Below are 273406 nucleotides of genomic sequence, written 5' to 3'. Positions count from 1 at the left end.
AACAAGATGGTGAGAGTAATACAGGGCTTCAAATCTAGATAATAGAAAGTCAAAGTGGGTTACTATATTATATCCTGCTATATTTTTCCCTTTAATTAAATGGATAAAAATAAAAAAGTAAATAATGGAGTGGAGATTGAGAAAAAAGAGGGCATAACAGCAAAACAGCGCAGATCAAAACATAACCATTTAAGCAGAATAGTGTTTCACCACCAGATAATTCTGACCCAAAAATAGTTACCATATTGACTCCCTCCCTGAAGTCCTTGAGTACAACTTCATATACTGTAGCATTAAGTATATCAAAACAATGTAAAACCATTTAAGAGAATGACAGCATTATAGAGTATTTAGAATCGACTAACAGAAAATGAACAATGGTCTCTGTATAATCTCCTTGTCTTTAAAAGGTTTTTGCTTATACTATCATACATAACAAAATCCAATAAGATACAACCTGTTTAGACCATTGGAGACAGAAGAACAAAAGCTAGATGAGACTTCAAAACAAGATGGTACTAAATCAGCATTACCTAATAAGATGTCATTTTCTCCAAAAAAAGCTGTTCCTATCATCCAATCTTCTCTGCCTTATTTCTGTTGAGCTCTTTTTCTGTCAGTAGCTGTCAGTTTGTCTTCTTCATTTTGTTCTCTGCTCCATTCGTTGTGGCCTCCCCGCCACTATTTCTGGGTTCTTTGTATTTTTCTTTTTTTAGAATATCCTGCAATACTTTCTGTAGGGTTGAATTGGTGGTTGCAAATTCCCCCAGTTCCTCTTTATCCTGGAAGCACCTCGTTTTTCCATCAATTTCCAGGGACAGTTGTGCAGGATATCTCAATCTTGGCTGGAGATTATTATCTTTCAAAGCTTGAATTATTTCTCCCCATGCTCTTCGTGATTTGATGGTTTGTGAAGAGAAATCTGCTGTAATTCTGATGGGTATTCCCTTGTAAGTGATCTGTTTCTTGTCTCTTACAGCTTTTAATATTCTGTTCTTGTATTGAATTTCTGGAAGTTTTATTATTATATGCCTGGGTGTTTCTCTGTTAGGGTTGTAGGTAGCTGGGGTCCTGTGTGCCTCATACATCTGAGTATCTTTACCTTTTGCTAAATTAGGAAAATTCTCCTGGATTATTTCTGTGAGTAGCTTTTGTAGTTCACTTGTGTGTGTCCCTACTTCTTCTTTTATGTTCTTAATCCTTAAGTTATGGCTCCTCTTATCATCTTCTTGTTTTTGTATTATTGCTGTTTGTTTCTTTGTTATTTTTAAGAAGTTTTTCATTTCATTCTCCCATGTTTCAAGTCTGCCCTCCAATTCAGATAGTCTGTCCTTAGTTTCTTTCAAGCTGTTATGCCAGTCTTGGATAGACTTCTTAATTTCTTGATAGTCCCTTTGAACCTGCTTCACATACTCAATGCTTTCTCTGTTTTATCCTTCAAGCAATTCTCCCCTCTTTTTCTGTTCTTCCATTCCACCATCTGCTTTTTCCTGGGTGGTGCTTAGCATTTCTCTAACTATTCTGCATACTTCTAGCTTCAGGTCATTGATAACTTCATTCCTGAATTGGTCTATGAGGCTCTCTATATGGCGCTTAATGTATATTGGTGCGGTGTCCACTATTGCCTGATTCTCAGGATTGGGGGCCGAGGAGCCTTTTTTGTTGCTTCCCTTCCCCATATTTTCTGTTCCTTATAAAATGCAATCTTACATAGGAGGCCCGGCTTCCCTGCCTGTCAGCCACAGCCTGATCAAATTGCGCTGGCTAGTTGTTCCCGCCCACCGCTGCGCCCCAGGGAGTTGTGGAGGAGGCAGCCTACGCAGGAGTCGGTCACTCCTCCAGGCCACCGTCAGGCTCTGGGATCTGGGTTAGGCCAGCCTAGGGAGTCCGCCAGCAGCGTCACTCAGGCCAGGCACTTTTCACCAATCCCATCCGAGAGGGGAATGTGTGGCTGGAGTTGCCACCACGCCCTGCTCTTACAGGACTGCCTGAGCCCATAAAAACCTCCGCTGGAGTCAAACTGTGGTAGGGGGACAGTTTCTCGCTCACCTTGCCACCAGTCAGTTTTTGTGTACGCCTCCTTGTCCATCCTGTTTCCGACTCCATTCGCAGACTCCCGTTCCCAGAGCTCGGCTCGTCTCTCCTTGCTGAGCCGCTGTGGAGGCAGCCAGCCGCCGGGCGGCGGGAAACCCAAATCGCGGTTTCCAATGGCGCGGGGTCGAGCCTCCACACCGAGACTTTTCTGTTCCTATTTTAGCGCCAGGACTGTATTCTAAGTTGGATTCTCTCAGCCCAGTTCGTTCCTGAGTCAGCAGAGCATATCTCTACTGGTTCATATCTCCTTAGTCCGCATCATTCCTGGCCTCTGAGCCGAGCCTTTCAGAGAGCCTTCAGTAGTTGCTGTTGTCTGTCCGCCATGTTCTCCCAGAGTCTAGTCCCTTTTTTTCATAAGGTTCGCTAGGGGCTTATCGATTTTATTTATTCTTTCAAAGAACCAACTCTTTGATTCGTTGATTCTTTGGATTGTTTTCTTAGTCTCTATTGCATTGATTTCTGCTCTGATATTTATAATTTCCTCTCTTTTTTTGGCTTTGGGCTTGACTTGCTCTTCTTTTTCTAGCTGTTTGAGGTGTAGCATCAAGTTATTTATTTGTATTCGTTCTGTTTTCCTGATTTGGGAACTCAGTGCAATAAATTTTCCTCTCAGGATGGCTTTCATTGCATCCCACAAATTCTGGTAAGTTGTATCTGCATTTTCATTTTCTTTTAGGTATTGTTTAATTTCTTCTTTAATTTCTTCTGTGATGCACTGATTGCTCAAGAGTGTGTTATTCAGTTTCCATGTGTTTGCCAGATTTTTGCAGTATCTTTTATCATTAATTTCTAATTTCAGAGCGCTATGATCCGATAACATGCTAGGGATTATTTCAACTCTTTTGCATTTGTTTAAATATGTTCTGTGAGCTAATATATGGTCTATTTTAGAAAATGATCCATGTACTGCTGAGAAGAATGTGTATTCTGATGTTGTTGGGTGGAACATTCTGTATATGTCTATCAAGTCCATTTGTTCACAGGTGTGATTCAGTTCTGTTATTTCTTTGATTATTTTCTATCTGGTTGGTCTGTCCCTTGGTGTCGAGGGCGTATTAAGGTCTCCTGTTACAATTGTGTTACTGTTAATTTGAGTTTTCATTTCTGTTAATAGTTGTTTTATATAACTGGGTGCTCTGGAGTTTGGTACCTATATATTTAAGATAGTTATCTCTTCCTCTTGGAGTTTTCCCCTTATGAGTATGTAGTGACATTCTTTGTCCTTTATGGTCATTGTTGGTTTAATGTTCACGTTGTCTGAAAACAGAATGGCTACTCCTGCCTTTTTTTGGATTCCTGCTGCATGAAGTATTGTTTTCCATCCTTTGACTTTCAGTCTGTGAGTATCCTTCTGGGTTAGATGGGTTTCCTGTAAACAGCATATGGTTGGATTTTGTTTCTTGATCCATTCTGCTAGTCTGTTTCTTTTGATTGGTGCATTTAGACCATTTACATTAATGGTTATTACTCTTAAATTCTGGTTTATTGTTGACATGTTATCTAAACTGTCTTTCAATGTTTTTTGCAGGGTTGGTTTGGTGTTCATGAAGTTCTTCAGCTGTTCTTTGTTGTGGAAGTATCATATTTCACCATCAATTTTGAATGATAGTTTTGCAGGATATATCAGTCTAGGTTGGAAATCATTTTGCTTTAAGATCTAGAATACTTCACTCCCTGCTCTCTTGACTTTATTGTTTGTGCTGAGAAGTCTGCTGTGATTGTGATAGGTTTTCCTTTATAAGTGATCTGTCTTTTCTTTCTGACAGCTTTTAATAATCTATTCTTGTGTTGGATTTCTGGGATGCTGATTATTATATGTCTGGGTGTAGTTTTATTTTGGTTATGACTGTTTGGAGTTCTGTATGCTTCACTGATCCTGATGTCGGTTTCTGATCTCATGCTTGGGAAATTTTCAGCTATTACCTCTCTAAATATCCTCTTGACATCCTTTATGATGTCTCCTTCTTTTTCATTAATCCCTATCATTCTTATGTTATTTTTCTTTGCATCATCTTGCAGTTGTTGAATTGTTTCCTGATTCCTTGTTTTTTTTTAAAAAGACCTTTCCTTTCCTGTTCACTAGCTCCAATCCTCTCTTCAAGGTGTGAAATTCTATCTTCACTTTCATTAAGGCGGTTTTTACAACTTTCAGTGGAGTTTTTTATTTCCTGTATATCTCTGTGCATCTGCATTATGTATTCTGTTTGTTTATTATATTGCTCATCCAAGAATTGTATCTTTTTGTTTAGTTCCTCCAATTTTTTATCTGTGTTTTCTTTAGATATATTCAGAATCTCTTTCATTTCTTTTATCATTTCTTCTTTTACCTGGGAGATTACTTCGAGTTTGTATTTCTTTAAAGCTTCCTGGATTTGCTTGTTAATTTCAGTAGCTATTGTGTCTGATATTTGAGTTGAATGGCATATATTTTCTTCTGTATACATTGCTCCTAGGGTTTCCTGAGATGGGCTGGAGGTTTGAGTTTGTAATTTGGTGTTTCATTTTGTCATTTTCCTATATTTCTGTGTTTCAAGTGTTATTTGAAAGCTTCCTCAGGATCTGTTGGAAATCCCCTTCTATGTTTGCAGCTCCTGAGACTCTGGCACCCCATTACCCCAAGCCACTGGGCCTGCAGAACCAATGGCCCTCCTCTTCCTGCTGAGAACTCCGCAGTTCCAGACAAGCTGGGCCTCAGGGACACTGTGCACCCACCTGCTCCTTGGAAGCTCCACAGCTCTCCAATCACAGCCGGAATGTGGAGGCTGATGTAGACGCCTCAAACCCACCTCTTCACTTTGCTGCACATGGAAGCCTTGGGGAACCCAAACAGTCTGGGCTCTGGGCAGAGTGTGCTGAGCACTCACCACAGGCTGCAGGGCCTCTGAAACCCAGGGTGTTCTACCACCCGCCAAGACATCCACAGTCCTCCGGACACAAGGCAAGGCCGATGCAGGCACCCCAGATCCGCCCAGCCCCTGGGAGATTATCTCAAGTTTGAATTCCTTTTGAGTTTGAATTTCCTCCTTACTGGAGTTGCTTGTTTATTTCAGTAGCTATTTTGTCTGATATTTGAGGTGTATGGCATACATTTTGTTCTATATACATCACTCCTAGGGTTTCTTGAGATGGGCTAGAGGTTTGAGGTTGTAATTTGGTCTTTTGTTACGTCACTTTCCTTTATTTCTGTGTTTCAAGTGTTATTTGAAAGCTTCCTCAGGGTGTGTTGGAAATCCACTTGTATATTCACAGCTCCTGGGACTCTGGCACCCAGTTCCCACAGGCTGCTGGCCCTCTAGAACCAGTGGACCTCTTCTGCCTATTTAGAACTCCATAGTTCCAGATAAGCTGGGCTCCAGGGACACTGTGCGCCTACCTGCTTGCTGGAAACTCCACAGTTCTCCGAGCGCAGCCAGAATGGGGAGGCGGATGTAGATGCCTCAGACCTACTTAGCCACTTCACAGTACCTGGAAGCCTGGAGGGTCCCAAACAGTCTGGGCTTAGAGTGCACTGGGCACTTACCGCAGGCCGAGGAGCCTCTGGAACTTGTGATGCTCGCCTGCTTGCTGAGATATCCACAGTCTTCCAGATACATGGTGAGGCAGATGCAGGCACCCCAGATCCACCCAGCCCTTCCTCTGCACCCAGATAGTGTGAGAGTCCCAAATAGGCAGGGATTCGGGGATAGTGTGCGACTGCTTGCTTGCTGGAAACTCCACAGTTCTCTCTGGTCTTACATTTTTTTAAATACACACACACACACACACACACATGTATGTAAGTACATATAGCATTTATATATATTAAAAGCAACACATTGTTCAGTTTTGTGGTTGACTCTTGCTGTATTATTTTTTCCAGTGCCTTCTGATGCTCATCCTACTTGAAGGAATCCTCCATTCACTGGCATCAAATCTGTTGAAGAAATTAACCATTTGTGCACATTTGTGGGCGTTCTTCTATAACCACTGACACGGGTTGTGGAGGAAGTTCCCACCTGCATGTGTGCCAAGCTGTCCAGGCACACACTCACACTTGCTCCCTTTGAGCAAAATTTTAGGTACTGTAAGTTTGTATTGCAAAAGGATTGTGTCAGTTTTCACTGCCAGCAGTGGGAAATGAGGGACTTCATTACTTAACAAGTTCACTTAGATTTTGTGTTGTACAACTCTTAGTGCTAGATAACCTTTTAGGTGAGACATAGAATTTTGCTGGTGGATTAAACACTTGTTTCTTAATCATAATGGAGTTGAATGCTTTGATCTCTGTTTTATTTAATGTTTCTCACTAATGAGGCAAAATACCTCACATTCAAGCTTAACAGAGGAAAGGTTTGTTTCAGTTACATAGTTTGTAGAGGTTTCAGTCCATAGCCAACTGGCACAATAAAGCAAGGTGCTGTAGCAGAGGAGCAAAGGAAAGGCAGTTCAGGGTGGGCAGAAGATCGCAAAAGCAGCAAGATACATGCAAGAAGAGAGGACCACAGCTATTTCTGTCCCTTGCATCTTATCCCTTAGGACAGGTTACACTTCCACCCTTAATCCTGGTGTCACACAGTAAATCAATCCCAGCATCACATCCTTGATAACAGCAGCTGTTATGGTTTGTGTCTGGATGTCCCCCCAAAGCCTCATGAGGTCACATGTTTTTTGGAAGCAGTTGTACCTAGAGCTTGTGATTGAGTCATCATGCAATGCTGGGATTAAGGGTGGGTGACTGCTGGAACAGACCACTGGCTCCATTGGCACCACCCTAATCCCAGTAACTGGATATGATATACAGCAATTGTCTCATTTCACTCTACCTTAATTTTGTTGTCTTCTGCCATGAGCTGTTGTCTTCTGCCATCTGCCACTCTGCCTTGCACTAAAACCTCTACAAACTGTGTGCTAATCAATCTTTCTTCCTTTAACTTTGAGTGTCAGGCATCTTGTCTCAGAAAGAACAAAAATAACTAAGACAGAATTATAAATCCTAGATCCCGACTCCACCAAAAAGCCCTCTTTTGACCACATAAGGCTGTGGGGGGAAATTGACCAAACTTTATCATTTTTCTAATCTTTTTCTTTTCTTTTTTCCTTGCTTCTCTTGTTTTCTGTTCCTACGTTTCTTTCTCTTTCTTTCTTCCCTCTTTCCCCTTCTTCCTTCCCTTTTCCCTGCTGATAATTGATCTCAGGGTCTGTGCTGCAAATCTTGCAGGTCCACATGTTTTTGAGGGGGAAAAATGATGAGACTTGATAAAAATGAGAAAATAAAGAGGAGATGAAAGCTGGGGTCAGGTGGAGCCCTCTCTCCTGATGAGACGAAAGGACCTGCACCCTCACTGTAGGGGCATTTATTTACATATTTGACAATTTAACATGATGCTCCATTACCTAGTAATCTGCATGCATGGCCACTCAAGCGCCTGAATTTGGGGACCCAGAGTCACCTGTTTCTGCAGCTCACCCCAGGCAGTCTTTGTGCTCTCATCTGGCTGGCTGGTCCCTGCAGGTATGAATTTCCAGCTTCCATAGCTCCTAAAGTTCACACTTTTATTTTTATTGTAGCATGGGTTGGGTGGTCAGTTAAAGCTTGAGAAGCTGTATTTGGGGAACTTTGTAGAAGATCTTTTCATTTTTGACCCCTTTTCATTTAAAGTGAAGTCCAAGATTTTGAGCTTCTGGATTTCAACATATAAACACGGACAGTCCATTAATTCATATCCGTAGTCAGTGATGAGTGGAGCCAGCAATGGTCAGGTTTCAATGCTTTCAGCTTCTTTTATAGTTAAATTTTACTATGGCATTGTAGCATGCAGACCAGGTCAAGATGAGACCTGTACTAGATATGGTCAGTCCCTTACTATCTTGTAACTTCAGTTAAGTCTTCTCAGGAATTAGCTTGGAGTCTTGCATAGATTCTCCTAGTTCTTCTGTCTGTGTCAGTCCTGGGATGAGTCACTGGGTTGCTTGTCCAAGTTGCTTTCAATGAAAGCTTGAGAAATATTCTCCTGGCGACTCTCCTTAGGCACTCCACACACTGATGAGCACTTTACTCTGCAGTCTTATGATCTCCTTAATCAGGGACCAGGGACTCACTGAGTATTGGATGACACAGCAGAGGCTCTCTTATGCCCTGGGTCCTCACCGACCTCAGAAGGCCAGGGTCAAAATATTGACTATCCTCTCAGTCCATCTATCTCTCTAATTTTTGGTCAAACCTCAGTTGTTGAACATCCAGAAGAGAAGGTTGATAATAATACAGTGTGGTAGAGTCATTAAGCTTAACATTTCTACCTTACCTAAATAGGAAACACCTCATAAAAATAAATGGAAACACTGCTTCCTATTAACTATGGATGTTTTAACATTCTAATACATATAGGATGTTAACAGTTACATATTTTACAGAGAAAAATTAGAAATTTAAACCATATACAACATTATAGCTGAGTACAGTGAGAAACACCCCATTCCAGGAGAACAGCACACCCAAGCTGCCGAGAATGTCCTTTGGGGTGCGGTGGGGGCATCCTCTGTTCCCAGCACACAAAGCAGGGCCCCCAACTGGACCTGTGTGAGTCCTGCATTTCCCTGAAGTGGATGTGTTCTGAGAGGGCTGAATGAGGGGACCTCCTACTGTCAGAAAGAAGCACCTCACGGATGAGATATGCCCTGTCCCTGTTCTCCTCTCTGACATCATTTACTTGTTGCCAAACCTGGGAAGTGGGTTGAGATCCAACTCTTGCTTTTGCTGTGAATGTTTCCTTGTGATCTCCTTAAAATGAAAGCTGATTCCAGGCCTCAAACTCAGTGATTCTGATTCCATTCCTGAGAGGAGCAGGTAAGGAACACAGGACTAGATCCTGCTCCCCCTACCTCTGTGCACCCTGGGCCTCATTTTGACGTCCCCAATGCCTCCAGGGACTCTTTAGAGGCTGCAGTAGGGGTAGAGACCCCAGTGGACAGCTGGCCTTTTCCCCTTGCATTTTTCTGAGACATTGTGCCACGGAGTCTGGTGCTCTAGCCAGGCACTCTAAGAACTCCACTACACCCTAGGGAGGGGCCCTTCCAGAGGTGGCTCCCCTGGCTCCTGCTGGAACTCATCCCCAGCAAACTGGATTCCCAGGGAGGATGAGCTCAAGGAAAAACACACTGCTCATGAGGAGAGAAGCCAGGGCTCCAAAGACTTTAGGTCTCAAGGAAGGTGCTGCCAGGAAGGCTAGATGTGGAGTCCAGGCACGCTGAGAGGGTGGGTGGAAAGGTGGGGTACTATAAGCCTATCAGCCCTGGCCCAACACTTTTGTCCTGCCCAGAAATCTTGGATGCATTTCCCACCCAACCCCCCAAGGTTGGATCTGTCCCCTCCCCATCCCTGAAGTGTCAGAGCTGGCCAGTGCAGAGCAGAGCCAGGGTTCAGGTGTTTGAGCAAACAGGGTGGGGCTCAGGGCCTGGTCACAATGAGCACAGCAACAAGGTGCTCTGTGCTGGGAACTGGGGGCTCCTTGTCCCTGGGCTCTACTAACAGCAGCTCCAGGACAGGCCTAGGGGTGCAGGGGGAGCTGATCACAGCTGGGACTCTCTGGTAAGTGTATTTCCATCGGTACCCAGGAGTAGGGGCACAGAGCTCTTTGGCCAATGCAGGTCTTGGGGAACAATCCCTGCATGGAAGGTGTACTTGCGTGAGGCTTTGGGAAAAAGGCTTTACTGTTCAGAACAGAGCAGGGCCGATGCCTTTGGTATCAGGGGAGCATTGAGAGGTGTGAAAGAGTGGGGTAGGTTGATCCTGAATGTGACGATCTTCTGTAACTCCTGGAAAGGGTCTTTGTGACAGCTGAGGATTGAAAGGGAGAGGCCTGAATGTTCTTCCTGACCACTGTGAGATCTACACTGTTGTAGTTAGGTTGTGAGGAGAACAATTAGAATCTGGACATGGAGTTTATAATATTGGTTTATGATGGTCACCCAGAATTAACACAAGAAAATGCAGGAAATCTATCCACAACACTAAAGACAGAATATTTAGCCAAGGGCCTGAATCCCACAGCAATGTCCCACAAGAATCCAGATGAAGACCCAGAGCTTATGACAATGCCTCCCATGGGTCCAACTGGAGGTCTAGATCCCACAAGAAGGACTCACACCAGTCTCTTTTATGTAACCATCCTAGGAAGGCCCAAATGTTAATGGTGGACACTAGAAACTCTAGACCAGCAGGGTGAAGGAGCTGCGCTGATAGTTTGAAGGTTCTACACACTGGAGCCAAGAAGTCACACTCACAGCAAGACCAGGGCTGTCCTGATAAAAGCACCACAGCCATCTTAGTAACATGGAGACCCCAAGCTCCTCCTACAAAGTACAGTTGACTATATGCCAGGAAGCCAGCATGATGAGTTCATCCTGGGGGCCAAGCAGCAGACATATTCCTCTCCAGACCCAGGAAACAATGCTCAATGTGAGGACCAGAGCTACTCCAGGAGAACCTAAGGGATCAAACAGCAACACATAGGAGAACCCACAATGTCTCATTGCCTCATAGATAGCTTCTCTTTCTCTAAGTCTGTATTTATGCTGGCAACTTCCCTCAGGTGAAACATCTACACTCAGCAGCATGGTGATGTAATTCAGCTTGCATTAAGTTGATCACCAGTTTTTAATCCATAACATACACAGAGCAGCTGTGCTTACTGCTGGGCTTTGTCATGCCCCATAACTTGTGCTGAGATTAAAGGGGATACTTTTGAAAATCCGAAGAAAACAAAATGAAAGAAGTGGGAAGAGCTTGCTCAAATCAGGGTTATTTTTTAAAATCAGAGTCCCGCAGTGTTTTGGCCACCAGGGACTGATATTCCAGAGGAGAGTTTTCTCACCATGGTGTGCAAATTTGGAGGAGGAGGTTTGGTTTGGAGACTGCTCACCCTGGATACCTCCAGCACAGAGCTGGCAGCGTCACTCACCTCCTCTGAGAAGCAAGCCATCACTTGCTGGTGGACAGGTTCCTAATGGACCCATTCTGCTACCGGTCCACAGTTGAGGTCTGGGCTGCTGCTTTGAATTGGTACCCATGCCTGGCTCAGATGTGTACACATTGCAGAATCAAGGGTCCTGGATGAGCCTCTTTTCACTAGAGACTGGCAGGAAGTTAAAAAAAATGAAATAAGAACTTTTGTAATGGAGAGCAGTCAGAAAGAGCATGGAGGGGTAGGGGCAGAGGAAGGATTGGACATGTTAGGTCCATGCACCACCTCCACACAACAAAGCACTCACTGTGTGTTACAAACAGGGCCACAAAATACCGAAAATAAACACAACTTTGCAACACACACACACACACACACACAGTGGATAGAGAAGAGACATGTAGAATGGTGTTGTGGAGACAGCCTAGTATGTCCCTTACCATAAGTAAGGAGGATTTCCAGGTATTTTCCACATTGTAAGTCACAGTAGGGAACTGGATTTCCCTTAAAATGTGTGAAATTTTCTCTAAATAGAGCATCTGAAGCTGGGTAGTCATACTTGTGATTTGTTATTGTTTAAAATTGCTCAAGCAGTTGCATTGACAAAGGTCCCTGAGGCTGCCTGAGTAGAGAGAAGGCACCTTGGGCTGCCTTGGGACTCCAGAGATGTGAAGTGCAGGCTGGTTGGGTGGGGAGGTGTCACAGAATGGTTGGAGTTTGTGTTTGTTTTGAAGGGTAAGTGTGAGCGATCTGCTTAGGTGTGGTCTGTCCCACCCAGGAGCAAAAAGAGGGCCCCACAGCAATTCTTGACTTCTGATATGAGTGGATAAAATCTTGCCTTTGGAAGCCTAAGGAAAAAGCCCTTCTGTGGGCTAGCAGTGGTGTGTGTGTGTGTGTGTGTGTGTGTGTGTGTGTGTGTGTGTGTGTGGTGGGGTGGGGTGCTTGTGTGTATTGTGATTCTAATTGTGACACTTGGGTTTGGAGATATTAATGTGCTGATTGACAGCAAATAGCAAATGTCCTGGGAAGCTCAGGAAGCGAAAAGGATGGGACACAGTAGGGAAGAACAAAGATCACAGTGAAGCAGAGGAGATAGCCAAGGGGAGACAGAGGTTTGGGATGGTGACTGGTCTGGCAATGCCAGGTAAGAGGGAGAGAACTTGACAGCAGGATGTCACAGCAAATAAAGCAAAAGCCCGAGTGTGTCCCTGAAAGTCTGTGACTGTGCATTGCATGTTTTTGCCCCCGGTGGCCTACATTTATGTGGTTCCGTGGAGTGTCCTCTCTGGGCTCAGAGCTGGCTGGACTCAGGGGGATCGGTGCTGCGAGTCCTCCAGCTCACCACCTAAAGATGGCGCCAGAGGGCAAGCCTGTGGCAAAGGGGAGTAGCCCAGAGGCGGGTCCGGGAAGACTGACACTCATGCGCACCACTGACAGACCGATTCAGCGGGATTGTCCTGGGAGACACCCAGGTGGCTGCCCTGGCCACTCCTGCTCCAGAGTTACTGGGCCGGTAGTGGCCTGACTGCTCTCCTTACAACTTCCTCGTGATGACTTGCAGCGTGATGACCAAAGACCCTGCCCTGGCTCCGTGCAGATCCATTTGAGTAACTCCTTTCCTGTTTCATAAATTAGGAATCAACTAAACCGTTGCCCCAAGAGTGTTTCTGGATGATTTTTCACTCCTGTCAGAAGCCAGATCCTGAGGTCTTTTGTGTGCCCAGGGCTGACTTTGAAGCACCAGGAGTCCTACCACCACCACCACCACCATCCCCCGCCCTCGCCACCGGGGCCAAGGGATTCCTTGTTTTTGCATTCCCAGCTGGTGTCAAATGGCTACTTAAAGACTCAAGACTAAGCTCTCAGATGTAAAGAAAAAGGGATACAAATATTCATGATGAGATCTGTGCTCAGCACGGGTTGAACTTCCTGTCTGTAGTCATTGTATATCCAGGAGAGCCACAGGCATTTAGCTAGAGTAAATCTGGTTGTTCTTCCTACCCAGATGGGGTCCTGATGAGGAATCCTGCAAGGCTGCTGGTAGCACCCTGAGAAACCCACATCTCTGCTTAGACCTGATTTACTCTGTGATACATCTTTAAGGGGCTCCATGTATTCTCTGATAGGACGGGTCACACAACCCCAGAGTGTTCTGCAACCAGCGAGGCCAGCAGGGCAGTGCACAGTGCAGCGGCCTTGGACAGGACCCTGCACTTGGTCTTCAGCAACTGAGGCCCCAGTAAGGTGGTGGGACCTCAGGCCAATGTGGGCTGTTCTGTTGCCCTTTCGTGAAGGCGTGTGTGCTTCCTGTGCTGTTTCTGCAGCTACTCATTTCATAGACTTTAGGGCCGGCCTGACCTTGTTATAGCCTAGTTATAACCTTTGCCCCTCTTTCTTGTTCTGTATGCGTTGCACCCCCCCTCTTTAGGTTAGGTAAATTTCCATTTCCTGTAAAAACCTTAAGTTTCAGTCTTTTGTAAAACCCCCACCCCCTTCTGCCTATCTGTAATAAAATGTGCTGTTCCTTAAGAAATGGTTAACTACAAGGAAATTACAAGATGTTTTTCTAATCTAAACTAGCTTGTTTGGAGGGAAACTTGCTGATTTGCAGAATGTGCTTTCTCCCAGAGGGTGTTTGCCTAATCTAAACTTGCTTGTTAGCCCAACACTTACCTGAACCTTGCTCTTCCCAAGATATGTAATCATCATTTTCCTGTTTTATAGTGCGCCACAAACCCACCCCCTCCTTACATTGTGAGACCAGTAGCTGTTGGCGGTTTTACAAGATAAAAACCCTGCCTGTTAGCTGTCAGGCGTGCAGTCTTCCATATTGGCTCCCACAGGCTGCATCGCCAGGCCTGGCCTAAGAATAAAGCCTTTGTTCTCTAAGTTTTAATTTCTTGCTTCCTTGGATTTTATTCCAGGGTCTGAGCTATCACAACCTGGCTTACTGTCTGATACTGTTACTGCAGTCTGAAAGCCCCTTTGTTTCTCATTCTGTCTAGCTGAGTGCCTTGAGCAGGCTGCCATCCTTCTCTGAGCATCAGGCTTCCCATACTTGAAAGGGAGAAGGTAGAATTTGTTGTTGGGTTAGGATTGTTTTCTCCAGCATTTTCCACAGGTATTGTGTGGCATACATGCCCCACAAACTTTCTAAATCCACGGGTATCTTTCTGTGACCTCCAGGGGATTGGTGCCCAGTGGCCTCTATTACAAACCCAAATATCGAGTTCAGTCATCCAAGTATTGTAATCCTCTTTCTAATTTTCTTCACAATTCAAGAAGTTATATTTGTAATCCCATTGAGATGTGATCGGAATCCCAGCAAGTTAATTCCAATCTACCACCTCCAATGCAACCCACAGCAAGAGAAAAAACACCAAGACATATTCTAAGTTAAGGGCAGCCAAGGGGTCCTAAATCCACTTCCCATAAGGACTTGCATAAGGACTTGTGGACAAAGGCCTTGATCCTCGGCCTCTCCCAGAATTTATTTTCTTGTGAAGAAGGGGATGAGTGACAGTGAGGATGGTGGGAATTATGTAACTTGAACTGGCTGGCCAGGTGCAAGAATGGCATCTCTGTAAATTGCAGAGATAAAGATAAGTAGAAGGATCAATTTACATAATCCAATTAAGGTAGCAATTGAATTGTTTTGAGAGGATCTGCTTCAGTTTCTGATATGCAAACTCTTATGCCTTGGGGAGTCATAGCCTCTTTCTCTCCAGGTTTCTACCCAGTTGATATTCCCCAAGCTATCTGCTCTAACATCTAGCATGCTCAATCCTGTACATATCTGTATTGTGGAGAACACTATGTGAGGAAACAGGACTGTCTGTTGACTATAGAGATTGCATAATAGCACCTCGGCTAGCCTTATTTGCAATGCTTAGAACCAGTTAAAGAGAGAAGGAAATACCCTAGCCAACCTTTTACATGCCAACCTTTTACATGTCAGTATAAGGAAATGAGTCTCCAAATAATCAAAGTCACAGTAATTGTTTTGGATTCAAAGGGAGTAACTGGGGTTGTCTCCCACAGCCTCACCTTGGACTAGCTGAAGTCCTATCTAGTCTGGTATTGATCTTATCACTTTGCTTTCTGCTCAGCATCCACTTGTCATATCATTGTGCATTCTTTCAGGTACCCTGACACATTCACATGTGGACATGTACATACATACACACACACACACACACACACACACACACACACTCCTTTCTGACAACTTCTTTGGCCTCTGATTTGATTGAATTTTATTCATAAGAGCCAGGCTCCAGTGATGGAATCAGTATCCTGAGAAAAGTGAGAGACTGAATTCTGTTCCTCCTCCATCTCTTTCCCCTATCCCAAGTAAGGTGACAGCTGCTAACAAGCAGAGAAGAGGCCTCAGAATGAAAGGCACCTTGCTATTGGCCCTCTCATTCTTTAGGAATAGTGAAAAATGATTGTTTGTTTAAGCTACTCAGTCTGTAGTATTTTACTATGGCAGCATGAGCAGACTAATATGTGCATCTTAGACTTTGTCAGTATGAGACAAAGGTACATATTTGTTTTTGTTTTTAATAAGTGCTCTCATACATTGCCCACTCTGGTCTTGAACTCATGACCCTCCTCTCTCAGCCTTCTGAGAAACTGAGATTACAGGAATGAATCTCCATGCCTAGCTCATATAATTCGGTGCAAAAATTAGTGATCTCATTCTTATTGTGGTCATTGACTATTTTGACATAATTTTGGCAAAAAACCAAAAACCCTCCTTCCTTTTTGACATGTGTTCTTATTTCTTCAGTCAAGGACTGGGTCTCAGTTTGAGAGCTGTTATCTTCACAGAGCCCTTCGTGTTGGAGGTGGGAACCTGGCCTGCAATGGAGAACAAGCCCAGGATGTGTTCAGTGCTCTGGGCCGCTGGCCCTGGTGAAGGTCCTCTTCAGTGCACAGGACCTGCTTAGGGCTCTGTTTTGAAGCAGCAATGTTCAATTTTCTTTCTCTTTCTTCATTTCTTGTGTTTGCATTTGCACATTGAGGCCTAGAATATAGCTATTTTCACACAACCCCAACTTCGTGGTTCCAGTTTTTTCGAAGACTTATCCATCCCTCGAAATCCAAAATAGTGTGTTTCCTTTCTGGCTTTCTCTTCTCCTTCATTTAAATTAACATAGCAGTCTGCTGGGTCTGAGGAGAACCTGCTCCTGTTCTTGTAACCCACAAATTCCAAAGTAAGATTAATATCCTGAGGAAACCATCAGCTAGTTTCAGCAGTGAATGTATTATCTTGGAATTTATATCACTGAATAATGAAATGTAAAGCCAATCATGGCGACATACATAAGCTGAGGCAGGAGGACCCCCAATTCAAAACCAGCCTCGACTATATAGTGGGACTCTGTTCCTCAAAACCAAAATCCTGCCCCCACCAATAGAGCAACTAAGCTTAAGGAAGCTTTCAGTCTTAAAAATGTGAGAGTGATTGTGTAAATGCAGGTTCCTAAATGTGCCCCAAAACGAAACTTTCGTTATCTCAAAATAGTAGGTATCTTAAGAGGCCTGGTTGTAAAAGAATGAGAATAGGCAAAGAAACAGTCAAAAAATTACAAAATGAATTTCAAAAAGGAATCAATAGAAAACAAAGGGAATAATTAATGAAAGTGAAAACTGAAAATACAAATGGGGAACAAGACATAGTGCAGAGTTTAAAGCTTACTTTTAAGCACTACAAAGGAGAGAAAAATGTACTTCTGGTAAGACTTTTTAAGGAAAAAAAAATAGATAAAACATGAAAACAAATCACACAGTGCTGAGGATGAAAAGGAAGATAGACCGTGGTGAAATTGTGGAAGATTATATGTTATGCCAAAGAAATACACTCAAATTCTAGCTGAACCAGAAATTGAAATGGAAAAGGTAAAAGTTAACCTGTTTTAAAAGAAATAGGAAATTATTTGTACAATCTCACAGTAGAAAAAATCTCCCTGGTTAAAAGAAATAAAAAACTCAGCATACAAAATAACATATTGGGTCACATAAAAATTAAAATTCTGCATTTCAAAGTCTCCATCAATAAGGAAAAAGAATTACACACTGGGGAACAGATTTGTAGTAGATGACTCATGTTCATAACTGTAATTTAGAAACTTACAGAATTTTAAATTACATAAACATCCTAGTTTAAAAGGGGTCCAAGAATATGAGTGAAAGTTTAAAAGTAAACTCCACATGATTGATAAGCTTATGAAAATATGTATGTCCAGTCTCACCAGTGAAGGAAATGCAAGTTAAATCTACAGTGACTTGCCATTTTTCATCCATAGTTTTGGTGTAAGTTGCTCTCCAGTGCTGGGTAGAATTTGGGAAATATGGCTTCCATTTTCTGCTAATGGGAATGAAACTGTGCCAACGTTTTGGGAAAGTCATCTGACAGCACCTACCAGAATCTTTTTTGAAAAAGATGTGCTTTGATTTGGGACTGCCTATTTTAGATGTCAGTTATATGAGAGAGGGTCGAAAGTGTAAATGTATCTGGCAAGAATTTTATTAAAGCATTGTCTGTAGTGGCAAAGAACTCTGAGAAATTTGAATTCAGTGATGTGAGTGATAAAGTATTTTTGGCACTCCATAAGAAGTGGAGAAAGTGAGAGAGATAAGGAGGACACAAAAGGAGGAGGCCTTTAATGTGGGCATGGGAGAGCTTCCTGGGGCAGGGGTATACAGGCTCTCAAAGGAGAACAAAGAAATGGGGCTACTGTTAGCAGTTCTGATTGAGGGAGGGGTTTGGGAGGTGGGCAAAATGACACATTAACTGCTGACTTGAAGGAGCATCTGCCTATGTAAGGAAGGAGACAGAAAGGTTTACTGGGGCTAAGGGTGTAGGCTTGGGTGGTTGTAGAGTCTTGGGATTGGAGAGGGCTCCACCCACATGCAAAAGAGAGCAGAAAGTTTATCTCTGGAATTAGGAGAATGAAGAAGTTACTGTTGGAGAGATAAATTGTTTCTCTGGGTCTGGTATCAAGCTGGGAGGATGGAGCTAAACCCCATGCTAGCAGAACCTATCAGGGAGTGTGACTGATGGAATTGCAGGGCACCAGCTCTATCCAATACACAATTATGAGAAAGAGTGAGAAGCTGGGGTTAGGGTTCGGTGCTACAGCACTTTATAGAATGTGTGAGGCCCTGAGTTCAATCCCCAGCCCAAAAATAAGAAAGAAAAAATAGTGCTGTATCAATTGAGCTACAGGGATGTTATAAGTTAAAGGCAAAGTTAAAAAGTTATGAAGAAAAGATAGCAGATTGCCACATGTGTGTTAGTATGAGCAGGGATACTTCTAGAGTTATGAAAGGACAAAAATTTATTAACTTAAAAACAATATTGAGAGAATTGTTTTTGTCTGTCTGGTACTTTGAGCAACTACTTTAAAGATGATGATACAGTGTATTGACCACTGTTATTCTTCTATTATTTTGTTAGGAAATTTTTTTTTCATAAAAGAAAAAAGCAATGCTGGGCATCTTACTTTTATAACCTGTATGTTTACTTTTGTGATTAACAAGTAGCTAAGAAAAAAGTTAAATTTTTTTCTGGATAAATTTTCCTGCATTTCATCCCTAAAAGTTTTTATTCAAATTAAATGGATTTTTAATACTGAAAGAAGCATAGTACATTAAGGCATCAGGTTAGAGGGATGATTTCACTGCAAATTGTATTTATTTTAAACTTTTCATTTTTTGTTTCTGATAGAACTGTGGGGGACCGGTGGCAGCTGAAAAGATAAGAAGTATGAAATGTAAATGGCCTTTATTTTGAGAATGTGGGGAGAGACACCCCTGATCCTCTAGGGCGTGGCATCTCTACCCCAGGGTCAGCGATCTCTCCTTGGAACACGTGGAGTGAGGCACATAAGTAGCCTCGGTTTGGGGTGGAACCTAAGAGTGTATTAGGGATGCACAAGGAGCCCATTGGTCTTTGTTTGGTGCCACAGATAAATTCCTAGGGGTGGGGAAGATGGAGTCACAGGTAAATTCCTAGGGGTGGGGGAGATAGGAGCTCCTTGGTTCCTCCTCTAAGGCTTCACTGTCTATAGTGTCCTGTCTGGGCCAAAACTCTTTCAGTTTCATTTTTACAAGTTTTCTTTTTTTGCTTCATTTTTATTTTTCATTTGTGATTATATATGTATATGTATATATAGTCTCTATACTTTTATTTGGCTAAATTTTTATAAAACAAACTAGGCTTTTTCAATGAAAATATGAAACCATGGATTTGGTTCTATAGTTGTATTACTCACATGTGCATGACAACTACAAAGTTATTGAAGTAAGGAGAAATAGTTAGTAACCTATAGTCATTTGCAGTATCACATTTGAAAATGGTGGGCTATGGAATTTAGTGACCAAAGTATTAATTCTTGAACCCAAATTACCACATGAGCAAATGAGTATCCTTAGGGAAAGTGCCCAGAGTAGAGTCCTGGGTTTACATGATGCTGACCTCTGATTTCCCCTGCCACAGTGTAGGGCTCCTATGACATCCTCTGTACCCGATCCTAAACCAGTTTTGACCTGGGATAGTTTATTGTTGTGTGAAGTCAGTGTTTCTACCCACAGTGCAGCTGGGCTACCTTGAACTCACTGATCCACTTCCACAGCACTGGGCTGTAGGGCGGAAGTGCGCCCAAGTGTGCATTTAACTCAGTCACTTGCTCACTAGTATGGCTGCAGCCAAATGATGGTAGGTAGGATTTACAGTCATGTGCCACGTACTAAATCTTTGCTATAAATCATCCCAATTAAACCTTACATGAGTCCATAAGAAAGGGAATACCCTTACTGTTTTTCAGGTGATGAGATGAATCCAGAGCTGAACAGCTAATGAAATGGGCAGAACCCACAGAATTCAGACTGGTTCACTTTCACATGTGGCCTCTGAGGACAAAGGACTCATGTTTCCAGAGTCATTTAATATCTGCCCCTAGGACAGAACTCACTGCCTGGGAAGCCACTGCTCATGGCTCAGCAGTGGGTGAGTCTTGTTGCTGGCTCCCAAGAGTGGCTCCACCCTGTTCAGAAGTCAAGCTCTAGTGTTCTGGGTGCTTCTCCTTTCCTCTAGAATATCAGACTTTCAGCCCCCGAAATTGCCCTGTCCCCCACACATATACTTGGATCTGCCAGTGTAACCCTACTCTTTTGTCCTCCTCCTCTACTTGCTCCTCTCTCCCACCTTGCTTAATGAGTCTGAGCTGACAGGACAGGTACACGTGTGGAGCCCATCCAAGATGCTGTGTCCTGGGAGTGTCTTTTCCCTGACATCACAGAATTCCCTACTGAGTCTGGCTACTGGACCAAGCTGGCTCCTGCACCCTTTGGAGGTGATTGGCTTCACCTCCTGTTTTGGGAGTCTGCTTGTGACTGTCTCATCCTGTGTCTAGGAGACCCCCAGCACCCCCATGCTGATGGGGTCTCCACAGTTGATATGATATTCGAGGAGGCACAGTGGGGAAGAGTACAGGCTGGGAACCACATCCTCACAGACGGGGTCCTGTATGATGACGAAGACAGTTATGGAGGCTGGCAGGATAACAGCAATGGTGATGATTAGATGGGCCACCATTTTTATGACACTTTGATGTCCTGAATCAATTCAAGATGTTACCTTTCATGGTCATCCTATGGAGAGAAGAGCATATCCGGTGAATAAGATTGTGAGGTCACAGCAGCACATCTTTATGACCCTGCCTTTCCATTGGAAGACACTTGGCAGTGGCATTCACCAGGTTTTGATCACACCTCCTAAAGAAACTCATTAAAAGGACTTTCAGAAGCACTTTAGAAAGTGACAGAAAGAAGCGATAGAGAAGGGAATAATGAGGGGAAGTGTGGCAGTGTGTCCTTTTTGGTAATAACTGGAAATGCTCTAACACTCACTGGTATTTCAGTCACACTTGATACTCTGCTTCCTCCTCCTCCCCACACTGACTTTCACACCCCAGCTCCCATGGTTCCAACACTGTTGGTGGACTCAGAGCTGCACCACACTGGGGACCTGTCCAGGGCCCACAGCTCCTGGGACACACACAGCAGCAGCATCTTGGTCTTGCGGATCAAGATAGCCACCATTTGGCTTGGGGAAAGTTTGTAAGCGTGTTTATTGTGGGGGGGGGGAGGTGCTCTACAGGTGAGTCAGGTGCAAGCAGCAGAGTGTGACATTGTCATCAATGGGTACCCTCCTGGACAGGGTTGACTTTTGCAGTTGGAACAGTTCTGGGAAGTTTCTCTTCTTGCAGCCCAAGCATGAACAGGTTGACCACTTGGAAGTTTCTTTTCATGCAACCCAGGTGTAAACAGGCGCCGTGGCAGGCTGACCATTGACTCATGTGTCAGTGCCTTTGGACTCATCTTCTTCCCAAAACATCAAAGTTCAGAGTCCAAGTAAATTCCTTAACTGCTACCAGAAACAAGTGGCAAAATCTGACTTTGAAACCTCATAGGAATGACTGCAAATTCCATGCTCTTCCCCCTGGTGGAATAAAGCCAAGAAATCATGAGATGACAGCAAAGGAAACTTGGTTTGGACGCAGAATAGATCTTCAGATACTTGGAATGTCCACAAAAGGCATATTGAACCACCATCCATGAAAGGAATGTGGTCTTGGGATTTTCAAACAAGCAGTGGGTAGTGCATCTTGGTATTTGGGGGGTAGATAAGCCAGGTTGGAGAAAGTTAAGCCTTGCATCAGGATGATTGTACATTCCCTGGAATGTTCATGTCAAGAAGCAAAATAAACAACCCAGCTTCCCAAATCTTGCAATGCGTTGTAGATTCCACAAACTTTTTGTAGCAGATTCAGTTCCTGATGTGACATCCATGTGGCAGTTTACCCCTGTGAATAAATTCTGTAAGGATCAGAAAAGGACTTTTTCTTTTCGACCATTCTGTGGCCATTTTGTATTTTTATGTTATAAAGAATTCTCTGAAGTTCCCAAATGCCTGTAGTAAAAAACTCTGCCACAGCTCTTTCCTATACTTTGGTCATTGAATACCCAAGAAGACTATGGACATCATCTCCCAAAACACATTTGTGGATGGAAAACTTAAGAACGTGCAAACATTTTCCTAAAAGGCCAACTCACAAATATTTTAAGCCTATGGCTATTTTGGAAGTTGTTCCAATTTCACTACAATAATTAAAAAATAAGGAAAATTTCAGAAACGTAACTGTAAAGTGCAGCTGAAACAACACTGGGAAATGCACCAGCAGTTAAACAACACCTTGAAAGCCCTTGGGCCTAAGTGACATGGCTTAAAGCTCGAGCTGGGCCCAACTTTTCTTCTACCTGCTTTGTGCAGTTGTTTAATCAATCAGCACTCAAGATGTTTCCTCACAAGCAAACTGGAAATTAGAGCACTTGAATTCTAACTAGAATGTGTTCTCAGAGCTAGAGAATTAAGCAATGTAATACACTTATGATGCTTAGCACTGTACCAGGCATAAAGAAAACACAACATTAACATGTTAGTTTGTATTGATGCAGTACTGATCAATTTGTTACTTATGGATAAAGCTCTTATAGCCAATGATGTGAAAAATAATGAAAAGCATGAAGAATGTAGCGAGTTAGTTACTATAAGAGAAACAAGCTGTGGGTCATATAATTGAAAGGCAGTGACACATTACAAAATACTGCTATTTAGAAAGAAAATTCTTTTTAATCAATGGAGGTGAAACTGTTAAATGTGTGTTAATTGATGGGGGAATGAAAGTATTTTTTGTCTTCCCTGGGATCAAAGGCCTTTTACAATAACACTGTGTTCTGTAGCTTGAAGTCACACTTATTTTTTAAATTGCTTATTATATTATAAATATTAACATTAATTATGTGCATTAATAGGCTTGACTACACCTTTGCATCCATCTATGCATCCTACATTAATCGTCTCCACACTCCCTACATCCCTTTCTTGCCTTTCCCTGTTGCCTTTCCTTTCCAAGCCCTTTCTTTTCTCCAGTGGTCCTGTGCTGTGCTCGGGTTTCTTTCTTCTCTTTCTCCCTCCAACCCCTCCTCTTGTCTACTCCCCTGGGCCCGCCTCTCCTTCATTTCTACACAGCATGTAGAAGAATCGTGCTTGTCCTCCACTGATCTCCAGTTCCTTCTGTTTTTCCAAAAATGACATGGTTTTGCTTTCTCAGAGAAACTCAAGTTGATCTTATTACTTGAGCTTCAGTTTTAACTAATCAACTTAAGTAACCTTTTAATGAGTTTATTGTTGGTAGACTCTCACTCCTCTTAGTACATCAGGTAGGGTCTAGAAACCAACCGACAGCAGTATAAAACAATTTTCACACTCATTTTCCTTGAATAGCCCTTAAAAACAGGGTTTTAATTGTCTTCTCATTTTAGGGCTTTATTTACATAAGGATAAATACAGATATGAAGGTACAGATTTCCAGGTAAGAGGGTAAGTTTATTCCAGGGGGGATGATAGCCTGTGACTCAAAGTTGGCTTTCTTCATGTGTGGTTTTTACACACACGCATGCACACATGGAAGCATGGGTTTCAGTCTATGGTTGGCTCCTCCAAGGCAGAAATAATGCACATGGAGGGCAGGAGGAAGGAAAGCTGCTCAATTCATGGCACACAGGAGACAGAAAGTAAGAGGAAGAGCCCAGAAAGGAAGAGACCAGGCACCAGCGACTTGGGATCCTGAGATCATGCCACAAAAAATGAACCAGACACATTCAGATGGTGCTTCTAGGCACCTCTCAAGCCAATTAAATTGAAAATCAAGGGGAACTATGACACACATTTGGCTCACTTAATGTGCCATATTGTATCAAGGCTCATTCGCATTATCACATATAAAAAGTTTAATTATTTAATGGCTGAATAACAATGCACTTTATTTGTATACTCTATTTTTGTTTATCCCGCCTATCTGGTGATAGGCATCCAGGGAATTCCCACCCTTGACTACAGTGACCAGTGCTACTATGCACATATCAGTGTAAATACCTGTTTGACTTTCTGCTCTTCCCAGTATATATCTAGTAGCAGAAATTCTAAATCGTACACTGATTCTGCATTTTACTTCTTTAGGAAATGTCTAACAACTTTCTACAGTTGTTGTATCTTTTACATTCTCTCAAGCAAAGTTCAGTCAGCTCCATTTTTTCTGCAACCTTATTAACTCATTTTCGTCTTTAAAAAAATTAAAACCATCGTACTAAATAGGAACTGTATTTTATTGTGGTTTTAACCTACATTTTTCTAACAACTAGTGCAATTGAGCATTATTTTTGTTGTTTACTGGCCATTTAGAGTCATAGCTCTAAATGCTTCCATTTCTTTCATTTCACGATCTAGAAGTGGTGAAATCTTAGTCTCAGCTCTGAATTAAACTGGGTGGGCTCTGCATGAACCAGCTGGCTGCTTTCTCCTGGCCTACTCACTTATGGCAAGTGTAATAGATATGACTGTCAAATTTTTGTCCATTTATTATTGACAATTTTTCACACTACTGAGTCTTGATAATTTGGATAGTCTGGATTTTTTCAAGGTTTTGATTTGTTTTAATTGTTTTAACAATCCTTTGAGAAGCAGAATTTTTATTTTGATAAATTACATTCATCAATATTTCTTTCTTCCATGAGTCATAGTTTGGGCTTCTTATAAAACACTCGGCCTAATGTCCCAGACTTTTGTCTCATCTTCTTTTAAAAGTTTTATGTGCTTAGGCTTTACCTTTGAACCCATCACTACTCAGAGTTTATATTAGTATATGTGCATGGCAGGGCTTGAAGTTCATTAATTTTGAGAACTACTGTTGAAAATAATAAGATGATTTTGTAACTTTGTAAAAACTCAGTTGTATAACTTTATGAAGATCACATGCCCTGATCAAATTGGTTTCATTCTTCAGATGCAAGGATGGCTCATACAAAAATCAATAAGTGTAATATACCATGTTAATGTAATCAAAGACAAATATCCTGTGATCATCTTTTTTGTCACAGGAAAAGGCCTTTGACAAAATTCAACTTTAGTTCATGATAGAATTCATGCAGTAAGTAGATATGAAAGATCATTCCTCAAAATAATAAAGTTTGTGCATGAAAAAATCAACAGCCAACATCAGTCCAAGTAGAACTATATCTGATCCAGCAATGGTACTCTTTGGGTGTTTATGCCCTGATGCACTAACATTAGTGTACTATAGGGTTATCTGCATAACCTTGTTTACTCTGGCACAATTCACAATAGCCAAAATATGGAACCAGCCTAGGTGCCCATCAACAGAAGAATGGGTAAAGAAAATGTGGTTTATATATATCAGGGGGTATTATTCAGTTATAAAGAATAAGGAAATCGCATCATTTGCAAGAAAATGGCTGGCACTGGAGACGATAATGTCAAGCAAAGTAAGCCAGACTCAGAAAGAAAAGTATCATATGCTTTCCCTGATATGAAAAATCTAAATAGAATGACGTGAAAGTAGGAGAGTGACTATTATTGGATAAGAGCAAGGGAACAGGGAAAGAAAGTAGAGGATGTATAAGGGACTGTGGTGGGTATAGATGTGCTGAAGTGTGCACATGTATCAAAGCACTATACTGAAAACCTATAGTTTGTAAAACTAACAGGCTCTAGTAAAAATATTTTTAAACAATTAACTATTTATAGATGTGTGGTTCTGTTTCTTGTCTGTATTCTTTTCATGGTGATGTATGTCTTACCAAAAATCCCACTCTCTTGATTATTGTAGTTTCATAATAGGTCTTGAAATTAGATAATATTGTCTAATTCCATTCTTATTTTTACTGTTCTTTCTTTGTTCTTCATATATCCAAGTGAATTTTAGAATCAGTGTGAAAAAGAGTTTGCCAATGGGGCTGGGGATTTAGCTCAGTGGCATAAGTACCTGCCTTGCAAGCAGGTGGTCATGAGTTTGATCCCTGGTAAAGAGATCTCCTGATAAAGAGAGAGAGAGAGAGAGAGAGAGAGAGAGAGAGAGAGAGAGAGAGAGAAAGAATTTTCCATGGTTTGATCTCCTGATAGAGAGAGAGAGAGAGAGAGAGAGAGAGAGAGAGAGAGAGAGAGAAAGAATTTGGCATGGTTTCCATTGGAATCATTGATTTGAATTTAGTTTGCAACAATTCCCGAGTTTTAGAGCACTGACACTCACAAAGTATAAAAGTTGGAATAGATCTGCCAAAGTATGATTCATGTAGGAATGCAAGTTTGTTTCCACATTATAAAAATAAATTGAGCCAGGTGTTGTGGTATACAGCTCACAATGTCAACAGTTTGGAGGCTGGACAAAAGGAGTTCAAGGCTGGCCTGTGAAACTTATTAACACAGAGAGAGACATCTCAAAATAAATGCAGAAAACAAGTTGGAGATGTAAATCTGTGTGAAACCTTTGTGTTCACAAATTGGTTCAACTCAGAACACTAACAAATTAAAAAAGCACTGTAAAACTTTACCTCAAAATTTAAGAGAAAATACTTTTAAAAATCTAGTATTTATTTCTGCTAAGATCTCTTTTTTTTTTTTTTTAATTTTTTATTTAAGAGGAAAAAGAGAAAAACACAAAACAAACCAAAGCGGCGTAAGGGTACACGCAATACAGAACTACAAAACAAAACAAAACAAAACAAAACAAAAAACCATAACAGTAAGAAATTACCTGCTAGTAGATTACACACTATTTTCTTGGAAATAGTTCCTCAAATCACAGTATCAAAGAACACAAGGTGGACATTCAAACAGGGAGACTGCAAACAGCTGTGTTCAATGTTCCAAAAACATTGATAAAGTCAGCTATTTAACACCCCCAAACACACTTGCTGTTATATCCGTTAGAGCTCCTTTTCTTTTTTTTTTTTTCCCTCTCTTTTTTACAACAAAATTTACACATCTTGGATTTTATTACTCCTTAGTGCTTATTACTTTCTTTGGGGGGGGGGAAGAATACAGTCAAATATGGCAAAACAAAGCTGTCAGTCAATACCAAGGATAGACATAGCACATGGTATAGAACAGAGTACAAGTTTATCAACAATGGTTATCAACGTTGTCCCTTGTTTCCTTAAAAAGAATTGTCTATCTTATTAGATATTATAAAGTTGGACAAAACAGTAGAGAACAAGACCAATAAAACTTAGGCGTTGTAAACATTACAGGACTTCCAAAGAAGACAATAGTCAAACCAGAATGGGTATCTTAGTGAATCTTATTGTCTTCAAAGTAGTTGCCTATGTCTTCAAACTTGATACTATCATATAGAATGGAACAGAGTCTAATCAGTCAAAACAAGATCGTGGGAGTACTACAGGACTTCAAAACAAGTTAATAGGAAATCGAAAAGAGTTACTATTTATATATCCTAATTTTTTTGAATTTTTTCTTTAATTAAGACAAACATAAGAAATGACTAAATAATTTTTTTTGAAACAATAAGGGGAAGATTGAGATAAAACAGGACATAACAATATAACAATAGAGGTCACAGCATGACTGTTTCAATAACCTAGTACTTCACCACCTTATAACCTGACTTAATAGTAGTTACCATAGTGTCTTTTTCCCTGAAATATTTGGGTAAAACTTCATATACTCTAGCTTCAAATATTTTCATATCAAGAAGCCCAGAATAAAGCCTTTCTAATTAATGAGTGAAAACTTTATAAGGCTTCAAGGCCACCTAATGGGGAATCATGATTACCACATATTTTTATATATTTGAATCATTACTTACATTAGGGAAACTATTCGGTATTCACACATGCGAGATTGATTTATTTCACTTATGAGTATGGTCTCAAGCTGTGCCCATTTATTGATAAATATCTCAATGTGATCCTTCTTTATAGCTGAATAATACTCCATTGTATAGAAATACCACAACTTTTTTATCCATTCCTCAGTTGATGGGCACTTGGGTTGTTTCCAAGATCTGGCGATTACAAATTGTGCTGCTATAAACATAGGTGCACATATATCACTGTGGTATGATGCTTTCAGTTCTTCTGGGAATATGCCTAGAAGTGGAATAGCTGGAATAAATGGGATTTCCAGTCCCAACTTTTTGAGAAATCTCCAGACAGATCTCCACAAAGGCTGTACCAGTCTACACTCCCACCAGCAGTGCAGGAGAGTTCCTTTTTCCCCACAGCCTCTCCAGCATTTGTTGTTGTTGGTTTTCTTGATCCTGGCCATTCTTTCAGGAGTGAGATGGTATCTCAGTGTGGTTTTAATTTGCATTTCTCTAATGACCAATGATGATGAGCATTTTTTCATGTATTTATTTGCCATTTGCATTTCTTCATCTGAGAGTTGCATATTCATCTCAGATGCCCATTTTTGGATTGGATCTTTGAATTTCGGAGGTCTGTGTTTCTTTAATTCTTTGTATGTTTTAGACAAGAGGCCCTTGTCTGAGAGAGAGTTCACTAAAATCTTTTCCCAGTTTGTGGGTTTTCTTTTCACTATGCTGGAGATTTCTTTTGACATGCAGAAACTTTTTAATAAGAAGTGGTCCCAGTTATTGATTCTGGGAAGTATTTCCCGTGCGGTTTGAGTCCTGTTCATGAATTCTTTACCTACTCCTATGTCTCCAAGGTTTCTACCTATTTTGTCTTCCAATAGATTTAGTGTTTCTGTTTTAATATTCAGATCTTTGACCCATTTACATTTTAATTTAGTACATGGTGATAGACATGGGTCTAGCTTTAGTTTTCGGCAAATGGAGAGCCAGTTTTTCCAGCACCATTTATTAAAGAGACTGTCGTTCTTCCAGTGAACCTGCTTGGCTCCTTTATCAAAAATAAGGTGGTTGAGTGTGTTCGTAGTTGTGGTTGTATCTTCTAATCTATTCCACTGATCTTCAGCTCTGTTTTGATTCCAATACCATGTTGATTTTACTACTGTTGCTTTGTAGTATAACTTCAAGTCAGGGATTGTGATGCCTCCTGCTTTGTCTTTGCTGCTTAGAATTGCCTTTGCGATTCTAGGTCTCTTCTGGTTCCAGATGAAATTTAGGAGTGATTTCTCTAGATCTATAAGGTATGTTGATGGTATTTCTATTGGGATTGCATTGAATCTGTATAACAGTTTTGGGAGAATGGCCATTTTCACAATGTTTGTTCTTCCTATCCATGAGCAAGGGATGTCTTTCCATTTTCTGAGATCATCTTCAATTTCCTTTTTCAGTGTATTATAATTTTCACTGTATAAGTCTTTCACTTCTTTCGTAAGAGTAATTCCTAAATATTTCATTTTTTTGCTTGCTAATGTGAATAGTCCAGTTTCTCTTATTTCCCTCTCTGTAATTTTGTTGTTCGTGTATAGGAATGCTATTGATTTCTGAGTATTGATTTTGTATCCAGCCACATTACTGAATTTATTTATTGTATCTAAGAGTATTTCAATGGAGTTTAGGGGGTCTTCTATGTAGAGTATCATGTCATCTGCAAACAATGATAATTTAACTTCTTCTTTTCCTATCTTTACCCCTTTTATTTCTCTTTCTTGCCTAATTGCTCTGGCTAGTACTTCCAGTACTATATTAAATAGGAGTGGTGATAAAGGACATCCTTGTCTTGTACCCGATTTTAAAGTAAAGGCTTTCAATTTTTGGCCATTTAGTATGATGCTGGCTATTGGTTTGTCATAAATGGCCTTTATTATATTGAGGTAAAGACCATTTATTCCAATTTTCTGTAAAGTTCTTATCATGAATAAGTGTTGGACCTTATCGAAGGCTTTTTCTGCATCTATAGAGATGATCATGTGATTCTTATTTTTGGCTTTATTGATATGGTGGATTACATTTATTGATTTGCGTATGTTGAACCATCCTTGCATTCCTGGGATGAATCCCACCTGGTCATGGTGTATAATCTTCTTGATGATTTGCTGGATCCTATTTGCCAATATTTTATTGAGGATTTTTGCATCTGTGTTCATTAGGGAGATCGGTCTATAGTTCTCTTTTATAGTTGGGTCTTTCTCAGGTTTTGGTACTAGAGTAATATTTGCTTCCAGGAATGACTTAGGAAGGATTGCTTCCCTTTCAATTTCATTGAATATTTTGAGGAGTGTTGGCATTAGGTCTTCTTTATATTTCTTGTAGAATTCTGCAGTGAATCCATCTGGGCCTGGGCTCTTCTTGGTGGGCAAGGACCCAATTACATTCTCAATTTCATTAGCAGAGATTGGGTTATTCAACAGTTTTATATCCTCTTGATCTAGCTTTGGTACTTCATATGCTTCTAAGAATCTGTCTATTTCTTCTGTGTTATCAAACTTTTGAGAGTAGAGGTTTTCGAAATAGGTGTTGATGATCCTCTGTATTTCTATTGGGTCTGTAGTGATTTCTCCTTTTTCATTTCTTATTGCATGAATTTGAGCTTTTTCTTTCCTTTTTTTAATAAGGTTGGCTAGGGGCTTATCGATTTTATTTATTCTTTCAAAGAACCAACTCTTTGATTCGTTGATTCTTTGGATTGTTTTCTTAGTCTCTATTGCATTGATTTCTGCTCTGATTTTTATAATTTCCTCTCTTCTTTTGGCTTTGGGCTTGACTTGCTCTTCTTTTTCTAGCTGTTTGAGGTGTAGCATCAAGTTATTTACTTGTATTCGTTCTGTTTTCCTGATGTGGGAACTCAGTGCAATAAATTTTCCTCTCAGAACGGCTTTCATTGCATCCCACAGATTCCGGTAAGTTGTATCTGCATTTTCATTTTCTTTTAGGTATTGTTTAATTTCTTCTTTAATTTCTTCTGTGACCCACTGATTACTCAAGAGTGTGTTATTTAGTTTCCATGTGTTTGCGGAATTTTTGCAGTATCCTTTGTCATTAATTTCTAATTTCAGAGCGCTATGGTCCGATAATATGCAAGGGATGATTTCAACTCTTTTGCATTTGCTTAAATATGTTCTGTGAGCTAATATATGGTCTATTTTAGAAAATGATCCATGTACTGCTGAGAAGAATGTGTATTCTGATGTTGTTGGGTGGAACATTCTGTATATGTCTATCAAACCCATTTGTTCACAGGTGTGATTCAGTTCTGTTATTTCTTTGCTCATTTTCTGTCTGGTTGATCTGTCCCTTGGTGTCAGTGGTGTATTAAGGTCTCCTGTTACAATTGTGTTACTGATAATTTGAGTTTTCATTTCTGTTAATAATTGTTTTATATAACTGGGTGCTCTGGAGTTTGGTGCGTATATATTTAAGATAGTTATCTCTTCCTCTTGGAGTTTTCCCCTTACGAGTATGTAGTGACCTTCTTTGTCCTTTATGGTCATTGTTGGTTTAAAGTTCACGTTGTCTGCAAACAGAATGGCTACTCCTGCCTTTTTTTGGATTCCTGCTGCATGAAGAATTGTTTTCCATCCTTTGACTTTCAGTCTGTGAGTATCTTTCTGGGTTAGATGGGTTTCCTGTAAACAGCATATGGTTGGATTTTGTTTCTTGATCCATTCTGCTAGTCTGTTTCTTTTGATTGGTGCATTGAGACCATTTACATTAATGGTTATTACTGTTAAATGCTGGTTAATTGTAGGAATGTTATCTCTCTGCTGTTGCATCTTTATCTTTCGGTTCTGTTTAATTATTTGCTTTGCTTAGTGGTTTTTTCCTTTGTGAATCTAAACTGTCTTTCAATATTTTTTGCAGGGTTGGTTTGGTGTTCATGAAGTTCTTCAGCTGTTCTTTGTCATGGAAGTATCGTATTGCACCATCTATTTTGAATGATAGTTTTGCAGGATATATCAGTCTTGGTTGGAAATCATTTTGCTTTAGGATCTGGAATACTTCACTCCATGCTCTTCTTGACTTTATCGTTTGTGCTGAGAAGTCTGCTGTGATTCTGATAGGTTTTCCTTTATAAGTGATTTGTCTTTTCTCTCTGACAGCTTTTAATAATCTATTCTTGTGTTGGATTTCTGGGATGGTGACTATTATATGTCTGGGTGTAGTTTTATTTTGGTTATGACTGTTTGGAGTTCTATATGCTTCACTGATCCTGATGTCAGTTTCTGATCTCATGCTTGGGAAATTTTCAGCTATTACTTCTCTAAATATCCTCCTGACATCCTTCATGTTGTCTCCCTCTCTTTCATTAATCCCTATCATTCTTATGTTATTCTTCTTTGCATCATCTTGCAGTTGTTGAATTGTTGTTTCCTGGTTCCTTGTTATTTTCAAAAGATCTTTCCTTTCCTGTTCACTAGCTGCAATCCTGTCTTCAAGGTCTGAAATTCTATCTTCACTTTCATTAAGGCGGTTTTTACAATTTTCAGTGGAGTTTTTTATTTCCTGTATATCTCTGTGCATCTGCATTATGTATTCTGTTTGTTTCTTATATTGCTCGTCTAGGGATTCTATCTTTTTGTTTAGTTCCTCCAATTTTTTATCTGTGTTTTCTTTAGATATATTTAGAATCTCTTTCATTTCTTTTATCATTTCTTCTTTTATCTGGGAGATTATTTCGAGTTTGAATTTCTTTAAAGCTTCCTGGAGTTGCTTGTCAATTTCAGTGGCTATTGTGTCTGATATATGAGGTGGATGGGATATATTTTCTTCTATATACATCGCTCCTAGGGTTTCTTGAGATGGGCTGGAGGTTTGAGGTTGTAATTTGGTCTTTCGTTTTGTCATTTTCCTATATTTCTGTGTTTCAAGTGTTACTTGAAAGCTTCCTCAGGATCTGTTGAAAATCCCCTTCTATGTTTGGAGCTACTGGGACTATGGCGCCGCGCTACTCCAAGCCATTAGGCCTACAGAACCAGTGGCCCTCCTCTGCCTGCTCAGAACTCCGCAGTTCCAGACAAGCTGGGCCTCAGGGACACTGTGCGCCCACCTGCCCCTTGGAAGCTCCACAGTTCTTCAATCGCAGCCGGGTTAGGGTACTCACCACAGGCCGCAGTGCTTCAGGAACCTGTGGACCCTCCCTGGTTGCAGAGATATCCACAGTCCTCCAGACACACAGAGAGGCCAGTGAGGGCACCCCAGATCTGCCCAGCTCCTCCTCTGCAGACCTGTGGCCAGGCGCAGCAGCTAAACAGGCTGGGCTAGGCTGGTAGTGTGGGCCAGCCCACCTATTGGGAGCTCAGCAGGTCTCCAAATGAAGCCGGGAATGGGGAGGCTGATGTGGAAGCCTTAAACCCACCTCTCTCCTTCACTGCACCTGGAAGCCTGAGGGAACTCCAGCAGTCTGGGCGCAGAAATCCAGAGTCCTCCAGACACGCAGAGAGGCCAGTGAGGGCACCCCAGATCTGCCCAGCTCCTCCTCTGCAGACCTGTGGCCAGGCGTGGCAGCTAAACAGGCTGGGCTAGGCTGGTAGTGTGGGCCAGCCCACCTATCGGGAGCTCAGCAGGTCTCCAAATGAAGCCGGGAATGGGGAGGCTGATGTGGAAGCCTCAAACCCACCTCTCGCCTTCACTGCACCTGGAAGCCTGAGGGAACTCCAGCAGTCTGGGCGCAGAAATCCAGAGTCCTCCAGACGCGCAGAGAGGCCAGTGAGGGCACCCCAGATCTGCCCAGCTCCTCCTCTGCAGACCTGTGGCCAGGCGCAGCAGCTAAACAGGCTGGGCTAGGCTGGTAGTGTGGGCCAGCCCACCTATCGGGAGCTCAGCAGGTCTCCAAATGAAGCCGGGAATGGGGAGGCTGATGTGGAAGCCTTAAACCCACCTCTCTCCTTCACTGCACCTGGAAGCCTGAGGGAACTCCAGCAGTCTGGGCGCAGAAATCCAGAGTCCTCCAGACACGCAGAGAGGCCAGTGAGGGCACCCCAGATCTGCCCAGCTCCTCCTCTGCAGACCTGTGGCCAGGCGCAGCAGCTAAACAGGCTGGGCTAGGCTGGTAGTGTGGGCCAGCCCACCTATCGGGAGCTCAGCAGGTCTCCAAATGAAGCCGGGAATGGGGAGGCTGATGTGGAAGCCTCAAACCCACCTCTCGCCTTCACTGCACCTGGAAGCCTGAGGGAACTCCAGCAGTCTGGGCGCAGAAATCCAGAGTCCTCCAGACGCGCAGAGAGGCCAGTGAGGGCACCCCAGATCTGCCCAGCTCCTCCTCTGCAGACCTGTGGCCAGGCGCAGCAGCTAAACAGGCTGGGCTAGGCTGGTAGTGTGGGCCAGCCCACCTATCGGGAGCTCAGCAGGTCTCCAAATGAAGCCGGGAATGGGGAGGCTGATGTGGAAGCCTCAAACCCACCTCTCGCCTTCACTGCACCTGGAAGCCTGAGGGAACTCCAGCAGTCTGGGCGCAGAAATCCAGAGTCCTCCAGACACACAGAGAGGCCAGTGAGGGCACCCCAGATCTGCCCAGCTCCTCCTCTGTCTGCTAAGATCTCTTAGCAAACTAGGAAGAGAGTTAACTTCCTTAGGTTGATAAAAGGCATGTCAAAAGAATCCTACTCCTGACTTCATATATAACTGAATCAAAGTAAAGTGGGCTTTTAGGGAGCTCTAAGAATTGGGAAATTATGCTTCAAGAATCACTGATTTACATTAATCACTACTCACTCTATGGTGCTGGGTTTGTAACTAAAGTTTTTAGGAGATATCAGCAATGAATCTGATAAAGATTCATGTGCTGTCTCAAAATATGCTCTCTCCTCCCCATTTAAGTTCTTGTTAAGTTAAGTGGGCAGAGACATAAAATCCAATATTCCAATATCCTGTTATTTTCAGAAGCATTTGAATACAAATGATTTTTCTTCCCCAATTAAAAAAATCATTTTTTGCCATAGTACAAAATTTTAAACAAATAACCTTAGGCTCAGTTTCACCAACTTTTATAAGCACAAATATTTCTGAAAATCACCCAATTAGCAAAGGCTATAGTTTCTAGATATCATATATATTAACTTTTAGGTTTTTATTCTTCGTATCTGTTTTATAGTTGATAAAGACTAATAATAACAACATGAATGGTTAGCCTATCACACTTAACCTTGGAATCATGTTAAATCATAAGAATGCAGCGACTTCATAATTCCATTTGCTACCTTTTCCTATTGTTGAACAATTTACTTCTACATATGCTGTAACTCTGTGGAATGGTTACTGTATTTGAATTACAATCAAAATGTTAAAAGAAATTTGGGAAAAGAAAAAAAATTAAAAGTATTTTTAGTTAAACTTTCTTTATTAACATTTAAGAATGTTGCACTTACTTCGGTCAAATGGCAGATAGTTGAAGGTTCTCATAAAAGACCTGAAGTCCAGGGAGAGTCGGGGGGAAAGACCCAGCTCCATAGCACCGGGGTGTGGAGGATTTTAGTTCTTCTAGGCTGAGTCACTCTACTAAGCTCTCCAAAGCTCCTAAGCTACACCAGAAACCCTTGTCCTCATCTCTACTAGGAGATAGACTTAACTGCTCCCAAATAAGAAACAGTCCACAGCTCCTGGGCATTGGCTCCTGCTGAGCCGCTGGGAGGTATGTTTGTCCTGTCTTCTGTAGAGGGCTCAGCACCTGCTGGAGCAGGAGTTAGCACTGGGGCAAGGGCCTGGAGACTGAGAGACAACACACAACATAATTTCCCTTCCTTTCAGTGACACTTCATCCCTTTCCTCCATAGCAAGAAGCCTGAAATTGAGAGACGTTCTTAAGAAGCCTGTCCTAGATGCAACCAGAAAGTACTACCAGGGAAGGCTTGGGTTCAGACGATAATTCTAACTACAGTGGACCTCTTCTTTGATAGGGAACAGCCAGAGACAAAGCTGCGGTTGCTGGCACTTCTGTTTCTTCTCTGGGGCCTTATTTTCTTGGGATTTTGTTAATAAATATTTTGGTTCTGGGAGGTCAAAGCAAACTTGATTTTGTTCCTGCACCCGCACTTCTTGTTCCCCACCTGTCCTGGCAGGAGCATGCATTGTGTTCTTCCCGGATGTCTTGATTAATGTTGTTGGCTTCCATTCTTTATTTCCATCCTAACCACTGCCATGATGGTCCCCATGCTCAGTCACAGAATGCTCTGAATGATAGTTTAGATCTTCAGTGTCCTCACTTTGCCACAGAAACTTTTTTCCTGGAAGGTCTGAGGTTAGGTGGGACACATTCACAGAAGACAGTGTCATTAGGAAGATGAAGTTTCTGTGCACTGGCTACTTGGAGGTGAGTCAGTTCTGCTTGAGTCTGCAGAAGCAGCTGATTTTGCTCATACACTTCTTGCACCTTCTCCAGCTCTTCCTGCTGGCACCCCAGGGTGCCCAGCAGTAGCTGTTCCTTTCCACCCCACTGCCTCCTCCAGCTTCTCCTCTATCATGTGGCTTTGCTGTAGCTGGCTGAGGATGTGTGGCGTCTTCTCCGGCTGCTGCTACTCCCGTTTGATGATCTCGGCTTGCAATTCTCCCTCTGTGTTAGCAAAATGATTGTGCTTCTCAGACAAAATCCACTGCATATCGGCCCACCTGGCCTCACTCATTTTATGCTGCTTTTTCTAGCTTATTGACCTTGATTTTGGAGGAGACCAGCTCTCCAAACACACGTTTCAAGACCTATGTGGATTCTGAAGTGTTCTTCTAGCGTTGCTTTGGCTCCTTCACTGTTGGCTCAGAGGGGCTGCTGTTAGGAGTCAGCGATCTGAGCGCTCCTGAGTTTTCTTCCCATCTTCAGGCTTTGCATCTGCTTTGCAGTATAGTCCTCTGACCTCCAACCTTGCACACCTGCATCAACATGTGAGAATGTGTGCCTCTAGAGTTTCAGAGGTAGATATGCCCCCAATTTCTGTTTTTCTTTGAGTTGAGCTAGATCCTAAGCCAGGGTCTTTCTATGTTCAAGAAGGTCATTCAAGTGATGTTTGGTTTCTTCAGTGCTGATCACTACCTCAACTTTATTTCCAAGCCAACTGTTCACTAGAGCTGCAGCATCTCCCACCCCAGGGCCCCGAGTCATTTTCCACTCATCAGTGAGTGTCTGTTGCTTGTAGAGTGCATCCTCAGAACACTTGTTAGCAGTTTCTGCCTCCTCAGTTTGCCTCTTAGCATACCTGACTACTTCTGGAAGTTGCTTTCAAGTTTAAGCTGCTCGAGTTGCCTCTTACTGTCTCCTCCTTTTAACTGGATGACTTCTTGGTCTTTTAGTTGCTTGCACTGTCTAAACTTCTCAGTGTTCTCTCTCATATGACACATTAACTTCCTCCTGTGTATTCATCCTCTGTATTTCCTGAGTCAGTCTGGTGACAGTACCTTGTAGATTCAGAAGTTTGGATTGTTTACCTGGTTTCATCTTAAAATCAGCCATGTGACCCTCCCAGTCCTGGGGAAGTTTGCAATGATACCCACTCAACTTGGCTTACTTGACATTCATTTTGCTGCCTAAAGATAAAGAAATCACTCTTCCATTTCCTTTTGTAGCCTACTGACTTCTAATTCTAGATTTTTTAATGTTATGCTGACATTGGAACTGTATGGCTCATTGCTGGCCATCATTTACTGTCATCTTCCTAGTTAGGGCATCTTTCAGTTCAGCTCAATCAGCCACTCTGATGTCCAAACTTGCTTCAGGAAATGTTGGTTGGTGAAAGCACCAAGAGACCTGCTGGTACCCTGACTAGGTTCTACTCAAGCTTCTGCTTCCACTGCGGTTCTGATGGCATCAACCCCACAACCAACACTGTTGTTCAACAGGACAGGAAATACAGAGGATGAACACACAGCAGGAAGTTAATGCATCCTATGAGAGAGAACACTGAGAAGTTTAGACAGTGGAAGCAACTAAAAGTGAAGGACAGTTATTTGGAGGTTATGGATTATCTCTGCTTTCCTTTTAATTCCTGGTCTTCCAGCCTTTCCACTTGCTTTTAAAGATCCAGTGTGCAGGCTGCCTGAACTGTGCTATCTCAGCATTCAGTTCTTCCTTCTCTTGTTCTTTTAAAATGATTCTGTCCAGTAGCTGAGCAGTGATCAGTGCCATGTACAAACTGTGGCTCAAGTTTTCATTCTCTTCTGCCAGGGACTGATTCTTCTCCCTAATAGATTGCAGATTCCTTGATGGTTCCACATAAATTCATCCAGGAAGGGGACCTTGATGGGCTTGCAGCAATGAGAGCTTCAGCTCTTGTACTTGGTATTTAAGATGATTGAGTTCGGCTGTCTAGGGATTGATACTAACAATGGGTTTCTATTTGATTTTCCTTGCTCTGTCTGCATAGTAAAGTGTATTTACTGCTTCTTCTAGATCGACATCAGCAGGACTCACCCAGCCTGCCATGAGGTTATGACTTTACTGCTTACAACATCTGGAAACAGTTGAGTCAATTGGAATTTTTCCTGGGCCCAAACCATCCCTCTGTCTCATTTCTGAGAATACAGATTATATTTCCCAAGCAAAGGAAGCCTCTGTGAAATCAATAGCTTCCTTTCAATGATCCCTTCTGCCTTGGTTTTCCTCTGTCTTTGTGACCCAGCAAGCCTTACCACGTGGGAGCTTCTACTGAACACTGCTGCTCTTTCTTTGCTTTATGGAGACTGTGCAGATGGCATGAGATCTGGACAGCTGCCAGTTCAGTGCTGTGGAGACCACAGTCTACTCCTATATTTGTTGCCCTGCCTCAGACAGGAAACAGTATCAAAAGCTGCTAAAACAGTCTTCCCAGTGAGCCCCCAAATCTTCATTTTTCCTTCAGGCTCCTCCACGATGTGTGGCTTTCTCTCAAGGTGGTCCCAGAAGATCCAAAATTTCTTCATTGTAAATCTCCCCTGCAAATCTTTCAGAGTAAACTCAGTCACTCTCCTTCCCAGTTTCTTTGAAGAACAGTTGCATTACCCTAAACAACCCTGACTCTTGGTTCCTTCTCTTGCTCTGCAGAGTAAACATGTTTTTACAGAGCCAGGTGGCCTGTGTGCTACACATGCTCTGAACAGGACTTTATGAGTGGGTCTACCACTGTATTGAAGACCTCTTCCTGTTCAGCCAAGGGGTCAAACAACATCAAAGGCAAAGGACTTGTCATTATCCACCACCACCTGAGGCGCATTCCACAACTTTCCCTGATCTCTCCTGGGACTAGAGGGTGACACCATAGCACTTTTACTGGAGTTCCCCTCACCTCTTCATTCATGATCCTAATTCCATGCCATGTCAGAGCAAATGTACCAGCTTCCCTGTGAGCTGCCCCAACCAAAGCTTTAACAGCCAAGATTCAAACTGGTCCTAAAGGTGCCAGCCAATCAGAGCACAGCTTAGGTAGTTACCATGTTCTCCCTCCTACCTGTAGTTCTAACACTCTGTCAAGATTGCTTGATTCATCTGAAAGTATTTACATTTGGCTCCAGTTTGGGAGGAAAAAATCTTGTTTGACATGAAATTTGGGGCTGAGGATTTTTTCCTTGGTATTTAAAAAATGGCACTCGTGTTCTGGACCCTATACACTTTCTGAATGCCAGATGTTATTTGCACCATTATTCCCCTCTGTAATGTGTCTTTCTTCCTCTTCATTTAGGATTTTATCTTTATATTCAATTTTCAGTAGTTTAATAATCATATGTTTGGGTGTAGTTTTCCTTTTCTTTGTTTGTTTTGAAGAAAATAAAACCAAATGAAATAAAACAGAATACAGTGAAACCAAACTACACAAAACACATTCTAAATGTGTCAAAACAAAACTAAACAGATTTGTGGTGCAGGAGTTCAAAATGAGATAAAAAGAAATTAATAAATGCTACCATAATATCTCTTGTTATCTTGAAAAATATCTTCCCATACCACTAGCTGTAGTAAAATCAAACAAAACAGAACAGAATAAAACCAGTCAAAATGAAACAGTGATAGCAATATAGGACTTCAAAACAAGATAATTGGAAAACAACAGTGGCTACCATAATGCGTCTTGTCTTCAGAGTAGCTGCCTATACCATCAGACATAATAAAATAAAAGAAAACATCATAGAATAAAATTAATCAAAGAAAAACAAAGCAATACAGGACTTCAAAACAATATAATAGGAAAACAATAATGGCTACCACAGTATTTTTTGTTATCTTTGAAATAGCTATCCATGCTATAACATATAATAAAACAAAACAAATAAAGACAGATAAATGAAAATAATACAGGGTTTCAAAGCATGATAATAGATTAACAATGGCTACTGCCTTCCCCTTTTAGACACTTCCTCTCCTACACTTTCACACTATCTACTGTGCATTTTGGATGCCACCAACTCCTTTAGTTTTTTTATAATAGGGAGACAACATGATGCTCACCCATGCAACTCTGAACCATTTCATCCATGAGCGTGATGTCAAGTTGTATCGACTTTAGCTACAGGCACCTTGAGATTTTCTTTCTTTCTTTCTTTCTTTCTTTCTTTCTTTCTTTCTTCCTTTCTTTCTGTCTGTCTGTCTGTCTGTCTGTCTTTCTTTCTTTCTTTCTTTCTTTCTTTCTTTCTGTCTGTCTCCTCCTCCTCCTCCTCCTCCTCTTCCTCTTTTTCTTTTTTTCTTTTTTGTGCCAGGGATTGTACTCACAACCTTTCTCTTGTCAGGCAGGCACTTATGTTGCTGAGGTAAATTTATGGCCCCAGGATTATCTTTTTTTATAGTTGAGTGACTTTTCATTGTATAAAAATGCCAGATCTTTCTTATCTATTCTGCAGTTGATGGACAAATTACCCCTACATTTTTTTTTGAGTCTCTGTCACATAAAGCATTGTTCTCTTTCCTTTGACTTTCAGTCTATGAATTTTCTTTCAAGTTAAATGTGTTTCTTGTATAAAGCAATTTGATGGATCCTGTCTTCTGATCCACTCTGCCTGTTTCTTTTTATTGGTGGATTGAAGCCATCTACATTAATGGTTATGGCCAACATGCTCTGCCACATCTCTGCCATACCATTTTCCTGCCATTGGTTGCCTGCTTTTCCCCTCCATTCAACTGTCTGCCCCACTCAGTGACCCCCACCTTCTGCTGTGGTTTCTGGAACCATGGTCTTTTTTTATTCTTCTCTAGAATGTCCTTCAGTATTCTTTGTAGGGTTGGTTTGGTGGTCATTAATTCCTCTGTTGTACTTTGTCATGTACATATCTTGTTTCTCCGTTAAGTGTGAAAGATAGTGTTGAAGGATACATCCATCTGGGTTGGAAGTTGTTTTCTTTTAGGATTTGAAATACTTCCAGATCTACTTGACATGATGGTTCATGTCAAGAAGGTTGGCTTGATTCTGACGGGTTTTCCTTTATAGGTGATCTGTTTTTCTTTCTTTAACGGCTTATAATATTCTGCTCTTGTGCTAAATTTCTGGAATCTTGATTATTATATGTCTATTTGTAGATTTATTTTGGTTATGGCTAGCTGGAATTCTATATGCCTCATTTATATGTGCATAACATCCTTTTCCCATGCTTGAGATGTTTTCTGCTATTACTTCTGTCAATAGATTTCTTAAGTCAATTGTGTTGACCCCTGCTTTTTTGCTGACACCTATTACTATTAAGTTATTTTTCTTTGCATCATTTTACAGCCATTGAATTTTTATTTCCTGGTTCCTTGTTGTTTTTAAGAGATCTTTCCTTTTGCAATTGTTAGCTGCAAACCTGTATTCAAGGTCTGAAAGTCTACAGTTTCATTCAAGCAGTTTTGCCAGGTATCAATGGAGTTTTTAATTTCATGGATATCTCTTTGAATTGTTTCATGTTTTCTACATCTTTTATAATGTTCATTCAAGGTTTCCCTCATTTTCCTATGCTCCACTTTTTTTTAATGTATGCCTTCTTTTGAGGTACTTAGTAATTCTTTTATTATGCTTTTCATTTCTTATTTTACCTGAGATAGCATTTCTGTCCTACTTTCTTTCATAGCCTCATGAAGTTGTTTCTTTACTTTAGTTGCTATCACTTCAGAAATTTCAGGTATCTGACTCCCAACTCTTCCATGTTTCTATCTCCTGGACCTGCTCTGCATGGGTTGTAGCCCAGAGATTGCTTTTTGCTTCTTCGTCTTGACATTTTATTGCATTCTTCAAGACATGTCGGTGGTGAGACCCTGGACACTTCCCTGAAGTTAGCTACAGTTTCTCTGAAGTGTGACTGCTTGGTTCTCCTGGCCAGTACTGGCTATGGGTATCCAGTGGCTGGTGTGGGGCTGGCTGCTGCTTTTCCCAGCCCATGCTAGCTACCCATAGTGGGAAGTCTGCTGAGTGATGATTGGAGTGTGTTCCTATAGTTTTCTTTATGCTCATTCTATATGGATTCCCTAAGCACATTTCAAAAGGTAGCATCTATATTCTTAAGTCCCTTCAGACAAATATTACTAATATTTGAGAATAAAGTTTGATTCTAAACATCTAATAAGAATAGCAGTCAGCTCTTGCTCCACAGCAGGTATCAAGTGGTAGGAAGGGACTCATTTACACAGTAACCTCCTAAGACTAGCTCAGAGTTGCTGAAGAAGGCCAGAGTCTCTGTGAAAGGACCAAAGAATGAATGCTTTTTGTTGAGACATCAGTTGCAAAGCCACATCCCTCCATGTAGAACTCTGAGGGAGGAGCTTGAGTCTATACCCATGTGACACATCTCTGTGGGTGTATTCCACTAGGAACTTCAGCTCAGCACTTTCTGGGAAATCAACGGACACCTTTCTAGGAAATCAAAGGACATCTTTCAAAATTTGTATTCTCAGAACTTTTTTATTAATCATCTGGGAGAGCCTGCTCCCTCTCGACCTAAAGACATCTGTAGAGACGAAGAAGACAGTTTTCAGGTGAGAACACAGACCTATAGATAGCCTGGGGACACTCATTTTTGTTGCCTCACTAGCAAAGTGGAACAAGTCAAAATACTTCTGAGAAATGTGGATAAGAGTGTCTGGGCTTCATTGTGTTGAGAATTATGTCAGAGGAAAGGCAGTTCTCTTGATTTGAAAATCTAGATCAGACCATACAAACTGAAAAGGGAAAGGAAGAAAGGAAAAAGAAAAGAATCTATATGTGTATACAAAATAAAACAGTTATACAACTAGCTCGTTTATTTCATTGAAAAGAAAATCTTGTGCTCATATTGTTTGGTGAGGCAGGAAATTTTGCCTGTATTTTTTACTCTGAATACTTAGTACGAAGATAACCATATGCAATGTATTAATTACTGCAACTGTCCTACTAACCTATTTGAAGCTCTGTTTCATTGTTATGTTTATCTTTTTTCTTTAAAATTTAAAAATGAAAGCAAAATAAAAAACATCAAATAATGACCATATGTGGGGTAGTGTTAGATCTGAGAGAAATTCTTGGCTGAGTAAAGTTCAGTTTTATTATGGATCAGTAAATAAATATGAAGAGATTTGAGTGTGTGCACTTGGAGTTGAGTGATGGAAAATGTAGTAACCCCTATCAAGAATCATTCTGCTTCAGGTGACATTTGACAGAGAGTTACATAGACTGTGCAGATTTTGTCCTGCATGTAGATATTGTCTTGTATAATTCTCTGGAAACATTTGAAAGTAGTCAGCTTGGAAAACTGATGACCAGGGAAATTATGTAACCTATTTGACCACGAAAAGACTAAGCAAATTCTAGCACAGAGGCTAAAATACAAAGGTGATGTGTTAGGTCTGAGAAGGGGGAGGAGAAGAGGAGAAGTCCGTGGGAGGTATGGAGCAGAGTGGACGGCCGTGAAAGTAGTGGTCAGCAGTGACTTTATTCCGGGACTGCGGGGAGGGGGCCCCCCGCCGCCGGCCCCGGGCGCAGCATCTCTGCACCCGGGGCGGGTGGTCTCTCCGGGAACATGGGGAGTGGAGCCTGGCGCGCTGGCCGGCGCTGGCTGCTGGAATCTGGGTCTCTCTCTCTCTGGCGAACTCCCTCTGGTGAATTCCCTCGGACACGTGGCATGGGGGAATCTAAATAGCCTAAGCTTAGGGCAGCACCCTAATGCCATTAGAGATGCACAGGTATCTCACTGGCGCACAGGTCCTTAAGGATGGGGATATAGGGTTACAATCAAGTGCATAGGGGGCAGGGGGGGGGAGGAGTTTAGCTGCAGCCTTTTCTGGTTACAGTGTTCCATCTGGGCCGGCAACTCTTTCATGATGAATCATTTAAATATTTAAAAAGTCATCTATCATGAGGTTTACAGTATGCTTCCTTCTGAGTTTCTTATATGTGGTATATAAAATGTGCACAAATATGATGAAGTAGCTACGCTCAGCACAGTTCTTCCCAGGAGTATTTTCCTCATAGGAATTTTGTTTTTGGCTGAGCACTGGCATGGCTTAGTCAGAAGTTCCAAAGTTCCCCGCCTTGGCCTTTGTACATGGTGAATGCTGGTAACTCTCCAGTATGGGCCAACTCCCCAGGGTTGTTCTGTCCAGGCAGCTGTAGCAGCAGAGCAGCAGGGCTGTGTTCTCTGGGGTCCTGTGCAGCTGTGCTCAGACCGCAGTCCCCTGTATACCTGGCAGTATTTGGATATTACTGCTTCCATATGGATTCTTCAAATTCCACCTTGTTTCTTATTTTCATGTAATGTTCTGAGATGCTTCTAGAAAAAACACCCAATTAGCCTTCACACATGTTGCACTTCTGTCTGGAGACTTTCTAAAACTTTGTTCTGCTCTGGTCTTTATCTCAATGAAGTATCTGACAATAACCACACTTCAATAGTTGGCCTTCAGTATACAGTTAATCCAGATTATTGGGCTGCTGGAATCTAGTATCTTCAATGGCGTGGTTTGTGAACAGCAGAAATGTATTCCTACAGTGTCAGTGTCTGGAGAGGGCTGTTTGCTGATTAATGGTAATACTTTCTTCTGAATTCTCATTTGGTGGACACAGTGTCCTTACGATCTAATCCCTAAGCCTGCATCACCATGGGGGTCTGGATTTCAACATACAAATTCAGAGAGGGCACAGATACTCAGAGAATGGCTTATTTCTTGAATGAATAGGTGAATCTTTACATTCAGCAAGCAAAAGGACTAAATAAATAGCTATGTTGATACACATTCTTCAAACAGGACATCATTAAATGTACATGTCATGAGTCTTTCAAGTGTATCAGACACTGCAATAATTTTTGAGAAAGAAGAATACAACTTGAGGGCTTCTCCTGAGGAACTGAGAAACTAGAAGACCCAGTATAATCCATTGTTCCAGTTTTGTGGTTAAATATATATACATAATCCTAGCAGAGCAAAAAAAGTGCTTGATTCTGTTAGGGTTTCACACCTCAGAGAGAGGAAACTGAGGAAAATCCACTGTGTGTGGAAGGCTTTGTAAGGCAAATAAAAACTAGGCTTTGTGAGTTTCTTGAAGGTAGGATATAAATAAAGACACCTCCAAGGTGCTGAAGTAGATATCCCATTACAGAGATTGTTCTGGGAAAAATCATGCTTCCCAGTCCAGCCATTCCCTTGAATTTTGCAGCAACAAGATCAAAAGGTTGCATGAATGTTGGTAATTTAGAAGCAATAGAAATCAAGAACTACCAGCAACATTAGGGCTAGTTCAGATTCTGTTAGATCATTGCACAACCAGTGTTCCAGAAAGGTCAAACTAATGATGTAATAGTGGAAAGGTCTTGAACATACAAAAGGAGCCTTTGGAAGGCCAGTGACCCTAGAAGGAGCCAGCTGGAGTTAGTATCCTGATATCAACAAGCCAAATTCGCTCCCCCGCAACAGGCTCAGGATCATAACAAAACAATAACTAAGAGGCAGATAGAAGGTAGCAGTGAGTAAAAAAGTTAGGTGAAAGGTGGCTTTGCCCTAACACGGTTTTGCATAACCTCAATTTGTGCCTAGTCACCACTCATATCTAACAAGCACCTTCTTAACAAATACTTCCATAATTATGAATGGGGATGAACAGTTTAGCTCATCATTTATGGAGCAAACAATGATGGTTTATGGGTCCATATTTATCCAGGTCCTGGGTAACCAAAAAGGACATGTGGGAGTCCTGTCTTGGGTGGGGAAGGATGGATTCTTGCAGTAAGCTGTTTCCAGAACAGGATGGGGCAGGAAGGCTTTCCCGATCATTCCTACCTTGCTGACTCACAGAGATGGAGCAGAGTTCAATGCTGTGGGTTCCTCAGAGAACTGCATCTGCTGAGTTCCACATTGGTCTTTACCTTTTGAGAATAAGGTCTGTGAATCTTCTGAAATTCTTATTCAAGTGTATTGTTGAGAATTTCATCCAGTATACCAATGACACCTGACTGTGGCTGCATAGAAAAACTTGTCTACAGAAGTGTGTGAGATCATGGGAAACACATGGGACTTGCATGCATTACAGTGAGAATGTGGAATAGCACATTCACTTTAGAGGAGAGCAAAGCAGTTTTTTAAATCACGTTACACATTCAGTTACCACACCGCTCTGGAAATATTCTCAGAGGGTAATAAACTCATAAATGCATACATATATTAGTATGTTAATCTTTATAATAACATTGATAATTGGCCAAACCTACAGACAACCAAGTGTCCTTCAACACATTAATAGATAAAAAAGCTGATCAATTCACACAATGCCTATAATGGAATATTACCCAGCAATAAAAAGATGTCCCTATTGAAAAATTCAATGAGTAAGATCTGGTAAATAAAAGATGCTAGTCTGAAAAGGCCACATAATAAACAATTAGAGATTTTTGACATTTTGTCAAAGGAAAATTGTAGAGTCAACAGCAAGTTAATGATTACTTTGGTCTCAGAATCAATGGAAGAAAAAGGAGTCGATAATGAAAGGACAGAAAAGGTCTTTAGGAGTTTGTTGGAAAGGGGGTGCCTCCATGTTAGGATACTAGTATTGCCAGTGTGTACAGCTATCAATATTCATGGAAACCATGCACTTAAATTGAATTTTACTGAGCATGAATTATGCCTCAAAGAATAGTGACAGTAGAACAGAAATACACAGAACTGTTTAAATTGCAGATTTCCAAGCCTGGTAAATCCATAAGACTTTCTAAATAAAAATAATAGTGGCATCTTTGAAAAATAATATAATATATGCATACACATATAATGGAAGTGTAAATATAAGCATACCTTACTAATAATCAAATATTTTCTTTGATTGTGTTTTTTTTTTTCAAATTTGAATTACACCACAGAATCATTATGCATTCTATGTAAAGACTCAGAGGAAAAGTTATTGAAATTTCTTTCTTCTTTTGTCTTTGATATCAACACTAACAGCAGTAACAGGTCAGCTGGTTGGCACAAACTGAATATTGTGCAAGCTAGGCACACTGCTGTGGCCTTAAGCCTAGCTGTCTGAAGCACCATGTGCCTATTTGCATTAGTCATGTGTCTTTAATGTTTTCCAGTTGATCTGAAATTCACCAGTGGTTGGTTAATCAGAAAAAACCATTAAGTACACTCCTTTAGATGAGAGTGAGGGCTGACATTTGCTTGTGCTGAAGACAAATGGGAATTATAACCATTGATTTCTTCTCCTGCACTGTATGTGTGGACGGAGCTATCACACTATACCCTATCGATATCTGCAAGTAAAATAGTTAGTGATGGAAAGAAGACCACTAGTCCTCCTAACCATGAGGGCTCGCTCTATCCTGATGCTCAGCTTTACATGCACTGACTTATTTCCTTGTCTCACTCACTCTTCGAACTAAGTGAGCATTTACTGCCATTTTTAGATGAGGAACCAAGGCATCAGCGAGTTGAGTGGCAAGCTGGGGGTCATAGAGTGGCAGAGCTGTCTGGACATGGATGGAAACTGAAACAATGGTCATGCATTCTTTGATAATAGATTCATTAATCCTGGTGTAACTTTACTTGTTGAATTCTGTGTGTTAAAATAAAAGGTGAAAAGAAAAATTACAGAAATAGTTTTGAAAGTTAAGAAAGATGTTGGTGTTGATTTCACAGAGAATCCCTCCTCTGCCTCAACCGATTCTTTCTTAAGGTAAGAAGTTTAGTGCGTGGGCCATCCACGAAACAGCAGGACCATTGCCCAGACTGTTAACCAGAACTGTTTATTGTATTTGCGCCACTTCTCACAATTCCCATTCTTCGATGTTTTTTGCTTGTCTCTTTAGGTTAAGTTACCTATCAAGATGTTCCATGTGCAAAGTCCACAAATGCTACAGATGCTAGAGAAATCTTTAGTGAAGAACCTGCCTGAAGCCATAAAGGTAAGAGTGGAACACACACAAGAGAAAAAAAGGACCACTATATGCCTATAAAAGAAGTTGGGGAAGAAAGCATTCAGCAACTATGTGTTCTGTGCTGTAGATGCTCTCTGTGTGGCATCTAATTTAACTCACATCGCCTTGATTCAAGAAATGTGCATGATACCTATCAGTTCTATAATCAGGATCATAGGCAATGTGCTGACTCTAATCTTGTCTGAGCTTTGGTGTGTGGTGACTCAATACATTCCCTTCTACTTATCTAAGAATGTGTGATATAAATCTTGAAGATTTCCAGAGTTGAAAAGTTTACTAAAACTAACACATTCATGTTTAATTCATTTTCCTAAATAGCCATTAATGTGTTCCTCCTGGATAGAAAGATGAAATCAGTCTGTGTTTTGTCAAATAGCAAATTATTGGTGTAGATCTGGATGAGTAAAATATGTGCTTTAGAGTGAGACCAATAATCTTGTACACAGACACACTTCTCTACTTAGCCACAAAGATTGAAAATTCAAAAACGATCATTGAACAGAACTGTTTGCAGTATCATTGTTGGAATGTCCACTCTACAAGCTTTAATTTTGTGACTTGAAAAATTATTTCTAAGATGGCAATATGTAATCCATTAACTAGTGATTTCCTACTGCTCATATTTTTTTCTTCTGTAAATCTGTATAACTTGTACCCTTTCACTGTTTTTTTTCCTTTCTCCTTAAATAAAATTAAAAAAAAAGAACGTAAAAAAAGAAAATTCAAAAAACAAAAGCTAGTACAACTGAAAGAAAAAACAAAGAATGGAGAAACTCACCAGTATAATTCTTCTTACAGTAATTTATAGAATCAACAGGAAATGTGTATGTATACATATTTAAAAGTCCTGAACAAAGCAAGGTGACACCTTAAACTGACATTTGAGTATCTCCCTCATAACACCAGAATACATGTGCTGTTCATATGCTTAAGGGATAAATCATACATTTTGAGCATTTTAAAATGATTATAATCACATTAAACATGTTCTTAATAACAATGGAATTAAAATTTAAATGTTATCAGGAAGCTTCCTAAATTTCTTCAAATGATATAAACACACTTCTAAACAAACCATCCTACAAGTTTACAAGGCAAATTTGAGTATTTTAAATAAATGAAAATGAAGGTGCAGCATAGGATAATTTGTGAAGGCAGATAAATTCTCGACAGCTAGAAAATATACATTAACTGCTTAGTACAAAAATTTAAGAATGATCTCATCTCAAAAGATTTAAGTTTTCATCCTAGAAACTAGAAAATGAGTACAAATTAACCCCTTAGTGAGTGGAATGAAGGAAACAGGAGAATGAGAAGCAGGAGGAGGAGGAAGAAGAGGAAGGGGAGGAGGAGGAGAAAGTAGTCAATGAGAACACAATAAAATAATAGCAAAATTCTATTCATCATGTATTCATCCAAAATCTGATTCTTGGAAAAGCTCAGTAATGTTGAAAACATTATGATCAAAGTGACCAGGAAAAAGAAAAGTCACATGTGAGTAATATTAAGAATAGAGGAGGAGACATCACCATTAGCTCAATAAAGATTATAAACCTAATAAAGATGTTCTTAACAACACCATGCTTACAAATTTCAAAAATTATTCTGTGAAATACACATATGATGAAAAGTCATTAAAGAAAAATTTACAATCTAAGTTGTCCTGTATCTGTAACTTAAAACACTCCTAGAAGAAAACTGCTATCCAGGTGACTTCATTACCAATTTCTACCACATGGGTGATTAAAAAAAATCAATGTACGCAGACTCTTTGAGAAGAGGACAAAGAAGGGAACATTACCCAGCTCATTCTATGAGACCAGAATTTCCCTGATGGCAAAACTGGAAATATATATTATAAGAAAAAGACAGGATATATCCATCAACAACACAGAGGCAAAAATACTAACAAAATACTAGGAAGGTAAATACCGCATTTAGAAAGAATAGCTAATCATAAGTAATGGGAATTTATGTTAAGAATTCAAGGTTCAAAATTCAAAAGTCAACAATGTACGCTGTCTTAGTCATTTTTTACTCATCACTGAGACAAAATACCTGATGCCCAAAGTTGGGAAAGGAAAGTTTATTTTTCATAGTTTTTGGAGATTTTAGTCTATAAACTCAGTTGGCTCGAAAGCAGAGTGGCATGGTGAGGCTGCAGTTCATGGCAACCATAAACAGCAAGGCAGAAACTGGCAAGAGAGAGAGACATGCATTTTTTCTGACATTACATCACATCCTGGTTCCACCCCTGGTTTGAATTGATGTTGTCAGTGGGTATAGCACTGAAACCATCTATCCAAGCACTGGACAATGAACCAATCACAAATGCAAAATGCAAAGGCATGAGGCTTGGGGACAACCAACATAAACCATGACATAAGTTTTCTTATCAATGAACTAAAGAAGAAAACCAGATGATTTTCTCCTGACAGAGAAAAATTATTTAATCAAATTTAATATTTTCAATAAACATAAAACCTCTTCAGCCTAGAATAAAATAATTTCTTTTAAACTGATAAAAAGAAAATATAAAAAGTTTCAACTAATATTTTACTAAATAGTGAATGATGATTTCTCTACCATAAATATTAAGGCAAGAATACTCACCTTATATACTCATATTGAAAGTAACATTGGATGTTCTAAACAATATAATAAAAGGCAGAAAAAGGGAAGAAAAGAATACATACTGGGAAAAATGCAATAAAAGAGTTTTTTCCCTCACAGAGGTCATAATTTTCTAATGTAGAAAATCTTATGAAATATACAAAACAAGCTTTAGGTATTAATAAATTGAGCTAGGTGATAAGATTCAAGGCGAAAATATGGAACAACAAAAATCAATTACATTTATAAGCACTAGCAATACAAAATTGAAAATAAAACTTAAAAAGCAGTGCCATTTACAATAACATCTAAAGAAAAACAAAAACTAAAGTAAAAACAAATCTTTAATTGTAAGACACTGTTATTCTACATTTTTTTTCCTACTGACTCAAGAATTGGGACTATTCAGGGCAACAGGAGGATGGTGTATTTACTGTGGTTCTGACTCCACAGTTAATGGTAACTGTGGTAGGAAAGACACAATATTACATCTTTTGTTACCTTTCCTGTGACCTTGTACCTTGGAGAAAGGGCAGTTACAGATTAAGCCACACGAGCTTTAGGCGACTCTCACAGGGCAACTGTTGAGTGGGCTGAGTCCAGAGGTAGATGTCTTTGACATAACTAATTATTTTCTAAGCAAAATAGCAAAAGTTTAAGCTCAGTCTCAGCATTTTCATGTGAAATTAGTAAAACCAGAAAGTCAACATAGTAGACATTCCCATTCAGTAGTTATTAAATCTCTGGTTAGAGAAAGATTTGGGTATTGTGGCCTGAAGTAATGGGTATTGTGTCTCCAAGGAATAAATACTGAGTAGGTTTGTGACACATGCCAAATCTTATTCAGTCAGGTTGTAGCAAAAAAAGAAAAGAAGTAGTGACTGCAGTTATATTTTTATATTGTGTATCTAAAAATCACCAGTTCTCAGTTCCAATGTTTAGAAAAAAATAATCGTTATTTCCACCAAAACTGGATTTAGTTGCCACATCAAGCTTCCTCAAATAACAGAGTATTTAGTAACTCCATGTAAATGTGGTTAAGTGAAAATTTCGCTTCCCTTGTTCCTTAGTCTGACTTAGAACTATTTTAAAGGAGGGACAGGGACCTTCAGACAGGCTGCACCTTATTTAGTGAAATGGTTTTTGCTCCATCGCCCTTTCTTGTGTGGCATCCTGTGGCTCCATCAGCTGGGAGATCCTGTTTTCCACTTGACCGTGCTGCTGTGCACACTGTGAAGAAAAGCTTGAGCACTTCTAACTTTGGCAAATCATCCTGAACTTATTCAGTGTTCTTCAAGTCTCTGGTGTTTGAAGACCTGATCCTAAACACCAAGAAACAACTCTGAATGAGTGAAGTTCTTTGGAGTTTGGTTGTTGGAGCCCAGGATTATACCACTATGATCTGTTTCTTACTAAGTAGGAAAGAGGCCATGTAAACTTTCCAGAAAGTAATGTGTAAATACTTAGAAGACAAAAATCCTTCTGAGTATATCATGTTTGATTTAGAAATTTTCCTTCTAAAATTTGTACTAACGGTAATATTTTCAAAGACTCAAGCAAAAATTTCCTTTCAAGAATTAGAATAAAATGTCAGATAAAACAGAAAAGGCCTTCAATTAGAGGTAAAAAATTTTAACATAGAGTTAATCTTAAATAATTATGAAGTGAGATTACACAGATTAGTATTTAATGACATGGAAATATGCCCATGCAGAGTATAAGAAGGAAAAATAGGTGTCAAACTAAATATATGAGATAATTTTGTGTAACAATGTAAATACATCAAAGAAAATGAAAAGGAATGAATGGTGCAAGAATGAGTGATTGATAATTTGTTTCACTTATGATTTCATCAAAACTCTGCTTATTTGGGAGATAATAAAATGTAACCTAAGGATTGGACTAAACACTGTAAGCGCTACATACCCTACTTTCAGAGGGGTGAGTCACTTTGTCACAGAAACGGAATATTGACCTTGGGCCCTGTGCTTCTCTTCCCATTGTGTTGAAATGGGACAGGTTTATGGGACCGTCTTTCACATGAACCAGGGGAACCCCTTCAAGGTAAAGGCTCTGGTGGACAAGTGGCCTGATTTTAATACAGTAGTTGTCCGTCCTCAGGAGCAGGTAAGTTGCCATCAATGGTGTGGATATGATGGTGTTTATGCTTACTTTGTAACACCAGTGTGGAAGGTGGGTAAGTCACAGGGAAACACAAATGGAGCAGGTTGATGATTGATTAGCTTTGTCTTCCAGAAGAGTTTGATCACAGCCTGTCTTGGAGAGGGTTTGAGAAATTAGGAGTGAGATTCAGAAAAACAACAAAACACTTGCACTTGAGGCTTCCCAGTGTAACCCTTCCATAATGACTGAGTGTAACAGCCACAAGAGATAGCTGAAGGTAGAGAATGAGCTACACAAATCCCCTGAAAGATTTAAACTCAGGCTGAACCGGACATGGGCCCTCCTGTTCATGCCGAGAAGTCAGCTCATGTTATGTTCAGAAATGGCTGGGTCTGAGAGCACTAGTATTGCCTCTAGTGGGTTTCTTTAACCTCTCCCTGCTGGAACTATTCAGCACAAATGAGAAGTCTGATTTCCTCTCCATCTGCCAAGAATAGAAAGTATATTCCTTGGTTTGGACTGTTGACACACAACATCTGGAGTATGGGGCACCTTAAAAATCAACAGAGCGTAAAGGTAGGTGAAGAAAACTGTGACTTGCTGGATTCTAAAATTGTGGATCACGAAGTGAAACCATTCACTCAAAAATACATTCCCCCTCCCTCTAGTTTTTCAGCTCTTTTTTTTTCTTTCTTCTCTTTCTTTGTTATTGTTTTTAAGAGTTCTATGAATTTTTCTTTTCCCCTTCTTTTTAAAAAACTTTTCTCTCTTGTATTTCCTACTGTTCACTCTTTTTCATTTTCTTGATTTTTGTTATTTGTTCTTTTCCAATACCATTATTCAATTCTATTTTTCTTCTTCTAATCCTTAGTAGGATCTTTTATGTCGCCTTTCTCTCCTCCTTATTTTCCACTGTTCAATTTTTAAAAGTAACCTTTTTCAATCTCCAAATCAACTCCTTTGTATCTTAGTTGTATAACCATTAAACTTTATTAACATTTAGATAGTTAGCTGTACATTACTACTATTGAATTATTTTCTATTGTAAGTGGGGGTGTAAATGTCACTTTTAGTAGATGATTAGACTATGTAGCCAATCCAAGTATGAAATATTAACCAGGCCCAATCATAGTTGGCTTCCAATAGCAAAAAAGTTCAGGAATGTTCAGTGTGGTATGACTATAGTGGTACTGTCCTTGTTTGTGTTGTCTTAGTGTTTATAACATAATTATTGAGTTTTTAAGAACATTCTAAGCAATACATTATTGGCCCTGACAGTATGTCAGCATTGATTTTGTTTTGAACAATATTCATTTTGTTGATATATTTGTTATTGCCTGGGTGGAATAGGTTTCTTTTTTTCTTTTTTATTTTTTTTAAATTTTGCTTAAGGAGCAAAAGAAAAAAAAGCAGAGAAAGGGTACAAGTTATACAGATTTACAGAAAAAAATAAACAGTAGGAAATCACTAGTTATTGGATTACATTTTGTCATCTTAGAAAAAATTTTTCAAGTTACAAAATTAAAGCTTATAAAGTGGATATTCTAACAGTGAGACTGCAAACAGTTCTGTTCAATGATTCAACCAAAGTCATTAATATCATTATCTATCTTATACACTTAAATATACATGCAGTTATATCATTTAGAGCACTTTCTTTTCCTCTCTTTTGTACAATGACAATTACACATTTTGGGTTTTGTTGCTCCCACAGTTCTTATTACGTTTTTGGAAGAGAGTAGAACCAAATGTGACACAACAGAACACTCAGTCACATCAAAAGGGTGGACTTAATAGGTAATGTAAAAGCATAACTCTAGGTGATCAACAATGGTTACTATATGCCTTCCGCTATCTCTAACAGAATTGCCTATATCGTTATTTATAATAAAATTGAACAAAACAGTAAGGAACAAAACCAACAAAACCAAAACAATGGAGACATTATAGGTCTTCAAAAGTAGATAATAGTCAACCAGAATGGGCATCATAATGAATCCCCCTATCTTCACAGCTGTTGCCTAAACTTTCGAACTTGGTACTATCAAGCAAAACAGAATAGAGGAACATCAGTCAATACAAGATGGTGAGAGCAATACAGGGCTTTAAATCAAGATAATGGAAAGTCAAAGTGGGTTACTATAATATATCCTGCTATTTTTAATTTATTTTTCCCTTAAAAGGATAAAAAAGTAAATAATAAAATGGAGATTGAGATAAAAGAGGGCATAACAGCAAATCAGCGCAGATCAAAACATAACCATTTAAGCAAAATAGACTTTTTAGTTTCCTGGTATTGTCTTTGAGCCTGCTTAACGTATTCTATGCTTTCTCTATTTTCTCCATTAAACAATTCTCCCCTCTTTTTCTGTTCTTCCATTCCACCATCTGTTTTTTCTTGGGTGGTGCTTAGCATTTCTCTAACTATTCTGCTTATGTCTACCTTCAGGTCATTAATAACTTCATTCCTGAACTTGTCTATGAGGCTCTCGAGATAGTGCTTTATGTCTATTGGTGCTGTGTCTGATGTTGCTCTTTTTCAGGGTGGGGGGCCAAGGACCCTTTCTTTTGCTGCCTCTTCCCATATTGTTTGTTCCTTATACATGCAAGCTTATATAGGAGGCCCAGCTTCCTTCCCTGTCAATCACAGTCCGATTGAATTGCACAGGCTAGGTGTTCCTGCCAACTGCAGCACACCAGGAAGTTGCAGACCTGGCAGCCTATGCAGGGCCCGCCCCTCCAGGTCACCTTCAGGTGCTGGGAGCAGGGTTGTGCTAGCCTATTGGGTCTCAGCCAGCAGCATACATGGGCTAGGCACTGCTCACCAATCCCGCTTGAGAGGGGGATTGCTGATTGAAGTCACTGCAGTGCTCTGTTCCCACAAGTCTGCCTGGTCCCAGAATGTCCTCTGTTGGAGTCTCCTCGACTGTGGAAGAGTCTCAGTTTTCCCTCACTCACCAGAGGTGGATGCATGGCTCCCCGCCTGTCCCGCTCTCAACTCCATTCACCGATTCCTGTTCTCAGAGCTTCCGCGCATCTCTCTCCCTGCCGAGCCGATGCAGACGCAGCCACAGTGGCAGGAAACCCAAATCGTGGCTTCCAATGGTGTGGGCTCCAGCTTCCATGCTGAGGCTTTATCTGTTTCTGTTATAGCACCAGGATTGCATTCCCAGTTGGTTTCTCTCAGCCCAGTTCATTCTTGGGTCACCGGGGCATATCTCCTCTTGCTTATGATTCCTTACTCAGCACCATACCTGAATTCTAAGCTGGGTCTTTCAGAGAGCCTCCATAGCTGCTGCTATCTGTCTGCCATGTTCTCCTGGAATGGAATAGGTTTCTTTAAACTGATGCTAACATTACATTTGCGTCATTAACAGTACTGAAGTCCATTCACAAATAGATAAAAGTTATGAATGTTAAAATAGAAACAACTTGCTGGAAGATAAAAAAGTTGGAGCTCCTCAAGACAGGCATAACAAAGACTTTTTGGACAGAAAGTTAATGTCACAAATAATCATACCGAGTATCACATAATAAGGTCATATCAAATTAAAAAGCTTCTGCACAGTAAAGCACACAATGGACAGTGAAGAGACAACCTACATAACAGGGGAAAGAGTTTGCAAGCTATTCCTTAGACAGAGTAATATCTAGAAAATATCAAGAGTTCAAGAAAATCCTATGTCTCAACATAAAAGACCCAATCAAAAATGGCTAACAACAACGAATCAACACTTTTCAGAAGAAGAAGAACAAATAGTCAGTGAACATGTGAAAAAGTTCAACCTTCTGGCCTCTAGAGAAATACAAGTTAAAAACAACACTGAGATTTCATCCCACTTTAGGAACTATGTCTGGCATTCCCAATGAAACAATAACAGGTTGGTGAAGTTGTGGGATAAAGAAACAATTCTCTGTTGTTGATGGGAATGCAAACTGGTACAAGCACTATGGAAATCAGTGTGGAGATGGCTCAAAATACTAAAATTAGATATTCCATTCAGCACAACTATTCTCCTGCTAAGTACCCTCCCCATGGATCCGAAGATATTTCAGTGATACCCTGATAGCTATGTTTACAACAATGCAATTTGTATAGCTGAAACTTGGAAGTAACCTGTGTCCATCAAGAAATGCATGAAGAAAATATTGTATTTATACACAGTGGAGTGCTAACATAAACTATAAAACTGAGGATTGTGTGGCAAAATGGATGCTTGTTGAAAACATAATATTGACTGAAATAAATCAGACGCACAAGCTTAAATGTCACATGCTTTTTGTTATATGAGTAGCTCAAAGTAAAAATGAGGAATAAAGTGAAAGATAATAGTAAATAGGGAATTGATGTTTTACAAAAGAGAAAGTGACCAAGTGATAGAGGGAGGTGTATGGGGATAGAAGTGGGGAAAGAGAGGCCCAAAGAGCATTAAGATGTGTCTGTATGCACACCAACTCTACAAAAAGAATGTGATTATCACATTTTTCAAAAACTCACTAATGTAAAATAAAAAATCAAACTATGAAGATCTCATAGAACTCAACATTTGAAATGTTTGAAGTATTTCAAAAGTCCATTAATTGAAAAGCCAAATGATTGAACCATGGCCAATTTTTCCCCAGAGGTTTGAAAAGCATATACATATGCCAAGAGAAATTAGTGAATCATGAAAAGTTAACAATTTTGCACCATCTCACTAATGTTAATTTGTAAAAATTTAAATATGTTGATGCAGAGGGCAAACAGTGGCTAGTTCAGAGGGTGTGAAGATGCAGGTGAAAGGAATCAAAGCAGCATCTAGAGAGGCAAGAAGTCTAAATATCTAATGTGTAGCATGAAGAATAGGGATGGTAACATTTTCATGAATTTGCTACAGATTTGGAGTTCCAGCTGTTTTTCACCCCAAAAAAAGTTTGGTCGTCAATGTGAAGTGATGGACCTGCTAATTTTCTTCAGAGCACCAGTCATTGGTTTGCAGTAGTAACTGTTTTATTAACTGTGTGTGCTTCCTACCATCGTGTCATATACCATATATATATACACACATATAGTAATTAAAATTCATAAACAGAGAATACCAATACGGAGAAATTTACATACATTTTTAAAATCTAAAAATTAAATCATATTTTTAAATATTATGTTTAAAATCTTGGTTGTCAATGGTAGTATTGTAGATTAGTATTTCTATGAAAAATTTTCCAGCTGTTCTACCCTTTCTGGATATTTGTCCTCTGGTCCTCCTTTAAATTACCCCAGCCTCTATTTCTTAAGTCTGCAAGTGTTTACTTGAATAAACTGTGTGTTTTGAATTAGTAGAATTCCAAACTAGTCTTTTAACCAGTGCTGGTTTGTAGTTTTTAAGATATTGTGCATCATCATAGAAGTTCTAGCACTATAAGGTTTTCTGCATCAATATGCACATTGTATGCAGAAAATAATTGGTTCTGGTACAACTTGAAAAGGAATAGTCTTTAGTTTTGCACCCACAGCTTGCCTTGGACAATATAGCTTTTATTCTTTCTCCTGAATAATACAAAATATGGAGGAAGACTTTGTAAAGTAGTGCACTTTTGGTTGATACTAAATTGCAATGCAACCCATAAATGGTTGACCAAGACTTTATAAAACATAAATCAAATTGAGCCCTTGATCTAGTTTTATGTAAATGATTGAGAGATAGTAAAAATGTGAAAACAATCATATTTCACTTAGCAGAGTACCAGTATGACAAAAGCTGGGTAACAAATACTGAAATGACTTGGTAGAGCTGATGTGACTTATTTCATGTTGCCAAACCATACAGGAGATGACCGATGACCTTGATCACTATACCAACACCTACCAAATCTTTTCTAAGGACCCCAAGAACTGTCACGAATTCCTTGAAAAACCAGATGTCATCAATTGGAAACAACATTTGCAAATCCAAAGTAAGGAAAGTGGGGTGTGTCCTGGCTACTAGGGTAGAGTCACCTCCCATCCTGAGCACCTTCCCCTCAAACTTTCACTTTCTTCTAGTGCTTGGTCCTTCTATTTGGCCACCCACACTGCACGGTGTGGGATTTAAATGCTGCAGGTAGGGTTCAGATGCCAGGAACTTTGGATAAGGGACTTTCTCCTTAGCTGAGGATTCATGGTGTACACATGGGCCCTCAGGGTCGCAGGATGTGTGAACAGAGCTTTCCCTCAGGCCTCCCATTCCTGCAGTAGTAACAGCAGCTCATTGTCCCACAGGGCTCCTTAGGGCCATGAAGTACAGCTGCTGAGGCTGTGAGTCTGCTCTCCCTAGTAACTCCCTAGAGGCTTCCTGGTTCAGCCTTTTTCTAAGCATTGGTAACCAAATGACTTAACTATTACTCTGTGTCTTCATTTACAAAAATCAGGATAATAAAAACTAAAACCTTACAAAATAGTGCCTGTGCAAAGATAAATTGAAATAGCATTCAGCTAGTGCCTTGGCAGAGATCATGTACAAAGTCAAGATGGGCTGTTATAATTTCCATATCACTCCTCCTTTGCACAGTAGCTAATAGGAATTCTGGGATTGTTTGTTTTACATAAGAGAAAGCATGCTAAGAGAGTGACCTGATCACATTCTTGGTAAGTGGCAATGAAAGGAGCCAGATTGTCTGGTGCTAACTCCTGCTTCATTCTGTGGGACCTCTCCATAACCTTCTACAGGGAGAGGAAAGGTTGTCCTTGCTTCTGCCCCTCTAGGTGCACAGTCAAGCCTGGATGAGGTGATACAAAGTCTTGCAGCAACTAAATTGGTCAAGGTCAAGAAAACACAGTGCATCCTCTACATGATGCCACCAACAGTAAAGAAACTGGTGCCCTCCTTGCTGGATACACAACATTTACATCCCAAATCAGAGATTCCCCGTATCATGTGAGTTTGACTATAGATGCTCTGCCCACCACACTAACAACTTTCATCAAAGTGGCTTCCTAACCTCATTCCTCGTACCCATTCCTGCCAACCTGCAAGTGATTTCCAGGGTGGTCCTTCAAAGCACCATTTGGATTCTGTTCTTCACCTCCTGGGAGCCATCAAGGCCTCTCCTAGCACCTTGAATGAAACAAAATTCCTTCTCCAGGTGCAGCATCACCTGCACCATCCCCATCCCTCTCACAGCTTCCCAGCAGCAGCTCTGGACATTCCTCTGCCACTCAGTCCCACGTGCTCACACACACAGGGATGTGGGAGATGTACTTGCTGTTTGCCTGCCTACACAGCACTTTCCTGTTATCTTCAGGCATTTCTTCCTTTTTGTGATCGCTGCTCTCAATTTCAAATTTCTGATTTGCTTCCAGATGTCTTTTAGAGTTCCTTACCTATAATGACTTTCCTTTTCATCAGTCCTCACCATAAACTCACATTTTGATTTTAGTTATTGTCCTTTTCCACATCTGAAAGCATCCTGTTTTTCTGCGAATCTATGAATTTGTCCTTTGAAGCCTCCAGAGTATCCTAAAGTCTCTGTAGGTGGAGGCATCTGATCTGAAAGCCTTGCTGATTGCTCTGCATTAGACAAGCACTGCCTCGCATCTCTTAGATTCTTAAAAAATATACATAGTGAAAAAATTCTCCAACAAAGAAAATAAGGTATGTCTCTTCTGTGTATTTCTGGCATAAGTAGGAATAGGGCTGAAAAACGATGTGCATTTGCCCTGCAGATGCTTAATGCCTGTGTATCAGTGTGACAGAAAGACCTTCAGTCTCTTAATGAAGTGTGTCACTGCACATCTTGGAGATGCAGAGTCAGTTAGAGCCTGATTAGTGCCCCTGGTTCTGTCCAGGGGACCATCCAGGAATGAGACATTTTTCTGTCTCCTGCCAGGTCAGGATCTGAAGATGAAGGGGCTGGTGCCCCCCACACACACCATGGCTGTTGAATGGCCTAACTGGGATTTGAATTTGGGTCTAATGCTACCCAGTCGGGCCCCCCCACCCCAGGGGTCTCTGGCAGCTCCATCACCCCATGGTCGGAGCCCTTAGTCTTCCATTTTCTGTTACAGGAGGCGCCTGGACTCCACAGCATTGACGTTGGACTTTAGGCTTTCAGTGTATGCAGCACGATGGCTGAGGATCCGCCGATGCTAATCTTCATGATTCCAAATGCTGACTTTGCTGCTCACTGGCTTTGCTCTGCAGTTCTGACTCATTTTCTGTTGAGCTACTGTTCTCATCTGTACAATGGGGCTGATGTCCTCTGCCTTAGCTTCTGTGCAGCTTCACAGTCAATGTATAAAAAATACTGAAGTTTTACAAATCTTGCCATGCCATTCTGATGAAACACATTGCTTTTAGACTTTTATAAAATTAAATCTATTGTTATGATTTAAATATACATAAAGATTATATTGATAATCAGCGAACAATAGTACTGCTAGAATTTATATCATGATGCTACAAAATTAGCATTGGGTTTCTTAGCATCTCATCTTCAGAGTATCTGTTCATTACATCTTGCATTATATAATCTGTTTCTGTAAATAATTTTTTTTTTGTCTTTTTCCTTTTTATCGGTACCGGGGATCGAACTCACGACTCCCTGCTTTCAAGGCAGGCGCTTATGCCGCTGAGCTAAACCCCCAGCCCCAGTAAATAATTTTTTTAAAAAAATGTTTTGAAACTCACTCATGTGTGAATTTCTACATATATATCTATCCTCTCTGTATTATAGGGAAAACCAAGTCATAACAAGACAGCAAAACAAATTCCTAGAAAAACATGCAATGGATAAGACATATAAGACCACAATATAGGTGATCTTCCATAGTTACTATGTTTATTCTTATTATTTTCAATAGATTTGTCCACAACACCAGCTTAATATAGTTAAACATAGTATTACCTATTTTTATAAAAGCACAACCTTGAAAGCATTGTAGGATTTGAGAGCTGTTATAGTTAATACCAGTGTGGATATCCTTTACATCTTGTCATCTTCAGAGTAGTTGCCTCCACTTTTATGGTTGATACTAACAAGCATACCAAATTAAAATAAAATCAGCCAAGGCCAACCCATGGTCCTATGATTCAGATTCAGTTAAAATCAGTCATAGTAAGACAATGTAAGTAATACAGGATTTCGGTTTAAGTTAATAGGAAAGTAAGGATAGTTACCATGATATAACCTACTATTTTTGGGTCAGATGTCTGTGCCCTCAATCTGATATGAGTGGACAGACCAGAACCAATTAAATTCAAACTAAATATGGTTATAAGACTACTGTGTCTTTACATCCTGATACACTATTAACAATAACCTCTGCCTTTTTAAATAGTGTTTCAGAGCTGTCTATACTAACGACTATAGCTTACCGTCTCTGCCTCATGTCTGCTACTCCACTTTTCTGCTATAATTTATCCACCTTATTCCCTCATTCCACTGTCTGCACCATTCATTGAGGCCTCTCTGCCACTGTTGCTGGAATCCTGGTATCCCTTCCTCTCTTTCTCTGGAATGTCCTTCAGCACTCTCTGTAGGGTTGGATTGGTGGCCACGAACTCCCACAGTTCCTCCTTGTCTTGGAAGCATCTTATTTCTCCATTAATTTTGTGAGAGAGTTTTGACGGGTATATGAGCTTTGATTGCATATTATTTTCCTTCAGGACTTGGAATATTTCTCCCCATTCCCTTCTTGACTTAAGAGTTTGTGTTGATAAGTCTGTTGTTATTTTGATAATTTTCCCATTGTAAGTAATCTTCTTCTTTTCTCTGGCTGCTTTAGATATTCTGTTCTTTTGGTGGATTTCTGGAATCTTGATTATTATATGTCCAGGCATAGATCTGTTTTGGTTGTTCTAGGTATCTGGTGTTCTGTATGCCTCTTTTATCTGGATATCATTTCTTTTTGCTATACATGGGAAATTTTGCTTTAATATATCTGTGAATATTCTTTGTATTTCATTTTTGGTTGCTCCTGCTTCCTCACTCACATTCTTTATTCTTAATTTATGTATCTTTTTGTCATCTTCTAGCCTTTGAATTGTTTCTTTGTGGTTCCTTGTTATTTTTAAGAGGCTTTTTTTTCAGGATTATATGCCATAAATCTTTCTTCAAGTTTCAGAAGCCTGTCTTTAGTTTCTGTCAGGATATTTTGCCAGTGTTCGATGCAGTTTTTAATTTCCTGGTAATCTCTTTGGATCAGTTTCATGTATACTAAGTTATGTTTAAATTCTTCTTCAGAAGTTTCTCTTTCTTTTCTGATTTCCTTAGTTCTTCCATCTGTATTCTCTTGAGTGGGGCTTGTCATTTCTTTAACTAATCTCTTTAGATCTTGCCTTACTTGGATCAGGAGTACAGCTTTAAATTCATCTATGAGGTCATGGAGGTATTTTTTAATTTCAGCAGATGCTGTGTCCAGTATTGGATCGTTACTGTGCTTGTTCTCTTCAGTGTTTACTTCTCCTGGGCTTATTTTCTCATTGGGCAGCTGGAGATTTTTTTAAAAAAATTTTTTTATCTCTTGTCATGTTTCGGGATTCCTTCAGACTGGAGTGTCCTGGGCGTCTCTGGCCCTCTCCTTATTGTTTAGGGTCTTTCAGAAGCATGCTGACATGAGTTTTTGCTGTCCTCCCAAATTTGCTGTTATCTGGGGCTGGCTGGAATGCAGGGGTGGTACAGGCTAGCCTCCACCCTCTGTGCCAGTCAATCGGTAAATTAGGCTGTACTTTCTGGATGTCACTGAGTTTTGCCTATTTTGTATCTGCTTATTGGGCCCCAAGTAGAGGCTTGTTGGAGCCCCAGCAGATCCTGCCATGTCTCTCTTTGCCAGAAGCAGCTGACTAATGTCACCGTGGCACAGGGTTCTGCCCAAATCCCAGCTGTTCTCTTCCAGCCCTCTCTGTGACAGGAGCACCAGGTCAGTGGGTCTGCCCAATTCCAAGATGTCTTCCACTAGTTCTCTGTATGATGCTGAAGCCAACACAGCAACAGGCTCTGCCCAATTTCAAGAAGTCCTCGACCAGACCTCTCTATAGGGGTGACTCGGTGATGTCACCGTGCCGTGGGTTCTGCGCAACTCTAACATGTCTTCCGCCACACTCTCTGTGTTATCTATGCCCCCATGGTGGCGGGCTCTGTCCAGTTCCAAGATGTTCTCTAGCCAACCCCAGTAGCTGTGGGACCCAGTCCCCAGTACTCACCAGGGCTCGGTGCAGGTCCTCCTCTTGAATCTACTGCACACCACGCTGCTTGCCCTCGCTGCGCTCCTGGCACAGTGTGGAATGGTTAGAAAACTGCACAGCGTTCCCCTTCTGAGCTCCAGAGCCTTACACAATCTCCTCTGGTGTAGAAGGGCAGTCCTGTGTGCTTCACTGGGTCCCAGGTCTCAATTTCCTGCAGTCACCAAAAGTCAACACAGCTTTTCCTGTTGGGTCCACAGGTCAGTTTGCTGCATTAAAGGCATGGGATTTGCAGCCTCCCGTTATCAGCCTTCTCAGTTTCAGCACGACTTTAAATCCTCCAGCCACGTTGTCTTGGTTAATAAGAATCCTTATCCATTCGTCTGGCCCTCTTCATGTTGTCATATTCTAGCATCTAATATGTTTTCTCCAGGGAGACTCTCCGCCTGATCCCCTAGAAAGCCTCCATTTTAGGGTCTCCCTCAGGAAACAATGTATTTGATATTATGTGCTGTTCTTTTTCCTTTTTCTCTGCAGTAATCAAGAGATGTTTAAACTCTCATCGCTGGATGTAGCTCACGCTGCCTTAGTGAATAAATTCTGGAGCTTTGGTGGTAATGAGAGGAGCCAGAGATTCATCGAGCGCTGTATCCAGACCTTCCCCAGCTTCTGTTTGCTGGGGCCTGAGAAGACCCCTGTGACCTGGACAATGATGGACTACACTGGAGAGCTGCGAATGGGAGCCACTGTGCCTGAGTACCGGGGCTTGGGTCTCATGTCATATATCTCATACATTGAGACTAAGAGCCTCGAAAAACTTGGATTCCCCATGTATAGCCATGTAGACAAAGCCAACAAAGCTGTACAGAAAATAAGTGATAATCTGCGTCATGTCACTATGCCCTGTGACTGGAACCAGTGGAACTGCATGCCTCTGTGAAGCTGTCTCAAAACACCAGACAGTTTTGGGGGGCTGTGATGTGGCTGGAGTAGAAAGAACAAATAAGTCACAAGCAGAAGGGAAGGGTGGGCATTGTTTTAGCTCTATGAAAAACTGCCAGTGGTCAGTGGGATGTCATGTTCTTGCAGCCATATTACTTTCCAGGTCTAGCATTCCTGGCACGGGCTGCACCTTTCTGAAATCACCACAGTTTTCTGAAGTGGCCAAAGCCTGTGTCCCATGTTCTGTATTTCTGGATCCTATTGCCTCCATTAGTCTCCTAGGTGCTGCTGTAACTCTTTTCCAGGAACTCCTGTCTCATATCTCTTATTGTCAGTTGAAAAAGCGTAATGGTTTGCCAAGATGTGGTGTCTTGTCATCCTTGAGTAGCATATAGTTTGTGTTTCTCTGATCCCTTTATTCACTGGGCCAAGTGTCCTGCCACTTCGGTAGGTATCACGAAGTGATTATTCTACTAGAAGCCCTTCGATTTGCATTCCGGCTTCATAAGCATGTTAATCTATGAAAATATGGCAGGGAAACCTATCATATATGTAAAATAATATGCACTAATAAAAATGAGAAGAAATCATGTTAAATACTTCACAATTATATGATTATAGGTGGGTATGATACAGGAGAAATTTATTTTTCAAAAATAAAATTTATTGTGTATAGTTAAGGCCCATAGTATGAGGCTGTGAAATAAATGGTGATAGGGAAATGGTTACTATAACAAAGCAAATTAAATGGTACATCATTTGCCATAGCTACACAATTTTTTCCATGCTCACAACAGTTAAAAATCTCATTTTGTATAAATGACAATTTCATCAGTTCATACATTAGATCTCTAGAGCTGTGCATTTTGTATACCAGCTGTTCTGTGTCCTCTGATTCACATTTCTCTCTTTTTTCACCTTCTGCCTCTCTTCTAACTAAACCACCCTTTAGTTCTCTGTCTCTAAATCTTTGAATCTTTGAAGATTCTTTTTTTTTATTTAAGAGGAAAAAGAGAAAAACACAAACAAAACAAAGCAGTGTAAGGTTACACATAATACAGAACTACAAAAAAAACCATAACAGTAAGAAATCAACTGTTAATAGATTACATATTATCATCTTGGAAATAGTTACTCAAATCACAGTATCAAAGAATACAAAGTAGACATTCAAACAGAGAGACTGCAAACAGCTGTGTTCAATGATCCAAAAACATTAATATAGTCAGCTATTTAACACCCCTAAACACACTTGCTGTTATATCCGTTAGAGCTCGTAACTACTATTCTTTAAAAAAATTTAGTTATTTCTTATGTTTATTTTAATTAAGGGAAAAATTAAAAAATTAGGATATATAATAGTAACTCTTTTTGATTTCCTATTAACTTGTTTTGAAGATTCTATATATAGTTGGGATCATATGATTTTTCTCTTTTGCTAATTCCACTCACCATCATATCTTCTGTGATCATTCATTTTATACAAGGTGACATGGGTAATTAAAACACATTTCTCCACTGTTTCTTTGACGCTTCTTAAAAAGTACATTTGCTACTTTGAAACTAACAATACACAATGCACTATTGTTACTCTCCTACAATCTTGCTTTGAAATATTGTAGCACTGCTTTTATTGGATTTTTTTTCTTTGAAGTAATGCTGCCCAATAAGAAAAAGTCATGCAATTGCATGTATGTATGGTGATTGTGGTGTAGTGTCCAATTGATGGGCTTTAGACTCGACTTGAGGGTTTGTAAGACACACTTCTGGGTCTGCCTGGGGGAGTCACAGAGGAACGTCCTTGGGGCCTATCTCTGTTGCAGATCCAAAAATGAGAGAAAGCCATGGATAGAGAAGAGGATTTTATTAGGGGCACACCTGCATCACTGGGGACTCTGGCTCCAAGTGGCTGAACATCAGACAAAAGAAAGGTTCCAGTTTCATATACTTAGTCCAAGACTAGGGGTGATCTTCAATCCAGAACTTGTGGCCAATGAAACAGGTTTATACAAAAGAAAACAATGATAGGCCTTCTAAGAAGCCAAATTTCAGCATGTCATAAGAGCCAGGTTATGGTGAATGAATCCAGGAAAACAGTTGTCACCTTTACCTGTATTCTTGAAGGAAAACAGATGATGACATGTCATAGACCTTGCTTACAGTCACATAATAGCAAATGTTATCCTGTAACAGAGTAAGGAATTACAGCTGCTGGGAAGACAGCATTTCTAACAAGAAAATTCATTATTCTGTAAGTCCTGTTTTATCTCTAGTTATCACTCCTTCCTCAGGAGCCCTGTTCTACTCTGACTCTTGGCTACCATGAAACAAGCAGCTGTGCTCTGCCATGCCCTCCTTCCATGATGCTTCTGTCTCAGAGACAGGCACCTCTAGGCTAAGTCACCTCATAAACTGAGCCAAGTGATGTCTCCCTTCTTTGAATTCACGAGTGTCAGGTATTGTGTTTCACCACCAGAAGCTGAGTAGTACACTAAATCTGTACCAAGAATGAGACCTTTGCTGTGAAAGTGTCTGACTCTGTGGGTTAGCAATGGAACTCCCTTGCAGGAGGCACTTGGAAATGTTGAGAGATATGAGCTAGACAAGCCCCAAAATGCTCTACACTGAGCTTGGTGGGAGATTCTGATGGAGAAGAGAGTGCTCATCAGGTGACAGGCAGTAAAGGTCAAGCTCTAAGATGTTTACAGGGGAACAAAGACTCCAGTGGCAGTTGGCAGAGAAATCATTTGCCTGACCATACTCTGGCAGAAACTGCCTACATTGTGCATGTGTCCCAAGGATTTTCTGAGCTTACTGTCTTCTTTACTTTCCTCCTGTTGCTGAGACAATTTTCCCAACACCCAAAAGAGAAACTGTTTATTTGGCTCCCAATTTGTAGAGGCTTCCATTTATAGTTCGCTGGTTTGAAGTTAGTGACATGGCAGAGAGGAATGGCAGAGGGTAAACAGTTCATGGGAGGCAGAGACAGCAAAGCAGCAAGCAGCAAACTGCAAGCAGGCAGCAAGAAGCAGCCACCCTTATTCTGTTCCTTTCAGCATATGCAGGCTTCCCAGCTCTAGAGCGGTGACACTCGCACCCACAGTGGGCCGCTTCATGCTAGCACAGCACTGTGAAACTATCCCAGAATCACATCCTGGATCCCTGAAGCACACACCCCAGATCCATCCACCTTGGAAAGACCCCACTTGTGGCCGCATAAAGGTTTATATGTACATAGAATCCATACCATGGACTACAACAACTGGTGGATAAAATCTCAAGACAACCTAATATTCAGGTTGTGGCATGGGCACTCTGGCTGCTTTAGTAGAGCCCTAGAATGAAAATTCTTTGCTGAAACATCAGGTGAAAAGCCACCTACCTCCATGTACAACTGTGAGGGAGGAGCTTGAGTCTACACCCAGATGGCACTGGTCAGTGGGTGTGTTCCTCTAGGAAGTTTAGCTCACCATGTTCTAAAAAATCAGACCAAAGAACATTTTTCAAAACCTGCATTCTTATAACTTTTATATTAATCTTCTGGGAGAGTGTGCTGCTTCTTGTCCTAGAGACAGCTGTAGAGACGAAGAGAACAGATTTGAGGTGAGAACCAAGAAACACAGAAGCTCTGGGGCTACTCTTTTTCTGTTGCCTTCTTAACAAACTGGAATGCTTCAAAATACTGCTGACAGATGTGGATAAGTATTGCTGGGCTTATGTGTGTTGAGAATTATGTGAGGTGAAAAGGAAGTTCCTTGATTTGAAAATGCAGATCAGACCAGAGAAACCATGATGCAGGAAAAGGTAAAGAAAGAAAGGAAAAAAGAATGTAATATGTACATATATACAAGATAAGACAGCTGTGCAGGGAGGTTTTTTATTTCATTGAAAAGAAAAGGTTGTGCTAATGTTTGGGCAGCAGATCATGCTTATATCTTATACTCTGCACAACTAGTATGAAGACAAAAACAGGCAGTGAATTAATTATTGCAACTGTCTTCATAACTCATTTTGAAGCCCTGATTTATTATATTTTTATTTTTTCTCTTTAAAATAAAAAAGAAAAAGAAATCAGTTAATGAACATGTGTGGGGTAATATTTTAGAAGTGGCAGAAATTCTTGGCTGAGTGAAGTCCCCATTTATTATAAGTCTGTAAATATATATGAATAGATTTGGTTGTGAGCACTTGGTATGTTTGTGAGGGAAAACCTAGGAGACACTGAAAAGAAACATTCTACATCAGGTGACATGTGACACAGAGTTACATATAGTTTCCAAATATTGTCCTGTGTAATTCTTTGTAAACATTTGAAAGTAATGAGCTTACTAACGGATATAACAGCAAGTGTGTTTAGGGGTGTTAAATAGCTGACTATATCAATGTTTTTGGATCATTGAACACAGCTGTTTGCAGTCTCCCTGTTTGAATGTCCACCTTGTATTCTTTGATACTGTGATTTGAGCAACTATTTTCAAGATGATAATATGTAATCTATTAACAGGTGATTTCTTACTGTTATTTTTTTTGTAGTTCTGTATTATGTGTACCCTTACACCCCTTTGTTTTGTTTTGTGTTTTTCTCTTTTTCCTCTTAAAAAAAAAAAAAAAGAAAGTAGTGAGCTTGGATAACTGATGGCCGGGGAAATTATGTGACCTATTTGGTCACAAAAACACTAAGTATATTGTAATATAGAGGTTAAATACAAGTTGACTAAGTACTCATGTAAATTTTTATGAAATCATTGATTTGGAGAATTACTGCATGCTTCCTCCTGAGTTTCAGATATGTGGTATATGAAAATGTACACAAATATGATGAGGTAGCAAAGCTCAGCCAAGTTATTCACAGATTATTTTCCTCATAAAAATTTTGTTTTTGGCTGAGCATTAGCATGACTTGGTCAGAAGTTCCAAACTTCCCCTCCTTGGCCATTGTGAATGGTGAATGCTGGTAACTCTCCAGCGTGCGCCAACTCCCTGGGCCTCTCTGTCCAGGCACCTGCAGCAGAGCAGCCAGGCTGAGTTCTCTGGGTGCCTGTGCAGCTGTGCATAGAATGCAGTCCCCTGTGTACATGGCAGTACTTGGATATTACCATTTCCATATGGAGTTTTCAAACTCCACATTGCTGCTTATTTTCATGTAACGCTCTGAGATGTTTCTAGAAAAAAATATCCAATTCGCTTTCAGACCTGTTAGACTTCTGACTGGAGAATATCAAACACTTGGCCTATGTTCTTTTGTTATGCTCAGGGCTTTATTCCAATGGAGCTTCTGACATAATCGCTGAGGGCCTCACTTCTGGCCTGCATCACCTGGGAGTCAGGATTTCAACCTATGAATTCAGGAAAGACAGATAAGCAGAGAACAGCTTATTTCTTGAATGAATAGGTGAATCTTTGCATTCAGCAAGCAAAAAGACTAAATGGCTGTGTTGATAGTGTTACCTCAAACACGACATCTTTAAATAGACATGTCACACATTCTAAATCTGTGTAAGACACTAGGACAATATTTGCAAATGAAGCACAAATCTTGAGGTCTTGTCCAGATGATTTCTAAAGCTAGAAGACCAATTGTAATCCATTATTCACAAAATTGTGGTTGAAATATGTATGTGATCCTAGAGAAGAAAAGAAAGTGATTGATTGTGCAAGGGTTTCACACCCCAGAGGGAGGAAATTGAGGAAAATCCACTGTGCAGTAAGGCTTTATAGGGGAAATAAAAACTAGGCTTTATGAGCAACATGGAGGCGGGATGTAAAGGAAGATACTTCCGAGGAGCTAAAGTGCATGTTCCACTAAAGGGATTGTTCAGGGAAATATCATATTCAACAGGCCAAGCACTGTTAAGTGTTTTCAAGCAACAAGACCAATAGGTTGAATGGAATATTGGTAATTTAGAACCCATAGAAATGGGTAGCGATCAACAGTATTTTGAAAACTTCAGATTCTATTAGATCAACCCCCACAATCAGTGTTCAAGAAAGATCAAGCTAGTGATGTAACAATAGAAAGTTCTTGAACACATAATAAGAGCATTGGGAAGTGAAATGACCCTAGCAGGAGCCACTTGGAGCCAGCACTCTGACATCAAGGAGCCAAGTACACACACACACACACACACACACACACACACACACACAGGAGCAGGAGCAGTGCAAAACAAAAACTAAGAGGCAGATAGAAGGTAGAAATGAAGTAAACAAGTTGGGTCAAAGTGGATTTGCTCTAACAGGGTTTTGCACAATCTCAATTTGTGCCTAGTCACCACTCACATCTGACAAGAACAACCTTCTTAACATACACTTCCATATTTATGAATGGGGATGAACAGTTTAGCTCATCAACTATGGAGCACAGAATGATGATTTTCAGGTCCATGAGTGGCCGGATCCTGGGTAAGCAAGGAGGAAATGTGGGAATCTGTTGTCAGGTGGGGAAGGATGGATCCTTGCAGCAAGCTGTTTCCAGAACAGGATGGGGCAGGAAGGCTTTCTTCATCTTTCCTATCTTACCGACTCACAGGGGCAAGCAAAGTTCAATGCTGTGTGTTCCTCAGAGAACTGCATTTGCTGAATTCCACATTGGGCTTTACCTTTTGAGAATAAGCTCAGTGAATCTTCTGAAATTCTTATTCAAGTGTATTGATAAGTATTTCATCCAGTATAACAATGAAACCTGAGTGTGGCTGCATCAAAAACCACTGTCTACACAAGTGTGTGAGATCCTGGGAAACATTTGTGACTTGCATGCATTACAGTGAAAATGTGGAATAGCACATTCACTTTGGAGGAGCGTAAGGCAGTTCCTTATTATGGTACACATTCAGTTATCACACAGCTTTGGAAATATTCTCAGTGGTGAATAACATCATACATGCATACATATATTAATACATTAATCTTTATAATAAATTATTGATAATTGTCCAAAATTACAGACAATGAAGTGTCCTCCAACACGTTAATACATAAAAATCTGACCCATCCACAATGCCTATAATGCAATGTTATTCAACAATAAAAAGACCGTCCTAGTGAAAACTTCAGTGACTGAGATCTCATAAATAAAACGTGTTAGTCTGAAAAGGCTACATTATAAATAATTTGAGATTTTTGACATTTTGTCAAAGGAAAATTGTAGAATCAAAAACAAATTAATGATTAGCTTGGGCTCAGAGTAAGAGGAAAAGAAAGGGGGGTTGATGGGGAAAAGGCAGAAAAAGGACTTTTGGGCTCTGTTGGAAAAGTTATGCTTCCCTGTTAGGATACTGGTACTGCTGTATATACAGGTATCAATCTGTATGAGACCATGCACTTTAAATGGTGAATTTTACTGAGCCTGAATTATGCCTCAAACAAGGATTACAACACTAACAGAAATTTATAGGACTATTTATATTACAGATTTCTAAGCCTTATATGTTGATAAGATCTTTTAAATAAAAAGAAATAGTGACTTCCTTTAAAAATATTACAGTATATGTGTGTAACTAGAACATAAATGTAAATTGTATGCATGGTTATCTAATAATCAAATATTTTTGTGATTTTCTTTTTTTCCTTCAAATTTGGATTATACCACAGAAACATTATGCTATCTATGTAAAGACGCAGAGGAAAAGTTTTATACATTTCTTTTGTCTTTAGTCTCTAATGTCAAGACTACTAGCAATACCAATTCAGCTGTTTGGCACAAACTGGCTATTGTAGAAGCCAGGCACATTGCTGTGCCCTAAAAGCCAGCCATCTGAAGTGCTATGTGCCTATTTACATGGGTCACCTGCATTTAGGGTTTTCCAGTTCATCTGAAATTCATCAGTGGTTGGTTAATCAGAAAACCCCATTAAGTACACTCTTTTAGATGACAGTGTGGGCTGACTTTTGCTTGTTTGGAAGACAAATGGGAACTGTAATCATTGATTTCTCTCCTGCACTGTATGTGTGGATGGAGCTATCACACTATACCCTATCAATACATGCAAATAAAATGGTTAATGATGAAAAGAAGACCAGTAGTCATCCTAACCATGAGGACTTGCTCTCTCCTGATGCTCAGCCTTACTTTCACTGACTTATTGCCTAGTCTCATACTGTGAACTAAGTGAGCATTTACTGCCATTGTTAGATAAGGAACCAAGGCATCACAGGGTTGAGTGGCAAGCTGGGGATCCTACAGTAGCTGAGCTGCCTGGATATGAATGGAACCTGTAACAATGGTCATCATTCTCTGAGAATAGACTCTTTAATCCTGGGGCAAATTTATGTGTTGCAAAGCTGTGTGTTAAAAAATGGCAAAAAGAAAAATTACAGTAATATGTTTGAAAGTGAACAAAGATGTTGGGGATGAGAGAGAGAGACCTCTACCCTGCCCCTGCCTTGTCTTTCTTACAGTAAGAAGTTCAGTGAGTGGACCATCCACGAAACAGCAAGACTAGAGCCCAGACAGTTAACCAGAACTGTTTATTGCATCTTCATCACTTCTCACTCTTCTAGTTCTTTGATGTTTTTCAATTGTCTCCTTAGGTTAAGTTACCCACCAGGATGTTCCATTTGCAAAATCCAGAGATGCTACAGATGCTAGAGAAATCCTTAGTGGAGTACCTGCCTGAATCCATAAAGGTAAGAGTGGAACATGCACAAGAGGAAAAAAAGAGGAGCTTTAGCTGCCTATAAATGAGGTGGAGAAGAAAGCATTCAGCAACCTGTGTGGTAGGTGCTCTGTGTGTAGCATCTCATTTAAATCACGTTGCCTTAATGCAAGAAATGTGTATCATACCCATCAGCTCTATAACCTGACATAGACCAAAGCCAATGTGCTGAATCAAATCTTGTCTGAGCTTTGGGATGTAATGACTCAAAGTATTTCCTGCTACTTCTGAGAAAACTGTATTATATAAATCTGGAAGTTTTCCAGAATTGAAACTTTGACTAAAACTATCATATTCATGTTTAATTGCTTTTCTTAAACATCTATTTATCTGTTCCTTCTTGATGAAAAGTACAAATCAATTTGATTTTGTCCAGTCTCAAATGAATAGTTTTAGATTTGAGTGAGCAAAAATGTCTTTAGAATGAGACCAGTACTCCTGTACTCAGAGACATGTCCTCAACCCGCCCCAGCGCCTGAAAATACAGGAAATAAAATCTCATACAGCTGAAATGAAAAAAGAATAGAATGTAGAACATAGCCCGTATAATTCTTCTTACTGTATTTTATGGAATAGACAGAAAATATGCGTGTACTTAGAAGTCCTAAACAAAGTCAGGAAACAATTTAAACTGACTTTTCCAAAATACCTGCTTTATAACATCAGAATACATATGCTGTTTAGGTGCTTAAGACATTTTTTCCCTGGATGAAGTACATATTTTTAACATTTAAAATGATTATAATGATGTTAAGTATGTTATTCAATAATAATGGAATTAAAATTTAAAACTTTTCTGGAAGTTCCTAAATTTCTGCAAATGATATAAACATACTTCTAAATATATCATCCTTCACTGTCACAAGGAAAATTAGAGTATTTTACTTGAATGTAAATGAGAGTGCAGCATAGTGTAATTTATGAGATGCAAGAACATCATTGACAACTAGAAAAAGCATGGCATTAATTGCTATTGTAAAAAAAAAAAAACAAGGATGCTGTCATCTAACAAGATTTAGACTTCCAACCCAAAATCTAAAAAATTAGTACAAACTAACTGCTTTAGTGTGTGGAATGAAGGAAACAGGCGAATGGGATCAAGGAAACACTGGAAGAGGAGGAAGAGGAGAGGAAGAAGTCTATCAGAAAACAGCAAAATAATAGCTAAATTCCATGCATCATCTGTGCATCCGAAACTGGATTCTCAGAAAAGTTCAATAAGGTTGAAAACACTATGAAAAGTGACCAAGAAATAGAGAGAATAGTCATAATTTATTAATATTAAGAATGAAACAGGAGACATCACTATTAGCTCAATGGAGATTACAAACCTTTAAAGATGTTTTTAACAACACCATGCTTATACATTTCAAATTTGTTGTGTAAAAAATATGAACATTGAAAAGTCACTGAAAAAGAATTTACAATCTAAACCTTTCTATTTCTGGAATTTAAAATACTCTGAGAAGAAAACTGCTCATCCGGATGGCTTTGTGACCAATTTCCACCACATGGGTGAAGAAGAAGTAGTGTCAGTACACACAAAGCATTCTAGAAGAGGGCAAAGGAGGTAATGTTGACCAGCTCATTCTAAGAGATTAGAATTACCCTGATAGCAAAACTGGAAATATACAGTGCAAAAACTACAGAGTATGTCCATCCATGAACACAGATGCAAAAATAGTAACAAGATAGCATGAAGTCAAACACACTATTTAGAAAAACTAGTGTGTCATAAACAACTGGAAATTATCTAAAGAATTCAAGATTCAACATTCAAACATCAATAATGTCACTTTCTAAATCAGCAAACTAAAGGACAAAATCAAGATGATCTTTTCTTGACAGTTATAGAATGATTATTTCACCAAATTTGATATCTGAATAAATGTAAAACCACTGCAGCCTATGAAAACAAAAAGGATTATCCTTAATCTGATAGAAAGGAAATTAATAACATTTTCAGCTATTATTTTACTAAATTCTGAAAGAGGGTTTCTCTACGATGGACATTAAGGCAAGAATACCCACCTTCAATACATATATTCACAGTAACATTGGTTGGTCTAGCCAATATAAAAGGCAAGAAATGAATATATAGCAGGCAAAAAGAAGCAAAAGAGGGTTTTTTCCCCACAGAGATTACGGTTATCTAATGTAGAAAAATCATATGAAAGATACAAAAAGAGCTTTAGCTAGTAATAAGTTCAGCAAGGTGACATGATTCAACTCAAATGTATGAAATAACAAAAATCAGTTCCATTGTTATGAACTATCAATGTTCAACTGAGCATGAAATTTAAAAAGCAGTACCATTTTCACCTAAAGAAAACAAAAACTAAAGGAGAAACAAACCTTTAGTTGTACAACTGTGTTAGTCTACATTTTTTTCTAATGACTCAAGTACCTGGACTTCTCTGGGCAGCAGGAAGTTGATGTGTTTAGTACAGCTCTGACATCAGTCTCTGCAAGAGCAACTCTGGAAATAAAGGCAGAATATTCTACCTTGTGTTAACTTTTGCTACTGATTATGTGCTTTGTTTAAAGGTCATTCATGGATTAAGCCACTTGAGCTTTAGGTAACTCCAAACCACAGGTGAATTGCAGGTAACACAGTGCAACTGTTGAGTGGGCTGGTCCTAGGTAGACATATTTGACATAACAAATTCATTGTTTTCTGAGAAACACTGCAAAATTTTGAGCTCAGTCAAAGCCTTTTCTTGTAAACTTGGTAAAAGCAGAAAGTCAACAAGGTAGATATTTCCATTCAGTAGTTAGTAAACCTCTGGTAAGAGAAAGATTTGTGTATTGTGGCCTGAAGCATTGGGTGTTGTGTCTGCATAGAGTAAATACTGTATAGGCTTGTGTCACACATCAAATCTCATTCAGTCAGGTGGCAGCAACAGAGAGAGAGAGATAGAGAGAGAGAGACAGGGACAGAGAGAGAGACAGAGAGAAAGAGAGACAGAGAAACAGAGACATACAGAGAGAAAAAAGAGACAAGAGACAGAGAGTGAGACAGAGAGACAAACACAGACTCCAGTTTTATTTTTAAATTGGGTATCTAAAAATCACCAATTCCAAATTCTAATGTTTAGAAAAGTAAGCGTGTTTTTCCACAAAACTGGTTACAGTTGCCATATCAAGGTTCCCCAAGTGACAGAGTATTTAATGTGGTGAAGTGAAAATTTTGCTTCCCTTTTTTCTTAGTCTAACTTGAACTATTGCAAGGGAGGGACAGGGAACTTCAGGATCAGGCTGTGCCTTAGTTGGTGACATGGTTTTTGCTCCATCGCCCTTTCTCCTGTGGCATCTTCAGGCTTCATCTGCTGAGGGACCATGCTCTCCACTTTACCGTGCTACCGTGCACACTGAGTGTGCTTTTACTCACAGCTCAAGCACTTCTAACCTTGGAAAATCTTCCTCAACTTATTCCGCGCTCTTCATATCTCTGGTGTTTGAAGACCTGATTCTAGACAGGAATGTAGAACTCTCAAATGCATGATGTTTCTGGAGTTTGGTCACCAGAGACCAGGATTATACCACTATGATCTGTATCTTATTAAGTAGGAGAGAGGCCATGTCAAATTTCTGGAAAGTAATGTGTAAATATTTAGAAGATAAAGAGACTTCTAAACATGTGATATCTGATCTTCAAAGTTTTCTTCTAAAATTTGTAATAACAGTTATATTTTCAAAGACCTAAGGACAAAATTTCGCTTCAGGTATGAGAATAAAATATCTGAAAAAACAAAAAAAAATCTTCAATGCGATGTAAAATATTTGAGGTAACAGGGAAGCTCGATGTGGAAGCTGAAGCCTGCCACAGAGATCCCTACAGAACTGTTCCGCCACAGGACTCTGCCTGGGACCTGGTAGGACCCTGCCCAGAATCCTTGAACACTGCAAGAACTTTTGGTCTTCACCTGGGTCCTGGTTAGGCCTCACCAGGCATCTTCCAGGTAGCTGGGAGATATTGCCTATGAGTTGAAGCTGATGCCAGAAACCTCTACCTAGCTCTGCAGTGGTGAGTCTCTCCTTGGAACCTGGTGGCACCACACACAGGTCACCTAAGAAGCTGGGGAGCTTTTGTGTGTCATGTAGCATGACCTAAAAGCCTTCCCAGTATACTCCACATACCATTCAGATTGCTACACCACTCAGAACATGATAGGGCCCTACCCAGTGACCTCAACCACGTGGGGTAATTCTGTGAGCCATTTGGGGCATGCTGAAGATTCACCCAGTGTACACACCCCTCCATCATGCTTCTAAGTGCCTCTAGGGACCTGGAGAATACAGGAAAATTACATAATGAAAGAACACAATGCAACCTCAAACATTTTGTGCATGCCAAATAAGCCTAGGAGACATGAACATACTAGAAAATGTAAATCATACACCTGAAACTTCTGAAATGATAGGAACTGGAGTAAAGAATGAACTCTAAGAAGCTATAGAGCAATTCAGATCAGAACTAATCTCGCAGGTAAAAGATGAAATGATAAATGTAATGAAAGAAATGCTCAACACATCTAAAGAAGATTAGTTAAAAAATCTAGGAGCACTGCAAAAACATGGAAACCTTGCATGAACAACATACGAAAACAATAGAATACGTGAAACAGATTTAAAAATACATTCAGGAAATAAAAAATACCATCAAAAGCTGGCAAAACCACATTAATGAACATGGTCTTCGGACCTAAAAGAGAAGATTGGAGATAATGAACAGTAAAGAAGTGGTCATTTCAAAATTACAAGGAACTAGGAAATAACAATACAACACTTACCAGATGATGTAAGGAAAAATAATACAAGATTGATAGGTGTGACTGAAAAAGTAAGTGATGACACAAATGAGAGCAAATGGTATTTACAGAAAGAATAGCAGAAAATTTCCCAAACGTGGAAAAGGAAACCAACATACAGATAAATGAAGCATATAGAACTCCAAATAGCCATAACCAAAATAAATCTACACCCAGATATGCAATAGTCTACATCCCAAACGTTCAACATCTCAACAGAATATTAAAAGCTGTTAGAGAAAAAAGACAGATCACCAATAAAGGAAAGCCCTTCAGAATCACAGCAGACTTTCTCAACACAAACAATGAAGTCAAGAAGAGCATGGAGTGAACTATTTCAAATCCTGAAGAAAAATGACTTCCCACCCAGGTTGATGTACCCTGAAAAAATTGTCCTTCAACATTGATGGAGAAATAAAATATTTCCATGACAAAGGCAATTGAAGAATTTCATGACCACCAAATAACCCTGCAAAGAATACTGAGCAATATTCTAGATAGACATAAAAACAAGTACAATTCCAAGAATACCAATAGAAAAAAGTCACTAAGCAGGGCAGACAGTTAAAAAAATACTAAAGCAAGGGGAAAGGTAAAGAACGAACAGTAGAAACATAAAATGACAAAAATGAGTCAATATATATCAGTTATAAACATTAATTTAAGTGGAGGTAATTTATCCACTTAAAGAAACCGCCTGCAAAAATGGATCAAGAAAAAGCATCCAAGAATATTCTTCTACAAGAAATGAATCTAACCCAAAAGGAAGCATATACACTGAAAGTCAAAGGAAGGAAAACAGTACTTCATGCAACAAGAACCAAAAGAACAGCAGGGTAGCTGTACTGTTTACAGCCAATGTGAACTTCAAACCAAGAGTGATCAGAAAAGATAAAGAAGGTCACTATTTAGTGAGAAGAAAACTTCAAAAGGAAGTGAAAACAATCCTAAATATATATGCACTAAATATGGGAGCACCCAGCAATGTAAAATAAATAGTAAAAGAAATGAAAAATAAAACAAGCAATAACACCCCTTTGACACTAAGAGACAGATCAACTAGACAGAAAGTCAGCAAAGAAATAAGAGAATTGAATCAAGCTGGTGAATTAATGGACTTAGAAGGTGTGTACAGAATATTCTACCCAACAACATCAGAATATTCATTTTTCTCAGCTGCACATGAGACATTCTCTAAAATAGAGCATATACTAGCCCACAGAACATGCTTAAGTAAATGCAAAGTTATTGCAATTATTGCACACATATTATCTGATCATAGTGCTATCAAACTGGAAATTAATGACAAAGGAAACTACAAAAAGTCCATAAACGCATGGAAATTAAATAATACACTCTTGAGAAACCAATGGGTCTCAGAAGAAATTAAACAATATTCTACAAGTAAATGAAAATACAAAAACATCTTACCAGAACCTGTGGGACACAAAGAAACCAGACTTCAGAGGAAAATGTATCGTGGTGAACTCGCACATCAGAAAAACAGAACAAAGACAAATAAACAACCTAATGCTACAACTCAAACATCTACAAACAGAAGAGCAAGCCAAGCACAAATTCAAAAGAAGGGCAGAAATTTTAAAGACTGTGGCAGAAATCAACACAGTAAAGACTAGGAAAATAATACAAATAACTAATGAATCAAAGAGTTATTACTTTAAAAATAAATAAAATCAACAAGCCTCTGGGCCACCTTATTTTAAAAGGAAAGAAAAACTCAAATTCAGACAATAAGGAATAAAAAGTGTCAAATCACTACAGATCCTGTGGAAGTACAGAAGAACATCAATACCTACGTCAAAAAGTTTTACACTAATAGGTTTGATAATATAGAAGAAATAGACAAGTGACTACTAACATATAAATTATCAAAGCTGGAGCAAGAAGATATAAAACAGTTTAATAAGCCAATTTTAGTTTATGAATTTGAAAATGTAATTAAAACCTTACCAATAAATAAAATCCCAGCTGTCCTGATGGATTCACAGCTGATGTCTACAAGACATTCAAGGAAGACTTAATGCCAACACTGCTCAAACTCTTCAATGAAATTGAAAGGGAAGCAATTCTTCCAGACTCATTCCTGGAAGCAAAACCAAAAAAACACCCAAGCAAAAAGAGAACTACAGGCCAGTTTGCCTAATGAACATAGATGTAAAAGTCCTGGCAAAGACAATGCAGCAAGTGATCAAGAAGATCATATACCATGATCAGGTGGGTTTCATCACAGGAATGCAAGGAAGGTTGACCAGATGCAAATCAAATAGCATGTTGAATCATATCAATAGAGCCAAAGATAAGGATTACATAATCGTCTCAATAGATGCAAAAAGAAAAAAGCTTCTGATAAAGTGCAATACTCATTCGTGATAAGAACCTTATGGAAAATTGGCAGACTGTCATTATCTGAATCAGATAAAAGCCACCTATGTGCAACAACCAGCATCACATTAAGTGGTCAAAAACTCACAGCTTTCATTCTTAAATCAGGAACAAATAAAGGCTGTCCACTATCACCATTCCTATTAAGTATTGTTCTGGAAGTATTAGCCAGTGCAATTAGACCAGAGAAATAAAACAATTAAGGAGAGTAAAGGAAGAAATTAAACTATCATTATTTGCAGATGGCATGACATGCTATATAGAAGACCCCCAAAACTCCACTGAAAGATTTCTACATATAAGCTGGGCATTGTGGCTCATGCCTGTAACCCCAGCACTCGGGAAGCTGAGGTGGGAGTACCTTGCAAATTTGAGACCAGCCTGGGCTACAAAGTGAGCTCAAGTCCAGCCTGAACTGCATAGTGAGACACCGGCTCAAAAAGAAAAAAAAAAAAAAACCCTTCTACATATAACAACCAAATTCCCTAACATAGCTGGTTACAAAGTCAACATGCAAAAATCAATAACATTCTTGTATACCAACAAACTCACTGGGAGGGAAATAAGAGAAACCACACCCTTCACAGTATCACCCGAAAAATAAAATACCTAGGAATCAATCTAACAAAGGAAGTGAAAGATTCATTCAGTGAAAATCACAGTACTCTGAAAAAAAATTGATGAGGACCTTAGAAAATGGAAAAACATTCCTTGTTCATGGATAGAAAGAAAAAACTTTGTGAAAATGTCAAAATGTCATTCTACTTCCCAGAATCAACAACTGGGATGTCATCTTATTAAAAACGTTTTTGCATGACAAAAAAAAATGTGCAACCGAGTGAAAAGACAACCTATGTATTAGTCAACTGTCCCTCAGACAAAGGACCTTTATCTAGACCATATAAAGAATTTTAAAACATCAGGCCCCCAAAATTCAAAGACACAATCCAAGAATGAGCATGTGAGAACTACATACACTTTTCAGCTGAAGAAATATAAATGGCATATAAATACATGAGGAAATGTTCAACTTGATTGGTCATTAGAAAAATGCAAATTAAAACCTCAGTGAAATTCCATTTTACTCCAAAATGAATAGCCAGGATCAAGGAAACCACCAAGAAAAATTAAAAACTTGGTCCCAGAAAAATTAAAAACATTACGCCACAGTGCACAAACACACACACACACACACACACAATATCTATATCTATGAGTATTGCTAGTTTATCAGATATAGATATTATATATATATATATATATACAATATACACAATTGTATACATATATATACAATTTATAATATCTATCTTGGAAACAATGCCAATGCCCATTAACTGAATAGTGGATCAAAAAAGACCTGGTAGTTTTTTACAATGGAGTACTTCTCAGCTATTAAGAAAGATCACATTGAGGCTTTTATAAATAAAAGGATGTGATATGAGACCTTACTCATAAGTGCAATAAATCAAACTCACATGTGTACATAACATTTTGTCTGCCTAGTGTAAGAAACTGAAAGAGTAAATAAGATACAAAATTTTCAATAAATATTGTGAAAGGGTAAGAAGCTTCTCAAAGAAGAAAAAATAATTCAAACAGGGAAAAAGAAAGCAGAAGGAAGAGAAACAAAATAAGATATAAATTTGTATATACATAAAGATTCCTAAGATGATTGTGCTACTAATTTTGCTAGTTCTTGGAACATAACAGGTAACATCCATAGGATTCGATCAATTTTGCATGCCCATATCTGATAATTCAACAACTCACAAAGATACTACGAAAGGGAACAAAAATTGTGTTCCTACCACCTTGTTTTGAAAGTCTACAATGTTATTGTTTTTGGCTCTTAGACCATGTTATTTATTTGTAGTATTTTGTCTAATACAGAAATGATAGATATACATGTATATGCTCATGCATGGCTAGAATTTCACCTAAAGTGTTACAAGAATTGATTTTAATATGTGTGGTGGTGGAACAACTACACTGAAGAAAACTAGACACGATGGTAGCCATTGATGACTTCTTATCATTTTTATTTGAAAGTTAACAATGCAAGTGTGTCTTGAGATCCATGCCATGTTGAAACTTAGTACTCGGGAAGCCAAGCAAGCAACTCCCGTCCCTGATAAACAGAGGCAGGGTGGCAGACTGCAGCCCTTCCAGGCGCAGAACCAGCAGTGTCTCCTGAGATCCACACCATGTTGGAACTTAGGACTCTGGGAAGCCAAGCAACAACATTCCCTCCCTGGTAAGCAGAGGCAGGGTGGCAGACTGCAGCCCTTCCAGGGGGAGAACAAGCAGTGTCTCCTGAGATCCATGCCACGTTGGAACTTAGGACTCGGAGAAGACAATCAAGCACCTCCCTTCCCTGGTAAGAAGAGGCAGGGTGGCAGACTACAGCCCTTCCAGTGGAAGAACCAGCAGTGTCTCCTGAGATCTGCACCATGTTGGAACTTAGGACTGTGGGAATCCAAGCAAGCACCTCCCCTCCCTGGTAAGCGGAGGCAGGGTGGCAGACTGCAGCCCTTCCAGGGGGAGAACCAGCATTGTCTCCTGAGATCCATACCATGTTGGAACTTAGGACTCTGGGAAGCCAAGCAAGCACTTCCCCTCCCTGGTAGACAGAGGCAGAGTGGCACAGTGCAGCCCTTCCAGGGGGACAACCAGCAGTGTCTGCTGAGATCCACGCCATGTTGGAACTTAGGACACTCGGAAGTCAACCAAGCACTTCCCCTTCCTGGTAAGTGGAGGCAGCGTGCAGACTGCACCCCTTCCACGGGGAGAAGCAGCAGTGTCTCCTGAGATCCAAGTCATGTTTGAACTTAGGACTCTGGGAACCCAAGCAAGCACCTCCCCTCCCTGGTAGGCGAGGCAGGGTGGCAGACTGCAGCCCTTCCAGGGGAAGAACCAGCAGTGTCTCCTGAGATCCACGCCATGTTGGAACTTAGGACTCTGGGAAGCCAAGCAAGCACCTCACCTCCCTGGTAAGCGGAGGCAGGGTGGCAGACTGCAGCCCTTCCAGGGGGGGGGGAACCAGCAGTGTCTCCTGAGATCCAGGCCATGCTGGAACTGAGGTGGCTGTGAAAACAAATGACCATCTTGCATCCCTGCTTAGCAACAGTGAACCTACTGCTACATAGCCTAGAGTCAGATATCCCACATCCCCTATCCCCCCACCCCCACCCATTGGCAAATGGGAACCAGTAATCTGAGTATCTTCTGGCAGGTTGACCATAGCAAATATGGAGGTCTTCCTTCTACCATTTCTTTGAAGGCAAATATTTTTATTACTGTTTTGCTCTTTTCTACTTAATGGTACTGCTGTATTCAATATTCTGTTTTGATAAAGTTCTATAGTGTTGTATATTTCATCTCATTTTGATATACGTGACTGAAAGAACAACTATTTTTTTATTTAAAGAGAAAGACAAAACTAATTGAAGCAAGACAGTAAAAGGCAAGAAGCAACACAGAATTTCAAGAGAAAAAAACATACAGTAAGACTTCACCAGTTAATAGATCACACATTGACAACTTACAAACAGCTGTCCAGATTACAAAATTAAAGCATACAAAGTGGAGATTAATACAGTGAGATTTCAGTCAGTTCTGTTCAATGATCCAAGAAAAACTCAGCAATATGGTTCAGTTTCCTACACACTTAAATAAACTTGCAGTTATATCCTTTAGATCACTTTCCTTCCTCTCTTTTTTACACTAACAATCGCACATTTTAGTTTCCATTACTTCCACAGTTTTTTAAACTTTTTCTTTGAAGATGAAATGGAAAAAGATTGAAAAAAAGGCCAAAAAACAAAAACAAACAAACAAACAAACAAAAAAACAAGACGGACCAAAGAAAAACCCAATGTGACAAAGCAAAACAGAGTCATTTAGATCAGGAGGATGGACATAGCATAAAATGAAAACAAAATAAAAAATAAAAAAAAATAAAGGGGGGATTACTAGGTGATCAACAATGGTTACCATTATGCCTCTTGTTATCCTAAAAAGAGTAGCCTATATCAGCTAGTATAAAAGAATTGAACAAACCGTACATAAGACCAATAAAATCACATTGGAGAGCTTACAGGATTCCAAAGAAGATAATCATCAAATAATAACGGGCATCATAGAATATCTGGTTGCATTCCAAATGGTTGCCTATACCCTCAACTTGATACTATTAAGCAAAACAGAATATAATAAAATCAATCAGAACAAGATATGGAGAACACTACACGGGTTCAAATCAGGTTAATAGGGAAACAAAAAAATTACTATAATCTATCACACTATTTTTAATTTAATTTTCCCTTAGTTAAAAGATACTAAGAAATAAATTAATTTTTTTTAAAAAAAGGAAAGAAAAAGGGGGGGGAGACTGAGATAAAAAAAAAAAAGAACCTATCAATATGACACCGATCAGAATAGAAAAATTTAACCATCATTGTGTTTCACCCCCAGATAGCTTGACATTAATAGTAGTTACCATAGTGACTCTTTCCTTGAAATATTTGAGTGTAACTTCGTATACTATAGCATCAAATTTATCAAGACAGTGTGAGACCGTTCAAGTGAATGAAATTGTTGCAGGCAATTTAGAACCAGCTAGCAGAAACCAAACATCAATTTCTATATTATCTCTTTGTCTATAAAAATCTTGCTTATACTATTGCATGCATTAAGATATAATAAGGTACCACATGTTAGAACCAATGGAAACAAATGAACAAAAACTTGATGGGGCTTCAAAACAGGATGGTATTAAATCAGCGCTAGCTATTACGCTCTTATTCTCTTCAAAATAGTCATTTGTAGTATCACAGACAATAAAATAAAAACAGCTAATTAAAACCATTCATAGAAAGGAGTGAAAACATTATATGGCTTCAAACCAGTGTGGCTGGCAATCATGATTACCACGTACTTTCATGTATTCTTATCGTTTCTTACATGAGAGAAACTATTCAGTATTTATACAGGTGAGTTTGATTTATTTCACTTATAAGTATGGTCTCGAGGTAAGAACAACAACTATTATAAAGATAACAAAATATACTGTAATACCTATTACTGTTATCCCAGTCACCTGCTGTGAAGCTCTGTACCAATTTCACTGTACAATCTTAGTTGGCTTTATTCTGAATTTGGCTGATGTATAATTTAAAAAAAAAGAAAGATAACAATGCTTTTATTTTTGGTTTTGATAGCTTTTAGTCTGTTTTCAATTATTTGCTTCCAATATGTATGAAGTTACGGCAGCTATATTGAAGAAAACAAGAGACATTATGGTAGGCATTATTGATTTCCTAGTGTCTGGTCTTGGAAGCCCTTGAGGCTTTCTTTCTTGTGCTTTGATTGCTTTTATACTATTTTGATGTGTATGAACATATTGTGAGTAAAGGTATGGGCAACTATTTAGAAGAACACAAGTGACATGATAGCCACTGTTGATTTCCTGCTGTCTTTTTCGAAATCCTGTATTATTTGCATTGTTTCACTCTGCTCTACTTGGTTCTGTTCTGTTTGTATTTGCTTTGTTTCATTTCATTCTCTTTGAAATAAAAAAGAGGTAAAAATAGAAATATAGAGTAAATATTATATATTTATGAAGTATGCTTACATACACGAGTATTTAATGACCTGGAAATATGGTCAAGTATAGTGTATGTGGGAATAATAGATGTTAAAGTAATATATGTGAGATCATTTTGTATAACTGTGTGTATGCATGAAAAAATGAAAAAGAATTAATGGTGCAAGAATGAGTGATTGATAATTTATTTCATTTATGATTTCCTCAAAACTCTGCTTATTTGGGGGATAATAAAATGTAACCTAAGGATTGGACTAAACACTCTAAGTGCTGCACAGCCTACTTTCAGAGGGGTGAGTCACTTTGTCACACAAGCACAATATTGACCATGAGCTCTATGCTTCTTCTTCCACTGTGTTGAATTGGGACAGGTTTATGGGACCATCTTCCATATGAACCAGGGGAACCCCTTCAAGGTAAAGGCTCTGGTGGACAAGTGGCCTGATTTTAATACAGTAGTTGTCCGTCCTCAGGAGCAGGTAAGTTTCCAACTATGGTGTCGATATTATAGAGTCTATATTTGCTACATAAAATGAAGGTGGCAGGTGGGTAAATATGAGGGAAACCCAAATGAAGCAGGGTGATAACTGGTTAGCCCTGTCCTCCAGAATCACACAGACCAGAGGAATCATGGGACAGTGGTGAACTTCAGGATACAGTGACAATGTACAGTAGCATTCAGGAACACTTGTGCTCTTGTTATACGAATCTTTTTCTTACTATATTTTATTTGTAAAAAGACTAAACAAAACAGAAAATAAGTAGAAATAATACATATGTTCAGACAAAAAAGTAAACAGTAAGAAATCACTAGTTGATGTTTACATATTGTCATTTTACAAAGAGATGTTCAAGGTACAAGAGTGGAACATGTAAAGTGCAAATTCAAACAGTGAGACTGCAAACAGTTCTGTTCAACTGTGCAGCAAGAACTTAGTAACATGGTTGTCAATCATATACATTTAAACAAACATGCAGTTATCCATATCTTCATTTATATTTAGATTAAACAAACTGAAGCAGATTAAAATCATTCTGAACAAAGAATAATAGTATAGGTATATTTCACATTATGACACTCCGTGATCAGAAATAGGTACTGTAAAGTCTTTTCTTTATTATTTAATTTAAAGAAAGACTAAACAAAACAGAAATAGGGTAGAAATAATACATAATTTCAAAGAAAAAAATAAACAGTGAAAAATCACTAGTTGATCATTACAGATTGTCTTCTTACAAATAGTTATTCAAAATATTAAAGTAGAGCATATAAAGTAGGGATTCAAAGGCTGAGGTTGCACCCAGTTCTGTTCAACTATCCAACAAAAACTTAGAAATATGGTTATCAATTCTATACTCTTAAACATACATGCAGTTATCCATGTCTTCAATTATGTTGAGATTGAATAAACCCAAACAGGCTAAAATCACTCTAAACAAATGGGTTTCACATTATGACACTTCAGGATCAGGAGTGGGTATTTTGGTTTCTCTGTTTCTTCAAAGTATCTGTTCATTTCATCATGTATTATAAAACTAGTTCTCATAAACTGTTTATAGACTTGCACACACATGAATCTTAACATGTATTTCTATCCTTTCTATATTAGATGGAGAAACAAAAAAAGCAAGGCAAAACAAAACATATTCCTTTAAACACAGGAAACAAACAAAACATACAAGAAGACTATACAAATAGTTCTACCATGGTTCCTGTGCTGTCTCTTGTTATGTCCAACATAATTGGCTATATCATCAGACATAGGACAATTGAATATATCAGTACCTGACAGTGTTAATAAAAATACAACTTTGCATATCTTATAGAACTTCAAAAACTGGCAGTTATGAAACCAGAATGTGTATCATAGAGTCTTGTCATCTTCACTGTAGTTGCCTATACTCTCAGACTTGATACTGTCAATTATTTCAGTTTTGAATAAAATATTCTCTGCCTCATTTCTGTTATGCTCTTTTTTCCCATCAATTGTCTGCTCATTTTCTTAATTCTGTTTTCTGCTCCATTCACTGAGGCTTCTCTGCCATTCTTGGAATCCTAGTACTTTTCTATCTCTCTAGAATGAACTGCAGTATTCTCTGTAGTGTTGGATTGGTGGTTGCGAATTTCCCAAGTTCCTCTTTGTCTTAGAAGCATCTTATTAATCAATTAATTTCTAGAGACAGTTTAGCAGGATATATCAATCTGGGATGGAGGTTATTTTCTTTCAGGGCGTAGAATATTTCACTCCAGGATCTTCTTGACTTCACAGTTTGTGTCAAGAAGTCTGCCGTTATTCTGATGGGCCTTCCTTTATAGATTATCTGTTTCTTGTCTCTAACAGCTTTTAATATTCTGTTCTTATATTGAATTTCTGGGATCACGATTCTTATATGCCTGGATATAACTCTGTTTTGGCTGTAGGTGGCTGGATTTCTGTATGCCTCATATATCACTATACTATTTCCTTTTCCTGTTTGTGAAGTTTTCATTAATTTTTTCTGTGAATAACCTGTGTAGTTACTTTGTTTGTACCCCAGCTTCTTCCTTCATATTCTTTATTCTCAAGTTATAGGTCCTTTTGTCGTCTTCTAGCCTTTTACATTTACCACTTGTTTCCTTATTATTTTTAAAAAGTTTTCCCTTTCATACTCCCACATTGCAAAACTGTCCTCCAGTTTGGATCATCTATCCTTAGTTTCTTTCCAGTTGATTTGCCATTTTTCCATAGAGTTTTTAATTTCATTGTGATCTCTTTGGATTTGCCTCATGTATTCTGTATTTTTTTTATATTCTGCATCAAATGGTTGTCTCCTTTGTTTGAGTTCCTCCCTTCTTCCATGTGTGTCTGCTTGAGGGGTGCTTAGTATCTCTTTTATTAATCTTCTTATATCTTGCTTTATTTGACTAAATGTTTCACTTTTGAACTCGTCTATGAGGTCCTGAATAAATCTTATGTCCACTGGTGCTGTGTCAGATATTGCATGTTTGCTGTTCTCATTCTTCTTTGTATTTACCTGTCCTGAGTCCATGTTATCAGGGTTGGGAACTCGGACTTTTTGTTGTTGCTTCCTCTTCCCATCTTTTTTGCTTCTTCCAGGAGGCCTCAGTTTCTTTCTTTGTTTGTTACAATTCTTCTAAAGTGTGCTGGCTAGCTGACCCTTCTCTCTGCCTAGTGCTAATGAGGTTCCGACAGGGACAACATATGCTGGCCCCTTCCTTTCCAAATCATTCAAGTGCTGTGGCATGCACCGTAGTACTTTGTGACACCTCCCTTCCAGGTGGCAGTGGTTGGAGCACAGCAGCAGTGGCAGCGGCGGCACACTTTGTGCCGCCTTCCCTCCAGGTCATCAGCTGTAGCTGGGGCAAGGCTAAGGCAGCCGGTGGGTGAGAATTCACTCCCAGGCCCACAGCAACAGGTCTTGCTGGTGGCCTGGAGGTGACAGAGGCAGTGGCTGGAGTGCAGCAGAGTGGGGATCAGTCAAGTTGCTGTGGTGTGCACTATATTTCTTTGTGCCACCTCCCTTCTGGGTCAGTCAAGCTGCTGTGGCCTGCACTTTCAGTCAAACTTCTATTATAGGACTTTTTATTATTTAAAGACTGTAATATATGGAAATGTGATTGGCCAAGAGATGATTAAAAATAGAGATTTCAGCAAACAAGAGAAAGAATTAAAGTGCCTTCCAGGGGGATATTTCACTTGAATTAAATTTTGCAGTTACGTGGGTTTTGACAGATTGACAAGAGCAGTGGACACATTACAAGCAGGGAAGAATAATGCCTAAAATATAGAAAGATGATTAAGAAGCTTTAGGCAGATATTCATGCAAAAGGAGATATCAGTACTTGGAATATATTTTCAGTTGCATAGTTTTGTTAAAGTGACTAACAGACTCTAAATACAAAATATGTTTTAAGCACGTTGAAAAACATAAGTTAAAAATCCACACAGGTGAGGAATCAAAAGAGCAGAGTAGCAATGAGCAGTGAAACACAGCCTCTCTGAGACTCAGAATCTTGAGCCCAGAAAACAACAACTCAATGAGAGAAATAAAGAACTGGATTACTGGGAATTAAGAAGAATCTAGAGGAAAAAGAAGAAGGTACAGAGAAGTTGGAAAAATGACTCACAATGTAGAGAAGAGAATGAAGCAATCTGGAAGCTTGCCTTGGTTTGAGGAAGAACTCTTTTGCACAGACACAAAGTAAGCTCCTCCTGCACCTGCACAGGGAAACGCCACACATAGGGCAATGGCACTGGCCAGAGGAGGGAGGAGCCCATAGTGCTTGAGAACTTTGAAAGCAGCATAGCAGGCCACTGCTGAAGAGGCGCCTGCTGCCAGTGAGTGTTTGATCAAGTCCTGTTTAAGGAAGGGTTTGAGAAATGAAGAGCGAGATTCAGAAAAAAGACAAAACACCTTCACTTCAGGTTCCCCGGGGCCGCCCCTCCCACAGTGCCTGAGTGCAACAGCCACGGAAGATAGCTGTACATGAACAGTGGGCTAGACATCGATCCCTGAAAAGTTTAAACTCAGGCTGAACAGGACATGGGCCCTCCTGTTCATGCTGAGAAGCCAGCTTACGGTACATTCAGAAATGGCTGGCTCTGAAAGCACTGGTATTACCTCTAGTGGGTTTCTTTAACCTCTCCCTGCTGGATACTATCCAGCACAGATCAGAGGTCTGATTGCCTTCCATCTACCAAGATAAGAAAGTGTATGCCTTGGCTTGGACAGTTGATACAAACTGGGGTCAAACGACAGGGAGGCATCTGGAGGAGGGGCACCTTACAAACCAACAGAGTGTAAAGGTAGGTAAAGAAAACTGTGACCTGCTGGATTCCAAAGTTGTTGGTCACGAAGTGAAACCATTCACTCAAAACACCTTTTTCCCATTTTTGGACTCATTATTTTTGCTGTCCCTTATTTACTGTTTTTTTTTTCGGGTGTGTGTGTGTGGACTTCTTCTTTCTCTTTTTTTCTTTGTTTCTTTTTCTTTCTAACATTTTCCTTTTAGCATTCTGGTCTTTATTTCCTCAGTTTCACTCTTTTATCTTTTATCTTGTTTTAGTTATTTTTTCTTTTTCAACACCTTGAGCTAATTCTTTTATTATCTTTTAAATTCCTAGTAGGGCACTTTTCCTCACCTTTTTCTTCCCCTTCTCATCTTTATTTCTTAAGTTTTCAATCTCTCATCTTGCACTCATCTATCTTACCAGTATAGCCATTAACCTTTGTTAACACTTAGATAGTTAGCTGCATATTATTGCTGTTGAAATTTTTTCTGTTGTGGGTAAAATTATAATGGTTGCTTTTAGTAGATGCTTAGTGTATGTTGCCAGTCCAAGTACTAAATAATAACCAAGCCAAATTCTACTTAGCTTCAGTGGGATGGTCATAGAATGTGATCATCATGTATTTCCAAAATACACTAATGAAAAATAAAAATCTACGTAATGAGTCATCATAGAACTCAAGAGGTTAAATATTTGAATTATTCAAGTAGCCGAGTAATTGAAAATCAACTTGGTTGAAACATATAGGCCATTGTTGCATGCAAGTTATTCTCTTAGCATATAATTATGCTAAGAGAAATAAGTGAAACGCAGAAAGTTGAAAGTTAAATTTTGCACCATATCAGTTACATCAGTTATTAAAAATTGAAATATATAGATAGAGGACAAAAGTAGAGGACAAAATTGTGGCAATATAGGGGGAGGGGTGAAAGAGGCAGTTTAAAGGAACTAAAGTAGCACCTATGAAGTCTGAAGCAGATTAAATAACTAGTGTATAATATGAAGAATATAGGTAGCAACATTTTCCTGAATTTGATACTAAATTTTGAGTTCCAGCTGTTTTTCATATAAAAGCAAGTAGGGTAATAATATGTGATGGATCTTTTAATTTTCTGCACAGTACCAGTAATTATTTTGTAGCAACCTGCTCAGTAACTCTTTTATTACCTGTATGTCCCTTGTGACATCGTGTCATACACTGTATACGTATCATTATTTATTAAAAACTATAAAACAACACAGAGGAACAAATATAGAAATTTACAATAATTGTTAAAATTCAAAAAATGAAAATCATATTGCATTTTTAAAAAATTTTTTTAAATAGAAAAGAAAAAAACAGAAAAAGGTACAAGTAATATAGAATTTCAAAGTGAAAAATCACTACTTGATAGATTACATATTGTCATCTTAGAAATAGTTGTTCAAGTTACAAAATTAAAGCATACAAAGAGGACAAACAGCAAGATTACAAACAGTTCTGTTCAATGATCCAACTAAAACTCAGTAATATGGTTATCTATCTTGTACAGTTAAATATACATGCAGATGTATCCTTTAAGGCATTTTCTTTTCCTCTCCTTTTTACAATAACAATTACACATTTTGGGTTTTATTACTCTCAGTTTTTATTACTGTTTTTGAAAAGCATAAAACCAAATGTGACATAACAAAAAGAGTCATTCAAATCAAAAGGATGGACATAGTACATGATGTAAAAACAGAATAGAAGGTGACAAACAAATGTTGTCATAATGCCTCTTGCTATCTTAAAAAGAATTGCCTATATCATCATTCATAATAAAATTGAACAAAACAGTACAGAACAAAACCAATAAAAGTGAAACAATGGAGACATTACTGGACCTCAAAAGAAGATAATAGTCAAACCTGAATGGGCATCATGGTGAATCTTACTGTCTTCAAAGTAGTTGCCCATACCCTCAAACTTGATACTATCAAGCAAAACAGAATAGAGTAAAATCAGGCAATAGAAGATGGTGAGAGCAATACAGGGCTTCAAATCAAGTTAGAAAGAAGTCAAAGTGGTTACTATAATATATCCTGCTATTTTTAAATTCATTTTTCTCTTAACTAAAGAAATAAAAATACAAATAAATAAATAATAAAAAAGGAGATTGAGATAAAAGAGGAAATAATAACACAACAGCTCAGGTCAGAACATAAAAATTTAAGCAACATAGTGTTTCACCACAAGATATCCTGACATAACAGTAGTTACCATGTTGCCTCTTTCCTTGGAACATTTGAGTATAACTTCATACACTGCAGCATCAAACATATCAAGACAATGTAAAACATTCAAGAGAATGACAGTATTACAGGGTATTTAGAGCCAACTAAAAGAAAATGAACAATGGTTTCTATATTATCTACTTGTCTAGAAAAGTTTTGTTTGTACTATCATACATAATAAAATCGAATAATATACATTTTAAGACCCATGGAGACAGAAGAACAAAAGCTTGAACAAAATCTTGACTTCAAGACAAGATGATATTACATCAGCACTAGCTATTATGATGTCTTGTTTTCTTCAAAACAGCTGCTAATACCATCACAGATAATAAAATCAAACAGCCCAGAATAAAATCATTCCAATTAATGAATGAAAACATTATAAGGTTTAAAACAATATAATGGGGAAGCATGATTATCACACACTTTTATGTATTCTTACCATTTCTTATACTAGGGAAACTATTTGGCATTTAATACATGTGGGTTTGATTTCTTTCACTTATGAGTATTGTCTCAAGCTGTGCCCATTTATTTATAAATATCTCAATGTGATTGTTCTTTATAGCTGAGTTGTACTCCATTCTATAAAAATACCACAAGTTTTTTTTATCCATTCCTCAGTTGATGGACACTTAGGTTGTTTCCAAGATGTGATTATTACAAATTATGCTGCTAAAAACATGGGTGCACATATATCACTGTGGTATGATGCTTTTGGTTCTTCTCAGAACATGCTTAGAAGTGGAATAGCTGGAACAAATGGTACTTCCAATCCCAGCTGTTTGAGACATCCCCAGACTGACTTCCACAATGGTTGCACCAGTCTATACTCCCACCAACAGTGCAGAGGAATTGCTTTTTGCCACAGCCTGTTAAGCATTTGTTGTTGGTAGTTTTCTTGGTCCTGGCCATTCTTTCTGGAGTGAGATGGAATCTCAGTGTGGTTTTAATTTGCATTTCTCTAATGACCAATGGTGGTGAACATTTTTCCATGTATTTATTTAACATTTGTATTTCTTCCTCTGTGAACTGTATATTTATCTCAGATGCCCATTTTTGCAGTGGGTCTGTGAATTTTGGGGATCTGATTTTTTAATTGTCTATATGTTCTGGACATAAGTCTTTTGTCTGATGGAATATGCAGTAATGGTCCCCAGACCATTTTCCCCAATTTTTGGGTTCTCTTTTCTGTATGCCAGAGATTTCTTTCACCATGCAAAACTCTTTAAAAGGACATGATTCCATTTATACATTCTGGGAAGTATTTTTCATACAGTTTGGTTCTTGTTCATGAATTCTCTACTTGCCCCTATGTCTTCAAGATTTTAACCTACTTTGTCTTCCAACAGATTTAGTGTTTCTGTTTTAATATTTAGATCTTTGATCCATTTAGACTAAGTTTAGTACACAGTAATAAGCATAGGTCTAGTTTTAGTTTTCGGCATAGAGGGAGTCAGTATTTCCAGCACCATTTATTGAAGAGACTATATTTCTTCCACTCAAGGCTTTTAACTTTTTCATCAAAGATAAAGTGGCTGAATTGTATGCAGTTGTAGTTGTGTCTTCCAATGTATTCCACTGATCTTCAGGTCTGTTTTGATTCCAGTACCATGTTGATTTTACTACAGATGCTTTGTAGTATAACTTCAAGTCAGGGATTGTGATGCCTCCTGCCTTGCCTTTGCTGCTTAGAACTGTCTTTGCTATTGTACGTTTCTTCTTGCTCCAGATGAATTTTAGGAGTGATTTCTCTAGATATGTGATGTATATTGATGTTATTTTTATTGAGATTGCATTGAATCTGTATAAGAGTTTTGGGAGAATGGCCATTTTCACAGTATTTATTCTTCCTATCCATGAGCAAGGATGTCTTTCCACTTTGTGAGATGCTCTTCAATTTCTTTTTCAGTGTATCATATTTTCCTTGTAAAGGTCTTTCACTTCTTTCATCAGAGTAATTCCTAAATAGTTCACTTTTTGGTTGCTAGTGTGAAGGGTGTGGTTTCTCTTATTTCTCTCACTGTGACCTTGTTGTTAGTGTATAGGAATGTTATTGATTTTTGAGTATTGATTTTGTATCCAGGTACATTGCTGAATTCATGTATTATATCTAAGAGTCTTTCAATGGAATTTAGGGAGTATTCTATGTAGAGTATCGTGTCATCTACAAATAATGATAATTTTACTTCTTCTTTTCCTATCTTTACCACCTTTATTTCTGTCTTGTCTAATTGCTGTGACCAGTATTTCCACTATTATATTAAATAGGAGCGGTGATAAGGGACATCCTTGTGTTGTGCTTGATTTTAAAATAAAGGCCTTCAAATTTTGGCCATTTAGTATGGTACTGCTTGTTGGTTTGTCTTGGGGGCCTTTATTATATTGAGGTAAAGAGCATCTATTCCAATTTTCTGTAAGGTTGTTATCATAAATGAATGTTTGATCTTATCAAAAGCTTTTCTACATCTATGAAAATAGTCATGTGATTGTTACTTTTGGTTTTGTTGATATGTTGGGTTACATTTATTGATTAATGTATTTTTAAAGCATTCTTGCATCCCTGGGATGAGTCCCAGTTGGTCATGGTGTGTAACCTTCTTGACAATTTTCTGCATCCTATTTGCCAATATTTTATTGAAAACTTTTGCATCTGTTTTCATTAGGGAAATTTGTCTGTAGTTTGCTTTATTAGTTGGGTCTTTCTCAGGTTTTATTACTAGAGTATTATCTGCTTCCAGCAATGACTTAGGAAGGATTGCTTCCCTTTCAATTTCACTGAAGAGTTTGAGGAGTGTTGCAGTACAAAATCTTCTTTGCACTTCTTGTAGAATTCTGCCATGAATCCATTTGGGCCTGGGTTCTTCTTTATAGGTAAGGACTTAATTACACTTTCAATTTCATTAATAGAGATTGGCCTGTTCAGCAGTTTTACATCTCCTTGACCTAGCTTTGTTACTTCACATGTTTCTAGGAATCTCTGTTTCTCCTGTGTTATCAAACCTATGAGAGTAGAGGTTTTCAAAATATGTGTTGATGATCTTCTGTATTTCTACGGAGTGTGTAGTGATTTCACCTTTTTCATTTCTTGTTGTGTGAATTAGAGCTTTTTCTTCCCTTTTTAAAAATAAGTTTGGCTAGGGGCTTAACCACTATACTTATCCTTTCAAAGAACCAACTTTTTAATTCATTGATTCTTGGGATTGTTTTCTTAGTCTCTATTGCATTAACTTCTGCTCTGATTTTTATAATTTCCTCTCTTCTTTTGGCCCGGGGCTGGACTTGCTCTTCTTTGTCTAGGTGTTTGAGGTGTAATATCATGTTGTTTATTTATATTCATTCTGTTTTCCTGATATGACAACAGTTTCGGATGTGGAATTGAAGTTCTAATACTACCAAGTCTTCTGCATCAATTTCAATACTGTCATATTTCACAACATAATAATTTGTTGTGAATCTCCTTGAAACAGAATAGTATTTAGTCTTGCAATTAAAGATTTCCCTGGACACTATTATTTTTTTGTTTCTCTGGAAGAATAGAAAATCATGGAGGAATTCTACTTAAACCAGTGCACATTTTTTTCACATTAAATTGTAATGCAACACATAAATAATTAACCAGACAAGATTTTTTAAAACATAAAGCAAATAGAGTAGTTGACATTGTTTTTTTTTTTTGACATAAATGATTTAGTATAAATAAAAATATGTGAACCAAACATAATTTCACTTTGGAAAGTACTACGATCATAAAAGCTACGTAACAAATATTGAAATGTCTTGTTATAACTGGTTTGATTAATACCATGTTGCCAAACCTCACAGGAGATGATCGATGACCTTGATCACTACACCAACACCTACCAAATCTTTTCTAAGGACCCCAAGAACTGTCAAGAATTCCTTGAAAAACCAGATGTCATCAACTGGAAACAACATTTGCAAATCCAAAGTAAGGAAAGTGAGGGGGGTGTTGGCTATTAGGGTAGGGTCACCTCCCATCCTGAGCACCTTCCCCTCAAACTTTCACTTCCTCCTAGTGCTTGGTCCTTCTATTTGGCCACCCACACGAAAGGTGTGGGCTTTAAATGCTGCAGGTAGTGTTCAGATGCCAGAAACTTTGGATAAGGGACTTTCTCCTTAGCTGAGGATTCATGATATACACATGGGCCCCCAGGGTGCCTGGATGTGAGAACAGAGCTCTCCCTCAGGCCTCTCATTCCTGGAGTAGTAACAGCAACTCATTGCTCCACAGGGCTCCTTAGGGCCACGAAGTCCAGCTGCTGGGGCTATGATCCTGCTCTCCCTAGTAACACTGAAAGCTGATTCCTGGTTCAGCCCCTTTTTAAGCACTGGTAACCAAGCGACTTAAATTTTCTTCTGTGTCTTCATTTATAAAAATGAGGATAATAAAAACAAAAACCCTACAGCATAGTGTCTTTAGGAAGATAAAATGAAGTAGTATTTGACCAGTTCCTTAACAGAGATGTACAAAGGTAAGATTGGTTGCTAGGATTTCAACATCAATCTTCCTTTGCCCAGTAACTGAAAGATTTTTCAGGATTGTTTATGTTACATAAAAGAAAGCATGCTCAGAGAGTGAACTGATCACACTCCTAGTAAGTGGCGATGATAGGAGCCAGATTGTCTGTTGCTAAAGCCTGCTTCATTTGGTTATCCTTGCTTCTGCCCCTCTAGGTGCACAGTCAAGCCTGGATGAGGTGATACAAAGTGTTGCAGCTGCTAAATTGGTTGAGGTCAAGAAAACACAGTGCTTCCTTTATATGATACCAATAACAGTAAAGAAACTGTTACCTTCCCTGTTGGGTACACAGCATTTAAAATCTGAGACTCCCAGCATCATGTGAGTTTGACGGTAGAAGCCCCTCCCAGCATGCTGACAGCTTTAAGGAAAGTGATTTACCAGCCTCACTGGCCACAGTCTTTCCTGCCGACCTACAAGTGATTTCTAGTGTGGTCCTTCCAGAGCACCATTTGGGTTCTGTGCTTCACCTGTTGGGAGCCATCAAGGCTTCTCAGCACTTTGAATGAAACTGAATTCCTTCTCCAGGTGCAGCATGACCTGTAGCTTCCCAGCAGCATCTCTGGACTTCCCTCTGCCACTCAGTCCCACATGCTCACTCACATAGGGATGTGGGAGGTGGGCTTGCTGTTTGCCTGCCTACACAGCCCTTTCCTGTTATCTTCATGCATTTTTCCCTTTTTATGAGCCTCCCGAGTGTCCTAAAGGTTCCCTGGGCATAGGCACAGTGAAAAAGTCCTCCAACAAAAAAAAAAAAAAATAAGTTACGTGTCTTCTCTCATTTTTTTCTAGTGTAACAAGGGATAGGGCTGAAAAATGATGTGTGTGTTTGCCTTGCAGATGCTGAATGCCTGTGCATCAGAGAGACAGGAGATATTCGTTCCCTTAGTGAAATGTGTCACTGCACAGACTGGAGGTGCAGTCACTTAGAGCCCCATTAGCACCCCTGGTTCTGTCTAGGAGAACATCCTGGTAGAAGACGTTCCATCTCCTACCAGGGCAGGTTCTTAAGATGAAGGGACTGGTTCCCCATACCTTGGGAACGGTGTAACTGTTGTTTGAATGTGGAATCCCATGCATTGGGTTCCCATGGAGCCCCTGGAAGCCCATGACACCATGGTGGGAGCCCTTACTTCTCCGTATTCTGTTACAGGAGCCGACTGGGCTCCAAAGCGTTAACTTTTGACTTCAGACTCCCCTGTATGCAGCACAATGGCTGAGGACCCGTGGATGCTAATCTTCATGATTCCAAATGCTGGCTGTGCTGCTCACTGGCTTTGCTTTGTGGTTCTGACTCATGTTCTGTTGAGCTACTGTTCTCATCTGTACAATATGGCTGATATCTTCTGCCTTACTTCTAAGCAGCTTCACAGCCAAACTGAAAAAAATCTGAAGTTTAGCAAATTTCACCATGTAATCTGATGAAACACATTGCTGAGATTCTTCTATAAAAATTAAATTGATTGCTATAACTTAGATATATGGAATGATGACATCAAGCTAATGATTTCCTACCTGTGTGTTTGTGCCTTGATTCCTATTTGTTTTTCCCTCCCTTCAGCCCCTCTTCCATTCCTTCTTTATGAAGCTTTATTTTATGCTTCTTTTCTCATTTTTTTTTCTTTTCCATCCCCTCCTCTGACAGGTTCCTTTTTCCTTTGAAACATTCCTTGCTATTTCACAGTGCCTATTTTATACTTTGGTCATTAATTGTTATCTCATTGTCCTATGTTGGAGAAAAGATCTGATATTTAAACATGTGTGACTGATTCAATTCACTTCAGTATGGTCTCATGTTGCATCCATTTATTTAGAAATGTCTCAGATTTATCCTTCTTTGTGGAAGAGTAATGTTCCATTGGATTAAAAAAACAATAGTTTTTTTTTGTTTCTGAAAGGATGAAAAAATTAGATATAATTTGTCCTTTAGAATTCCAAAAAATTGGGTTAATAATATTAACTGCTTCAAAGGTTACAAGGAAACAAACAAGAAAAGAGCAAGAAATTTCAAACTGCCTAGCAGTACCGGGCAATGAATATATTGTATTTAGTCAGTAATAAGAGTAGTATTTGTGCTGTTTATGACAGAAATGAATTTCTTTAGCTGGGATATTGGCACAGTTCCATACACCAGCAATACTTAAGGAGCTGGTCCATGTACCATAATTTTAAAAATTAGGGAAACAAGGAATTTAATGATTTTCATACCTTATATGCATATAATACTGAGATTTAGAAAGCATTTTTACATTTCAATAAGGGATTTGCACTAGAGGAAGCTGGGCTTCAATGGTATAAGAGGCAGGATGTGGCTTTGTTGCTCTCAGTGCTATTCATTCTTTATTTAGTAAAAGTCACTTGACCCAAGTCTTCTTGATCTGTTAGACCTAATATGTATTAAGCCAGTATATTTAGTTTATTTGTGGCATATTAATGCTTGATCCTAATGGTGACAGAGTAGTAAAGATGCTATATTAAAATTTTTCAGAAATGCTTCCATTTACAAAAAATTTCATGACATCCAATATCTTCCAAATGAATGAAAGGGCAGACTCTATATACCAATAAAAGAGGCTTTAAAAAAATCTCTGTAGATCATCATAAATCTGGTTTGGAGAGCATGGATTATTTACTTCTGTCCAGAAAGGTTCACAGACACTTATTCTGCCTCTGTAGCTAAGCCAAAGGTCTAACTGGATAGAAGGAAGACATGATGTTTGGGTTTGAATCTGAAGCATCTTTCAAAGGCTGTTTTGCTGAAGGCTTCCTTTTGGGAAAGAAAGGACTTTTAGGAGATGGGTTGTAGTTGGAGAAGATTAGGTTCTTGGCGGTGGGGATATGGGAACACCAGCCCCTCCTTTTCCTCTCTTTCTCTCTTTGCTTCCTAGTTGCTATGGCATGAACAAATTTACTTTGCTACATAGTTTGCCATGACCTGCTGCTTGGGCATGGGTTAGAAAAGTGGGACGTGGTGGCACATACCTATAAATCCAGCATTTTGCAATTACTCCACTCTGCTTCCCAGTGTTATTTGCAATGTCTTCTGAGCTTCAGCTAATGAGACACACTCCGGGAAAACTAGATGATAGGAGAAGAGAAGCAGCCACTTAATCTCTTTCTTCCTGTTCTGCCCTAGGCTGTGAGTCCTCATGTCACTGTCTTCCTCAGTAGCTGTAACTTCCACTGGACCTCACTGGTCACATTAGATTGCTCCATGCTCTTCTGCACCAATCAGCCTCCTCTGATGGCCTGTAACAGCCGCAGCTCCTCTCATTGGTTCTTTAGCTTTGGATATGGAAATGGTTTTCTGCTTTTGCTTCACTGTTCTCTGGGTGCTTTACCCATAGCTTTTTTTAAAAGTCATTTTTCTGTTGACGGGCATTTGGTTTGTTTCCAAGATTACAAACTGTACTGCTCTAATCATGGGTGCACATATATCACTGTGGTATGATGTTTTCAATTCTTCTGAAGATACAATGGGAAGAGATGGTTCAAATGGGGTCTCTAATTCTACTATTTTAAGGCATGTTCCCACTGATTTCCACAGTGTTTGCACCTGTCTACACACCCACCAAAGGTGCAGAAGGGTTCCGTTTTCCCCACAGCCCCTCCAGCATTTGGTACTGCTTGATGTCTCAATAATAGCCATTCTTTCTGGGGTGAGATGGAATCACAGTGTTGACTAATTTACATCTCTAGAATGGCCCGTGATCTTGAACATGTTTTCATATATTTATCTGCTATTTAATTTCATCCTCTGAAAAATGTGTATTTATCTCAGGTGCCCATTTTTGGATTGCGTCTTTAAATTTGAAGATATAATATTTTTTAATTCTGTATGTGTTTTAGATATCAGTCCCTTGTCTGAGGGACAATTGGCTAGGGTACTTTCCCTCTCTGTGGGCTGTCTTTTCATTCTCTTGGTGATTTCTTTTACTGTGCCAAAGCTTTAGGACAGGATGAGATCTCTGTTGCCTGCAATTTATATTATTTTCCATGTGGTCAGGCTTTTGTTTATGAAATCTTTGCCTCCACCTCTTTCTTTACGAGACCTACCTATTTTCTCTTCCAATAGTTTAGTGTTTCTATTTGCTTGTTTACATCTTTGATACGTTTTGATTTCAGTTTAGTGAATGGAGAGAAATATGGTCTAGTTTTCATGTTCGGCATGAGGGAAGCTAGTTTTTCTGGCACCATTTATTAAACAGGCTTTGTTTCAGTGAATGTGTTTGGAACTTTTCTCAAAGATAAGATGGATCAATCCTAAGCAACAAAGTCAAGGTAGAGGGCATCTTATACTCTGACTTGAAATTATACTACAAAGCTACTGTGATAATAATACTTAAGTTTAATGGAGTTTTTCTTGTGTGTGTGTCTGGGTGCTTGGTATGCCTGTATGCAACAGATCTTATTTCTTCTGTCCCTTTACAGAAATGCAATTAGTATCCTGATTTTAGACCACAAGAAATGGAGGTAGAGAGATTTAAGCTACCTGCCCAAAATCACACAGTTAGTGAGATTATGACTGCTGAGTTTTTCTCATTAGCTGTTTTCCTACTTCTTCTCAATTTGCTTTCTGGGGGAAACAATGTATTTGACATTATGTGCTATTCTTTTTCCTTTTGCTCCGCAGCAATCAAGAGATGTTTAAACTCTCATCGCTGGATGTAGCACACGCTGCCTTAGTGAATAAATTCTGGGCCTTTGGCGGTAATGAGAGGAGCCAGAGATTCATCGAGCGCTGTATCCGGACCTTCCCCACCTTCTGTCTGCTGGGGCCTGAGAAGACTCCTGTGACCTGGGTCCTGATGGACTACACTGGAGAGCTGCGAATGGGAGCCACTGTGCCTCAGTACCGGGGCTTGGGCCTTGGATCTTATCTCGCACACATCCAGATTCAGACTCTAGAAAATGTTGGCTTCCCCCTGTATTGCCATACTGCCAAAAACAACAAAGCTGTACACAAAATAAGTCGCAATCTGAATTATGTCCCTATGCCCTGTGACTGGAACCAGTGGAACTGCATGCCTCTGAGAAGCTGTCTCTGAACATGAGAAAGTGTTGGAGGGCTGTGATGTGACTTAAGTAGACCGAACATATAAATCATAAGCAGCAGGGAAGGATGGGCTTTGTTTTAGCTCTATGGAAACACTGCCAATGGTCAATGGGATGTCTTGTTCTTGAAGCCACATTACTTTTGAGGTCAAGCATTCCTGGCATGGCCTGCACCTTTCTGAAGTCACCACAGTTTTCTGAAGTGGCCAAAGTGTGTGTCCCATGTTCTGTATTTCTGGATCCTATTGCCTCCATTAGTCTCCTAGGGGCTGCCTCAATTCTTTTCCAGGACCTCCTGACTCATATATCTTATTGTCAAGATGTGGTGTCTTTTCATCCTTGAGTAGCATATAATTTGTTTTTCTCTGATCTCTTTATTCAGTGGGCCAAGTGTCCTGCCAGTTCTGTAAGTATTACAAAGTGATTATTCTACTAGAAGCCTTTTATTTACATTCCGGCTTCATAAGCATGTTAATCTATGAAAATATGGCAGTGAAACTGATGATACATGTAAACTAATATGCACTAATAAAAATGAGAAGAAATCATGTTAAATACCTCACAATTATATGATTGTAGGTGTATATGACCTAGGAGAAATTTATTGTGCATACTTAATGCCCACAGCATGAAGTTGTGAAATAAATGGTGATAGGAAAACGATTGCTATAACAATGCAAATTAAGTGGTATATGATTTTGCATAACTACACATTTTTTTCAAGCCCACAATGGCTGAAAACCTCATTTTGTATAAATGACAGTTTCAACACTTTACACATTAGATCACTAGACCTTTTCATTCTATATAACAGCTGTTTGTATCCTCTGATTTACATCTCTGTCCTTTCTCACATCCATCCTCCTCTCTGACTAAACCACACTTTAGTTCTCTGTCTCTATATCTTTGAATCCTTTGATGATTCGATATATTGGGATCATATGATTTTTCTCTCTTTGGATAGTTCCACTCATTATAATATCTTCTGTGATGGAGCATTTTATACAAGGTGACACGAGTCATTAAAAACCATTTCTCCATGATTTCTTTCCCCCTTATTAAAAAGTACTTTTGCTACTTTGAAGGTAACAATACACAATGCGCTACTCTCCCACAATCTTGACTTGAAGCTTTGTAGCATTGCTTTTATTGGATTTTTTTCTTTGCAATAGTGCTGCTAAATAAGAAAAAGTCATGCAGTTGTATGCATGCAGAGTGATTGTGGTGTAGTTTCCAATTGATGGGCTTTAGACTCTACTTGAGGGTTAGGAGGACACACATCTGGATCTGACTGGCTGAGTCACACAGGAAATTCCTTGGTGCCTATCTCTGTTGCAGATACAAATATGAGAGAAAGTAATAGAGAGAAAGGAGGATTTTATTAGGGACACACCTGCATCATTGGGGACTCTGGCCCCAGTGGCTGATTATCAGACAAAGGAAAGGCTCCAGTTTCATTCACATAGTCCAGGAGTAAGTGTGATCTTGAATCAAGAACTTTTAGGCAATGAAACAGATTTATATGAAGGAAGACAATGATAGGCCTTCTAAGAAGCCAAACTTCAGCATGTCATAAGACTCAGCTTATGGTGAATCCAGGAAAACAGTTGTCACCTTTACCTGTATTCTTGAAGGAAAACAGATGATGACAAGTCATAGGCCTTGCTTACAGTCACATAATAGCAAATGATATCCTGTAACAGAGCAAGGAATTATAGCTGCTGGGAAGAGGGCATTTCTAACAGGAAAACTCATTTTTCTGTAAGTCCTGTTTCATCTCTAGTTATCATTCCTTCCTCAGGAGCCCTGTTCTGCTCTGGCTCTTGGCTGCCATGAAATAAGTAGCTGTGCTCTACCATGATCTCCTTCCATGATGCTTCTGTCTCACAGCCAGGCACCTCTAGGTTAAGTCACATCATAAACTAAACCAAATGATGTCTCCCCTCCTTGAGTTCACGAGTGTCAGGTACTGTGTTTCAGCACCAGAAGCTGAGGAGTACACTAAATTTGCACCAAGATTGGGACCTTTGCTGTAAAAGTGTCTGACTCTGTGGGTTAGCAATGGAACTCACTTGCAGGAGGCACTTGGAAATGTTAAGAGATGTGAGCTAGACAAGCCCAACAAGCTCTACATTGAGCTTGATGGGAGGTTCTGACGGAGAGCAGAGCGCTCTTAAGAGTGTGGGGAGTAAAGGCCAGGCTCTAAGATGTCTACAGGGGAACAAAGATTCCAATGGCAGTTGGCAGAGAAATCATCTGCCTGACCATACTCTGGCAGAAACTGCCTACATTGTGCATGTTTCCCAAGGATTTTCTGAGCTTACTATCTTCTTTACTTTCCTCCTGTTGCTGAGATAATATGCCCAATACCCAAAAGAGAAACTGTTTATTTGGCTCCTTATTTTTAGAGGCTTCAGTTTATAATTGGCTGGTTCAAAAGTAGTGACACGGCAGAGAGGAATGGCAGAGGGTAAACAGTTTGGGGCAGGCAGAGGCAGCAAGCAGCAAACTACAAGCAGGCAGCAAGAAGCAGCCTCCCTTATTCTGTTCCCTTCAGCATATGCAGGCTTCCCAGCCCTAGGGTGGTGGCACTCGCACCCATGGTGGGCAGCTTCATGCTAGCACAGCACTGTGATACTATCCCAGAATCACATTCTGGACCCCTGAAGCACACATCCCAGATCCATCCACCTTGAAAAGACCCCACTTGTGACCGCATGAAGGTTTATATGTAGATACAATCCATACCATGGACTACAACAACTGGTGTATAAAATCTCCAGACAACTTAATACTCACGTTGTGGCATGGGCATTCTGGCTGCTTTAGTAGAGCCCTAGAATGAAAATTCTTTGCTGAAACATCAGTTGAAAAGCCACCTACCTCCATGTATAGCTCTGAGGGAGGAGCTTAAGTCTACACCCAGATGGCACTGGTCAGTGGGTGTGTTCCTCTAGAAAGTTTAGCTCAGCATGTTCTAGAAAATCAGACCAAAGAACACCTTTCAAAACCTGCATTCTTAGGCCTTTTATATTAATCTTCTGGGAGAGTGTGCTGCTTCTTGTCCTAGAGACAGCTGTAGAGACAAAGAAGACAGAATTGCAGGTGAGAACCAAGAAACATAGAAGCTCTGGGTCTACTCTTTTACTGTTAGCTTCATAACAAACTAAAATGATTCAAAATACTGCTGACAAATGTGGATAAGAGTTGCTGGGCTTATATGTGTTGAGAATTATGTCAGGTGAAAAGGAAGTTCCTTGATTTGAAAATGCAGATCAGACCAGACAAACCATGATGGAGAAAAAGGTAAAGGAAGAAAGGAAAAAGGAAAGTAATATGTACATATATACAAGATAAGACAGCTGTGCAGGGTGCTTCTTTATTTTATTGAAAAGAAAAGTTCGTGCTAATGTTTGGGGAGGAGATCAGGCTTGTATCTTACACTCTGAACAACTAGTATGAAGAAAACAACAGGCAGTGAATTAATTATTGCAACTGTCTTAGTAACTCATTTTGAAGCTCTGATTTATTATATTTTTATTTTTTTCTCTTTAAAATAAAAAAAAGAAAAACAAATCACATAATGATCATGTTTGGGATAATATATTAGAACTCGTAGAAATTCTTGGCTGAGTGAAGTCCACATTTATTATAAGTCTTTAAATAAATATGAAGATATGTGGTTGTGTGCACTTGGTCGGTTTGTGAGGGAAAAACTAGTAGGCACTGGCAAGAAACATTCTACATCAGGTGACATGTGACACCAAGTTACATATACCTTGCAAATATTTTCCTGTGTAATTCTTTGGAAACATCTGAAAGTAGTGAGGTTGGATAACTGATGGCCAGGGAGATTATGTAACCTATTTGTTCATAAAAGTACTAAGTAGTTTGCAATATAAAGGTTAAATACAAGTTGACCAAGTATTTATGTAAATTTTTATGAAATCACTGACTTGGAGAATTACTGCATGCTTCCTCCTGAGTTTCAGATATGTGGTATATGAAAATGTGCACAAATACGATGAGGTAGCTATCAATGCTCAGCACAGCTATTCACAGATTGTTTTCCTCATCAAAATTTTATTTTTGGCTGAGCATTACCATGACTTGGTCAGAATTCCAAAGTTGCCCTCCTTGGCCTTTGTGCATGGTGAATGCTGGTAACTCTCCACTGTGTGCCAACTCCCTGGGCTTCTCTGTCCAGGCAACTGCAGCAGAGCAGCCAACCTGAGTTCTCCGGGTGCCTGTGCAGCTGTGCATAGAATGCAGTCCCCTGTGTACATGGCAGTACTTGGATATTACCATTTCCATATGGAGTTTTCAAACTCCACATTGCTTCTTATTTTCTTGTAACACTCTGAGATGCTTCTAGAAAAAAATATCCAATTAGCCTTCAGACGTGTTAGACTACTGTCTGGAGACTTTCTAAAACTTGGGCTCTGTTCTTCTATTATGCTCAGGGCTTTGTTCCAATGGAGCTTCTGACATAATCCCTGAGGGCCTCACTTCTGGCCTGCATCACCTGGGAGTCAGGATTTCAACCTATGAATTCAGGGAAGACAGATAAACAGAGAACAGCTTATTTCTTGAATCAATAGGTGAATCTTTGCATTTAGCAAGCAAATAGACTAAATGGCTGTGTTGATAGAATTACCTTAAACACGACATCATTAAATAGACATGTCACACATTCTAAATCTGTGTAAGACACCAGGACAATATTTGAGAATGAAGCACAAATCTTGAGGTCTTGTCCAGACGATTTCTAAAGCTAGAAGACCAATTCTAAGCCATTATTCAAAAATTTGTGGTTGAAATATGTATGTGATCCTAGAGGAGTGAAGAAAGTAATTGATTTTGCAAGGGTTTCACACCCCAGAAGGAGGAAATGGAGGAAAATTCACTGTGGGAGTAAGACTTTGTAAGGGAAATAAAAACATGGAGGCAGGATGTAAAGGAAGACACCTCCGAGGAACTAAAGTACATGTCCCACTAAAGGAATGTTCAGGGAAATATCATATTCCAGAGGCAAAGCACTCTCCAGTATTTTCAAGCAACAAGACCAATAGGCAAAATGGAATATTGTTAATTCAGAACCCATAGAAATGGATAGCAATCAATAATATTTGGAAAATCTCAGATTGTATTAGATCAACCCCCAGAATCAGTATTCAAGAAAGATCAACTAGTGATGTAACAACAGAAAGTTCTTGAACACATGATAAGAGCATTCGGAAGTCAAATGACTCTAGAAGGAGCTAGTTGGAGTCAGCACCCTGACATCAAGGAGCTAAGTACACACACAAACACACACACACATGCATACACACAAAAGACCAGGCGCATTACAAAACAAAAACTAAGAGGCAGACAGAAGGTAGCAGTGAGGCAATCAAGTTAGGTCAAAGGTGGCTTTGCTCTAACAGGGTTTTGCATAACCTCAATTTGTGCCTAGTCACCACTCACATCTGACAAGAAAAACATTCTTAACAAACACTTCCATATTTATGAATGGGGATGAACAGTTTAGCTCATCAATTATGGAGCAAAGAATGAGGATTTGCAGATCCATGAGTGGCCGGATCTTGGATAAGTAAGGAGGACATGTGGGAGTCCTGTCTCAGATTGGGAAGGACGGATCCTTGCAGCAAGCTGTTTCCAGAACAAGATGAAGCCTGAAGGCTTTCCCGATCATTCCTATCTTATCAACTCACAGGGGCAAGCAAATTTCAATGCTGTGTGTTCCTCCGAGAACAGCATCTGCTGAATTTCACATTGGTCTTTACCTTTTGTGAATAAGCTCTGTGAATTTTCTGAAATTCTTATTCAAGGGTATTGTTAAGAATTTCATCCAGTATACCAATGACACCTGAGTGTGGCTGCATAGATAACCTCTGTCTACAGAAGTGTGTGAGATCCTGGGAAATGTATGGGACTTGCATGCATTACATTGAAAATGTGGAATAGCACATTCACTTTGGAGGAGAGTGAGGAGAGTTTCTTAGCATGTTACACATTCAGTTACCACACAGCTCTGGAAATATTCTCAGTGGTAAATAAAACCATGCATGCATACATATATTAGTACATTAATCTTTATAATAACATATTGATAATTGGCCAAAATTACAGGCAATGAATTGTGCTCCAAAACGTTAATACATAAAAATCTGATCCATCGACAATGCCTATACTGCAATGTTATTCAGCAATAAAAAGACCATCCCATTGAAAACTTCAATGACTGCGATCTGGTAAATAAAAGGGGTTAGTCTGAAATGGCTACATAGTAAATAATTTGAGATTTTTGACATTTTGTCAAAGGAAAATTGTAGAATCAAAAACAAGTTAATGAATACCTTGGGCTCAGAGTCAGAGGAAGAGAAAAAGAGGTTGATGGGGAAAAGGCAGAAAAGGACTTTTGGGCTCTGTTTGAAAAAGTAGGCTTCCCTGTTAGGATACTGGTTCTGCTGTATGTACAGGTATCAATCTGTATGAGACCGTGCACTTTAAATTGGTGACTTTTACTGAGCGTGAATTATACCTCAAAGAAGGATTACAACACTAACAGAAATATATAGAACTATTTATATTACATATTTCTAAGCCTTATATGTTGATGAGACCTTTTAAATAAAAAGAAATAGTGACTTCCTTGAAAAATATAACAATATATGTGTGTACATAGAACATAAATGTAAATTGTATGCATGGTTAACTAATAATCAAACTTTTTTCTTTGATTTTCTTTTTTTCTTTTAAATTTGGATTATAACACAGAATCATTATGTCTTCTATGCAAAGACTCAGAGGAAAAGTTTTAAACATTTCTTTTTGTCTTTGGTATCTAATATCAAGACTACTAGCAATAATAGTTCAGCTGCCTCGTACAAACTGGGTATTGCACAAACCAGGCACATTGTTGTGACCTTAAAGCCAGCCATCTGAAGTGCTATGTGCCTATTTACATGGGTCACCTGCATTTAGGGTTTTCCAGTTCATCTGAAATTCACCAGTGGTTGGTCAGAAAAAAACCATTAAGCACAATCATTTAGATGACAGTGTGGGCTCACTTTTGCTTGTTTGGAAGACAAATGGGAACTGTAACCATTGATTTCTCCTCCTGCACTGTATGTGTGGATGAAGCTATCACACTATACCCTATCAATTCATGCAAGTAAAACAGTTACTGATGAAAAGAAGACCAGTAGTCATCTTAACCATGAGGACTTGCTCTCTCCTGATGCTCAGCCTTACATTCACTGACTTATTGCCTTGTCTCATTCTGTGAACTAAGTGAGCATTTACTGCCATTGTTAGATGAGGAACCAAGACATCAGAGAGTTGAGTGGCAAGCTGGGGATCCTAGAGTGGCTGAGCTGCCTGGATATGAATGGAAACTGAAACAATGGTCAGGCATTCTCTGATAATAGACTCATTAATCCTGGGGCAACTTTACGTGTTGCAAATCTGTTTGTTAAAAAAAGGTGGAAAGAAAAATTACAGAAATATGTTTGAAAGTGAAGAAAGATTTTGGTGATGAGAGAGAGAGACCTCAGCCCCGCTCCTGCCTCATCTTTCTTACAGTAGGAAGTTCAGTGAGTGGACCATCCAAGAAACAGCAGGACTAGAGCCCAGACAGTTAACCAGAACTGTTTATTGCATCTTCATCACTTCTCATTCTTCTAGTTCTTTGATGTTTCTCAACTGTCTCTTTAGGTTAAGTTACCCACCAGGATGCTCCATTTGCAAAGTCCCCAGATGCTACAGATGCTAGAGAAATCCTTAGTGAAGCACCTGCCTGAATCCATAAAGGTAAGAGTGGAACATGCACAAGAGAAAAATAAGGACATTTAGCTGCTTATAAAAGAAGTGGGGAAGAAAGCATTCATCAACTTGTGTGCGAGGTACTCTGCGTTTAGCATCTCATTTAAATCATGTTGCCTTGATCCAAGAAATGTGTATCATACCCCTCAGTTCTATAACCTGAACAAGACCATAGCCAATGTGCCAACTCGAATCTTGTCTGAGCTTTGGGGTGTAATGAATCAAAACATTTCCTGCTACTTATCTGAAAAATGTATTATATAAATCTGTAAGTTTTCCATAGTTTGAAACTTTGACTAAAACTATCATATTCATGTTTAATTGCTTTTCTTAAACATCCACTTATCTGTTCCTTCTTGATGAAAAGAACAAATCATTTTGTGTTTTCTTCAGTCTCAAATGAATAGTTTTAGATTTGAGTGAGCAAGAAATGTCTTTAGAATGAGACCAATACTCCTGTACTCAGAGACATGTCCCCAACCAGCCCCAGAGCCTGAAATTACAAGAAATAAAATCTCATAGAGCTGAAATGAAAAAAGAATTGAATGTAGAAAGTAGCCAGTGTAATTCTCCTTACTGTATTTTATGGAATAGACAGAAAATATGCATGTACATAGAAGTCTTAAACAAAGTAAGGAAATAATTTAAACTGAGTTATCCAAAATACTTCTTTTATAACATCAGAATACATATGCTGTTCAAGTGGTGTCATGGTTTATGTTTGTGTCCCCCAGGCCTCATGAGTTTGCATTGTTCATTTGTGATGGTTCATTGTATAGTGCTTGGATTGATGGTGTCAGTGCTCCACCCATATAGGGCTGGAGCCAGGATGTGATGTAATGGCAGGAAGAACGTGTGTTTTTCTCTTTGCTGGTTCGAGTTTGCTGCTGGCGGCCGCCATGAACTGCAGCCCAGCCATGCACGCCTGCCTGGGAGCTGACTGAGTGTGGACTGAAACCTCCCAAAACTGTAAGAAATAAACCTTTCCTTTCTCAACTTGGGCATCAGATATTTTGTCTCAGCGACGAGCATAAAGTAACTAAGACAAGTGGTTAAGACATATTTTTCCCTGGATGAAGTACATATTTTTAACATTTTAAAATGATTATAATCATGTTAATTATGTTCTTCAATAATAATGGAATTAAAATTTAAAACTTTTCTGGAAGGTCCTAAATTTCTGCAAATGATATAAACACACTTCTAAATATATCATCCTTCGCTGTCACAAGGAAAGTTAGTGGAATCAAGGAAAAACTGGAAGAGGAGGAAGAGGAGATCATATACCGTGATCAGGTGGGTTTCATCACAGGAATTCAAGCAAGGTTTACCAGAAGCAAATCAAATATGATGCATCATATCAATAGAGCCAAAGATAAGGATTACATGATCATCTCAATAGATGCAAAAAAAAAAAGCTTCTGATAAAGTGCAATACTCATCAGTGATAAGAACCTTATGGAAAATTGGTAGATAGTCATTATCTGACCCAGATAAAAGCCACCTATGAACAACAACCATCATCATATTAAATGGTCAAAAACTGACAGCTTTCACTCTAAAATCAGGAACAAGACAAGGCTGTCCACTATCACCATTCCTATTTAGTATTGTTCTGGAACTTTAAGCCAGTGCAATTAGACAAGAGAAATAAAAGAATTAAAGATAAGAAAGGAAGAAATTAAGCTATCATTATTTGCAGATGACAGGACATGCTATGTAGAAGATCCCCAAAACTCCACTGAAAGATTTCTACATATAAACTGGGCATGGTGGCTCAATCCTGTATTCCTCAGGAAGCTGAGGTGGGAGTATTGTTGCAAGTTTGAGACCAGCCTGGGCTACAAAGTGAACTCAAGGGCAGACTGAACTGCTTAGTGAGACTCCATCTCACACACACAAAAAAAGACTTCCACATATAACAACCAAATTCAGTAACATACCTGGTTACAAAGTCAACACTCAAAAATCAATAGCATTCTTGTACACCAACAAACTCACTTGGAGGGAAATAAGAGAAGCCACTCCCTTCACAGTAGCATCCAAAAAATAAAATACCTAGGAATCAATCTAACAAAGGAAGTAAAAATTTATTCAATGAAATTCACAGTACTCTGAAAAAAGAAATTGAAGAGGACCTTAGAAAATGGAAAAACATTCCTTGATCATGTATAGGAAGAAAAAACTTTGTGAAAATGTCAAAATGTCATTCTACTTCCCAGAATCAACAATTGGGATCTCATCTGGTTAACAAGTTTTTGCATGACAAAAGAAATGTGCAACCAAGTGAAAAGACAACCTATGTATTAGTCAACTGTCCCTCAGACAAAGCACTTTTATCTAGACAATATAAAGAATTTTAAAACATCAAGCCCCCAAAATTCAAAGACACAATCCAAGAATGTGCATGTGAGATGCATATACACTTCTCAGCTGAAGAAATATAAATGGCAAATAAATACATGAGGAAATGTTCAATACCATTGGTCATTAGAAAAATGCAAATTAAAACCACAGTGAGATCCCATTTTACTCCAAAAAGAATAAATAGGATCAAGAAAACCACCAAGAACAAATACTGGAGAGTCTGTGGGGAAAAGAAACACTTCTTCACTGGTGGTGAGAGTGCAGACTGGTGCAACCACTGTGGAAATCAGTGTGGAGGTTCCTCAAAAGACTGCGATTAGAGGTCCCATTTGACCCAGCTACTCCACTTCTGGGCATATTTCCAGAAAAACTAAAAAACATTATGCCACAGTGATATATATGTGAACACACACACTCTATATCTATATCTATATCTATATCTATATCTATATCTATATCTATATCTATATCTATATATCTATATCTGTATCTATACCTATATCTATATATCTATATCTATATCTATATCTATATCTATATCTATATATATATATATATATAGTGCACAATTTGTAATACCTATCTTGGACACAATGCCAATGCCCATTAACTGAAGAGTGGATAAAAAAAGACCTGGTAGTTTTATACAATGGAGTACTTCTCAGCTATAAAGAAAGATCACATTGAGGCTTTTATAAATAAATGGATGTGATATGAGACTATACTCATAAATGAACTAAATCAAACTCACATATATAAATACCATATTGTCTCCCTAATGTAAGAAACTGAAAGCATAAATAAGATACAAAATCTTCAGTAAATATTGTGAAAGGGTAAGAAGCTGGTCAAAGAGGAAAAAATAATTCATACAGGGAAAAAGAAAACAGAAGGAAGAGAAACAAAATAAGATATAAATTTGTATATATATATATATATATATATATATATATATATATTACTAAGATGATTGTGCTACTAATTCTGCTAGTTCTTGGAAAATAACAAATAACATCCATAGCATTAGATCAATTTTGCATGCCTATATATGATAATTCAAAGACATACAAAGATACTATGAAAGAGAACAAAAATTGTGTTCCTGCCACCTTGTTTTGAAAACTTACAATGTTATTGTTTTTGGTTCTTAGATATAGTTATTTATTTGTTTTTTTTTGTCTAATAGAGAAATGATAGATATACATGTATATGCTTATGTAGGCCTAGAAATTCACCTAAAGAGTTTACAAGAATTGATTTGAATATGTGTGATGGGGGAACAATTACACTGAAGAAAACAAGACACAATGGTAGCAATTGATGACCTCTTATCATTTTTATTGGAAAGTTAACAATGGTTTTATTTTTGGGTTTGATTGCTTTTAGTCTGTTTTCAATTATTTGATTCCAATATGTATGAAGTTATGGCAGCTATTTTGAAGAAAACAAGAGACATTATGGTAGGCATTATTGATTTCCTAGTGTCTGGTCTTGAAAGTCTTTGGGGCTTTCTTTCTTGTGTTTTTATTGCTTTTATACTATTTTGATGTGTATGAACATATTGTGAGTAAAGATATGGGCAACTATTTAGAAGAACACAAGTGACATGATAGCCACTGTTGATTTCCTGCTGTCTTTTTCTGATATCCTGTATTATTTGCATTGTTTCAATCTGCTCTACTTTGTTCTGTTCTGTTTGTATTTGCTTTGTTTCATTTTATTCTCTTTCAAATAAAAAAGAGGTAAAAATTGAAATACAGAGTAAGTATTATATAGTTATGAAGTATGCTTACATACATGAGTGTTTAATGACCTGGAAATATGGTCAAGTATAGTGTATGTGGGAATAATAGATGTTAAACTAATATATGTGAGATCATTTTGTATAATTGTGTGTATGCATGAAAAAATGAAAAAGAATAAGTGGTGCAAGAATGAGTACTTGATAATTTATTTCATTAATGATTTCATCAAAACTCTGCTTATTTGGGGGATAATAAAATGTAACCTAAGGATTGGACTAAACACTCTACGCACTGCACAGCCTACTTTCAGAGGGGTGAGTCACTTTGTCACACAAGCACAACATTGACCGTGAGCTCTATGCTTCTTCTTCTACTATGTTGAATTGGGACAGGTTTATGGGACCATCTTCCATATGAACCAGGGGAACCCCTTCAAGGTAAAGGCTCTGGTGGACAAGTGGCCTGATTTTAATACAGTAGTTTCCATCCTCAGGAGCAGGTAAGTTGCCAACTATGGTATGGATATGATAGTGTCTATTTTGCTACATAAAATGAAGGCGCAAGTGGGTAAATCTCAGGGAAACCCAAATGAAGCAGGGTGCTAACAGTTTAGCCCTCTCTTCCAGAAACTCACAGGCCAGAGGAATCATGGGACAGTGGGGAACTTCAGGATCAAGTGACGATGTACAGTAGCATTCAGGAACACTTGTGCTCTTGTTATAGGAATTTTTATTAATTTTATTTTCAAAAAGACTAAAAAATCAAAATAAGTAGAAATAATACATATGTTCAGAGAACAACATAAACAGTAAGAATTCACTAGTTGATGTTTACATATTGTCGTTTTACAAATAGTTGTTCAAGGTGCAAAAGTGGAACATGTTAAGAGGATATTCATTGAGACTGCAAAAAGATCTGTTCAGCTGTCCAGAAAACATTAGTAACATGGTTGTCAATCATATACATTTAAACAAACATGCAGTTATGCATATCTTCATTTATGTTTAGATTAAACAAACTAAAGCAGGTTAAAGTCATTCTAAACAAACAATAATAGTATTGCTGGATTTCACATCATGACACTCTGTAATCAGCACTGGGTACTGTAGAGTCTTTTCTCTTTAATTTAATTTAAAGAAAAACTAAACAAAACAGAAAACAGGTAGAAATAACACATGATTTCAAAAAAAGTAAGAAATCACTAGTTGATGATTTCAGATTATCTTCTTACAAATAGTTATTCAAGATACTAAAGTGGAGCATATAAAGTAGGGATTCAAAGGCAGAGATTGCACGCAGTTCTGTTCAACTATCGAACAAAAACTTAGAAATATGGTTATCAATTCTATACTCTTAAATATACATGCAGCTATTGATGTCTTCAATTATGTTGAGATTGAATAAACACAGGCAGGCTAATATCACTTTGAACAAAGAATAATACTATTGCTGGGTTTCACATTATGACACTCCAGGATCAGCACTGGGTATTTTAGTGGCTCTCTTTCTTCAAAATATCTGTTCATTTCATCATGTGTCATAAAATCAGTTCTCATAAACTGTTTATAGACTTGCGCACGCATGAATCTTAATGTATTTCTATCCTTTCTATATTATTAGAGGGAGAAACAAAACAAAGCAAGGCAAAAGAAAACATATTCCTATAAACTCATGAAATGAACTAAACGTACAAGAACACTATACAAAGAGTTCTACCATGGTTCCTGTGTTGTCTCTTGTTATGTTCAATATATATTGGCTATATCATCAGGCATAGGATAATTGAATATATCAGTACATAACAGTATTAATATAAATACAACTTTGCATATAGTATAAAACTTCAAAAACTGGCAGTTATCAAACCAGAATGTGTATCAGAGTCTTGTCATCTTCAGTGTAGTTGCCTATACTCTCAGACTTGATACTATCAATAATTTCAGTTTTGAATAAAATCTTCTCTGCCTCATTTCTGTTATGCTCTTTTTTTGCCAGCAGTTGTCTGCTCGTTTTCTTCATTCTGTTTTCTGCTCCATTCATTGAAGCTTCTCTGCCACTCTTCTTGGAATCCTAGTACTTTTCTCTTTCTCTAGAATGCCCTGAAGTATTCTCTGTAGTGTTGGATTGGTTGTTGCAAATTTCTCAAGTTCCTCTTCATCTTGGTAGCATCTTATTTGTCCATTAATTTCTAGAGACAGTTTGTGAGGGTATATCAATGTGGGAAGGAGGTTATTTTCTTTCAGGGCTTGGAATATTTCACTCCAGTCTCTTCTTGACTTGATGGTTTGTGTCGAGAAGTCTGCCATTATTCTGATGGGCCTTCCTTTATAGATTATCTGTTTCCTGTCTCTGACAGCTTTTAATATGCTGTTCTTATATTGAATTTCTGGGATCACGATTATTATATGCCTGGGTATAATTCTGTTTTGGCTATAGGTGGCTGGACTTCTGTATGCCTCGTATATCAGCATATCATTTCCCTTTCCTATGTTTGTGAAGTTTTTCTTAATTATTTCTGTGAATAACCTGTGTAGTTACTTTGTTTGTACCCCAGCTTCTTCCTTCATATACTTTATTCTCAAGTTATAGATCATTTTGTCATCCTCTAGCCTTTATACTGTTACCACTTGTTTCCTTGTTTTTTTTTTTTTTTTAAGTTTTCCCTTTCATACTCCCACATTGCAAAACTGTCCTCCAGTTTGGATAATCTATCCTTAATTTCTTTCAAGTTGATTTGCCGTCTTTCCATAGAGTACTTAATTTCTTCGTGATCTCTTTGGATCTGCCTCATGTACTCTGTATTTTTTTATATTCTGAATCAAATGGTTGTCTCCTTTGTTTGAGTTCCTCCCTTCTTCCATGTGTGTCTGCTTGAGGGGTGCTTAGTATCTCTTTTATTAATCTTCTTATATCTTGCTTTATTTGACTAAATATTTCACTTTTGAACTCGTCTATGAGGTCCCGAATATATATCTCTTTATGTCCACTGGTGCTGTGTCTGATATTGCATGTTTGCTGTTCCCATTCTCCTTTGTATTTACCTGTCCTGGAGCCATGTTCTCATGGTTGGAACCTGGGACTTTTTGTTGTTGCTTCCTCTTCCCATCTTTTTTGCTTCTTCCAGGAGGCCTCAGTTTCTTTCTTTGTTTGTTACAATTCTTCTGAAATGGGCTGGCTAGCTGACCCTTCGCTCTGCCTAGTGCTAGTGAGTTTCAGACAGGGACAACATCTGCTGGCCACTCCCCTCCTTATCATTCAAGTGCTGTGGCCTGTACCATATTACTTTGTGACATCTCCCTTCCAGGTGCCAGTGGCTGGAGCAGAGCAGCAGTGGCAATGGCGGCACACTTTGTGTCACCTCACCTCCAGGTCATCAGCAGTGGCAGGGGTAGGGGATAGGGGCAGCCAGTGGGTACCAATTCACTCCCAGGCCCACAGCAACAGGTCTTGCTTGTGGCCCAGAGGTGACAGAGGCATTAGCTGGAGCGCAACAGAGTAGGAATCAGTCAAGTTGCTGTGGTGTGTACTACATTTCATTATGCCACCTCCCTTCTGGGTCAGTCAAGCTGCTGTGGCCTGCACTGTCAGTCAAAGTTCTCTTTACAGGACTTTTTATTATTTAAAGACTGAAAGATACAGAAATGTGATTGGTCAAGGGATGATTAAAAATAGAAATCACAGCAAGCAAGAAAGAGGATTAAAGTGCTTTCCAGGGTGATATTTAAGTTGAATTAAATTTGCAGTTAAGTGGGTTTTGACATATTGACAAGAGCAGGGGACATATTACAAGCAGGGAAGAATAAGGCCTCAAATATAGAAAGATGTTTAAGATGCTTTAGATAGATATTCAAGCCAAAGGAGGTATCAGTACTTGGAATATATTTTCAGTTGCATACTTTTATTAAAGTGACTAGCAGACTCTAAATACAAAATATATTTTAAGCACGTTGGAAAACATATGGTAAAAATCCACATAGGTGAGGAATCAAAAGGGCAGTGTAGCAATGAGCAGTGAAACACAGCATCTCTGAGACTCAGTATCATGAGCCCAGAAAACAACAATTCAATCAAGAGAAATAAACAACTGGATTACTGAGAATTAAGAAGGATCTAGGGGAAAAGAAGAAGGTACAGAGAAGTTGGAAAAATGACTCAAAATGTAGAGAAGAGAATGTAGCAACCTGGAAGCTTGCCTTGGTTTCAGAAATATCTCTTTTTCACAGACACAAAGTAAGCTACAAGGACCTACACCTGTACGGAGAAATGCCACACATAGGGCAGTGGCACCAGCCAGAGGGGAGAGGAGCCCACAGTGCTTGGGAACTTTGAAAGCAGCATAGCAGGCCACTGCTGGAGAGGCTTCTGCTGTCAGTGAATGTTTGATCAAGTCCCATTTAGGGAAGGGTTTGAGAAATGAAGGGCGAGATTCAGAAAAAAGACAAAATACCTTCACTTCAGGGTCCCCGGGGCCACCGCCTCCTACAGTGACTGAGTGCAACAGCCACAGAAGATAGCTGTCCATAGAGAATGGTTTAGACATCGATCCCTAAAACGTTTAAACTCAGGCCGAACAGGACAAGAGCCCTCCTGTTCATGCTGAAAAGCCAGATTACCTTATGTTCAGACATGCCTGGCTCTGAAAGCACTGCTTTTACCTCTAGTCGGTTTCTTTAAACTTTCCCTGCTGGATACTATCCAACACAGGTCAGAGGTCTGATTGCCTTCCATCTTCCGAGATAAGAAAGTGTATGCCTTAGCTTGGACTGTTGATACAACCTGGGGTCAATGGACAGAGAGGCATCTGGAGGAGGGGCACCTTACAAACCCACAGAGCATAAAGGTAGGTGAAGAAAACTGTGACCTGCTGGATTCCAAAATTGTGGGTCACAAAGTGAAACCATTCACACAAAACACCCTTTTCCCATTTTTGGACTCATTATTTTTGCTGTCCCTTATTTACTGTTTTTTTTTTGGGGGGGGGCGGTGTGGAATTTTTCTTTTTCTTTTTTTCTTTGCTTGCTTTTCTTTCTAACATTTCCTTTTAACATTCTGGTCTTTATTTCCTCAGGTTCACTCTTTTTTTCTTTTATCTTCTTTTGGTTATTTGTTCTTTTCCAACAGCTTGAGCTAATTCTCTTATTATCTTTTAAAGTCTTAGTAGGATCATTTTCCTCACCTTTTTCTTCTGCTTCTCATCTTTATTATTTAAGTTTTCAAACACTCATCTTGCATTCTCCATTTACCACCCATCTATCTTACCATTATAGTCATTAACCTTTGTCAACCCTTTGATAGTTATCTGCATATCATTGTTGTTGAAATTTTTTCTGTTGTGGATAAAAGTATAATTGTTGCTTTTAGTAGATGGTTAGTGTATGCATGTAGCCAATCCAAGTACTAAATAATAACCAAGCCAAATTCTACTTAGCTTCCGTGGGATGGTCATAGAATGTGATCATCATGTATTTGAAAAATACACTAATAAAAAATAAAAATCAAACTAATACGACATCAAAGAACTCAAGAGTTGAAATATTTGAAGTATTCAAGTAGCCCTGTAATCGAAAATTAACTTTGTTGAAACCTATAGGCAATTGTTGCATGTAGGTTGTAAGGTATATAATTATGCTAAGAGAAATAAGTGAAACCCAGAAAGTTGAAAGTTAACTTTGGACCATATCACTTACATCAGTTATTAAATATTGAAATATATAGATAGAAGACAAATGTAGAGGACAAAAGAGTGGCTATCTAGGGGGAGGATGGGAAGAAGCAGGTTAAAGGAATTAAAGTAGCACCTATGAATTCTGAAGCAGTCTAAATAACTAGTGTATAATATGAAGAATATAGGTAGCAACATTTTCCTGAATTTGATACTAAATTTTGAGTTCCAGCTGTTCTTCATACAAAAGCAAGTACGGTAATAATGCAAAGTGATGGATCTTTTAATTTTCTGCATAGTACCAGTCATTGATTTGTAGCAACCTACTCAGTAACTCTTTTATTACCTGTACATCCCTCATGACATCGTGTCATACACTGTATACGTATCATTATTTATTAAAAGCTATAAAACAACACAGATGAACAAATACAGAAATTTACATTAATTGTCAAAAATCAAAAAATAAAAATCATATTGCATTTTAAAAATTTTTATTTTGAGAAAAACCAGGAAAAGTGTACAAGTAATATAGAATTTCAAATGTAAAAAATCACTACTTAATAGATTACATATTGTCATCTTAGAAATAGTTGTTCAAGTTACAAAATTAAAGCATACAAAGAGGACAAACAGTGACATTACAAACAGTTCTGTTCAATGATCAAAAAAACTCAGTAATATAGTTATCTATCTGGTACACTTAAATATACATGCAGTTATATCCTTTAGGGCACTTTCTTTTCTTCTCCTTTTTACAAAAACAATTACATATTTTGGGTTTTATTACTCCCACAGTTCTTATTACTGTTTTTGAAAAGAATAAAACCAAATGTGACATAACAAAACAGAGTCATTAAAATCAAAAGGATGGACATAGTACATGAAGTAAAAACAGAATACAAGGTGATCAACAAAGTTATCGTAATGCCTCTTGCTATCTAAGAATTGCCTATATCATCAGTTATAATAAAATTGAACAATAGCGTACAGAACAAAACCAATAAAACCGCAACATTGGAGACATTACTGGACTTCAAAAGAAGATAATAATCAAACCTGAATGGGCATCATAGTGAATCTTATTGTCTTCAAAGTAGTTGCCTATACCCCCAAACTTGATACTATCAATCAAAACAGAATAGAGTAAAATCATTCAAAACAAGATTGTGAGAGCAATACAGGGCTTCAAATCAATTTAATAAGATGTCAAAGTGGTTGCTATAATGTATCCTGCTATTTTTAAATTTATTTTTCCCTTAACTAAAGAAATAAAAATACAAATAAATAAATAATAAAAACGAGGTTGAGATAAAAGAGGAAATAACAACACAACAGTTCAGGTCAGAACATAACAATTTAAGCAACATAGTGTATCAACACAAGATATCCTGACATAAGAGTAGTTACCATGGTGTCTGTTTCCTTGGAATATTTGAGTATAACTTCATGCACTGCAGCATCAAACATATAAAGACAATGTAAAACCATTCAAGAGAATGACAGTATTACAGGGTATTTAGAGCCAACTAGAAGAAAATGAGCAATGGTTTCTATATTATCTATTTGTCTATAAAAGTTTTGTTTGTACTATCACATGTAATAAAATTGAATAATGTACATGTTAAGACCCATGGAGACAGAAGAACAAAAGCTTGATCGGACTTCAAAACAAGATGTTATTAAATCAGCAGTAGCTATTATGATGTCTTGTTTTCTTCAAAACAGCTGCTAATACCATCACAGATAATAAAATCAAACAGCCCAGAATAAAATCATTCCAATTAATGAATGAAAACATTATAAGGTTTAAAGCAATATAATGGGGAATCATGATTATCACATACTTTTATGTATTCTTTTTAAATTTTATTTAAAAGTAAAAAGAGAAAAAAATGAAACAAAACAAAGCGGTGTAAGGGTACAAGTAATACAGAACTACAAAAAAAACAGTAAGAAATCAGGACTTAATAGATTATATATTATCATCTTAGAGATAGTTGCTCAAATCACAGTATCAAAGCATACAAAGTATACATTCAAACAGTGAGACTGCAAACAGTTGTGCTCAATGATCCAACCAAAAACATTAATATGGTCAGCTATTTAACACCCCTAAACACATTTGCTGTTGTATCCTTTAGAGCTCTTTTTTATAACAAAATTTATGCATTTTCGGTTTTGTTACACCTTAGTTCTTATTAATTTTGGGGGGGGGAGAGAATAAACTCAAACATGGCAAAATAAGCTGTCAGTCAAAACCAAATATAGACATAGCACATGATATAAAAGAGAGTACAAGGTTATCAACAATGGTTATCAACCATGTCTCTTGTTTCCTTAATAAGAATTGTCTATCTCATTAGATATTATAAAGTTGAATAAAACAGTAGAGAACAAGAACAATAAAGCTTAAGCATTGTAAACATTACAGGACTTCCAAAGGAGACAATAGTCAAACCAGAATGGGCATCTTAGAGAATCTTATTGCCTTCAAAGTAGTTGCCTATACCCTCAAACCTGATACTATCATACAGCATGGAACAGAGTCAAATCAGTCAAAACAAGATAGTGGGAGTATTACAGGACTTCAAAACAAGTTAATTGGAAATAAAAAAAAGTTACTATTATATATCCTGCTATTTTTTTTAAATTTTTCCCCTTAATTAAAAAATATATTAAAAAATAACTAAACAATTTTTTAATGAATAAGGAAGAGATTGAGATAAAACAGGACATAACAATATAACAATACAGGTCAAAGCATGACTCTTTCAGCAACCTAGTTCTTCACCACCAAATAACCCGACTTAATAGTAGTTACCATAGTGTCTTTTTCCTTGAAATATTTTAATAAAACTTCATATACTATAGCTTCAAATATTTCCATACCAAGAAGCCCAGAATAAAGCCTATCCAATTAATAAGTGAAAACTTTATAAGGCTTCAAGTCCACATAATGGGGAATCATGATTGCAACATTTGTTTTTATATTTGAATCATTAGTTACATTAGGGAAACTATTCAGTATTCACACATGTGAGATTGATTTATTTCACTTATGAGTATGGTCTCAAGCTGTGCCCATTTATTGATAAATATCTCAATGTGATGCTTCTTTATAGCTGAATAATACTCCATTGTATAGAAATACCACAACTTTTTCATCCATTCCTCAGTTGATGGACACTTGGGTTCTTTCCAAGATCTGGCGATTACAAATTGTGCTGTTATAGGTACACATATATCACTGTGGTATGATGCTTTTAGTTCTTCTGGGAATATGCCTAGAAGTGGAATAGCTGAAATAAATGGGATTTCCAATCCCAGCTTTTTGAGAAATCTCCAGATTGCCCTCCACAAAGGCTGCACCAGTCTACACTCCCACCAACAGTGTAGGAGAGTTCCTTTTTCCCCACAGCCTCTCCAACATCTGTTGTTGTTGGTTTTCTTGATCCTGGCCATTCTTTCAGGAGTAAGATGGTATTTCAGTGTGGTTTTAATTTGCATTTCTCTAATGACCAATGATGATGAACATCTTTTCATGTATTTACTTGCCATTTGCATTTCTTCATCTGAGAATTCATCTCAGATGTCCATTTTTTAGTATTGGATCTTTGAATTTTGTGGGTCTGAGTTTTTTTTTTTTAATTCTTTATATGTTTTAGACAAGAGTCCCTTGTCTGAGAGAGAGTTCACTAAAATCTTTTCCCAGTTTGTGGGTTTACTTTTCACTATGCTGGAGATTTCTTTTGACTTGCAGAAACTTTTTAATAAGAAGTGGTCCCAGTTATTGATTCTGGGAAGTATTTCTCGTGTGGAATGAGTCCTGTTCATGAATTCTCTACCTACTCCTATGTCTTCAAGGTTTCTACCCAATTTGTCTTCCAATAGATTTAGTGTTTCAGTTTTAATATTCAGATCTTTGACCCATTTAGATTTTAATTTAGTACATGGTGATAGACATGGGTCTAGCTTTAGTTTTCGGCGAATGGAGAGCCAGTTGTTCCAGCACCATTTATTAAGGAGACTGTCGTTCTTCCAGTGAACCTGCTTGGCTCCTTTATCAAAGATATGGTGGTTGAGTGTGTTTGTAGCTGTGGTTGTATCTTCTAATCTATTCCACTGATCTTTGGCTCTGTTTTGATTCCAATACTATGTTGATTTTACTACTGTTGCTTTGTAGTATAACTTCAAGTCAGGGATTGTGATGCCTCCTGCTTTGTCTTTGCTGCTTAGAATTGCCTTTGCTATTCTAGGTCTCTTCTGGTTCCAGATGAAATTTCGGAGTGATTTCTCTCGATCTATAAGGTATGTTGATGGTATTTTTTATTGGAATTGCATTGAATCTGTATAACAGTTTTGGGAGAATGGCCATTTTCACAATGTTTGTTCTTCCTATCCATGAGCAAGGGATGTCTTTCCATTGTCTGAGATCATCTTCAATTTCTTTTTTCAATGTATTATAATTTTCACTGTATAAATCTTTCACTTCTTTCATAAGAGTAATTTCTAAATATTTCATTTTTTTGCTTGCTAATGGGAAGAGTGTAGTTTATCTTATTTCCCTCTCTGTGATTTTGTTGTTCATGTATAGGAATGCTATTGATTTCTGAGTATTGATTTTGTATCCAGCCACATTACTGAATTCAAGTATTGTATCTAAGAGTCTTTAAATAGAGTTTAGGGGGTCTTCTGTGTAGAGTATCATGTCATCTACAAACAATGATAATTTAACTTCCTCTTTTCCTATCTTTACTGCTTTTATTTCTCTCTTTTGCCTAATTGCTCTGGCTAGTACTTCCAGTACTATATTAAATATGAGAAGTGGTAAAGGATATCCTTGTCTTGTGCCTGATTTTAAAGTAAAGGCTTTCTTTTTTTTTATTTAAGAGGAAAAAGTGAAAAACACAAAACAAACCAAAGCGGCGTAAGGGTACACGCAATACAGAACTACAAAACAAAACAAAACAAAACAAAAAACCATAACAGTAAGAAATTACCTGCTAGTAGATTACACACTATCTTCTTGAAAATAGTTCCTCAAATCACAGTATCAAAGAACACAAGGTGGACATTCAAACAGGGAGACTGCAAACAGCTGTGTTCAATGTTCCAAAAACATTGATAAAGTCAGCTATTTAACACCCCCAAACACACTTGCTGTTATATCCGCTAGAGCTCTTTTTCTTTTTTTTTCCCTCTCTTTTTTACAACAAAATTTACACATCTTGGATTTTATTACTCCTTAGTGCTTATTACTTTCTTGGGGGGGGGAAGAATACAGTCAAATATGGCAAAACAAAGCTGTCAGTCAATACCAAGGATAGACATAGCACATGGTGTAGAACAGAGTACAAGTTTATCAACAATGGTTATCAACGTTGTCCCTTGTTTCCTTAAAAAGAATTGTCTATCTTATTAGATATTATAAAGTTGGACAAAACAGTAGAGAACAAGACCAATAAAACTTAGGCATTGTAAACATTATAGGACTTCCAAAGAAGACAATAGTCAAACCAGAATGGGTATCTTAGTGAATCTTATTGCCTTCAAAGTAGTTGCCTATGTCTTCAAACTTGATACTATCATATAGAATGGAACAGAGTCTAATCAGTCAAAACAAGATCGTGGGAGTACTACAGGACTTCAAAACAAGTTAATAGGAAATCGAAAAGAGTTGCTATTTATATATCCTAATTTTTTTGAATTTTTTCTTTAATTAAGACAAACATAAGAAATGACTAAATAATTTTTTTGAAACAATAAGGGGGAGATTGAGATAAAACAGGACATAACAATATAACAATAGAGGTCACAGCATGACTGTTTCAATAACCTAGTACTTCACCACGTTATAACCTGACTTAATAGTAGTTACCATAGTGTCTTTTTCCTTGAAATATTTGGGTAAAACTTCATATACTCTAGCTTCAAATATTTTCATATCAAGAAGCCCAGAATAAAGCCTTTCTAATTAATGAGTGAAAACTTTATAAGGCTTCAAGGCCACCTAATGGGGAATCATGATTACCACATATTTTTATATATTTGAATCATTACTTACATTAGGGAAACTATTCGGTATTCACACATGCGAGATTGATTTATTTCACTTATGAGTATGGTCTCAAGCTGCGCCCATTTATTGATAAATATCTCAATGTGATCCTTCTTTATAGCTGAATAATACTCCATTGTATAGAAATACCACAACTTTTTTATCCATTCTTCAGTTGATTGGCACTTGGGTTGTTTCCAAGATCTGGCGATTACAAATTGTGCTGCTATAAACATAGGTGCACATATATCACTGTGGTATGATGCTTTCAGTTCTTCTGGGAATATGCCTAGAAGTGGAATAGCTGGAATAAATGGGATTTCCAGTCCCAACTTTTTGAGAAATCTCCAGACAGATCTCCACAAAGGCTGTACCAGTCTACACTCCCACCAGCAGTGCAGGAGAGTTCCTTTTTCCCCACAGCCTCTCCAGCATTTGTTGTCGGTTTTCTTGATCCTGGCCATTCTTTCAGGAGTGAGAGGGTATCTCAGTGTGGTTTTAATTTGCATTTCTCTAATGACCAATGATGATGAGCATTTTTTCATGTATTTATTTGCCATTTGCATTTCTTCATCTGAGAATTGCATATTCATCTCAGATGCCCATTTTTGGATTGGATCTTTGAATTTCGGAGGTCTGAGTTTCTTTAATTCTTTGTATGTTTTAGACAAGAGGCCCTTGTCTGAGAGAGAGTTCACTAAAATCTTTTCCCAGTTTGTGGGTTTTCTTTTCACTATGCTGGAGATTTCTTTTGACATGCAGAAACTTTTTAATAAGAAGTGGTCCCAGTTATTGATTCTGGGAAGTATTTCCCCTGCGGTTTGAGTCCTGTTCATGAATTCTTTACCTACTCCTATGTCTCCAAGGTTTCTACCTATTTTGTCTTCCAATAGATTTAGTGTTTCTGTTTTAATATTCAGATCTTTGACCCATTTAGATTTTAATTTAGTACATGGTGATAGACATGGGTCTAGCTTTAGTTTTCGGCAAATGGAGAGCCAGTTTTTCCAGCACCATTTATTAAAGAGACTGTCGTTCTTCCAGTGAAACTGCTTGGCTCCTTTATCAAAAATAAGGTGGTTGAGTGTGTTCGTAGTTGTGGTTGTATCTTCTAATCTATTCCACTGATGTTCAGCTCTGTTTTGATTCCTATACCATGTTGATTTTACTACTGTTGCTTTGTAGTATAACTTCAAGTCAGGGATTGTGATGCCTCCTGCTTTGTCTTTGCTGCTTAGAATTGCCTTTGTGATTCTAGGTCTCTTCTGGTTCCAGATGAAATTTCGGAGTGATTTCTCTAGATCTATAAGGTATGTTGATGGTATTTCTATTGGAATTGCATTGAATCTGTATAACAGTTTTGGGAGAATGGCCATTTTCACAATATTTGTTCTTCCTATCCATGAGCAAGGGATGTCTTCCCATTTTCTGAGATCATCTTCAATTCCCTTTTTCAGTGTATTATAATTTTCACTGTATAAGTCTTTCACTTCTTTCGTAAGAGTAATTCCTAAATATTTCATTTTTTTGCTTGCTAATGTGAATAGTCCAGTTTCTCTTATTTCCCTCTCTGTAATTTTGTTGTTCGTGTATAGGAATGCTATTGATTTCTGAGTATTGATTTTGTATCCAGCCACATTACTGAATTTATTTATTGTATCTAAGAGTATTTCAATGGAGTTTAGGGGGTCTTCTATGTAGAGTATCATGTCATCTGCAAACAATGATAATTTAACTTCTTCTTTTCCTATCTTTACCCCTTTTATTTCTCTTTCTTGCCTAATTGCTCTGGCTAGTACTTCCAGTACTATATTAAATAGGAGTGGTGATAAAGGACATCCTTGTCTTGTACCCGATTTTAAAGTAAAGGCTTTCAATTTTTGGCCATTTAGTATGATGCTGGCTGTTGGTTTGTCATAAATGGCCTTTATTATATTGAGGTAAAGACCATTTATTCCAATTTTCTGTAAAGTTCTTATCATGAATAAGTGTTGGAACTTATCGAAGGCTTTTTCTGCATCTATAGAGATGATCATGTGATTCTTATTTTTGGCTTTATTGATATGGTGGATTACATTTATTGATTTGCGTATGTTGAACCATCCTTGCATTCCTGGGATGAATCCCACCTGGTCATGGTGTATAATCTTCTTGATGATTTGCTGGATCCTATTTGCCAATATTTTATTGAGGATTTTTGCATCTGTGTTCATTAGGGAGATCGGTCTATAGTTCTCTTTTATAGTTGGGTCTTTCTCAGGTTTTGGTACTAGAGTAATATTTGCTTCCAGGAATGACTTAGGAAGGATTGCTTCCCTTTCAATTTCATTGAATAGTTTGAGGAGTGTCGGCATTAGGTCTTCTTTATATTTCTTGTAGAATTCTGCAGTGAATCCATCTGGGCCTGGGCTCTTCTTGGTGGGCAAGGACCCAATTACATTCTCAATTTCATTAGCAGAGATTGGGTTATTCAACAGTTTTATATCCTCTTGATCTAGCTTTGGTACTTCATATGCTTCTAAGAATCTAAAGTAAAGGCTTTCAATTTTTGGCCATTTAGTATGATGCTGGCTGTTGGTTTGTCATAAATGGCCTTTATTATATTGAGGTAAAGACCATCTATTCCAATTTTCTGTAAAGTTCTTATCGTGAATAAATGTTGGACCTTATCGAAGGCTTTTTCTACATCTATAGAAATGATCATGTGATTCTTATTTTTGGCTTTATTGATATGGTGGATTACATTTATTGATTTGCGTATGTTGAACCATCCTTGCATTCCTGGGATGAATCCCACTTGGTCATGGTGTATAATCTTCTTGAAGATTTGCTGCATCCTATTTGCCAATATTTTATTGAGGATTTTTGTATCTGTGTTCATTAGGGAGATCGGTCTATAGTTCTCTTTTTTAGTTGGGTCTTTCTCAGGTTTTGGTACTAGAGTAATATTTGATTCCAGGAATGACTTAGAAGGATTGCTTCCCTTTCAATTTCATTGAATAGTTTGAGGAGTGTTGGCATTAGGTCTTCTTTGTATTTCTTGTAGAATTCTTCAGTGAATCCATCTTGACCTGGGCTCTTCTTTGTAGGTAACGACTTAATTACATTTTCAATTTCATTAACAGAGATTGGGTTATTCAACAGTTTTCCATCCTCTTGATCTAGCTTTGGTACTTCATATGTTTCTAAGAATCTGTCTATTTCTTCTGTGTTATCAAACTTTTGAGAGTAGAGGTTTCCGAAATAGGTGTTGTTGATCTGTATTTCTGTAGAGTCTGTAGTGATTTCACCTTTTTCATTTATTATTGCATGAATTTGAGCTTTTTATTCCCTTTTTTTAGTTAGGTTGGCTAGGGGCTTATCAATTTTATTTATTCTTTCAAAGAACCAACTCTTTGATCCGTTGATCCTTTGGATTGTTTTCTTAGTCTCTATTGCATTGATTTCTGCTCTGATTTTTATAATTTCCTCTCTTCTTTTGGCTTAGGGTTTGACTTGCTCTTCTTTTTCTAGCTGTTTGAGGTGTAGCATCAAGTTATTTATTTGTATTCGTTTTGTTTTCCTGATGTGGGAACTCAGTGCAATAAATTTTCCTCTGAGGACAGCTTTCATTGCATCCCACAAATTCCAGTAAGTTGTATCTGCATTTTCATTTTCTTTTAGGTATTAATTTCTTCTGTGACCCACTGATTGCTCAAGAGTGTGTCATTCAGTTTCCATGTGTTTGCAGGATTTTTGCAGTATCTTTTATCATTAATTTCTAATTTCAGAGCGCTATGATCTGATAACATGCAAGCGATGATTTCAACTCTTTTGTATTTGTTTAAATATGTTCTGTGAGGTAATATATGGTCTATTTTAGAGAATGTTCCATGTAGTGCTGTGAAGAATATGTATTCTGATGTTGTTGGGAAGAACATTCTGTATATGTCTATCAAGTCCACTTGTTCTCAGGTGTGAATCTGTTCTGTTATTTCTTTGCTCATTTTCTGTCTGGTTGATCTGTCCCTTGGTGTTAATGGCATATTCAGGTCTCCTGTTACAATTGTGTTACTGATAATTTGAGTTTTCATTTCTGTTAATAATTGTTTTATATAACTGGGCTTTTTTGGAGTTTGGTGCATATATATTTAAGATAGTTATCTCTTCCTCTTGGAGTTTTCCCCTTATGATTATGTAGTGACATTCTTTGTTATTTATGGTCATTGTTGGTTTAAAGTTCATGCTGTCTGCAAACAGAATTGCTACTCCTTATTACTGCTGCATGAAATATTGTTTTCCATCCTTTTACTTTCAGTCTGTGAGTATCCTTCTGGGTTAGATGTGTTTCCTGTAAACAGCATATGGTTGAATTTTGTTTCTTGATCCATTCTGCTAGTCTGTTTCTTTTGATTGGTGCATTGAGACCATTTATATTAATGGTTATTACTGTTAAATGGTGGTTTATTGTTGACATGTTATCTCTCTGCTGTTTCATCTTTATCTTTCTGTTCTGTTCAATTATCTGCTTTGCTTAGTGGTTTTTTCCTTTGTGTATCTAAACTGTCTTTCAATATTTTTTGCAGGGTTGGTTTGGTATTCATGAAGTTCTTCAGCTGCTCTTTGTTTTTGAAGTATCGTATTTCACCATCAATTTTGAATGATACTTTTTCAGGATACATCAGTCAAGGTTGGAAATCATTTTGCTGTAGGATCTGGAATACTTCACTCCATGCTCTTCTTGACTTTATTGTTTGTGCTGAAAGTCTGCTGTGATTCTAATAGGTTTTCCTTTATATGTGATCTGTCTTTTCTCTCTGATAGCTTTTAACAATCTATTCTTGTGTTGGATTTCTGGGATGGTGATTATTATATGTCTGGGTGTAGTTTTATTTTAGTTTTGACTATTTGGACTTCTATATGCTTCACTGAACCTGATGTTGGTTTCTGATCTCATGTTTGGGAAATTTTCAGCTATTGTTTCTCTAAATATCCTCTTGACATCCGTTATGTTGTCTTCTTCTTTTTCATTAATCCCTATCATTCTTATGTTATTTTTCTTTGGATCATCTTGCAGTTGTTGAATGGTTGTTTCCTGATTCCTTGTTATTTTTAAAAGATCTTTCCTTTCCTGTTTACTAGCTCCAATTCTGTCTTCAAGTTCTGAAATTCTATCTTCACTTTCATTAAGGCGGTTTTTACAACTTTCAGTGGAGTTTTTTATTTCCTGTATATCTCTGTGTATCTGCATTATGTATTCTGTTTGTTTCTTATATTGCTCATCCAAGGATTCTATCTTTTTGTTTAGTTCCTCCAATTTTTTATCTGTGTTTTCTTTAGATATATTCAGAATCTCTTTCATTTCTTTTATCATTTCTTCTTTTACCTGGGAGATTATTTCGAGTTTGAATTTCTTTAAAGCTTCCTGGAGTTGCTTGTTAATTTCAGTAGCTATTGTGTCTGATATTTGAAGTGAGTGGCATATATTTTCTTCTATATAAATTGCTCCTAGGGTTTCTTGAGAGGGGCTGGAGGTTTGAGGTTGTAATTTGGTCTTTCATTTTTTCATTTTCCTATATTTCTGTGTTTCACATATTATTTGAAAGCTTCCTCAGGATCTGTTGGAAATCCACTTCTATGTTTGCAGCTACTGAGACTCTGGCACCCCATTACTCCAAGCCACTGGGCCTGCAGAACCAATGGCCCTCCTCTCCCTGTTCAGAACTCTGCAGTTCCAGATAAGCTTGGCCTCAGGGACACTGTGTGCCCAGCTGCCCATTGGAAGCTCCACAGCTCTCCAAGTGCATCCGCGATGTGGAGGCAGATGCAGAGGCCTCAAAACCACCTCTCCACTTCACTGCATCCAGAAGTCTGGAGAGACTGGAACAGTCTGGGCTTTGGGAAGAGTGTGCTGAGCACTCACCACAGGCTGCAGAGTCTCTGGAACCTGCGATGCTTCACTGCCTGCTGAGACATCCACAGTCCTCCAGAGACACGGGGAGGCTGATGTAGGCGCCCCAGATCCACCCAGCCCTTCCTCTGCACACCGATGGCGAGGTGCAGGAGTCCCAAACAGGCTGGGCTCCGGGGATAGCATGGGCCCGCCCACCCGTTGGAAGCTCCACTGTTCTCCAAGTGCAGCTGGGATAGGGAGGTGGATGTAGAGGCCTCAAACCCACTTCTCCACTTCACTGCATCCGGAAGCCTGGAGGGTCCCGATCGATGTGGACTTTGGGCAGAGTGCGCTGAGCACTCACCACAGTCCACAGTGCCTCTGGAACCTGTGATCCTCCCCTGCTTGCTGAGATATCCACAGTCCTCCAGACACACGGTGCAGCTGATGCAGGCGCCCCAGATCCACCCAGCACACCAATGGCGAGGTGCAGGAGTCCCCACTTTTATGTATTCTTACCATATCTTATACTAGGGAAACTATTTGGCATTTATACATGTGGGTTTGATTTACTTCACTTGTGACTATGGTCTCAACTGCCCCCATTTATTTATAAATATCTCAATGTGATCGTTCTTTACAGCTGAGTTGTACTCCATTGTATAAAAATACCAAAACTTTTTTATCCAGTCCTCAGTTGATGGACACTTAGGTTGTTTCCAAGATGTGGCTATTACAAATTGTGCTGCTACAAACATGGGTGCACTTATATCACTGTGGTATGATGCTTTCAGTTCTTCTCAGAATATGCTCAGAAGTGGAATAGCTGGAACAAATGTGACTTCCCAGCTTTTTGAGACATCTCCAGATTGACTTCCACAATGGTTGCACCAGTCTCCACTCCCACCAACAGGGCAGAGGACTTGCTTTTTCCACAGCCTCTTCAGCATTTGTTGTTGGTAGTTTTCTTGGTCCTGGCCATTCTTTCTGGAGTGAGATGGAATCTCAGTGAGGTTTTAATTTGCATTTCTCTAATGACCAATGATGCTGAACATTTTTCAGTGTATTCATTTGCCATTTGTATTTCTTCATCTGTGAACTGTATATTTGTCTCAGATGCCAATTTTTGCAATGGATCTTTGAATTTTGGGTACCTGATATTTAATTATCTACATGTTCTGGACAGAAGTCCTTTGTCTGAGGGAACATTCACTAGTGGTCCCCAGACCATTTTTCCTCAATTTGTGGGTTCTCTTTTTACTATGCAGGAGATTTCTTTCAACATGCAAAACTCTTTAAAAGGACATGATTCCAGTTAATTATTCTGGGAAGTATTTTTCATGCAGGTTGGTTCTTGTTCATGAATTCTCTACTTCTCCCTATGTCTTCAAGATTTCAACCTACTTTGTCTTCCTACAGATTTAGTGTTTCACTTTTAATATTTAGATCTTTGATCCATTCAGACTCAGTTTAGTTCACAACAATAGGCATGGGTCTAGTTTTAGTTTTTGGCATAGAGAGAGCCCATTTTTCCAGCACCATTTATTGAAGAGACTATCTTTTTTCCACTCAGTGTTTTTAACTCTTTTATCAAAGATAAAGTGGTTGAATTGTCTGCAGTTGTAGTTGTATCTTCTAATCTATTCCACTTATCTTCAGCTCTGTTTTGATTCCAGTACCATGTTGATTTTACTACAGTTGCTTTGTAGTATAACTTCAAGTCAGGGATTGTGATGCCTCCTGCCTTGCCTTTGCTGCTTAGAACTGTCTTTGCTATTGTACGTTTCTTCTTGCTCCAGATGAATTTTAGGAGTGATTTCTCTAGATATGTGATGTATGTTGATGTTATTTTTATTGAGATTGCATTGAATCTGTATAAGAGTTTTGGGAGAATGGCCATTTTCACAGTATTTATTCTTCCTATCCATGAGCAAGAATGTCTTTCCACTTTGTGAGATGCTCTTCAATTTCTTTTTCAGTGTATTATAACTTTTCCTGTATAGGGCTTTCACTTCTTTCATCAGAGTAATTCCTAAATAGTTCATTTTTTGGTTGCTAGTGTGAAGGGTGTGGTTTCTCTTATTTCTCTCACTGTGACCTTGTTGTTAGTGTATAGGAATGTTATTGATTTTTGAGTATTGATCTTGTATCCAGCTACATTGGTGAATTTATTTATTATATCTAAGATCTTTCAATGGAGTTTAGGGAGTCTTCTATGTAGACTATCGTGTCATCTACAAATAATGATAATTTATATTCTTCTTTTACTATCTTTACCACATTTGTTTGTCTCTCTTGCTTAATTGCTCTGGCCAGTATTACCAGTACTATATTAACTAGGAGCGGTGATAAGGGACATCCTTGTGTTGTGCCTGATTTTGAAGTAAAGCCTTCAAATTTTGGCCATTTAGTATGGTACTGGTTGTTGGTTTGTCTTGGGGGCCTTTATTATATTGAGGTAAAGAGCATCTATTCCAATTTTCTGTAAGTTTCTTATCATAAATGAATGTTTGACCTTATCAAAGGCTTTTCTGCATCTATGAAAATAGTCATGTGATTCTTACTTTTCATTTTATTGTTATGTTGGGTTACATTTATTGATTAATGTATGTCTAGTAGTTGATTGATTGTGTCAACTTGAGACAGTTAGAAGCTAACTAAATGGGTTTAGCAATTCTACACCCAAGGATGTAGAAGAAGACCCTCCCTAGGGTGAGTTATCACCTCGAGGTATAAAAGGAGAGGAGAAAGGACAAATCAATTCCATTCTTGGGAGAAGCTCCAGTCTTCGCCTTTAGTTTGGACCTCGCCTCCTGGCTTCCAGTACAGACTCTTCAGCTTCCCAGCGTAGACTCTTCAGCTTTTCATCACAGAGCCTTCGGCCTTCTGTCGCGGACCCATCAGCCTGCTGATGTGGCCTTCCACTAGATACTAGGGTGAACTCCAGAGATCTTGGATTGAACCCTTCGGCCTCCAGTGCATAGACACCCTCTGCACACTTCCTCATCGGACTCTGAGACTGACTATTCGTAAGCCAATCTTGTTGTTTCTATATATTCTGGGTTATATCTGTTCTCTCTAGTAAAACCCTGACCAATACATATGTTAAACCATTCTTGCATGCCTGGGATGAATCTCATTTGGTCATGGTGTATAATCTTCTTGGTGATTTTATGCATCCTATTTGACAATATTTTATTTAGGATTTTTGCACCTGTGTTTGTTAGGGAGATTTGTCTGTAGTTCTCTTTATTAGTTTTGTCTTTCTCAGGTTTTGGAACTAGAGTTGTATTTGCTTCCAGGAATGACTTAGAAAGGATTATTTCCCTTTTAATTTGACTGAAGAGTTTGAGGAGTGTTGCAGTACAAAGTCTTATTTGCACTTCTGGTAGAATTCTGCAGTGAATCCATTTGGGCCTGGGCTCTTCTTTATAGGTAAGGACTTAATTACACTTTCAATTTCATTAATAGAGATTGGGCTGTTCAGCACTTTTACATCTTCTTGACCTAGCTTTATTACATGTTTCTAGGAATCTCTATTTCTTCTGTGTTATGAAACATATGAGAGTAGAGATTTTCAAAATAGGTGTTGATGATCTTCTGTATTTCTACAGAGTCTGTAGTGATTTCACATTTTTCATTTCGTATTGTGTGAATTTGAGCTTTTCCTTCCCTTTTTAAAATAATGTTGCCTGGGGCTTAACAACTATATTTATTCTTTCAAAGAACCAAATCTTTGATTCATTGATTCTTTGGATTGTTTTCTTAGTCTCTATTGCATTAATTTCTGCTCTGATTTTTATAATTTCCTCTCTCTTTTGGCCTTGGGCTTGACTTGCTCTTCTTTGTCTAGGTTTTGAGGGGTAATATCAGGTTGTTTATTTCTCTTCATTCTGTTTTTCTGATATGACAACTGTTTCTGATGTGGAATAGAAATTCTAATACAACCAAGATTTCTGTGTGAATTTTAATATTGTCATGCTCAACATAATTTGTTGTGAAGCTCCTTGAAACAGAATAGTATTTAGTCTTGCAATTAAAGATTTCCCTGGATAATATTATTTTTGTTTTTCTCCTGAAGAATAGAAAATCATGGAGGAATTCTACTTAAAACAGTGCATATTTTTTTCACATTAAATTCCAATGCAACACATAAATAATTGGCCAAACAAGATTTTTTAAAACATGAAGCAAATAGATTAGTTGACATTGGTTTTTTGACATAAATGTTTTAGTATAAATAAAAATATGTGAAACAGTCATACTTCACTTTGGAAAATACTACAGTCATAAAAGCTAGGTAACAAATATTGAAATGTCTTGGTTTAACTGGTTTGATTAATACCACGTTGCTTAAACACACAGGAGATGACTGATGACATTAATCACTACACCAACATCTACCAAATCTTTTTTAAAGACCCCAAGAACTGTCAAGAATTCCTTGAAAAACCAGATGTCATCAACTGGAAACAACATTTGCAAATCTAAAGTAAGGAAAGTGGGATGTGTGCTTGCTACTAGGGTAGGTTCACCTCTCCTCCTGAGCACCTTCCCCTCAAACGTTCACTGCCTCCTAATGCTTGGTCCTTCTATTTGGTCACCCACACTGAAAGGTGTGGGATTTAAATGCTGCAGGTAGGGTTCAGATGCCAGGAACTCTGGAAAAGGGGCTTTCTCCTTAGCTGAGGATTCTTGATATACCCCTGGGTGTGAGAATAGAGCTCTCCTTCTGGCCTCCCATTCCTGGAGTAGTAACAGCAACTCATTGCCCCACAGGGCTCATTAGGGCCATGAAGTCCAGCTGCTGGAGCTATGGTCCTGCTCTCCCTAGTAACACTGAAAGGTGATTCCTGGTTCAGCCCCTTTGTGCACACTGGTAACCAAGCGACTTAACTATTCTTCTGTGTCTTCATTTGTAAAAAGGAGGATAATAAAAACCTAAACCCTACAACATAGTGTCTGTAGGAAGATAAAATGAAAGTATTTGACCAGTGCCTTAACAGATATGTACAAAGCTAAGATTGGTTGCCATAATTTCAATATCACTGTTCCTTTGCACAGTAACTGAAAGGTTTTTTTTCGGATTGTTTATTTTACATAAAAGAAAGCATGCTCAGAGAGTGACCTGATCACACTTCTAGTAAATGGCAATGATAGGAGCCAGATTCTCTGCTACTAAAGCCTGCTTCATTTGGTTATCCTGGCTTCTGCCCCTCTAGGTGCACAGTGAATCCTGGATGAGGTGATTCAAAGTGTTGTGGCTGCTAAATTGGTCAAGGTGAAGAAAACACAGTGCATCCTTTATATGATGCCAATGACAGTAAAGAAACTGGTGCCTTTCCTGTTGGGTACACAGCATTTAAAATCTGAGACTCCCAGGATCGTGTGAGTTTGACTGTAGAAGCACTTTCCAGTATGTTGACATCTTTAATGAAAGTGGTTTACCAGCCTCACTGGCCACAGTCTTTCCTGCTGACCTACAAGTGATTTCTAGGGTGGTCTTACCGAGCACTATTTGGGTTCTGTGCTTCACCTGTTGGGAGCCATCAAGGCCTCTCAGCACTTTGAATGAAACCGAATTCCTTCTCCAGGTGCAGCATGACCTTTTCTTTGAAGTAATGCTGCCCAATAAGAAAAAGTTATGCAATTGCATGTATGTATGGTGATTGTGGTGTAGTGTCCAATTGATGGGCTTTAGACTCAGTTTGAGGGTTTGTAAGACACACTTCTGGGTCTGCCTGGGGGAGTCACAGAGGAATATCCTTGGGGCCTATCTCTGTTGCAGATCCAAAAATGAGAGAAAGCCATGGATAGAGAAGAGGATTTTATTAGGGGCACACCTGCATCATTGGGGACTCTGGCTCCAAGTGGCTGAACATCAGACAAAAGAAAGGTTCCAGTTTCATATACTTAGTCCAAGATTAGGGGTGATCTTCAATCCAGAACTTGTGGCCAATGAAACATGTTTATAAGAAGGAAAACAAAGATAGCCTTCTAAGAAGTCAAATTTGAGCATGTCACAAGACCCAGGTTATGGTGAATCCAGGAATACAGTTGTCACCTTTACCTGTATTCATGAAGGAAAACAGATGATGACATGTCATAGACCTTGCTTACAGTCACATAATAGCAAATGTTATCCTGTAACAGAGCAAGGAATTACAGCTGCTGGGAAGAGGGCATTTCTAACAAGAAAATTCATTATTCTGTAAGTCCTGTTTTATCTCTAGTTATCACTCCTTCCTCAGGAGCCCTGTTCTACTCTGACTCTTGGCTACCATGAAACAAGCAGCTGTGCTCTGCCATGCCCTCCTTCCATGATGCTTCTGTCTCAGAGCCAGGCACCTCTAGGCTAAGTCACCTCATAAACTGAGCCAAGTGATGTCTCCCTTCTTTGAATTCACAAGTGTCAGGTATTGTGTTTCACCACCAGAAGCTGAGTAGTACACTAAATTTGTACCAAGAATGGGACCTTTGCTGTGAAAGTGTCTGACTCTGTGGGTTAGCAATGGAACTCCCTTGCAGGAGGCACTTGGAAATGTTGAGAGATATGAGCTAGACAAGCCCCAAAATGCTCTACACTGAGCTTGGTGGGAGATTCTGATGGAGAGGAGAGTGCTTATCAGGGTACGGGCAGTAAAGGCCAGGCTCTAAGATGTTTGCAGGAGAACAAAGACTCAAATGGCAATTGGCAGAGAAACCATTTGCCTGACCATACTCTGGCAGAAACTGCCTACATTGTGCATGTGTCCCAAGGATTTTCTGAGCTTACTGTCTTCTTTACTTTCCTCCTTTTGCTGAGACAATTTTCCCAACACCCAAAAGAGAAACTGTTTATTTGGCTCCCTATTTGTAGAGGCTTCAGTTTATAGTTGGCTGGTTTGAAGTTAGTGACATGGCAGAGAGGAATGGCAGAGTGTAAACAGTTCATGGCAAGCAGAGGCAGCATAGCAGCAAGCAGCAAACTGCAAGCAGGCAGCAAGAATCAGCCTCCCTTATTCTGTACCTTTCAGCATATGTAGGCTTCCCAGCCCTAGGGCGGTGACACTCGCACCCACAGTGGGCAGCTTCATGCTAGCACAGCACTGTGAAACTATCCCAGAATCACATCATGGATCCCTGAAGCACACACTCTAGATCCCTCCACCTTGGAAAGACCCCACTTGTGACTGCATGAAGGTTTATATGTACGTACAATCCATACCATGGACTAAAACAACTGGTGGATAAAATCTCAAGACAACCTAATATTCAGGTTGTGGCATGGGCACTCTGGCTGCTTTAGTAGAGCCTTAGAATGAAAATTCTTTGCTGAAACATCAGGTGAAAAGCCACCTACCTCCATGTATAGCTCTGAGGGAGGAGCTTGAGTCTACCACCAGATGGCACTGGTCTGTGGCTGTGTTCCTCTAGGAAGTTTAGCTCAGCATGTTCTGGAAAATCAGACCAAAGAACATCTTTCAAAACCTGCATTCCTAGACCTTTTATATTAATCTCCTGGGAGAGTGTGCTGCTTCTTGTCCTAGAGACAGCTGTAGAGATGAAGACAGATTTGAGGTGAGAACCAAGAAACACAGAAGCTCTGGGGCTACTCTTTTTCTGTTGCCTTCTTAACAAACTGGAATGATTCAAAATACTACTGACAAATGTGGATAAGAGTTGTTTGATTTATATGTGTTGAGAATTACGTGAGGTTAAAAGGAAGTTTCTTGATTTGAAAATGCAGATCAGACCAGACAAACCATAATGGAGGAAAAGGTATAGAAAGGAAAGAAGAAAGTAATATGTACATGTATACAAGATAAGACAGCTGTGCAGGGAGATTCTTTATTTCATTGAAAAGAAATGTGCTAATGTTTGGGCAGCAGATCATGCTTATATCTTATACTCTGCACAACTAGTATGAAGACAACAACAGTCAGTGAATTAATTATTGCAACTGTCTTCGTAACTCATTTTGAAGCCCTGATTTATTATATTTTTATTTTTCTCTTTAAAATAAAAAAAGAAAAATAAATCAGGTAATGAACATGTTGGGATAATATTTTAGAACTGGCAGAAATTCCTGCCTGAGTGAAGTCCCCATTTATTATAAGTCTGTAAATATATAAGAAGAGATTTGGTTGTGAGCACTTGGTAGGTTTGTGAGGGAAAACCTAGGAGACACTGGCAAGAAACATTCTACATCCGGAGACATGTGACACAGAGTTACATATAGTTTGCAAATACTGTCCTGTGTAATTCTTTGTAAACATTTGAAAGTAGTGAGCTTGGATAACTGATTGCCTGGGAAATTATGTAACCTATTTGGTCATAAATGCACTAAGTATATTGTAATATAGAGGTTAAATACAAGTTGCCTAAGTACTCATGTAAATTTGTATGAAATCATTGATTTGGAGCTTTACTGCATGCTTCCTCCTGAGTTTCAGATATGTGGTATATGAAAATGTACACAAATATGATGAGGTAGCAAAGCTCAGCCCAGTTATTCACAGATTATTTTCCTCATAAAAATTTTGTTTTTGGCTGAGCATTAGCATGAGTTGTTCAGAAGTTCCAAACTTCCCCTCCTTGGCCTTTGTGCATGGTGAATGCTGGTAACTCTCCAGTGTGCGCCAACTCCCTGGGCCTCTCTGTCCAGGCAGCTGCAGCAGAGCAGCCAAGGTGAGTTCTCTGGGTACCTGTGCAGCTTTGCATAGAACACAGTCCCCTGTGTACAAGGCAGTACTTGGATATTACCATTTCCATATGGAGTTTTCAAACTCCACATTGCTTATTATTTTCACGTAAGGCTCTGAGATGGTTCTAGAAAAAATATCCAATTAGCCTTCAGAGGTGTTAGACTTCTGACTGGAGAATTTCAAACACTTGGTATATATTCTTCTGTTATGCTCAGAGCTTTATTCCATTGGAGCTTTTGACATAATCCCTGAGGGCCTCACTTCTGGCATGCATCACCTGGGAGTCAGGATTTCAACCTATGAATTCAGGGAAGACAGATAAGCAGAGAACAGCTTATTTCTTGAATGAATAGGTGAATCTTTGCATTCAGCAAGCAAAAAGACTAAATGGATGTGTTGATAGAATTACCTCAAACACGACATCTTTAAATAGACATGTCACACATTCTAAATCTGTGTAAGACACTAGGACAATATTTGAGAGTGAAGCACAAATTTTGAGGCCTTTCCCAGATGATTTCTAAAGCTAGAAGACCAATTGTAAGCCATTATTCACAAAATTGTGGTTGAAATATGTATGTGATCCTAGAGAAGAAAAGAAAGTGATTGATTGTGCAAGGGTTTCACACCCCAGAGGGAGGAAATGGAGGAAAATCCACTGTGGCAGTATGGCTTTATATGGGAAACAAAAACTAGGCTTTATGGGCAACATGGAGGTGGGATATAAAGGAACACACTTCTGAGGAGCTAAAATGCATGTCCTACTAAAGGGATTGTTCAGGGAATTATCATATTCCACAGCCCAAACACTTTCCAGTATTGTCAAGCAACAAGACCAATAGGTAGAATGGAATATTGGTAATTTAGAACCTATAGAAATGAATAACAATGAACAGTATTTTGAAAAGTTCAGATTCTATTAGATCAACCCCCACAATCAGTGTTCAAGAAAGATCAAACTAGTAATGTAACAATAGAAAGTTCTTGAACACATAATAAGAGCATTGGGAAGTCAAATGACCCTAGAAGGAGCCATTTGGAGTCAGCACTCTGACATCAAGGAGCCAACGACACACATACACAGACACACACACACACACACACACACACACACACACAAACACACACATACACACACATACACAGAGGCCCAGGAGCAGTGCAAAACAAAATCTAAGAGGCAGATAGAAGGAAAAATGAAGTAAACAAGTTGGAACAAAGGTGGTTTTGTTCTAACAGGGTTTTGCACAACCTCAATTTGTGCCTAGTCACCACTCACACCTAACAAGAACAACCTTCTTAACATACACTTCCATATTTATGAATGGGGATGAACAGTTTAGCTCATCAATTATGGAGCAAAGAATGATGATTTTCAGGTCCATGAGTGGCCGGATCCTGGGTAAGCAAGGAGGAAATGTGGGAATCTGTTGTCAGGTGGGGAAGGATGGATCCTTGCAGCAAGCTATTTCCAGAACAGGATGGGGCAGGAAAGCTTTCTTGATCTTTCCTATCTTACCGACTCACCGGGGCAAGCAAAGTTCAATGCTGTGTGTTCCTCAGAGAACTGCATCTGCTGAATTCCACATGGTCTTTAGCCTTTGAGAATAAGCTCTGTGAATCTTCTGAAATTCTTATTCAAGGGTAGTGATAAGAATTTCATCCATATACCAATGTCACCTGAGTGTGGCTGCATAGAAAACCCCTGTCTACAGAAGTGTGTGAGATACTGGGAAACATTTGTGACTTGCAAGCATTACAGTGAAAATGTGGAATAGCACATTCACTTTGGAGGAGCGTAAGGCAGTTCCTTATTATGGTACACATTCAGTTATCACACAGCTTTGGAAACATTCTCAGTGGTAAATAAAGTCACACATGCATACATATATTAATACATTAATCTTTAATAAATTACTGATAATTGGCCAAAATTACAGGCAATGAAGTGTCCTCAAACACGTTAATACATAAAAATCTGACCCATCCACAATGCCTATTTTGCAATGTTATTCAACAATAAAAAGACCGTCCTATTGAAAACTTCAGTGACTGAGATCTCGTAAATAACAGGTGTTAGTCTGAAAAGGCTATATGATAAATAATTTGAGATTTTTGACATTTTGTCAAAGGAAAATTGTAGAATCAAAAACAAATTAATGATTACCTTGGGCTCAGAGTCAGAGGAAGAGAAAGGAGGGTTGATGGGGAAAAGGCAGAAAAGGACTTTTGGGCTCTGTTGGAAAATGTATGCTTCCCTGTTAAGATACTGGTTCTTCTGTATATACAGGTATCAATCTGCATGAGACCATGCACGTTAAATGGTGAATTTTACTGAGCCTGAATTACGCCTCAAACAAGGATTACAACACTAACAGAAATCTATAGAACTATTTATATTACAGATTTCTAAGCCTTATATGTTGATAAGACCTTTTAAATAAAAAGAAATAATACAGTATATGTGTGTAACTAGATCATAAATGTAAATTGTATTAATGGTTAACTAATAATCAAATATTTTTGTGATTTTCTTTTTTTCCTTCAAATTTGGATTATACCACAGAAACATTATGGCATCTATGTAAAGACGCAGAGGAAAAGTTTTATACATTTCTTTTGTCTTTTGTCTCTAATATCAAGACTACTAGCAATAACAGTTGAGCTGTTTGGCACAAACTGGATATTGCAGAAGCCAGGCACATTGCTGTGCCCTTAAAGCCAGCCATCTGAAGTGCTATGTGACTATTTACATGGGTCACCTGCATTTAGGGTTTTCCAGTTCATCTGAAATTCACCAGTGGTTTGTTAATCAGAAAAACCCATTAAGTACACTCCTTTAGATAACAGTGTGGGCTGACTTTTGCTTGTATGGAAGACAAATGGGAACTGTAACCATTGATTTCTCCTCCTTCACTGTATGTGTGGATGGAGCTGTCACACTATACCCTATCAATACATGCAAATAAAATGGTTAATGATGAAAAGAAGACCAGTAGTCATCCTAACCATGAGGACTTGCTCTTTCTGATGCTCAGCCTTACATTCACTGACTTATTGCCTTGTCTCATACTGTGAACTAAGTGAGCATTTACTGCCATTGTTAGATGAGGAACCAAGGCATCACAGGGTTGAGTGGCAAGCTGGGGATCCTACAGTGGATGAGCTGCCTGGATATAAATGGTACCTGTAACAATGGTCATCATTCTCTGAGAATAGACTCATTAATCCTGTGGCAAATTTATGTGTTGCAAAGCTGTGTGTTAAAAAAATGGTGAAAAGAAAAATTACAGAAATATGTTTGAAAGTGAAGAAAGATGTTGAGGATGAGAGAGAGAGACCTCTGCCCTGCCCCTGCCTCGTCTTTCTTACAGTAAGATGTTCAATGAGTGGACCATCCACGAAACGCAGGACTAGAGCCAAGAGAGTTAACCAGAACTGTTTATTGCCTCTGCATCACTTCTCACTCTTCTAGTTCTTTGATGTTTTTCAATTGTCTCCTTAGGATAAGTTACCCACCAGGATGTTCCATTTGCAAAGTCCATAAATGCTACGGATGATAGAGAAATCCTTAGTGGAGCACCTGCCTGTATCCATAAAGGTCAGCGTGGAACATGCACAAGAGAAAAAAAAAGGACCTTTAGCTGCCTATAAAAGAAGTGGAGAAGAAAGCATTCAGCAACCTGTGTGGTAGGTGCTCTGTGTGTAGCATCTCATTTAAATCACGTTGCCTTAATGCAGGAAATGTGTATCATACCCATCAGTTCTATAACCTGACCAAGAACAAAGCCAATGTGCTGACTCGAATCTTGTCTGAGCTTTGGGATGTTATGACTCAAAATATTTCCTGCTACTTATCAGAAAACTGTATTATATAAATCTGGAAGGTTTCCAGAGTTGAAACTTTGACTAAAACTATCATATTCATGTTTAATTGCTTTTCTTAAACATCTATTTATCTGTCCCTTCTTGATGAAAAGAACAAATCAATTTGTTTTTTGTCCAGTCTCAAATGAATAATTTTAGATTTGAGTGAGCAAGAAATGTCTTTGGAATGAGACCAGTACTCCTGTACTCAGAGACATGTCTTCAAACAGCCCCAGCGCCTGAAAATACAGGAAATAAAATCTCATAGAGTGGAAATGAAAAAAGAATAGAATGTAGAACGTAGCCCATATTGTCCTTCGTACTGTATTTTATGGAATAGACAGAAAATATGCATGTACCTTTAAGTCCTAAACAAAGTCAGGAAACAATTTAAACTGAGTTTTCCAAAATACCTGCTTTATAACATCGGAATACATATGCTGTTCAGGTGCTTAAGACATATTTTTCCCTGGATGAAGCACATATTTTTAACATTTTACAATGATTATAATCATGTTAAGTATGTTATTCAATAATAATGGAATTAAAATTTAAAACTTTTCTGGAAGTTCCTAAATTTCTGCAAATGATATAAACACACTTCTAAATATATCATCCTTCACTGTCACAAGGAAAGTTAGTGTATTTTACTTGAATGTAAATGAGAGTGCATCATAGTGTAATTTATGAGATGCAAGAACATCATTGACAACTAGAAAAAGCGTGGCATTAATTGCTATTGTAAAAAAAAAAAAACAAGGATGCTGTCATCTAACAAGATTTAGACTTGCAACCCTGAATCTAAAAAATTAGTACAAACTAACTGCTTTAGTGTGTGGAATGAAGGAAACAGGAGAGTGGGATCAAGGAAAAACTGGAAGAGCAGGAAGAGGAGAGGAAGAACTCAATCAGAAAGCAGTAAGTAATAGCTATATTCCATGCACCATCTGTGCATCCAAAACTGGATTCTCAGAAAAGTTCAGTAAGTTTGAAAACACTATGACTAAAGGGACCAAGATATAGAGAGAATAGTCATAATTTATTAATATTAAGAATGAAACAGGAGACATTACTATTAGCTCAATGGAGATTATAAACCTTTAAAGATGTTTTTAACAACACCATCCTTATACATTTCAAATTTATTCTGTAAAAAATAGAACGTTGAAAAGTCATTGAAAAAGAATTTCAATTGAAATCTTCCTATTTCTGTAATTTAAAATACTCTGAGAAGAAAACTGCTCATCCAGATGGCTTCATGACCAATTTCCACCACATGGGTGCAGAAGAAGTAGTGTCAGGGCACACAAAGCATTCCAGAAGAGGACAGAAGAGGTAATGTCGACCAGTTCATTCTAAGAGATTGGAATTATCCCGATAGCAAAACTTGAAATATACAGTGCAAAAACTACAGAGTATGTCCGTCCGTGAACACAGATGCCAAAATAGTAACAAGATAGCATGAGGTCAAACACACCATTCAGGAAAAACTAGTGTATCATAAACAACTGGAAATTATCTTAAGAATTCAAGATTCAACATTCAAACATCAATAATGTCACTTTCTAAATCAGCAAACTAAAGGACAAAATCCAGATTATACTATCTTGACAGTTATAGAATGATTATTTCACCAAATTTGATATTCTGAATAAACATAAAACCACTGCACCCTAGGAAAACAAAAAGGATCATCCTTAATCTGATAGAAAGGAAATGAATAACATTTTCAGCTATTATTTTACTAAATCGTGAAAGAGGGTTTCTCTACGATGGACATTAAGGCAAGAATACCCACCTTCAATACATATATGCACAGTAACACTGGTTGGTCTAGCCAATATAAAAGGCAAGAAATGAATATATAGCAGGCAAAAAGAAGCAAAAGAGGGTTTTTTTCCCACAGACTTTATGGTTATCTAATATAGAAAAATCATATGAAAGATACAAAAAGAGCTTTAGCTAGTAATAAGTTCAGCAAGGTGACAGGATTCAACTCTAATGTATGAAATAACAAAAATCAGTTCCATTGTCATAAACTATCAATGCTCAACTGAGCATGAAACTTAAAAAGCAGTACCATTTACACCTAAGGAAAACAAAAACTAAAGGAGAAACAAACCTTTAGTTGTACAACTTTGTTAGTCTACATTTTTTTTTCTAATGACTCAAGTACCTGGACTTCTCTGGGCAGCAGGAAGTTGATGTGTTTAGTACAGCCCTAACATCAGTCTCTGGAAGAGCAACTCTGGAAATAAAGGCAGAATATTCTACCTTGTGTTAACTTTTGCTACTGATTATGTGCTTTGTTTAAAGGTCATTCATGGATTAAGCCACATGAGCTTTAGGTAACTCCAAACCACAGGTGAATTGCAGGTAACACAGTGCAGCTGTTGAGTGGGCTGAGTCCTGAGGTAGACGTCTTTGACATAACAAATTCATTGTTTCCCGAGAAACACTGCAAAATTTTGAGCTCAGTCGCAGCATTTTCTTGTAAACTTGGGAAAAGCAGAAAGTCAACAAGGTAGGTATTTCCATTCAGTAGTTATTAAATCTCTGATAAGAGAAAGATTTGTGTATTGTGGCCTGAAGCATTGGGTGTTGTGTCTGCATAGAGTAAATACTGTATAGGCTTGTGTCACACATCAAATCTCATTCAGTCAGGTTGCAGCAACAGAGAGAGAGAGATAGAGAGAGAGACAGAGACAGAGAGAGAGACAGAGAGAAAGACAGAGAAACAGAGACATACAGAGAGAAAAAAGAGACAAAGAGACAGAGGGTGAGACAGAGAGACAAACACAGACTCCAGTATTATTTTTAAATTGGGTATCTAAAAATCACCAGTTCCAAATTCTAATGTTTAGAAAAGTAATCGTTTTTTTCCACAAAACTGATTTCAGTTGCCATATCAAGGTTCCCCTAGTGACAGAGTATTTAATGTGGTGAAGCAAAATTTTTGCTTCCCTTTTTTCTTAGTCTAACTTGAACTATTGCAAGGGAGGGACAGGGATCTTCAGGAGCAGGCTGTGCCTTAGTTGGTGAAATGGATTTTGCTCCATCACCCATTCTCCTGGGGCATCTTCTGGCTTCATCTGCTGAGGGACCATGCTCTCCACTTGACCGTGCTGCCGTGCACACTGAGTGTCCTTTTCCTAACAGCTCGAGCACGTCTAACCTTGGCAAACCTTCCTCAAATTATTCAGCGCTGTTCATATCTCTGGTGTTTGAAGACCTGATTCTAGACAGGAATGTAGAACTCTCAAATGCATGATGTTTCTGGATTTTGGTCACCAGAGACCAGGATTATACCAATATGATATGTTTCTTATTAAGTAGGAGAGAGGCCATGTCAAATTTCTGGAAAGTAATGTGTAAATATTTAGAAGATAAAGAGAATTCTAAACATGTGACATCTGATCCTCAAAGTTTTCTTCTACAATTTGTAAAAACAGTTAGATTTTCAAAGACCTAAGGACAAAATTTCACTTCAGGTATGAGAATAAAATATCTGAAAAAACAAACAAAAAAAAAATTTCAATACGATGTAAAATATTTGAGGTAACAGGGAAGTTCAATGTGGAAGCTGAAGCCGGCCACAGAGATCCCTACAGAACTGTTCAGCCACAGGACTCTGCCTGGAACCTGGTAGGACCCTGCCCAGAATCCTTGAACACTGCAGGAACTTTGGGTCTTCACCTGGGACCTGGTTAGGCCTCACCAGGCAGCTTCCATGTAGCTGGGAGATATTGCCTATGAGTTGAAGCTGATCACAGCAATATCTACCTAACTGTTCAGTGGTGAGTCTCTGCTTGAAACCTGGTGGCACCACACACAGGTCACCTAAGAAGCTGGGGAGCTTTTGTGTGTCATGTAGCATGACCTAAAAGCCTTCCCAGTATACTCCACATACCATTCAGCTTGCTACACCACTCAGAACATGATAGGGCCCTACCCAGTGACCTCAAGCATGTAGGGTAATTCTGTGAGCCATTTGGGGCATGCTGAAGATTCACCCAGTGTGGACACCCCTCTAGCATGCTTCTAAGTGCCACTAGGGACCTGGAGAATACCGGAAAATGACATAATGAAAGAACACAATGCAACCTCAAACATTTTGTGCATGCCAAATAAGCCTAGGAGACATGAACATACTAGAAAATGTAAATCATACACCTGAAACTTCTGAAGTGATAGGAACTGGAGTAAAGAACGAACTCTAAGAAGCTATAGAGCAATTCAGACCAGAAATAATATCGCAGGTAAAAGATGAAATGATAAATGTAATGAAAGAAATGCTGAACACATCTAAAGAAGATTAGTTAAAAAATCTAGGAGCACTGCAAAAACATGGAACCCTTGCATGAACAACATACGAAAACAATAGAATACGTGAAACAGATTCAAAAATACATTCAGGAAATAAAAAATACCATCAAAAGCTGGTAAAACCACATTAATGAACGTGATCTTCAGACCTAAAAGACAAGATTGCAGATAATGAACAATAAAGAATAGGTCATTTCAAAATAACAAGGAACTAGGAAAGAACAGTACAACACTTACCAGATGATGTAAGGAAAAATAATAAAAGATTCATAGGTGTGATTGAAAAAGTAAGTGATGACACAAATGAGAGCAAAAGGCTATTTCCAGAAAGAATAGCAGAAAATTTCCCAAATGTGAGAAGGGAAACCAACATACAGATAAATGAAGCATATAGAACTCCAAATAGCCATAACCAAAATAAATCTACACCCCAAAAATTCCAGATCTGAACAGAATATTAAAAGCTGTTACAGAAAAAAGACAGATCACCAATAAAGGAAAGCCCATCAGAATCACAGCAGACTTTCTCAACACAAACAATGAAGTCAAGAAGAGCATGGAGTGAACTATTTCAGATCCTGAGGGAAAATGACTTCCCACCCAGGCTGATGTACCCTGAAAAAAAATTGTCCTTCAATATTGATGGAGAAATAAAATATTTCCATGACAAAAAGCAATTGAAGAATTTCATGACCACCAAACAAACCCTGCAAGGAATACTGAGCAATATTCTAGATAGACATAAAAACAACTACAATTCCACGAATACCAATAGAAAAAAGCCCCTAAGAAGGGCAGACAGTTAAAAAATACTAAAGAGAAGGGAAATGTAAAGAACCAACAGCAGAAACATAAAATGACGAAAATGAGTCAATATATATCAGTCATAAACATTAATGTAAATGGAGTAAATTCATCCACTTAAAGAAACAGCCTGCCAAAATGGATCAAGAAAAAACATCCAAGTATATTCTTCTACAAGAAATGAATCTAACCCATAAGGAAGCATATAGACTGAAAGTCAAAGGAAGGAAAACAGTACTTTCTGCAACAAAAACCAAAAGAACAGCAGGGGTAGCTGTACTGTTTGTAGCCAATGTGAACTTCAAACCAAGAGTGATCAGAAGAGATAAAGAAGGCCATTATTTAGTTAGGAGAAAACTTCAAAAGGAACTGAAAACAATCCTAAATATATATGCACTAAATATGGGAGCACCCAGCTATGTAATAGATATGAAAAATAAAACAAGCAATAACACCCCTTTGACAACAAGAGACAGATCAACTAGACAGAAAGTCAGCAAAGAAATAAGAGAATTGAATGAAGCTTATGAACAAATGAACTTGGAAGGTGTGTACAGAATATTGCACCCAACAACATCAGAATATTCATTCTTTTCAGCTGCACATGAGACATTCTCTAAAATAGAGCATATACTAGCCCACAGAACATGCTTAAGTAAATGAAAAGTTATTGCAAACATATCTGATCATAGTGCTATCAAACTGGAAATTAATGACAAAGGAAACTACAAAAACTCTATAAACACATGGAAATTAAATAATACACTGTTGAGCAAACAATGGGCCTCAGAAGAAATTAACCAATATTCTACAAGTAAATGAAAATACAAATACATCTTACCAGAACCTGTCGGACACAAAGAAACCAGACTTGAGAGGAAAATTTATTGTGGTGAACTAGCACATCAGAAAAACAGAACAAAGACAAATAACCTAATGCTACAACTCAAACATCTACAAACAGAAGAGCAAGCCAAGCACAAGCCAAAAGAAGGGCAGAAATTATAAAGATTGCAGCAGAAATCAACACAATAAAGACTAGGAAAATAATACAAACAACAAATGAAATAAAGAGTTAATACTTTAAAGAATATATAAAATCAGTAAGTCTCTGGGACAGCTTATTTTAAAAAGGAAAGAAAAACTCAAATTCAAACAACAAGGAATAAAAAGTGTCAAATCACTACAGAGCCTGTGGAAATACAGAAGAACATCAATACCTACATCAAAAAGTTTTACACTAATAGGTTTGATAATATAGAAGAAATAGACAAGTGACTACTAACATAAATTATCAAAGCTGGAGCAAGAAGATATAAAACAGTTTAATAAGCCAACTTTAGTTTATGAAATTGAAAATGTAATTAAAACCTTACCAATAAATAAAATTCCAGATGTCTGGATGGATTCACAGCTGATTTCTACAAGAAATTCAAGGAAGACTTAATGCCAACACTGCTCAAACTCTTCAATGAAATTGAAAGGGAAGCAATTCTTCCAAACTCATTCCTGGAAGCAAAACCAAAAAAAGACTCAAGCAAAAAGAGAACTACAGGCCAGTTTGCCTAATGAACATAGATGTAAAAGTCCTGGCAAATAGAATGCAGCAAGTGATCAAGAAGATCATATACCATGATCAGGTGGGTTTCATCACAGGAACACAAGGAAGGTTTACCAGATGCAGATCAATTAGCATAATGAATCCTATCAATAGAGCCAAAGATAAGGATTACCTAATCATCTGAATAGGTGCTAAAAAAAGCTTCTGATGAAGTGCAATACTCATTCGTGATAAGAACCTTATGGAAAATCAGCAGACTGTCATTATCTGAATCAGATAAAAGCCACCTATGACCAACAGCCAGCATCACATTAAGTGGTCAAAAGCTGACAGCTTTCATTCTTAAATCAGGAACAAGACAAGGCTGTCCACTATCACCATTCCTATTAATTATTGTTCTGGAACTTTTAGCCAGTGCAATTAAACAAGAGAAATAAAAGAATTAAAGATAGGAAAGGAAGAAATTAAACTATCGTTATTTGCAGATGACATGACATGCTATATAGAAGACCCCCAAAACTCCACTCTACATGTAAGCTGGGTATTGTGGCTCATGCCTGTAATCCCAGCACTCGGGAAGCTGAGGTGGGAGTATCTTGCAAGTTTGAGACCAGCCTGGGCTACAAAGTGAGCTCAAGTCCAGCCTGAACTGCATAGTGAGACACCAGCTCAAAAAAAAAAAAAAAAAAAAAAGACTTCTACATAAAACAACCAAATTCAGTAACATAGCTGGTTGCAAAGTCAACACTCAAAAATGAATAGCATTCTTGTACACCAACAAACTCACTGGGAGGGAAATAAGACAAACCACACCCTACACAGTATCATCCGAAAAATAAAATACCTAGGAATCAATCTAACAGATTCATTCAGTGAAAATCACAGTACTCTGAAAAAAAATTGATGAGGACCTTAGAAAATGGAAAAACATTCCTTGATCATGGATAGGAAGAAAAAACTTTGTGAAAATGTCAAAATATCATTCTACCTCCCAGAATCAACAGCTGGGATGTCATCTTATTAAAAAGCTTTTGCATGACAAAATAAATGTTCAACTGAGTGAAAAGACAACCTATGTATTAGTCAACTGTCCCTCAGACAAAGGACTTTTATTTAGACCATATAAAGAATTTTAAAACATCAGGCCCCCAAAATTCAAAGACACAATCCAAGAATGAGCATGTGAGATGCACATACACTTCTCAGCTGAAGAAATATAAATGGCAAATAAATACATGAGGAAATGTTCAACATGATTGGTCATTAGAAAAATGCAAATTAAAACCACAGTGAAATTCCATTTTACTCCAAAAAGAATAGCCAGGGTCAAGGAAACCACCAAGAACAAAAAACTGGAGAGTCTGTGGGGAAAAGAAACACTTCTTCACTGGTAGTGAGAGTGCAGACTGGTGCAACCACTGTGGAAATCAGTGTTGAGGTGCCTCAAAAGACTGGATTTAGAGGTCCCATTTGACCCAGCTATTCCACTTCTGGGCATATTCCCCAAAAAATTAAAAACTTTATGGCACAGTGATATATATGTGCACACACACACACACACACACACACACACACACACACACTATATCTATGAGTATTGCTACTGTATCAGATATATATTTTATATATATATATATATATATATATATATATAATATACACAATACACACAATTGTATACATAGACATACAATTTGTAATATCTATCTTGGAAACAATGCCAATGACCATTAACTGAATAGTGGGTAAAAAAAGCCCTGGTATTTTTATACAATGGAGTACTTCTCAGCTATAAAGAAAGACCACATTGAGGCTTTTATAAATAAAAGGATGTGATATGAGACCTTACTCATAAGTGCAATAAATCAAACTCACATGTGTACATACCATATTGTCTCCCTAGTGTAAGAAACTGAAAAAGTAAATAAGATACAAAATCTTCAATAAATATTGTGAGACGGTAAGAAGCTGCTCAAAGAAGAAAAAATAATTCAAACAGGGAAAAAGAAAGCAGGAGGAAGAGAAACAAAATAAGATATAAATTTGTATATACATAAAGATTACTAAGATGATTGTGTTACAAATTCTTCTAGTTCTTGGAACATAACAGGTAACATCCATAGGATTAAATCAATTTTGCATGCCCATATCTGATAATTCAAAATCTTACGATGATACAATGAAAGGGAACAAAAATTGTGTTCCTATCACTTTGTTTTGAAAGTCTAGGATGTTATTGTTTTTGGCTCTTAGACCATGTTATTTATTTGTAGTATTTTGTCTAATACAGAAATGATAGATATACATGTATATGCTCATGTATGGTAGCATTTCACCTAAAGTGTTACAAGAATTGATTTTAATATGCTTATTTGGGGGATAATAAAATGTAACCTAAGGATTGGAATAAACACTCTAAGTACTGCACAGCCTACTTTCAGAGGGGCGAGTCACTGTGTCACACAAGCACAATATTGACCGTGAGCTCTATGCTTCTTTTTCTACTGTGTTGAATTGGGACAGGTTTATGGGACCATCTTCCATATGAACCAGGGGAACCCCTTCAAGGTAAAGTCTCTGGTGGACAAGTGGCCTGATTTTAATACAGTAGTTGTCAGTCCTCAGGAGCAGGTAAGTTTCCAACTATGGTGTCGATATGATAGTGTCTATATTTGCTACATAAAATGAAGGTGGCAGGTGGGTAAATATGAGGGAAACACAAATGAAGCAGGGTGATAACTGGTTAGCCCTGTCCTCCAGAAACTCACAGACCAGAGGAATCATGGGACAGTGGTGAACTTCAGGATCAAGTGACGATGTACAGTAGCATTCAGGAACACTTGTGCTCTTGTTATACGAATCTTTTTCTTACAATATTTTATTTGTAAAAAGACTAAACAAAACAGAAAATAAGTAGAAATAATACATACGTTCAGACAAAAAAGTAAACAGTAAGAAATCACTAGTTGATGTTTACATATTGTCATTTCACAAATAGATGTTCAAGGTACAAGTGTGGAACATGTAAAGTGGAAATTCAAACAGTGAGACTGCAAACAATTCTGTTCAACTGTCCAGCAAGAACTTAGTACCATGGTTCTCAATCATATACATTTAAACAAACATGCAGTTATCCATATCTTCATTTATATTTAGATTAAACAAGCTGAAGCAGGTTAAAATCATTCTGAACAAAGAATAATAGTATAGCTGGATTTCACATTATGACACTCCATGATCAAAAATGGGTACTGTAGTGTCTTTTCTTTATAATTTATTTTAAAGAAAGACTAAACAAAACAGAAATCAGGTAGAAATAATACATAATTTCAAAGAAAAAATAAAAAGTGAAAAATCACTAGTTGATCATTACAGATTGTCTTCTTACAAATAGTTATTCAAGATACTAAAGTAGAACATATAAAGTAGGGATTCAAATGCTGAGGTTGCATCCAGTTCTGTTCAACTATCCAACAAAAACTTAGAAATATGGTTATCAATTCTCTTAAACATACATGCAGCTATCCATGTCTTCAATTATGTTGAGATTGAATAAACCCAAACAGGCTAATATCACTCTAAACAAAGAATAATACTATTGGTGGGTTTCACATTATGACACTCCAGGATCAGCACTGGGTATTTTAGCTGCTCTGTTTCTTCAAAATATCTGTTCATTTCATCATGTATTATAAAACTATTTCTCATAAACTGTTTATAGACTTGCACACGCATGAATCTTAACATGTATTTCTATCCTTTCTGTATTAGATGGAGAAACAAAACAAAGCAAGGCAAAACAAAACATATTCCTTTAAACACAGGAAATGAACAAAACATACAAGAAGACTATACAAAGAGTTCTACCATGGTTCCTGTGCTGTCTCTTGTTATGTCCAACATAATTGGCTATATCATCAGACATAGGATAATTGAATATATCAGTACCTGAAAGTGTTAATAATAATACAACTTTGCATATAGTATAGAACTTCAAAAACTGGCAGTTATCAAACCAGAATGTGTATCATAGAGTCTTGTCATCTTCAGTGTAGTTGCCTATACCCTCACACTTGATACTGTCAATCATTTCAGTTTTGAATAAAATATTCTCTGCCTCATTTCTGTTATGCTCTTTTTTCCCATCAATTGTCTGCTCTTTTTCTTCATTCTGTTTTCAGCTCCATTCACTGAGGCTTCTCTGCCATTCTTCTTGGAATCTTAGTACTTTTCTCTCTCTCTAGAATGCCCTGCAGTATTCTCTGCAGTGTTGGATTGGTGGTTGCGAATTTCCCAAGTTCCTCTTTGTCTTGGAAGCATCTTATTTCTCCATTAATTTCTAGAGACAGTTTAGCAGGATATATCAATCTGGGATGGAGGTTATTTTCTTTCAGGGCGTGGAATATTTCACTCCAGGATCTTCTTGACTTCACAGTTTGTGCCAAGAAGTCTGCCGTTATTCTGATTGGCCTTTCTTTATAGATTATCTGTTTCTGGTCTCTAACAGCTTTTAATATTCTGTTCTTATATTGAATTTCTGGGATCACGATTATTATATGCCTGGATATAACTCTGTTTTGGCTGTATGTGGCTGCAGTTCTGTATGCCTCATATATCAGTATATCATTTCCTTTTGCTGTTTGTGAAGTTTTCCTTAATCATTTCTGTGAATAACCTATGTAGTTACTTTGTTTGTACACCAGCTTCTTCATTCATATTCTTTATTCTCAAGTTATAGATCCTTTTGTCATCTTCTAGCCTTTGTACCTTTACACCTTGTTTCCCGTTATTTTTAAAAAGTTTTCCCTTTCGTACTCTCACATTGCAAAACTGTCCTCCAGTTTGGATAATCTATCCTTAGTTTCTTTCAAGTTGATTTGCCATTTTTCCATAGAGTTTTTTATTTCATCGTGATCTCTTTGGATCTGCCTCATGTATTCTGTATTTGTTTATATTCTGCATCAAATGGTTCTCTCCTTTGTTTGAGTTCCTCCCTTCTTCCATTAGTGTCTGCTTGAGGGGTGCTTAGTATCTCTTTTATTAATCTTCTTATATCTTGCTTTATTTGACTAAATGTTTCACTTTCGAACTTGTCTATGAGGTCTCGAATATATCTCTTTATGTCCACTGGTGCTGTGTCTGATATTGCATGTTTGCTGTTCTCATTCTCCTTTGTATTTAGTTTTCTGGGTCAATGTTCTCAGGGTTGGGACCTGGGAATTTTTGTTGTTGCTTCCTCTTCCCATTTTTTTTGCTTCTTCCAGGAGGCCTCAGTTTCCTTCTGTGTTTGTTACAATTCTTCTAAAGTGTGCTGGCTAGCTGACCCTTCTCTCTGCCTTGTGCTAATGAGGTTCCAACAGAGACAACATATGCTGGCCCCTCCCTTGCATATAATTCAAGTGCTGTGGCATTCACCATCTTACTTTGTGACACCTCCCCTCCAGGTGGCAGTGGTTGGATCACAGCAGCAGTGGCAGTGGCGGCACTCTTTGTGCCACATTCCCTCCAGGTCATCAGCTGTGGCTGGGGCAAGGCTGGGGCAGCTGGTGGGTGCCAATTCACTCCCAGGCCCACAGCAACAGGTCTTGCTGGTGGCCTGGAGGTGACAGAGGCAGTGGCTGGAGTGCAGCAGAGTGGGGATCAGTCAAGTTGCTGTGGTGTGCACTATATTTCTTTGTGCCACCTCCCTTCTGGGTCAGTCAAGCTGCTGTGGCCTGCACTGTCAGCCAAAGTTCTATTATAGGACTTTTTATTATTTAAAGACTGTAATATATGGTGTTGGGAGCCGCCGACACCGGTCGCCTTACTTGGCGGACGTAGGGCCTGTGGGTGGGAGCGGAGCCTGAGCTAGATTGCCCCTCCCATCGAGTGAGTCAAGTTGGCGCCTGCTTCCTGCCCCCTGATTGCGCTGGCGACTTAAACAACCCGCTCTGTAAGATAGTCTGCCTAGCAACAACTGATGTTAGCCAATCAGCCCGCATCGCGCGCTTTGAACTGATTGGCCACTGTTACCCTATAAAAGTAAATGCCTCTCCCGCCACAAGAGAGAAGCACAGAGGAAGCACAGAGAGAGATAGAGAAAGTCCACCGGCGAGAAAGGGCTGGTGGCAGAGAGGAGGCCTCGCGGGGCCCACGCGGAGATAAATAAAGGCAAGGTTGCACACTATCAGAATCTGTCGCGTGTTCTTCCTGCAGGCCGGGAGCGACATCGACAATATGGAAATGTAATTGGCCAAGAGATGATTAAAAATAGAGATTTCAGCAAGCAAGAGAGAGGATTAAGGTGTCTTCCAGGGGGATATTTCACTTGAATTAAATTTTGCAGTTAAGTTTGTTTTGACAGATTGAAAGAGCAGGGGACACAATAACAAGCAGGGAAGAATAATGCCTAAAATATAGAAAGATGATTCAGAAACTTTAGGCAGATATTCAAGCAAAAGGAAGTATCAGTACTTGGAATATATTTTCAGTTGCATAGTTTTATTAAAGTGACTAACAGACTCTAAATACAAAATATGTTTTAAGCACGTTGAAAAACATAAGGTAAAAATCCATACAGGTGAGGAATCAAAAGAGCAGAGCAGCAATGAGCAGTGAGCCACAGCCTCTCTGAGACTCAGAATCATGTGCCCAGAAAACAACAACTCAATGAGAGAAATAAAAAACTGGATTACTGGGAATTAAGAAGGATCTAGTGGAAAAAGAGGAACGTACAAGAAGTTGGAAAAATGACTCACAATGTAGAGAAGAGAATGAAGCAATCTGGAAGCTTGCCTTGGTTTCAGGAAGAACTCTTTTTCACAGACACAAAGTAAGCTACAAGGACCTGCACTTGCACAGAGAAACGCCACACATAGGGAAGTGGCACTGGCCAGAGGAGGGAGGAGCCCATAGTGCTTGAGAACTTTGAAAGCAGCATAACAGGCCACTGCTGAAGAGGCGCCTGCTGCCCGTGAGTGTTTGATCAAGTCGCGTTTAGGGAAGGGTTTGAGATATGAAGAGCGAGATTCAGAAAAAAGACAAAACACCTTCACTTCAGGGTCCCCGGGCCACCCCCTCCCACAGTTCCTGAGTGCAACAGCCACAGAAGATAGCTGTCCATAGACAGTGGGCTAGACATCGATCCCTGAAAAGTTTAAACTCAGGCTGAACAGCACATGGGCTCTCCTGTTCATGCTCAGAAGCCAGCTTATGGTACATTCAGAAATGACTGGCTCTGAAAGCACTGCTGTTACCTCTAGTCGGGTTCTTTAACCTCTCCTTGCTGGATACTATCCAGCACAGATCAGAGGTCTGATTGCCTTCCATCTACCAAGATATGAAAGCATATGCCTTGGCTTGGACAGTTGATACAAACTGGGGTCAATGGACAGAGAGGCATCTGGAGGAGGGGCACCTTACAAGTGAACAGAGTGTAAAGGTAGATGAAGAAAACTGTGACCTGATGGATTCCAAAATTTTTGGTCATGAAGTGAAACTATTCACTCAAAACACCTTTTTCCCATTTTTGGACTCATTATTTTTGCTGTCGCTTATTTACTGTTTTTTTTTTTTTGTTTTTTTTTTTTTTTTGAGTGGGGATGTGGACTTCTTTCCCTTTTTTTCTTTGCTTCTTTTTCTTTCTAACATTTTCCTTTTAACATTCTGGTCTTTATTTCCTCAGGTTCACTCTTTTATCTTTTATCTTGTTTTGGTTATCTGTTCTTTTCCAACACCTTGAGCTAATTATTTTATTATCTTTTAAATTCCTAGTAGGGCACTTTTCCTCACCTTTTTCTTCTCCTTCTCATCTTTATTTCTTAAGTTTTCAAACTCTCATCTTGCATTCTCCATTTTATCACCCATCCATCTTACCAGTATAGCTATTAACCTTTGTTAACACTTAGATAGTTAGCTGCATATTATTGTTGTTGAAATTTTTCTCTTGTGGGTAAAAGTATAATGGTTGCTTTTAGTAGATGCTTAGTGTATGTAGCCAATCCAAGTACTAAATAATAACCAATCCAAATTCTACTTAGCTTCAGTGGGATGGTCATAGAATGTGATCATCATGTATTTCCAAATTACACTAATGAAAAGTAACAATCTACCTAATGAGTCATCATAGAACTCGAGTTGAAATATTTGAATTATTCAAGTAGCTAAGTAATCGAAAATCAACTTGGTTGAAACATATAGGCAATTGTTGCATGCAAGTTATTCTCTTAGCATATAATTATGCTAAGAGAAATAAGTGAAACACAAAAAGTTGAAAGTTAAATTTTGCACCATATCACTTCCATCAGTTATTAAAAATTGAAATATATTGATAGAGGACAAAAGTAGAGGAAAAAAAGAGTGGCTATTTAGGGGGAGGTTAGGAAGAGGCAGGTTAAAGGAATTAAAGTAGCACCTATGAAGTTTGAAGCAGTCTAAATAACTAGCATATAATATGAAGAATATTGGTAGCAACATTTTCCTGAATTTGATGGTAAATTTTGAGTTCCAGCTGTTTTTCATACAAAAACAAGTACGGTAATAATGCAAAGTGATGGATCTTTTAATTTTCTGCACAGTACCAGTCATTGTTTTGTAGCAACCTACTCAGTAACTCTTTTATTACCTGTATGTCCCTTGTGAAATTGTGTCATACACTGTATACATATCATTATTTATTAAAAGCTATAAAACAACACAGAAGAACAAATACAGAAATTTATATTAATTATTAAAAATCAATAAATGAAAATCATATTTTTAAAAATTGTATTTAAAGAGAAAAAGAAAAAAACAGAAAAAGGGTACAAGTAATATAGAATTAAAAAGTAAAAAATCACTACTTAATAGATTATATATTGTCATCTTATTAATAGTTGTTCAAGTTACAAAATTAAAGCACACAAAGAGGACAAACAGTGGGATTACAAACAGTTCTGTTAAGTGATCTAACAAAAACTCAGTAATATAGTCATCTATCTTGTACACTTAAATATACATCCAGTTATATCCTTTAGGGCACGTTCTTTTACTCTCCTTTTTACAATACCAGTTGCACATTTTGGGTTTTATTACTCCCACAGTTCTTATTACTGTTTTTGAAAAGAATAAAACCAAATGTGACATAACAAAACAGAGTCATTCAAATCAAAAGGATGGACATAGTATGTGATGTAAAAAACAGAATGCAAGGTGATCAATAAAGGTTATCATAATGCCTCTTGCTATCTTAAAAAGAATTGCCTATATCATCAGTTATAATAAAATTGAACAATAGCGTACAGAACAAAACCAATAAAACCGCAACATTGGAGACATTTCTGGACTTCAAAAGAAGATAATAGTCAAACCTGAATGGGCATCATAGTGAATCTTACTGTCTTCAAAGTAGTTGCCTAAACCCTCAAACTTGATACTATCAAGCAAAGCCGAATAGAGTAAAATCGGTAAAAACAAGATGGTGAGGGCAATACAGGGCTTCAAATCAATTTAATCGGATGTCAAAATGGTTACTATAATATATCCCGTTATTTTAAAATTCATTTTTCCCTTAACTAAAGAAATAAAAATACAAATAAATAAATAATAAAAAGGAGATTGAGATAAAAGAGGAAATAACAACACAACAGCTCAGGTCAGAACATAACTATTTAAGCAACATAGTGTATCTACACAAGATATCCTTACATAACAGTAGTTACCATGTTGTCTCTTTCTTGGAATATTTGAGTATATCTTCATGTACTGCGGCATTAAACATATCAAGACAATGTAAAACCATTCAAGAGAATGACAGTATTACAGGGTATTTAGAGCCAACTAAAAGAAAATGAACAATGGTTTCTATATTATCTACTTGTCTATAAATTTTTGTTTGTACTATCACACATAATAAAATCGAATAATATACATGTTAAGACCCATGGAGACAGAAGAACAAAAGCTTGATGGGACATCAAAACAAGATGATATTAAATCAGCACTAGCTATTATGATGTCTTGTTTTCTTCAAAACAGCTGCTATTACCATCACAGATAATAAAATCAAACAGCCCAGAAAAAAATCATTCCAATTAATGAATGAAAGCATTATAAGTTTTAAGCAATATTATGGGGAATCATGATTATCACATACTTTTATGTACTCTTTCTTTAAAAGGAAAAAGAGAAAAAATAAAACAAAACAAAACGGTGTAAGGGTACAAGTAATACAGAACTACAAAAAAAGAACAGTAAGAAATAACCAATTAATAGATTACATATTATAATGTTTGAGATAGTTGTTCAAATCACAGTATCAAAGCATACAAAGTGGACCTTCAAACAGTGAGACTGCAAACAGTTGTATTCAATGATCCAACCAAAAACATTAATATGGTCAGCTATTTAACACCCCTAAACACTCTTGCTGTTGTATCCTTTGGAGCTCATTTTTACAACAAAATTTACACATTTTTGGTTTTGTTCCTCCTTAGTTCTTATTACTTTATTGGGAGGGAGAGAATATAGTCAAATATGGCAAAAGAAAGATGTGAGTCAAAACCAAGGATAGACATAGCACATGATGTAAAACAGAGTATAAGGTTACCAACAATGGTTATCAACAATGTCTCTTGTTTACTTAAAAAGAATTGTCTATCTCATTAGATGTTATAAAGTTGAACAAAACAGTAGAGAACAAGACCAATAAAACTTAAGCATTGTAAACATTACAGGACTTCCAAAGGAGACAACAGTCAAACCACAATGGGCATCTTAGTGAATCTTATTGCCTTCAAAGTAGTTGCCTATACCCTCAAACTTGATACTACCATACAGAATGGAATGGAGTCTTATCAGTCAAAACAAGATAGTGTCAGTATTACAGTACTTAAAACAAGTTAATAGGAAATCAAAAAAGTTACTATTATATATCCTGCTAAATTTTTAATGTTTCCCCTTAATTAAAAAAAACATAAGAAATAACTAAATGATTTTTTTAAAGAATAAGGGAGAGATTGAGATAAAACAGGAAACAACAATATAACAATACAGGTCAGAGCATGACTGTTGCAGCAATCTAGTGTTTCACCACCAAATAACCCGACTTAATAGTAGTTACCACGGTGTCTGTCTTTTTCCTTGAAATATGTGGATAAAACTTCGTATACTATAGCTTCAAATATTTCCATATCAAGAAGCCCAGAATAAAGCCTTTCCAATTAATAAGTGAAAACTTTATAAGGCTTCAAGGTCACATAATGGGGAATCATGATTGCAACATTTGTTTATATATTTGAATCATTACTTACATTAGGGAAACTATTCGGTATTCACACATGTGAGATTGATTTATTTCACTTATGAGTATGGTCTCAAGCTGCGCCCATTTATTGATAAATATCTCAATGTGATCCTTCTTTATAGTTGAATAATACTCCATTGTATAGAAATACCGAAACTTTTCCATCCGTTCCTCAGTTGATGGACACTTGGGTTCTTTCCAAGATCTGGCGATTACAAATTGTGCTGCCATAGGTGCACATATATCACTGTGGTATGATGCTTTTAGTTCTTCTGGGAATATGCCTAGAAGTGGAATAGCTGAAATAAATGGGACTTCCAATCCCAGCTTTTTGAGAAATCTCCAGACTGACCTCCACAAAGGCTGTACCAGTCTACACTCCCACCAACAGTGTAGGAGAGTTCCTTTTTCCCCACAGCCTCTCCAACACTTTTTTGTTGGTTGTCTTGATCCTGGCCATTCTTTCAGGAGTGAGATGGTATCTCAGTATGGTTTTAATTTGCATTTCTCTAATGACCAATGATGATGAGCATTTTTTCATGTATTTATTTGCCATTTGCATTTCTTCATCTGAGAATTGCATATTCATCTCAGATGCCCATTTTTGGATTGGATCTTTGAATTTTGGGGGTCTGAGTTTTTTTTAATTCTTTATAAGTTTCAGACAAGAGTCCCTTGTCTGCGAGAGAGTTCACTAAAATCTTTTCCCAGTTTGAGGGTTTTCTTTTCACTGTGCTGGAGATTTCTTTTGACTTGCAGAAACTTTTTAATAAGAAGTGGTCCCAGTTATTGATTCTGGGAAGTATTTCCTGTGCGGTTTGAGTCCTGTTCATGAATTCTCTACGTATTCCTAGGTCTTCAAGGTTTCTACCCAATTTGTCTTCCAATAGATTTCGTGTTTCTGTTTTAATATTCAGATCTTTGACCCATTTAGATTTTCATTTGGTACATAGTGATAGACATGGGTCTAGCTTTAGTTTTTGGCAAATGGAGAGCCAATTTTTCCTGCACCATTTACTAAAGAGACTGTCGTTTTTCCAGTTAACCTGCTTGCCTCCTTTATCAAAGATAAGGTGGTTGAGTGTGCTTGTAGTTGTGGTTGTATCTTTTAATCTACTCCATTGATCTTCAGCTCTTTTTTGATTCCAATACCATGTTGATTGTACTACTGTTGCTTTGTAGTATAACTTCAAGTCAGGGATTGTGATGCCTCCTGCTTTGTCTTTGCTGCTTAGAATTGCCTTTGCTATTCTAGGTCTCTTCTGGTGCCAGCTGAATTTTAGGAGTGATTTCTCTAGATCTATAAGGTATGTTGATGGTATTTTTTATTGGAAATTCATTGAATCTGCATAACAGTTTTGGGAGAATGGCCATTTTCACAATCTTTGTTCTTCCTATCCATGAGCAGGGGATGTCTTTCCATTTTCTGAGATCATCTTCAATTTCTTTTTTCAATGTATTATAATTTTCACTGTATAAGTATTTTACTTCTTTTGTAAGAGTAATTCCTAAATATTTCATGTTTTTGCTTGCTAATGGGAAGAGTGTAGTTTCTCTTATTTCCCTCTCTGTGAATTTGTTGTTCGTGTATAGGAATGCTATTGATTTCTGAGTATTGATTTTGTATCCAGCCACATTACTGAATTCATTTATTGTATCTAAGAGTCTTTCAATGGAGTTTAGGGGGTCTTCTAAGTAGAGTATCATGTCATCTGAAAACAATGATAATTTAACTTCCTCTTTTCCTATCTTTACCTCTTTTATTTCTCTCTGGCTCTGGCTTCTAGTTCCAGTGCTTCCAGTACTATACAAAATATGAGTAGTGATAAAGGACATCCTTGTCTTGTGCCTGATTTTAAAGTAAAGGCTTTCAATTTTTGGCCATTTAGTATGATGCTGGCTGTTGGTTTGTCATAAATGGCCTTTATTATATTGAGGTAAAGACCATCTATTCCAATTTTCTATTAAGTTCTTATCATGAAATAATGTTGGACCTTGTTGAAGGCTTTTTCTGCATCTATAGAAATGATCATTTGATTCTTACTTTTGACTTTATTGATATGGTGGATTACATTTATTGATTTACGTATGTTGTACCATCCTTGCAGTCCTGGGATGAATCCCACTTGGTCATGGTGTATAATCTTCTTGAAGATTTGCTGCATTCTATTTGCCAATATTTTATTGAGGATTTTTGCATCTGTGTTCATCAGGGAGATCGGTCTATAGTTCTCTTTTTTAGTTGGGTCTTTCTCAGGTTTTGGTACTAGAGTAATATTTGATTCCAGGAATGACTTAGGAAGGATTGCTTCCCTTTCAATTTCATTGAATAGTTTGAGGAGTGTTGGCATTAGGTCTTCTTTGTATTTCTTGTAGAATTCTTCTGTGAATCCATCTCTGCCTGGGCTCTTCTTTGTAGTTAACGACTTAATTACATTTTCAATTTCATTAACAGAGATTGGGTTATTCAACAGTTTTCCATCCTCTTGATCTAGCTTTGGTACTTCATATATTTCTAAGAATCTGTCTATTTCTTCTCTGTTATCAAACTTTTGAGAGTAGAGGTTTTCAAAATAGGTGTTGACGATCTTCTTTATTTCTATTGGGTCTGTAGTGATTTCACCTTTTTCATTTCTTATTGCATGAATTTGAGCTTTTTCTTCCCCTTTTTTAGTAAGGTTGAATAGGGGCCTATCAATTTTATTTATTCTTTCAAAGAAGCAACTCTTTGATTCGTTGATTCTTTGGATTGTTTTCTTAGTCTCTATTGCATTGATTTCTGCTCTGATTTTTATAATTTCCTCTCTTCTTTTGGCTTTGGGCTTGGCTTACTCTTCTTTTTCTAGTTGTTTGAGGTGTAGCATCAAGTTATTCATTTGTATTCGTTGTTTTCCTGATGTGGGAACTCAGTGCAATAAATTTTCCTCTCAGGATGGCTTTCATTGCATCCCACAAATTCTGGTAAGTTGTATCTGCATTTTCATTTTCTTTTAGGTATTGTTTAATATCATCTTTAATTTCTTCTTAGACCCACTGATTACTCAAGAGTGTGTTATTCAGTTTCCATGTGTTTGCGGGATTTTTGCAGTATCTTTTATCATTAATTTCTAATGTCAGAGTGCTATGATCCGATAACATGCAAGGGATTATTTCAACTCATTTTCATTTGTTTAAATATGTTCTGTGAGCTAATATATGGTCTATTTTAGAGAATGATACATGTACTGCTGAGAAGAATGTGTATTCTGATGTTGTTGTGTGGAACATTCTGTATATGTCTATCAAATCCATTTGTTCACAGTTGTGATTCTGTTCTGTTATTTCTTTGCTCATTTTCTGTCTGGTTGATCTGTCCCTTGGTGTCAATCACATATTAAGGTTTCCTGTTACAATTGTGTTACTGATAATTTGAGTTTTCATTTCTGTTAATAGTTGTTTTATATAAATGGGTGCTCTGGAGTTTGGTGCATATATATTTAAGATAGTTATCTCTTCCTCTTGGAGTTTTCCCCTTATGAGTATGTAGTGAACTTCTTTGTCCATTATGGTCAGTGTTGATAAAAAAACTCCACTGAAAGTTGTAAAAACCATCTTAATGAAAGTGAAGATAGAATTTCAGACCTTGAAGACAGGATTGCAGCTAGCAAACAGCAAGGAAACATCTTTTAAAAATAACAAGGATTCGGGAAACAACTATTCAACAACTGCAAGATGATGCAAAGAAAAATAACATAAGAATGATAGGGATTAATGCAAAAGAAGGAGACAACATAAAGGATGTCAAGAGAATATTTAGAGAAGTAATAGCTGAAAATTTCCCAAGCATGAGATCAGAAACCGACATCAGGATCAGTGAAGCATATAGAACTCCAAATAGTCAAAACCAAAATAAAACTACACCCAGATATATGATAATCACCATCCCAGAAATCCAACACAAGAATAGATTATTAAAAGCTGTCAGAGAGAAAAGACAGATCACTTATAAAGGAAAACCTATCAGAATCACAGCAGACTTCTCATCACAAACAATAAAGTCAAGAAGAGCATGGAGTGAAGTATTCCAGATCCTAAAGCAAAATGATTTCCAACCTAGACTGATGTATCCTGCAAAACTATCATTCAAAATTGATGGTGAAGTATGATACTTCCATGACAAAGAATAGCTGAAGAACTTCATGAACACCAAACCTACCCTGCGAAAAATATTGCAAGACTGTTTAGATACACAAATGAAAAAAACCACTAAGCAAAGCAGATAATTGAGCAGAACAGAAAGATAAAGATGCAACAGCAGAGAGATAACATGTCAACAATAAACCAACATTTAGCTGTTATAACCATTAATGTAAATGGTCTCAATGCACCAATCAAAAGAAACAGACTAGCAGAATGGATCAAGAAACAAAATCCAACCATATGCTGTTTACAGGAAACCATCTAACCCAGAAGAATACTCATAGACTGAAAGTCAAAGGATGGAAAACAATACTTCATGCAGCAGGAATCAAAAAAAAAAAAAAAAGGCAGGAGTAGTCATTCTGTTTGCAGACTACCTGTAATTCTAACACTCTGTCAAGATTGCTTGATTCGGCAAATGGAGAGCCAGTTTTTCCAGCACCATTTATTAAAGAGACTGTCGTTCTTCCAGTGAACCTGCTTCGCTCCTTTATCAAAGATAAGGTGGTTGAGTGTGTTTGTAGTTGTGGTTGTATCTTCTAATCTATTCCATTGATCTTCAGCTCTGTTTTGATTCCAATACCATGTTGATTTTACTACTGTTGCTTTGTAGTATAATTTCAAGTCAGGGATTGTGATGCCTCCTGCTTTGTCTTTGCTGCTTAGAATTGCTTTTGCGATTCTAGGTCTCTTCTGGTTCCAGATGAAATTTAGGAGTGATTTCTCTAGATATATAAGGTATGTTGATGGTATTTCTATTGGGATTGCATTGAATCTGTATAAGAGTTTTGGGAGAGGATCATTGAACACAGCTGTTTGCGGTCTCTCTGTTTGAATGTCTACTTTGTATTCTTTGATACTGTGATTTGAGCAACTATTTCCAAGATGATAATATGTAATCTATTAACAGGTGATTTCTTACTGTTATGTTTTTTTTTTTTGTAGTTCTGTATTATGTGTAACCTTACACTGCTTTGTTTTGTTTTGTGTTTTTCCCTTTTTCCTCTTAAATAAAAAAAAAGATTGCTTGATTCATCTGAAAGTATTTACATTTGGGTCCACTTTGGGAGGAAAAAAATCTTGTTTGACATGAAATTTGGGGCTGAGGATTTTTTTCCTTGGTATTTAAAAAATGCCACTCTTGTGTTCTGGACCTTATACACTTTCTGAATGCCAGATGTTATTTGCACCATTATTCCCCTCTGAAATGTGTCTTGCTTCCTCTCCATTTAGGATTTTGTCTTTATATTGAATTTTCAGTAGTTTAATAATCATATGTTTGGGTTCAGTTTTCCTTGTCTTTGTTTGTTTTGAACAGAATAAAACCAAATGAAATAAAACAGAATACAGTGAAACAAAACAACACAAAACACATTCTAAATGTGTCAAAACAAAACTAAACAGATTTGTGGTGCAGGACTTCAAAATGAGATAAAAAGAAATTAATAATGGCTACCATAATATCTCTTGTCATCTTGAAAAAAAATCTTCCCATACCACTAGGTGTAGTAAAATCCAACAAAATAGAACAGAATAAAACAAGTCAAAATAAAACAGTGAAGCAATATAGGACTTCAAAACAAGATAATGGGAAAACAACAGTGTCTACCACAACAACTTTGTCTTCAGAGTAGCTGCCTATACCATCAGACATAAAAAAATCAAAGAAAGCAGAATAGAATAAAATCTATCAAAGAAAAACAAAGAAAAACAGTCCTGGGATGAGTCACTGGACTGCTTCTCCAAGTTTCTTTCAATGAAAGCTTGAGAAATATTCTCCTGGTGACTCTTCTTAGGCACTCCACACACTGATGACCACTTTACTCTGCAGTCTTACGATCTCCTTAATCAGGGACCAGGGACTCACTGAGTATTGGATGACACTGCAGAGTCTCTTTAATGTCATGGGTCCCCACTGACCTCAGAAGGCCAGGCTCAAAATATTGGCTATCCTCTCAGCCCATTTATCTCTCTAATTTTTGGTCAAACCTCAGTTGTTGAACATCCAGAAGAGAAGGCTGATAATAATACAGTGTGGTAGAGACATTAAGCTTAACATTGCTACCTTACCTAAATAGGAAACACCTCATAAAACTAAATGGAAACACTGATTCCTGTTAACTATGTATGTTTTAACATTCTAATACAAATAGGGTGTTAACAGTTAAGTATTTTACAGAGAAAAATCAGAGATTTAAACCATATACAACTTTATAGCTGAGTACAGTGAAAAACACCCCATTCCAGGAGAACAGCAAGCCCAAGCTGCCGAGAATGCCCTGTGTGGTGCGGTGGTGGCATCCTCTGTTTCCAACTCATAGAGCAGGGTCCCCAACTGGACCTGTGTGAGTCCTGCATTTCCCTGAATTGTATGTGTTCTGTGAGGGCTGAATGAGGGGACCTCCTACTGTCAGGAAGAAGCACCTCAAGGATGAGATATGCCCTGACCTGTTCCCCGCTCTGACATCATTTACTTGTTGCCAAACCTGGGAGGTGGGTTGAAATCCAACTTTTGCTTTTGCTGTGAATGTTTCCTTGTGATCTCCTTAAAATGAAAGCTGATTCCAGGCCTCAACCTCAGTGATTCTGAGAGGAGCAGGTAAGGAACACAGGACTAGATCCTGCTCCCCCTACCTCTGTGCACCCTGGGCCTCATTTTGATGTCCCCAATGCCTCCAGGGACTCTTTAGAGGCTGCAGGAGGGGTAGAGACCCCAATGGACAGCTGGCCTTTTCCCCTTGTATTGCCGTGAGACACTGTGCCACGGAGTCTGGTGCTCTAGCCAGGCACTCTAAGACCTCCACTACACCCTAGGGAGGGGCCCTTCCAGAGGTGGCGCTCCTGGCTCCTGCTAGAACTCATCCCCAGCAAACTGGATTCCCAGGGAGGATGAGATCAAGGAGAAACACACTGCTCATGAGGAGAGAAGCCAGGGCTCCAAAGACTTTAGGTCTCAAGGAAGGTGCTTGCAGGAAGGCTAGTTGTGGAGTCCAGGCACCCTGAAAGGGTGGTGGAAAGATGGGGTACTATAAGCCTATCAGCCCTGGCCCAACAGTTTTGTCCTGCCCAGAAATCTTGGGTGCATTTCCCACCCAACCCCCCAAGGTTGGATCTGTCCCCTCCCAATCCCTGAAGTGTCAGAGCTGGCCAGTGCAGAGCAAAGCTGGGGTCCAGGTGTTTGAGCAAACAGGGTGGGGCTCAGGGCCTGGTCACAATGAGCACAGCAGCAAGGTCCTCTGTGCTGGGAGGTGTGGGCTCCTTGTCCCTACGCTCTATTAACAGCAGCTCCAGGACAGGGCTAGGTGTGCAGGGGGAGCTGATCCGAACTGGGACTCTCTGGGAAGTGTATTTTCCTGGGTACACAGGAGTAGGGGCACAGAGCTCTTTGGCCAATGCAGGTCTTTGGGAACGATCCCTGCATGGAAAGTGTACTTGCGTGGGGCTTTGGGAAAAGGCTTTACTGTTCAGAACAGAGCAGGACCGATGCCTTTGGTATCAGGGGAGCAATGAGAGGTGTGAAAGATTGGAATAGGGTGATCCTGAAGGTGACAGATCTTCTGTAACTCCTGGAAATGGTCTTTGTGACAGCTGAGGAGTGGAAGGGGGAGGCCTGAATGTTCTTCCTGACCATTGTGAGATATACACTGTTGTAGTCAGGTTGTGAGAAGAACAGTTAGAATCTGGACATGGAGTTTATAATATTGGTTTATGATGGTCACCCAGAATTAACACAAGAAAATGCATGAAATCTATCCACAACACTAAAGACAGAATATTTAGCCAAGGGCCTGAATCCCACAGCAATGTTCCACATGAATCCAGATAAAGACCCAGAATTCATGACAATGCCTCCCATGGGTCCAACTGGAGGTCTAGATCCCACAAAAAGGACTCATACCAGTCTCTTTTATGTATCCATCCTAGGAATGCCCAAATGTTAATTGTGGACACTAGAAACTCTGTACCAGCAGGGTGAAGGAGCTGCACTGATAGGTGAATGTTCTACACTGGATCTGAGAATTGGCACTCACAGCAAGACCTGTGGGGCTGTCCTGATAAAAGCACCTCAGCCATCATGGTAACATGGAGATCCTGAGCTCCTCCTACAACAAGTACAGTTGAGTATATGCCAGGAAGCCAGCATGATGGGTTCATCCTGGGGGCCAAGCAGCAGACATCTTCCTCTCCAGATCCAGGAAGAAATGCTCAATATGAGGACCTGAGCTCCTGCAGGAGAACCTAATGGCTCAAACAGCAACACGTTGGAGAACCCACAATGCCTCAATGCCTCACAGATAGCTTCTCTTTCTCTAAGTCTGTATTTATGCTGGCAACTTCCCTCAGGTGAAACATCTACACTCAGCAGCATGGTGATGTAATCCAGCTTGCATTAAGTTGATCACCAGTTTTTAATCCATAACATACACAGAGCAGCTATGCTTACTGCTGGGCTTTGTCATGCCCCATAACTTGTACTGAGAGGGGATACTTGTGAAAATTCAAAGAAAACGAAAATGAAAGAAGTGGGGAGAGCTTGCTCAAATCGGGATTATTTTTTAAAATCAGAGTCCCGCAGCGTTTTGGCCTCCAGGGACTGATATTCCAGAGGAGAATTTTATCACCGTGGGGTGCAAATTTGGAGGAGGTGGTTTGGTTTGGAGACTGCTCATCCTGGATACCTCCAGCACAGAGTTGGCAGCATCACTCACCTCCTCTGAGAAGCAAGCCATCCCTTGCTGGTGGACAGGTTCCTAAGGGACCCATTCTGCTACTGGTCCACAGTTGAGGTCTGGGCTGCTGCTTTGAATTAGTACCCATGCCTGGCTCAGATGTGTACACAGTGCAGATTCAAGGGTCCTGGATGAGCCTCTTTTCACCAGAGAGTAGCAGGAAATTAAAAAATGGAACGAGAGCTTTTGTAATGGAGAGCAGAGTCAGAAAGAGCATGGAGGGGTAGGGGACAGAAGAAGGATTGGACATTTTAGTTCCCTGCACCACCTCCACACAAGCGCTCAATGTGCTTTACAAACAGGGCCACAAAATACCAAAAAAAAAAAAAAAAATCCACAACTTTGCAACACACACACACACACACACACACACACACACACACACGGTGGACAGAGAAGAGACATGTAGAATAGTGTTGTGGAAACATCCTAGTATGTACCTTACCATAAGTAAGGAGGATTTCCATGTATTTTCCACATTGTAGGTCACAATGGGGAACTGGTTTTCCCTGAAAATGTGTGAAATTTGCTCTAAATGGAGCATCTGAAGCTGAGTAGTTATACTTGTGATTTGCTGTTGTTTAAAATTGCTCAAGCAGTTGCATGGGCAAAGGTCTCTGAGGCTGCCTGAGTAAAGAGTAGGTACCTTGGGCTGCCTTGGGGCTCCAGAGAAGTGAAGTACAGGCTGGTTGGGTGGGGAGGTGTCAGAGAATGGTTGGGGTCTTTGTTTGTTTAGAAGGGTAAGTGTGAGGAATCTGCTTAAGTGTGGTGTGTCCCACCCAGGAGCAAAAAGAGGGCCCCACAGCAATTCTTGGCTTCTGACATGAGTGGATAAAATCTTGCCTTTGGAAGCCTAAGGAAAGAGCACTTCTGTGTGCCAGCAGTGGGGTGTGTGTGTGGGTGGTGGGGTGGGGTGCTTGTGTATATTGTGATTCGAATTGTGACACTTGGGTTTGGAGATATTAATGTGCTGATTGACAGAAAATAGCAAATGTTCTGGGAAGCTCAGAAAGGGAAAAGGATGGGGCACAGTTGGGAAGAACAAAGATCACAGTGAAGCAGAGGAGATCGCCAAGAGGAGACAGAGGTTTGGGATGGTGACTGTGCTGGCCTGGTCTGGCAATGCCAGGTAAGAGGGAGAGAACTTAATAGCAGGATGTCACAGCAAATAAATAAAAATCCCGAGTGTCTCCCTGAAAGTCGGTGACTGTGCATTGCATGTTTTGCCCCCGGTGGCCTCCATTTATATGGTTCCATGGAGTGTCCTCTCTGGGCTCAGAGCTGGTTGGGCTCAGGGGGATCTGTGCTGCGAGTCCTCCCACTCACCACCTACAGATGGCACCAGAGGGCAAGCCTGTGGCAATCCCACTGACAGACCTATGCAGTGGGATTGCCCTGGGAGACACCAGGTGGCTGGCCAGGCCACTCCTGCTCCAGAGTTACTGGGGCGGTACTGGCCGGACTGCTCCCCTTACATGGAACTTCCTCATGATGATTTGCAGCGTGATGACCAAAGACCCTGCCCTGGCTCTGTGCTGATCCATTTGAGTAACTCATTTCCTGTTTCATAAATTAGGAATCAAGTAAACCGTTGCCCCAAGAGTGTTTCTGGATGATTTTTCACTCCTGTCAGAAGCCAGACCCTGAGGTCTGTTGTCTGCCCAGGGCTGACTTTGAAACACCAGGAGTCCTACCACCACCACCACCACCATCCCCCACCCTTGCCAATGGGCCATGAGATTCCTTGTTTGCATTCAGAGCTGGTGTCAAATGGCTACTTAAAGACTCAAGACTAAGCTCTCAGATGTAAAGAAAAAGGGATACAAATATTCATGTTGAGATCTGTGCTCAGCAACTGTCTGATGCTGTTACTGCTGTCTGAAAGTGAATGGAGTGGCTCAGAATGGCTGCTGCTGCCCTGCCCCTCCCACCTGAGGGCATTTTGTGTGTCAGCCTACATTTCCCATGATCCTCCCCTTGCCTAAAATGTGCATGATGCAAGCAACTTCCTGCTTCAGCCTACATTTCCCATGATCCTCATGTCTGACTCCATTACCTATAATCCTCTCCTGCCTACATCATATATCTGGATGAGATGAAGACCTATTAGATAACACTCTGTGCCCTCTTCCTGCCCCATTGGCCCACCTCCACCCTATATAAGTTGTAGAAATTTTAAGAATAAATGAGACTTGAATGGAATCCCACCCTAACCTTAACCCTAACCCTAACCCTAACCCAATTCTCCCTCTCTTTTTTCTCTTGCCCAGCACTTCATCTCCATCTGCTCTCCAGGTGAGGCCCACTGACTGAGTTGCAGGACGGATCATGAAAGCCCCTTTGTTTCTCATTTTGTCTAGCTGAGTTCCTTGAGCAGGCTGCCATCTTTCTCTGAGCATCAGGTTTCCCATTCGTGAAAGGGATAAGGTAAAATTTGTTGTTGGGTTAGGATTGTTTTCTCCAGCATTTTCCACATGCATTGTTCGGCACATATGCCACACAAACTTTCTAAATCCATGGGCATCTTTCTGTGACCTCCAGGGGATTGGTGCCCAGTGGCCTCTATTTTAAACCCAAATATCTAGTTCAGTCATCCAAGTATTGTAATCCTCTTTCTAATTTTTCTCACAATTCAAAAAGTTGTATTTGTAATCCCATTGAGATGTGATTGGACTCCCAGCAAGTTAATTCTATTTACCATCTCCAATGCAACCCATGGCAAGAAAAAAATCACCAAGACATATTCTAAGTTAAGGGCAGCCAAGGGGTCCTAAATCCAGTTCCCATAAGGACTTGCATAAGGACTTGCAGACAAATGCCTTGATCCTAGGCCTCTCCCAAAACTTATTACCTTGTGAAGGGGATGAGTGACAATGAGGATGGTGGAAATTATGTAACTTGAGCTGGCTGGTCAGATGCAAGAATGGCATCTCTGTAAATTGCAGAGATAAAGATATGCAGAAGGATCAATTTACATAATCCAATTAAGGTAGCTATTGATTTGTTTGGAGAGGATCTGCTTCAGTTTATGATATGCAAACTCTTGTGCTTGGGGAGTCATAGCCTCTTTCTCTTGAGGTTTCTACCCAGTTGATGTTCCCCAAGCTATGTGCTCTAATATCTAGCATGCTCAATCCTGTACATATCTGTATTGTGGAGAACACTATGTGAGGAAACAGGACTGTCTGTTGACTGTAGAGATTGCATATTAGCACCTCGGCTAGCCTTATTTGCAATGCTTAGAACCAGTTAAAGAGAGAAGGAAATACCCTAGCCAAGCTTTTACAAGCCAACCTTTTATATGTCAGTATAAGGAAATGAGTCTCCAAATAATCAAAGTCACAGTAATTGTTTTGGATTCAAAGGGAGTCACTGGGGCTGTCTCCCACAGCTTCACCTTGGACTACCTGAGGTCCTATCTAGTCTGGTATTGATCTTATCACTTTGCTTTCAGCTCAGCATCCACTTGTCATATCATTTTGCATTCTTTCAAGTACCCTGACACATTCACATGTAGACATGTGCACACACACACACACACACACACACACACACACACACCTTTCTGTTCACTTCTTTGACCTCTGATTTGATTGAATTTTATTCATAAGAGCCAGGCCCCAGTGATGGAATCAGTATTCTGAGAAAAGTGAGAGGCTGAATTCTGTTCCTCCTCCATCTGCTTCCCCTATCCCGAGTGAGGTGACAGCTGCTAACAAGCAGAGAAGACGCCTCAGAATGAAAGGCACCTTGCTATTGGCCCTCTCATTCTTTAGAATAGTGAAAAATGATTTTTTGTTTAAGCTACTCAGTCTGTAGTATTTTACTATGGCAGCATGAGCAGACTAATATGTGCATCTTAGACTTCATCAGTATGAGACGAAGGTACATATTTGTTTTTATTTTTTTAATAAGTGCTCTCATACATTGCCCAGTCTGGTCTTGAACTCATGACCCTCCTCTCTCAGCCTTCTGAGAAACTGGGATTACAGGAATAAACCTCCATGCCTAGCTCAGATAATAAAGTGCAAAAATTAATGGTCTCATTCTTATTGTGGTCATTTACTATTTTCACTTATTTTTGGATAAAAACCAAAAGCCCTCCTTCCTTTTCGACATGTGTTCTTATTTCTTCAGTCAAGGACTGGGTCTCAGTTTGAGAGCTGTTATCTTCACAGAGCCCTTTGGGTTGGAGGTAGGAACCTGGCCGGTAATGGGGAACAAGCCCAAGATCTGCTCAGTGCTCTGGCCTGCCGGCCCTGGTGAAGGTCCTCTTCAGTGCACAGGACCTGCTTAAGGCTCTGTTTTGAAGCAGCAAAGTTCAATTTTCTTTCTCTTTCTTCAATTCTTGTGTTTGCATTTGCACATTGAAGCCTAGAACATAGCTATTTTCAAACAACCCCAACTTCCTGGTTCCAGTTTTTTCTAAGACTTATCCATCCCTCGGAATCCAAAATAGTGTGTTTCCTCTCTGGCTTTCTCTTCTCCTTCATTTAAATTAACATAGCAGTCTGCTGGGTCTGAGGAGATCCTGCTCCTGTTCTTGTAATCCACAAATTCCAAAGTAAGATTAATATCCTGAGGAAACCATCAGCTAGTTTCAGCAGTGAATGTATTATCCTGGAAGTTATATCACTGAGTAATGAAATGTAAAGACAATCATGGCGACATACATAAGAAGCGGAGGCAGGAGGACCCCCAATTCAAAACCAGCCTTGAGTATATAGTGGGACTCTGTTCCTCAAAACCAAAATCCTGCCTCCACCAATAGAGCAACTAAGCTTAAGGTAGCTTTCAGCCTTAAAAATGTGAGAGTGATTGTGTAAATGCAGGTTCCTAAATGTGCCCAAACTGAAACTTTCGTTATCTCAAAATAGGAGACATGTGATGAGGTCTGGTTTTAAAAGAATGAGAATAAGCAAAGAAACAGTCAAAAAACTACAAAATGAATTTCAAAAAGGAACCAATAGAAAACAAAGGGAATAATTAATGAAAGTGAAAATTGAAAATACAAATGGGGAACAAGACATTGTAGAGTTTAAAGCTTATTTTTAAGCACTACAAAGGAGAGAAAAATGTATTTCTGGTAAGACTTTTTAAGAAAAAAAATAGATAAAACATGAAAACAAAGCACACAGTACTGAGGATGAAAAGGAAGACAGACAAAGTGGTGAAATTGTGGAAGATTATATGCTATGCCAAATAAATACACTCAATTTCTAGTTGAACCAGAAATTGAAATGGGAAAGGTAAAAGTTAACCTGTTTTAAAAGAAATAGGAAACTATTTGTACAATCTCACAGTAGAAAAAATCACCTTGGTTAAAAGAAATAAAAACTCAGCATACAAAATAACATATTGGATCACATAAAAATTAAAATTCTGCCTTTCAAAGACTCCATCAATAACGAAAAAGAATTACACACTGGGGAACAGATTTGTAGTTGATGACTCATGTTCATAACTGTAATTTAGAAACTTACAGAATTTTAAATTACATAAATATCCTACTTTAAAAGGGGTCCAAGAATATGAGTGAAAGTTTAAAAGTAAACTCCACACAATTGATAAGCTTATGAAAGTATGTATGTCCAGTCTCACCAGTGAAGGAAATGCAAGTTAAATCTACAGTGACTTGCCATTTTTCATCCATAGTTTTGGTGTAAGTTGCTCTCCAGTGCTGGGGAGAATTTGGGAAATAGTGCTTCCATTTTCTGCTAATGGGAATGAAACTGTGCCAACGTTTTGGGAAAGTCATCTGACAGCACCTACCAGAATGTTTTTGGAAAAGATGTTCTTTGACTTGGGACTGCCTATTTTAGATGTCAGTTATATGAGGGAGGGTCAAAGGTGTAAATGTATCTGGCAAGGATTTTATTAAAGCATTGTTTGTAGTGGCAAAGAACTCTGAGAAATTTGAATTCAGTGATGTGAGCGATAAAGTATTTTTGGCACTCCATAAGAAGTGGAGAAAGTGAGAGCAATGAGAAGACAAAAGGAGGAGGCCTTTAATGTGGGAATGGGAGAGCTTCCTGGGGCAGGGGAACAGAGGCTCTTAAAGGACAACTAAGAAGTGGGGCTACTGTTAGCAGTTCTGTTTAGGGGAGGAGTTTGGTAGGTGGGCAAAATGACATATTAACTGCTGACTTGAAGGAGCATCTGACTATGTAAGGCAGGAGACAGAAAGGTTTACTGGGGCTAAGGGTGGAGGCTTTGGTGGTTGTAGAGTGTTGGGATTGGAGAGGGCTCCACCCACATGCAAAAGAGAGCAGAAGGTTTATCTCTGGAATTAGGAGAATGGAGAAGTAACTCTTGGAGAGATAAATTGTTTCTCTGGGTCTGGTACCAAGTTGGGAGGATGGAGCTAAACCCCATGCTAGCAGAACGTATCAGGGAGTGTGGCTGATGGAATTGCAGAGCACCCAGTCTATGCAATATACAATTATGAGAACAAATGAGAAGCTGGGGTTAGGGTCCGGTGCTACAGCACTTTCACGAATGTGTAAGGCCCTGAATTCAATCCCCAGCCCAAGAAAAAGAAAAAAAAATAGTGCTGTATTCATTGACCTACAGGGATGTTATAAGTTAAAGGCAAATTTAAAATGTTATGAAGAAAAGATAGCAGATTCCCACATGTGTGTTAGTATGAGCAGGGATACTTCTAGAGTTATGAAAGGATAAAAATTTATTAACTTAAAAACAATATTGAGAGAATTGTTTTTGTCTGTCTGGTACTTTGAGCAACTACTTTAAACATGATGATACAGTGTACTGACCACTGTTATTCTTCTATTATTTTGTTAGGAAATTTTTTTTTCATAAAAGAAAAAAGCAATGCGGGTGTCTTACTTTTATAACCTGTATGTTTACTTTTGTGATTAACAAGTAGCTAAGAAAAAAGTTAAATTTTTTTCTGGATAAATTTCCCTGCATTTCATCCCTAAAAGTTTTTATTCAAATTAAATGGATTTTTAATACTGAAAGAAGCATAGTACACTAAGGCATCAGGTTAGAGGGATGATTTCACTACAAATTGTATTTATTTTACAACTTTTCATTTTTTGTTTCTGATAGAACTGTGGGGGACCAGCAGAGCCTGAAAAGATAAGAAGTATGAAATATAAATGATCTCTATTTTGAGAATGTGGGGAGAGACACCCCTGATCCTCTAGGGCGTGGCATCTCTACCCCAGGGTCGGAGATCTCTCCATAGAACACATGGAGTGAGGCACATAAGTAGCCTTGGTTTTGGGTGGAACATAAGGGGGTATTAGGGATGCACAAGGAGCCCATTGGTCTTTGTTTGGTGCCACAGATAAATTCCTAGGGGCGGGGAAGATGGAGTCACAGGTAAATTCCTAAGGGTGGGGCAGATAGGAGCTCCTTGGTTCCACCTCTAAGGCTTCCTGGGCTACAGTGTCCTGTCTGGGCCAGAACTCTTTCAGTTTCATTTTTACAAGTTTTCTTTTTTTGTTTCATTTTTATTTTTCATTTGTGATTATATATGTATATGTATATATAATCTCTGTACTTTTATTTGGCTAATTTTTTATAAAACAAACTAGGCTTTTTCAATGAAAATATGAAACCATGGATTTGGTTCTATAGTTGTATTACTCACATGTGCATGACAGCTACAAAGTTATTGAAGTAAGGAGAAATAGTTAGTAACCTGTAGTCATTTGCAGTATCACATTTGAAAAAGGTGGGCTGTGGAATTTAATGACCAAAGTATTAATTTTTGAACCCAAATTACCAGATGAGCAAATGAGTATCCTTAGGGAAAGTGCCCAGAGTAGAGTCCTGGGTTTACCTGATGCTGACCTCTGATCTCCCCTGCCACAGTGTAGGGCTCCTATGCCATCCTCTGTACCTGATCCTAAACCAGTTTTGACCTGGGATAGTTTATTCTTTTGTGAAGTCAGTGTCTCTACCCACAGTGCAGCTGGGCTACCTTGGGCTCACTGAGCGACTTCCACAGCACTGGGCTGTAGGGCAGAAGTGCGCCCAAGTTAACTCAATCACTTGCTCGCTGGTGTGGCTGCAGCCACAATGGTGGTAGGTAGGATTTACAGTCATGTGCCACGTACTAAATCTTTGCTATAAATCAACCCAATTAAACCTTACATGAGTCCATAAGAAAGGGAATACACTTACTGTTTTGCAAGTGATGAGATGAATCTAGAGCAATGCCTATGGCTGAACAGCTAGCAAAATGGGCAGAACCCACAGAATTTGGACTCAGTTTGCTTTCACATGTGGCCTCTGGGTACACAGGACTCGAGCTTCCAGAGTCATTTCCTGTCTGCCCCCAGGACAGCACTCAGTGACCGGGGAAGCCACTGCTCATGGCTCAGCAGTGGCTGAGTCCTGTTGCTGGCTCCTGAGTGTGGCTCCAACCTGTTCAGAAGTCAAGCTCTAGTATTCCAGGTGCTTCTCTTTTCCACTAGAATATCAGACTTTCAGCCACCAAAACTGCCTTGTCCCCCACAAATATCCTTGGATCTGCCAGTGTCACCCTCCTCCTTTACCCTCCTCTTCTTGCTCCTCTCTCTCACCTTGCTTAATGAGTCTGGCCTGACAGGACAGGTAGGAGCCTATCTGAGGGGCTGTGGCCTGGGAGTGTCTTTTCTCTGACATCACAGACATCCCTACAGAGCCTGGACCAAGCTGGCTCCCGCATGCTTTGGAGGTGATTGGCTTCACCTTCTGTTTTGGGGGTCTGCTTGTGACCGTCTCATCCTCTGTCCAGGAGTCCCCCGCACCTCCATGCTGAAGTGGTTTCCACGGTTGATATGGTATGCGAGGAGACACAGCGGGAAAGAGTAGAGGCTGGGAACTGCATCCTCAGAGCCAAAGTCCTGTGTGATGAGGAACACAGTTATGGAGGCTGGAGGGACAACAGCAATGGTAACGATTAGATGGGCCACCATTATGGCTGCTTTGATGTCCTGAATCAATTCGAGATGTTACCTTTCATCGTCATCCTATGGAGAGAAGAGCAGATCTGGTGAATATGATTGTGAGGTCACAGCAGCATGTCTTTATGACCCTGCCTTTCCATTGGGAGATACTTGGCAGCAGCATTCACCTTGTTTTTAATCACACCTCCTAAAGAAACTCAGGAAAAGGACTTCCAGAAGCACTTTAGAAAGTGACAGAAGGAAGCAATAGGGGAGGGAATAATGAGGGGAACTGTGGCAGTGTGTCCTTTTCAGTAATAACTGGAAATGCTCTAACACTCACTGGTATTTAAGTCACACTTGATATGCTGCTTCCTCTCCTTCCCCATGCTGACTCACACCCCAGCTCCCATGGTTCCAACACTGTGGGCGGACTCAGAGCCGCACCTGACTGGGGACCTGTCCAGGGCCCACTGCTCCTGGGACACACACAGCAGCAGCATCTTGGTCTTGCGGACCAAGACAGCCACCATTTGACTTGGGGAAAGTTTGTAAGCGTGTTTTTTTGTGGGGGGAGGGTGCTCTGCAGGTGAGTCAGGTGTGAGCAGCAGAGTGTGACACGGTCATCACTGGGTACCCTCCTGGACAGGGTTGACTTTTGCAGTTGGAACAGTTCTGGGAAGTTTCTCTTCTTGCAGCCCAAGCATGAACAGGTTGACCACTTGGAAGTTTCTTTTCATGCAACCCAGGTGTAAACAGGCTCCATGGCAGGCTGACCATTTACTCATGAGTCAGTGCCTTTGGACTCATCTTCCTCCCGAAACATCAAAGTTCAGAGTCCAAGTAAATTCCTTAACTGCTACCAGAAACAAGTGACAAAATCTGACTTTGAAACCTCATTGGAATGACTGCAAATGCCGTGCTCTTCCCCCTGGTGGAATAAAGCCAAGAAATCATGAGACGACCGCAAAGGCAGCTTGGTTTGGGTGCAGAATAGATCTTCAGATATTTGGAATGTCCACAAAAGGCATATTGAACCACCATCTGTGAAAGGAATGTGGACTTGGGATTTTCAAACAAGCAGTGAGGAGTGCAACTTGGTATTTGGGGGGGTAGATAAGCCAGGTTGGAGAAAGTTCAGCCTTTCATCAGGGTGATTGTGCATTCCCTGGAATATCCAGGTCAAGAAGCAAAATAAACAACCCAGCTTAACAAATCTTGCAAAGTGTTGTAAACTCCACAAATTTTTTGTAGCAGATTCAGTTCCTGATGTGACATCCATGTGGCAGTTTACTCCTATGAATAAATTCTGTAAGGATCAGAAAAGGACTTTTCATTTTTGACCATTCTGTGGCCATTTTGTATTTTTATGTTATCAAGAATTCTCTGAAGTTCTCAAGTGCCTGTAGTAAAAAATTCTGCCACAGTTCTTTCCTATACTTTGGTCGTTGAATACCGTAGAAGACTTATGGACATCATCTCCCAAAACACATTTGTGGCAGAAAAACTTAAGAACTTGCAAACATTTTCCTAAAAGCCCAACTCGCAAATATTTTATGCCTATGGCTATTTTGGAAGTTGTTCCAATTTCACTACAATAATTAAAAAATTAAGAAAATTTCAGAAACATAGCTGTAAAGTTCAGCTCAAACAACACTGGGAAATGCACCAGCAGTTAAACAACACCTTGAAAGCCCTTGGGCCTAAGTGACATGGCTTAAAGCTCGAGCTGGGCCCAACTTCTCTTCTACCTGCTTTGTCCAGTTGTTTAATCAATCAGCCCTCAAAATGTTTCCTCACAAGTAAACTGGAAATTAGAGCACTTGAATTCTAACTAGAATGTCTTCTCAGAGCTAGAGAATTAAGCAACGTAATACACATGTGATGCTTAGCTATGTAAAGAAAACACAACATTAATATGTTAGTTTGTATTGATGCACTACTGATCAATTTGTTACTTGTGGATATAGTGATTATAGCCAATGATGCGAAAAATAATGAAAAGCATGAAGAATGTAGTGAGTTAGTTACTATAAGAGAAACAAGCCACGGATCTTATAATTGAAAGGCAGTGACACATTACAAAATACTGCTATTTAGAAAGAAAATTCTTTTTAATCAATGGAGGTAAAACTGTTAAATGTGTATTAATTGATGGGGAAATGAAAGTATTTTTTGTCTTCCCTGGGATCAAAAGATTTTTACAATGACACTGTGTTCTGTAGCTTGAAGTCACATTTATTTTTCAAATTGCTTATTATATTATAAATATTAACATTAATGGGCTTGACTACACCTTTGCATCCATCTATGCATCCTACATTAATCGTCTCCACACTCCCTACATCCCTTTCTTGCCTTTCCCTGTTGCCTTTCCTTTCCAAGCCCTTTCTTTTCTCCAGTGGTCCTGTGCTGTGCTCAGGTTTCTTTCTTTTCTTTCTCCCTCCCACCCCTCCTCCTGTCTACTCCCCCGGGCCTGCCACTCCTTTATTTCTACACAGTATGTAGAAGAATGGTGCTTGTCCTCCATTGATCTCCAGTTCCTTCTGTTTTTCCACAAATGACATGGCTTTGTTTTCTCAGAGAAACTCAAGTTGATCTTATTACTTGAGCTTCAGTTTTAACTAATCAACTTAAGTAAACTTTTAATGAGTTTATTGTTGGTAGATTCTCACTCCTCTTAGTATGTCAGGTAGGGTCTAGAAACAAACCGACAGCAGTACGAAACAATTTTCACACTCATTTTCCTTGTATAGCCCTTAAAAACAGGGTTTTAATTGTCTTCTCATTTTAGGGCTTTATTTACATAAGGATAAATACAGATATAAAGGTATAGATTTCCAGGCAAGAGGGTAAGTGTATTCCAGAGGGGATGATAGCCTGTGACTCAAAGTTGGCTTTCTTCATGTGTGGATTTTACACACACACATGCACACATGGAAGCATGGGTTTCAGTCTATGGTTGGCTACGGTAGAAATAATGCACGTGGAGGGCAGGAGGAAGGAAAGCTGCTCAATTCATGGCACACAGGAGACAGAAAGTAGGAGGAAGAGACCAGAAAGGAAGAGACCAGGCACCAGCGACTTGGGATCCTGAGATCATGCCACAAAGAATGAACCAGACACATTCAGATGGTGCTTCTAGGCACCTCTCAAGCCAATTAAACTGAAAATCAAGGGGAACTATGACACACATTTGGCTCACTTAATGTGTCATATTGTATCAAGGCTCATTCGCATTGTCACATATAAAAAGTTTAATTCTTTAATGGCTGAATAACAATGCCTTTATTTGTATACTCTATTTTTGTTCATCCCGCCTATCTGGTGATAGGCATCCAGGTAATTCCCACCCTTGACTACAGTGACCAGTGCTACTATGCACACATCAGTGTAAATAACTGTTTGACTTTCTGCTCTTCCCAGTATATACCTAGTAGCAGAAATTCTGAATCATACACTGATTCTGCATTTTACTTCTTTAGGAAATATCTAACAACTTTCTACAGTTGTTGTGCCTTTTACATTCTCTCAAGCAAAGTTCAGTTAGCTCCACTTTTTCTGTAACCGTATTAACTCATATTCCTCTTTAAAAAAAATTAAAACCATTGTACTAAATAGGAACTGTATTTTATTGTGGTTGTAACATACATTTTTCTAACAACTAGTGCAATTGAGCATTATTTTTATTGTTTATTGGCCATTTAGAGTCATAGCTCTAAATGCTTCCATTTCTTTCATTTCATGATCTAGAAGTGGTGAAATCTTAGCCTCAGCTCTGAATTCAACTGGGTGCGCTCTGCATGAACCAGCTGGCTGCTTTCTCCTGGCCTACTCATGTATGGCAAGTATAATAGCTATAACTGTCAAATTTTTGTCCGTTTATTATTGACACTTTTTCACACTACTGGGTCTTGATTATTTGGATAGACTGGATTTTTTTCAAGCATTTGACTTGTTTTATTGTTTTAACAATCCTTTAAGAAGCTGAATTTTTTATTTTGATAAATGACATTCATCAGTATTTCTTTCTTCCATGAGTCACGGTTTTGGCTTCTTATAAAACACTTGGCCTAATGTCCCAGACTTTTGTCTCATCTTTTTAAAAAATTTTTATGTGCTTGGGCTTTACCTTTGAACCCATCACTACTCAGAGTTTATAATAGTAAATGTGCATGGCAGGGCTTGAAGTTCATTAATTTTGAGGACTACTGTTGAAAATAATAAGAATATTTTGTAACTTTGTCAAACCTCAGTTGTATAACTTTATGAAGATCACATGCCCTGATCAAATTGGTTTCATTCTTCAGATGCAAGGATGGCTCATACACAAATCAATAAGCGTAATATACCATGTTAATATAATCAAAGACAAATATCCTGTGATCATCTTATTTGACACAGAAAAAGGCCTTTGACAAAATTCAACTTTAGTTCATGATAAAATTCGTAAGGTAAGTAGATATGAAAGATCATTCCTCAACATAGTAAAGTTTGTGCACAAAAAATCGACAGCCAATATCACTTCAAGTAGAACTATACATGCTCCAGCTATGGTACTCTTTGGGTATTTATGCCCTGATGCACTAACATTGGTGTACTATAGGGTATCTGCATAACCTTGTTTACTGTGGCACAATTCACAATAGCCAAAATATGGAACAAGCCTAGGTGCCCATCAACAGAAGAATGGGTAAAGAAAATGTGGTTTATATATACCAGGGGTATTATTCAGTTATAAAGTATAAGGAAATGACATCATTTTCAAGAAAATGGCTGGCACTGGAAACCATCGTGTCAAGCAAAATAAGCCAGACTCAGAAAGAAAAGTATCATATGCTTTCCCTGATATGAAAAGTCTAAATAAAATGATGTGAAAGTAGGAGAGTGACTATTATTGGATAAGAGCAAGGGAACAGGGAAGAAGGTAGAGGATGTATAAGGGACTGTGGTGGGTATAGATGTGCTGAAGTGTGCACATGTATCAAAGCACTATATTGAAAACCTATAGTTTGTAAAACTAACAGGCTCTAGTAAAAATGTTTTTAAACAATTAATTGTTCATAGATGTGTGGTTATGTCTCTGGTCTGTATTTTTTGATGGTGATGTATGTCTTACCAAAAATCCCACTCTCTTGATTACTGTAGTTTCATAATAGGTCTTGAAATTAGATAATATTAATTGTCTAATTCTGTTCTTATTTTTAGTGTTCTTTTTTTCTTCTTCATATATCCAAGTGAATTTTAGAATCAGTGTGAAAAAGAGTTTGCCATTGGGGCTGGGGATTTAGCTCTGTGGCATAAGCCCCTGCCTTGCAAGCAGGCGGTCGTGAGTTTGATCCCTGGTACTGATAAAAAGGAGAGAGAGAGAGAGAGAGAGAGAGAGAGAGAGAGAGAGAGAGAGAGTGAGAGTTTGCCATGGTTTCCATTGGAATCATTGATTTGATTTTAGTTTGCAATAATTCCCGAGTTTAGAGCACTGACACTAAAATAAAAGTTGGAATAAATCTGCCGAAGTATGATTCATGTAGGAATGCAAATTTGTTTCCATGTTATAAAAATAAATTGAGCCAGGTGTTGTGGTATACAGCTCACAATCTCAGCAGTTTGGAGGCTGGGAAAAAGGAGTTCAAGGCTGGCCTGAGGAACTTATTAACACAGGGAGAGACATCTCAAAATAAATGCAGAAAATGAGTTGGAGATGTAAATCTGTGTGAAACCTTTGTGTTCACAAGTTGGTTCAACTCAGAGCACTAACAAATTAAAAAATCACTGGAAAACTTTACCTCAAAATTTAACAGAAAATATTTTTTAAAATCTAGTATTTATTTCTGCTAAGATCTCTTAGCAAACTAGGAAGAGAGTTAACTTCCTGAGGTTGATAAAAGGAATGTCAAGAGAATCCTCCTCCTGACTTCATGTATAACTGAATCAAAGTAAAGTGGGCTTTTAGGGAGCTCTAAGAATTGGGAAATTATACTTCAAGAATCACTGCTTTACATTAATCACTACTCACTCCATGGTGCTGGGTTTGTAACTAAAGTTGTTAGGAGATATCAGCAATGAATCTGATAAAGTTCATGTGCTTCCTCAAAATGTGCTCTCTCCTCCCCATTTAAGTTCTTGGTAAGTTAAGTGGGCAGTGACATAAAATGCAATATTTCAATATCCGGGTTTTCTCAGAAGCATGTGAATACAAATGATTTTTCTTCTCCAATTAAAAAAAAGATCATTTTTTGGCCATAGTAAAAAATTTTAAACAAATAACTCCCAGACTCAGTTTTACCATCTTTTATAGGTACCAATATTTCTGAAAATCACCCAATTAGCAAAGGCCATAGCTTCTAGATATCATATATATTAACTTTTAGGTTTTTATTCTTCGTATCTGTTTTATAGTTGACAAAGACTGATAATAACAACATGAATGCCTAGCCTATCACACTTAACCTTGGAATCATTTTAAACCATAAGAACGCAGTGACTTCATAATTCCATTTGCTACCTTTTCCTATTGTTGAACAATTTACTTCTACATATGCTGTAACTCTGTGGAATGGTTACTGTATTTGAATTACAATCAAAATGTTAAAAGAAATTTGGGAAAAGAAAAAATTTAAAAGTATTTTTAGTTAAACTTTCTTTATTAACTTTTAAAAATGTTGCACTTACTTCGGTCAAATGGCAGACAGTTGAAGGTTCTCATAAAAGACCTAAAGTCCAGGGAGTGTTGGGGGGAAAAGACCCAGCTCCATAGCACCAGGGTGTGGACGATTTTAGTTCTTCTAGGCGGAGTCACTCTACTAATCTCTCCAAAGTTCCTAACTAGACCAGAAACCCTTGTCCTCATCTCTACTAGGAGACAGACTTAACTGCTCCCAAATAAGAAACAGTCCACAGCTCCTGGGCACTGGCTCCTGCTGAGCAGCTGGGAGGTCTGTTGGTTCTGTCTTCTGTAGATGGCTCAGCACCTGCTGGAGCAGGAGTTAGCACTGGGGCAAGGGCCTGGAGACTGAGAGACAATACAACATAATTTCCCTTCCTTTCAGTGACACTTCATCCCTTTCCTCCATAGCAAGAAGCCTGAAATTGAGAGACATTTTTAAGAAAACTCTCCTAGATGCAACCAGAAAGTACTTTCCAGAGAAGGCTCGGGTTCAGAGGATAATTCTAACTACAGTGGACCTCTTCTTTGATAGGGAGCAGCCAGAGACAAAGCTGAGGTTGCTGGCACTTCTGTTTCTTCTCTGGGGCCTAATTTTCTGGGGATTTTGTTACTAAATATTTTGGTTCCTGGAGGTCACAGCAAACCTGATTTTGTTCCTGCATCCACACTGCTTGTTCCCCACCTGTCCTGGTAGGAGCACGCATTGTGTTCTTCTTGGATGACTTGATTAATGTTGTTGGCTTCCATTCCTTATTTCCATCCTCACCACTGCCATGATGGCCCTCATGCTCAGTCACAGAATGCTCTGAATGATAGTTTAGATCTTCAGTGTCCTCACTTTGCCACAGAAACTTTTTTCCTGGAAGGTCTGAGCTTAGGTGGGACACATTCACAGAAGACAATGTCATTAGGAAGATGAAGTTTCTGTGCACTGACTACTGGGAGGTAAGTAAGTTCTCCTGAGTCTGCAGAAGCAGCTGATTTTGCTGGTACACTTCTTGCACCTTCTCCAGCTCTTCCTCCTGGCACCCCAGGGTGCCCAGCAGCAGCTGTTCCTTTCCACTCCACTGCCTCCTCCAGCTGCTCTTCTATCATGTGGCTATGCTGCGGCTGGCTGAGGATGTGTGGCATCTTCTCAGGCTGCTGCTGCTCCCCTTTGATTATCTCAGCTTGCAATTCTCCCTCTGTGTTAGCAAAATGATTGTGCTTCTCAGACAAAATCCACTGCATATCAGCATACCTGGACTCACTCATTTTATGCTGCTTTTTCCAGCTTATTGACCTGGATTTTGGAAGAGACCAGCTCTCCAAGCATATGTTTCAAGACCTGTGTGGCTTCTGACGTGCTCTCCTAGTGTTGCTTTGGCTCCTTCACTGTCAGATTGGAGGGGTTACTGTCAGAAGTCAGCATTCTGAGCACTCCTGCATTTTCTTCCCATCTTCATCCTTTGCATCTGCTTTGCAGTATGGTCCTCTGACCACCACCCTTGCACACACCTGCTTCAACATGTGAGAATGTGTGCCTCTAGATTTTCAGAGGCAGATATGCCCCCAATTACTGTTTTTCTTTGAGTTGAGCTAGATCCTAAGCCAGGGTCTTCCTATGTTCAAGAAGGTCATTCGGAAATATTTGATTTCTTCAGTGCTAACAACTACCTCAACTTTATTTCCAAGCCAACTGTTCACTAGAGCTGCAGCATCTCCCACCCCAGCTCCCTGAGTCATTTTCCACTCATCGGTGAGTGCCTGTTGCTCATAAAGTGCATCCTCAGAACACTTGTTAGCAGTTGCTGCCTCCTCAGTTTGCCTCTTAGCATACCTGACTACTTCTGGAAGTTGCTTTCAAGTTTAAGCTTCTCGAATTGCCTCTTACTGTCTCCTCCTTTTAACTGGATGACTTCTTGGTCTTTTAGTTGCTTCCACTGTCTGAATTTCTCAGTGTTATCTCTCATATGACACATTAACTTCCTGCTGTGTATTCATCCTCTGTATTTCCTGAGTCAGTGTGGTGACAGTACCTTGTAGATTCAGAAGTTTTGATTGTTTACCTGGTTTCATCTTAAAATCAGCTGTGTGACCCTCCCAGTCCTGGGAAGGTTTGCAGTGATACCCATTCAACTTGGCTTGCTTGACATTCATTTTGTGCCTGAAGATCAAGAAACCACTCTTCCATTTCCTTTTGCAGCCTACTGACTTCTAATTCTAGAGTTTTTAATGTTATGCTGACACTGGAACCAGATGGGTCATCACTAGCCATCATTTAGTGTCATCTTCCTTGAGAAGGCATCTTTCAGTGTGAGGACTTTGTTCAGCTCAGTCAGCCATTATGATGTCCAAACTTGCATCAGGGAATGTTGGGTGGTGAAAGCATCAGGAGACTCACTAGAACCCAGACTAGGTTCTACTCAAGCTTTTTTTTCCTCTGTGGTTCTGATGGCATCAACCCCACAACCAACACTGTTGTCCAACAGCAGGGCAATCACTTGGAGGTTATGGATTATCTCTACCTTCCTTTATTTCCTGGTCTTCCAGCCTTTCCACTTGCTTTTAAAGATCCAGTGTGCAGGCTGCCTGAACTGTGCTATCTCAGCATTCAGTTCTTCCTCCTCTTGTTCTTTAAAATGATTCTGTCCAGTAGCTGAGCGGTGTGACCAGTGCCATGTGCACACCATGACTCAAGTTTTCATTCTCCTCTTCCAGGGACTGATACTTCTCCCTAAGGGATTGCAGATTCCCTGATGGTTCCACATAAATTCATCCAGGAATGGGACTTGACAGGCTTGCAGTAATGAGAGCTTCAGCTCTTGGACTTGGTGTTTAAGAGGACTGAGTTCGGCTGTCTGGGGATTGATACTCACAATGGGTTTCATTTGATTTTCCTTGCTCTGTCTGCATAGTGAAGGGTATTTACTGCTTCCTCTAGATCAGCATCAGCAGAACTCACCCAGGCTGCCATGAGGTTATGACTTTACTGCTTACAACATCTGGAAACAGTTGAGACAATTGGAATCTTTCCTGGGCCCAAACCACCACTCTGTCTCATATCTGAGAACACCAATTACAACAAAGGAAGCCTCCGTGAATACCAATAGCTTCCTTTTGATGATTCCTTCTGCCTAGGTTTTCCTCTGTCTTTGTGACTCAGCAAGCCTTACCAGGTGGGAACTTCTACTGAACACTGCTGCTCCTTCTTTGCTTTACAGAGACTGTGCAGATGGCATGAGATCTGGACAGCTGCCATTTCAGTGCTGTGGAGACCACAGTCTGCTCCTATATTTGTTGCCCTGCCTCAGACAGGAAGCAGTATCAAAAGCTGCTAAAACAGTCTTCCCAGTGAGCCCCAAAATCTTCATAATTCCTTCGGGTTCCTCCAAGATGTGTATTTGAGTGGCTTTCTCTCAAGGTGGTCCCAGAAGATCCAAAATTTCTTCATTGTAAATCTCCTTTGCAAATCTTTCAGAGTAAACTCAGTCACTCTCCTTCCCAGTTTCTTTGAAGAACAGTTGCATTACCCTAAAAAACCCTGACTGTTGGTTCCTTCTCTTGCCATACTCTGCAGAGTATGGGCCTTCCAGTCAACATGCTTTTACAGAGCCAGTTGCCCTGTGTGCTGCACATGCTCTGAACAGGACTTTACGAGTGGGGCCACCACTGTATTAGAGATCTCTTCCTGTTCAGCCAAGGGGTCAAACACAGCATCACAGGCAAAGGACTTATCATTATCCACCACCACTGGAGGCACATTCCACAACTTTCCCTGATCTCTCCAGGGACCAGAAGGTGACACCATAGCACTTTTACTGGAGTGCCCCTCACCTCTTCATTCATGATCCTAATTCCATGCCATGTCAGAGCAAATGTACCAGCTTCCCTGTGAGCTGCCCCAACCAAAGCTTTAACAGCCAGGATTCAAACTGGTCCTAAAGGTGCCAGCCAATCAGAGCACAGCTTAGGTAGTTACCATGTTCTCTCTCCTACCTGTAGTTCTAACACTCTGTCAGGATTGCTTGATTCATCTGAAAGTATTTATATTGGGCTCCACTTTGGGAGGAAAATATCTTGTTTGACATGAAATTTGGGGCTGAGGATTTTTTTTCCTTCGTATTTAAAAAATGCCACTCTTGTGTTCTGGACCCTATACACTTTCTGAATGCCAGATGTTATTTGCACCATTATTTCTGTCTGTAATGTGTCTTTCTTCCTCTTCATTTAGGATTTTATCTTTATATTCAATTTTCAGTAGTTTAATAATCATATGTTTGGGTTCAGTTTTCCTTTTCTTTGTTTGTTTTGAAGAGAATAAAACCAAATGAAATAAAACAGAATACAGTGAAGCAAAACTACACAAAACACATTCTAAATGTGTCACAACAAAACTAAACAGATTTGCGGTGCAGGACTTCAAAATGAGATAAAAAGAAATTAATAATGGCTACCATAATATCTCTTGTTATCTTGAAAAAAATTTTCCCATGCCACTAAGTGTAGTAAAATCAAACAAAACAGGACACAATAAAACCAGTCAAAATAAAACAGTGACAGCAATATAGGACTTCAAAACAAAATAATGGGAAAACAACAGTGGCTATCATAATGCCTCTTGACTTCAGAGTAGCTGCCTATACCATCAGACATAATAAAATCAAAGAAAACAAAATAGAATAAAATCAATCAAAGAAAAACAAAGCAGGACTTTGAAACAAGATAATAGGCCATCAATAATGGCTACCACAGTATTTTTTGTTATCTTTGAAATAGCTATCCATGCTATAACATATAATAAAACAAAACAAATAAAGACAGATAAATGAAAATAATACAGAGTTTCAAAGCATGATAATAGATTAACAATGGCTACTGCCTTCCCCTTTTAGACACTTCCTCTCCTACACTTTCACACTATCTACTGTGCAATTTGGATGCCACCAACTCCTTGAGTTTTATATACTAGGGAGACAACATGATGCTCACCCATGCAACTCTGAACCATTTCATCCATGAGTGAGATCTCAAGTTGTATCGACTTAGCTACAGGCACCTGGAGGTTATCTTTCTTTCTGTCTCCTCCTCCTCCTCCTCCTCCTCCTTCTCCTCTTCCTCCTCCTGCTCCTTCTCCTCGTCCTCTTCTTCCTTCTCCTCTTCCTCCTTCTGTTTCTTCTTTTTGTGTGAGGGTTTGATCTCACAACCTTGCTCTTGTCAGGCAGGCACTTAGGCTGCTGAGGTAAATTTATGGCCCCAAGATTATCCTTTTTTATAGCTGAGTGACTTTCCATTGTATAGAAATGCCAGATCTTTCTTATCTATTCTACAGTTGATAGGCAAGTTACCCATACATTTTTTTTGATTCTCTGTCACATAAAGAATTGTTCTCTTTCCTTTGACTTTCAGTCTATGAATTTTATTTCAAGTTAAATATGTTTCTTGTATAAAGTAATTTGATGGATCCTGTCTTCTGATCGACTCTGCCTGTTTCTTTTTATTGGTGGATTGAAGCCATCTACATTAATGGTTATGGCCAACATGCTCTGCCACATCTCTGCCATACCATTTTCCTGCTGTTGGTTGCTTGCTTTCCGCCTCCATTCAACTGTCTTCCCCACTCAGTGACACCCCCTCTGCTGTGGTTTCTGGAACCATGGACTTTTTTTATTTTTCTCTAGAATGTCCTTCAGTATTCTTTTTAAGGTTGGTTTGGTGGTCATTAATTCCTTCTGTTGTACTTTGTCATATAAATATCTTGTTTCTCCATTAAGTGTGAAAGACAGTGATGCAGGATACATACATCTGGGTTGGAAGTTGTTTTCTTTTAGGATTTGAAACACTTCCAGATCTACTTGACGTGATGGTTCATGTCGAGAAGTTTGGCTGGATTCTGATGGGTTTTCCTTTATAGGTGATCTGTTTTTCTTTCTCTAATAGCTTATAATATTCTGCTTTTGTGCTAAATTACTGGAATTTGGATTATTATATGTCTGTTTGTAGATTTATTTTGGTTATGGCTAGCTGGAGTTTTATATGCCTCATTTATGTGTGCATAACATCCTTTTCCGCTGCTTGAGATGTTTTCTGCTATTACTTCTGTCAATAGATTTCTTAAGTCACTTTTGTCGACCCCTGCTTTTTTGCTGACACCTATTACTCTTAAGTTAGTTTTCTTTGTATCATCTTACAGCCACTGAATTTTTATTTCCTGGTTCCTTGTTGTTTTTAAGAGATCTTTCCTTTTGCAATTGTTAGCTGCAAACCTGTATTCAAGGTCTGAAACTCTACAGTTTCATTCAAGCAGTTTTGATAGCTTTCAATGGAGTTTTTGATTTCATGGATATCTCTTTGAATTGTTTCATGTACTCTAAATTTTTTATAATGTTCATTCAAAGTTTCCCTCATTTCTGTCTCACATTCTTTCATAGCCTCATGAAGTTGTTTCTTTACTTTAGTTGCTATCACTTCAGAAATTTCATGTGTGTGACTCCCAACTCTTTCATGTTTCTATCTCCTGGATCTGCTCTGCATGTGTTGGAGCCCAGAGATTGCTTTTTGCTTCTTCATCTTGACATTTTATTGCATTCTTCAAGACATGTCGATGGTGAGACCCCAGACACTTCCCTGAAGTTAGCTACAGTTTCTCTGAAGTGTGACTGCTTGGTTCTCCTGGCCAGTACTGGCTATGGGTATCCAGTGGCTGGTGTGGGCCTGGCTGTTGCTTTTCCCAGCCCATGCTAGCTACCCATAGTGTGAGGTCTACTGAGTGATGATTGGAGTGTGTTCCTATAGTTTTCTTTATGCTTGTTTTATATGGAATTCCCTAAGCACATTTCAAACGGTAGCATCTATATTCCTAAGTCTCTTCAGACAAATATTAGTAATATTTGAGAAAAAAGTTTGATTCTAAATGTCTAATAAGAATAGCAGTCAGCTCTTGCTCCACAGCAGGTATCAAGTGGTAGGAAGGGACTCATTTACACATTAACCTCCTAGGAATAGCTCAGAGTGGCAGAAGAAGGCCAGAGTCTCTGTGAAAGGACCAAAGAATGTATGCTTTTTGTTGAGACATCACTTGCAAAGCCACATCCCTCCATGTAGAACTCTGAGGGAGGAGCTTGAGTCTATACCCATGTGGCACATCTCTGTGGGTGTATTCCACTAGGAACTTCAGCTCAGCACTTTCTGGGAAATCAGCGGACACCTTTCTAGGAAATCAAAGGACACCTTTCAAAATTTGTATTCTCAGAACTTTTTTTTTAATCGTGTTGGAGAACCTGATTCCTCTTGACCTAGAGACATCTTTAGAGATGAAGAAGACAGTTTGCAGGTTAGAACATTGACCTATAGATAGTCTGGGGACACTCATTTTTGTTACCTCCCTAGCAAAGCGGAACAATTCAAAATACTTCTGAGAAATGTGGATAAGAGTTTCTGGGCTTCCTTGTGTTGAGAATTAGGAGGAAAGGAAGTTCACTTGATTTGAAAATCTAGATCAGACCATACAAACTGAAAAGGGAAAGGAAGAAAGGAAAAAGAAAAGATCCTCTATATGTATACAAGATAAAACAGTTATACAACTAGCTCGTTTATTTCATTGAAAAGAAAATCTTGTGCTCATATTGTTTGGTGAGGCAGGCGATCTTGCCTATATTTTTTACTCTGAATACTTAGTATGAAGTTAACCATATGCAATGTATTAATTACTGCAACTGTCCTACTAACCTATTTAAAGCTCTGTTTCATTGTTATGTTTATCTTTTTTCTTTGAAATTTAAAAATAAAAGCAAAATAAAAAACATCAGATAATGACCATATGTGGGGTAGTGTGGTAGCTCTGAGAGAAATTCTTGGCTGAGTAAAGTTCAGTTTTATTATGGATCAGTAAATAAATATGAAGAGATTCTAGTGTGTGCACTTGGAGGTGAGTGATGGAAAATGTAGTAACCCCTGGCAAGAAGCATTCTGCTTCAGGTGACATTTGACAGAGAGTTACATAGACTGTGCAGATTTTGTCCTGCATGTACATATTGTCTTGTGTAATTCTCTGGAAACATTTGAAAGTAGTCAGCTTGGATAACTGATGACCAGGGAAATTATGTAACCTATTTTACCATGAAAAGACTAAGCAGATTCTAGCACAGAGGCTAAAATACAAAGGTGATGAATCATTTAAATATTTAAAAAGTCATCTATCATGAGGTTTACAGTATGCTTCCTTCTGAGTTTCATATATGTGGTATATAAAAATATGCACAAATATGATGAGTAGCTATGCTCAGCACAGTTCTTCCCAGGAGTGTTTTCCTCATAGGAATTTTGTTTTTGGCTGAGCACTGGCATGGCTTAGTCAGAAGTTCCAAAGTTCCCCACCTTGGCCTTTGTACATGGTGAATGCTGGTAACTCTCCAGTATGGGCCAACTCCCCAGGGTTGTTCTGTCCAGGCAGCTGTAGCAGCAGAGCAGCAGAACTGTGTTCTCTGGGGGCCTGTGCAGCTGTGCTCAGACCGCAGTTCCCTGTATACCTGGCAGTACTTGGATATTACTGCTTCCATATGGATTCTTCAAATTCCACCTTGCTGCTTATTTTCATGTAATGTTCTGAAATGCTTCTAGAAAAAAACATCCAATTAGCCTTCACACATGTTGCACTTCTGTCTGGAGACTTTCTAAAACTTTGTTCTGCTCTGGGCTTTATCTCAATGAAGTATCTGACAATAACCACACTTCAATAGTTGGCCTTCAGTATACAGTTAATCCAGATTATTGGGCTGCTGGAATCCAGTGTCTTCAATGGTGTGGTTTGTGAACAGCAGAAATGTATTCCTACAGTGTCAGTGTCTGGAGAGGGCTGTTTGCTCATTAATGGTAATACTTTCTTCTGCATTATCATTTAGTGGACTCAGTGTCCTTATGATCTATTCCCTAAGCCTGCATCACCATGGGGATCTGGATTAAAACATACAAATTCAGAGAGGGCACAGATTCTCAGAGAATGGCTTATTTCTTGAATGAATAGGTGAATCATTACATTCCGCAAGCAAAAGGACTAAATAAATAGCTATGTTGATACACATTCTTCAAACAGTACATCATTAAATGGACATGTCATGAGTCTTTCAAGTGTATCAGAAACTGCAATAATTTTTGAGAAAGAAGAATACAACTTGAGGGCTTGTCCTGAGGAACTGACAAACTAGAAGACCAAGTATAATCCATTGTTCCAGTTTTGTGGTTAAAATACATACATAATCCTAGCAGAGCAAAAAAAGTGCTTGATTCTGTTAGGGTATCACACCTCAGAGAGAGGAAACTGAGGAAAATCCACTGTGTGTGGAAGGCTTTGTAATTCAAATAAAAACTAAGCTTTGTGAGTTTCTTGAAGGTAGGATATAAATAAAGACACCTCCAAGATGCTGAAGTAGATATCCTATTACAGAGATTGTTCTGGGAAAAATCATGCTTCCCATTCCAGCCACTCCCTAGAATTTCGAAGCAACAAGATCAAACAGTTGCATGAATGTTGGTAATTTAGAAGCAATAGAAATCAAGAACTACCAGCAACATTATGGCTAGTTCAGATTCTGTTAGATCATTGCACAACCAGTGTTCCAAAAAGGTCAAACTAATGATGTAATAGTGGAAAGGTCTTGAACATACAAAAAGAGCCTTGGGAAGGCCAGTGACCCTAGAAGGAGGCAGCTGGAGTTAGCATCCTGAAATCAACAAGCCAAATTCGCTCCCCCGCAACAGGCTAAGGATCATAACAAAACAATAACTAAGAGGCAGATAGAAGGTAGCAGTGAGTAAACAAGTTAGGTCAAAGGTGGCTTTGCCCTAACACCGTTTTGCGTAACCTCAATTTGTGCCTAGTCACCACTCATATCTAACGAAAAGAACCTTCTTAACAAATACTTCCATATTTGTGAATGGGGATGAACAGTTTAGCTCATCATTTATGGAGCAAAGAATGAAGGTTTGTCGGTCCATATTTGGCCAGGTCCTGGGTAACCAAAAAGGACATGTGGGAGTCCTGTCTCAGGTGGGGAAGGATGGATTCTTGCAGTAAGTTGTTTCCAGAATGGGATGGCTCAGGAAGTCATTCCCGATCATTCCTATCTTGCTGACTCACAGGGATGGAGCAGAGTTCAATGCTGTGTGTTCCTCAGAGAACTGCATCTGCTGAGTTCCACATTGGTCTTTACATTTTGAGAATAAGCTCTGTGAATCTTCTGAAATTCTTATTCAAGGGTATTGTTGAGAATTTCATCCAGTATACCAATGACACCTGACTGTGGCTGCATAGAAAAACTTTGTCTGGAGAAGTGTGTGAGACCATTGGAAACACATGGGACTTGCGTGCATTACAGTGAAAATGTGGAATAGCATATTCACTTTGGAGGAGAGTAAGGCAGTTTCTTATCATGTTACACATTTAGTTACTGCACATCTCTGGAAATATTCTCAGAGGGGAATAAACTTGTACATGCATACATACATTAGTATGTTAATCTTTATAATAACATTGATAATTGGCAAGACCTATAGACAACCAAGTGTCCTTCAACACATTAATAGATAGAAAGCTGATCCATTCACACAATGCCTATAATGGAATATTACCCAGCAATAAAAAGATGGTCTTATTAAAAAATTCAATGACTAAGATCTGGTAAATAAAATATGCTAGTCTGAAAAGGCTACATAATAAACAATTTGAGATTTTTGACATTTTGTCCAAGGAAAATTGTAGAGTCAAAAGCAAGTTAATGATTACTTTGTGCTCAGAATCAGAGGAAGAAAAAGGAGTCGATGGTGAAAGGGCAGAAAATATCTTTAGGGGTTTGTTGGAAAGGGGGTGCCTCCATGTTAGGATACTAGTATTGTCAGTAAGTACAGCTATCAATATGCATGAAACCACGCACTTAATTTGAATTTACTGAGCATGTCTAATGCCTCAAATAAGAGTGAGAGTAGACCAGAAATACACAGAACTATTTAAATTGCAGATTTCGAAGCCTCGTAAATCCATAAGACTTTCTAAATAAAAATAATAGTGGCATCTTTGAAAAATAATGTAATATATGCATACACATATAATGGAAGTGTAAAAAGAAGCATACCTTACTAATAATCAAATATTTCCTTTGATTTTGTTTTTTTTTAATTTGAATTATACCACAGAATCATTATGCATTCTATGTAAAGACTCAGAGGAAAAGTTATTGAAATTTCTTTCTTCTTTTGTCTTTGATATCAACACTAATGGTGATAGCAGTTCAGCTGCTTGGCACAAACTGAGTATTGGGCAAGCCAGGCACACTGCTGTGGCCTTAAACCTAGCTGTCTGAAGCACCATGTGCTTATTTGCATTAGTCATGTGTCTTTAATATTTTCCAGTTGATCTGAAATTCACCAGTGGTTGGTTAATCAGAAAAACCCACTAAGTGGACTCCTTTAGATGACAGTGAGGACTGACCTTTGCTTGTGCTGAAGACAAATGGGAATTATAACCATTTATTTCCTCTCCTGCACTGTATGTGTGGATGGAGCTATCACACTATACCCTATAGACTTATGCAAGTAAAATGGTTAATGATGAAAAGAAGACCACTAGTCCTCCTAACCATGAGGGCTCGCTCTCTCCTGATGCTCAGCTTTACATGCACTGACTTGTTGCCTTGTCTCACTCACTCTGTGAACTAAGTGAGCATTTACAGCCATTTTTAGATGAGGAACCAAGGCATCAGAGAGTTGACTTGGAAGCTGGGGGTCATAGAGTGGCAGAGCTGCCTGGACATGGATGAAAACTGAAACAATGGTCATGCATTCTTTGATAATAGATTCATTAATCCTGGTGTAACTTTACTTGTTGAATTCTGTGTGTTAAAATTAAAGGTGTAAAGAAAAATTACAGAAATAGTTTGGAAAGTTAAAGAAGATGTTGGTGGTGATTTCACAGAGACCCCTGCTCTGCTTCAACCTATTTTCTCTTACACTAAGAAGTTTAATGAGTGGGCCTTCCATGAAACAGCAGGACCAGAGCCCAGACAGGTCATCTTACTGTTTATTAAGTCTGCACGACTGCTCACAGTGTCCATTCTCTGATGTTTCTTGCTTGTCTCTTTAGGTTAAGTTACCCACCAAGATGTTCCATGTGCAAAGTCCACAGATGCTACAGATGCTAGAGAAATCTTTAGTGAAGAACCTACCTGAAGCCATAAAGGTAAGAGTGGAACACACACAAGAGAAAAAAGGACCATTAGATGCTTATGAAAGAAGTAGGGGAAGAAAGCATTCAGTGACTATGTGTTCTGTGCTGTAGGTGCTGTCTATGTGGCATCTCATTTAATTCACTTTGCCTTGATGCAAGAAATGTGCACGATACCTATCAGTTCTATGATAAGCACCATAGCCAATGTGCTGACTCTAATCTTCTCTGAGCTTTGGAGTGTGGTGACTCAATACATTCCCTTCTGCTTATCTAAGAATTGTGTGATGTAAATCTTTAAGATTTCCAGGGTTGAAAAATTTACTAAAACTATCAGATTCATGTTTAATTCATTTTCCTAAATAGCCATTTATGTGTTCCTTCTGGATAGAAAGATGAAATCAGTCTGTGTTTTGTCAAATAGCAAATTATTGGTTGTAGATTTGGATGAGCAAAATATGTGCTTTAGAACAAGACCAATAATCTTGTACACAGACGCACTTCTCCACCTAGCCACAAAGACTGAAAATTCAAGAAACAAAAGCTAGTACAACTGAAAGAAAAAACAAAGAATGGAGAAACTCACCAGTATAATTTTCTTATAGTGATTCATAGAATTGACAGGAAATGTGTATGTATATATATTTAGAAGTCCTGAACAAAGCAAGGTGACATCTTAAACTGACATTTGAGTATCTCCCTCATAACACCCGGATGCATGTGCTGTTCAAATGCTTAAGGGATAAAACATACATTTTTAGCATTTTAAAATGATTATAATCACATTAAACATGTTCTTAATAACAATGGAATTATAATTTAAATGCTTTCTGGGAGCTCCCTAAATTTCTGCACATGATATAAGCACACTTCTAAATAAACCATCCTACAAGTTCACAAGGGAAATTTGAGTATTTTAAATGAATGAAAATAAAAGTGCAGCATAGCATAATTTGTGAATGCAGGTAAATCCCCGCCAGCTAGAAAATATACATTAACTGCTTAATATAAAAAATTAAGAAGGATCTCATCTCAAAAGATTTAAGTTTTCATCCTAGAAACTAGAAAATTAGTACAAATTATCACCTTAGTGAGTGGAATGAAGCAAACAGAAGAATGAGAAGCAGGAGGAGGAGGAGGAAAAGGGGAGAAGGAGGAGAAAGTAGTCAATGAGAACACAATAAAATAATAGCAAAATTCTATGCATCATATACTCATCCAAACTCTGATTCTTGGGAATGCTCAGTAACGTTGAAAACACTATGATCGAAGTGACCAGGAAATAGAAAAGTCATAGGTGACTAATATTAAGAATAAAGGAGGAGACATCACCATTAGCTCAATGAAGATTATAAATCTAATAAAGATGTTCTTAACAACACCATGCTTATAAATTTCAAAAATTATTCTGTGAAAAACACATATGATGAAAAGTCATTAAAGAAAAATTTACAATCTAAGTTGTCCTGTATCTGTAACTTAAAACACTCCTAGAAGAAAACTGCTATCCAGGTGCCTTCTACCAATTTCTACCACAAGGGCGATGAAAAAAAAAAAATCAATGTACGCAGACTCTTTCAGAAGAGGACAAAGGAGGGAACATTACCCAGCTCACCCTATGAGAACAGAATTTCCCTGATAGCAAAACTGGAAATGTATATTATAAGAAAAACACAGGATATATCCATCAACAACACAGAGGCAAAAATTCTAACAAAATACTAGGAAGATAAATACCACATTTAGAAAGAATAGCTAATAATAGCTAATGGGAATTTAGGTTAAGAATTCAAGGTTCAAAATTCAAAAGTCAATAATGTACGCTGTCTTAGTCATTTTTTATTCATCACTGAGACAAAATAGCTGATGCCCAAACTTGGGAAAGGAAAGCTTATTTCTCATAGTTTTTGGAGGTTTTAGTGTACACTCAGTTGGCTCCAAAGCAGGGTGACATGGTGAGGCTGCAGTTCATGGCAACCGTAAACTGCAAGGTGGAAACCAGCAAGAGAGAGAGAGAGACACGCGTTTTTTCTGCCATTACATCACATCCTGGTTCCACCCCTGGTTTGGATTGATGTTGTCAGTGGGTGTAGCACAGAAACCATCAATCCAAGCACTAGACAATGAACCAATCACAAATGTACAATGCAAAGGCATGAGGCTTGGGGACCATCAACATAAACCATTACATAAGTTTTCTTATCAATAAACTAAAGAAGAATACCAGATGATTTTCTCTTGACAGAGAATGATTATTTGATCAAATTTAATATTTCCAATAAACATAAAACCTCTTCAGCCTAGGAATAACATAATTTCTTTTAAACTGATAAAAAGAAAATATAAAAAGTTCCAACTAATATTTTACTAAATAGTGAAAGATGATTTCTCTACCATAAATATCAAGGCAAGAATACTCACCTTACATACTCACATTTAAAGTAACATTGGTTGTTCTAAACAATATAAAAGGCAGAAAAAGAGAAGACAAGAATACATACTGGGAAAAGGAAATAAAAGAGTTTTTTCCACACAGATCATAATTTTCTAATGTATAAAATCTTACAAAATATACAAAACAAGCTTTATGTATTAATAAGTTGAGGTAAGTGATAAGATTCAGGGCCAAAATATGGAACAACAAAAATCAATTATATTTGCAAGCACTAGCAACACAAAATTGAAAATAAAACTTAAAAAGCAGTACCATTTACAATAACATCTAAAGAAAAACAAAAAACTAAATTAAATACAAATCTTTAATTGTAAGACACTATTATTCTACATTTTTTTCCTGCTCACTCAAGAACCTGGACTATTCAGGGCAACAGTAGGATGGTGTATTTACTGTGGTTCTGACTCCACAATTAATGGTAACTGTGGTAGGAGAGACACAATATTACACCTTTTGTTACCTTGCCTGTGACCTTGTACCTTGGAGAAAGGGCAATTACAGATTAAGCCACATGAGCTTTAGGTGACTCTCACAGGGCAACTGTTGAGTGGGCTGAGTCCAGAGGTAGTTGTCTTTGACATAACCAATTATTTTCTAAGCAAAATAGCAAAAGTTTAAGCTCAGTCTCAGCAATTTCATGTGAAATTAGTAAAACCAGAAAGTCAAAATGGTAGACATCCCCATTCAGTAGTTATTAAATCTCTGGTTAGAGAAACATTTGGGTATTGTGGCCTGAAATAATGGGTATTGTGTCTCCAAGGAATAAATACTGAGTAGGTTTGTGACACATGCCAAATCTCATTCAGTCAGGTTGTAGCAAAAAAAAGAACAGAACAAGTGACTCCAGTTATATTTTTACATTGTGTATCTAAACATTACTTGTTCTCAGTTCCAATGTTTAGAAAAAATAATCGTTATTTCCACCAAACTGGATTTAGTTGCCACATTAAGCTTCCTCAAATAACAGAGTATTTAGTAACTCCATGTCAATGTGGTTAATTGAAATTTTCACTTCCCTTGTTCCTTAGTCTGACTTAAAACTATTTTAAGGGAGGGACAGGGACCTTCATACAGCCTGCATCTTAGTTGGTGAAATGGTTTTTGCTCCATCACCCTTTCTTGTGTGACATCTTCTGGCTCCATCAGCTGAGAGATCGTGGTCTCCACTTGACCGCGCTACTGTGCACACTAAGTGTCCTTTTCCTCACAGCTCGAGCACTTCTAACCTTGGCAAATCTTTCTCAACTTATTCAGTGTTCTTCAAGTCTCTGGTGTTTGAAGACCTGATCCTAAACACCAAGAAACAACTCTGAATGAGTGAAGTTCTTTGGAGTTTGGTTGTTGGAGCCCAGGATTATACCACTATGATCTGTTTCTTACTAAGTAGGAAAGAGGCCATGTAAACTTTTCAGAAAGTAATGTGTAAATACTTAGAAGACAAAGATCCTTCTGAGTATATCATGTTTGATTTAGAAATTTTCCTTCTAAAATTTGTTATAACAGGAATATTTTCAAAGACTCAAGCAAAAATTTCCTTTCAAGAATGAGAATAAAATGTCAGATAAAACAGAAAAGGCCTTCAATAAGAGGTAAAAAATAATTCATATAGAGTTAATCTTATATAATTATGAAATGAGCTTACACAGATTAGTATTTAATGACATGGAAATATGCCAATGCAGAGTATATGTAGGAAAAACAGGTGTCAAACTAGATATATGAGATAATTTTGTGTAACAGTGTAAATACATGAAAGAAAATGAAAAGGAATGAAGGGTGCAAGAATGAGTGATTGATAATTTATTTCACTTATGATTTCATCAAAACTCTGCTTATTTGGGAGATAATGAAATGTAACCTAATGATTGGACTAAACACTGTAAGCCCTACATACCTTACTTTCAGAGGGGTGAGTCACTTTGTCATAGAAGCACAATATTGACCTTGAGCACTGTGCTTCTCTTCCCATTGTGTTGAAATGGGACAGGTTTATGGGACCGTCTTCCACATGAATCAGGGGAACCCCTTCAAGGTAAAGGCTTTGGTGGACAATTGGCCTGATTTTTTTTTTTGTCTTTTCATTTTTATTGGTACCAGGGATCGAACTCACGACTGCCTACTTACAAGGCAGGTGCTGATGCCGCTGAGCTAAATCCCCAGCCCCAAGTGGCCTGATTTTAATACAGTAGTTGTCCGTCCTCAGGAGCAGGTAAGTTGCCATCAATGGTGTGGATATGATGGTGTTTATGCTTACTATGTAACACCAGGGTGGTAGGTGGGTAAATCTCATGGAAACACAAATGAAGCAGGTTGATGATGGATTAGCTTTGTTTTCCAGAAGCTCACAGACTGGAGGAATCATGGGGATGTGGGTCAATTTCAAGATTGTATGAAAAAATACAACAGCACTGTGGAACACTTATGATCTTGTTATAGGAATGTTTATTGTTTAAAGACTGTGAGACACAGAAATGGGAATGACCAAAATATGATTAAAAATAGAGATTTCAGCAGGTGCAGGGAGACTAAAGTGCCTTCCAGGAAGATATTTCACTTATGCTGTTCACACCTTTTGACAGACTGACAAGAGCAGTGGCACATTACTGACAGGGAAGAATAATGCCTAAAATATAAAAAGATGATTAAGAAAGATTTAGGCAAATATTCAAGTAAAAGGAATTATCAGTACTTTGAATATGTTTGCAGTTGAAGAGTTTTATAAATCACTCAATCAAAATGATTAAAGACTCTATCTACAAATGTTTTGAACACGTTGAGAAACAAAAGGTAAAAATCCACATATGCGAAAAACCGAAAGAACCGAATAGTGATTAGTAGCAAAATTTAGCTTCTTAGCGAAAAGTCAGTGCCTCCCGAGAACTGGTCATGCTGGGACTGGGAGGAGATCATCAAGAAGCCAGCCAGCCTTTCTGATAAAGCATGCAAGCCATGGGGGCCCAGGGAGAGAAAAGTCAAATAAGGCCACCCATAAGCCTATAGACACATGAGCTGAGAATCAAATATCCTCTCCCCCTGTAAGCAACCAACTGGTTCTGAAGACAGGCTAACTTGACAGCAGCTAAGGTACAAAAAGCAGCTAAATGTTTACATTGATTGGTAGATATTGCAGGCTTGGGACCTGCAGTCTGGGCATTTATTGGGAGGACGATGGTATGCCATACAGCAGAAACAGGGGATTTCCTTCTATCCTGTCCTTGAAGGTCAATATTGTTCTCACTATGTTGTTTCATTCTGATGAATTGTTTTGCTTCATTCAGTGTTCTGTTGGGACTGGTTTTATTCTGTTTTACTTTGGCTTGATATTGCTATACCTGATGAATGGACAAGTATTATGAAGATAACAAGACATACTGTGGTAGTTATTGTTGTTTTCATAGCATCGTGCTTTGAAGTTCTGTACCAATTTTGCTGCTGTTTTTGACTTTGTTCTATTTTGATTTGTTGGATTTTATTATCTTTAAAAAAATTCAACTTCTCTAAGACCCAGAATCAAGAAAACCAGAAAACAACAGTGTGACCAAGAGAAATAAAGAACTGGGTCACTTGGAATTAGGAAGGAATTAGGACAAAATTAGAAGCTATAGACAAGTTCAAAAACAAATCACCAGGTAGAGAAGACAATAAAGCAATCTGGAAACTTGCAGTGTTTTCTGGCATGCAGAACTTGTTTTCACAGTCACAAAGTAAGCCATGAGGACCTGCACCTCCAGGGAGAAATGGCACATATGGCAGTGGCATTGGCCAGAGGAGGGAGAAGCCACAGTGCCTGTGAACTGCAAAGCATCATGGGGTTTTGCCTCCAAGGCCACTTCACCACACAGCAGGCAACTGCTGGAGAGTGCAGTGCCTGCTGCATTGCCAGTGAGAGTTTGATCACAGCCTGTCTTGGAGAGGGTTTGAGAAATTAGGAGTGAGATTCAGAAAAACAACAAAACACTTGCACTTGAGGGTTCCCAGTGTAACCCTTCCATAACGACTGAGTGTAACAGCCACAAGAGATAGCTGAAGGTAGAGAATGAGCCACACAAACCCCCTGAAAGATTTAAACTCAGGCTGAACTTGACATGGGCCCTCCTGTTCATGCCAAGAAGTCAGCTCATGTTATGTGTTGTCTTAGTGTTTATAACATAATTATAGAGCTTGTAAAAACATTCCAAGTTGTACATTATTGGCCCTGAAAGTATGTCAGCATCGATTTTGTCTTGAACAATATTCGTCTTCTTGATATATTTGTTATTGCCTGGGTGGAATAGGTTTCTTTTTTTTTTTTTTCATTTTTATTGTTTTAAATTTTATTTAAGGAGAAAAAGAAAAAAAAAGCAGAGAAAGGGTACAAGTTATACAAATTTACAGAAAAAATAAACAGTAGGAAATCACTAGTTAGTGGGTTACATTTTGTCATCTTATAAAAAATTGTTCAAGTTACAAAATTAAAGCTTATAAAGTAGACATTCCAATAGTGAGACTGCAAACAGTTCTGTTCAATGATTCAACAAATCTCAGTAATATCATTATCTATCTTTTACACTTAAATATACATGCAGTTATGTCATTTAGAGCACTTTCTTTTCCTCTCTTTTGTACAATGACAATTACACATTTTGGGTTTTGTGGCTCCCACAGTTCTTATTACTTTTTTGGAAGAGAGTAGAACCAAATGTGACAGAACAGTTGGTCAGATCAAAAGGGTGGACGTAATAGTTAATGTAAAAGCATAATACTAGGTGATCAACAATGGTTACCATATGCCTTCCGCTATCTCTAATAGAATTGCCTATATCATTATTTATAATAAAATTGAACAAAACAGTAAAGAACAAAACCAACAAAACCAAAACAATGGAGACATTATAGGTCTTCAAAAGTAGAAAATAGTCAACCAGAATGGGCATTGAAAGGGTTTTGGCCCAGATACGACACTGTAGCCAGGAAAGCCACAACTGGAAGCAGGAAGCCCCATCTCCCCTGCCCCTAGGAAGTTACCTGTGATGCCCTATTCCCGCCCCTGGAAATTTACATATGGCGCCAAACCTAGGACCAATGGGCTACCTGTGCATCCCTAATGCCCGCCTTAGGTTCCACCCCAAACCGAGGCTATTTATAGGCCCCCATGCCACATGTCCGCCGGAGAGATCGCAGGACGCCAGTGGTGGGGGTGCCGGTCATCTCTCTCCATGTTCTCAGAATAAAGGCCGCTTTTTATTTTATATTTCTCATCTTTTGTTAATATTTTTCATCTTTTGGAAATAACCCTAGCATTTGGTGCCATAACTGGATCGGCAGGTGATTGACTCCTGGGACACACACCCAGTTGAGTCCCCTAGCCGATAACCAGATAACATCCTGGATTAATCCTGAGCTTTTTCCTCTCCCAAGACGTTCCTGTTTCAAGCAGCCTGCACTCTGCATCGGCCAGATTGATTTCAGGTGAGCACTCCCCGGGGAACTTTTGGCACTGGGCAGCCCCAGTCAACTGTTCTCCCCGTCTGCATGGGTCTGTGCATTTTCACGACCTTTGGACCACCCAGAGCAGGGTTCTTTCTGGGAAAACCTGTGTCCGCAAAATCTCTCATGTTCTTTGGGTTCGGATAGCCCAAAGCAGAGATTTTTGGGACCGCCCACACTGAAAGAATGCCTCACTTCCCTTAAAGCCTTGCGTTTTCAAGGGGAAAACTGTTACTGACCCCACACAGGCTCCACTGGTAAATCTCTCAGTGACGACCGGAATTTACGAGTTTTTGGAACCGTAGCCGCCGCGTGGTGCCACAAATAAGTGATGGCTTGTTCTGGACCTCCGTTTTTTTTCTTGCCTGAATCAGTCATGGGGAACGTATTTTCTAACTCCCAAAAGACGCCTTTACAATGCCTAATTTCCAATTTACATACTCTAAAAATTAAAGGTACCATAAAAACTGAACAACTAACTTTTTAATGCCAGGAGGTCTGGCCAACCTACCCACTTATTGGCAAGCCTTGGCCCAAACAAGGAATATTTGATCCCTGCATTATCAGGAACTTGTATGATTTTTGTCAAGCTGGCAACAAGTTATTAGAACTCCCTTATATTCAAGCCTTTCTTATTCTGAGAACACACCCATCTCTCATTAAGTCTTGTGCTCCCCCTGAGATACTTTTAGCTGTCTACTGCGCCAGAAACTTTTCTGTCCTGCCCTCTGTTGTTTTCCCGGCCACTGCCTGCCTACCACCAAACTTGTTCCCTTCCGTTACCTCCTGCTGGGCCCCTCTCCCCTCCCTCTATACCTGATTCTCCGAGCAGCTCTAATCCCTCTCTGTCACAGATACCTCCTGCTGTGCGATCATCTCCCTCTCTGCCTTCCGGGACCCAAAACTCTCCTAGCAGCTTTAATCCCTGTTAGCACTTCCTTGCAGTCTCCGACTTCTTCTCCTGAGAATTCTCTATCCCCTACAGCATTCTCACCACCTGCCAACCATACTAGGTCTCAGTCGCTATGTCCTTCCAGCAGGCTGCGTGATTGTTCCAGCTTGTGCCGGGAACAGTTGCCATGTTGCAACCCTCTGCCACATGGTATGGCGCTGCCATGTTCAGGAGGGACACATGGCGACAGGGCGCCGCCATGTTTTGTGTCACGTGACGGCGCCACCATGTTCCCAGGACCCTCACTGTCAACTGGCGCCCCCTTGTGGCTCCTCTTGTGAACTGCAACAGCTGCCCTGTTGCAGTGCACATGATGCTTCATTGTGCTGCCGACAGCAGTCCTCTCACTGCAAGGCACACAGTGAGACGCCATCTGCCTGTGTTTCCCAGGGTGACCAGCAGCAGCTCTGTAGGCCCTTTATAGATGATTGCTCACACGTGTCTACTGGATGGATGGCTGCCCAATGGCCCTCTGCTCTGGAAACTTCTCCTCAGGCTCTGCTACCACTTGGGAAGCAAGCTGGCCCCAAGGGACCTGTCAACATCCATATGCCTTTTCCCCTTTCTGATCTATCTCAGATTACCCTTAAATTAGGTAGCCTCTCTGTTGACCCACAGAATTATATCAGGCAATTTAAATGTATTGCTAATTGTTATGATTTACATTTTAAGGACGTTTATGTGATTCTAAATACCACTCTCAGCTCAGAAGAACAGAACCAGCTGTGGCAAGCAGTTCGAGAAAAAGCTGATCACAGACATAAGGTAAACACCGCTGACAATGATCCTGGGCCTATAGCTGTGCCAGAGCAGGTCAAGCACACTAACTATAACAAACTTTTAAAACAGGTCCAGGAGGCTAATAAAAACTCAGCTGTGTTCCTAAATTGGCTTTCTAATCCTCACGCCCCACAACCAGTTCCAGTTTGCGCACTGTGTTGGGCCGCCTCCCAGCCCCTCCCCCATGCACCATCCCAGCCCCTCCCTCCCCCATGCACCATCATTGCCGCTGCCACCTTAAGCGTTTCCAGGGGCAGTCCCAGCCCGCCCCTTCGCGCTGCATCCCAGCGCTTGCCCCACCCCCACTCTAGGTGTGCTCTGCTGGAGCACTGCGAAACAGCAGCTCAGCGGCTCTGCTCAGGCATGCTTTTTTACAATTTGGCTCTGCTCAAAAGATGCTTTTTAATTACAATTCTCAAAACTTTTAATCGAGGTTGTTGGTCACCTGATAATTTTACCAGCCTTGTGTATCAATCAAATCCTTCACCAATCTCCTGTTTAACCACTAAGGTTATAAATTCCTTTTTGCTGGGAACCACTAGCTCTATTTCAAGACAAGGGTTTTCTTCAAAGTTTTATTTTATTTGTCTTGGTCCATACTACTGCAAATAACAACTTTAAAAGTAAATGTGTTCAGAATTTGACAGTATTAGATCAGTTTTGATAGATTTATTCATAAGATTGCTAAACCTTTACTGAAAAATATTTCCATTAAAGCCTTTTTGGGCAGATTAAAGCTTTTTTTGTTAATTCTACATGTCACCCTATTAGAAAGCGATATGCCATTCAGATAAAGCCTGCTCTCTAATCTAAAATGCCAATATTAAATTCCTACATACTTACTTAATTCTACTATAGTCCAAATCCCAAACAAAAAGGCAAAACTTGACCTTCAAACCTTAGAGAGATCTTAATATGGTTTTTCATATTTTTAACACTTGTGACACTTAGAGTTCTGAGACAGGTAAACCTACACAAGGTGGAGCTGCCTGGCCCCTCCATGGTCCATGCTCAAATGCAGCAGAAGACATTGGGCAACAAAATGCCCCATCCTGGCATTCTTTGAGACCTTACTCCAGGGCTATTGGACTGTCCTAGCCACCAGAGAGTGGGTAAGTCATCCTAAGTTCTAGCCCTCACAGGAAATGTCGACACTTCCAGATTCGACACCGACAGAAAATCACTGCTGAAGACTGAGAAGACTCAGGGCCAGCAGCCCCCATTGTGGGTGTCCATCTCAGAGTCCAAGTTCCACTAAAACTCTCAGGTAAGACATTCTATATATTTGTGGACATAGAGGCCATATATACAGAGTTCTTCCTGAATATTCAGGCTGCTGTATTAAGTCCTCAATCTCTATGACTGGGTATTGATGGTCAACCTATGCCATTTACAAACAGGGCCTATTTTGTGCAGGTCCCAGTCCTAAATCTTAAAATGCCTTTTATACAGGCTGACTTAGACACACTGAGGCCTCAACAACTTCTACCTGTTGTTGCTGGTGGACCCTTCCTCAGTGATATAGACCACCCCCTTCCTTTCTGATTCACCAATTTGTCAGACAACCCTGGTCAAGACTCACAGATACATTTTGTCTTCTCACTTGGTTTATACTTTTTCAGGATACATAAAAGACTTTCTCATACTTGCTTAAGTTCTGTTACAACAAATCATTCCAAGGACTACAACCAGGTTACAGTGACCCATGCCTAAATCTAAATTGCTGGACTGCCATTCTGGTTTCACATCACTCAGGCTAAGAGGTGCCCTTCCAGCCCTAAATCTGATCATTCTGATTGGTCACCTCATCTTCTGTCACTACCCGTCTCCATCTCACAAAGGCTTCACAGCCACAGTTAACAGGCTAAGTCATGTTTTGTTATCCACTTTGGTTCCAAATTTCTTACATTCTATTAATGATTATTTTTACAGCAGGACTCTTTAACAGTATTGCCTACAGACTCCAACATCATGCATACCAGAGACAAGCCTTACCAACCTACCATCTTAACTTTTATGCTTTCAGATGGGGGAGTAATCACCTCTCAAAACTCCACTCCTCCTAACCCCATGTTTAATTTTCAGAATTCTGCCTTACCGTGGAAATGTTTCTACCTCAACATGGTCCTGATAGAATGATATGTCTAAATCAAAGGCACCTTTCCCTCTACCTCACCTGGGTCCTTAAATATGACAGTGCCATGTCTCCTCATAACATCTTGTCTCTTTGTTTTTCCAGTCTGACATACGTGCATTCAACAGTGAAGTTGTCCTGGCTAAAACACCTGGCACCAGAGTCTACCTGGACATCAACCTTCATCCTGTCGACTCCCCGAGGCTCCAGTTCAGTACCCTCTGCCAGCAGGAAGTAGTTAAAGAGAGAAATCTTTGCCCCTTTTCATAATAATAATCATAAGACGGGATATGAAAGGGTTTTGGCCCAGATAGGACACTGTAGCCAGAAAAGCCACAACTGGAAGCATAAAGCCCCATCTTCCATGCCCCTAGGAAGTTACCTGTGATGCCATCTTCCCACCCCTGGAAATTTACATATGGCGCCAAACCTAGGACCAATGGGCTACCTGTGCATCCCTAATGCATGCCTTAGGTTCCACCCCAAACTGAGGCTATTTACAGGCCCCCACACCACGTGTCCACCAGGGAGAGCGCCGGACGCCAGCGGTGGGGGTGCCGGTCATCTCTCTCCATGTTCTCAGATTAAAGGCCACTTTTTATTTTATATTTCTCATCTTTTGTTAATATTTTTCATCTTTTGGAAATAACCCTAGCAGGCATCATAATGAATCCCACTATCTTCACAGCTGTTGCCTAAACTTTCAAACCTGGTACTATCAAGCAAAACAGAATAGAGGAACATCAGTCAAAACAAGATTGTGAGAGCAATACAGGGCTTTAAATCAAGATAATGGAAAGTCAAAGTGGGTTACTATAATATATCCTGCTATTTTAAAATTTATTTTTCCCTTAATTAAAAGGATAAGAAAGTAAATAATAAAATGGAGATTGAGATAAAAGTGGGCATAACAGCAAATCAGCACAGATCAAAACCTAACCATTTAAGCAAAATAGTGTTTCACCACAAGATAATCCTGACATAAATGTAGTTACCATATTGTCTCTTTCCTTGAAATCTTTGAGTATAACTTCATATACCGTAGCATCAAATATATCAAAACAATGTAAAACCATTTAAGAGAATGACAGCATTACAGGGTATTTAGAATCAACTAACATAAAATGAACAATGGTTTCTGTATAATCTCCTTGTCTATAAAAGGTTTTGCTCATACTATCATATATAATAAAATCCAATAAGATACCACCTGTTTAGACCAATGGAGACAGAAGAACAAAAGCTTGATGAGCCTTCAAAACAAGATGATACTAAATCAGTATTACCTCTTAAGACATCATTTTCTCCAAAATAGCTGTTCCTATCATCCAATCTTCTCTGCCTCATTTCTGTTGAGCTCTTTTTCTGTCATTAGTTGTCAGTTTGTCTTCTTCATTTTGTTTTCTGTTACGTTCATTGTGGCCTCTCTGCTGCTACTTCTGGATTCTTCGTATTTTTCTTTTTTAGAATATCTTGCAGTATTCTCTGTAGAGTTGAATTGGTGGTTGCATATTCCCCTAGTTCCTCTTTATCCTGGAAGCACCTTGTTTTTCCATCAATTTCCAGGGATAGTTGTGCAGGATATATCAATCTTGGCTGGAGATTATTACCTTTCAAAGCTTGAATTATTTCCCTCCACGCTCTTCATGATTGATGGTTTGTGCCGAGAAGTCTGCTGTAATTCTGATGGGTGTTCCCTTGTAAGTGATCTGTTTCTTGTCTCTGATGGCTTTTAGTATTCTGTTCCTGTATTGGATTACTGGAATTTTAATTATTATATGCCTGGGTGTTGCTCTGTTTGGGTTGTAGGTGGCTGGGGTCCTGTATGCTTGTATGAAACAACTGAGTATCTTTACCTTTTGCTAAATTAGGAAACTTCTCCTGGATTATTTCTGTGAGTAGCTTTTGTAGTTCATTTGTTTGTGTCCCTACTTCTTTTATGTTCTTAATTCTTAAGTTATAGACCCTCTTATCATCTTCTAGTCTTGTATTATTGCTGTTTGTTTCTTGTTATTTTTAAGAAGTTTTTCATTTCATGCTTCCATATTACAAATCTGCCCTCCTGTTCAGACAATCTGTCCTTAGTTTCTTTCAAGATGTTATGCCAGTTTTCAATTGGCTGTTTAGTTTCCTGGTAATCTCTTTGAACTTGCTTCACATATTCTATGCTTTCTCTATTTTCTCCATTAAACAATTCTCCCCTCTTTTTCTGTTCTTCCATTCCACCATCTGTTTTTTTCTTGGGTGGTGCTTAGCATTTCTCTAACTATTCTGCTTATGTCTAGCTTCAGGTCATTAATACCTTCATTCCTGAACTTGTCTATGAGGCTCTCGAGATAGTGCTTTATATCTATTGATGCTGTGTCTGCTGTTGCCTCTTTCTCAGGATTGGGGACTGAGGACCCTTTCTTGTTGCTGCCTCTTCCCATATTCTTTGTTCCTTATATATGCAAGCATATATAGGAGGCCCAGCTTCCTTCCCTGTCAATCACAATCTAATTGAATTGTGCTGGCTAGGTGTTCCCACCCACTGCAGCACACCAGGAAGTTCCAGACCAGGCAGCCTATGCAGGGCCTGACTCTCCAGGTCACCTTCAGGCTCTGGGACCTGGGTTGTGCTAACCTACTGGGTCTCAGCCAGCAGTGTCACATGGGCTAGGCACTGCTCACCAGTCCCGCTTCAGAAGGGGATTGGTGACTGAAGTCACTGCAGCGCCCTGTTCCCGCAAGTCTGCCTGGTCCCAGAATGTCCTCTGTTGGAGTCACCTAGACTGTGGAAGAGTCCCAGTTTTCCCTCACTCACTGAAGGTGGATGTATGGTTCCCTGCCCATCCTGCTCTCGACTGCATTCACCGATTCCTGCTCTCAGAGCTTCTGTGCATCTCTCTCCCTGCCGAGCTGATGCAGACTCAGCCATGGTGGCAGGAAACCCAAATCGTGGCTTCCAATGGCGCAGGCTCCATCTTCCACGCTGAGGCTTTATCTGTTTCTGTTATAGCACCAGGATTGCATTCCCAGTTGGTTTCTCTCAGCCCAGTTCATTCTTGGGTCACCGGGGCATATCTCCTCTTGCTTATGATTCCCTAGTCAGCACCATTCCTGAATTCTAAGCTGGGTGTTTCAGAGAGCCTCCGTAGCTGCTGCTATCTGTCTGCCATGTTCTCCCGGAAAAGAATAGGTTTCTTTAAAGTGATGCTAACGTTATCTTTGTGTCATTAACAGTACTGAAGTCTATTCACAAATGGATCAAAGTTCTGAATGTTAAAATAGAAACAACTTGCTGGAAGATAAAAAAAGTTGGAGCTCCTCAAGACAGGCATAACAAAGACATTTTGGACAGAAAGTTAATGTCACAAATAATCATACCGAGTATCAGATAATAAGGTCTTATCAAATTAAAAAGCTTCTGCATAGTAAAGCACACAATCAACAGTGAAGAGACAACCTACAAAACAGGGGAAAGAGTTTTCAAGCTATTCCTTAGACAGAGTAACATCTAGAAAATATGAAGAGTTCAAGAAAATCCTATGTTTCAACATAAAAGACCCAATCCAAAATGGCTAACAACAACGAATCGACACTTTTCAGAAGAAGAAGAACAAATAGCCAGTGAACATGTGAAAAAGTTCAACTTTCTGGCCTCTAGAGAAATACACGTTAAAAACAACACTGATATTTCATCCCACTTTAGAAACTACGTCTGGCATTCCACAATGAAACAATAACAGGCTGGTGAAGTTGTGGGATAAAGAAACAATTCTCTAATGTTGATGGGAATGCAAACTAGTACAAGCACTATGGAAATCAGTGTGGAGATGGCTCAAAATACTAAAACTAGATATTCCACTCAGCACAACTATTCTCTTGCTAAGTACCATCCCCGTGGATCTGAAGATATTTCAGTGATACCCAGATAGCTATGTTTACAACAATGCAATTTGCAGAGCTGAATCTTGGAAGTAACCCATGTCCATCATGAAATGCATGAAGAAAATATTGTATTTATACACAGTGGAGTGCTAACATAAACTATAAAACAGGATTGTGTGGCAAAATGGATGCTTGTTGAAAACATAATATTGACTGAAATAAATCAGATGCACAAGCTTAAATGTCACATGCTTTTTGTTATATGAATAACTCAAAGTATAAATGAGGAATAAAGTGAAAGATAATAGTAAATAGAGAATTGATGTTTTACAAAAGAGAAAGGGACCAAGTGATGGAGAAAGGTGTACAGGGGTAGAAGGGGGAAAGAGAGGCCCAAAGACCATTAAGATGTGTGTGTATGTGCACCAACTCTACAAAAAGAATGTGATTATCACATATTTCAATAACTCACTAATGTAAAATAAAAAATCAAACTACGAAGACCTCATAGAACTCAACAATTGAAATGTTTGAAGTATTTCAAAAGTCCAGTAATTGAAAAGCCAAATGATTGAACCATGGCCAATTTTTCCCCAGAGGTTTGAAAAGCATATACGTATGCCAAGACAAATAAGTGAATCATGACAAGTTACAATTTTGCACCATCTCACTAATGTTAATTGTAAAAATTTAAATATGTTGATGCAGAGGACAAACAGTGGCTAGTTCAGAGGGTGTGAAGATGCAGGTTAAAGGAATCAAAGTAGCATCTAGAGAGGCAAGAAGTCTAAATATCTAATGTGTAGCATGAAGAATAGGGATGGTAACATTTTCATGAATTTGCTACAGATTTGGAGTTCCAGCTGTTTTTCATCCAAAAAAAAGGTTGGTTGTCAATGTGAAGTGATGGATCTGCTAATTTTCTTCAGAGCACCAGTCATTGGTTGTGCAGTAGTAACTGTTTTATTAACTGTGTGTGCTTCCTACCATCGTGTCATATACCATATATATATATAGTAATTAAAATTCATAAACATAGAATACCAATAAAGAGAAATTTACATAAATTTTTAAAATCTAAAAATTAAATCAATTTTAAATATTATGTTTAAGATCTTGGTTGTGAATGGTAGTATTGTGGATTAGTAGTTCTATAAAAAATTTTCCAGCTGTTCAACCCTTTCTGGATATTTGTCCTCTGGTCCTTCTTTAAACAACCCAAGCCTCTATTTCTTAAGTCTGCAAGTGTTTACTTGAATAAACTGTGTGTTTTGAATTAGTAGAATTTCAAACTAGTATTTTAACCACTGCTAGTTTTTAGTTTTTAAGATAGAATTTCATCATAGAAATTTTTAAGTTAGAATTTCATCATAGAAATTCTAACACTATAAGGATTTCTGCATCAATATGCACATTGTATGCTGAAAATAATTGGTTCTGGTACACCTTGAAAATGAATAGTATTTAGTTTTGCACCCATAGCTTGCCTTGGACAATATAGCTTTTATTATTTCTCCTGAACAATACAAAATATGGAGGAAGGCTTTGTAAAGTACTGCACTTTTGGTTAATACTAAATTGCAATGCAACCCATAAATAGTTGGTTGAACAAGACTTTATAAAACATAAATCAAATAGAGCCCTTGATCTGGGTTTATGTAAGTGATTGAGAGATAGTAAAATTATGTGAAAACAATCATATTTCAATTAGCAGAGTACCAGTATGAAAAAAGCTGGTAACAAATATTGAAATGACTTGGTAGAGCTGATGTGACTTATTTCATGTTGCCAAACCACACAAGAGATTACCGATGACCATGATCACTACACCAACACTTACCAAATCTTTTCTAAGGACCTCAAGAGCTTTCTAGAATTCCTTGAAAAACCAGATGTCATCAACTCAAACAACATTTGCAAATCCAAAGTAAGGAAAGTGGGGTGTGTGCTGGCTACTAGGGTAGAGTCACCTTCCATCCTGAGCACCTTCCCCTCAAACTTTCTCTTCCTCCTACTGCTTGGTTCTTCTATTTGGCCACCCACACTACAAGGTGTGAGATTTAAATGCTGCAGGTAGGGTTCAGATGTCAGGAACTTTGGATAAGGGACTTTCTCTTAGCTGAGGATTCATGGTTACACATGGGCCCTCAGGTCCCTGGATGTGAGAACAGAGCTCTCCCTCAAGCTTCCTATTCCTGGAGTAGTAACAACAGCTCATTGTCCCACAGTGCTCCTTAGGGCCATGAAGTACAGCTGCTGAGGCTGGGAGTCTGCTCTCCCTAGGAACACTGAAAGGTGCTTCCTGGTTCAGCCTCTTTCTAAGCACTGGTAAACAAATGACTTAACTATTACTCTGTGTCTTCATTTATAAAAATGAGGCTAATAAAAACTAAAACCTTAAAAAATAGTGCCTGTGCAAAGATAAATTGAAGTAGCATTCAGCTAGTGCCTTGGCAGATATCATGTGCAAAGTCAAGATTGGCTGTTATAATTTCCATATCACTCCTCCTTTGCACAGTAACTAATAGGATTTCTGGGACTGTTTGTTTTACATAAGAGAAAGCATGCTCAGAGAGTGACCTGATCACACTCTTGGTAAGTGGCAATGAAAGGAGCCAGATTGTCTGGTGCTAACTCCTGCTTCATTCTGTGGGACCTCTCCATAACCTTCTACAGGGAGAGGAAAGGTTGTTCTTGCTTCTGCCCCTGTCGGTGTACAGTCAAGCCTGGATTAGGTGATACAAAGTCTTTTAGCAACTAAATTGGTCAAGGTCAAGAAAACACAGTGCATCCTCTACATGATGCCACCAACAGAAAAGAAACTGGTGCCTTTGCTGCTGGATACACAGCATTTTACATGCCAAATCAGAGATTCCCCGCGTCATGTGAGTTTGACTATCAATGCTCTGCCAACCACACTAACAACTTTCATCAAACTGGCTTGTTAACCTTACTCCTCATACCCATTCCTGCCAACCTGCATGTGATTTCCAGGGTGGTCCTTCAAAGCACCATGTGGATTCTGTGCTCCACCTGCTGAGATCCATCAAGGCCTCTCCTGCACCTTGAATGAAACAAAATTCCTTCTCCAGGTGCAGCATGACCTGCACCATCCCTATCCCTCTCACAGCTTCCCAGAAACAGCTCTGGACTTTCCTCTGCTACTCAGCCCCACGTGCCCACACACACAGGGATGTGGGAGGTGTACTTGCTGTTTGCCTGCCTACACAGCCCTATCCTGTTATCTTCATGCATTTCTCCCTTTTTGTGATCGCTGCTCTCAATTTCAAATTTCTGATTTGCTTCCAGATTCCTTTTAGAGTTCCTTATCTATAATGACTTTCCTTTTCATCAATCCTCACCATAAACTCACATTTTGATTTTAGTAATTGTCCTTGTCCACATCTGAAAGCCTCTTGTTTGTCTGTGAATCTATGAATTTGTCCTTTGAAGCCTCCTGAGTATCCTAAAATCTCCGTAGGTGGAGGCATCTGATCTGAAAGCTTTGCTGATTGCTCTGCATTAGACAAGCACTGCCTGGCATCTCTTAGGTTCTTAATAAATATACATAGTGAAAAGATTCTCCAACAAAGAAAATAAGATATGTCTCTTCTGTGTATTTCTGGTGTAAGAAGGAATAGGGCTGAAAAACGATGTGTATTTGCCCTGCAGATGCTGAATGCCTGTGTATCAATGTGACAGAAAGACCTTCATTGTCTTAATGAAGTGTGTCACTGCACATCTTGGAGATGCAGAGTCAGTTAGAGCCCTATTAGTGCCCCTGGTTCTGTCCAGGGGACCATCCAGGTATGAGGCATTTTTCTGTCTCCTGCCAGGTTAGGATCTGAAGATGAAGGGACTCCCCTCCCCCACATACACCATGGCTGTTGAATGGCCTAACTGTGGTTCGAATTTGGATCTAATGCTACCCAGTGGGGTCCCCCTAACCTGGTGTCTCTGGCAGCTCCATTACCCCATGTTCAGAATCCTTAGTCCTCCATTTTCTGTTACAGGAGGCACCTGGACTCCACAGCGTTGACGTTGGACTTTAGGCTCTCAGTGTATGCAGCATGATGGCTGAGGATACGCGGATGCTAATCTTCATGATTCCAAATGCTGGCTTTCCTGCTCACTGGCTTGGCTCTGCAGTTCTGACTCATTTTCTGTTGATCTACTGTCCTCATCTGTACAATGGGGCTGATGTTCTCTGCCTTAGCTTCTGTGCAGCTTCACAGTCAATGTGTAAAAATACTGAAGTTTTACAAATCTTGCCATGCAATTCTGATGAAACACATTGCTGTTAGACTTTTAGAAAATTAAACCTATTGTTATGATTTAGATATACATGAAGATTATGTTCATATAGAGAGTTTGTACCCATATATTTGCACCTTGATTCTTCATTTTTCCCACTCTCCTCCCCTCCCTTCAGCCCGTCTTCTACTCCTTATTTACAAAGCTTTGTTTCATTTCATCCCGCTTTTCTCATTTTTTCTTTTCCCTTCCATTCCCTCCTCTCCCAGGTTGCCCTGTCTTTTGAACTATTTCTTCCTATTTCACAATAAGTAGTCAATATTTTGGTGCTTATTTATGATTTCAGTTTCACCACCAGAAATACATGGGATATTTACAAATTTGACTGATTTATTTCACCTCAGTATTATCTTACATTGCATCCATTTACTTAGAAATATCTCAGATTTATCCTTCTCTGTGGATGAGCAATATGCATTGGATTAAAAAAAAAACAAATATTTTTAAAAATCCATTTTTCTGTTGATAGGCATTGTTTTCCAATGGATGTATTTGGAACTTTTGTCAAAGTTCAGTCTTAAGCAACAAAATCAAAGTAGATGGCAGCCTATGCTTTGATTTTAAAATATACTACAAAGCTATTGTGATAACAATAATTACCTTTTATGGAGTTTTTCTTGTGAGTGTGGCCAGGTGCTTGGTATGCCGGTTTGTGAGAGATCTTATTTATTGCTGTCCCTTGACAGAAATGCAATTTTAATATCTCCATTTTAGGCCAGAAGAAAAAGAGGCATGGAGATACAAGTTATCTGCACAAGATCACACAGTTAGTGAGATTATGACTGCTGAATATTTCCCATCACCTGTGTTCCTACTTCCATCTCAATTTGCTCTCTGGAAGGAAACAATGTATTTTTTTTTCTTTAAAGAAAAGGAAACAAAAAAAATACATCGAGATAAGAAAGGGTAGAAATAATACAAAATTACAGAAAAACAAGCGATAAGAAATCGCTGGGTGATAAGTTTCATATTGTCATCTTAGAAATAGCTGTTCATAGCCTTTGTGGAGATCTGTCTGGAGATTTCTCAAAAAGTTGGGACTGGAAATCCCATTTATTCCAGCTATTCCACTTCTAGGCATATTCCCAGAAGAACTGAAAGCATCATACCACAGTGATATATGTGCACCTATGTTTATAGCAGAACAATTTGTAATCGCCAGACCTTGGAAACAACCCAAGTGCCCATCAACTGAGGAATGGATAAAAAAGTTGTGGTATTTCTATACAATGGAGTGTTATTCAGCTATAAAGAAGGATCACATTGAGATATTTATCAATAAATGGGCGCAGCTTGAGACCATACTCATAAGTGAAATAAATCAATCTCGCATGTGTGAATACCGAATAGTTTCCCTAATGTAAATAATGATTCAAATATATAAAAATATGTGGTAATCATGATTCCCCATTAGGTGGCCTTGAAGCCTTATAAAGTTTTCACTCATTAATTAGAAAGGCTTTATTCTGGGCTTCTTGATATGAAAATATTTGAAGCTAGAGTATATGAAGTTTTATCCAAATATTTCAAGGAAAAAGACACTATGGTAACTACTATTAAGTCAGGTTATAAGGTGGTGAAGTACTAGGATGTTGAAACAGTCATGCTGTGACCTCTATTGTTATATTGTTATGTCCTGTTTATCTCAATCTCCCCCTTATTGTTTCAAAAAAAATTATTTAGTCATTTCTTATGTTTGTCTTAATTAAAGAAAAAATTCAAAAAAATTAGGATATATATAGTAACTCTTTTCTATTTCCTATTAACTTGTTTTGAAGTCCTGTAGTACTCCCACAATCTTGTTTTGACTGATTAGACTCTGTTCCATTCTATATGATAGTATCAAGTTTGAAGACATAGGCAACTACTTTGAAGACAATAAGATTCACTAAGATACCCATTCTGGTTTGACTATTGTCTTCTTTGGAAGTCCTGTAATGTTTACAATGCCTAAGTTTTATTGGTCTTGTTCTCTACTGTTTTGTCCAACTTTATAATATCTAATAAGATAGACAATTCTTTTTAAGGAAACAAGGGACAACGTTGATAACCATTGTTGATAAACTTGTACTCTGTTCTACACCATGTGCTATGTCTATCCTTGGTATTGACTGACAGCTTTGTTTTGCCATATTTGACTGTATTCTTCCCCCCCAAAGAAAGTAATAAGCACTAAGGAGTAATAAAATCCAAGATGTGTAAATTTTGTTGTAAAAAAGAGAGGGAAAAAAAAAAAGAAAAAGAGCTCTAACGGATATAACAGCAAGTGTGTTTGGGGGTGTTAAATAGCTGACTTTATCAATGTTTTTGGAACATTGAACACAGCTGTTTGCAGTCTCCCTGTTTGAATGTCCACCTTGTGTTCTTTGATACTGTGATTTGAGGAACTATTTTCAAGAAGATAGTGTGTAATCTACTAGCAGGTAATTTCTTACTGTTATGTTTTTTTGTTTTGTTTTGTTTTGTTTTGTTTTGTTTTGTTTTGTTTTGTAGTTCTGTATTGCGTGTACCCTTACGCCGCTTTGGTTTGTTTTGTGTTTTTCACTTTTTCCTCTTAAATAAAAAAAAAAAAAAGAAATAGCTGTTCAGGTTACAAAATTAAAGTATTTAGAATGACTTTCAAAAAGTGACACTACAAACAGTTCTGCTCAATGATCAAACAAAAACTCAGTAATACGGTTATCAGTCCTCCACACTTGTTTTACATCTCAAAGAGGGTAAGATTAAACATCAAAACAGAACAACACAGTTAAAAAATAATTTAAAGAAATACAGATTTCAAAGCAAGTCCACTGGAGATCTTCACTGTATATCTAACTGTCTCTAGTTTCTTACAAATAGTTGTCCCCATCTTCACCCACTTTGTATACTTATTGCATATTATAGAACTAATCAAATAATTACAGGATGATGAAGGCTTTTTAGGTCTTCAAGATCCAATTTTAGGGAAGACAATAATAACTACCATTGCATCTCTCATTCTTTTCGTGGTAGGCATCCCCATCTCTACATATGCTGAAATTGAAAAGAGACCAGATCAATGTCATTCTAATCAGTGAACAATAGTATTGCTAGAATTTATATCATAATGCTACAAAACTAGCATTAGGTTTCTTAGCATCTCTTCTTCAGAGTATCTGTTCATTACATCTTGCATTAAATAATCTGTTTCCATAAACAATTTTTTAAAAAAAGAACTCATGTGTGAATTTCTACATATATATCTATCCTCTCTGTGTTATAGGGAAAACCAAGTCGTAACAAGACAGCAAAACAAATTCCTAGAAAAACATGCAATGGATAAGATATAAAAGACCACAATATAAGTGATCTTTTGTAGTTACTATGTTTTCTCTTGTTATTTTCAATAGATTTGTCCACAACACTGGCTTAGTATAGTTAAGCATAGTATTGCCTATTTTTATAAAAACACAACTTTGAAAGCATTGTAGGATTTGAGAGCTGTTAATAGTTAATACCAGTGTGGATATCCTTTACATCTTGTCATCTTTAGAGTAGTGGCCTCTACTTTTAGGGGTGATACTGACAAGCATACCAAATTAAAATAAAATCAGCCAAGGCCAACCCATGGTCTTATGATTCAGATTTAATTAAGATCAGTCATAGTAAGACAATGGAAGTAATACAGGATTTCCATTTAAGTTAATAGGAAAGTAAGGATAGTTACCATGGTATAACCTGCTATATTTGGGTCAGATGTCTGTGCCCTCATATCTGACATGAGTGGACAGACCAGAACAAATTAAATTCAAACTAAATATGGCAATAAGACTACTGTGTCTTTTAAATCCTGATACACTATTAACAATGACCTCTGCCTTTTTAAATAGTGTTTCAGAGCTGTCTATACTAAAGACTATAGCTTACCGTCTCTGCCTCATGTCTGCTACTCTACTTTTCTGCTATAATTTGTCCACCTTATTCCCTCATTCCACTGTCTGCCCGTTCATTGAGGCCTCTCTGCCACTGTTGCTAGAATCTTGGTATCCCTTCCTCTCTTTCTCTGGAATGTCCTTCAACACTCTGTAGGGTTGGATTGGTGGCCACGAACTCCCACAGTTCTTCCTCGTCTTGGAAGCATCTTATTTCCCCATTAATTCTGAGAGAGTGTTTTGACGGGTATATGAGCTTTGGTTGCATATTATTTTCTTTCAGGACTTGGAATATTTCTTCTCATTCCCTTCTTGACTTAAGAGTTTTTGTTGATAAGTCTGTTGTTATTTTGATAATTTTCCCATTGTAAGTAATCTGCTTCTTTTCTCTGGCTGCTTTTAATATTCTGTTCTTTTGGTGGATTTCTGGAATCTTGATTATTATATGTCTAGGTATAGATCTGTTTTGGTTGTAGGTAGCTGGTTTTCTGTATGCCTTTTTTATCTGGATATCATTTCCTTTTGCTATACATGGGAAATTTTGCTTTAATATATCTGTGAATATGCTTTGTATTTCATTTTTGGTTGCTCCTTCTTCCTCACTCACATTCTTTATTCTTAAGTTATGTATCTTTTTGTCATCTTCTAGCCTTTGAATTGTTTCTTTCTGGTTCCTTGTTATTTTTAAGAGGCTTTTTCATTCAGGATCATATGCCATAAATCTCTCTTCAAGTTTCAGAAGGCTATCTTTAGTTACTGTCAGGATATTTTGTCAGTGTTCAATGGAGGTTTTAGTTTCCTGGTAATCGCTTTGGATCTGCTTCATGTATTCTAAGTTATGTTTAAATTCTTCAGAAGTTTCTCTTTCTTTTCTGACTTCCTCAGTTCTTCCATCTGTGTTCTCTTGGGCGGGGCTTGTCCTTTCTTTAATTAATCGCTTTATATTTTGCCTCATTTGGATCAGGAGTACAGCTTCAAATTCATCTATGAGGTCATGGAGGTATTTTTTAATTTCGGCAGATGCTGTGTCCAGTATTGGATCTGTTCTCTGTGCTTGTTCTCTTCAGTGTTTACTTCTCCTGGGCTTATTTTTTCATGTTGGGCAGTGGAGATTTTTAAAAAAAATTTTATCTCTTGTCATGTTTCTGAATTCTTTCAGACTGGAGTGTCCTGGGGGTCTCTGGCCCTCTCCTTATTGCTTAGGGCCTTTCAGAAGCATGCTGACATGAGTTTTTGCTGTCCTCCCCAATTTGCTGTTATCTGGAGTAGGCTTGGATGTAGGGGCGGTACAGGCTAGCCTCCAGCCTCTGTGCCAGTCAATCTGTAACTTAGGCTCTACTTTCTGGATGCCACTGAGTTCTGATTATTTTGTGTCTGCTTTATTGGGCCCCAAGCAGAGGCTTGGTTCAGCCCCAGCAGATCCTGCCAGTTCTCTCTGTGCCAGAAGCAGCTGACTAATGTCACCCTGGCACAGGGTTCTGCCCAAATCCCAGCTGTTCTCTTCCAGACCTCTCTGAGACAGGAGCACTGGGTCAGCGGGTCTGCCCAATTTCATGATGTCTTCTACTAGTTCTATGTATGATGCTGAAGCCAACACAGTGTCAGGCTCTGCCCAATTTCAAGATGTCCTCCACCATACCTCTCTACAGGGGTGACTCGGTGATGTCACCAAGCCACAGGTTCTGCACAACTCTAAGGTGTTTTCCACCAGACTCTCTGTGTTATTGATGTCCCCATGTTGGCGGGCTCTGCCCAGTTCCAAGATGTTCTCTGGCCAACCCCAGCAGCTCTGGGACCCAGTCTCCAGTACTCACCAGGGCTCTGTGAATGTCCTCCTTTTGAGTCTACTGGCCACCACGCTGCTCGCCCTCATTGCACTCCCGGCACAACATGGAATTGTCAGAAAACTGCACAGTGCTCGGCTTCAGAGCTCCAGAGCCTTTCACAACCACCTCTGGTGCAGCGGGGCAGTCCTGGCTGCTTCTTGGGGTCCAGGGTCTCAATTTCCAGCAGTCACCAAAAGCCAACACAGCTTTTCTTGTTGGGTCCACAGGTCAGTTCACTGCATTAAAGGCATGGGATTTGCAGCCTCCCGTTATCAACCTTCTCAGTCTCTGCATGACTTTAAATCCTGTAGACATGCTGTCTTGGTTAATAAGAATCATTATCCATTCATCTGGCCCTCTCCATGTTGTCATATTCTAGCATCTAATATGATTTCTCCAGGGAGACTCTCCGCCTGATCCCCTAGCAAGGTGCCATTTTAGGGTCTCTCACAGGAAACAATGTATTTGATATTATGTGCTGTTCTTTTTCCTTTTTCTCTGTAGTAATCAGGTGATGTTTAAACTCTCATCGCTGGATGTAGCTCATACTGCCTTAGTGAATAAATTCTGGAGCTTTGGTGGTAATGAGAGGAGCCAGAGATTCATGGAGTGCTGTATCTGAACCTTCCCGAGCTTCTGTTTGCTGGGGCCTGAGAAGACCCCTGTGACCTGGACCATGATAGACTACACTGGAGAGCCAGGGAAATTATGTAACCTATTTGGTCATAAAAGCACTAAGTTGATTGTAATATAGAGGTTAAATACAAGTTGACTAAGTATTCATGTAAATTTTTATGAAAACATTGATTTGGAGAATTACTGCATGCTTCCTCCTGAGTTTCAGATATGTGGTATATGAAAATGTACACAAATGTGATGAGGGAGCAAAGCTCAGCACAGTTATTCACAGATTATTTTCCTCATAAAATTTTTGTTTTTGGCTGAGCATTAGCATGAGTTGTTCAGAAGTTCCAAACTTCCCCTCCTTGGCCTTTGTGCATGGTGAATGCTGGTAACTCTCCAGTGTGCACCAACTCCCCAGGTCTCTCCCTCCAGGCAGCTACAGCAGAGCAGCCAAGCTGAGTTCTCTGGGTGCCTGTGCAGCTGTGCCTAGAACGCAGTCCCCTGTGTACATGGCAGTACTTGTATATTACCGTTTCCATATGGAGTTTTCAAACTCCACATTGCTTCTTATTTTCATGTAACACTCTGAGATGAGTCTAGAAAAAAAACTATCTCATTAGCCTTCAGACGTGTTAGACTTCTTACTGGAGACTTTCAAACACTTGGACTCTGTTCTTCTGTTATGCTCAGGACTTTATTGCAATGGAGCTTCTGACATAATCCCTGAGGGCCTCACTTCTGGCCTGCATCACCTGGGAGTCAGGATTTCAACCTATGAATTCAGGGAAGACAGATAAGCAGAGAACAGCTTATTTCTTGAATGAATCCGTTAATCTTTGCATTCAGCAAGCAAAAAGACTAAATGGCTGTGTTGATAGAATTACCTCAAACATGACATCATTAAATAGACATGTGACACTTTCTAAATCTGTGTCGACACTAGGACAATATTTGAGAATGAAGCACAAAACTTGAGGTCTTATCAAGACAATTTCTAAAGCTAGAAGACCAATTGTAAGCCATGATTCACAAATTTAAGGTTGAAATACGTATGTGATCTTAGAAAAGAAAAGAAAGTGATTGATTATGCAAGGGTTTCATAACCCAGAGGGAGGAAATGCAGGAAAATCCACTGTGGCAGTAAGGCATTATATGGGAAATAAAAACTAGGCTTTATGGGATACATGGAGGCATGATATAAAGGAAGACACTTCGAGGAGCTAAAGTGCATGTCTCACTAAAGAGATTGTTCAGGGAAATATCATATTCCACAGGCCAAGCACTGTCCAGTATTTTCAAGCAACAAGAGCAATAGGTTGATTGGAATATTGATAATTTAGAACCTATAGAAATGAAAAACGATTGACAGTATTTTGAAAAGTTCAGATTCTATTAGATCAACCCCCACAATCAGTGTTCAAGAAAGATCAAACTAGTGATGTAACAATAGAAGGTTCTTGAACACATAATAAGAGCATTGGGAAGTCAAATGAACCTAGAAGGAGCCATTTGCAGTCAGCACTCTGACATCAAGGAGCCAAGTACACACACACACACACACACACACACACACACACACACACACACACACATACACAGGACCAGGAGCAGTGCAAAACCAAAACTGAGAGGCAGATAGAAGGTAGCAATGAGGTTAACAAGTTAGGTCAAAGGTGGCTTTGCTCTAACAGGGTTTTACACAACCTCAATTTGTGCCTAGTCATCACTCACATCTGACAAGAACAACCTTCTTAACATACACTTCCATATTTATGAATGGGAATGAACAGTTTAGCTCATCAATTATAGAGCAAAGAATGAAGATTTGCAGGTCCATGAGTGGCCGGATCCTGGGTAAGCAAGGAGGACATGTGAGAGTCCTGTCTCTGTTGGAGAAGGACGGATCCTTGCAGCAAGGTGTTTCCAGAACAGGATGGGGCAGGAAGGCTTTTTGATCATTCCTATCTTACCGACTCACAGGAGCAAGCAAATTTCAATGCTGTGTGTTCCTCTGAGAACTGCATCTGCTGAATTCCACATTGGTCTTTACCTTTTGAGAATAAGCTCTGTGAATCTTCTGAAATTCTTATTCAAGGGTATTGTTAAGAATTTCATCCAGTATACCACTGACACCTGAGTGTGGCTGCATAGAAAACCCCTGTCTACAGAAGTGTGTGAGTTCCTGGGAAACATTTGTGACTTGCATGCATTACTGTGAAAATGTGGAATAGCACATTCACTTTGGAGGAGTGGAAGGCAGTTCCTTATTATGTTACACATTCAGTTACCACCCAGCTTTGGAAATATTCTCAGTGGTAAATAAAGTCATACATGCACACATATATTAGTGCATTAATCTTTATAATAAATTATTTATAATTGTCCAAAATTACAGTCAATGAAGTGTCCTCCAACACATTAATACGTAAAAATATGACCCATCAACAATGCCTATAATGCAATGTTATTCAACAATAAAAAGTTGAAAACTTCAGTGACTGAGATCTCGTAAATAAAAGATGTTAATCTGAAAAGGCTACATAATAAATAATGTGATATTTTTGACATTTTGTCAAAGGAAAATTGTAGAATCAAAAACAAATTAATGATTACCCTGGGCTCAGAGTCAGGGGAAGAGAAAGGGTGGTTGATGGGGAAAATTCAGAAAAGGACTTTTGGGCTTTGTTGGAAAGGGCGGGCTTCACTGTTAGGATACTGGTTCTGCTGTATGTACAGGTATCAATCTGCATGAGACCATGGACATTAAATTGTGAATTTTACTGAGCCTGAATTATGCCTCAAACAAGGATTACAACATTAACAGAAATCTATATAACTATTTCTGTTACAGATTTCTAAGCCTTATATGTTGATAAGACCTTTTAAATAAAAAGAAATAGTGACTTCCCTTAAAAATAATACAGTATATGTGTGTCGTTAGAACATAAATGTAAATTGTGTGCATGGTTAACTAATAATCAATTTTTTTGTGATTTTCTTTTTTTCTTTCAAATTTGGATTATACCACAGAAACAATATGCCTTCTATGTAAAGACTCAGAGGAAAAGTTTTATACATATCTTCTGTCTTTTGTCTCTAATATCAAGACTATTAGCAATAACAGTTCAGCTGTTTGGCACAAACTGGGTATTGCAGAAGCCAGGCATGTTGCTTGTCCCCTTAAAGCCAGCCATCTGAAGTGCTATGTGCCTATTTACATGGGTCACCTGCATTTAGGGTTTTCCAGTTCATCTGAAATTAACCAGTGGTTTGTTAATCAGAAAAACTTATTAAGTACACTCCTTTAGATAACAGTGTGGGCTGACTTTTGCTTGTATGGAAGACAAATGGGAACTGTAACCATTGATTTCTTCTCCTGCACTGTATGTGTGGATGGAGCTATCACACTCTACCCTATTGATACATGCAAATAAAATGGTTAATGATGAAAGGAAGACCAGTAGTCATCCTAACCATGAGGACTTGCTCTTTCCAGATGCTCAGCCTTACATTCACTGACTTATTGTCTTGTTTCATTCTGTGAACTAAGTGAGCATTTACTGCCTTTGTTAGATGAGGAACCAAAGCATCAGAGAGTTGAGTGTCATGCTGGGGATCCTAGAGTGGCTGAGCTGCTTGGATATGAATGGAAACTGTAACAATGGTCATCATTCTCCGAGAATAGACTCATTAATCCTGGGGCAACTTTTTGTGTTGCAAAGCTGTGTGTTAAAAAAAGGTGAAAAGAAAAATTACATACATATGTTTGAAGGTGAAGAAAGATGTTGCGGATGAGAGACAGAGACCTCTGCCCTGCCCCTGCCTCATCTTTCTTACAGTAAGAAGTTCATTGAGTGGACCATTCGCGAAAGAGCAGGACTACAGCCCAGACAGTTAACCAGAACTGTTTATTGCATTTGCATCACTTCTCACTCTTCTAGTTCTTTGATGTTTCTCAATTGTCTCTTTAGGTTAAGTTACCAAACAGGATGTTCCATTTGCAAAATTCATGGATGCTACAGATGCTAGAGAAATACCTAGTGGAGCACATGCCTGAATCCATAAAGGTACGAGTGGAACATGCACAAGACAAAAAATAAAGGACCTTCAGCTGCCAATAAAAGAGGTGGAGAAGAAAGCATTTAGCAACCTGTGTGGTAGGTGCTCTGCATGTAGCATCTCTTTTAAATCATGTTGCCTTAATGCAAGAAATGTGTATCATACCCATCAATTCTATAACCTGACAAAGACCATTGCCAATGTGCTGATTCAAATCTTGTCTGAGCTTTGGGAGGTAATGGCTCAAAACATTTCCTGCTACTTATCAGAAAACTGTATTATATAAATCTGGAGGTTTTCCAGAGTTGAAACTTTGACTAAAAGTATCGTATTCATGTTTAATTGCTTTTCTTAAACATCCATTTATCTGTTCCTTCTTGATGAAAAGAACAAATCAGTTTGTGTTTTATCCAGTCTGCAATGAATAGTTTAAATTTGAGTGAGCAAGAAATGTCTTTAGAATGAGACCAATACTCCTGTACTCAGAGGCATGTCCTCAACCAGCCCCAGTGCCTGAAAATACAGGAAATAAAATCTCTTAGAGCTGAAATGAAAAAAAAAAAATAGAATGTAGAACATAGCCCGTATAATTCTTCTTACTGTATTTTATGGAATAGACAGAAAATATGCGTGTACTTAGAAGTCCTAAAGAAAGTTAGGAAACAATTTAAACTGAGTTTTCCAAAATACCTGCTTTATAACATCAGAATACTTATGCTGTTCAGGTGCTTAAGACATAATTTTCCCTGGATGAAGTACATATTTTTAACATTTTAAAATGATTATAATCATGTTAAGTATGTTATTCAATAATAATGGAATTAAAATTTAAAACTTTTCTGGAAGTTCCTAAATTTCTGCAAATGATATAAACACACTTCTAAATATATCATCCTTCACTGTCACAAGGAAAATTAGAGTATTTTACTTGAATATAAATGAGAGTGCAGCATAGTGTAATTTATGAGACGCAAGAACATCATTGACAAATAGAAAAAGCATGGCATTAGTTGCTATTGTAAAAAAGCAAGGATGGTGTCATCTAACAAGACTTAGACTTCCAACCCAAAATCTAAAAAATTAATACAAACTAACTGCTTTAGTGTGTGGAATGAAGGAAACAGGTGAATGGGATCAAGGAAACACTGGACGAGGAGAAAGAGGAGAGGAAGAACTCAATGAGAAAACAGTAAAATAATAGCTAAATTCCATGCATCATCTGTGCATCTGAAACTGGATTCTCAGAAAAGTTCAATAATGTTGAAAACTCTATGACCAAAGTTACCAAGAAATGGAGAGAATAGTCATAATTTATTAAGAATGAAACAGCAGACATCACTATTAGCTCAATGGAGATTATAAACCTTTAAAGATGTTTTTAACAACACCATACTTATACTTTTCAAATTTATTCTGTAAAAAATATGAAAGTTGAAAAGTCACTGAAAAAGAATTTACAATATAAATCTTCCTATTTCTGGAATTTAAAATACTCTGAGAGGAAAATTGCTCATCTGGATGGTTTCATGACCAATTTCCACCACATGGATGAAGAAGAAGTAATGTCAGGGCACACAAAGCATTCCAGAAGAGGGCAAAGGAGTTAATGTTGACCAGCTCATTCTACGATATTAGAATTACCCTGATAGCAAAACTGGAAATATACAGTGCAAAAACTACAGAGTATGTCTGTCTGTGAACACAGATGCAAAAATAGTAACAAGATAACATGAGGTCAAAAACACTATTTAGAAAAACTAGTGTATCATAAAAAACTGGAAATTATCTTAAGAATTCAAGATTCAACATTCAAACATCAATAATATCACTTTCTAAATGAGCAAACTAAAGGACAAAATCAAGATGATCTTCTCTTGACAGTTATAGAATGATTATTTCACCAAATTTGATGTTCTGAATAAACATAAAACCACTGCAGTCTAGGGAAAAAAAGGATTATCCTTAAGCTGATAGAAAGAAGAGGAATAACATTTTCAGTTGTATTTTACTAAATAGTGAAAAGGGTTTCTCTACGATGGACATTAAGGCAAGAATACCCACCTTCAATACTTATGTTCACAGTAACACTGGTTGGTCTAGCCTATATACAAGGCAAGAAATGAATATATAGCAGGCAAAAAGAAGCAAAAGAGGTTTTTTTCCCCACAGACATTATGGTTATCTAATGTAGAAAAATCATATGAAAAATACAAAAAGAGCTTTAGATAGTAATAAGTTCAGCAAGGTGACAGGATTCAAATTAATGTATGAAATAACAAAAATCAATTCTATTGTTATGAACTATCAATGCTCAACTGAGCATGAAACTTAAAAAGCAGTACCATTTACACCTAAGGAAAACAAAAACTAAAGGACAAACAAACCTTTAGTAGTACAACTTTGTTAGTCTCCATTTTTTCTAATGACTCAAGTACCTGGACTTCTCTGGACAGCAGGAAGTTGATGTGTTTAGTACAGCTCTGACATCAGTCTCTGCAAAAGCAACTCTGGAAAGAAAGGCAGAATATTCTACCTTGTGTTAACTTTTGCTACTGATTATGTGCTTTGTTTAAAGGTCATTTATGGATAAAGCCACATGAGCTTTAGGTAACTCCAAACCACAGGTCAACAGCAGGTAACACAGTGCAGCTCTTGAGTGGGCTGTCCTGAAGTAGACGTCTTTGACATAACAAATTCATTGTTTTCCGAGAAACACTGCAAAATTTTGAGCTCAGTCGCAGCATTTTCTTGTAAAATTGGTAAAAGCAGAAAGTCAACAAGGTAGATATTTCCATTCAGTAGTTATTAAATCTCTGGTAAGAGAAAGATTTATGTTTTGTGGCCTGAAGCATTGGGTGTTGTGTCTGCAAAGAGTAAATACTGTATAGGCTTTTATCACACATAAAATCTCATTCAGTCAGGTTGCAGCAACAGAGAGAAAGAGATAGAGAGAGAGACAGAGACAGAGATACAGAGAGAAAGAGCGACAGAGAAACAGAGACATACAGAGAGAAAAAAGAGACAAAGAGACAGAGAGTGAGACAGAGAGGCAAAACAGATTTCAGTTTTATTTTTAAATTGGGTATCTAAAAATCACCCGTTCCAAATTCTAATGTTTAGAAAAGTAATCGTTTTTTTCCACAAAACTGGTTTCAGTTGCCATATCAAGGTTCCCCAAGTGACAGAGTATTTAATGTGGTGAAGTGAAAATTTTGCTTCCCTTTTTTCTTAGTCTAACTTGAACTATTGCAAGAGAGGGACAGGGAACTTCAGGATCAGGCTGTGCCTTAGTTGGTGAAATGGTTTTTGCTCCATCGCCCTTTCTCCTGTGGCATCTTCTGGCTTCATCTGCTGAGGGACCATGCTCTCCACTTTACCGTGCTACCGTGCACACTGAGTGTGCTTTTACTCACAGCTCGAGCACTTCTAACATTAGCAAATATTCCTCAACTTATTCAGCGTTCTTCACATCTTTGGTGTTTGAAGACCTGATTCTAGACAGGAATGTAGAACACTAAAATGCATGATGCTTCAGGAGTTTGGTCACCAGAACCCAGGATTATACCATTATGATCTGTTTCTTATTAAGTAGGAGAGAGGCCATGTCAAATTTCTGGAAAGTAATGTGTAAATATTTAGAAGATAAAGAGACTTCTAAACATGTGATATCTGGTCTTCAAAGTTTTCTTCTAAAATTTGTAATAACAGTTATATTTTCAAAGACCTAAGGACAAAATTTCGCTTCAGGTATGGGAAAAAAATATCTGAAAAAAGAAAAAAAAGCTTCAATATGATGTAAAATATTTGAAGTTACAGGGAAGCTCGACGTGGAAGCAGAAGCCTCCCACAGAGATCCCTACAGAACTGTGTAGCCATAGGACTCTGCCTGGAACCTGGTAGGACCCTGCCCAGTATCCTTGAACACTGCAGTAACTTTGGGTCTTCATCTGGGTCCTGGTTAGGCCTCACCAGGCATCTTACAGATAGCTCAGAGCTATTTCCTATGAGCTGAAGATGTTCATAGCAATATCTACCTAGCTGTGCAGTGGTGAGTCTATGCTTGGAACCTGGTGGCACCACACACAGGTCAACTAAGAAGCTGGCGAGCTTTTGTGTGTCATGTAGCATGACCTAAAACCCTTCCCAGTATATTCCACATACCATTCACCTTGCTACACCTCTCAGAACATGACAGGGCTCTACCCAGTGACCTCAAGCACGTGGGGTAATTCTGTGAGCCATTTGGGGCATGCTGAAGATCCACCCAGTGTGCACACCCCTCCAGCATGCTTCAAAGTGCCATTAGGGACCTGGAGAATACAGGAAAATAACATAATGAAAGAACACAATGCAACCTCAAACATTTTGCCCATCACAGACAAGCCTAGGAGACATGAACATACTATAAAATGTAGATCATACACTTGAAACTTGTGAAATGATAGTAACTGGAGTAAAGAACCAACTCTAAGAAGCTATAGAGGACCTCAGATCAGAAATAATCTACCAGGTAAAAGATGAAATGATAAATGTAATGAAAGAAATGTTGAACACATGTAAAGAAGATTAGTTAAAAAATCTAGGAGCACTGAAAAAAAATGGAAACCTTGCCTGAACACCATAAGAAAACAATAGAATACATGAAACAGATTCAAGAAATTCAGGAAATAAAATATACCAAAAAAGCTGGCAAAACCACATTAATGAACGTGGTCTCCAGACCTTAAAGACAAGATTGCAGATAATGAACAATAAAGAATAGGTCATTTCAAAATAACAAGGTACTAGGAAATAACAATACAACACTTACCAGATGATGTAAGGAAAAATAATACAAGATTGATAGGTGTGACTGAAAAAGTAAGTGATGACACAAATGAGAGCAAAAGGCTATTTCCAGAAAGAATAGCAGAAATGTGGGAAAGGAAACCAACACACAGATAAATGAAGCATATAGAACTCCAAATAGCCATAACCAAAATAAATCTACATCCAGATATGCAATAGTCAACATCCCAAAAATTCCAGATCTGAACTAAATATTAAAAGCTGTTAGAGAAAAAAGATAGATCGCCAATAAAGGAAATCCCATCAGAATCACAGCAGACTTTCTCAACACAAACAATGAAGTCAAGAAGTGCATGGTATGAACTATTTCAAATCATGAAGGAAAATGACTTCCCACCCAGACTGATGTACCCTGAAAAAACTGTCTTTCAATATTGATGGAGAAATAAAATATTTCCATGACAAAGGGCAATTGAATAATTTCATGACCACCAAACAAACCCTGCAAAGAATACTGAGCAATATTCTAGATAGACATAAAAACAACTACAATTCCAAGAATACAAATAGATAAAAGCCACTAAGCACAGCAGACAGTTAAAAAATACTAAAGAGAGGGGAAAGGTAAACAACCAACAGCAGAAACACAAAATGACAAAAATGAGTCAATATATATATCAGTTATAAACATTAATGTAAATGGAGTCAATTCATCCACTTAAAGAAACAGCCTGGCAGGATGGATCAAGACAAAACATCAAATTATATTCTACATACATGAAATGAATCTAACCCAAAAGGAAGCATATAGACTGAAAGTCAAAGGAAGGAAAACAGAACTTCATGCAACAAGAACCAAAAGAACAGCAGGGGTAGCTGTATGGTTTATAGCCAATGTGAACTTCAAACCAAGAGTGATCAGAAGAGATAAAGAAGGTCACTATTGAGGTAGGGGAAATCTTCAAAAGGAAGTGAAAACAATCCTAAATATATATGCACTAAATATGGGAGCACCCACTACGTAAAACAAATACTAATAGAAATGAAAAATAAAACAAGCAATTAAACCCCTTTGACACCAAGAGACAGATAAACTAGAAAGAAAGTCTGCAAAGAAATAAGAGAATTGAATCAAGCTTGTGAACAAATGGACTTAGAATGTGTATACAGAATATTCCACCCAACATCAGAATATTCATTCTTCTCAGCTGCACATGGGATATTCTCTAAAAAAGTACATACACTAGCCCAAGAACATGCTTAAGTAAATGCAAAATAATTGCAATTATTGCACACATATTATCTGATCATAGTGCTATTAAAATGGAAATTAATGACAAAGGAAACTACAAGAACTCCATAAATGCTTGGAAATTAAATAACACCCTCTTGAGCAACCAATGGGCCTCAGAAGAAATTAAACAATATTCCACAAGTAAATGAAAATAGAAATGCATCTTACCAGAACCTGTGGGACACAAAGAAATCAGACTTCAGAGGAAAATTTATTGCTGTGAACTGGCACATCAGAAAAACAGAACAAAGACAAATAAACAACGTGATGCTACAACTCAAATATCTAGAAACAGAAGAGCAAGCCAAGCACAGCACCAAAAGAAGGGCAGAAATTATAAAGATTGCAGCAGAAATCAACACAGTAAAGACTAGGAAAATAACACAAACAACCAATGAATTAAAGAGTTAATGCTTTAAAGAATAAATAAAATCAGTAAGCCTCTGGGCCAGCTCATTTTAAAAAGGAAAGAATAACTCAAATTCAGACCATAAGGAATAAAAAGGGTCAAATCACTACAGAGCCTGTGGAAGTACAGAAAAACATCAATACCTACTTCAAAAACTTTTACGCTAATAATTTTGATAATATAGAAGAAATAGACAAATGCCTACTAACACATAAATTATCAAAGCTGGAGCAAGAAGATATAAAACAGTTTAATAAACCAATTTTAGTTTATGAAATTGAAAATGTAATTAAAACCTTACCAATAAATACAATCCCAGAAGTCCTGATGGGTTCACAGCTGATTTCTACAAGAAATTCAAGGAAGACTTAATGCCAACACTTCTCATACTATTCACTGAAATTGAAAGGCAAGCACTTCTTCCAAACTCATTCCTGGAAGCAAAACTAGAGAAAGACACAAACAAAAAAGAGAACTACAGGCCAGTTTGCCTTATGAACATAGATGTACAAATCCTGGCAAGTAGAATGCAGCAAGCGATCAACAAGATTATATACCATGATCAGGTGGGTTGCATCACAGGAATTCAAGCAAGGTTTACCAGATGCAAATCAAATAGCATGATGCATCATATCAATAGAGCCAAAGATAAGGATTACATGATCATCTCAATAGATGCAAAAAAAAAAAGCTTCTGATAAAGTGCCATACTAATTCATGATAAGAACATTATGGAAAATTGGTAGAGTGTCATTATCTGAACCAGATAAAAGCCACCTATGACCAACAACCATCATCATATTAAACGGTCAAAAAAAAATCTTTCACTCTGAAGTCAGGAACAAGACAAGGCAGTCCACTAACACCATTCCTATTAAGTATTTTTCTGGAACTTTTAGCCACTGCAATTAGACAAGAGAAATAAAATAATTAAAGATAAGAAAGGAAGAAATTAAACTACCATTATTTGCAGATGACATGACATGCTATATAGAAGATCCCCAAAACTCCACTGAAAGATTTCTACATATAAGCTGGGCATGTTGGCTCATGCCTGTAATCCCAGCACTCAGGAAGCTGAGGTGGGAGTATCGTTCCAAGTTTGAGACCAGCCGGGGCTACAAAGTGAACTCAAGGGCAGCCTGAACTGCATAGAGAGACACCAGCTCAAAAAAAAAAAAAAAAAAAAAAAAAAAAAAAAAAAAAAAGACTTCTACATATAACAACCAAATTCAGTAACATACCTAGTTACAAAGTCAACACTCACAAATCAATAGCATTCTTGTACACCAACAAACTCACTGGGAGGGAAACAAGAGAAACCAGAACCTTCACAATAGCATTCAAAAAATAAAATACCTAGGAATCAATTTAACAAAGGAAGCAAAACATTTATTCAGTGAAATTCACAGTACTCTGAAAAAATAAATTAAAGAGAACCTTAGAAAATGGAAAAACTTTCCTTGATCATGGATAGGAAGAAAAAACTTTGTGAAAATATCAAAATGTCATTCTACTTCCCAGAATCAACACCTGGGATCTCATCTTGTTAATAAGTTTTTGCATGACAAAAGAAATGTGCAACTGAGTGAAAAGACAACCTATGTATTAGTCAACTGTCCCTCAGACAAAGCACTTTTATCTAGACCATATGAAGAATTTTACAACATCAAGCCCCCAAAATTCAACGACACTGTCCAAGAATGAGCATGTGAGATGAATATACACTTGTTAGCTGAAGAAATATAAATGGCAAATAAATACATGAGGAAATGTTCAATATCATTGGTCATTAGAAAAATGCAAATTAAAACCACAGTGAGATCCAATTTTACTCCAAATAGAATAGCCAGTATCAAGAAAACCACCAAGTAGGAATACTGGAGAGTCTGTGGGGAAAAGAAACACTTCTTCACTGGTGGTGAGAGTGCAGATTGGTGCAACCACTGTGGAAATCAGTGTGGAGGTTCCTCAAAAGACCAGGATTAGAGGTCCCATTTGACCCAACTACTCCACTTCAGGGCATATTTCCAGAAAAATTAAAAAACATTATGCCACAGTGATATATATGTGCACACACACACACACTCATCTATATCTATATCTAAATCTATATCTATATCTATATCTATATCTATCTCTATCTATATCTTTACCTATATCTTTATCTATATCGATATCGATATCGATATCGATATCTATATCTATATCTATACCTACATCTATATATAGTGCACAATTTGTAATGGCTATCTTGGACACAACGCCACTGCCCATTAACTGAAGAGTGGATAAAAAAGACCTGGTAGTTTTATACAATGGAGTACTTCTCAGCTATAAAGAAAGATCACACTGAGGCTTTTATAAATAAATGGATGTGATATGAGACAATACTCATAAATGAAATAAATCAAACTCACATGTGTACATACCATATTTTTTCCCTAACGTAAGAAACTGAAAGAATAAATAAGACACCAAATCTTCAATAAATATTGTGAAATGGTAAGAAGCTGGTCAAAGAGGAAAAAATAATTCAGACAGGAAAAAAGAAAACAGAAGGAAGAGAAACAAAATAAGATATAAATTTGTATATATATATATATATATATATATTACTAAGATGATTGTGCTACTAATTCTGCTAGTTCTTGGAAAATAACAAATAACATCCATAGGATTAGATCAATTTTGCATGCCTATATATGATAATTCAAAGACTTCCAAAGATACTATGAAAGAGAACAAAATTTGTATTCCTGGCACTTTGATTTGAAAGCCTACAATGTTATTGTTTTTGTTTCTTAGATATAGATATTTATTTGTTGTTTGTTTCTAATAGAGAAATGATAGATACGCATGTATATGCTTATGTAGGCCTAGAAATTCACCTAAAGAGTTTACAAAAATTGATTTGAATATGTGTGATGGGGGAACAATTACACTGAAGAAAACAAGACACAATGGTAGCCATTGATGACCTCTTATCATTTTTATTGGAAAGTTAACAATGCTTTTATTTTTGGTTTTGATCGCTTTTAGTCTGTTTTCAATTATTTGATTCCAATATGTATGAAGTTATGGCAGCTATTTTGAAGAAAATGAGAGACTTTATGGTAGGCATTATTGATTTCCTAGTGTCTGGTCTTGAAAGCCCTTGAGGCTTTCTTTGTTATGTTTTGATTGCTTTTATATTATTTTGATGTGTATGAACATATTGTGAGTAAAGGTATGGGCAACTATTTAAAAGAACACAAGTGACATGATAGCCACTGTTGATTTCCTGCTGTCTTTTTCGAAATCCTGTATTATTTGCATTGTTTCACTCTGCTCTACTTTGTTCTGTTCTGTTTGGATTTGCTTTCTTTCATTTTATTCTCTTTAAAATGAAAAGAGGTAAAAATTGAAATATAGAATAAGTATTACATAGTTATGAAGTATGCTTACATACATGAGTGTTTAATGACCTGGAAATATGGTCAAGTATAGTGTATGTGGCAATAATAGATGTTAAAGTAATATATGTGAGATCATTTTGTATAACTGTGTGTGTGCATGAAAAAATGAAAAAGAATAAGTGGTGCAAGAATGAGTAATTGATAATTTATTTCATTTATGATTTCATCAAAACTCTGCTTATTTGGGGGATAATAAAATGTAACCTAAGGATTGGAATAAACACTCTAAGCACTGCACAGCCTACTTTCAGAGGGGTGAGTAACTTTGTCACACAAGCACAATATTGACCTTGAGCTCTATGCTTCTTCTTCCACTGTGTTGAATTGGGACAGGTTTATGGGACCATCTTCCATATGAACCACGGGAACCCCTTCAAGGTAAAGGCTCTGGTGGACAAGTGGCCTGATTTTAATACAGTAGTTGTCCTTCCTCAGGATCAATTAAGTTGCCAACTATGGTATGGATATGATAGTGTCTATATTTGCTATATAAAATGAAGGAGCAGGCAGGTAATCTCAGGGAAACACAAATGAAGCAGGGTGATAACTGTTTAGCCCTCTCTTTCAGAAACTCACAGACCAGAGGAATCATGGGACAGTGGTGAACTTCAGAATTAAGTGACGATATAAAGGAGCATTCAGGAACACTTGTGCTCTTGTTATACGAATTTTTTTTTAAATTTTATTTTTAAAAAGTCTAAGCAAAACAAAATAAGTAGAAATAATACATATGTTCAGAGAAAAACCTAAACAGTAAGAAATCACTTGTTGCTGTTTACATATTGTCATTTTACAAATAGTTGTTCAAGGTACAAGAGTGGAACATGTTAAGTGGATATTCAGGGAGACTTAAAAAAGATCTGTTCAACAGTCCAGCAAACCTTAGTAACACGGTTGTCAATCATATACATTTAAACATACATGCAGTTATGCATATCTTCTTTTATGTTTAGATTAAACAAACTAAAGCAGGTTAAAATCATTCTGAACAAACAATAATAGTATTACTGGATTTCACATCATGACACTCTGTGATCAGCACTGGGTACTGTAGTGTCTTTTCTCTTTAATTTAATTTAAAGAAAGACTAAACAAAACAGAATCCACGTAGAAATAACACATGATTTCAAAGAAAAAAACAGTAAGAAATCACTAGTTGATGATTACAGATTATCTTATTACAAATAGTTATTCAAGTTACTAAAGTGGAGCGTATAAAGTAGGGATTCAAAGGCTGAGATTGCACCCAGTTCTGTTCAAATATCCAACAAAAACTTGGAAATGTGGTTATCAATTCTATACTCTTAAACATACATGCAGCTATTTATGTCTTCAATTATGTTGAGATTGAATAAACACAAGCAGGCTAATACCACTTTGAACAAAGATTAATACTATTGATGGGTTTCACATTATGACACTCCAGTATCAGCACTGGGTATTTTAGTGGCTCTCTTTCTTCAAAACATCTGTTGATTTCATCATGTGTCATAAAATCAGTTCTCATATACTGTTTATAGACTTGCACACACATGAATCTTAACATGTATTTCTATCCTTTCTATATTATTAGAGGGAGAAACAAAACAAAGCAAGGCAAAAGAAAACATATTCCTATAAACACATGAAAAGAACTAAATGTAAAAGAACACTATACAAAGAGATCTACCATGGTTCCTGTGTTGTCTCTTGTTATGTCCAATATATATTGGCTATATCATCAGACATAGGATAATTGAATGTATCAGTACATAACAGTACTAATAAAAATACAACTTTGCATATAGTATAAAACTTCAAAAACTTGCCGTTATCAAACCAGAATGTGTATCAGAGAGTCTTGTCATCTTCACTGTAGTTGCCTATACTCTCAGACTTGATACTATCAATCATTTCAGTTTTGAATACAATCTTTACTGCCTCATTTCTGTTTGCTCTTTTTTTGCCAGCAGTTGTCTGCTCATTTTCTTCATTCTGTTTTCTGCTCCATTCATTGAAGCTTCTCTGCCACTCTTCTTGGAATCCTAATACTTTTCTCTCTCTCTAGAATGCCCTGCAGTATTCTCTGTAGTGTTGGATTGGTTGCAAATTTCCTAAGTTCCTCTTCGTCTTGGTAGCATCTTATTTGTTCATTAATTTCTAGCGACAGTTTATCAGGTATATCAATGTGGGAGGGAGGTTATTTTCTTTCAGTGCTTGGAATATTTCACTCCAGGCTCTTCTTGACTTGATGGTTTGTGTAGAGAAGTCTACCATTATTCTGATGGGCCTTCCTTTATAGATTATCTGTTTCTTGTCTCTAACAGCTATTAATATGCTGTTCTTATATTGAATTTCTGGGATCACGATTATTATATGCCTGGGTACAACTCTCTTTTGGCTATAGGTGGCTGGACTTCTGTATGTCTCATATATCAGCATATCATTTCCCTTTCCTATGTTTGTGAAGTTTTCCTTAATTTTTCTGTGAATAACCTGTGTAGTTACTTTGTTTGTACCCCAGCTTCTTCCTTCATATACTTTATTCTCAAGTTATAGATCCTTTTGTCATCCTCTAGCCTTTGAACACTTATCTTCTGAAGTGCACTGGCTAGCTGACCCTTCTCTCTCCTTAGTGCTAGTGAGTTTCAGACAGGGACAACATATGCTGGCCCCTCCCCTCCATATCATTCAAGTGCTGTGGCCTGTACCATATTACTTTGTGACATCTCCCTTCCAGGTGGAAGTGGCTGGAGCAGAGCAGCTGTGGCAATGGTGCACACTTTGTGTCACCACACCTCCAGGTCTTCAGCAGTGGCAGGGGCAGGAGTGGGGCAGCCAGTGGGTACCAATTCACTCCCAGGCCCACAGCAACAGGTCTTGCTGGTGGCCTGGAGGTGACAGAGGCATTGGCTGGACGAAACAGTGGGAATCAGTCCAGTTGCTGTGGTGTGCACTATATTTCCTTTCGCCACCTCCCTTCTTGTTCAGTGAAGCTGCTGTGCTCTGCATTGTCAGTCAAACTTCTCATTACAGGACTTTTTATTATTTAAAGACTGAAAGATACAGAAATGCGATTGGTCAAGGGATGATTAAAAATAGAAATCACAGCAAGCAAGAAAGAGGATTAAAGTGCTTTCCAGGGTGATATTTAAGTTGAATTAAATTTGCAGTTAAGTGGGTTTTGACAGATTGACAAGAGCAGGGGACACCTTACAAGCATGGAAGAATAAGGCCTAAATATAGAAAGATGTGTAAGAAGTTTAGATAGATATACAAGCAAAAGGAGGTATCAGTACTTCGAATATATTTTCAGTTGCATACTTTTATTAAAGTGACTAGCAGACTCTAAATACAAAATATATTTTAAGCACGTTGGAAAACATAACGTAAAAATCCACATAGATGAGGAATCAAAAGAGCAGTGTAGCAATGAACAGTGAAATACAGCGTCTCTGAGACTCAGAATGATGAGCCCAGAAAACAAGTCAATCAAGAGAAATAAACAAATGGATTACTGAGAATGAAGAAGGATCTAGGGGGAAAAGAAGAAGGTACAGACAATTTGGAAAAATAACTCAAAATGTAGAGAAGAGACTGAAGCAATCTGGAAGCTTGCCTTGGTTTCAGAAATAACTCTTTTTCACAGACACAAAGTAAGCTACAAGGACCTGCACCTGCATGGAGAAACGCCACACATCGGGCAGTGGCACCGGCCAGAGGAGGGAGGAGCCCACAGTGCTTGGGAACTTTGAAAGCAGCATAGCAGGCCATTGCTGGAGAGGCTTCTGCTGCCAGTGAGTGTTTGATCAAGTCCCATTTAGGGAAGGGTTTGAGAAATGAAGAGCGAGATTCTGAAAAAAGACAAAACACCTTCACTTCAGGGTCCCCGGGGCCACCGCCCCCCACAGTGCCTGAGTGCAACAGCCACAGAAGATAGCTGTCCATAGAGAATGCGTTAAACATCGATCCCTGAAACGGTGAAACTCAGGCTGAACAGGACATGGGCACCCTCCTGTTCATGCTGAGAAGCCAGCTTACCTTATGTTCAGAAATGGCTGGCTCTGAAAACACTGCATTTACCTCTAGTCGGTTTCTTTAACCTCTCCTTGCTGGATACTATCCAGCACAGGTCAATGGTCTGATTGCCTTCTACCTACCAAGATTAGAAAGTGTATGCCTTGGCTTGGACAGTTGATACAACCTGAGGTCAATGGACAGAGAGGCATTTGGAGGAGGGGCACCTTACAAACCAAAAGAGCACAAAGGTAGGTGAAAAAAAATGTGACCTGCTGGATTCCAAAATTGTGGGTCACGAAGTGAAACCATTCACTCAAAGCACCTTTTTCCCATTTTTGGACTCATTATTTTTGTTGTCCCTTCTTTACTGGTTTTTTTTGGGGGGGGTATGGAATTTTTCTTTCTCTTTTTTTTCTTTGCTTGTTTTTCTTTCTAACATTTTCCTTTTAACATTCTGGTCTTTACTTCCTCAGGTTCACTCCTTTTTTCTTTTATCTTCTTTTAGTTATTTGTTCTTTTTGAACGCTTTGAGCTAATTCTCTTATCTTTTAAAGTCTTAGTAGGATCTTTTTCCTCACCTTTTTCTTCTCCTTCTCATCTTTATTCCTTAAGTTTTCAAACTCTCATCTTGAATTCTCCATTTACCACCTATCTATCTTACCAGTATAGTCATTAACTTTTGTAAACCCTTAGATAGTTAGCTGCATATCATTGTTGTTGAAATTTTTTCTGTTGTGGGTAAAAGTATAATTGTTGCTCTTAGTAGATGGTTAGTGTATGCATGTAGACAATCCAAGTACTAAATAATAACCAAGCCAAATTCTACTTAGCTTCATTGGGATGGTCATAGAATGTGATCATCATGTATTTGAAAAATACACTAATAAAAATAAAAATCAAACTAATACGACATCAAAGAACTCAAGAGTTGAAATATTTGAAGTATTCAAGTAGCCCTGTAATCGAAAATTAACTTGGTTGAAACATATAGCTTATTGTTGCACACAAGTTGTAAGGTATATAATTATGCGAAGAGAAATAAGTGAAACACAGAAAGTTGAAAGTTAAATTTTGCATCATATCACTTACATCAGTTATTAAAAATTGAAATGTATAGATAGAAGACAAAAGTAGAGAACAAATTAGTGGCTATTTAGGGGGAGTGTGGGAAGAGGCAGATTAAAGGAATTAAAGTAGCACCTATGAAGTTTGAAGCAGTCTAAATAACTAATGTATAATATGAAGAATGTAGGTAGCAACATTTTCCTGAATTTGATACTAAATTTTGAGTTCCAGCTGTTTTTCATACAAAAGCAAGTACGGTAATAATGCAAAGTGATGGATCTTTTAGTTTTCTGCACAGTACCAGTCATTATTTTGTAGCAACCTACTCAGTAACTCTTTTATTATGTGTACATCCCTCGTGACATCGTGTCATACACTGTATACATATCATTATTTATTAAAAGCTATAAAACAACACAGATGAACAAATACAGAAATTTACATTAATTGTTAAAAATCAAAAAATGAAAATCATATTGCATTTTTTAAAATTTTATTTAAAGAGAAAAAGAAAAAAAACAGAAAGAGTGTACAAGTAATATAGAATTTCAAAAATAAAAAATCACTACTTAATAGATTACATATTGTCATCTTAGAAATAGTTGTTCAAATTACAAAACTAAAGCATACAAAGAGGACAAACAGACTACAAAGAGTTCTATTCAATGATAAAAAAAGCTCAGTAAATGGTTATCTATCTTGTACACTTAAATATACATGCAGTTATATCCTTGAGGGCTCTTTCTTTTCCTCTGCTTTTTACAATAGCAATTACACATTTTGAATTTCATTACTCCCACAGTTCTTATTATTGTTTTTGAAAAGAATAAAACCAAATGTGACATAACAAAACAGCGTCATTCAAATCAAAATGATGGACATAGTACATGATGTAAAAACGGAATACAAGGTGATCAACAAAGGTCATCATAATGCCTTTTGCTATCTTAAAAAGAATTGCCTGCATCATCAGTTATAATAAAATTGAACAAAATGGTACAGAACAGAAACAATAAAATCGCAACATTGGAGACATTCCTGGACTTCAAAAGAAGATAACAGTCAAACCAAATTCCATCATAGTGTATCTTATTGTCTTCAAAGTAGTTGCCTATACCCTCAAACTTGATACTATCAAGCAAAACAGAATAGAGTAAAATCAGTCAAAACAACATGGTGAGAGCAATACAGGGCTTCAAATCATTTTAATAATATGTCAAAGTGGTTACTATAATATATCCTGCTACTTTTAAATTCATTTTTCTCTTAACTAAAGAAATAAAAATAGAAATAAATAAAAAATAAAAAAGGAGATTGAGATAAAAGAGGAAATAACAACACAACAGCTCAGGTCAGAACATAACAACTTAAGCAACATAGTGTATCAACACAAGATATCCTGAAATAACAGTAGTTACCATGGTGTCTCTTTCCTTGGAATATTTGAGTATAACTTCATACACTGCAGCATCAAACGTATCAAGACAATGTAAAACCATTCAAGAGAATGACAGTATCACAGGGTATTTAGAGCCAACTAAAAGAAAATGAACAATGGTTTCTATGTTACTTATTTGTCTATAAAAGTTTTTTTGTACTATCACACATAATAAAATCGAATAATATACATGTTAAGACCCATGGAGACAGAAGAACAAAAGCCTGATGGGACTTCAAAACAAGATGATATTAAATCAGCACTAGCTATTATGATGTCTTGTTTCCTTCAAAACAGCAGCTAATACCATCACAGATAATAAAATCAAACAGCCCAGAATAAAATCATTCCAATTAATGAATAAAACCTTATAAGGCTTAAAGCAATATATTGGGGAAGCATGATTATCACATACTTTTATATATTCTTATCATTTCTTATACTAGGGAAATTATTTGGCATTTATACATGTGAGTTGGATTTCATTCGCTTATGAATATTGTCTCAAGCTGTGCCCATTTATTTATAAGTATTCAATGTGATCGTTCTTCATAGCTGAGTAGTACTCCGTTGTATAAAAATACCACAACTTTTTATCCATTTCTCAGTTGATGGACACTTAGGTTGTTTCCAAGATGTAACTATTACATGTTATGCTGCTACAAACATGGGTGCACATATATCACTGTGGTATAATGCTTTCAGTTCTTCTCAGAATATGCTTAGAAGTGGAATAGCTGGAACAAATGGGACTTCCAATCCCAGCTTTTTGAGACATCTCCAGAGAGACTTCCACAATGGATGCGCAGTCTACACTCCCACCAACAGTGCAGAGGAGCTGCTTTTTGCCACAGCCTGTTAAGCAATTGTTGCTGGGAGTTTTCTTGGTCCTGGACATCCTTTCTGGAGTGAGATGAAATCTCAGTGTGGTTTTAATTTGCTTTTCTCTAATGACCAATGATGATGAACATTTTTCTATGTATTTATTTACCATTTGTATTTCTTCATCTGTGAACTATATATTTATCTCAGATGCCCATTTTTGCAATGGGTCTTTGAATTTGGGGATCTGATTTTTTAATTGTCTATATGTTCTTGAATAAATCCTTTTTTCTGAGGGAATATTCACTAATGGTCCCCAGACCATTTTTCCCCAATTTGTGGGTTCTCTTTTCACTATGCAGGAGATTTCTTTCAACATGCAAAACTCTTTAAAAGGACATGATTCCAGTTATTTATTCTTGGAAACATTTTTCATGCAATTTGGTTCTTATTCTGAATCCTCTACTTGACCCTATGTCTTCAAGATTTCAACCTACTTTGTCTTCCAACCGATTTAGTATTTCTGCTTTAATATTCAGATCTTTGATCCATTTACACTTAGTTTAGTACACAGTAATAGGCATGGGTCTAGTTTTAGTTTTCGGCATACAGAGAGCTAGTTTTTCTGGCACCATTTATTGAAGAGACTACCTGAGGTTGCACCCAGTTCTGTTCAACTATCCAACAAAAACTTAGAAATATGGTTATCAATTCAATACTCTTAAACATACATGCAGCTATCCATGTCTTCAATTATGTTGAGATTGAATAAACACAAACAGGCTAATATCACTCCAAACAAAGAATAATACTATTGATGGGTTTCACTTATGACACTCCAGGATCAGCACTGGGTATGTTAGTGGCTCTGTTTCTTCAAAGTATCTGTTCATTTCATCATGTATTATAAAACCATTTCTCATAAACTGTTTATAGACTTGCACATGCATGAATCTTAACATGTATTTCTATCCTTTCTATATTAGAGGGAGAAAAAAAACAAAGCAAGGCAGAAGAAAACATATACCTTTAAACACAGGAAATGAACAAAACATACAAGAAGACTATACAAAGAGTTCTACCATGGTTCCTGTGCTGTCTCTTGTTATGTCCAACATAATTGGCTATACCATCAGACATAGGATAATTGAATATATCAGTACCTGACAGTATTAATAAAATACAACTTTGCATATAGTATAGAACTTCAAAAACTGGCAGTTATCAAACCAGAATGTGTATCATAGAGTCTTGTCATCTTCAGTGTAGTTGCCTATACTCTCAGACTTGATACTATCAATCATTTCTGTTTTGAATAAAATCTTCTTTGCCTCATTTCTGTTATGCTCTTTTTTTGCCATCAGTTGTCTGCTCGTTTACTTCATTCTGTTTTCTGCTTCATTTATTGAGGCTTCTCTGCCACTCTTGGAATCCTAGTACTTTTCTCTCTCTCTCTAGAATGCCCTGCAGTATTCTCTGTAGTGATGGGTTGGTGGTTGCAAATTTCCCAATTTCCTCTTTGTCTTGGAAGTATCTTATTTATCCATTAATTTCTAGAGACAGTTTAGCAGGGTATATCAATCTGAGATGGAGATTATTTTCTTTCAGGGCTTGGAATATTTCACTCCACGCTCTTCTTGACTTGATGGTTTGTGTCGAGAACTCGGCCGTTATTCTGATAGGCCTTCCTTTATAGATTATCTGTTTCTTGTCTCTAACAGATTTTAATATTCTGTTCTTATATTGAATTTCTGGGATCACGATTATTTTATGCCTGGGTATAACTCTGTTTTGTCTATAGGTGGCTGTACTTCTGTATGCTTCATTTATTAGTGTATCATTTCCTTTTCCTATGTTTGTGAAATTTTCCTTAATTATTTCTGTTAATAACCTGTGTAGTTACTTTGTTTGTACCCCAGCTTCTTCCTTCATATCCTTTATTCTCAAGTTATAGATCCTTTTGTCATCTTCTAGCCTTTGTACTGTTACTGCTTGTTTCCTTGTTATTTTTGAAAAGTTTTCCCTTTAATACTCCCACATTGCAAAACTGTCCTCCAGTTTGGATAATCTATCCTTAGTTTATTTCAAGTTGATTTGCCATCTTTCCATAGAGTTTTTACTTTCTTCATGATCTCTTCGGATCTGCCTCATGTATTCTGTACTTTTTTACATTCTTCATCAAATGGTTCTCTCCTTTGTTTGAGTCCCTCCCTTTTTCCATTTGTGTCTGCTTTAGGGGTGCTTAGGATCTCTTTTATTAATCTTCTTATACCTTTATTTGACTAAATATTTCATTTTTGAACTCGCCTATGATTACAGAATATATTTGTTTATGTCCACTGGTACTGTGTCAGATATTGCATGTTTGCTGTTCCCATTCTCCTTTGTGTTTACCTGTCCCAGGACCATGTTCTCAGGGTTGGAACCTGGGACTTTTTGTTGTTGCTTCCTCTGCTCATCTTTTTTGTTCTTCCAGGAGGCCTTAGTTTCTTTCTTTGTTTGTTACAATTCTTCTGAAGTGTGATGGCTAGCTGACCCTTCGCTTTGCCTAGTGCTAGTGAGTTTCAGACAGGGACAACATATGCTGGCCCCTCCCCTCTATATCATTTAAGTGCTGTGGCCTGTGCCATATTACATTGTGACATCTACCTTCCAGGTGGCAGTGGCTGGAGCACAGCAGCAGTGGCAGTGGTGGCACACATTGTGTCACTTCCCCTCTGGGTACTCAGCAGCAGCAGCAGGGGCAGGGGTAGGGGCAGCCAATGTGTACCAATTCACTCCCAGGCCCACAGCAAGAGGTCTTGCTGGTGGCCCGGAGGTGACAGAGGCAGTGGCTGGAGTGCAATAGAGTGGAGATCAGTCAAGTTTCTTTGGTGTGCACTATATTTCCTTACGCCACCGCACTTCTTGTTCAGTGAAGCTGCTGTGTTCTGCACTGTCAGTCAAACTTCTCTTTATAGGACTTTTTGTTATTTAAAGACTGTAAGATATGGAAATGTGATTGGTCAAGACATGATTAATAATAGAGATTTCAGCAAGCAAGAGAGAGGATTAAAGTGCTTTCCAGGGGGATATTTCAGTTGAATTAAATTTTGAAATTAAGTGGGTTTTGACAGAATGACAAGAGCACGGGACACATTACAAGCAGGGAAGATTAAGGCCTAAAGTATAGAAAGATGGTTAAGAATCTTTAGATAGATATTCAAGCAAAAGGAGGTATGAGTACTTTGAATACATTTTCAGTTGCATACTTTTATTAAAGTGACTAGCTGACTCTAAATACAAAATATAAGCACATAAGCAAACAAAAGGTAAAAATCCACATAGGTGAGGAATCAAAAGAGCAGTGTAGCAATGAGCAGTGAAACACAGCATCTCTGAGACTCAGAATCATGAGCCCAGGAAACAACAATCAAATCAAGAGAAATAAACAACTGGATTACTGAGAATTAAGAAGGATCTAGGGGAAAAAGAAGAAGGTACAGAAAAGTTGGAAAAATGACTCACAATGCAGAGAAAAGAAGGAACCAATCTGGAAGCTTGCCTTGGTTTCAGAAAGAACTCTTTTTCACAGACACAAAGTAAGCTACAAGGACCTGCACCTGCACGGAGAAACGCTACACTTAGGGCAGTGACACCGGCCAGAGGAGAGAGGAGCCCACAGTGCTTGGGATCTTTGAAAGCAGCATAGCAGGCCACTGCTGGAGAGGCTTCTGCTGTCAGTGAGTGTTTGATCAAGTCCCATTTAAGGAAGGGCTTGAGAAATGAAGAGTGAGATTCAGAAAAAAGCCAAAACACCGTCACTTCTGGGTCCCTGGGGCCACCCCCTCCCACAGTGCCTGAGAGCAACAGCCACAGAAGATAGCTGTCCATAGAGAATGGGCTAGACATTTATCCCTGAAAAGTTTAAACTCAAGCTGAACAGGAAATGGGCCCTGCTGTTCATGCTGAGAAGCCAGCTTACCTTATCTTCAGAAATGGCTGGCTCTGAAAGCACTGGTATTGCCTCTAGCCGTTTTTTTTAACCTCTCCCTGCTGGATACTATGCAGTACAGGTTAGAGGTCTGATTGCCTTCCATCTACCAAGATAAGAAACTGTATGCCTTGGCTTGGACAGTTGATACAACCTGGAGTCAATGGACAGAGAGGCATCTGGAGGAGGGGCACCTTATAAACCAACAGAGCATAAAGGTAGGTGAAGAAAACTGTGACCTGCTGGATTCCAAAATTGTGGGTCACGAAGTGAAACCATTCACTCAAAGCACCTTTATCCCATTTTTGGACTCATTATTTTTGCTGTCCCGTCTTTACCAGTTTTTTTTGGAGGGGGGGGGTTATGGAATTTTTCTTTCTCTTTTTTTCTTTGCTTCTTTTTCTTTCTAACATTTTCCTTTTAACATTCTGGTCTTTATTTCCTCAGGTTCACTCTTTTTTTCCTTTATCTTCTTTTGGTTGTTTGTTCTTTTCCAACACTTTGAGCTAATTCTCTTATTATCTTTTAAAGTCTTAGTAGGATCCTTTTCCTCACCTTTTTCTTCTCCTTCTCATCTTTATTCCTGAAGTTTTCAAACTCTCATCTTGCATTCTCCATTTTACCACCCATCTATCTTACCAATATGGTAAGTTTAATAACTTGGTTAACCCTTAGATAGTTAGCTGCATATTATTGTTGTTGAAATTTTGTCTGTTGTGGGTAAAAATATAATTGTTGCTTTTAGTAGATGTTTACTGTATGTATGTAGCCAATCCAAGTACTAAATAATAACCAAGCCAAATTTTAACTAGCTTCAGTGGGATGGTCATAGAATGTGATCATCACGTATTTCAAAAATACTCTAATGAAAAATAAAAATCAAACTAAGAAGACATCAAAGAACTCAAGCGTTGAAATATTTGAAGTAGTCAAGTAGCCCCGTAATCGAATATTAACTTGGTTGAAATATATAGGCTATTGTTGCACGCAAGTTGTAAGGTATATAATTATGCTAAGAGAAATAAGTGAAACACAGAAAGTCGAAAGTTAAATTTTGCACCATCTAACATCAGTTATTAAAAATTGAAATATATAGGTAGAGGACAAAAGTAGAGGACAAAAGAGTGGCTATTTAGGGGGAGGGTGGAAAGAGGTAGGTTAAAGGAATTAAAGTAGCACCTATCAAGTTTGAAGCAGTCTAAATAACTAGTGTACAATATGAAGAATATAGGTAGCAACATTTTCCTGAATTTGATACTAAATTTTGTGTTCCAGCTGTTTTTCATACAAGAGCAAGTAGGGTAATAAGGCAAAGTGATTGATCTTTAAATTTTCTGCACAGTAGCAGTCAATGTTTTGCAGCAACCTGCTCAGTAACTCTGTATGTCCCTCGTGACATCGTGTCATACACTGTATACATATCATTATTTATTAAAAGCTATAAAACAACACAGAAGAACAAATACAGAAATTTACATTAATTTTAAAAAATCAAAAAAATGAAAATCATATTTTATTTTTTTAAATTTTATTTAAAGAGAAAAAAAACCAGAAAAAGTGTACAAGAAATATAGAATCTGAAAGGTAAAAAATCACTACTTAATAGATTACATATATTCATCTTAGATATAGTTGTTCAAGTTACTAAATTAAAGCATACAAAGAGGACAAACAGTGACATTACAAACAGTTCTGTTCAATGATCAAAAAAACCTCAGTAATATGGTTATCTATCTTGTACACTTAAATATACATGCAGTTATATACTTTAGGGCAATTTCTTTTCCTTTCCTTTTTACAATAACAATTACACATATTGGGTTGTACTACTCGCACATTTCTTATAACTGTTTTTGAAAAGAATAAAACCAAATGTGACATAACAAAACAGAGTCATTCAAATCAAAAGGATGGACATAGTACATGATGTAAAAACAGAATTCAAGGTGATCAACAAAGGTTATCATAATGCCTCTTGCTATCTTAAAAAGAATTGCCTATATCATCATTTATAATAAAATTGAACAAAACTGTACAGAACAAAACCAATAAAACTGAAACAATGGAGACATTATTGTACCTCAAAAGAATATAATAGTCAAACCTGAATGGGCATCATAGTGAATCTTATTGTCTTCAAAGTAGTTGCCTATACCCTCAAACTTGATACTATCAAGCAAAACAGAATAGAGTAAAATCAGTCAAAACAAGATGATGAGAGAAATACAGGGCTTCAAATCATTTTAATAAGATGTCAAAGTGGTTACTATAATATATCCTGCTACTTTTAAGTTCGTTTTTCTCTTAACTAAAGAAATACAAATAGAAATAAATAAAAAATAAAAAAGGAGATTGAGATAAAAGAGGAAATAACAACACAACAGCTCAGGTCAGAACATAACAACTTAAGCAACATAGTGTATCAACACAAGATATCCTGAAATAACAGTAGTTACCATGGTGTCTCTTTCCTTGGAATATGTGAGTATAACTTCATACACTGCTGCATCAAACATATCAAGACAATGTAAAACCATTCAAGAGAATGACAGTATTACAGGGTATATAGAGCCAACTAAAAGAAAATGAACAATGGTTTCTATATTATCTACTTGTCTATAAAAGTTTTGTTTGTACTATCACAAATAAGAAAATCTATTAATATGCATGTTAAGACCCATGGAGACAGAAGAACAAAAGCTTGATGGGATGTCAAAACAAGATGATATTAAATCAGCACTAGCTATTATGATGTCTTCTTTTCTTCAAAACAGCTGCTAATAGCATCACAGATAATAAAATCAAACAACCCAGAATAAAATAATTCCAGTTAATGAATGAAAATATAATAAGGCTTAAAGCAATAAAATGGGGAATCGAGATTATCACATACTTTTACATATTCTTACCATTTCTTATACTAGGGAAGCTATTTGGCATTTATAAATGTGGGTTGGATTTCTTTCACTTATGAGTATTATCTCAAGCTGCACACATTTATTTATAAATATCTCAATGTGATCATTCTTTATAGCTGAGTAGTACTCCATTGTATAGAAATACCACAACTTTTTTATCCATTCATGTTGATGGACACTTAGGTTGTTTCCAAGATGTGGCTATTATACATTGTGCTGCTACAAACATGGGTGCACATATATCACCGTGGTATGATGCTTTCAGTTCTTCTCAGAATATGCTTAGAAGTGGAATAGCTGGAACAAATGGGACTGCCAATCCTAGGTTTTGAGACATCTCCAGACTGACTTCCACAGTGGCTGCACCAGTCTACATTTCCACCAACAGGGCAGAGGAGTTGCTTTTTGCCACAGCCTCTTCAGCATTTGTTGTTGCTAGTTTTCTTGGTCCTGGACATCCTTTCTGGAGTGAAATGGAATCTCAGTGTGGTTTTAATTTGCATTTCTCTAATGACCAATGGTGGTGAACATTTTTCCATGTATTTATTTAACATTTGTATTTCTTCCTCTGTGAACTGTATATTTATCTCAGATGCCCATTTTTGCAATAGGTATTTGAATCTTGGGGATCAGATATTTAATTATCTATATGTTCTGGCTAGAGGTCCTTTGTCTGAGGGAACATTCACTAATGGTCCCCAGACCATTTTCCCCCAATTTGTGGGTTCCCTTTACACTATGCAGGAGATTTCTTTTAACATGCAAAACTGTTCAAAAGGACATGATTCCAGTTATTTATTCTGGGAAGTATTTTTCATGCAGTTTGGTTCTTGTTCATGAATTCTCTACTTGCCCCTATGTCTTCAAGATTTCAACCTACTTTGTCTTCCAACAGATTTAGTGTTTCTGTTTTAATATTTAGAACTTTGATCCATTTAGACTTAGTTTAGTTCACAATAATACGCATGGTTCTACTTTTACTTTTCAGCATAGGTGGAACCAGTTTTTGCAGCACCATTTATTGAAAAGACTATCTTTCTTCCACTCAATGATTTTAAGTTTTTATCAAAGATAAAGTGGCTGAATTGTATGCAGTTTTAGTTGTATCATCTTATCTATATAACTGATCTTCAGCTCTGTTTTGATTCAAGTATCATTTTGATTTTACTACAGTTGCTTTGTAGTATAACTTCAAGTCAGGGATTGTGATGCTTCCTGCCTTGCCTTTGTTGTTTAGAACTGTATTTGCTATTCTACGTTTCTTCATGTTCCAGATGAATTTTAGCAGTGATTTCTCTAGATATCTGATGTATGTTGTTGGTATTTTCATCAGGATTGCATTGAATCTATATAACAGTTTTGGGAGAATGGCCATTTTCACAGTATTTATTCTTCCTATCCATGAGCAAGGATGTCTTTCCACTTTGTGAGATGGTCTTCAATTTCTCTTTCAGTGTATCATAATTCTCCTTGTAAAGGTCTTTCACTTCTTTCATTAGAGTATTTCCTAAATAGTTCATTTTTTTGGTTACTAGTGTGAAAGGTGTGGTTTCTCTTATTTGTCTCACTGTGACCTTGTTGTTAGTGTGTAGGAATGTTACTGATTTTTGAGTATGGATTTTGTCTTCAACTACATTGCTGAACTTATTTATTATATCTAAGAGTCTTTCAATGGAGTTTAGGGGGTCTTCTATGTAGAGTATCGTGTCATTTACAAATAATGATAATTTAGATTCTTCTTTTCATATCTTTACCATATTTATTTGTCTCTCTTGTCCCATTGCTTTGGCCAGTATTACCCGTACTATATTAAATAGGAGTGGTGATAAGGGAAATCCTTGTGTTGTGCTTGATTTTAAAGTAAAGGCCTTCAAATTTTGGCCATTTAGTATGGTACTGGTTGTTCGTTTTTCTTGGGGGCCTTTATTATATTAAGGTAAAGAGCATCTATTCCAATTTTCTGTAAGGTTCTTATCATAAATGAATGTTTGACATTATCAAAAGCTTTTCTGCATCTATGAAAATAGTCATGTGATTCTTACTTTTGGTTTTATTGATATGTTGGGTTCCATTTATTGATTAATGTATGTTAAACCATTCTTGTATGCCTGGGATGAATCCCAGTTGGTCATGGTGTATAATCTTCTTGGTGATTTTTCTGCATCCTATTTGCCAATATTTTATTGAGGATTTTTGCATCTGTGTTCGATAGGGAGATTTGTCTCTAGTTCTCTTTATTAGTTGGGTCTTTCTCAGGTTCTGGGTCTAGAGCAATATTTGTCCAGGAATGACTTAGGAAGGATTGCTTCCCTTTCAATTTCACTGAAGAGTTTGAGGAATGTTGCATTTCAAACTCTTCTTGGCACTTTTGTAGAATGCTGCAGTGAATCCATTTGGGCCTGGGCTCTGCTTTATAGGTAGGGACTTAATTACATTTTCAATTTCATTAATAGAGATTGGGCTGCTCAGCAGTTTTACATCTTCTTGACCTAGCTTTGTGACTTCACATGTTTCTAGGAATCTCTGTTTCTTCTGTGTTATCAAACCTTTGAGAGTAGAGGTTTTCAAAAAGTGTTGATGATCTTCTGTATTTCTACAGATTCTGTAGTGATTTAACCTTATTCATTTCTTATTGCATGAATTTGAGCTTTTTCTTCCCTTTTTAAAATAAGGTTGGCTGGGGCTTAACAACTATATTTATTCTTTCAAAGAATCAAATCTTTGATTCACTGATTCTTTGGATTGTTTCTTAGTCTCTATTGCATTAATTTCTGCTCTGATTTTTATAATTTCCTCTCTTCTTTTGACCTTGGTCTTGACTTGCTTTTCTTTGTGTAGGTGTTTGATGTGTAATATGAGGTTGTTTATTTGTATTCATTCTGTTTTCCTAATATGACAACTGTTTCTGATGTGGAATAGAAGTTCTAATACTACCAAGTCTTCTGCATCAGTTTCAATACTGTCATATTTCACCACAAAATAATTTGTTTTGAAACTCCTTGAAACAGAATAGTATTAATCTTGCATTTAAAGATTTCCCTGGACAATATTATGTTTTTTGTTTCTCTGGAAGAATAGAAAATCATGGAGGAATTCTACTTAAGCCAGTGCACATTTTTTTCACATTAAATTGTAATGCAACACATAAATAATTGGCCAGACAAGATTTTTTAAAACATAAAGGAAATAGAGTAGTTCACATTGGGTTTTTTGACATAAATGATTTAGTATAAATAAAAATATGTGAAACAGACATATTTCACTTTGGAAAATACTACAATCATAAAAGCTAGGTAACAAATATTGAAATGTCTGGGTATAACTGGTTTGATTAACACCATGTTGCCAAACCACACAGGAGATGAACGATGACCTTGACCACTACCCCAAAACCTACCAAATCTTTTCTAAGGAGCCCAAGAACTGTCAAGAATTCCTTGATAAACCAGATGATATCAACTGGAAACAACATTTGCAGATCCAAAGTAAGGAAAGTGGGGTGTGTGCTGGAGACTAGGGTAGGGTCACCTCCCATCCTGATCACCTTCCCTCAAACTTTCACTTCCTCCTAGTGCTTGGTCCTTCTATTTGGTCACCCACACTGAAAGGTGTGGGATTTAAATGCTGCAGGTAGGGTTCAGATGCCAGGAACTCTGGATAAGGGACTTTCTCCTTAGCTGAGGATTCATGAAATTCACATGGGCCCTCAGGCTCCCTGGATGTGAGAACAGAGCTCTCCCTTAGGCCTCTCATTCGTGGAGTAGTAACAGCAACTCCTTGCTCCACAGGACTCCTTAGGGCCATGAAGTCCAGCTGCTGGGGCTATGATCCTGCTCTCCCTAGTAACACCAAAAGCTGCTTCCTGGTTCAGCCTCTTTGTAAGCACTTGTAACCAAGCAACTTAACTGTTCTTCTGTGTCTTCATTTGTAAAAATGAGGATAGTAAAAATGCAAACCCTACAACATAGTGTCTGTAGAAAGAAAAAAATGAAGTCGTATTTGACGAGTGCCTTAATAGATATGTACAAAGCTAAATTTTCAATATCACTCTTCCTTTGCACAGTAACTGAAAGATTTTTTAGGATTGTTTATTTTACATAAGAGAAAGCATGCTCAGAGAGTGACCTGAACACACTCCTAGTAAGTGGCAATGATAGGAGCCAGATTCTCTTCTACTAAAGCATGCTTCATTTGATTATCCTTGCTTCTGCCCCTCTAAGTGCACAGTCAAGCTTGAATGAGGTGATACAAAGTGTTGCGGCTGCTAAATTGGTCAAGGTCAAGAAAACACAGTGCATCCTTTATATGATGCCAATGACAGTAAAGAAACTGGTGCCTTCCCTGTTGGGTACACAGCATTTAAAATCTGAGAGTCCCAGGATTGTGTGAGTTTGACTGTAGAAGCTTTTCCCAGCATGCTGACATCTTTAATGAAAGTGGTTTACCAGCTTCATGGGCCACAGTCTTTTCTGCTGACTTACAAGTGATTTCTAGGGTGGACTTCCAGAGCACCATTTGGGTTCTGTGCTTCACCTGTTGGGAGCCATCAAGGCCTCTCAGCACTTTGAATGAAACCGAATTCCTTCTCCAGGTGCAGCATGACCTGCAGCTTCCCAGCAGCATCTCTGGACTTTCCTCTGCCACTCAGTCCCACATGCTGACTCACACAGGGATGTGGGAACTGTGCTTACTGTTTGCCTGCCTACAGAGCCCTTTCCTGTTATCTTCATGCATTTCTTCCTTTTTATGAGCCTCACGAGTATCCTAAAGTTTCTCTAGGCATAGGCACAGAGAATAAGTTCTCCAACAAAGAAAATAATGGAAACAACTTTTGCAAATCCAAAGTAAGGAAAGTGGAGTGTGTGCTGGCGACTAGGGTAGGGTCACCTCCCATCCTGAGCACCTTCCCTCAAACTTTCACTTACTCCTAGTGCTTGTTCCTTCTGTCTGGTCACCCACATTGAAAGGTGTGGGATTTAAATGCTGCAGGTGTCCTCTCTCATTTTGTTCAAGTGTAGGAAGGGATAGAGCTGAAAAATGATGTGTGTGTTTGCCTTGCAGATGCTGAATGCTTGTGCATCAGAGCAACAGGAGACCTTCGTTCACTTAGTGAAATGTGTCACTGCACAGACCGGAGGAGCAGAGTCACTTAGAGCCCCATTAGCACCCCTGGTTCTGTCCATGAGACCATCCAGGTAGAAGACGTTCCAAGTCCTGCCATGGCAGGTTCTGAAGATGAAGGGACTGGTACCCCATAGCTGATGAATGGCATAACTGTGGTTTGAAAATGAAAAGCCAGGCAGAGGGTTCCCGTGGAGCCCCTGGAAGACAATGACAGCATGGTGGGAACCCTTACTTCTTGGTATTCTATTACAGGTGCTGCCTGGGCTCCAAAGCATTGACTTTCGACTTCAGACTCCCCCTGTATGCAGCACAATGGCTGAGGACCCGTGGATGCTAATCTTCATGATTCCAACGGCTGGCTTTGCTGCTCACTGGCTTTGCCTTGTTGTTCTGACTCATGTTCTTTTGAGATACTGTTCTCATCTGTACAATGGGGCTGATATCTTCTGCCTTACTTCTAAGCAGCTTCACAGCCAAACTGAAAAATATCTGAAGCTTAGCCAATTTCACCTTGTAATCTCATGAAACAAGTTGCTGTGATTCATCTATAAAATTAATTTGATTGCTATATCTTAGATATACGGAATGATCACATCAAGCTAAAGATTTCCTACCTGTGTGTTTGTGTCTTGATTCCTATTTGTTTTTCCTTCCCTTCAGCCCTTCTTCCACTCCTTCTCTATGAAGCTTTATTTTATCATTCTTTTCTCATTTTTTCTTTTCTTTTCCATCCCCTCCTCTGCCAGGTTCCCTTTTATTTTGAAACATTTCTTCCTATTTCACAGTGCCTATTCTATACTTTGGTCATTAATTATTATTTCATTGTCCTATGTTGGAGAAAAAATGGGATATTTATACATGTGTGACTGATTCAATTCACTTCAATATGGTCTCATGTTGCATCCATTTACTTACAAATGGCTCAGATTTATCCTTCTTTGTGGAAGAGTAATATTGCATTGGATTAAAAAAAAACATACTTTTTTTGTTTGTTTGTTTCTGGAAGGCTGAAAAAATTAGACATAATTTGCCCTTTAGAATTCCATAAAATTGGGTTAAAAATATTAACTGCTTTAAAGGTTACAAGGAAACAAACAAGAAAAGAGCAAGAAATTTCAAACTGCCTAGCAGTAACGTGGAATGAATATGTTGTATTTAGTCAGTAATAAGAGTAGTAATTGTGCTGTGGATGACAGAAATGAATTTCTTTAGCTGGGATATTGGCACAGTTCCATACACCAGCAATACTTAAGGAGCTGGTCCATGTACCATAATTTTAAAAATTAGGGAAACAAGGAACTTAATGATTTTCATACCTTATATGATTATAATACTGAGATTTAGAAAGCACTTTTACATTTCAATAAGGGATTTGCACTGGAGGAAGCAGGGCTTCGACGGTATAAGTGGCAGGATGTGGCTTTGCTGCTCTCAGTGCTATTCATTCTTTATTCAATAAAAGTCAATTGACCCAAGTCTTCTTGTTCTGTTAGACCTAATATGTACTAAGCCAGCATATTTAGTTTATTTGTGGCATATGGATTCTTGATGCTAATGGAGACAGTGTAATAAAGATGCTATATTAAAATTTTTCAGAGATGCTTCCATTTACAAAAATTTTCATGACATCCAATATCTTCCAAATGAATGAAAGGGCAGACTCTATATACCAATAAAAGGGGCTTTTAAAAATATCTGTAGATCGCCAAGAATCTGGTTTGGAGAGCATGGATTATTTACTTATGTCCAGAAAGGTCCACAGATTCTTATTCTGCCTCTGTAGCTAAGCCAAAGTTCTAACTGGATAGAAGGAAGACATGATGTTTGGGTTTGAATCTGAAGCATCTTTCAAAGGCTGTTTTGCTGAAGGCTTCCTTTTGGGAAAGTAACAACTTTTAGGTGATGGGTTGTAGTTGGAGAAGATTAGGTTCTTGGGGGTGGGGATATGGGAACACCAGCCCCTCCTTTTCCTCTCTTTCTCTCTTTGCTTCCTAGTTGCCATGGCATGAACAAATTTACTTTGCTACATACTTTGCCATGACCTGCTGCTTGGGCATGGGTTAAAAAAGTGGGACGTGGTGGCACATACCTATAAATCCAGCATTTTTTAATTACTCCACTATGCTTCCCAGTGTTATTTGCAATGTCTTCTGAGCTTCAGCTAATGAGACACACTACAGGAAAACTAGATGATAGGAGAAGAGAAGCAGCCACTTAATCTCTTTCTTCCTGTTCTGCCCTAGGCTGTGAGTCCTCATGTCACTTTCTTCCTCAGTAGCTGTAACTTCCACTGGACCTCACTGGTCACATTGCATTGCTCCATGCTCTTCTGCACCAATCAGCCTCCTCTGAGGTTCATGTTCCACCTGGTAGACAGGGCCTGTGGACCATAACAGCAGCAGGTCCTCTCATTGGTTCTTTAGCTATGGATATGGAAATTGTTTTGTGCTTTTGGTTCACTGTGCTCTGGGTGCTGTAACCATAGCTTTTTTAAAGTCATTTTTCTGTTTACGGGCATTTGGTTTGTTTCCAAGATTACAAACTGTACTGCTATAGTCATGGGTGCACATATATCACTGTGGTATGATGTTTTCAATTCTTCTGAAGATACAATGGGAAGAGATGGTTCGAATGGGGTCTCTAATTCTACTATTTTAAGGCATGTTCACACTGATTTCCACAGTGTTTGCACCTGTCTACACACCCACCAAGGGTGCAGAAGAGTTCCTTTTTCCCCACAGCCCCAGTGCCTCCAGCATTTGTTATTGCTTGATGTTTCTATAATAGCCATTCTTTCTGGGGTGAGATGGAATCACAGTGTTGATTAATTTACATGTCTAGAATGGCCCATGATCTTGAACATGTTTTCATATATTTATTTGCTATTTATTTCATCCTCTGAAAAATGTGTATTTAACTCAGATGCCCATTTTTGGATAGCATCTTTAAATTTGAAGATATAATATTTTTTAATTCTGTATGTGTTTTAGATATCAGTCCCTTGTCTGAGGGACAATTGGCTAGGGTACTTTCCCTTTCCATGGGCTGTCTTTTCACTCTCTTGATGATTTCTTTTGCTGTGCCAAAGCTTTAGGACAGGACGAGATCTCTGTTGCCCATAATTTATATTATTTTCCATGTGGGCAGGCTTTTGTTTATGAAATGTTTGCCTCCACCTCTTTCTTTACGAGACCTACCTATTGTCCCTTCCAACAGTTTAGTGTTTTTATTTGCTTCTTACATCTTTGATACATTTTGATTTCATTTAGTGAATGGAGAGAAATATGGTCTAGTTTTCATGTTTGGCATGAGGGAATCCAGTTTTTCTGGCACCATTTATTAAAGAGGCTTTGTTTTACTGAGAGTTTTTGAAACTTTTGTCAAAGACAAGATAGATCAATCCTAAGCAACAAAGTCAAGGTAGAGGGCATCTCATACTCCGACTTGGAATTATACCACAAATCTACTGTGATAATAATACTTAGTTTTAATGGAGTTTTTCTTGTATGTGTGAGTCTGGGTGCTTGGTATGCCTGTATGCAACAGATCTTATTTTTTCTGTCCCTTCACAGAAAGGCAATTATTATCCTTATTTTAGACCACAAGAAATGGAGGTAGAGAGATATAAGCTACCTGTCCAAAAGCACAAAGTTATTGAGATTATGATTGCTGAGTTTTTCTCATTACCTGTATTCCTACTTGTTCTCAATTTGCTTCCTGGGGGAAACAATGATTTTGATATTATATTCTGTTCTTTTTCCTTTTTCTCAGCAGCAATCAAGAGATGTTTAAACTCTCATTGCTGGATGTAGCACACGCTGCCTTAGTGAATAAGTTCTGGGGTTTTGGTGGTAATGAGAGGAGCCAGAGATTCATCGAGCGCTGTATCCGGACCTTCCCCACCTTCTGTCTGCTGGGGCCTGAGAAGACTCCTGTGACCTGGGTCCTGATGGACTATACCGGAGAGCTGCGAGTGGGAGCCACTGTGCCCGAGTACCATGGCTTGGGCCTTGGATCTTATCTTTCACACATCCAGATTCAGACTCTAGAAAATGGCTTCCCCTTGTATTGCCATACTGCCAAAGACAACAAAGCTGTACACAAAATAAGTCTCAAGCTGAATTATGTCACTGTGCCCTGTGACTGGAACCAGTGGAACTGCATGCCTCTGAGCAGCTGTCTCTCAACACAAGAAAGTGTTGGAGGGCTGTGATGTGGCTTGAGTAGGCATGGAATAAGTCACAAGCAGCAGGGAAGGGTGGGTATTGTTTTAGCTCTATGGAAACACTGCCAATGTTCCATGGGATGTTTTGTTCTTGAAGCCACATTACTTTCCTGGCCAAGGATTCCTGGCACTGGCTGCACCTTTCTGAAGTCACCAAAGTTTTCTGAAGTGGCCAAAGTCTGTGTCCCATGTTCTGTATTTCTGGATCCTATTGCCTCCATTAGTCTCCTAGGGGCTGCCTCAATTCTTTTCCAGGACCTCCTGACTCATATATCTTATTGTCAAGATGTGGTGTCTTTTCATCCTTGAGTAGCATATAATTTGTTTTTCTCTGATCTCTTTATTCAGTGGGCCAAGTGTCCTGCCAGTTCTGTAAGTATTACAAAGTGATTATTCTACTAGAAGACCTTTGATTTGTATTCTGGCTTCATAAGCATGTTAATCTATGAAAATATGGCAGTGAAACTTATCATACATGTAAACTAATATGCACTAATAAAAATGAGAAGAAATCATGTTAAATACTTCACAATTATATGATTGTGGGTGTATATGACCAAGGAGAAATGTATTGTGCATACTTAATGCCCACAGCATGAGGTTGTGAAATAAATGGTAATAGCAAAATGGTTACTATAACAATGCAAATTAACTGGTATATGATTTCCCATAACTACACATTTTTTTCAAGCCCACAATGGCTGAAAATCTCATTTTGTATAAATGACAGTTTCAACAATTTACAAATTAGATCGCTAGAGCTTTTCATTCTATGTAACAGCTGTTTGTATCCTCTGATTTCCATCTCTGTCCTTTCTCACCTCCATTCTCCTCTCTGAGTAAACCACACTTTAGTTCTCTGTCTCTATATCTTTGAATCCTTTGATGATTCCATATATTGGGATCATATGATTTTTCTCTCTTTGGATAGTTCCACTCATTATAATATCTTCTGTGATGGAGCATTTTATACAAGTTGACACGAGTCATTAAAACCACTTCTCCGTGGTTTCTTTCCCCCTTATTAAAAAGTATATTTGCTACTTCAAAGCTAACAATACACAATGCACTACAGTTACTCTCCCACAATCTTGCCTTTAAGTTTTGTAGCATTGCTTTTACTGGATTTTTTTCTTTGCAATAATGCTGCCAAATAAGAAAATGTCATGCAGTTGTATGTATGCATAGTGATTGTGGTGTAGTGTCCAATTGATGAGCTTTAGACTTGATTTGAGGGTTAGGAGGACACACTTCTGGATCTGCCTGGGAGAGGCACACAGGAAATTGGTTGGTGCCTATATCTGTTGCAGATACAAATATGAGAGAAAGTAATGGAGAGAAAGGAGGATTTTATTAGGGACACACCTGCATCATTGGGGACTCTGGCCCAAAATGGCTGATTATCAGACAAAGGAAAGGCTCCAGTTTCATTCACATAGTCCAGGAATAAGTGTGATCTTGAATCCAGAACTTGTAGGCAATGAAACAGGTTTATATGAAGGAAGACAATGGTAGGCCTTTTAGGAAGGAAAATTTCAGCATGTAATAAGACCCAGCTTATGGTGAATCCAGGAAAACCGTTGTCACCTTTACCTGTATTCTTGAAGGAAAATGGACGAGGACATGTCATAGGCCTTGCTTACAGTCACATAATAGCAAATGATATCCTGTAACAGAACCAGGAATTATAGCTGCTGGGAAGACGGCCTTTCTAACAGGAAAACTCATTTTTCTGTAAGCCCTGTTTCAACTCTAGTTATCACTCCTTCCTCAGGAGCCCTGTTCTGCTCTGGCGCTTACCTACCATGAAATAAGCAGCTGTGCTCTGCCATGCCCTCCTTCCAAGATGTTTCTGTCTCAGAGCCAGGCACCTCTAGGTTAAGTCACCTCATAAACGGAACCAAATGATGTCTCCCCTCCTTGAATTCACGAGTGTCAGGCATTGTGTTTCAGCACCAGAATCTGAGTAGTACACTAAATTTGACAAAGAATGGCACCTTTGCTGTTAAAGTGTCTGACTCTGTGGGTTAGCAATGGAACTCACTTGCAGGAGGCACTTGGAAATCTTAAGAGATGAGAGCATGACAAGCCCCAAAATGCTCTACACTGAGCTTGATGGGAGATTCTGATGGAGAACATAGTGTTCCTAAGAGTGTGGGCAGTAAAGGCCAAGCTCTAAGATGTTTACAGGGGAACAAAGACTCCAATAGCAGTTGGCAGAGAAATCATCTGCCTGACCATACTCTGGCAGAATCTGCCTACATTGTGCATGTGTCCGAAGGATTTTCTGAGTTTACTTTGTTCTTTACTTCCCTCCTGCTGCTGAGACAATTTGCCTAACACCCAAAAGAGAAACTGTTTATTTGGCTCCCTATTTGTAGAGGCTTCAGTTTATAGTTGGCTGGTTTGAAGGTAGTGACATGGTAGAGAGGAATTGCAGAGGATAAACAGTTCATGGCAGGCAGAGGCAGCAATGCAGCAATCAGCGAACTACAAGCAGGCAGCAAGAATCAGCCTCCCTTATTCTGTTCCTTTCAGCATATGCAGGCTTCCCAGGCCTAGGGTGGTGACACTCGCACCCAAGTTGGGCAGCTTCATGCTAGCACAGCACTGTGAAACTATCCCAGAATCACATTATGGATCCCTGAAGCACACACCCCAGATCCATCTAACTTGGAAAGACCCCACTTGTAACCACATGAAGGTTTATATGTAGATAAAACCCATACCATGAACTACAACAACTGGTGGATAAAATCTCAAGACAACCTAATATTCACGTGGTGGCATGGGTACTCTGGCTGCTTTAGTAGAGCCCTAGAATGAAAATTCTTTGCTGAAACATCAGGTGAAAAGCCACCTACATCCATGTACAACACTGAGGCAGGAGCTTGAGTCTACACCCAGATGACACAGCTCAGTGGGTGTGTTCCATTAGGAACTTTAGGTCAGCATGTTCTAGAAAATCAGACCAAAGAACACCTTTCAAAACCTGCATTCTTAGACCTTTTATATTAATCTTCTGGGAGAGTGTGCTGCTTCTTGTCCTAGAGACAGCTGTAGAGACAAAAAAGACAGATTTTTAGGTGAGAACCAAGAAACATAGAAGCTCTGGGGCTGCTCTTTTTCTGTTGCCTTCATAACAAGTTGGAATGATTCAAAATACTGCTGACAAATGTGAATAGGAGTTGCTAGGTTTATATGTGTTGAGAATTATGTCAGGTGAAAAGGAAGTTCCTTGATTCAAAAAGGGAGATCAGACCAGACAAACCATGATCGAGCAAAAGGTAAAGGAAGAAAGGAAAAAAGAAAATAAGACGTACATATATACAAGATAAGACAGTTGTGCAGGGTGCTTCTTTATTTCATTGAAAAGAAATGATTGTGCTAATGTTTGGGCAGGACATCATGCTTGTATCTTATACTCTGAACAACTAGTAGGAATACAACAACAGGCAGTGAATTAATTATTGCAACTATCTTAGTAACTCATTTTGAAGCCCAGATTTATTATATTTTTATTTTTCTTCTCTTTAAAATAAAAAAAAAAGAATAGCAAATCAGGTCATGATCACATGTGGGGAAATATTTTAGAACTGGGAGAAATTCTTGGCTGAGTGAAGTCCACATTTATTATAAGTCTGTAAATAAATATGAAGAGATTTGGTTGTGTGCAATTGGTAGGTTTGTGAGGGAAAAGCTAGGAGACACTGGCAAGAAACATTCTACATCAGGTGACATGTGACACAGAGTTACATATACTTTGCAAATATTGTCCTGTGTAGTTCTTTGGAAACATTTGAAAGTAGTGAGTTTGGATAACTGATGGCCAGGGAAATTATGTAACCTATTTGGTCATAAAAGCACTAAGTTTATTGTAATATAGATGTTAAATACAAGTTGACTAAGTATTCATGTAAATTTTTATAAAATCATTGGTTTGGAGAATTACTGAATGCTTCCTCCTGAGTTTCAGATATGTGGTATATGAAAATGTACACTAATGTGATGAGGGAGCAAAGCTCAGCACAGTTATTCACAGATTATTTTCCTCATAAAATTTTTGTTTTTGGCTGAGCATTATCATGACTTGTTCAGAATTCCAAAGTTGCCCTCCTTGGCCTTTGTGCATGGTGAATGCTGGTAACTCTCCAGTGTGCGCCAACTCCCCAGACTCTCTGTCCAGGCAACTGCAGCAGAGCCGCCAAGCTGAGGTATCCAGGTGCCTGTGCAGCTGTGCATAGAATGCAGTACCCTGTGTACATGGCAGTACTTGGATATTACTGTTTCCATATGGAGTTTTCAAACTCCACATTGCTTCTTATTTTCATGTAACACTCTGAGATGCTTCTAGAAAAAAAATATCCAATTAGCCTTCAGACGTGTTAGACCACTGTCTGGAGACTTTCTAACACTTGGGCTCTGTTCTTCTGTCATGCTCATGGCTTTATTCCAATGTAGCTTCTGACATAATCCCTGAGGGCTTCACTTCTGGCCTACATCACCTAGGAGTCAAGATTTCAAAATATGAATTCAGGGAAGACAGATAAGTGGAGAACAGCTTATTTCTTGAATGAATAGGTGAATCTTTGCATTTAGCAAGCAAAAAGACTAAATGGCTGTGTTGATAGAATTACCTCAAACACAAAATCATTACATAGACATGTCACACATTATAAATCTGTGTAAGACACTACAACAATATTTGAGAATGAAGCACAAATCTTGAGGTCTTGTACCGACGATTTCTAAAGCTAGAAGACCAATTCTAAGCCCTGATTCACAAATTTGTGGTTGAAATATGTATGTGATCCTAGATGAGCGAGGAAAGCGATTGATTGTGCAAGGTTTCACCCCTCAGAGGCAGGAAATGGAGGAAAATCCACTGTGGGAGTAAGACATGGTAAGGGAAATAAAAACTAGACTTTATGGGCAACATGGAGGCTGGATGTAAAGGAAATCATCTCCGAGGAGCTAAAGTATGTGTCCCACTAAAGGAATTGTTCAGGGAAATACAATATTCCACAGGCAAAGCACTATCCAGTATTTTCAAGTACAAGACTAATAGGTAGAATAGAATATTGGTAATTTAGAACCCATGGACATGGATAGCGATCAACAGTATTTTGAAAAGTTCAGATTCTATTTGATCAACTCCCAGAATCAGTGTTCAAGAAAGATCAAACTAGTGATATAAGAATAGAAAGTTCTTAAACACATGATAAGAGCATTGGGAAGTCAAATGACTCTAGAAGGAGCCAGTTGGAGTCAGCACCCTGACATCAAGGAGATAAGTATACACACACACATACACGAGCGCGCGCGCGCATACACACAAAGGACAAGGAGCATTACAATACAAAAACTAAGAGGCAGATAGAAGGTAGCAGTGAGGCAATCAAGTTAGGGCAAAGGTGGCTTTGCTCTAACAGGGTTTTGCATAACCTCAATTTGTGCCTAGTCACCACTCACATCTGATGAGAAGAACCTTCTTAACAAACACTTCCATATTTATGAATGGGGATGAACAGTTTAGCTCATTCATTATGGAGCAAAGAATGAGTATTTGCAGGTCTATGAGTGGCCAGATCCTGGGTAAGCAAGGAGGACATGTGGGAGTCCTGTCTCAGGTGGGGAAGGATGGATCCTTGCAGCAAGCTGTTTCAAGAACAAGATGGAGCCTGAAGGCTTTCTTGATCATTCGTATCTTATCAACTCACAGGGGCAAGCAAATTTCAATGCTGTGTGTTCCTCAGAGAACTGCATCTGCTGAATTCCACATTGGTCTTTACCTTTTGAGAATAAGCTCTGTGAATCTTCTGAAATTCTTATTCAAGGGTATTGTTAAGAATTTCATCCAGCATGCCAATGACACCTGATTGTAGCTGCATAGATAACCTCTGTCTACAGAAGTGTGTGAGATCCTGGGAAACGTATGGGACTTGCATGCATTACTGTGAATATGTGGAATAGCACATTCACTTTGGAGGAGAGTAAGGAGAGTTTCTTATCATGTTACACATTCAGTTACCACACAGCTCTGGAAATATTCTCAGTGGTAAATAAAATCATACATACGTACATATATTAGTACATTAATCTTTATAATAACTTATTGATAATTGGCCAAAATTACAGGCAATGAAGTGTCCTCCAACACAATAATAGATAAAAATCTGATCCATCCACAATGCCTATACTGAAATGCTATTCAGCAATAAATAGACCATCCTATTGAAAACCTCAATGACTGAGATCTGGTAAATAAAATGTGTTAGTCTGAAATGGCTACATAATAAATAATTTGAGATTTTTGACATTTTTTCAAAGGATAATTGTAGAATCAAATACAAGTTAATGATTACCTTGGCCTAGAGTCAGATGAAGAGAAAGGGGGGATGAAGGGGAAAAGGCAGAAAAGGACTTTTGGGCTCTGTTGGAAAAGGTAGGCTTCCCCTTTAGGATACTGGTTCTGCTGTATGTACACGTATAAAGAAAGATCACATAGAGGCTTTTATAAGTAAAAGGATGTGATATGAGACCATACACATAAGTGAAATAAATCAAACTCGTATGTGTAAATACCATACTGTCTCCCTATTGTAAGAAACTGAAAGAGTAAATACAACACAAAATCTTCAATAAATATTGTTAAAGGGTAAGAAGCTGGTCGAAGAGGAAAAATAATTCACACAGGGAAAAAGAAAACAAAAGGAAGAGAAACAAATTAAGATATGAATTTGTATATATGTAAAGATTACTAAGATAATTGTGCTACTAATTCTGCTGGTTTTTGGAAAATAACAGGTAATATCCATAGGATTAGATCAGTTTTGCATGCCTGTATCTGGTAATTCAAAAACTTACGAAGGTACTACGAAAGAGAACAAAAATTGTGTTCTTACCACCTTGTTTTGAAAGCCTACAATGTTATTGCTTTTGGCTCTTAGATATAGTTACTTATTTGTTGTTTTTGTCTAATACAGAAATGATAGATATACATGTATGTGTTTATGTTTGCCTAGAAATTCACCTAAACAGTTTACAAGAATTGATTTTAATATGTGTGATGCTGGAACAATTACACTGAAGAAAAGAAGACACAATGGTAGCCATTGATGACCTCTTATCATTTTTATTGGAAAGTTAACAATGCTTTTATTTTTGGTTTTGATTGCTTTTAGTCTGTTTTCAATTATTTGATTCCAATATGTATGAAGTTATGGCAGCTATTTTGAAGAAAATGAGAGACTTTATGGTAGGCATTATTGATTACCTAGTGTCTGGTCTTCAAAGCCCTTGAGGCTTTCTTTCTTGTGTTTTGATTGGTTTTATACTATTTTGATGTGTATGAACATATTGTGAGTAAAGGTATGGGCAACTATTTAGAAGAACACAAGTGACATGATAGCCACTGTTGATTTCCTGCTGTCTTTTTCTGAAATCCTATATTATTTGCATTGTTTCACTCTGCTCTACTTTGTTCTGTTCCATTTGGATTTTCTTTGTTTCATTTTATACTCCTTGAAATAAAAAGAGGTTAAAAATTGAAATATATAGTTGGAGAACTGTGGAGCTTCCAACAAGTAGGCGGGTACATGCTATCCCTAGAGTCCAGCCTATTTAGAACTTCTGCACCTCACCATCGGTGTGGAGAGGAGGGGCTGGGCAGATCTGGGGCACCTGCTTCCGCCTCTCCATTTGTCTGGAGGACTCTGTATATCTCAGTAGGCAGGGGAGCTTGGGAGGTTCCAGGGGCCCCACGGCCTGTGGTAAGTGCTCACCACATTCTGCCCAAATCCCAGACTGTTTGGGACCCTCCAGGCTTCCGGGTGCAGTGAAGTGGAGAAGGGGATTTGAGGCATCTACATCCACCTCCCAATCCCGGCTGTGCTTGGAGAACTATAGAGCTTCCAACAAGCAGGTGGGTGTACACTGTCCGTGAAGCCCAGCTTAGCTGGAACTACAGAGTTCTAAACAGGCAGAAGAGGGCCATTGGTTCTACAGGCCGAGTGACTTGGCGTAATGGGGTGGCAAATCTCAGGAGCAGTGAACAAGGAAGGGGATTTCCAACAGACCCTGAGGAAGATTTGAAATAACACTTGAAACAGAGAAATATAGAAAAATAACAAACACGAGACCAAATTACAACCTCAAACCTCCAGTCCATCTCAAGAAACCCTAGGAACAATATATATAGAAGAAAACATATGCCATTCACCACAAATATTGGACACAATAGCTACTGAAATTAATAAGCAAATCCAGGAAGCTTTAAAAAATTCAAACTCAAAATAATCTCCCAGGTAAAAGAAAAAATGTTAAAAGAAATGAAAGAGATTCTGAATATATCTAAAGAAAACACAGATAAAAATTGGAGGAACTAAACAAAAAGATGGAATCCCTAGATGAGCAATATAAGAAACAAACAGAATACATAATGCAGATGCACAGAGATATACAGGAAATAAAAAACTCCACTGAAAGTTGTAAAAACTGCCTTAATGAAAGTGAAGATAGAATTTCAGACCTTGAAGACAGGATTGCAGCTAGTGAACAGGAAAGGAAAGATCTTTTAAAAATAACAAGGAAATAGGAAACAACAGTTCAACAACTGCAAGATGATGCAAAGAAAAATAACATAAGAATGATAGGGATTAATGAAAAAGAAGGAGACAACATAAAGGATGTCAAGAGGATATTTAGAGAAGTAATAGCTGAAAATTTCCCAAGCATGAGATCAGAAACCGACATCAGGATCAGTGAAGCATATAGAACTCCAAATAGTCATAACCAAAATGAAACTACACCCAGACATATAATAATCACCATGCCAGAAATCCAACAAAGGAATATATTATTAAAAGCTATCAGAGAGAAAAGACAGATCACTTATAAAGGAAAACCTATCAGAATCACAGCAGACTTCTCAGCACAAACAATAAAGTCAAGAAGAGCATGGAGTGAAGTATTCCAGATTCTAAAGCAAAATGATTTCCAACCTAGACTGTTGTATCCTGAAAAACTATCATTCAAAATTGATGGGGAAATATGATACTTCCATGACAAAGAACAGCTGAAGAACTTCATGAACACCAAACCAATCCTGCAAAAATCATTGAAAGACAGTTTAGATACACAAAGGAATAAACCACTAAGCAAAGTGGAAAATTGAACAGAACAGAAAGATAAAGATGCAACAGCAGAGACATAATATGTCAACAATAAACCAGCATTTAACAGTAATAACCATTAATGTAAATGGTCTCAATGCACCAATCAAAAGAAACAGACTAGCAGAATGGATCAAGAAACAAAATCCAACCATATTCTGTCTACAGGAAACCCATCTAACCCAGAAGGATACTCACAGACTGAAAGTCAAAGGATGGAAAACAATACTTCATGCAGCAGGAATTCAAAAAAAGGCAGGTTTAGACATTCTGCTTGTAGACAATGTGAACTTTAAACCAAAAATGACCATAAAGGACAAAGAAGGTCACTACATACTTGTAAGGGGAAAACTCCAAGAGGAAGATATAACTATCTTAAATATATATGCACCAAATTCCAGAGCACCCAATTATATAAAACAACTATTAACAGAAATCAAAACTCAAATTATCAGTAACACAATTGTAACAGGAGACCTGAATACGCCATTGACACCAAGGGAGAGATCAAGCAGACAGAAAATGAGTAATGA

General features: G+C 38.5%; 3 protein-coding genes, 1 long non-coding RNA gene and 1 pseudogene across 8 annotated transcripts; all 5 read left to right on the top strand.

Moving 5' to 3' along the window:
- The first annotated feature begins 42473 nt into the window (after positions 1-42473).
- LOC100725009 (glycine N-phenylacetyltransferase-like) lies at positions 42474-65571 on the top strand. 5 transcript variants are annotated; one of them, XM_063228156.1, is made up of 6 exons: positions 42474-42734; positions 48029-48124; positions 52790-52897; positions 58702-58828; positions 59616-59787; positions 60918-61309. In XM_063228156.1, the coding sequence occupies exons 2-6, from the start codon at positions 48047-48049 to the stop codon at positions 61000-61002; spliced, it is 570 nt and encodes a 189-aa protein (XP_063084226.1). In that variant the 5' UTR covers positions 42474-42734; positions 48029-48046; the 3' UTR covers positions 61003-61309. The 5 variants fall into 5 exon arrangements, with proteins under 5 accessions (XP_063084226.1, XP_063084225.1, XP_063084224.1 ...); XM_063228154.1 differs by lacking the exon at positions 60918-61309 and adding an exon at positions 64570-65571 and having other exon boundaries at positions 42490-42734; positions 58756-58828; XM_063228152.1 differs by lacking the exon at positions 60918-61309 and adding an exon at positions 64570-65571 and having other exon boundaries at positions 42500-42734.
- A 5670-nt stretch (positions 65572-71241) lies between these two features.
- On the top strand, positions 71242-103655 carry LOC100723240 (glycine N-phenylacetyltransferase-like). The gene is made up of 6 exons (XM_013146450.2): positions 71242-71376; positions 73504-73599; positions 86822-86929; positions 97328-97454; positions 98201-98366; positions 102679-103655. Exons 2-6 carry the CDS (start codon positions 73522-73524, stop codon positions 103091-103093), a joined length of 894 nt encoding a protein of 297 aa, XP_013001904.2. The 5' UTR covers positions 71242-71376; positions 73504-73521; the 3' UTR covers positions 103094-103655.
- A 2419-nt stretch (positions 103656-106074) lies between these two features.
- LOC100723515 (glycine N-acyltransferase-like protein) lies at positions 106075-226258 on the top strand (annotated as a pseudogene).
- On the top strand, positions 209361-212391 carry LOC134470979 (uncharacterized). The gene is made up of 3 exons (XR_010040270.1): positions 209361-209452; positions 210629-210734; positions 211707-212391. It is a non-coding gene; the product is annotated as an uncharacterized LOC134470979 (long non-coding RNA).
- A 3874-nt stretch (positions 226259-230132) lies between the features above and the next one.
- Positions 230133-263688, top strand: LOC134471118 (glycine N-phenylacetyltransferase-like). The gene is made up of 5 exons (XM_063229088.1): positions 230133-230195; positions 240470-240573; positions 257706-257852; positions 258572-258736; positions 263250-263688. The coding sequence occupies exons 1-5, from the start codon at positions 230142-230144 to the stop codon at positions 263686-263688; spliced, it is 909 nt and encodes a 302-aa protein (XP_063085158.1). The 5' UTR covers positions 230133-230141.
- The last annotated feature ends 9718 nt before the right edge of the window (positions 263689-273406 follow it).

The sequence above is a fragment of the Cavia porcellus genome, unplaced genomic scaffold, assembly GCF_034190915.1.
Source record: "Cavia porcellus strain 051 isolate PalLab524CR breed Dunkin Hartley unplaced genomic scaffold, mCavPor4.1 scaffold_17, whole genome shotgun sequence".
Taxonomy (NCBI): domain Eukaryota; kingdom Metazoa; phylum Chordata; class Mammalia; order Rodentia; family Caviidae; genus Cavia; species Cavia porcellus.
The sequence above is the reverse complement of the archived record's forward strand: the minus strand, read 5'-3'. Positions and strand labels throughout refer to the sequence as shown.

Excerpts from the sequence above, each read along its gene's own strand:
- LOC100725009 (XM_063228152.1), top strand. The coding sequence starts at position 48,047 with ATGTTCCATGTGCAAAGTCCACAAATGCTACAGATGCTAGAGAAATCT. Across the intron at positions 58,829-59,615 it reads ACAACATTTGCAAATCCAAA|GTGCACAGTCAAGCCTGGAT; the intron begins GTAAGGAAAGTG and ends CTGCCCCTCTAG. Across the intron at positions 59,788-64,569 it reads TCAGAGATTCCCCGTATCAT|TAATCAAGAGATGTTTAAAC; the intron begins GTGAGTTTGACT and ends TTTTCTCTGCAG.
- LOC100723240 (XM_013146450.2), top strand. The coding sequence starts at position 73,522 with ATGTTCCATTTGCAAAATCCAGAGATGCTACAGATGCTAGAGAAATCC. Across the intron at positions 86,930-97,327 it reads TTGTCCGTCCTCAGGAGCAG|GAGATGATCGATGACCTTGA; the intron begins GTAAGTTTCCAA and ends CAAACCTCACAG. Across the intron at positions 98,367-102,678 it reads TCTGAGACTCCCAGCATCAT|CAATCAAGAGATGTTTAAAC; the intron begins GTGAGTTTGACG and ends TTTGCTCCGCAG.
- LOC134471118 (XM_063229088.1), top strand. The coding sequence starts at position 230,142 with ATGCTACAGATGCTAGAGAAATACCTAGTGGAGCACATGCCTGAATCC. Across the intron at positions 257,853-258,571 it reads CAAAGTAAGGAAAGTGGGGT|TGCACAGTCAAGCTTGAATG; the intron begins GTGTGCTGGAGA and ends TGCCCCTCTAAG. Across the intron at positions 258,737-263,249 it reads TCTGAGAGTCCCAGGATTGT|CAATCAAGAGATGTTTAAAC; the intron begins GTGAGTTTGACT and ends TTTTCTCAGCAG.